Genomic DNA, 259126 nt, shown 5'->3' with positions numbered 1-259126 from the left:
GAGCAAATATCCTCATCCGCCAGAGCACAAAGATGCGCTTCTCGCTTCGCAAAGAGAGAGGTTATCTATGACCAAGCATGGGAGAGCTATTCTAAACTGGGTTGGATTGAATACAAGGTTTGACACAGAGAGGATAGGATCGTACCTAAGAGTGTCTCAAAAATTCTAAAAATCCAACCAATCCCCGAAAACAGCCGAACAAGGCGAGATCCCCAGGTGGTCGAAATTATTCCGGAGCCCTTCACTACGGCACTTCTTTCTTCCCTTCTTTCACTTCTTTATCCCTTCCCTTAGGGCGCGGTTCAGGTGTCTACCGAGATGTGACAGATTCTGCGCCATTTCCTTTCCTAAAACAAACATTATTATTATCAAAGAATGGCAGGGAGAGCCAAGGCGCTATACTCGAACGTGACTGAAATAAAAAAAAAGGAGCTGTTTGCAGTGACTCGGAAAAACACCTTGATTGAGATGCCTTTTCCTGTAGGCATAGTCAATCAACAGTGCCGTATGCGCAGCCACGGTGCCCGCAAGGAGACGCGGAAGACGCAATTCCTTTAGCGATCGCATGCACGAAGGCTGAAATTATCTTTAGCGATTCAGAAACTGCGATCAAAAATTTCGCAAAAGGGAAAATATGTGCTACTGCATATCGAATCCTCAAAAGGAGCGGAACGAGACCACTCAGCCAGATTGAAATCATGGGTGCCAGCGCATTCCTCCCACCGGGCTGAAGCGCGCTTCCCACAACTATGCCCGATGATTTCTCGGCCGGGTAGTGGTCGATCCGGACCTCAGACCGGCGAAGGTCCGCATAGTGACATACGAGATTACGATGCACTATAGAAGCCATAGGAGGTACTACCTACCCCCGGACAAACCTCTAAACAAACAGGTAACATGGAGCCAACTCCAGACAAACACACGTATACTCTCCGACATGCCAGCTATGCTCTAATTCAAAAGGGGATATTACTCCTAGCTTTCTCTCCCTTTCTCATTATGCCCAATGGCAGAAAAAAAAATTACACATACAATATATGATTGCTCTGAGAACAGATGTCCGGAGGGACTCAGACTTTGCAGAGTGGGAGACTGCGGTGACCAGCTGGGTCCCTCTTCGTAAGATTCATGTAGGTGCGTGCAAGGCAGGCTTGGGAAGATCAGCATGGCCGTGCTTAACTCAAAAGTGTTCCGTGCTGCGTGCTTTAGAGGTCGCAACGCGCCACTCACGGAGTTTCACCGCCAGGAATAAAGCACTCTTTAAAGGGAGACTGAAGCACTTTTTTTGAAAATCGGGCTGGCAGCGGCATCCTATAGTTTTTCAAGCTGTATACTGGAATATCGCATCCAAATAAGGCAAAACCAAGCGCGAATTGCCTTTTTTAGCCGAAATATGCGGCCTGTGCCGCGGGGCACGCCGCGCGGCGCGCCGCTGCCCGTGATTGGTCGAGAGGTCGTGACGTCACTTTGAGGACTGGAGAAGCTGCCGATGCGGATCCGGCGCTGCGTTGAGTGCAGATCGCCGCTTTCCGTGGCGTTGTAAAAGCGAATACGGCGACTATTTTTTTTTTACTGACCTCCGAAGAAAAGGATACTACAGTTTGCTCATTCCACGTATCGCCTGAAACCAAAAAAGACAAGCAAAAAATTCTAGGCCTAGCACAAGCATACGCCAGCGTCAAAGACGCGATGCCGACCATGCGTAAAAGGTGCCAGCACAACCTCGGCTCGTATTCTCGGAAAGGAAGGGGTGCGAACAATACTCAAGTCAATTACCACCACCGGACGCCTCCTGGCTCACCCGGAAGAGCGTCATCCTAAAGAAAATGCCCAAAGCACTGTGTACAAAAAATCCTGTTCTCACTACCCGGCGTTGCAGGTTGGGGCAAGAAAGTATTTCAAGGAAACGATGAAGGAGAACAAAGTTCGTGTCAAAATTAGCGAAGCGCAGTGGCCAAGCACTGCGAGGCATGTGACCACAAGATAGTGACGCAATCATTGTGCGCTGGAAACCAAGCCAAATACGCGCACAAGGCTGCTGCTTCACTCGTGGCGCGTTCAGCAGATGCCAGAAAATATTAATCGCTGCCTCGGAAACGTTCGCCCTTCCTAGATTTGCACTTTAGGTTCAGTGAAGTAGTTGCCAACTATATGCGTGTTTAAAAGCCAAGCTAGCTGCAACTCGCCCGCTGCCACAACTTGATGAAGAAACCGAGTAAGGTTGCGGTGTTTTTTTGCAAAAACTCGGTTGGCATTCATTTCTCTCATAAATTCGCATCCGAAATCAACGTCGAACGCATTCATTTTAATTGCCTAGCTACGATTAAACGAGATGCCGCATATGAAGAGCTTCGATGCTTGCTTGCTTTGCTTTATTATGCTTTGCTCTGCTTGCTTGCTTGCTTGGACACGTCGAATCGAGTATAAAATCACTAACCGAGCCTTGCTGAGCACGTCTCAGGTGGTCTGGCCGCACCTAAGCTGAGGAGAGCGACACATGCTTGAGCCCCTGTAAGGTTTCTTCAGGGGCTAAGTGAGCCTGTTTCTACTTTTAAAAGAGGCGCTTGTTCGGAATGGTGACACGCCTGTCATGCGGGAGAAAATCGAAAGAACTGTGTCATGGTTCAGCCGCACCTTTTCGACAGAAATCTCCAGAGGTCACATTAGGGACAAGATCTGCATGTAGCCGCTCTTACGAAAGTGCTTCGAGCAGAGTAGGCTTGCTTTGGTCAGCTTTAATTCTTCGTCACAGCAGCGAGCGCTTGCGCTGCGAGCTTTTGATCTTGCTAAAAACAGTGGAAGACGGCACAGTCTCGGCCGTATTTGTTCATGGACACGAACGCAGAGTACTACCTCGTGTTGATTCTGATTCTCAAGGTCGGTTGACACGCTTTGTACGTCACAACGAACGCAGCACGAGAAACAACGCGCGCTGAAAGCTCGCTCGGGTGCGCCGAAGTATCCCCGGCTCTTCAACGTGACGTCACGTTGGCCGCCATGGACGAGGTTTCCCTCTCCGCTGTTCTCCTCTCCTACGCTCGCGCGGGGCGCGGGAGATTTGAACATCGCGTTTTTAATTGGTGATTGCGCCACTGTTTTAGCCAAAATCGAAAAAATAATTTCACAGACGTGATCAGCAATGACACTACTTCAAAACCCTAAAAAATTAGCTGATTCGAAAACCGCCTCAGTATCCCTTTAAGGAGGCGAAGAAGAAAGGGCGCAAGATGTCCCGTAACAATTTTATTTTTGTGATAATTTTTTTTCATTGGAACAGCATAGTCATTTCATTCATTGTGATTTAAGTGCGCATGATATTCGCCTTTACTAAGCGTTCATTGTCCCGGAATTCCCACGGGTCTGACGGCGTCCTCCGGTGCCCATCGAATCTCCAAAGTGTTCGGGAGTGAATGGACGCGGGCATCGGTCGCCAGTAGCGCCGCGCTGTCACGCGTAACAACGGCGGCGCAGAATTCTCGTACCGGCGGGAAAAGCTGACCTTGCTGGTAAGGTCAGCTTTCCCCGCCGGCTCGAAAAGGTCGACCATCATCGCCCGGGGGCGTTCAGAAGTCGAGGGCGGTTTCTGTCGTCCGCAATCCCAGGGCGGTAATTTACTGGAGAAGCCGGCCGACGGACACGGTCGCATGCCTTCCACTGTGCCGCCTCAGGGGCACGTGGCAGCACGCGACAGATGCCGTCGGTGGTCTTCGGTAGGGTGCATCGATGGCCAATGAGCGGGCATACAGTACGCCGGAGCTTGTTCCGGTTCCATTCTTGCGTCAAGTATTTCGCACCAGTACAGGTAGACCTAACCAGACAGGCAAATCCGTAAATTTGCACATAAGAACGAATTGTGTGATTTATTATAATACAAATAATAATGTATTGTAAAGAGGCATGTCGGCACAACCGCGGCCGTGCTAGGGGTCTTCGCATTCAGGCAGGTAGCCTTAAACATGACCACGGCCATGAGTTGCTTGCTCCGAACTCCAGCGCAGCGACCAAACCGCCGGCTCGGGGTCGTTTTTTCTCAGAAAAGGCGTGCAATATTTCGGAACTCTAGTTCCGGGGCCCATTTTCCCGAGGGCCGGCTAGGCGGCGGTGGATACCTTGGTTCAGATCTTCCTCACTGCTGCGATGGCCTTCTTACGAGCGGTCGCGCCTCGATCTCGCAGTGTCGAGTTGACTAAATTCGTGAGCACAGAGTTCTCGGGGCTTTCTTCTCCGGTGTTCCCGCGCTCACCATTCTGACATCTTTCTAAGCGTTCCTTTTCGGATCGTGTGCAGGGAGGCGAGTAGATCGCTGCGTCACCGGGGCGACCCATAAAGGCAGTGGTCGCCTAGGTGGTGTTCCTCACTGCGCTGGCAGACGTAGCGGCGTTCCCAGTCCCTGCATTCGGCTGACTGACTTTGTGCTTCTTTATCATCCTTACGACGCCGGATCTCAGGCAACGCTTCGCCAGTATCGAAAGTCCCAGAGGAACCTTGGTCTTGATCTTCATCACGGCTGCGATGGGCTTCTTACGAGCGGTCGCGCCTCGGTCTCGCAGTGTCGAGTTGACTAAATTCGTGAGCACAGAGATCTCGGGGCTTTCTTCTCCGGTGTTCCCGCGCTCACCCTTCTGGCGTCTCTCGAAGCGTTCCTTTGGGGATCGTGTGCAGGGAGGCGAGTAGGTCGCTGCGCCACCGGGGCGACCCATAGCAGCGGTGGTCGCATTGCTGGTGGTGGTCCCCACGGCGCCGTCAGATGTAGCGGCGTTCCCAGTCCCTGCATTCCGCTGCCGGATCTTATGCTTCTTTATCACATTTACGACGCCGGATGTCGGGCAGCGCTTCGCCAATATCGAAAGCCCCAGAGGAACCTTGGTGTTGATCTTCCTCACCGCTGCGATGGGCTGCTTACCAGCGGTTGCGCCTCGGTCTCGCAGTGTCAAATTGACTAAATCCGTGAGGACAGAGGTCTCGGGGCTTTCTTCACTGGTGTTTGCATTCTCACCCTTCTGGCGTCGTTCGAAGCGTTCCTTCTGGGATCGTGTGCAGGGAGGTGAGTAGGTCGCTTCGTTACCGGGGTGACCCATAGCAGCGGTGGTCGCCTTGTTGATGGTCTTCACGGCGTTCGGATAGGTAGCGGCGTTCCCAGTCCCGGCATTCCGCTGGCGGATCTTATGCTTCTTTATCATATTTACGACGACGGATGTCGGGCAGCGCTTCGCCAATATCGAAAGCCCCAGAGGAACCTTGGTGTTGATCTTCCTCACCGCTGCGATGGGCTGCTTACCAGCGGTTGTGCCTCGGTCTCGCAGCATCAAAATGACTAAATCCGTGAGGACAGAGGTCTCGGGGCTTTCTTCACTGGTGTTTGCATTCTCACCCTTCTGGCGTCGTTCGAAGCGTTCCTTCTGGGATCGTGTGCAGGGAGGTGAGTAGGTCGCTTCGTTACCGGGGTGACCCATAGCAGCGGTGGTCGCCTTGTTGATGGTCTTCACGGCGTTCAGATAGGTAGCGGCGTTCCCAGTCCCTGCATTTCGCTGCCAGATCTTATGCTTCTTTATCATATTTACGACGCCGGATGTCGGGCAGCGCTCCGCCACTATCGAAAGCCCCAGAGGAACCTTGGTCTTGACCTTCCTCACGGCTGCGATGGGCTCCTTCCGAGCAGTCGCGCCTCGGAATCGCAGTGTCAAGTTGACTAAATCCGTGAGCACAGATGACTCGGGGCTTTCTTCTCCGGCGTTTGCGCGCTCGCCATGGTGTAAGCTCTCGGAACGTTCCTTACGGTTCCTGGTGCAGGCAGGTGAACGTGCCGTTGCGTCGACGGGGCAAGCCATTGCCGCGGCGGTCGCTTTGCTGGCGGTCGTCGCTGCGCTGGCATGCATGGTGGCTTTCCCGGTTCGCATCAGGGTATTCACCTCCCGGCTGCGGTTATCCTTGGTCATCTTTAAGGCTCCAAGCGTGAAGAATCGCTTCATTATTACCGAAAGCTTCGGCTGAACAGCTCGCGAACGTGCTTCGGGTCTCGCGCTATGCGCTGGCGGCGCATTGTTGTTGTTGTTGTTGGTTGGTTGGCCTCAAGTAGAATGGCACATACCCACTACGGGGGAGTGAGTATGTTGTTGTCCTCTAGATAATGGCGCGTACCCACTGCGGGGGATTGGCCAAGACACAGGCGGCAATTGATAGGTGCACAAAATGTAAAACAAGAAAATAATGGTGGGGAAAAATAATTATGATAATAATAGCAATTAGGAAATAAATGAAAGGATCTCAGATGTGTAATTGAAATAGGCTAAACAAATGCTGTGAGATCGGTGACTGAAATAGAGAACGGGGCTAAATATTCCACGTTTCAAAAAGCTTTCATTCCAGAGGAATATCCGTGCATCCGCGCATCCAGTCTTCCTCTTTACCACTCTTTTGCAGCGCAGGGAAGCAGCGAACCTCTTACTATTACTACTGACACCTCTATTTCTGTCGTAGAAGAAACTGGAGTTGGCACTTAAGCTCTGCCTTAAGGGTATGACGCGATGTCATTAATGGGTCCCTTAAGGCGCTGTATAGGGCCCTCTTTGCGTATCGCTTCTCAGATACAGATAGTGTTCTTTTTTCACCATCAGGTAACGCTTAACATACTCAACGGCATAGGATTAAACATCCCTCCCGCGCAGGTACCCCTTCTCTGCAGAATAGATCCTGCATATATGCTCACATATGCGGAATTGGTCATTCTCTACATTCATGGATCCCCGGGAGTCCTCCTACCACTCCCCTGGTGCAGTGGTTAATCTATGCGCCACTGTCTGGGCAGCTGTTTCAAGCACAATTACCGGTGGGGCTTGTGAGACCGAGGTTTCTCTTTCCGAGCAACCTCACGCGACCAATGATTAATTCAACTCCTACCTGCCACATTTAGCAGGTTTTCAAGACTTCGCACGGTCACGTGGCCTAGGTGGCAGGTGGGCCACCTCCTTTTTCGCTCATAACGCCCAGGACGCCGGATTTCTGCCGAACGGGAGCCTTAATGCTATGCCCTTAGTAGTGTGTTACCCTATGGCGAGCCACCGCGGTGGCTCAGTGGTTATGGCGCTCGGGTGGTGACCCGAAAGATGCGTGTTCGATCCCGGCCGGGGCGGTCAAATTTCGATGGAGGTGAAATTCTAGAGGCCCGTGTACTGTGTGATGTCAGGGCTTGTTAAAGAACCCCAGGAGGTCGAAATTTTCTTGAACCCTCCACTACGGCGTTCCTCATGTCTTGAGTCGCTTCTGTACCTTAAACCCCCATAAGCCATAAACCGACACTAAAGGCAAGAAATAAGCTGTCACGAGCAGCAACCTGAGAGAGCCTTTCTTTGTAAATTACGCATTGAAGTAAAACACGAGGAAAATATTCGTTCAGAGCAACACGGTGCAGAAAAAAAGAAACAGTGTGCTCATCACAAGCGCTTTTGAAGTAGCCATTCGTGAAGTGCTCATATCGCGTTACCTTTTACAGTGACTCTACCCTGACGTGAAAAGTCTCTGGCGTTCTTGACGTGTGCAGCTTATTTAGGTACGCAGATGAACCGGTTAGTAGAGGTAGTTGCTAGTCTAGTTGGTATAGTAAACAACGCAAAGGCACAAGGCCAAAAAAAACAAAAGGAGAGGAAGGACGGCAAGGAAGACGAACACGTATTCCTGTGTTCGTCTTCCTTCCTGTGTTTGTGCCATTCAGCCCGAGGACATCATCATCATCATCATCATAGTCTTCCTTCCCGTCCTTCTTCTCACTTTCTTTCTTTGTCCTTGTGCCTTTGCGCTGTTTACTATGAACTTCATTCGTGAACCGGTTAGCACGCAACGTGCGCACAGATAGTCTGCCCCATAGATTCCGTATTTTATTTTGTGACGCTCGGTTACATATTCGCCTCTCTCAGCTTAAACCTTGGTAGGAAATTCAAACACGTAAAATATAGTTTATTGGTGAGCTATAGTTAATGCGGATTTAAATTTTAATTCTTCTGAATCATAAGTTTACAAGGTATATTTGATGCTTTCACGTATTCGATCTGTAGGTGAAACCGGTAATTGAAAACTGTGGATACTATAAAAAAAAGGTGCTGTCGGAGTAATAGGTGAGATAGAATGGGTCTACAAGTAGTGTACATTAATTTAGTGTAAAACGCATCGGTATGTACTCGCTCCTGACGCAGTTATACAGGGTGTCCCAGGTAATTTACTCCATGATTAAAAAAAAAAAACCTAAGCGTTCTTTAGGACTGAAATCACGTGCATATTGTTAGGGTTTACCTATTGTTACAGCACCATTTTTTCGCTCTACCTATTTCAATAATTAGTCGAAATAAATATATTAACTTTTTAAATATAGCTTGAAACTTTCAGGCGTCAATAGAAAATTTGCGAAACTCTACAAATATTGTCCAACACAGGCACTTCGAACGAGATAGACTAAGCATGGCCGTTTTTACGCGGGAAAAACGAAAGCCCGAGGAGTTTAAAAAATATCACGTGACAGCGCGCTCCGTGCGCCCGAATGCGCCGCAATTACAGGGCTCTTATCCGTGCTTCGTAAAAAACATCGCTCGCTTCGTGCCCTTCTTGCTTCACGTAGCGGTTGGTTCCAAGATAAGCGCCATAAAAGAGCATAAAATATGCTGTACGGAATTTCGAATCCTCAAAAGGAGGAGCGGAACCAGACCACTCAGCCAGGTTGAAATCATGGGTGCCTGCGCACTACTCACTCCGGGAGATTAGGCCGCCCACAGCGCCAATAATTTATCACCCAAGCAATGGTCGGCCCGGACCTCAGATTGGCGAAGGACCGCAGAGTTACATACGAGATGACGATGCACTATAGAAGCCGTAGGAGGTACTACGCACCTCCGGACAAAACTCTAAACAAACACGAACAGGTAAGCCAACTCCAGACACATGTGTACTCTCCGACATGCCAGCTATGCTCTAGTTCAAGAAGAGATATTACTCCTTCTTTAGAACTTTCTCTGCCTTTCTAATTATGCCAAATGGCAAACATATCAAATAAAAAAAAGATATTACACACACAAAACTGAGTAGACACTTCGGCATCTAAAGTATTGAGAGGCCCAAGCCGAGAACACTATGCCGTGATAACTCCCGGCGGAGGTGTCGTCACACCGTTCCCGTGGCTATATCGATAACCAAACTGTACATATTTCTGGGATACTAAGTGTTAATTACGTTTAACTACACACTTCTCCCTCTAATTCAACACAAATCCGACGTTTTCCGACCATTCTGTGACAATTTTCACTATGCTGTGACGACTTCTGGTGGATGTGACGCCACATCATTCCTGCGGCTATATCGACGTCCACGCTATTTCGACGCAATTTCGGCATTTCTGCTTATAAGTTATTAACTAATTAACCTAGAGACATCAAACTTCGCTTTCGGGTTCATGTTTTCCGCCTCCATCTGAAGCAACAATTGTTTTTCTTCTATCTTTTTTAGCTCGCGAGTTAAATGCGTGTGGCACGGTTTGTTTACGGACAGCAGTATTGGCCATTAAATGCTTTCGTCTTAATATACAATACCCTGTGAACCCATGTCCGGGCGCAATCAGACTTTGCAGAGTGGGAGGCTGCGGTGATCAGCTCGGGCCCTCTAACTCACATCCGGTGTATTTCCAGAGCAACTAAAGACTGCTAAAGTGACAGTACAAAAGTGAAGAAAAAGATAACTTAGGAAATTATAGGCCAATATCAATATTACCAATATTTTCAAAACCACTCGAGAAAATCATCTTTATAAGACTCACTGGTTTCTTTGATGCTAAATCTGTTATTACATCATCGCAATATGGCTTCCGGACAGGTAGATCTACTGAGACAGCTCTACTTCACCAAAAAGAATTAATTTTAGATAATATTGAAAGGAAGCAACTAACACTAGGACTATTTGTGGATTTCTCCAAGGCGTTTGACAGAATCAATCATAATATCCTACTAGAGAAACTGTCTTGCTATGGTGTTCGTGGTATTTCTTTTAATTTGGTTCAAAGTTACTTGACAAATCGACGTCAATGAATATGTATAGGAAATGAAATGTCCTCATTACAAAAAAATAAGCATGGCGTACCTCAGGGGAGTATTCTCGGCCCACTGTTTTTCAATGCTTACATCAATGACCTTGTATCTCTAGATAGCACCATAAATTATGTTATATACGCCGACTACACCAGTACATTTTTTACAGGAAGCAATGCAAATGACCTTGTCAAATCCGCCAACCTATTCTTGGACAAACTATGTAAATGGTCAAGCGCTAATAACCTAAAAATAAACTGTTCCAAAACAAAAGCAGTTCTCTTTCAAGCTAAACAAACAAATGTTCGCATTAATCCACTGAAGTTCGATAATACTGAAATAGAATTTTCTTCATCAGCAAAATCCCTGGGTGTCGTTTTTGATGAAAACATGCTATGAGATTTTCACGCCGAAAACATACAAACTAAACTGTGCAAAGCATTAGGTATATTGGGAAAAGTACATTTTTTACCTTCCCCCCAAAACTAATGCTCTATAACACGCTTTTTGTACCTCATCTATTATATTGTCATCTGGTTTGGGGTAATGACACCAAGAAATCACTAAATAGATTGGTTACATTACAAAAAAATGCAATTAGAGCCATTTCAAACTCTCCATATAATGCCCACACTTCCGACCTATTCCTTAAATACAAGATTACTAAAATTTCTACGGTTTATGAGCGCCAGTTGCTGGCATCTTTGAAATCTGAAATCCATAAAAATATAAGAACATTACGAGCCGTTGCAAACTTGCAGATTAACATGTCATCTCGCTCCACCCGCCACCATGAACATTGGCACGTTCCGCGACCACGTACTAACTACGGTCTCCAGATGCTTCGAAACAGGCTCCCTAGTACATTAAACAAATATAAGCTAACGGAAGAGCAGCTGCGGGTTCTAACCAAGAAAAAATTATTCGACATTATTAACTAACCTGTACTGTAAGATTTGATTGTATTTTTAATTAATGCACTCATTCACTGTTTTTGCACTTATCTTGTTCGTATATTTTTTTCCATTGTTCCTTGTTATTCTTCCCATCATATATATTTTATGTCCTTCTGAACTGTCGTGCTTGCTGCCATGTTCTTCGGGGAGACGGGGCCAGTCAAGCTGCCCTTGACGCAACTTTTATCCCGTCACCCTCGCCACACCTCGTACATGCCCTGTACTTGTTGTGGGAAATAAACTGAAACTGAAACTGAAACTGAAGAGGGCCGTGCTGCTTGGTTTAGAGGTCGCAGGACGCCACTCACGGAGTTCCAACGCCAGGAGTAAACCAGTCTTTAAGGAGACAAAGAAGAAAAGGCTGAAGCAGTACGAGACATCATTCGAACTCTTCGAACAATTTGATTTCGCCCGTAATAAAGTTATTCATTTATTCATTTAAGTTGTCCAGCGAACAGTATAGACATTTCATTCATTCTGATTCAACTACGCATGGTTTCCCCTACACTCCACGCTCGTTGCCTTGGGATTACCCCGAGAGTGCCTTCAGCGCAGCGGCGTCCTCCTATCCCAACCGAACCTCCAAAGTGTTCGTCTGGAGTGAATGCACGCGGGCTTCAGCAGCCAGTAGTGCGGCGATCCGGTCCTTCGTGCGTAGCGACGACGGCGCAGAATGCTCGGGCTGGCGGGAAAAGCTGAGTTTGCTGGCAAGGTCAACTTTTCCTGCCGGCCCCAATAGGTCGACCATCATCGCTCGGGGGCGTACGAAAGTCGAGGTCGGTTTCCCTTATCCACAACCCCAGGAAGAAAATTGCGGTGAGACCCGGCCGGCCAATGCGGCCGCATGCCTCCCACTGTGCCGCCGCAGGGGTACGTGGCGGCACGACACCGACGCCACCAGTGGGCATGCAGCTCACCCAGAGCGGACCTTCCTCCCCGCCCTCTCTACCCGTCCCTCTGCACCGTCTCGGCGCCCAATTTCTCACTGCGGTGCTTCCTTTCGAAAACAACGCTGTACAGCAGAACTTGTTCCTGTTGCATTCTTGCGTCAAGTATTTCGCACCAGTACAGGTAGGCCTAACAGGAAAGCAAGTCAGTTTGCACATAAGAACGAATTGTGTTGTTATTTATTATAATACCAATAATAATGTACTCAGGTCGCAGGTCGGCACAGCGGAGGCCGAGCTAGAGGTCTTCGCATTGAGGCAGGTAGCCTTAAACATGACCTCGGCCGTAAGTCGCCTTCTACTTAAGGTCCAGCGCAGCAGCGGAACTGCGGGCTCGGGTGGCTTTTTCTTGGGCGCCCTCTGAAAAGACGTACAATATTTACGAACTCTAGATCCGGGGCCCATTTTCCCGGGGACCGGATAGGCGGCGGCGGGTGCCTTGGTCTTGATCTTCCTCATGGCTGCGATGCTCTTCTTCCGAGCGGCCGCGCACAGAGGTCTCGGGGCTTTCTTCTCAGTGTTTGCATGCTCACCCTTCTGGCGTCTTTCGAAGCGTACCTTGTGGGATCTTGCGTATGAAGTCGAGTAGGTCGCTGAGTCATCTTGGCGACCCATACCAGCGGTGGTTGCCTAGTTGGTGGTCCTCCTGCTGCTATCAGACGTAGCGGCGTTCCCAGTCCCAGCTGCCGGATCTTGTGCTTCTTTATCATATTTACGACGCCCGATGTCAGGCAGCGCTTCACTAGTATCGAAAGTCCCAGAGGAACCTTGGTCTTGATTTTCCTCACCACTGCGATGGGCTCCTTCCGAGCGGTCGCGTCTCGGTCTCGCAGTGTCAAATTGATTAAATCCGTGAGAAGGGAGGCCTCGGGGCTTTCTTCTCTCGTGTTTCCGCTCTCACCCTTCTGACGTCGTTCGAAGCGTTCCTTCTGGGATCGTGTGCAGAGAGGCGAGTAGGTCGCTACGTAACCGGGGCGACCCATGCCAGCGCTGGTCGCCTAGTTGGTGGTCCTCACGCTGCTATCAGACGTAGCGGCGTTCACACTCCCTGCATTCGGCTGCCGTATCTTGTGCTTCTTTATCATCTTTAGGACGCCGGATGTCGGGCAGCGCTCCGCCCCTATCGAAAGCCCCAGAGGAACCTTGGTCTTGATCTTCTTCACAGGTGCGATGGGCTCCTTCCGAGCGGTCGCGCCTCGGTCTCGCAGTGTCAATTGACCAAATCCGTGAGAACGGAGATCTCGGGACTTTGTTCACTGGTGTTTCCGCGCTCACCCTTCTGACGTTGTTCGAAGCGTTCTTTCTGGGATCGTGTGCAGGGAGGGGAGTAGGTCGCTCCGTTACCGGGGCGACCCATAGCAGCGGTGGTCGCCTTCTTGATGGTCCTGACGGTGTTCGAATGCGTAGCGGCGTTCCCAGTCCCTGCTTTCGGCTGCCAGATCTTGCGCTTCTTTATCATCTTTACGACGCTGGATGTCGGGCAGAGCTTCGCCACTATCGAAAGCCCCAGAGGAACCTTGGTCTTGATCTTCTTCACGGGTGCGATGGGCTCCTTCCGAGCGGTCGCGCCTGGGTCTCGCAGTGTCAAGTTGACTAAATCCGTGAGGACAGAGGTCTCGGGGCTTTCTTCACTAGTGTTTCCGCGCTCACCCTTCTGACGTTGTTCGAAGCGTTCTTTCTGGGATCGTGTGCAGGGAGGCGAGTAGGTCGCTCCGTTACCGGGGTGACCCATAGCAGCGGTGGTCGCTTTTTTGATGGTCGTCACGGCGTTCGGATACGTAGCGGCGTTCCCAGTCCCTGCATTCGGCTGCCGGATCTTGTGCTTCTTTATCATCTTTACGACGCCGGATGTCGGGAAGTGCTCCGCCAATCTCGAAAGCCCCGGAGGAACCTTGGTCTTGACCTTCCTCACGGCTGCGATGGGGTTCTTCCGAACGGTTGCGCCTCGGAATCGCAGTGTCAAGTTGACTAAATCCGTAAGCACTGAGGTCTCAGGGCTTTTTTCTCCGGCGTTTGTGCGCTCGCCACGGTGTAAGCTCTCGGAACGTTCCCTTCGGGTCCTGGTGCTGGGAGGTGAACGTACCGCTTCGTCACCGGGGCGACCCATTGCCGCGGCGGTCGCCTTGCTTTTCGTCGTCGCTGCGCTGGCAAGCATAGTGGCTTTCTCGGTTCCCATCAGGGTATTCACCTCCCGGCTGCGGTTATCCTTGGTCGTCTTTAAGGCTCCAAGCGTGAAGAATCGCTTCATCATTTCCGAAAGCTTCGGCTGAACAGCTCGTGAACGTGCTGCGTGGCTCGCGCTACGCGCTGGCGGCGCATCCGCGCATCCGCGCATCCAATCTTCCTCTTTACCGCTCTTTTGCCGCTGCAGCCAATCTGCGAACCTCTTTACTATTAATGTTGATACCTCTATTTCGGTCGTAGAAGAAACTGGAGTTGCTACTTAAGCTCCGCCTTAAGTCTATGACCCGATATCTTTAATGTGTCCTAGCAAATTTAATTCATTGCTGAGCTATAGTTCATGCGAATTTAAATTTTGATTTTTCTCGATCAAAAATTTCCAAGGTATGTACTGGTTTGGTTTGGTTTATGGGGTTTAACGTCCCAAAGCGACTGAGGCTATGAGAGACGCCGTAGTGAAGGGCTCCGGAAATTTCGACCACCTGGGGTTCTTTAACGTGCACTGACATCGCACAGTACACGGACCTCTAGAATTTCTCCTCCAAAGAAATTCCAGGTGCCGTGGCCGGGATCGAACCCGCGTCTTTCGGGTCAGCAGCCGAGCACCATAACCGCTGAGCCACCGCGGCGGCACAAGGTATGTACTGTTGCTTTCACGTTTTCGATCCGTAGGTGAAACCGGTAATTGAGAACTGTGGATACTATAAAAAAAAAGTTGCTGTCGGAGTGATAGGTGAGATAGAATGGGTCTACAAGTAGTGTACATTAATTTAGTTGAAAACGTATCGGTATGTACTCTCTCCTGGAGCAGTAATACAGGGTGTCCCAGGTAACTTACTCCATGATTAAAAAAAAAAAACCTAAGCGTCCTTTTGAACTGAAATCACGTGGATGTTGTTAGGGTTTACCTATTGTTACAGCACCTTTTTTTCGCTCGTCCTATTTGAATAATTAGTCGAAATAAATAAACTCTTTTAAAATAGCTTGAAGCTTTCAGGCGTCAATAGGAAAGTTGTGGAGCTCCACAGATATTGTCCAACACAGGCACTTCGAACGAGATAGACTAAGCGTGGCCGTTTTTATTCGGGAAAAACGAAAGCCCGCGGTGTTTATAAAATACCATGTGACAGCGCGCTCCGTGCGCCCGAATGCGCCGCGATTAGAGCGCTCTCATAGCTGCCTTGTAAAAAACATCACTCGCTTCGCGCCTTTCGTGCTGCCCAAAAGAAAGCTTCACGTAGCGCTTGGTTCCAAGATAAGCGCCATTGGGTACTGGCGGCCGTTGAAGGAAAGCGCGGCTTCCGTTTCTGCGGCGATAATTGCGCTCTGACATTAGCAGAATGCATGCGCAGGAACGACGACAGTCTCATGAGCTCGAATTTGGGAGCGAGATCGCAACAAGCAAAGACGCATTCGACAAGCTTGCAAATTATGAAACAGCTAATGACGTAGAACTACACTTGCATTAGTCGCTGGAACTTGCATTTCTTTCGTAAGTGGGTAAATTTATTAAATGTTTGCTTGCTTCTTAATGAGTCCGCCCATGCTTTACCATGCTGCGAAGTACCAGAACTACTTCGAATGTTTTTAACCTGCGGTCAGATCCTACTTAGCCACTTGCGGGATTGGTGATGTTAGAACCGTGCCCGTGGATATATGCTCCGTGCTTGCTCTTGTCTGAAGACTACGCTGCTCACGGCGACAAGGAGATGCGGTACCGCCTCTACCGTGTGGCCCAAGGCAACGGTGCGCTGCGCTTGAACGCCTCGGAGTTTAATTTGATCTTTAACGACGAAACCCGCTAAAAAAAAAAAAAAACACAGACGACCGTCGGTGCTTCGCTTGAGTACGTTAGCCTTTTCTGTTGCTGCTATTTCTGTTGTAGCCAATGCCCATATATGCGGAACTGGTCATTCTCTACTTTTCCTCATAGGTCGCTGGGAGTGCTCATTCCCCTCCTCGCAGAGTGGTGCAGCGGTTCAGGGATGCGCCACTGCCCCAACATGTGGCCAACATGTGGCTGTTTCAAACACAACCATCGGTGGGGTTTGAGACTCAGGTTGCTCTTCCCGAGCAACGTCTTCGCCACCAATCATTCACTGCCGTGCACCTACTACGGTGGGCAGCTTGCTCACAATTCGGTGGACAGGTTGTGATGACGTCACAAGGTTCGCGCCGCATTACGCGTGACTGCGATCGCGATTTCCGGTCGCGTAGGCCCTTCTAATGCTAAAAGAATTGATAAAACTTGTGCCTATAGTTGCCAGAAGCATCGCACTTCGGTAACTGGAGATGCTGACCAACGATCACTGCACTCGCTCGTCGTTCGGCTGTTGCGCGTAGCCCTAAAATCCAGCGGCCGCTTTCGTCCTGATTCAGACGCCCGACGTGAGAGTCCCCAGGCGTATACAGTATTCACCTTTTAATGTGAACATCGTCCCATCTAGGAGGAAACTTACTTTGTTTTTTGGGCACATAGGCTTGGAACGGAGCGCCCAGCTCTGGACTGACTCGTGGTGTCATGGTACGGGTTTCCTTTTCTTCCACCCTTTATGTAGCACTGCCAACTAGCTATTTTTCTCTGTTTCGGGTTTTAGAAAACCTGGTAGTGATCCTTACTAAAAATCAGAGCAAAATATTCAAACCAATAGAGAAGAAATGTTCTGATCGAGTACCAATGACAAGAATAAAAAATTATAGCGAACACAAGTTCCGCCTTAAGGATATATGAGGGCATAGCGTTAATTAGTTAATGCCCCATCTATGCGGAATTGATCATTCTCAACTTTACATTCATATGTCCCTGAAAGTCTTGATACCAATTCTTGTGCGATGGTGCAGGGCTTAAGGGATGCGCCACTGCCTTGCCATGGCAGGTGCTGCCGCCGGTCGGTCTTGTGCGACCCATGTTGCTCTTCCCGTGGCCGCCGCGATCTGCTCCGGCGGCGCGCCGTTGCTAAAGCGCGCTTCAATCGCGGAGGCCACGCTCTTCCCGAACAACCTCTCGCGATCAACCGTTCATTTAAGTGCCACCTGCCTCTGAGATTAGTTTTCTCATAATCGGTGGGTAGGGTGTGATGACCCCACAAGGTGACATGACTTGCTAGGTTGTTTATCCGGGGGTGGCTGCCTGGGCCACCGTATTTGTTGCTCACTACGGAGACAACCCCAGACGCCGGATTTTCTGTATAACGGGGCCTTTAATGCTATCATGTTAAAAATGACAGTCGATTTGCGTAGTTAGGCGAAATCTGAATAGGGCTGTGTGGCCATTGTTTTGCATTATTCATCGTCCACCTGCCACCTAGGCCACGTGACGTTGTGACGTCATCACAAACTCGTATACACAAACACACCTTAGAAGGCAGCCCACAACCCAGAGGGGAGGCCGGTGGGCATACCTTGTGGGCAGCCTCCCACAAAGAAGGCTTCATACAAACAAGCACATAACGGCTAAATGTGAGGAATAGCCGGAATAAGTGCTAGCGCCCTAAAATGCTTGATTGCTTCTGATTCATGCAGTCCCTATACATTCTTGTACGGGGAGTCTAGATCCCTTGTCAATATTGGTGGGGGGTCTGAGACCTAACCCCGACTTTAAGCGCTGTCAGTGATGAACCATGGCCTGGAAGTTGCACCGAGGCGAGGCATGATAACAGCCGAGGGGCGCAGAAAGCGGCTGCAAGCACTAAGGAGTTCCGCGAACTACCGAAAGAGAGCAAAACATGAAGCGCGGTCCTTTGGGCTCCCGGAGGCGTCTCAGTCGCTGCAGGCACACTGCCGCCTTCCTGCGCAAGGGGAGCGTGTAAGCAATAGTCTGAGTGCGCCAGCAAGCACGGGAAAAGAACACAGTGCCTTCAGCTGAGGCTTGTCTGTCGTCTTGCCTCGTGGTGGTGGTGGTGAAAAACTTTAATCAAAGAGAGCTTGAGGGTTAAAAAAAAAAAAACCCTGCTGCATGGTCGGTATCCTTAGTCCGGGACACCGCACGACGAGGCCCCGTCTCGCGCCCGCTTGACCAGAGCCCTTTGGGACTCCAGTGTGGAGCAGTTGAGGAGGGCAGTCTTCCATGCCTCTCGGGTGGGGGTGGGGGAGGGGGGGAAGGTGAGGATTCTGAGTACATGCCCACACCATGTGAAAGATATCGCAGATCTCTCCACAGTGCGGGCAGCGCCCATCTGTGTTCGGATCGAAGTGTTTTGCTATTGCAGGACAGAGAAGGGTTCCTGTCTGCAGGCGCCGCAGAGTTCGCTCCTCCGCCTTACTCAGCCCCTTGGCAGGTGCCGGGTAGAGACGGTGGCTGTCGCAATAATAAATTAGGATTTCGCGGAACCGCAGAAGCGGTTTATGAGCTTCTGAGCCATGAGAGCCTCGTGGTGTGGCGTTCAGAAGACAGGTTTGTAAGCGCAGGCTTTTTATGTTTCATCATGAGCCACGTACACCTCACAGGCGGCTCGTGCTTGCTGAGCAAATATTGCGTGCCTCGAGAGCTGCCGAGGTGCATTGTCGTCTTGTGGCAGGCCGCTGGCCACAAGGTGAAAAACTCATGCCTGGTGTTAGGACTACTATACACTATAGCATATATGCACACCTCGATAAGAGGGAAGAGGAGGAAATATCCTCATCCGGTAGGCTTAGCCCTAAACCTACCAATAAATACCACTACAAACAAACTAGTTATTAAATATTCACAACACAGTAATAGTGCACAAAGAAGCGCTTCTCACTTCGCAAAAGGAAGGGTTATCTAAGAGCAAGCATGGGAGAGCTATTCTAAACTAGGTGGAATGGAATTCAAGGTTTAACAAAGAAAGTGGGGATAGAATCATACCTAAGAGCATCTCGAAAATTCTAAAGATCGAACCAATGCCCAAAAACAATAATGCTGAACAAGGAAAGATCCCCAGGTGGTCGAAATTATTCCGGAGTCATCCGCTGTGGCACTTTTTTCTTCTCTTCTTTCCCTCCCACCTTCCTCCCTTCCCTTACAGCGCGGTTCGGGTGTCCGCCGAGATGTGAGACAGATTCTGCGCCATTTCCTTTCGTCCAAAACCAATTATTTTTATTATCAACGAGACAATGGCAGGGAGAGCCAAGACGCTATACTCAAACACTACGGAATTAAAAAAAAGGAGCGGTTTACACTGACTCTGAAGGACGCTTTGATATATACCTTTTCCGTGGGCATATTCAATGACTAGGGCCGTATGCGCAGCCACGGGGGGCCCGTAAGGAGACGCGGAAGATGGAATTGCTTTAGCGATCGCGTGCACGAAGGCTGAAATTATCTGTAGCGATTCTAAAACTGCGTTTAGAAATTTCGCAAAAGAGAAAATATGCTTTACGACATATCGAATACTCAAAAGAAGGAGCGGGATCAGACCACTCAGCCGATTGAAATCATGGATGCCTGCTCACTCCTTCCATCCGGAAACGGTGCCACCCACAAGTATGCCCGATGACTTATCGGCCAGGCAGTGGTCGACCCGGGCCTCAGAACGGCGAAGAAACGCACAGTCTCATACAACGAGATGACGATGCACTATAGAAGCCACAGGAGGTACTACGCACCCCCGGACAAAACTCTAAACAAATAGGAACAGGTAACATGGAGCCACCTCCAGACAGAAACACGTGTACTCTCCGACATGCCGGCTATGCTCTCATTCAGAGAGAGATATTACTCCTTCTTTATAACTTTCTCTCCCGTTCTCAGTATGCCCAATGGCAAACATATCAAATAATAAAAAAAGATATTACTCATACAAAACTGCGTGAACACTTCGGCATCTAAAGCGTTGAGGGGCGAAAGCCGAGGACACTATGCCATGATGACTTCCGGTGTATGTGACGTCACATCGTTCTCGTGGCTATATCGACGTCCGCGGTATTTCGACGCAATTTCGGCATTTCTGCCTATAATTAATTAACTAATTAACCTACAGGCATCAAACTTCGCTTCTGGGTTCATTTTTTCCGCCTCTATCTGAAGCAGCCATTACTTTTCTTCTATATTTTTTAGTTCACGAGTTAAATGCGTTTGGCACGGCTTACGGTTTACTGTTAACGGACGACAGTATTGGCCATTAAAGGCTTTCGTCTTAATATACAATGCCCTGAGAACGCATGTCCGGAGGCACTCAGACTTTGCAGAGAGGGAGGCTGTGGTGACCAGCTCGGGCCCCCTAACACACAAAAGAGGGCCGTGCTGCTTGGTTTAGAGGTCGCAAGACGCCACTCACGGAGCTTCAACGCTAGGACTAAACCAGTCTTTAAGGAGACTAAGAGGAAAGGGCTGAAGATGCACGGGACACTATTCGATCTCTTCTAACAATTTGATTTTGCCCGCAATAAAGTTGTTCATTTATTCATTTCAGTTGTCCAGCGAACAGTATATACATTTCATTCATTCTGATTTACCTACGCATGGTTTCACCTATAATCGACGCTCGTTGTGTTGGAATTACTGTGAGACTGCCTCCAGCTCAACGGCGTCCTCGATCCCAACCGAACCTCCAAACTCGTCTGGAGTGAATGCACGCGGGCATTCGTCGCCAGTAGCGCGATGGGCCGCGCTGTCACGGGGAACAACGGCGGTGTTGAATGCTCGGGCCGGCAGGAAAAGCTGAGCTTGCTGGCAAGGTCAACATTTCCTGCCGGCCCCAATAGGTCGACCACCATCGCTCGGGGGCGTCCATAAGTCGACGCCGGTTTCCTTTATCCACAACCCCAGGAAGAAAATTGCGGGAGGAGCCGGCCGGCCAATACGGCCGCATGCCTCCCACTGTGCCGCCGCAGGGGCACGTGGCGGCAGGACGCCGACGCCACCAGCGTGCAGGTCACCCACAGCAGAGCATCCCCCCCCCCCCCCCCCCCTCCCGTCCCTCGGCACCGTCTCGGCGCCCAACTTCTCACTGCGGTGCTTCTTTTCGAAGACAACGCTGTGCAGCAGAGCTTGTTCCGGTTGCATTCTTGCGTCAAGTATTTCGCACCATTACAGGTATACTTAACAGGAAAGGCAAGTCAGATTGCACATCAGAACGAATTGTGTTATTTATTATAATACTAATAATAATGTATTGTAAGGTGGCAGGTCGGCAAGCGGCGGCCGTCCTAGAGGTCTTCGCATTGAGGCAGGTAGCCTTAAACATGACCTTGGCCGTAAGTCGCCTGCTGCTTAAGGTCCAGCGCAGCCGCGGACTGCCGGCTCAGTTTGGCTTTTTCTTGGGCACCCTCTGAAAAGACGTGCAATATTTACGAACTTTACATCAGGGGCACATTTTCCCGGGGGCCGGATAGGCGGCGGCGGGTGCCTTGGTCTTGATCTTTCTCACGGCTGCGATGCTCTTCTTCCGAGCGGTCGCGCACAGAGGTCTCGGGGCTTTCTTCTTTGGTGTTTGCATGCTCACCCTTTTGGCGTCTATCGAAGCGTTTCTTTTGGGGTCGTGTGCAGGGAGGCGAGTAGGTCCCTGCGTCACCTGGGCGACTCATATTAGCCGTGGTCGCCTAGTTGGTGGTCCTCACGGCGCCGGCAGACGTAACGGCGTTCTCAGTCCCTGCATTCGGCTGCCGGATCTTGTGCTTCATCATCTTTACGATGCCGGATGTCAGGCAGCCCTTCGCCAGTATCGAAAGTCCCAGAGGAACTTTTGTCTTGATCTTCCTCACCGCTGCGATGCACTGCTTCCCAGCGGTTGCTTCTCGGTCTCGCAGTGTTAAGTTGATTAAATCCGTGAGGACATAGGTCTCGGGGCTTTCTTCACTGGTGTTTGCATTCTCACCCTTCTGGCGTCGTTCGAAGCGTTCCTTCTGGGATCGTGTGCAGGGAGGCGAGTAGGTCGCTTCGTTACCGGGCGACCCATAGCAGCGGTGGTCGCCTTGTTGATGGTCTTCACGGCGTTCGGATAGGTAGCGGCGTTCCCAGTCCCTGCATTAGGCTGTCGGATCTTGTGCTTCTTTATTATCTTTACGACGCCGGATGTCGGCAGCGCTTCGCCACTATCGAAAGCCCCAGAGGAACCTTGGTCTTGACATTCCTCACGGCTGCGACCGGCTGCTTCCGAGCGGGCGCGCCTCGGCCTCGCAGTGTCAAGTTGAACAAATCCGTGAGGATAGAGGTATCGAGGCTTTCTTCCCTGGTTTTTCCGTGCTCACTCATCTGACGTCGTTCGAAGCGTTCTATCTCGGATCGTGTGCAGGGAGGCGAGTAGGTCGCTCCGTTACCGAGGCGACCCATAACAGCGGTGGTCGCCTAGTTGGTCGTCCTCACGCTGCTATCAGACGTAGCGGCATTCCCAGTCCCTGCATTGGGCTGCCGGATCTCCCGCTTCTTTATCTTTACGACGCCGGGTATCGGGCAGCGCTCCGCCACTATCGAAAGCCCCAGAGGAACCTTGGTCTTGACATTCCTCACGGCTGCGACCGGCTGGTTCCGAGCGGTCGCGCTTCGGTCTCGCAGTGTCAAGTTGACTAAATCCGTGAGGACAGAGGGCTCGGGGCTTTCTTCTCTGGTGTTTCCGCGCTCACCTGTCTGACGTCGTTCGAAGCGTTCTTTCTGGGATCGTGTGCAGGGAGGCGAGTAGGTCGCTCCGTTACCGGGGCGACCCATAGCAGCGGTGGTCGCCTTGTTGATGGTCCTCACGGCATTCGGATACGTATCGGCGTTCCCAGTCCCTGCGTTCGGCTGCCGGATCTTGTGCTTCTTTATCATCTTTACGACGCCGGATGTCGGGCAGCGCTTCGACACTATGGAAAGCCCCAGAGGAACCTTGGTCTTGACATTCCTCACGGCTGCGACCGGCTGCTTCCGAGCGGACGCGCCTCGGTCTCGCAGTGTCAAGTTGACTAAATCCGTGAGGATAGAGGTCTGGGGGCTTTCTTCCCTGGTGTTCACGCGCTCACCCATCTGACGTCGTTCGAAGCGTTCTTTCTGGGATCGTGTGCAGGGAGGCGAGTAGGTCGCTCCGTTACCGAGGCGACCCATAGCAGCGGTGGTCGCCTTGTTGATGGTCCTCACGGCGTTCGGATACGTAGCGGCGTTCTCAGTCCCTGCGTTCGGCTGCCGGATCTTGCGCTTCTTTATCTTTACGACGCCGGATGTCGGGCAGCGCTTCGGCACTATCGAAAGCCCCAGAGGAGCCTTGGTCTTGACATTCCTAATGGCTGCGACCGGCTGCTTCCGAGCGGGCGCGCCTCGATCTCGCAGTGTCAAGTTGACTAAATCCGTGAGGTCAGAGGTCTCGGGGCTTTCTTCCCTGGTGTTTCCGTGCTCACCCATCTGACGTCGTTCGAAGCGTTCTTTCTGGGATCGTGTGCAGGGAGGCGAGTAGGTCGCTCCGTTACCGGGGCGACCCATAGGAGCGGTGGTCGCCTTGTTGATGGTCCTCACGGCGTTCGGATACGTAGCGGCGTTCCCAGTCGCTGCATTCGGCTGCCGGATCTTGTGCTTCTTTATCAACTTTACGACGCGGGACGTCGGGAAGCGCTTCGCCAATATCGAAAGCCCCAGAGGAACCTTGGTGTTGACCTTCCTCACGGCTGCGATGGGCTCCTTCAGAGCCGTCGCGCCTCGGAATCGCAGTGTCAGGTTGACTAAATCCTTGAGCAGAGATGTCTCGGGGCTTTCTTCTCCGGCGTTTGCGCGCTCGCCATGGTGTAAGCTCTCGGAACGTTCCTTAGGGGTCCTGGTGCAGGGAGGTGAACGTACCGTTGCGTCGACGGGGCGACCCATTGCCGCGGCGGTCGCTTTGCTGGCGGTCGTCGCTGCGCTGGCATGCATGGTGGCTTTCCCGGTTCGCATCAGGGTATTCACCTCCCGGCTGCTGTTTTCCTTGGTCATCTTGAAGGCTCCAAGCGTGATGAATCGCTTGAATATTACGGAAAGCTTCGGCTGAACAGCTCGTGAACGTGCTGCGGGTCTCGCGCTATGCGCTCGCGGGGCATCCGCGCATCCGCGCTTTCGCGCATCCAATCTTCCTCTTTACCTCTGTTTTGCTGCTGCAGCCAATCTGCGAACCTGTTACTATTAATACTGATACCTATTTTTGTGTCGTAGAAGAAACTGGAGTTGGCACTTAAGCTCTGCCTTATGTGAATGACGCGATATCGTTAATGTCTCCCTTCAGGCGCTGCCGAGATGCTGCCGATATGCTCACATACGGGGAATTGGTCTATCCCTACATTCATAGATCACTAGGAGTCCTCCTACCACTCCTCTTTTGCAGTGGTTAATCTATTCGCCACTGCCTGGGCAGGTGGCTGTTTGAAGGAGAATTACCGGTGGGGCTTGTGAGACCGAGGTTTCTCTTTCCGAGCAACCTCACGCGACCAATGATTAATTTTACTGCTACCTGCCACATTGAGCAGGTTTTGATGACGTCACACGGTCACGTGGTCTAGGTGGCGGGTGGTCCACCTTCCTTTTCGCTCAGAACACCGACGACGACGGATTTCTGCCGAACGGGAGCCTTAATGCTATGCCCTTAGTAGTGTGTTACACTATGGCGAGCCGCCGCGGTGGCTCAGTGGTTATGGCGCTCGGGAGGTGACCCGAAAGACACGGGTTCGATCCCGGCCGCAGCGGTTGAATTTCGATGGAGGCGAAATTCTAGATGCTCGTGTACTGTGTGATGTAAGAGAGCGTTAAAGAACCCCAGGAGTTCGAACTTTTCTAGAGCTTTCCACTACGGCGTTCCTGATGTCTTGAGTCGCTTCTGGGCCTTAAACCCCCATAAGCCATAAACCGACACTAAAGGCAAGAAATAAGCTTTCACGAGCAGCAACCTGAGAGAGCCTTTTTTAAATTTACGCATTGAAGTAAAACACAAGGAAAATGTTCGTTCAGAGCAACACTGTAAAGAAAAAAAGAAGTGTTCTCTTCACAAGCACTTTTCGAGTAGCCATTGGTTAAGTGCACATATCGCGTTACCTTTTACAGTGACCCTACCCTTACGTGAAAAGTCTTTGGCGTTCTTCACGTGTGCAGCTTATTTAGGTACGCAGATGAACCGGCTAGTAGAGGTGGTTGCTAGTCTAGTTGGTATAGTAAACAACGCAAAGGCACAAGGACAAAGAAACAAAAGGAGAGGAAGGACGGCAAGGAAGACGAACACGTATTCCTCTGTTCGTCTTCCTTCCTGTGTTCGTCTTCCTTCCCGTCCTTCTTCTCCCTTTCTTTCTTTGTCCTTGTGCCTTTGCGCTGTTTACTATGAACTTCATTCGTGAACCGGTTAGCACACAACGTGCGCACAGATAGTCTGCCCCATAGATTCCGTATTTTTTAGTGACGCTCGGTTACATATTGACCTGTCTTAGTTTAAACCTTTGAGGGAAATTGAAACGCGCTAAAATTTATCTCATTGCTGAGCTATAATTTATGCAATTTTAAATTTTAATACTTTTGAATCAAAACTTTGCAAGGTACATATTGATGCTTTCACATATTCGATCTGTAGGTGAAACCGGTAATTGAAAACTGTGGATACTATAAAAAAAGTTGCCGTAGGAACGATAGGTCATATAGAACGGGTCTACATGTGGAGTACATTACCTTAGCTCATAATGCACGGTGTGTAGAGATTACTGGAGGAGTGACATAATTGATGCAAGTATAACGTTGGGTATTGTAACCAGGGTGGTTCGTAACGGTTTTATTAAGGCCAATAAATGTTTGCGTGCGAAACCAACAACGTGAACTATATAATAATATTTTTTTTTAATTTCATCTTTTCAGTACAGTCGGGCCTGCCAAAGCCTCAGAAGGCTTTAGTGGCAGTTCCCGGCAGCAGACAGCATATAAGTCATGCACCGAACAGACAATTTGCAAAAAAAAAGAGAGGAGAGAAAAAAAGGAAAGGGAGCAAAAAAAAAGAGCGTGAGAAGAAAAAAAATGGCTTCCAAAAGAGCAAACGCAAAAATACGCACAAAAGGAGAGAAAACAAAATATGTGAAAACATGGCATCAAACAGAATACTGGAACTAACAACGTATTTTCACAAGGCAAACATCACTGTCTTTTTGGAATTAGCAGAAAATATTTCTTTGGGCAACCGGTTAAGAACAGAGGGAACATAGTGTTTTCGAAGACGCTCGCCATAATGGGTTCGAACTCTAGGCCCGATAAAATGATCGCGACTTCGCAGATCTTTAACAGGAACATATGGTGTACAAAAATCATTAGTCCAGATGTGTGTAAAAACTACTGTTTCAGAAAAAAGTTGAGAAAAGTCAAGCATACGTAAAAGTTCAAAAACGCTTTTAGCTACATCTCGTGACTTCCCATGTAATACTGATTTAAGGGAGGATTTCAGTATGCTGTTGACCTTTTTTCGCCAGAAGGCAGAGCAGAAATAAAAGCAGCAAATACCATAGCGTAACACACTGCAGGCTAAGCGTATACTGTTTGCTTGCGTATATACATAGGGCAAAGGGACTTAACAGAGTGGAGCAAACACGCAATTTTCCGGAGCTGAGAACAGACAAAAGACAAATGGGTACTCCAAGACATGTCGGAATCGAAGAATACTCCTAAATATTTGACCGTTGACACAGGCATGACTGATGGACATTTGGAATGAGCACAATTAGGTGTGTGCAAACGAATGGACATATCATGAGGATTTCTCTTTAAATTATTGTGAAAAAAAATAATTTTGTCATCTTATAGTTAACATTAATTAAGTTATTGCTGAACCATTCCATAACTAACTTGCTGTCGGGTTGAATAAAAGATAGTCCTATCTTATAGTCCTTGAGTCTAGGAACTAAGAGCGTATAATCAGCGTATTGAAAAACACGGCACAGTTTCCAGACAGTGCTCAAATCATTGACATATAAATTAAACAAAATAGGTGCAAGTATACGTAGATCCTTGAGGAACACCGGATTTATTCTGCTGCAGGCGACTTCTATATTTACCTAATACAACGCGCTGTGAACTATTAGATAGATAATTGAAAAGAAGAGACAGAAAAGGACCCCTAAACCCATAATTGTGGAGTTTATCTGACAACACGTCATGATTAACAGAGTCAAATGCCTTGGACACGTACAAAAATAAAGCGCAAGCAAATTCATTGTCTTCAGTGCTGCTCTTCAGAAGATCACAAAGTTCATCAAGCGCGTTCTGCGTACCACGACCCTTAATAAACCCTAATATATAAACCCTTATAGGATATAGGATATAGCGTTAATTGTTAATGCCCCATCTATGCGGAATTGATCATTCTCAACTTTACAATCATATTTCCCTGAAAGTCTTGATACCAATTCTTGTACAATAGTGCAGGGCTTAAGGGATGCTCCTCTGCCTTGCCATGGTAGGTGCTGCCACCGGTGGGTCGTGTGCGACCCATGTTGCTGTTCCCTAACAACCTCTAGGGATCAACCGTTCATTTAAATGCCACCTGGCCTTGAGATTAGTTTTCTGATAATCGGTGGGTAGGTTGCGGTGACCCCACTAGGTCACATGACCTGCTAGGTTGCTTCTCCGGGGTGGCTGCCTGGGCCGCCGTATTTATTGCTCCCTACGGTGACAACCCCAGGCGCCGGATTTTCTGTATAACGGGGCCTTTAACGCTAGCACGTTAAAAACACAGGCGATTTGCGTAGTTAGGCCAAATCTTAATAGGGTTGTGTGGCCACTGTTTTGCATTATGCATCGTCCCCCTGCCACCTAGGTCACGTGACGTTGTGACGTCATCACAACCTCACGTATACAAAAACACACCTTGGAAGGTAGCCCACAACCCAGTAGGGAGGCCGGTGGGAAGGCGTTTTGGGCAGCCTCCCACAAAGAAGGCTTCAGACAAACAAACGCATAACGGCTAAATGTGGGGAATATCCGCAATAAGTGCTAGCGCCCTAAAATGGTTGCTTCATTCTGATTCATGCAGTCCCTATACATTCTGGTACGGGGGGGGGGGGGGGTCTAGATCTCTTGTCAATATTAGTGGGGGGGTCTGAGACCGAACCCTGACTTTAAGGACTCTCAGTGAAGAAGGATGGCCTGGAAGTGGCACCGAGGCGAGACATGAAGACTGCCAAAGGGCGCAGAAAGCGACTGCAAGCTCAAAAGAGTTCCGCGAATTACCGAAAGAGAGCAAAACATAAAGCGCTGTCCTTTGGGCTCCCGGAGGCGTCTCAGTCGCTGCAGGCGCACTGCCGCCTCCCTGCGCAAGGGGAGCGTGTAAGCAATAGTTTGAGGGCGCCAGCAAGCACGGGAAAAGAACACAGTGCCTTCAGCTGAGGCTTGTCTGTCGCGTTGCCTCGTGGTGTGGCGTTCAGAAGACAGGTTCGTAAGCGCAGGCTTTTTATGTTTCATCATGAGCCGCGTACACCTCACAGGCGGCTCGTGCTTGCTGGTCGCGCAAATATTGCGTGCCTCGAGAGCTGCCGAGGTGCATTGTCTTGTGGCAGGCCGCCGGCCACAAGATCAAAACCTCATGCCTAGTATTAGTGCTACTATACACTATAGCTTATATGCACACCTCGATAAGAGGGACGCGGAGGAAATATCGTCATCCGCCAGGCTTAGCCCTAAGCCTACCAATAAGTGCCACTACAAAAAAATTAATTACTAAAGATGCACAACACAGTTGCAGGGCACAAAGAAGCGCTTCTCACTTCGCAAAGGGAGAGGTTATCTAACACCAAGCATGTGAGAGCTATTCTAAACCGGGTAGGATCGAAGAAAGAAAGAGGTGATAGAATCATACCTAAGACCATCTCGAAAATTCTAAAAATCAAACCAATCCGTGAAAAGAATAGTGCCGAACAAGGCGACATCCCCAGGTGGACGAAATTACTCCAGAGGCCCTTTACTACGGCACTTCTTTCTTCCCTTCTTTCATTCCCTTCTTTATCCCTTTCCTTACGGCGCGGTTCAGGTGTCCACCGAGATGTGAGCCAGATTCTGCGCCATTTCCTTTCCTAAAAAAACAATTATTATTATTCTCAACGAAACAATGGCAGGGAGAGCCAAGGCGCTATACTCGAGCACTCCTTAAAATAAAAAAGGAGGAGTTTACAGTGACTCGGCAGGACACCTTGATAGAGATGCCTTTACAGCACGCGTAGTCAATCACCAGGGCAGTATGCGCAGCCACGCGGTGCCCGTAAGGAGACGCGGAAGATGGAATTGCTTTAGCGATCGCGTGCACAAATTCTGAAATTATCTTTAGCGATTCAAAAACTGCGATCAGAAATTTCCCGAAAGCGAAAATATGCTCTACGGCATATCGAATCCTCAAAAGAGGGAGCGGAACCAGACCACTCAGCCATATTGAAATCATCGGTGCCTGCGCACTTCTTCCACCGGGAAATTAGGCCGCCCACAACTATGCCCGATGATTTATCGGCAGGGCAGTGGTCGACCCGGACCTCAAATCGGCGAAGGACCGCACAGTCTCATACAACGAGATTACGATGCACTATAGAAGCCATAGGAGGTACTACCCTCCCTCGGACACTAAACAAACAGGAACAGGTAACATGGAGCCAACTCCAGACAGACACGCGTGTGGTCTCTGACATGCCAGCTATCCTCTCATTCGAAAAGAGATATTACTCCTTCGTTATAACTTCCTCTCCCTTTCTCATTATGCCCAATGGCAAACATATCAAATAAAAAAAGATGTTACACATAAATATACGATGCCCTGTGAACCCATGTCCGGAATGACTCAGGCTTTGCAGAGTGGGAGGCTGCGGTGACCAGCTCGGGCCCTCTAACTAAAAAAGGGCCGTGCTGCTCGCTTTAGAGGTCGCAAGACGCCACTCCCGGAGTTTCACCACCAGGACTAAATAAAAAGGAGACGAAGAAGAACGGGCTGAAGATGTCCGGGACACCACTCACACTCTCCTAACAATTTTATTTTGCCCAATATGTAGACCATCATAGCTCAAGGGTGTCGAAAAGTCGAGGCCAGTTTTCATTATCCGCAATCCCAGGACGACAACTGCGGAAGGAGCCGATCGACCGTCGTGGTCGCATGCCTTCCACTCTGCCCCCACCACCGCTGTGCACCTCACCCACGGCGGTGCATCCCCCCACATCCGTCCCTCTGCACAGTCTCGGCTCGCAAGTTCTGACCGCGGGGCGTCCTTTCGTAAACAGCGCTGTAAAGCGGACCTTGTTCCGGTTGCATTCTTGCGTCAAGTATTTCGCACCAGTAAAAATAGACGTAACAGGAAAGGCAAGCCAGTTTGCACATATGAACGAATTCTGTTGTTATTTATTATAATACTAATAATGTATTGTAAAGAGGTTAGTCCATACACCGGCGTCCGTGCTAGGGGTCTTCGCATTGAGGCAGCTAGCTTTAAACATGACCTCAGCCGTCAGTTGCCTGCTCCTTAAGGTCCACCGCCAGTGCCAAATCACCGGCTCAGGGTGGTTTTTTTCTTGGGCACCCTCGGAAAAGGCGTGCAATATTCCGAAACTCTAGATCCGGGCCCCATTTTACCGGGAGCCGGCTAGGCAGCGGCGGGTGCCTTGGTCTTGATCTTCCTCACGGCTGCGATGGGCTTCTTCTGTGCGGTCGCGCCTCGATCCAGCAGTGTCAAGTTGCCTAAATCCGTGAGCACAGAGGACTCGGGGTTTTCTTCTACGGTGTTTCCGCGCTTACCCTTCTGGCGCCTTTCGAAGCGTTCCTTCCGGGATCTTGTGCAGGGAGGAGAGTAGGGCGCTGCGTTAACGGGGCAACCCACAGAGGCCGTGGTCGCCTAGTTATTGGTCCTCACGGTGCTGGCAGATGTATCGGCGTTCACAGTACCTGCATTCAGCTGCCGGATCTTGTGCTTTTCTATCATCTTTACGACGCCGGATGTCAGGCAGCGCTTCGCCATTATCGAAAGTCTCAGAGGAACCTTCGTCTTGATCTTCCTTATGGCCGCGATGCGCTTTTACCGAGCGGTTGCGCCTCGGTCTAGCAGTGTCAAGTTTACTAAATCCGTGAGAACGGAGGTGTCGGGGCTTTTTTCCCTGGTGTTTCCATGCTCACACATCTGACGTCGTTCGAAGCGTTCTTTCTGGGATCGTGTGCAGGGAGGCGAGTAGGTCGCTCTGTTACCAGGGCGACCCATACCAGCTGTGGTCACCTTTTTGATGGTCCTCACGGTGGTCGGATACGTAGCGGCGTTCCCGGTCACTTCATTCGGCTGGGGATCTTGTGGTTCTTTATCATCTTTACAACGCCGGATGTCAAGCTGCGCTTCGCCAGTATCGAAAGCCCCAGAGAAGCCTTGGTCTTGATCTTCCTCACGGCTACGCTGGGCTTTTCCGAGCGGTCGCGCCTCGGTCTAGCAGTGTCAAGTTGACTAAATCCGTGAGGATAGAGATCTCGGGGCTTTCTTTTCTGGTGTTTCTGCGCTCACCCTTCTGGCGTCGTTCGAAACGTTTCTTTTCGGATCTTGTGCAGGGAGGCGAGTAGGTCGCTACGTCACCGGGGCGACCCTTAGCAGCGGTGGTCGCCTTGTTGATGGTTCTCACGGTGTTCGGATACGTAGCGGCGTTCCCAGTCCCTGCATTCGGCTGCCGGATCTTGTGGTTCTTTATCATCTTTACGACGCTGGATGTCAGGCAGCGCTTCGCCTATATCGAAAGCCCCAGAGGAATCTTGGCCTTTATCTTCTTCTCGGCTGCGATGGGCTCCTTCCGAGGGGCCCCGCCTCGGTCTCGCAGTGTGAAATTGACTAAATCCGTGCGAACGGAGGTCTCGGGGCTTTCTTCTCTGGCGTTTGCGCCCTCGCCATGTTGTCTTCTCTCGGAACGTTCCCTACGGGTCCTGGTGCAGGGAAGTGAACGGGCCGCTGCGTCACCGGGGCGACCCATCGCAGTGGAGGTCGCCTTGCTGGCGGTCATCGCTGCGCTGGCAGGCATAGTGGCTTTCCCGGTCCCCATCAGGGTATTCATCTGCATGCCAAATGCTGTTATCCCTGACCGTCAGCACTGGCTGGTGGGGATGGCCAGCGCAGTAGCAGCAACCAGTGGACTACCGGACTAGGCGGCCCACCCACATGTTCTGAGAATATTTAAGAAATAAAAATGTTTTTAATCAATCTATCAATAAATCTTTACCACTCTTTTGCAGCGCAGGGAAGCAGCGAACCTCTTACTATTAATACTGACACCTCTATTTCTGTCGTAGAAGAAACTGGAGTTGGCACTTAAGCTCTGCCTTAAGGGTATGACGCGATGTCGTTAATGGGTCCCTTCAGGTGCTGTATAGGGCCCCCTTTGCGTATCGCTTCTCAGATACAGATAGTGTTCTTTTTTCACCATCAGGTAACGCTTAACATACTCAATGGCATAGGATTAAACATCCCTCCCGCGCAGGTACCCCTTCTCTGCAGAATAGATCCTGCATATATGCTCACATATGCGGAATTGGTCATTCTCTACATTCATGGATCGCTAGGAGTCCTCCTACCACTCCCCTGGTGCTGTGGTTAAGCTATGCGCCACTGCCTGGGCAGGTGGCTGTTTCAAGGAGAATTACCGGTGGGGCTTGTGAGACCGAGGCTTCTCTTTCCGAGCAACCTCCCGCGACCAATGATTAATTTAACTGCTACCTGCCACATTGAGCAGGCTTTGAAGACGTCACACGGTCACGTGGCCTAGGTGGCAGGCGGTCCACCTCCTTTTTCGCTCACAACGCCTTCTACGCCGGATTTCTGGCGAACGGGAGCCTTAATGGTATGGCCTTAGTAGTGTGTCACACTAAGGAGGAGCCGCCGCGGAGGCTCAGTGGTTATGGCGCTCGGCTGCTGACTCGAAAGACGCGGGTTCAATCTCGGCCGCGGCGGGCGAATTTCGATGGAGGCGAAATTCTAGAGGCACGTGTACTGTGTGATGGTATGCGTTAAGAAACCCCAGGTGGTCAAAATTTTCCAAAGCCTTCCACTACGGCGTCTCTCATAGCCTGAGTCGCTTTGGGACCTTAAACCCACATAAACCATAAACCGACACTCAAGAGGAGAGGTGAGCAGTCACGAGCAGCAACCTGACAGAGCATTTCTTTGTAAATTTACGCATTGAAGTAAAGCACAAGGATAATATTCGTTCAGAGCAGCATTATATAGAAAAAAGGAAAAAGTGTGCTCTTCACAAGCACTTTTGAAGTAGCCATTGGTTGAGTGCTTGCATTGCGTTACCTTTTACACAGACCCTACCCTTATTTGAAAAGTCTTTGGCGTTCTTTACGTGTTCAGCTTATTTAGGTGCTCGGCTGAACCGGTTAGCACGGAACGTGCGCACAGTATTCTGCCCCATAGATTCCGCGTTTTATTTTGGGACACTCGGTTGCATGTTCACCTCATTCAGCTTAAACCTTCGAAGGAAATTTAATCGCGCTTAAATTTAACTCACTTCTCAGCTGTTTTTATGCGAATTTCTTACTTTAACACTTCTGAATCAAAACTTTGCAAGGTACAAATTGATGCTTTCACGTATTCGACGTTTATGTGAAACCGGTAGTTGGAAACTCTGGATACTATAAAAAAAGTTGCTGTCGGAGCCATAGGTCAGACAGAATGGGTCTACAATTATAGTACATTACCTTAGCTGAAATCGCGCCGGTATGTAGATATTTCTGGAGGAGTTATACATTTGTTGCAAGTATTGCATGGGGTGTTGTAACTGCGGTGGTTCGAAACGGTTTTATTAAGGCGAATAAATGTTTACGTGCTAAGCCAGCAGCGTGAACTATATGAGGCAAGGCGTAGGTAAGAACTCTTTTCAGCCATCTCGGTTTCTCAAAAGGTCGTCCAAGCCTCAATACATGAGCGTTTTAGCTTTCCGCCTCCACCGAAATGTGGCCGCCGCGGCCGGGAGCAAAGCGGGGAACGCGTGCGCTGCGGCCGATCCCCATACCCGGTGCGCAAGTCCATGTTCGAATGTTTTTTTGTCGGCTGGGTCGTCAAATTATGAGACAGCTAATGACGTAAAACTGCACTTGCTTTAGTCGCTAGAAGTTGCTGTTCTTTCGTAAGCCGACTAAATTTATTAAATGTTTGCTTGTTTCTTAATGAGTCCGCCTATGCTCTACCACGCTGCCAAGTACAAGAACTACTTCGAATGCTTTTAACCTGCGTTCAGATTTTACTTAGCCACTTGCCGGTTTGTTGATGTTACAACCGTGCCCGTAGACATATGCTCCGTGCTTGCTTTTGTCTGTAGTCTACGCTGCTCGCGGCGGCAAAGAGATGCGGAACCGCCTCCACGGTGGCCCAAGGCAACGGCCCGGTGCGCTTGAACGCCTCAGAGTTTAATTGGATCCGTAACGCAGAAGTCGGACAAAAAAAAGTGGTCTACGGTGGTCTTACCGCCGCATTTGCTGCGCTTCGGTTTAATGCTATCGGACTATACATGGCTTAGAACAGGAGGGTTAGGGAGCCTCCAGAGTACGGATATAAAAATAACATCACAAGAAAATAACGCGCCACACTTGCCTTCCCAGAGCTGCATATCGCCTCTTTCTCTCTTTCTTCGTTTTTTTTTCTTTTAGTTTTGTTTACGTTAATTTTTTTACTGTCAGCCAACTGCAGTCGTTTCTCAGTACACTCCCCCCTTCCTTTTTTTGTTATTCTTGGATTCTGTGACATAAAAGTCTCTTTTCTGTTCCGTTCTTTCCCTCTCCCACTAGGTCTCTTCCCCTCCCCCTTTTTTTTCTTTTGTCTTCCTCATATTTTTTTCTGGTGTCCTCCTTTGTTCCTTCATGTCATATTTTTCAAGCCAATGCGGCTTCCTCGTTACCATGCCACCTTTCGCAGTCCCCCTTGCCTGGACGCCTTTTTCAAGTTCAAGTTCGCCGCCATGTCGCCCTATCCACTCAGCGCCCTCACTCCCTTCTCCGGCATTCTTCCGCGAAGTGAAGGTCCTATTAACCCCTGCCAATCACGAACGCATTGCCCAGACAAAGACAACTCCTATTGTCGAAACGCTGGCTACAAGACTTAAGCCCTACTTCGATCCTGTTTGTTTTGTGTTTTCCTTGTACAAAGTTCCTTTTGTTAGGAAATAAATATTTGTCCGTAAATTCCCCGTGGCCATGCCCTTTCCTCAAGACATCGTTTCTTGGACTTCTTGAATCGTATATTCGAAGGTTGCAGAAGTCGCGTTGCACCATTTCTGCGTCATCTCTATAGTCCCGGTACTTACGTTCTCCGAGCAGATTGTGGGTTTTTAATAGGAGGATAAGTACTCCTTCTTGCTAATCCGCGGCTGGCGATACCGCCAAGTGATCGCGAGGGCTATCAAGCGTACATCGACTACGGCGGGCCTTGCTCTGTGAGAACAAGGAAGCAACGGCACCGGTGGACACGAAATGGCGTTTATTGCTACTCCAACAATAACGCCGGCTGTCAACAAAAATGCAGGGGGCACTTTGTTGCCCTAAAGTGCGGTGAGGCGAAAGCCTTAAGCGCAGTGTTGCTGCTTGTGTCACTGATGTGTGGCTATGATGTTAAGCTTCGCCTCTAAAAGGGGAATGCGACAGCGTCTTGCAACACTGCCAGGGAGTCCACAGAACGCCATCGCCCATTCGGCTCTACGCCTTGCTCGACGGTAAATTGGTTTCTGAGGAAAGGAAATGTACCTCTCTCGCATACCTCGGTGGTCACCTCAACCTCGCCGTAAGGAAAGGGAGTAAGCTGGGAGTGAACGAAGATGCCATATTAGCAAGACGCGCCCTATGTTCATTCCAAACCATCGAGCTGGCATGGCGGAGTGGATAACGTGCTCGTCTCGAACTCCGGAGACTCTGATTCGATTCTCCAACTCGACCGATTTCCTACTCGGTTTTATTTATTTATGTGGTCTGACTAGAGAGGTTAATTAGGCTAATTGGTCTTTACCATTGTTCTAATGCCATGCATCATGTCCTGTCGCTCCCATGTCAAGTGATGGAACTCTCTAGAATGTCCGACACAATGTGGATGAAACATCAAGAAATGTCTAACTATTAATGGTGGTTAATGATAGTTAAGCATGACTTGCCCATTTCGTGATACTAGTTAATGTATGGTAGAGAGAGGGTGTGGTAGATGGTCCTTGGCGATCACAAAATGAACAAGGGAGGGGAAAACCTCGGGTTGCTTGAGCCAACGTTTCGACAAGGGGACTTGTCTTCGTCTGGGCAAAGCGTTCATCATTGGCAGGGATTAAATAGGGCCTTCGCTCCGAGGAGGAAGGCCCCGGGTGGGGGAAGGAAAGTGGTGTGAGAGGGGATGCGTGTCAGGAAGGGGAGGGAGGTGAATCTTGATTTCTTAAGCTGCAATAGTGGAAAAACTTATATCCGGGGGGTGTGTAATGAAAAAAGGCTTTGAAGGGGCTGCGACGGGGGGGGAGGCGCTGGGTGGACCTGTAAGACTCAGATGAGAGGATTAGTCAGTCAGCGTGGTACAGGGAAATGAGAACAAGGCAAACAAAATAGGCTGGCACTGGAAGGAGAAAGAAAGGGGGGGGGGGGGCATTTTCAAGGAAGGACAAGGCAGGGGGGGGGGGAATGGCTCGAGTTCAGAGAAAGCCAAAAGGTGGGGGCGGAGGGATAACAGGAATGTCATGGTTTCCGAGAACTGATAGTAGGGGATTAGGAGAAAAAAGAGAGAGAGAAAAAAAAGGTGAACAAAGAGAGAGGGTGAGAAGGCCGGAAATGTGGTGGAAGATATGACGTGGGAAGGGTGCAAAGAGCGATAATATACTTATGCGAGGTTCTAGGAAATGGTCTGACCATGTGCAAGACATTTGTTAGTTTAAAATTATGCTAACGCTGGAATGTACCTGAGAGATTCCAGGTTTCCTCTGGACATGTTAATCCCTGTTGGTTGCAGTGTTTTAAATTTGTGGATTAGGAATGCTTCTCTGTATTTTCTGTCCCTAGTCGATTTGAAGCCTGACTGAAGAATGAACAATTTGAGTTCGTCGAATTTGTGATGGCGTTGATTAAAATGGGTCGACACTGCCTTCTGTTCATTCCGTGCTGTGTCAGCCCGGTGCCCGTTTAATCTGGCACTCATTGTTTGCCCGGTTTCTCCGATATATTGTTTCTGGCAGAAGGAGCACTGGAGCATGTAGATAATATTGGACGACGTGCAGTCAAAACTGGTCTTTATATCGAAACTGAAATCGCTTGTCTTACTTTTAACCGTAGTGTCCCTTTGTAAATGATTGCATGTCTTGCATCTAGGTCGAGAGCATGAAGTTACTGTCGGTGGTGGTTTCTTACCGAGCCTAGAATGCACCAGGATGTCCTTCAGGTTTGTGTTGCGTCTGTATGTTACCCTTGGTGCGTCGGGAAATATTTTCTTGAGACGGTCGTTACCAGTTAAAATGGGGTGGTATTTCCGCAGGATATTGTTTATGTTTGGAAGCGCGTTTGAGTATTTCGTTATATGTCCAGGAGGTCGTTGACTGTTAGCTTTTGTTCGTTTTTTAAGAACTACATCTCGTTTCAAAAAGGTCGCTCGTTGGAACGCATTATTAAGGGTTGTTTGTGGATGGTTTCTGGTGATTAGTGTGTTTTTTAGCGAGTGGAGGTGTTTCAGGTAGTCGTCGTCGTCGCTACATATTCTTCTTAGTCTCGTTGCCTGTCCTACGAATATTGTTTGCAGTGTCTTGGATGATGGCTAGTGAAATCTAAGTATTGTTGTCGGTCAGTAGGCATCCTGTAAAGTGTGGTTTTGAGCTTGCTATTTTCAAAATGGACAGTGGTGTCAAGGAAATTGATTTGCGTTTTCGAGGAGTTGAAGGTGAATTTAATGCTGGAGTGGCATGAATTGAAATGTGTGACGAATGCCTTCAGGGTCTCAGCCCCATGCTCCCATATGGTTAGTATAGTTAACGTAACCTTAACTAGTACACTGATTTATTAGTGTTAGTCAAGGTACAAGTGCAGTGCACAGTCACACATGCCACTTCTTAACTACTACTAATTACCAATTATTCATTTAGTCATTAAGTACAATTGTATAATCATGAAATCACTTTATATCATGTTCCGATGTCTTGCTCTTGCAGACAATAGCAAGCACGGAGCATATGTCCACGGACACACTTGTAACATCACCAATACCGCAAGTGATTAAGTAGCATCTGACCGCAAGTTAAAAACATTCTAAGTAGTTCTGGTACTTCGCAGCGTGGTAAAGCATGGGCGGACTCATTAAGAAACAAGCAAACATTTAATAAATTTACCCGACTTACTGAAGAACTGCAAGTTCTACGGCGACTATTGTAAGTGTAGTTTTACGTCATTATCTCTCTTCTAATTTGAAGACACAGCCTAACATAACCGTTCGAACACGGACTGGCGCACTGGGTATGGGGATCGGCTGCACAACAGGCGTTTCCCGCTTTGTTTGCGGCCGCGGAGGCCAGAATTCGATGGAGGCGATAAGCTAAAACGCTCATGTATTCAGACTTTGACGACCTTTTGTGAAACTGTGATGGAGGAAAAGAGTTCTTCCTTACGTCTTGCCTCATATAGTTCACGCTGTTGGCTTCGCACGTTCCAAGATAAGCGCCAGTTGGTTCGGGCGGCATTTCAAAGAAACCGCGGCTCCCGTTTTTCAGCGTAATTCACACGACGTTATCAAGCTTGTCGTATGCGTCTTCACTTGTTGCGATCTTGCTCGCAAATTCGAACTCATGAGATTGTCGTCGTTCCTCAGCATGCATTCTGCTAACGTGAGAGCGCTATTATCGCCGCAGAAACGGGAGCCGCCGTTTCCTTCAACGGCCGCCCGTACCCACTGGCGCTTATATTGGAACCAAGCGCTACGCGAAGCTTTGTCTTGGGCAGCACGAAAGGCGCGAAGCGAGTGATTTCTTCTACGAAGCACGGATGAGAGCGCTGTAATCGCGGCGCATTCGGGCGCACGGAGCGAGCTGTCACGTGGTATTTTTTAAACTCCTATGGCTTCCGTTTTTCCCGAATAAAAAGGGCCACGCTTAGTCTATCTCGTTGGATGTGCCTGTGTTGAACAATATTTTTGAAGCTCCACAACTTTCCTATTGACGCCTGAAAGTTTTAAACTATATTTAACAAGTTAATTTATTTATTTCGACTAAATATTCAAAGAGGACGACCTAACAAACGGTGCTCTAACTTTAGATAAGCCCTAACACCATCTACGCGATTTTAGTTCTGAACAACGCTTAGGCTTCGTTTAAATCTTGGTTCAAGTCACCTGGGACACCCTGTTTAACTGCTCCAGGAACATCTACATACCGGCACGTTTTCAGCTAAGGTAATGTACACTACTTGTAGACCCATTCTATCTCACCTATCACTCCGCCAGCAACGTTTTTTTATAGTATCCACAGTTTTCAATTACCGGTTTCACCTACGGATCGAATACGGGAAAGCATCAGTACGTACCTTGTAAATTTTTGATTCAGAAAAATCAAAATTTAAATTCGCATAAACTATAGCTCAGCAATGAATTAAATTTGCTGGGACCCAATAAAGATATTGAGTCATACACTTAAGGCGGAGCTTAAGTGCGAACTCCAGTTTATTCTACGACAGAAATAGAGGTATCAGCATTAATAGTAAAGAGGTTCGCAGATTGCCTGCAGCGGCAAAAGAGCGGTAAAGAGGAAGATTGGATGCGCGGATGCGCCGCCAGCACATAGCGCGAGACCCGCAGCACGTTCACGAGCTGTTCAGCCGAAGCTTTCGGAAATCATGAAGCGATTCTTCACGCTTAGAGCCTTAAAGACGACCAAGGATAACAGCAGCCGGCAGGTGAATACCCTGATGGGAACCGGGAAAGCCACTATGCTTGCCAGCGCAGCGACGACCACAAGCAAGGCGACCGCCGCGGCAATGGGTCGCCCCGGTGACGAAACGGTACGTTCACCTCCCTGCACTAGGACCCGAAGGGAACGTTCCGAGAGCTTACACCGTGGCGAGTGCGCAAACGCCGGAGAAGAAAGCCCTGAGACCTCCGTGCTTGCGGATTTAGTCAACGTGACACTGCGATTCCGAGGCGCGACCGCTCGGAAGGAGCCCATCGCAGCCGTGAGGAAGGTGAAGACCAAGGTTTCTCTGGGGCTTTCGATAGCGGCGGAGCGCTGTCCGACATCTGGCGTCGTAAAGATTATAAAGAAGCACAAGATCCGGCATCCGAATGCAGGGACTGGGGACGCCGCTACGTCTGAGAGCAGAGTGAGGACCACCAACAAGGCGACCACCGCTCGCATGGGTCGCCCCGGTTACGTAGCGACCTACTCGCCTCCCTGCACACGATGCCAGAATGAACGCTTCCAACGACCTCAGAAGAGTGAGCACGGAAACACCAGAGAAGAAAGCCCCGAGACCTCCTTTCTCACGGATTTAGTCAGTTTGACACTGCGAGACCGAGGCGCGACCGCTCGGAAGGAGCCCATCGCAGCCGTGAGGAAGGTCAAGACCAAGGTTCCTCTGGGGCTTTCGATAGTGGCGGAGCGCTGCCCGACATCTGGCGTCGTAAAGATTATAAAGAAGCACAAGATCCGGCATCCGAATGCAGGGACTGGGGACGCCGCTACGTCTGAGAGCAGCGTGAGGACCACCAACAAGGCGACCACCGCTGGCATGGGTCGCCCTGGTTACGTAGCGACCTACTCGCCTCCCTGCACACGATCCCAGAAGGAACGCTTCCAACGACGTCAGAAGGGTGAGCGTGGAAACACCAGAGAAGAAAGCCCCCAGACCTCCGTTCTCACGGATTTAGTCAATTTGACACTGCGAGACCGAGGCGCGACTGCTCGGAAGGAGCCCATCGCAGCCGTGAGGAAGGTGAAGACCAAGGTTTCTCTGGGGCTTTCGATAGTGGCGGAGCGCTGCCCGACATCTGGCGTCGTAAAGGTTATAAAGAAGCACAAGATCCGGCATCCGAATGCAGGGACTGGGGACGCCGCTACGTCTGAGAGCAGCGTGAGGACCACCAACAAGGCGACCACCGCTGGCATGGGTCGCCCCGGTTACGTAGCGACCTACTCGCCTCCCTGCACACGATGCCAGAATGAACGCTTCCAACGACGTCAGAAGGGTGAGCACGGAAACACCAGAGAAGAAAGCCCCGAGACCTCCTTTCTCACGGATTTAGTCAATTTGACACTGCGAGACCGAGGCGCGACCGCTCGGAAGGAGCCCATCGAAGCCGTGAGGAAGGTCAAGACCAAGGTTCCTCTGGGGCTTTCGATAGTGGCGGAGCGCTGCCCGACATCCGGCGTCGTAAGGATGATAAAGAAGCACAAGATCCGGCAGCCGAATGCAGGGACTGGGAACGCCGCTACGTCTGATAAAAGCGTGAGGACCATCAACTAGGCGACGACCGCGGGCATGGGTCGCTCCGGTTACGTAGCGACCTACTCGCCTCCCTGCACACGATCCCAGAAGGAACGCTTCCAACGACGTCAGAAGGGTGAGCGCGGAAACACTAGAGAAGAAAGCACCGAGACCTCCGTTACCACGGATTTAGTAATCTTGACACTGCGAGACAGAGGCGCAACCGCTGGGAAGCAGAGCATCGCGGCGGTGAGGAAGATCAAGACCAAAACTCCTCTGGGACTTTGATACTGAGGAAGCGCTGCCTGACATCCGGCATCGTAAAGATGATAAAGAAAAACAAGAACCGGCAGCCGAATGCAGGGACTGGGAAAGCCGCTACGTCTGCCAGCGCCGTGAGGACCACCAACTAGGCGTCCACAGCTAATATGAGTCGCGCAGGTGAAGCAGCGACCTACTCACCTCCCTGTACACGATCCCAAAAGAAACGCTTCGAAAGACGCCAGATGGGTGAGAATGTAAACACCAGAGAAGAAATCCCCGAGACCTCTGTGCGCGACTGCTCGCAAGAAGAACATCGCAGGCGTGAGGAAGATCAAGACCAAGGCACCCGCCGCGGCCTATCCGGTCCCCGGGAAAATTGGCCCCAGATCTAGAGTTCGTAGATATTGTACGTCTTTTCAGAGGGTGCCCAAGAAAAAGCCAAACTGAGCCGGCAGTCCGCGGCTGCGCTGGACCTTAAGCAGCAGGCGACTTACGGCGGAGGTCATGTTTAAGGCGACCTGCCTCAATGCGGAGACCTCTAGCACGGCCGCCGCTGTGGCGACCTGCCACCTTACAATACATTATTATTTGTATCATAATAAATAACAACACAATTCGTTCTTATGTACAAACTGACTTGCCTTTCCTGTTAGGTTTACCTTTACTGGTGCGAAATACTTGACGCAAGAATGCAACCGGGACAAGCTCTGCTGCACAGCGTTGTTTTCGAAAAGAAGCCTCGCAGTGAGAAGTTGGGCATGCTGTGCTGTGGGTGAGCTGCACACTGGTGGCGTCGGCGTCCCGCCGCGACGTGCCCCTGCGGCGGCACAGTGGGAGGCATGCGACCGCGCCGGCCGGCCTGCTCCTCCCGTAGTTGTCTTCCTGGGATTGCAGATAAGGGAAACCGGCCTCGACTTTTGGACGCCCCCGAGCGATGGTGGTCGACCTATCGGGGCCGGCAGGAAAAGATGACCTTGCCAGCAAGCTCAGCTTTCCCCGCCGGCCCGAGCATTCAACGCCGCCGTTGTTCCCCGTGACAGCGCGGCCCATCTTGCTACTGGCTGCTGAAGCCCGCGTCCATTAACTCCAGACGAACACTTTGGAGGTTCGGTTGGGATAGGAGGACGCCGTGGCGCTGAAGGCAGTCCCGCGGGAATTCTAAGACAACGAGCGTCGAGTATAGTTGAATGCCATTCGTAGGTAAATCAGAACGAATGAAATGTCTATACTGTTCGCTGGACAAGTGAAATGAAACAATGAATAACTTTATTAAGGGCAAAATCAAATTGTTAGAAGAGTTCGAATGGTGTCCCGGACATCTTCAGCCCTTTCTTCTTCGTCTTCTTAAAGACTGGTTTACTCCTGGCGTTGAAGCTCCGTGAGTGGCGTCTTGCGACCTCTAAAGCAAGCAGCACGGCCCTATTTTGTGTGTTAGGGGGCCCGAGCTGGTCACCGCAGCCTCCCTCTCTGCAAAGTCTTAGTGCCTCGGGACACGGGTTCTCATCGCACTGCATATTAAGGCGAAAGCCTTTAATGGCTCATATTGTCGTCCGTTAATAAAGCGTGTCATTCGCGTTTAACTCGGGAACTAAAAAAAATAGAAAAGCAACGGTTACTTCAGATAGAGGCGGAAAAAATGAACCTAGAAGCGAGGTTTTATGGCTGTATTTTAGTTAATTATGAGCATAAATGCCGAAAGTGCGTCGAAATTGCGCGGACGTCGATATAGCCACCCGAACGATGTGACGTCAGATACAACGGAAGTCGTCATGGCATGGTGTCCTCGTCTTTCGCCCCTCAACTCTTTAGGTGCCGAAATGTCCACGCAGTTTTGTGTGTGTAATATCTTTTTTTATTATTTGATATATTTGCCATTGGGCATAATGAGAACGGGAGAGAAAGTTATAAAGAAGGAGTAAAAAATTCAGGGGGGCACTTTGTTGACCTAAAGTGCAGTGAGGCGAAAGCCTTAAGCGCAGTGTTGCTGCTTGTGTCACTGATGTGTGGTTATGTTAAGCTTCGCGTTTAAGAAAGGAACGCGACAGCGTCTTGCAACGCTGCCAGGGAGTCCACAGAACGCCATCGCCCGTTAGGCTGTGCGCCTTGCTCGTCGGTAAATTGGTTTTTGAGGAAAGGAAATGTATCTCTCTCGCATATCTCTGTGGACACCTGAACCTCGTCGTAAGGGAAGGGAGGAAGATGGGAGTGAACGAAGATGCCGTATTAGCACCGTACCTTGGCCAATCCCCCCGCCTGGGTATGTGCCATTTTCATATGGTGAAGAAGAAGAAGAAGCTAGACGCGCCTTTGTTCATTCCGAACCATCGAGCTGGCATGGCGGAGTGGTTAGCGGGCTCGTCTCGCACTCCGGAGAGAGTGGTTCGATTCCCCAACTCGGCCAATTTCCGACTGTGTTTTATTTATTTATGTGGGCTGACTAGAAAGGTTAATTAGGCTAATTAGTCTTTACCATTGTTCTAATGCCATACATCGTGTCCTATCACTCACGTATCAAGTGATGGAACTCTCTAGAATGTTCTACACGATGTCTAGAAACATCTATTAGTGGTGGTTAATGATAGTCAAGCATGTCTTGCACATTTCGTGATGCTAGTTAATGTATGGTTAGATGTAGCTAACGTTACCTTAAGTGATACCCCGAATAATTAGTGTTAGTTAAGGTACAGTCGCAGTGCACAGTCCCACATGCCACTTCTTAACTACTACTAATTACCAATTAGTCATTTAGTCAGTAAGTACAATGATATAATCATGTAATCCCTTTATATCATGTTCCGATGTCTCTCGATAGCACCCGATTAAGTATCGATTGGCTATTGATTAGCATATGCCCATATAAGGCATGCATCCGAAACGCGGACACATTTGCTAACAAGTCTTGGTCACGACTGTATGAGGCATTAAAGGCTTTCGCCTTAAAATACGTTAAGGAATAGAGGTTGTCCAACTCCCCAGCAGAACTACGAGCGAGCGTTCGCCCACGCCAGAGAAGAGGAGAAGCAGCTCCAAGGCGGTCGGGACGGGCTCGCCGGATGCAGTTCCACGAGGCCTCACTCCGCTGGAGGAGAGCGGAGCCAGCGCCGAAACGCCTCGACTCGTCGAGTTCCGGAGTCCTACGAGGTGGTTGGTGGTTGTAGCATCGGGATATATACGCATCTGGAGGGGGCAGGGGAGATACTGGACGCTAGTTATGTTGCCCGGTGCGTGGGGTCACTTTTGGCGTTCAGGGGTAGAGGTAGGGGGATGTGGAAATGGATGGGGAATGGGAGGAGTTCGTGGTCGAGTTCTTAGAAAGAGCTCTGTTTCCCCCGCGCTCGCAGCAGTATCTCTGGCTGCGGCACGGGTGCCCTCCCTTCAAGGTTAAGGGTGTTATGACTGGGCATCCCATGCTGTCTCCACTGTAAGGACTGGGCAAACCACCGCTGCCACCACCTTTGCGACTGGGGATGCCCACCGCTTTTACCACTGTTAGGACTGGTGCATCTTCGACTGGTTAAGACCAGGCAAACCAAAACGATGGCAGGACAAAACTAAAAAGGGTTTATGTACACTATATCATACCTCGGCAAAATCATGAGTGCTCACTCAGGCTCACTCACAAAAGCTTGGTCAACCTATAGGCTCACTCAAACTCAGACTCACACAGGCCCGAGCTCACTCGAACTCACGCTCATTTAGGATTACAACTCCTTTGAACTCACTCTGACTGACGACTCATCCGGGGCCAGCGACTGGTTACAACTCACGACCCTGCTTTGCTCACTCACTCATTTCGAGTCACGACTGCTAATTTCGACTCATTGCTCATTTGGGCTCACTCACTAGCTTCGACTCAAGACCCACATGGGCTTACTGAAGCGCCCAAAGGGCACGTCCCCGAGCCGACCGAGACGCGACAAGACCTCCCCGCCCCCCTCTGCCCGGGCAGCGACATGATGGGACTCGGCAAAAGCTTTGGACACATCCGCGCTCGTAAATTAGCAAAGGGGAATACGAAAATGCCATGTTTCTCGCTTCCACTGAATTCCCTCCTTCGGTCGTCCACAGCCGAATCCAAGCCGCCTCGCCCTCCTGCGTCCTTGGCCACGGCCGCAAATCTTTTGTCCGCTCCCATGTCGACAAACAAGGAGGGGAAAAAAAAAAACTAAGCGCACGCCGTCGACGCGCAAATGAACTGAGCCTGAGCCCGAACTCACGATTCAGACCATGATCTGAATGTGAGCTTGATTGAGTCCGACTGAGTCGACTCATGAGGGAGTCCGCCGACCTATGCACTATATTGTCACGCTGTAGTGACGGCAATCCAGCAGTCAAGAAGACAGCAACATAACTTGCGAACGAAGCTTTTTATTTGGGCTGACTTGCGCCCGCAAAAGAACTGAATCACTCGGCGGCGGCGTAAGCAACAAACTTGCTCGTCGGTCGTCGAACTAAGAATGCCCGCTGCTCGCGGCATCGCTCAATTTAAAGCCGGCAAGGAAACTTCCAGATAGCAGGACAAGATCATCTACAGTAATCTGGAAAAACCTAGATGCAGCCTTTCATGGCTGCGATCAATCGAGATTAGACTGGTCGCTTCTCGCGTCACGAACAAAAATGATAACAGCCCTTTCCTGCAGCCTTGAGCGTGAATGAACAAATATTACAATGATACGTGGCAATATACATGGCAGTACAAAGATGCGGCACTAGGGCCAATAGCATAACAGCGAGGCGAGCTTGCGCTGGGCCAGTAGGCTCGGCGCCTGGCTTCAGCATGATGCCTGCGAGCAGACCTGTTGTTGAAAGAGCTCTGGCACAAGAGCGCGACATTGCGGTGAAGCAAACCCAAAGGGACGGAGCAAGGGCGAGTCTGCACAAGTTTTAAAACAGCTTGTGGAAATACTTTCGTTGCGTCAAACAATTTCACCCCTCAAAAGCCGAGCACCAGGCCAGTGGAAAGCTTGTACCCGTTGAAAAACCGGTGGGCAAATGGCGGCTCTGGGGATTTAACCCAGCTCCTCCACATTGCGTGGCGGATGCTCGAACCATTAGGCCACCGCTGCGGTTCTCTGTAATCAAGTTAGCACAGATTAGATATACTTGCGACTTCAAAGCCCCCTTCCCTCTCTCTCACCTTTCAGTTTAGAGGTAATACCATTGTTTCCCGGTTCCTCTAAACCCCGCGAATGTTTTATAAACATCGGGCTCGACCAGATTTCTATCCGCAAATTGCCTTCAGTAAATGTGCTTTTCTGCTAGAAGCAATCGAGCGCAGAGAACTGAGTGGGAACTTATAACAGCTACCGTAAACCCCATTACAGAAAGGTCTCCATATTTAGTTGCTGGGGATTTAACCATTGGCTTTCTTTTTTATTTCCCATTCAGCCTTCGTAACTCCAACTGATGATTCACTTTCGGATATCAAATAGCGCCCATTAAAAGCCCGGGCTCAGAAGACAAGCTGTCGAAATTTCGCCGAAGCTACTCCTCACTAGACTGCGCTGCTCATAACGTGTTGTGCACTTGGATGGTGTCTGTGATGTTGGAAGCAAGTTTTCGCAGTTATTGCACATGCTGAGGCACGACATGTCTAGAGAGTACCGATATGCTATATGAATGCAAATTATGGTAAAAACGGGTAACATTTATCGGAGAGAAGGAAAAATTAAACATGTGAGAAACTAAACGTTTCCTTGATGCAAGTTTGCATCACGAATTACGCACATTTTACAAATTAACATATTTTACGTCCAACAATAAAACGAGTGCTAACGGCATATTCTTCTTCCTTCTAATGAGCAGAAAAAAAAAACAGCTGTGTAACAAAAAAAAAAAAGAAACAGACTTTTTCCATTGTGTTTTCGACTGATTTACACGTGATTTTCACTCCATGAATTCTGAAAATTGCAGAACCCGAAAAACAGATATCCTTCATTACATTCCAGCTTGTTCCAGGTGACTACCAAAAATGCTCTTTCGGTTTCAAAGTTTTGTAACGTTTGGTTCACTTTAACTCTAACACCCTTCATAACATCCACTCTCCAGAGATGGACGTTTTGTACCGCGACTTCTTCACTTTTCTTTAATGGCGTCCTCTCTTTATATTCCTCTATATAACAAGCCCTTGGCGCCAACGGCAAATCATTACGCGTACCTTTTGAATATTGCACAGAACATGCCTCCACCCGCCTATGTCATGCAGAGTGATGAACGCGAGGGCGCCGTTAGAAGCCCCTGCTGGGGCCAAACGAAGCGAAACTCGAGTGCTCGCACCGGGTGCGCATGTTTGAAGACGGACACGGGCCGGCAGTATCGAGCGTGCCTCATGCGGAAAAGCGCCGAGCGCTGGCAGGCACTGACTTGTCCTGCTACACCCTAAATCTTCTGCAGCGTCAGCAGACGACCCGAGCACGAGAAAAACAAAATAATACTTGACCGAGTGCTGATGCTTCAACGACCTTTTAGGCACAATCGAGGGCGCTCACGCGACGACGGAACTTGTGAAGCAGAGGAATCTCCGGCGAGCGGATATGAAAAAAAAAAAAAATGTTAATTTTGACACAAGGGGCAGCACTGCCTTGTTCTGGAGGCGAGTCATTGGAGCGAGCACCAGAAGCGGCGCAAATAAAATTAATTCGCTGAATGCTCGTTTATTCCTGCAGTTTCTTACGTTTGTTTTGTTTTTCTTGAATTTGCTGTTGCTAGTAGTTGAACTTTTAACCTGCGTTCGGCGCGAGAACACTAAAGCATGCCATTCTGTCGGTCACTCTTTCCCTGCAGCTTCGAAAGGTCTGGCTCATCTGTACGTGTGGGCAGAGTCGGTGAAGTGCTGTGCGGCAGACGTCACGGAAGCGTAGGTTTGGACGCCAGAAATATGTGATTTTCTTCCGCCGGCTTCACAGCATACAGCGCTGTTTGTAAAGGGAAAAAAAAAGAAACCCTAGTTCGCGTAAGTGAAAGGCATAAATCCCTTACGAAGAAGCTGAGAGGAATTTTGCCTTCGCTTTCATATTGTTTCTAACTGTTCGCAATGATGAATATACAGGACTTCCTTCGAACACTTTTCCGCAGCCTCTGCAACACCCGGAAACGGCACCCGTATAGCTTGTCCACACCGGGCACAGTTGAGGTTTGACACCGCCTCTGGACGTGACGAGCGCTCATCCCATAGCCAGCATTCGGGCGACCATGCACACAAACACTGTCCTGGCAGCTCACGGAGATTAACAGCATCGTATTATGGGCCCACACCATCGCAACCTTCGAATTTCATCCTCAGTGCTAACATACGACTGACTCTAAATTCCCTCCCCTTTTTTTACTTTTACTTAGTCCCCCTCATAGTCATGATTTTTTACAGCTATTTTATACAAATTTACTACCGGCGACAAAAGTCCCCAGGGCGTTCAAGCGGCAACCGAACCTCATAGCTGTGATATCGACCGATGGCTAAAGGCCACACCTGTGAAGGTGAAAGTCGGACTCGCCTACTCTAATGCGTCGGAACGAAATCAGCCGATCGCTGGCATACATAGTACCTTCACGCATAGATCGATTTTAGCGCGTCCTGGAGGCTTTTGTTCCCGATAGTGAATGTGCCATAACACCCAAACAAGTAATCGACCGTTGACGGCGGAGATTTTATGATTTTGCTGTGTTCTTTAACTTTCTCGCCTTATCTAGTTGCTCTTTGGCACTCGGAAAAGGGAAGGACTGCAGTAGTAGGATTGCTGAAAGTTATTTCGGCGTCCTGTGTAACTTTATTACGTTATCTGACCCACGATTTTCGGAACTAGAACGCCTCAGGTATCTTCGGCTGTTCAAGAGTTAAGTAAAAAGCAAGTAATTTATTGGCAATAAGCGTACAAGGGTATTCTCACTTGTACGTGAGTGTCAGATGCAAAATGAACTTTTTATTAGCCACGTTACGACGTAACAACCCGCTTCATTTCTTATACGTAAGCTCTTTTTGGGTAAAAAAACCGGCGCACACGTCTGTGTCTTATGACCCTGTTGGATATTACGAAGTCTAATTCTGGCATCACTGCGCCCATATTGTTTATCAACTTTTTCGCATGTATTACCTTAGTAACTAGCTAAATGTCTTGCGGCTGAAACAAGATGTGAAGTACTTTTCTTTTCTTTCTTAACACGATTGAAATATGAAACTTGGACGGTTCCTGAGGAAACTACCAGGTTATTAGTTTGCACAAGAGCTGCATAATTATGCGGCAAGTTAATATTTCATGCTAACCTCATACATTCCTGTTACTTTACCTTTTAACATTCCATGCTAACCTCATACACTCCTGTTACTTTACCTTGTGTACCTTGCTAGATTTAAGCATTCTTCAGTTTGTGTCTGTATGGCTTGCAGGTGCAGTACCCACTCTGCATTGTCTCACATGGGAGGCGGCCGTATATGTAAATATATCAAAGTGAAATAAAACCAAGAAGCGCCAAACGGGTTCACTAGCCGCTAAGCGAATTCAGCACGAATAGCACGGTGACAACTAGCGATGGCCTGATACTATCTATGTAGGCTCATTTTTTTTTCGTGCATGAATTAAGTCTACAACCTCGCGGACTGTGGAGTTTTAATAGTGTGAATAAACCCAACAGCACTACTGCAGCTTGAGGTGACAAAAAGCACTGACGGTGGAGGCGTCCAACAGCAGTTCTCCAGCTTGCAGATTTGGATTAGGGTAGGTTAGGAGCTCTCTCGTTCGCGTACCTGACGCATGTGAGATGCAGAGAAGTTTGGCTGAATAGCAAATTTCGCCGAGTTCAGTTTCAGTTTACTATTTACAATCATGATACATGGTACCTGGTGAGAACAGAAGTAGGTCAAATAGTTTAGATGGACAGGAAGTGCATAAAAGTGCATAAAAAAGTCGCATAATTATAGGCAGCAGAAATAATGAAAGATATGTTAACAATGACAAAGGCGAGTACGCACTATAAGAAAAATATACAAGTAAAACACAGCTATTATAGTATAGTAGTTTTAGGCAAATGAATGCATCAAAATACAACGTGGAAGCTACAAATAATGCTAGTAATACAGTACACAGTAGGCACAAGAGAAAAAGGAAAAAAAATGTGTAAAAGATTACAAATTGACTACTGAATGAACATCGCTCACAATCACGTGGTAAGCAACGCGGTGAACAAGCAGCCAAAAAAGTGAAGGTAGTGTGTGCAAACAGTTTAGGCAGAGCGTCTCTCATAACGGGAGTCGCTTTGGGACGTTAAACCCATAAACCTACCAACCAACCAACCAACAGTTTAGGCCACATTTTTGAGGAAATATGTTCTAAGTGCCGAGTGTGCTCGCCGCCGGGCTCCTCTCTGAAGCTTTTGTAACTTTGGGCTGTTAGATCATGCGAGTACATCTATGTAGCGCCGGTGCATCTCAGCCTTCGCCCACGGTACGAGCTTTTGCTCTAATTTACTTGGCCATTCTCTATTGAAAGATGGGCCCTCCAATTGTCACTGTCGGCACCAGCCAGTGGGCTTTGTTTCGTAGAGGACCATGGTCGCCTGTCTCTGATTCCTAATTGATGCACTGCTTGGCTCTCCTCGAAAGCAGCCTTCGGGAGAACTGGCTTTCTCCTTTACTCTCCCGCAGGCCCGGTGCCCCAGTGCTTAGCCAGTCTGCGTCACTGTCGTTGCTCCTGTTTGCGCTGCGGCGTTGGGAAATCTATGCGCTACGGTGGTGGATGAATCGTCTTTTTACTCAGACTGACCATACGGCAAGACTGAGCAGTAAAACCTAGGGCAGGCCGGTACGTAAACATTTGTTTCCTCCGAGTCGTATATCGCGATCGCCTCGAGGGGTTCGAATGTACGATAACGTGCATGACATTTTTTCCAATAAGGCGCGCGCTCGGTTGTAACTCCGTGTTTCTTTCGTGTACTGGACGTATTTCAAATGCTTATTGGTCGCGAAAGCAGAGGGCAACTTATCAAGTCGGCATTTCACCCGCGCATGGTGTACTCCACGGGATGCACTATAGAGCATGTGTGTTGCTCCGTTAGTTTTCGGGAGCAAGGAAAAAAAAAGTAAAGTTTTACTAGCAATAGAGATGCATGCATGGTGGATGTTGTGAAGCATCACAGATGTTTTCTACCAGCTGGTGGTCAGAATGTGTGTCTTGGGGCAACAGAAAGAGTGCTCCACGCGTTCCCTCTTTGTGGCGGAACTTTTATAGCAACGTAAAAGTTCTTGTGTACCTTGTGCATTTCTTTCGGATCATCGGATAAACATGCGATCGACAATTAAGCACTATAGATTTCAGCCACGTTTCATAGACAAGAGTTGCTGACGCTCAGTTCCATTCAGCCACACTCCAAAGTGCACCAGCATGGACAATGAACTGCATTAAGCTAAAAAAAAATTCTTCCACCTGAAAATCTCTTTCAGTGTTGTTGTTGCTGTTGACCTCAACAGACATTAACTTTCGCTCCTATAGTTCTTCGTTCTTCTTCAGTCAGTCCTGAAGGCACTGCATGGTAGCGCGCGGCCGTTTTCGTTGGTCAGTCGCAACGCTATCATCATCAGCTTTTCGCGCCAGGTAGCGCAGGCTGGGCAAACGCGAACGAGGACGACGAAGGCATCGTCGGCTGTCTCCAGTCTGCGATGGCATGTCGCGACACTTCCCGGGTCTCTCGCACGGCGCCTTGAGGGATGCCGGCAAAATTGACACGGCTGCCACAAGTCTGAGCGTGCGCCTGGCCTGATAGACACCCGTGGCTGCCACTGCCCCGTGGAAGCTTCTGTCTGCAAGCAGTGAGTCCTAATATCGCCGCCGTCGCTACAAGTGTTTAGACGGCGGCCAGGTCAGGTGTAGACGTGAGCTCTGCAGGGATGTGAGCGTAGCATACCCGTGCCAGTCGTGAATCTCGTCCCTAGAGCTCGTAGTTTCCAACAGTTGTTTAAGATTTGCGTCAAAAACGGAAGGAGGTAAAGGTGTGGATCTTTCCATCGGGTAGAGGCAGATGTCAAACACCTGTTCTATGGACTCTTGCGAGTAAGTGCAGACAGCTCACTCTGCCACTTCTACCGTGCGTGCTCCAGGGGCATACAGCAGTCCAGCGAGCAATATGGCGAGCAAGTGCTTTTCAGTCCAGCTAGCAAATGCAATTTCTGGAGAAGTATGAAATGGAAGTAGCGTTTTATACGCCTTTCTGTCGGCGAACCACGCTGCATAAATCGCGTGAAAAACGCTGAGGCAACTGCGTCAACTCACTTGTGTGTAACAATCACCAGCCGACTCACTAAGCGGTGTCTCAGAGATGCAAGGTTATCACTGGAAAACCGCTCCTCATGCGAGCGTGTGTCATACTCACACGAGCTTTTGGCATGAGTGCACGCAACCAAAAGTAGGCGCGTCATCAGCCATGACACATGCATGACTCGTGCCTTTCGAATGGTAGTTTATGGCTGGAATCGCGATACGCCTCAGAAGACGCCAATCACATGGAATGCAAGGGAATTATTGAAAATGAAATTATGAGCTCTCATGAAAGATTTCATAAAGACCCAACTGTATCACAAGAGTGAGTTAGTTAGCATAGTATGCCCTGTGTTAGCTGTTATGAACTGTATTTAGCAGTTTTCACCCCTCTCTGGAAGATATGCTCGTTCATTTCGTGATTCTTACCAAGAACATAAACATTGCAGAAGCGCCGAGAAGACACATCTAGAAGCTTTATCTATTTCTCTTAAGTGTGCTGTGCGCATTATTTTTAACTCTGTGCGCCATTCATCCTGATGCAGGGTCGTCAAGAGTCTGTAGCGATGATATTTGACTTCCTCCTTCGGCTTGCTGTTACCGTCTATGACGTCATCACCTTACCAATTTACATCACTATACAGAAACCATGGATCCGTGTCCGCAGACAGACCATTACATGGGTAAGCTGCGCATTATGCTTTTTTTTTTTTCAAGCATTACTAAGGCGATTAGTAACAAGGACATCGATCCTCACGGGATCCATCTTCTGGGTCTTAAGAAGAGTATCGAATCCCGACACGGTCAGCGCATCTAAACTAGCTCCATTTTTGCCCGTCGCAATGGCTGAGCGGCTGCTAACAAGGCTGCTGTCTCCCAGAAAAATTGTGGTTTTGAGCATTTTGGTTGGGTTGGTGAAGAAGTCATGTGAGAAAAAAGGCAATTTTTTCGTTCTGATTAAATTTTACCAGATACAACTGTATGTGGGACTTTATTTGGAGCAAATGGCATCGTAGTTGCATGTCAGAACCGAAGTTCATTAGTTGACCAATGAGAACGTACTGTCTTTGCCAAACGTAACCAGGTGATGGGATTTGCTTCTTATCCTTGTAGTGGAGCACTTATGGCCTCCCTTAAGCTCTAAATCAGTGCAAGGTAAGGAACCGTTTTCCTCACCTTCCGAAACCTTTTGGTCTTCAGGTGTTTTGTAAGGGCTCCACTACACTGCTGAGAATCACATGCCATTGCTCAGTTCTTTTGACGAAGATGACACGTTATTCACACTTTGAAAAAGTCTACGCATATAGCAAGCGGGAACTCCTAGCCGGATACAACATAAGTCTGCGGTGACCGCCACACAGAATTCCTCCGTGGCAAAAAGTAGTCCTCTGTTAAAGCGCTTCTTGTTGTCTAAAGAAAAAGCTAACCACCGGACTTAATTATAAGGTCAGGAATTTTCATGCTTCTGGCTTTTTGGTATGGTCAAGCACCAAAAACCTGATTTCGTTTACTGCTGTGATTGGCAAGCGGAGTAATACAGAACGACGCAAAACATGGCCCATTGTTACCAATTGTTGTTTTGTTTTATTAAGCTGTATCCTACTATAGGCGTGATGTTTTACCACGCTTAGAGATCACGCCTTCTAGGCGTTCTTAAAATGTTTACGCTTAGCAAGCGTGATGATATGTTCTTCTTCACGCTTAATTGGCAAGCATGACAGCCATATGCATCCCCCTTCCAGTTCATTTCGTTCAGGCATCGGAAACGGGCGATGCCGTTGATACCTCCGAGCGCGAGCGTTGGGCTCTCCAGAAGCAGACGGGCTGTGGGATGCAAAGGCTTCTTTAGAACACGATGTTTCTTTTTATGAAGAAGGTCCATTCTGCAAAGCAACATAAAAAAATATAACTCCTTAATCAGCACCATACCTGCGCGGCTTCGAAGTGAATACGGCTGGTTAATGAAGCCGTCCCGAGAAAGAGCCGTTGGAAAGGTTGAACACGCAATCATAACGCGTAATCCGCAATCATAACGCAATCATAATCCAGTATTCCTGCGCATGCTATCCTTGGTGGCCTTGTAGCAAACTTCGTATCCTCACCACATTTTTTCATTCCCTGCATCTGCGCGCTGCTACTCTAGCAGTCCGACGTATTGTTTGTGCAGGTCAAGATCAAATTTCCCAAGAATTGTTATGGTAGCTTCAAAGAGGTCAGATATGCACTAAGTTTTAGATGGTTACTCCCTGCAAAGAAAGCAAGCAAATAATGCTGCCATGTCTCACGCGGCGAAAGCGCACGATATGTGACATAGCCGCGGTGCTCCAAGACGCCTTGTGGTAGAGTATCTTTTTTTTTTTTAACAAAAACCATGTAGCATCCGTTATCATGAAAGCAGCGCGAAAAACGCGAGGAGCAAACGTAACAAAGACATATTGCGAGCGCTGATATAATATCTTTCGTGTGACAGCCGAAAAGCCCGAAAATGGCAGAGAACACTACACGCTTCGCGCTCAAGCACAGTCAACAAAAATTAATTGGCCCGCTCATCGGCAAGAGACCGGCGCCTTACTTCAACGACTGAGCAATCAGGTACGCCAGGCTAAACAAACTAATCTGAGCAGTGAATTAGAAACAAAAGTACTTTTATGTCCCAAACAGTCTGGATAGCTTGACGTTTCAGGCGCCATCCAGGCGGGCAGCATTGCCTGGGCTGACGCGGAGTGCCTGTGTGCTGATGCAATCGTTCGGGCAGACGCATCGTCGTGCTTGCACGAGGCATAATAAAAAGAAACAGCGCGAATAGACAAGGACGAACACAAGAGAACAGCGCCGGTCCTGTTGTCTTGTGTTCGTCCTTGTCTATTCGCGCTGCTTCTTTTTATTACGCATTATGACCAACCAACAAGTCCAAATGAAGACTGTAGTTACAGAAGGCGCCTAATATAAGCAGCCACATAAACCTTGTTAGAACAACTGACGCTCACCAACACTGCGACGTTTTCACAAGAATAACCATTATAAGTCATCTTAGCTTCAATAAATTTCGCTCGCACAACGTTCGTCGTAGTTAGAACATTCATAGAAGCGCCTTCCGGCTAAAAATAACGCCATCACTCACTGCACAAGTGAGGAAGGAGCTAACAAAAGCAAAAAAAAAAAAAGTCCCCATAACGCATATACATGTTCGAATACTAAAGTATTCGTCGGTGGCAGGCTCGCCTACAGCATATTTTCGCATTCGGATATGTACTATATGCGCAATGCAGAAAAAAAGGCGCGCTTGCTCTCAACGATCTAAGCGTGCGTTTTGAGTTGCTCACGCTTATCTTCTTATTTGACGCCCACATGACAGCTGAACGGGCTCTGCTCGGGCTTGGATAGAGGAAAATCATGCCTATTGTTGGTGGCGTGGTGCTGAAAAATATCATCCATGCCTTATTAATATGTGCGTCACACCTACAATTGGGGCTTCAGGTTAGGCGTGCACTCTAACGCTTACAGAGTACAGGCGAGGTGCACCGGGCAGTAGGAGGTTTTGAGGGTCTGTCCTGTGTAATCGCATGATACTTGTGGGCCTGGCCCATATGGCGCTAGGAGAGGGCGCTGTCACGGTGTGTAGACGCGCTTCAGAGGAAGGCAAAGAGTATGGGAGGTTTATAAGCGATGGGGAACTTCCTCGACTTTTTTTTTATTGCTGCGAAAATTTTCTGATCCCGGTTTGAAGAAGCTCTCTCCCTCCTCCTCCCCCCCCCCCCCCCCCCACACACACACACACACAAAAATTGCAGGAGGTCCGGGGCAACTATTTACAGATGCTGCCCTGTGCAACGCGACTGCAGTGCCGTCAGCGATCGGAACAAGGCTACGCATGCCGTTATTAAATTTTTTTGATTGGCAACATTGTCGGTATCTACCGCTTTTTGGTGATGATTTACGACACTCAACTCCTTTAAGGAGTTTCAAAAGTCTTTATTACCGTAGGTTAGCTTCAGTATGCACAGTATGAGAAGCAGAAGGCCGCGCGCAGTAATGGCCGAGATTTGTGAATATGCGTCCGAGGAAGTTGTTCAAGGTACTGACCTTCGGGTAACAAACAGATCTTGCGCTATGAAAGCTGGGTTTATCTGTTCCACGCAACAACAGGAGGGGAATGAAGCACAGCTTCTAGCACGCAGTTTGCCGGCTAAGAAAAGATGCAGCCAATATACGTTCATCTGCGCAGGCTGGGCCACTGTCAAACAAAGGCGACGCGCCGCTGCTGGTTCGATATACGCCAGACCCCATGAAATCCGTGTTCAAGGGGATGGATACCATCGACGCGTTCTTCCGGCGAGCTGTCGAAAAATTTGATGACAAGCCCTGCTTCGGAACACGCGTTTGCAGGAAAGACCAATGCCAAGTTGTCGACGGCAAGAGAATATACAAGGTAAGCGCTGCGCATTCCATCTTTGCCGTGTTCCGCCTTCAGCACGTGCAGGGTTATGTAAAAAAAATCTTTTTACGGAAATATATAAGGTATAAATGTTAATTTCTTTAAAATACGTACTTAGAGGTGTGTATTAGGATGCTGTGACATTTATGTACATATGCGTACGTTGCTATCGCGTAAATAGGTATGGAAAAATCTTATTATATAGTGTATCATAGTGTTTATTTTAGGCGGTAAAACGTCGAAGTGCGTTTTGTGGCCACCATATTAGTTTAAATTGAAGTTGAAACTTCGTTGGTTGTCTACCGAGAATTTTCATAGAGCATTGAGGTAAAATAATCGGTCCTCGTCGAGGATTCATCTTTCGCCAAAAGTTTTTTGCTTTATTTTCGGATATACCTTTCTGCAAAACAAGAAAAAGAAATAGAGGCAGCACATCACATAAACGGGTTTCGTTTGAAGGAACGGAAGCACGTGTCCTGTAGCTTGTATCGATGATGCTGCGTTTTATGGCTTTGATGAAGACAGTGTATTAGAGCGAGTGTCTTCCACTGACATTAGCGCCGCTGAGCTTCGCCCGCTGGGTCTGCAACAATGTTAGAGTCGAAGCAGGTCACCAGCTGTCTCGAACAGCAGTAAGCACATCGTGCAGCATGGTCTCGTACCAAGCGCTCAGCGACTTTAATATCAGTGCAGGACGCGCACTCGAGTGTTCGTATTAAGGCGAAGGCCTTTAATGGCTCATCGTTGTCGACAGAAGGTTGTCAGCAGAGGTGTCACACTTTTTCTAGTCAGACCAGAAAAAAAAATCTTTGTGCTCGATGAGGTTCGAATCACCACCCTTCCGTTCCGCAGCCGAGCGTGCTAATGGCTACGCTACTTCTTGCCAACGCTTATGTAGTTCTCCTTGTCCAGGACGCTGGAGAGTGTTTGCAGAAAGGCGTCGAATCAGACGGACGCCTCCAAAACGCCCTCCAGTGTCTCCAGCATTTAAGATTCACAAACAGTTGTGTACTGAATTAACATCTTAACCACACATCAGTGACACAAGCAGCAACACCGCGCTGAAGGCTTTCGCCTCACCGCACTTTAGGTCAACAAAGTGCCCCCCTGAATTTTTTAAGCGTGCTGTCGGCGGTACATCCGTATTCGCACAATGTTTTTGTGATTTGACAGGTACTATCTACAAGCAGGGACATCACGTGTTCTGGCATCTGATATGCAGATTGCATGTCGCCCCTCTCCCCCCCCCCCTCTCCTCTCTTTTCTTCTTTTACTTGAAAATAAATAATTTCGTACACTGTGCCAGGAACATACCTGAGCCTTCTGCCGCAAAAGCGCTTGTTTTCGTGGGCAAAAAATTCCGATGAAACGCGAGAGCTTCCGCAGTGGTGGGCGAGGAGGTAACAGACCTACCTCTGAGCGCACTATCAGCAACAAATGAAATAAAATGCAAGCACGTATTTTCCAGCACATATATACATGTTAGCTCTTGGAGAGGAAATACAAGCGAGATTGATTTACACTTCTAAAGGAGAGTACTCGCGCCTTCGAAATGGAATTTATCTGACATTCTCAACCTCGTGTTAAGGAATTTCGCTTACTTAATATCAATGCACGTAGTATTGTAAATAAATCGGAGGCTTTGGAGGCTATCTTGTTGATTCACAATCCACACGCCGTAGTTATAACTGAGACTTGGCTGAGAGATGATATTGATGATGAAACTGTTTTCCCCCGCTCTTATCAAGTTTTTCGCCGTGATAGAGCAACACGTGGAGGGGGAGTAGCGGTCCTGGTGAATCAAAACTCAGAGGCACACTCGTTGCAGCAAATAGCTAACCATGAAAGTGTGACTTTAAAACTGTCGTACGGGGGTAGATCGTTCGTGCTTTTTGCTGTATACAGACCACCTGATTCACCACCTCAATTTTTATGTGATCTGGCCGATCACATGTCTAAATTTCGCCGTGATAAAATATACCTTGTCGGTGATTTTAATCTCCCAAATATTGACTGGAATAGTCCCTTCCCTAGTACAAACAATGACATAAATGCCTCATACATGTGTGATATTATGCTGACTCATAATTTGCAACAGGGAGTTAAGCACCCAACGCGCATACACGGTGAAGCTGCATCTATTCTCGACCTCGTCTTTCTCAGCCAAGAAACAGAATGTTTTACTGTTTCAGTTGAAACTGGGTTATCTGATCACTGCATGGCGGTTTTTACTTGTCCCATTCAACAATATGTCGACAGTGAACCTGCAAAAATTATTTCCGTGAAAAACTTCTCCAGAGCTAATGATGAAAGTGTGTTAGACTACTTCAGCTTACACCTTGACATGTTTCGAGGAACTAATGTTGATGAACTCTGGAATAAATTTAAAGAAATCTGTACGTACTGCATTGATAACTACATTCCTAATAGAACAAAGAAAACGTGTAAAAAAACTCCTTGGATCACGCGAGAAATAATACATTTGAAAAGAAAAATCAAACGTCTGAAGCGTGGGGGTGCCTGTCGAAATATAGTTAAAATACATCAGGCTAACTTCACAAGCGCTTTGCGCCAGGCTAAACAAAATTACTTTCAGCATAGCCTGCCAAATTTTCTTCGTGACTCACCAGATAAGTTCTGGAAATTTTTATCGAAAAAGAAAAAAGCAATTACGCGCATTTCATGTCAAGGTGTGCAGCTTGCTGATAAATCGCAAATCTCTGAGGCATTCAATAAGTATTTTCAGAGTGTGTTTTCCCATCATAGTTTATTTGTTCAACCCAGTACCATGTCTCCCAACTCGACCCCCGACATTGTTTCTTCATCTGGCGTATTCTCCATGCTACTTAACCTCAAACCTAAAGCGTCCGCTGGACCTGACGGGATACCAAATATTTTTTTGCGCCGTTATGCAGAAGCCATCACAGAGTTCCTGGTTGTTATTTTCCGCAAATCATTTGAAACAGGAAACATTCCTTCCGACTGGAGGAAAGCGCGGATTGTGCCTGTGCTGAAAAAGGGTGATCCTGCCTTGATTGCTAATTATCGTCCCATATCGATAACTTCCACATGTTGCAAACTTGCTGAGCATATCATAGCTAACTACATTACTACATTTCTAAACGATAACAAGGTACTTACCTCCCATCAGCACGGGTTTCGAAAAGGCTTTTCCACTGTCACTCAGCTAACTTCTGTCATTCATGCTTTTGCAAGTGTACTAAATAGCGCTGGTCAAATGGATGTTATATTTTTAGACTTCAGCAAAGCCTTTGATGTTATTTCTCATGCCAAACTAATTTACAAACTTGAACTTATTGGTCTCCCTAATTTCATAATTCGTTGGATTTCCTCATACCTTTCTCACCGCACACAATTTGTTTGTATTGATGATTGCTATTCAAACCACCTGCCGGTCACTTCAGGCGTCCCACAGGGAAGCGTCCTCGGACCTCTCCTCTTTTTAATATATATCAATGACATTATTAACGTTATAACTACCCCTGTTGAAATTAGATTATTTGCAGATGACTGCGTTTTATTTCACCAAATTACTTGCCAAGATGATCAAGTTTTACTAAACTCCAATCTTCAGAACATACATACATGGTGTAATAAATGGGACATGAAGCTAAATTTAGAGAAAACAGTATACATGACGATAACTAACAAAAAGGCTTCCTTCTCATTTCCTTACAATATTTCATCTCACCTTCTGACCGAAGTGAGCGAGTACAAGTATCTAGGAGTTACAATAACAAAAAACCTTAGCTGGAATAAACATGTATCAAACGTATGCTCCTCAGCATTTCGTAAACTCTGCTTTCTTAGACATAAACTAAAACTTGCCCCACCTGAACTTAAAAAATTAACCTACTTTTCGATAATAAGACCATCACTAGAATATGCGTGCACCGTCTGGGATCCCTACACTAAACGTAACATCGAGGCCCTTGAAATGATTCAACGCAAAGCCGTCCGTTTTATTTTTTCAAAGTATCGTGTAACTGACTCACCAACGACCCTCATGCGAACTCACGGTATTGAAACATTACAGCTGCGGCGGAAAATTCAAAGACTGAAACTACTTTTCTTACTAAAAAACCATAAACTGTCTATGAATGCAGACCCCTTCCTCAAACCTAACACTACGCGCCAAACACGAAATCATCATACACAATCATTAACCCCTTACAGTGCTAGGATTAACGCCTTTAAATACTCATTTTTTCCACGCACCATTGAGGAGTGGAACAGGTGTCCGCCAGATCTCTTAACCAGAGCTGATTCTTTTGACTCTATGTTTTCCTCACAGCATTTAATTTGAGAGCCATTTATTTCTACGTTTACTTTTTGTATTTTGCATCTGAGCCTTGTATTTATTGCTGTATTTTGTGTTACAACTTGTATTTAACATTTTTCATTTTTTGCTAAACCTGTTCTTTTTTGCATATATTATGTATTCGCCCCTCCTGCTTGGGCCTACTGTAGGCCTGCAGTATGTTCTAAATAAAAATAAAAAATAAATATCTATGCTAGTACTGAGCTTCCCCGACAAGATAATCTCATTTTGCTGTTCGTGTTTTGTCTGTTCGTGTTTCATTTATTGCTGATAGAGAAGCCGTATGAAATGTGTTGTTCGATGCAAAAAAAAACCCGTACGGCCTTGGAGAAAGTTCTTCAAACCACGTGGCGTCTTTTTGAGTCGTCAGCAAAACGTATAAGAAATGCTATGAAACTTGTTCACACTAGCACGTGAGCAGAACTTTTTCCAGTGACTCTAGTTCAACATGGTTTGGCACGCGCTGCAAGTGTGGGGGAGGGAGGGGGAGAGGGGGACATCTTATAACTCTAAAATAAGGTGCACTTACGGGTAGTGCGCTTCAGCCCCTCGAGTGCACTCTACACTACGCGGTGCTAAGCTGGAAAGCAGATTGCGCTCGTAGATACGAAAATGGCGCCTGGCTAAAAACAAAAATTTTCGAAATGGCGATTTGTAAGCGTAACCTTCACAATTAAGATTGTTAGGAGCATTAGAGCACACAAAAATGAACATAACTGAATTTTCGGCCACGACTGCATTAAATTTATTTTACGTTAATAGTGTAGCAAGTCAAGACAAATTCCTAGCCCATCCAGGATCCGGACAACAAACATTGCGGACTACAGCGCGCTTTTGTGATATGTTGTTTTGCTAGTTGCCATCATAAAACCATTGCAAAAATTAAAAAAATTATGTTGCAGTTAAAATCAACTTGTGTGCAGATTTTGCCATTTATTAGAGTTTATGCCCCAAAAAATCACTGTCGTCGAGGCTACGTACTCGGCCCTCAAAGTATGTTCTATGAACGAACTCCGACCTGAGTGCGCACTTCGGCGAGGGCACTTGTGTTTACGCCGTTTAGCTGTGCTAGAGTGCACTTTTAGAGAATGGCGCTCTTCGTAAGTGCGCTTTATTTTGCGCGCTTTACACGGGTGTTACTTTTGCTCGCACCCTTAGCCAAGACTCTTCGGTACACATACGGGCTTTTCTCCAATCTGGAACCCCATATAAATGTGAACAGTTTTGTTTTTGACTTGGTCAGGGATTCAATCTTTGCCTTGTTATAATGTTTCATCCTGACCAGACGGTATTCCGTCGAACTTTAGGCTAAATGCGGCAAAAATACGGTCAACTTTTCCCTACAATTGTGTGAAAATAAAAACTTAGAGCCTTCTTAACCGTATGTTTAAAGAAGTTGCCCCCCCCCCCTCCCCCAAATATTCCAAAGGACCCCCCAGGTTTTGGAATTAGGCCACCCCAGAAAATGAATTAAGGTGGACCAGTGGGTGGATTAAGGTGGAATAGTGAGTCCATGTGATACCCATTGGATGGCTCCTTCGGAATATTTGGGGATGGGCCAACTTCCAAATGCTATCACATTTTTTTCTTCAAGAATGAGGTGAAAAAGGCCCCAAATTTTTTTTCTTTTCATGCACTAGTGGGCAAAACTTTCACCATATTTTTGCTGCCTTAATATGGGGTTCCAGATGGGGCAAACCTTCTCTGACAAGTTGTGGATGGCGGGTTACTTCATTCTAACAGGCCAGCGTGGACTTTTTCTTTGTTCTTTCCTGTAAACGATACTCTGTGATGCTATCGCAGGATTTCTAGCCTCATTGTTCGAAGGGATCGACAACAAAGTGTCGCGGTTTCTTCACGAAGTCGCGTCGCCGTGCTATTTTAAAATTTTTCGATTTTCGCTGCATCATTCAGTAGCCATAAATATGAGCACTGGATAGAAATGGTTTTCCAAGTAAGCACCTGCGTGATATTCTGTATGCAGAGCAGGAGCCGATCGAAACGTACTGACGTGCTAAAAAAATATGGGTGCCACGAGGCACCAAACTTTTTTTTAAACCTCATGCGCAAACATACCCAACAATTCTAGACAAAACAATTTTGAACGGGAAAGAGTATGAACGGAATTTTTTCATATATTGCAAGATTTCACGTTGCAGATCTCCCGTCAGCAGGCTTGCGTTTTTTTTTTTTTTGCTTCTAGCGTTTTTACTATCGTCAAAAAGAGTTCCCCATTGGTTTTCTATGGAAGTCTTTACAGCTCGATGTGAGCGATGGACAGACTTGAAAAGAAAAATTTTGATACATATCGGAAGAATGGACATCGCCTTCAATATTTCTATAGCAGCACCTTGCAGACTTTCAATATTCAAATTTTTTGTCCAAGAATGTTGGACATGCGCTAACTGTAAAAACGTTTGAAAGAAAACGGTGCTTACGTTCCCTGGAGCACGGGCTGCTTCTTACATTAAAACGCGACGATATTACGTAAGACGGGCGGGGATAACGCAGTATTTTTCTGAGATTGCTTTTACGCACCTACTCTGGAAAACGCCGACCCCTGATGCACACAAGGAGTGGGTACCTAGCAATAGAAAGGGACATTATCCCCTGTGACTTACTGCTCTTGACGTGTCCTCACCCAGTGGGGCTACGTGCCACTGCGCACAGACATTGACGAAGTTGAAGGATCAGTTCATTCGTGCTTCATTTAAATGTTACCAAAGTTCGATATGTTTGCATGATGAACAAATGTGACGATGTAGTGCGGGAACGTTTAGACAGTTTGGGGAACATGAAGCGCTTTTGAATTGCCTGTCCTCCTATAAACAGAGACAGTTTTCTGTATCGCTATTTCATTGTCTTGAAGCATGTGTTCAGAATTATCCGTCGTTGGTTGCACCCTGATTTAGAATGTCAAAAAAAAAAAAAAACAAACACGAAGCTCACGACGTCTTACAAATGTTCTTTACCTGTGTGGTCTGCGAGTGTAATTAGTTCTAGAATCACGCCGGTAGAAGAGCTTACAGCTGACAATCATACCCCCATGTTTAGGCATATATAGGATGCGCGACATCCATTGGCTACTTAGCAAGATTGGTTTTGATAGGTGCGCTGAACGATTCGCACGCTGCTCGGCGCTGCAGTACGATCTGGGAGAGTACCGGTGGAAGACGTACAAAGAGGCCGATGCCGCCGTGGATAAAATCACCAGGGGCCTGACAGCGCTGGGCCATCTGCCCTACTCCCGGCTGGTCATCTTTGCCGAGACCCGCGAGGAGTGGATGCTCACGGCGCTCGCCTGCTTCCGCAGGGCCATAGTCGGTAAGAACGCGTGCCGAACTCTCTTCACTTTGCCCTTAGATGACGCCCTTCCAGTGTATGAATTGACGAAAGTCTAAAGGTGCAGCTGCGGTCATCTTTACCACCACTTTGCGAACGTCGTGCATAAAAAAAGTGCCCGCATCTGTTTGGTCTGTTTTGCGCCTGCTCTTGACGCACATTTTCTCGCCGGAATGGACAACGGTGTGGCTAGTGCTGAGCTCGATGCAGCGGTTTTCCTGCGGATCGTTTTATGTGACAATCACTGAGAACGAGGTTTGAAGATGCGCGTGCATAGATGTGGTGGGTCACGCTGAAGACATCAAAGAGCGCAGATGGGAAAAATTTAGCCGGAAAACTTGAGTGCGACGGGAGAAGCGGCTCTGGAAGTGACATTATATAAAATGCCTCACTATACTGCAGCCATTTTAGCCACATCACAACCAGATGTTTGCTGGTCCTGAATATACGCCATCGAACGCCATTTGCTACACCTCTGGCTGTGGCGTAGTAGAAAGGTTTAGGACTTGAGTCGGTAATTACAACATCTCCTAAACGGCCATGTATAGCAGCAGTGCAGTACAAAGCAGTATACTAAATGGCAGTATACTAAAACCACTCTACTAAGTGCGTTGTAAAAGGAAGATACTAAATGGCAATATACCGAAAGCAATGCAAATGCGAATGTTATGTAGGAACTTTCGTTCTCGGGTGAATCTAGATTTCTTAAAAATCTGGTTAAAGCAGATTTTCACCCGAAAATGTACCGTCCATAGAATGCATGTTCTGAAGACACCGTACAATAATTAGCGGGTTTTCTTGGGCTTATTCCAGATGAGTGTTTTCGGTCGGCTGGTGATCGTACACCTAATTTAGCTCTTGTTGTACATGATGCAGCTTAATTTGAAGATATGTTTGAAAAATGATTCCAGATTCGAGGGGCGAAAATACGGGTATTGACCAGACGTCTTATTGGGAGCACTGTATCAAGCGCTATCCCCTCTAATAAAGTCCTGCTCCAAGGCTCTTTAACGCTTAAAATGACCGTCGCGTTGTTGAATGATTGTTTTCGCTGTGTACAAAGGCAGGCAGGTCTTGCACGTACGCGGCAGTGCCGCGTAAAGGTATTGGCAGTTTACTCGACGAAGTAATTACAGTAGATGAAGAAAAAAATTTGATTTTGTGAAATGCATTTGAGTGAAACCTGCCTTTTCCATGTTGTTTTTGAAATTATGAGCAAACAAATTGGCCATTTTGTGTCCAGCACAAGAATGAGAGCGCATAGTTAATCGTCTTTTCCTACAAACAAATTACCCTCCCCCCCCCCCAAAAAAAAAAAAAGCTAATTATGAAAATTTTCGCTGAATAACCCGATTTCCACCTGAATCTGAAAATATCACCGAATTTTTACCCCACAAAACAGGAAAAAACAAAACGAAGGGCCCTAGGTATATGATGTGCAAGGAACTACTGCGAAAACCGCTGCGAGCATTGAAAGGCGATATAGTCGGATACTACTCAAGATAAAAGCGACAAGTGCCTCTCAGAGGAGACCCTGCAGCCTATGGCGTCGACCGATTTTCATAACGTCGCGGTCAATCCTTTCTTAATCTCCTGTAACGATAGCGTGACAGGGGATTTACCACGGATTAACCATGGTGCCATGAAAATCGGCGGGGCCATTGGTTAGAAGGCCTAATTTGAGGAGCATTTTCCACTTCGTTCTAGAGTTGTACGTATTTGACTATAACATTTATAAGTCCGCCGAAAGCCTTACAATACGCCGAAACCGAAAGACGAAGGCAGATCATCTCGCCACAGCTCATCTAGGTATACAGAGCGGCAGCGGCGGCGTTCCACAGCCAGTGCTTTTTTTTCTTCTTCTTAGCAAGCGTTGCAAGTGAACGGAAATGAAGGGAACGGAATTCTAACCCTTTTACAGCCGAAGCTGCCACTCTTCGCCTGTTTCGCGAGCTGTCTTATTGCATTTCGCCTGTCAAACTTTCCTCAAAGCAACTTCCACCTTTCCTCAATTTTACTCCAATGCTGCCGCTCTGCCCTGTCACGCTTTCACTTACGCCCGAGAACATCTTTCTCGAGCCGATGCTTTGCGATCACGGTGTAATATATACCGGGTATTTCAGCCGAACGCCTAAAGATTGGGAATTCGATATGGGAAGAATATCTATGCAGGAACAAACGACTACCGCGGGGGACGTCAGTTACAATAAACATCATCTTATCTATGCAACTAATGAGCTAAAATTCACTGATTTAGTTTTAATGTAACACAGTACGGTGGTTAACGCCAATGATGGTTTTTATTTCATGGGGTTTACTGTCGCAGAGCGACTGAAGCTATGAGGGACGCCGTAGTGGAGGGCTCCGGATAATTTCGACCACCTGGGGTTCTTTAACATGCACTGACATCGCACAGTACACGAGCCTCTAGAATTTCACCTCCATCGAAATGTGACCACCGGGGCCGAACCCGCGTCTGTGTCAGTAGCCGAGCACCAAGACCATTGTTCCACCGCGGCTGCTGGTTAATGTAAATGAGGAGTTCGAAGCCAAAGACAAGACTCTGCCATATCTGTCTTTGAAAAGAAAGAGGCATGCTTCAAAGCTGTGCAGCACGAGAAAAGCAGGCTCATTTTTTCGCTCAAAACCGGAACTTAGCGCGCGTGAGATGTGCAGGAAGCTCGGTGAAAATGCAACGTCCGATGATGACGCGTTGCACTGCCTACGGCGCCCAGTTCAAACTGCTGACGCTATTGTAGCCTGTCATGCATATCCGTTCGCTTCGCCGTTTCATTAAAGGAAAATGATAATAATCGACTGCTGACGGCGCGGCCTTCACTTCTGACAGCGCGAAAGCAAAAAATGTGCATGCTATGGTACGATGGCGCGGGCAGTTCGAATTGCAACGCGTCATCAGAAGGCGTCATCTTTGCCTCGTAAGCTCAGTTCCGGTTTCGCGCGGAAGAGGCGCGTGATTTCCTCTCGCTGTAAGGCTTTAGAAAAAAATTAAAAAATTTAGATTCCAAAAATTGTCTTGACCATGGCTTCGAACTCCCCGCTGGCACTGACCACCAGGCGGCGCTAATTAACAAGGTAATTAGTGAATTCTCGTTAGGTAGTTACGTAATTAATATAGTTTTCATAGTAACGGACATCCGTCATGGTTGGCAATTTGTTCCTAAATACATTTTCCGCCTAATCAAACTGTCTATTTTGGGGGATTTTCGAGTGTTTGCTGAAACACTCGATATAGGGGAGACACATAAAGTTAACAAGGGAGGGGAAAGCCTCAAGGTTCCTGCCAACATTTCGACAAGACTTGACGGCACGTGGAACGCACTAGACGCCAGTAGCTAGATGATGAAACACTCACGCACCTACAAACTAGGCCTGTGATCGCAGCTTCACCTATTGGCCGACTGGCGAAACTTTGCCGGCAGAAACAAAAATATACATTAACTATCTCGTTGCCACAGAGACCGGATTATATCGCGCGGCGCTACTTTCTTGGCGTATAGCCAGCCAGCTTCCGTTCAGCGCAATCACGCCATACATGTGCGGTAAGCGTTCTTGTTTTTTTTTTGGATTGCGGCCACTACACTTGGGTGCAACTCAAGGACGAAGCTGCAAATGCCCATCAAAGGAGGTCCTCCAGTTATTGGCGTCTAGTGATTTTCATGACGTCGCGCTTAATCAGCGGTTAATCCCATGTCACACTAGGTTAATTCCCTACCATCCTAATTAACTCCGACGTCATGAGAATATGTCGACGCCATTGACTGGATGACCTCCTATGGGAAGCATTTGACACTTCGTTCTTGAGTCGTATCCGACTGTAAGTCGCTTTTACATGAATGCGACTGAAGTCGACTGCACTCCACTTTTCGAGGGAAAGTGTAAAAACGTCGAGGAAGAGAGTAGAAGACGAGTCACTCCTTTCCTTCTCACAACCTGCTCTTTAAAATTCGACTCAAGACGCGTTCTGTCGCATTCATGTAAACGTGGCCGTAGACCGGGCGCGCAGTGACGGACAGAAGGGGCGGCGACGAATGAACAAGCAAGCGATCGAGTGTACGAGCTAAATGAAGAGAGAACACCACTTTACTAATGTAACACGCTCAAATATCGCGCGAAAATGGGCCACTTAGCGAAGAGTCATCTCGTGGCGCATAGAGAAACCATGAATTTTTATCTGCAAACGACACAGGCCAGTGTGTCACCACCTATACTATATCTTACACAGTGATTGCGACATATGTCATGTACAGCATGCTCGCCTCTCGGCCAAATAGCCTGCGAAGCATAGGAACGACATTAGTGCGGAGGCTTTGCTACGCGTGACATAGAAACGTGCCTGCGACTGGCTTAGAACGCAATGTGCCAAGCGATACGCCTATGTTAGCAGCCTTTTACCATGCTCTTCTGATATCCTTAGACGTCACCCTTATCCACGCCTCGGACGTCCGCTGTCAAGCTCGTGCACTCTGTGATTCTTGCTGAGTTTCTTAGCGATAAGCGACTCGCCCGTGACCAAAGTGGCCAGCATTCGGCCATAAATTCTTACTTAAAAATGGCAGCCAACGGCAGCGCTAGTGTGTGCCGTGGACCGTGGGCCATGGGCAGTGACGCAGTCAACTTTGTCTATGGGTGCTCGTATTCGAAAGCTTCCGTAGTGCTTTGAAAACATCTATCATCTTGTATCTCGAGCGCTCGGTCGTCGCCGTCAGTAGACTGATGACCTTCATTTGGCCTAACTATAAGAAATGCTATGCATGATTCCCGAGAATGTAATTCTCCGAGTTGGTTAAATGTTTTAGCAAACTGGTATTAAAAGTGCATTAAAAAGAGTATTTTGGGGCACAATTCTGATTTCAGAAATTGCCTACTTGAATGATCTAGATTGAGTCGGCGACGATGCGAATACGTTCAGTTTGCTAAAAATTAAGTTCAGGTCCGAAGATGTGACGAGCATCAGCACAGAAAGGGCTGACTGGAGGCGCTCGTGACGATGACGTTGAGTTTTGAACAAAAGCGTCGAGATCATGTAAAAAAGGAAAAAGAGCTTCGCATTTGGCTGAACGCTTGATTCGTGACATTTTCTGTCGTCATTTTCTCCGCAGTCTGCACCATTTACGCGACGCTTGGAGATGAAGGGATTGTACACGGCATAAACGAAACGGAGGTGAAAACTGTCATCACCTCGGAAGAACTGCTCCAGAGGCTGGCGGTACGGTACTGTCTCGCTTGTATTCTTCCCCATAACAAAAGTAAATGAATAACCCACCTTGCAGACTCCTTCGAAGGACCCTTTTCAGTTTTCGTGTCAACAAACTTGATATGCTATGTGTTTTTGCATTAACCTTAAACGTTGCATTAAGAATGAAGGCAAAAAGTGTGTAGTTGTGCCGTAAGAAAGTGGATCTTTTCTCTGTGGAAGGTCTTCTCGCGTGCCACAGATAGCAGCCGTTTCTTCAGACATTTATTGGGGCTGCTGATGGTCTCATTTCGTAAGGGGCAGCGGATGAGAAGCGGAAAAGATGGCTTAATTGCGCGGTTAAGCTCGATAGACAGCCGAGGAAACGCTAGGAGCTTATGACACACGAGAGGTTGCAATGTTCCGAGTACATTCTGGAAAAATAGAAGAGAAAAGCACCCCTCCTTTCATGTGTTAAAAAAGTGTAATTAATACACAAGCGTGTACTTTACTGCAGATTTAAAATAACGCGTGTGGTTAATCATAAATCCCCATGCAGTTAACTTATAGAGGGAAAACTCGCGCTGCAATCCTTTATCTACCACGGGTATGCCAGAAAGCTTATGCTCTTATTTCACTTGGCTAGTGTTCGCCCGAAAATGTATGCTAGTGTTCAGAAATATCTCTTTCTGTCTATTCAAAATTCCTAAAAGTGTTCTATCCGTTTCATAAAAATCTCAACAACAAGCGTTTACGTCCTGTGTGTATAATGAAGAAGAGAAAAACGTACGATTTAAATTAATTTAATGCGCACACAATGGGGTGACAGCGCTGTCTCTCCGCAAATTCTCGAGCCTGCACGAATAGCTATTTAGTCGTATGGATACAATTCTGCTTTTTAATCGATACGTTTATGATCAATATAATCACCTGAACTTAAATATGTACGTCCAAAATTGAGGCGCAAGCATATTTCTGAAGCCGAATCCACGTTTTCGGCGAAGTCCAATGCGGAGTTAAAGCTTAGAAATATTATCTTGGTGAACGAAACGCTCTTTGCGAACCTCGCATATTGGTGTTTCAGGGAAGACTAAGTAATTTTCAAAATTAAGATTTTTGAGGTAAAAATATGGCTTCACCAGAAGGCCGGTGAATCACCTTAACTAGTAAGCTGGTTAACTAATTTCCAATAATTAACTTTTAAACTATTAGAGCTCAGCGCCTGGTTGCGATTAGAGGTTTGTAGCCGGTCGTTAGTAACCGCCATATCTGTTTTTAGAATTTCGAAAACGCGATTACCCTCTTCGTTGTGGCTCGATAAAATTGGGCTATTTCGACTAGTTACTGCATTGGAGAGGTTGCTTTGGCTGCATCCTTTCGGAATGCTCATGTATATTGGCATGATGTAGCCAAAGTTTGTTGGGCCACCGCGCCGAGGCCAATCACGTTTTCGAAATTCTAAAAACTAATATGGCTGTCTAATTGCAACCAGGCGCCTAACTCTAATGGTCAAAAAGTTAAATTTTATAAATTAGTTAACCAGCTTACTAGTTAATATGATTTTCGGGTTTTTTGGTGTCCGCGAACCCCGGCATTACTATGCCGCAAAAACCATATTTTTTGCCTTAAAAATCCTAATTTTGAAAATTACTTGAAGTCTTCCCTGAAACACCTGGTATATGATGTCTCCTCTTTACATTCCGGGCAATTTCGAGAAACTCTATGCGACTGACGCCTCTGTCATACGCAGCCAAGTACTTTAGCCAGAAAGGGATCAAAAAAATAAATGCGCCCACAAGATGCAGTCTATAATGGCCTGACTCACGGCGGCCCCTTGGGTACTCGTGACGCTTCGGCGCGATCGGTTTCGCCGTCGCCGTTGCTCCGTATGGGGGTCCGCTGATAATTCATCGGGGGAACCGGGAGCTTCTCGGAAGGGCAGATGAAGCGAACGGCCGGCCAGGCGTCGACTCCCGCGCGTCTAGCGTCATCGCCCACCACACGCGCCCGAGGGTACGCGACAAGCGGCGTCTCAGCCGTATGAAAGCGGGCGCAGCACAGATGTCAGCGTGCATGCAGTTTTTGTCGCAAGACGCCGTGAACGGCAAATCCGGCGCGCAACGCTGAGTACGTTGTCGGTGACCCGTAAGAGCGGGTTCGTACGACTGACGGAGCGGGGCTTTCCACATTCAAAGCACTCTTGTAAGGCATTATTTCCCCGCTAAACGTTCGGATTCCTTTTATTTGTTTAATTGCTGTTTCCTTACTTGGCGCAGAAAATGGTTTACGCTTGCGCTGCAAAGTTCGCGCATCTGAGCCTGTCTTTTCGGGTGCGTGGCGGCTAATTAATGTATCGCTGGATGCTTTGTCCATTTTACACTGCCGCGTTATTAAATTTCTCGCTCGTGTAGCGTTTCGGCTACGTTACGACACGCAAAACGTCGCAACATGATCCAAAGACAGGACGTGGTGGTTTCGGAAAACGACCTGTAATGGAAGCTCGCTGACGACCGACCTTTGTTCGAACGACGCAGGCGTCTTGAAAGGGAAAGGGTTGTCAAGGGCAGAAAAGTCACGCGTCTATAGAGACTCTTCAGCGAGCCGTACAGGGCTCAGCCGGAGACATAAAAATGGGCATAAAATTGGCAAAAACCCAAACGTGAAGAAAAAATTGGCTGTGGCTTAGCTTGGTTAAGTCTGGTAATTGCGAAGCAATACGTGGTTCTGCTGTCGTTCTTCTCGTTCTTCTGTCTCCGTAGCTCGCTGATGCTTTCTCTTTGCAACCTGCCGAAGCGTATAGGCTGGAGGCGGCATCTCATGGGCTTGGCGAGAAGAACGCAGTCAGGCCGCGGCCGTAGCTATGCGCCGCGCAAGGCAACGGCGTGAGATGGGGCCCCGTAAGATGGTATGACGTCACATAGCGCGCAGCGCCCCTGGTGAGAGGAGCGGGAGTCAGGCCACGGCCGTGGCTATGCGCCGCGCAAGGCGACGGTGTGAGATGGGGCCCCGTTTTTACACAGATGGTATGACGTCACATAGCACGCAGCGCCCCTGGTGAGAGGAGCGGGAGTCAGGCCGTGGCTATGCGCCACGCAAGGCGACGGCGTGAGATAGGGCCCCGTTTTTATACAGATGGTATGACGTCACGCAGCGAGGTCACGCGAAAGGTCAAGAGTGGCTATGCGGCCGCGGCACGGCACGGGCTGAGGTGGTAGCGAAAGTAGTATTGCTTCGCAATAAAAAAAGCGGCACTGCACGCCCTTTTTCTCGCTCCTGAAACGCTGGGCAGAGCTGTGCCTGAAGCACTGTTGTGCCGTACCGGGCGTTCGGCTTTCGATTGGGCTGACTCGAGGCATGCTCTGCCTGATCGTTCTTTCGGCATGACCGTGCGCCTAGGCATGACTAAGCAGGTAGTCCTCTTTAGTCCTTTCTCGAGACATGTGCTTTGGAGTGCCGGACCGCTGCCGTGCTTTCTCTACAGCCAGCATGCTTCGTACTGCGCGTCATTCGGTTTCTTTTTACGCTTTACACCTTTTATTTGTGTTAAGTTCCACGCAGTCTTGTTCAGCTTTCCATACCCAGTGCGCTTTGTTTTCCTTTTTCACAGCGACAGCTGTTAAGCGCCCGTTCCTTGTCTTCGCGTCGTCGTAGTAGTAGCCGTATGTCGTGCTAGTCGTCGGCGTAACCGGTGGGTGCGTTGCCACGAATACTACTCGGAGGGAGGTTATCGTGGAAGGAGGAGGGTATGGCGAGTGCGTAAAATAACTGGAATGGACACTTAAGCGTTGCCTTAAAGAGTATGACACGATATTGTTAACGGGTCGATGCCCATATATGCGGAATTGGTTATCCTCGATATTACAGTCACCATATTGCTGGGTGTCCTCATACCTCTCCTGGTGCAGCCGTTAAAGGGAGACTGAAGCACTTTTTTTGAAAATCAGGCTGGAAGCGTCGTCCTATAGTTTTTCATGCAGTATACTGGAATATCGCATCCAAATAAGGTAAAAACAAGCGCGAATTGCCTTTTTTAGCAGAAATATGTGGCCTGTGCCGCGGGGCACGCCGTGCGGCGCGCCGCCGGCCGTGATTGGTCAAGTGAGGTCGTGACGTCACTTTGAGGACTGGAGAAGCTGCCGATGCGGATCCGGCGCTGCGTTGAGTGCAGATCGCAGCTTTCCGTGGTGTTGTAAAAGCAAATATGGCGACTATTTTTTTACTGACCTCCAAAGAAAAGGCTACTATAGTTTGTTCATTCCACGTATCACCTGAAAGCAAAAAAGACACAAGCAAAAAATTCTACGTCTAGCACAAGCGTACGCCAGCGTGAAAGACGCGTATGCAGACCATGCGTAAAGGGTGCCAGCACGACCTCGGCTCGTATTCTCGGAAAGAAAGGGGTGCGAACAATACTCAAGTCAATTACCACCACCGGACGCCTCCTGGCTCGCCCGAAAGAGCGCCATCCTAAAGAAAAGGCCCAAAGCGCTGTGTACAAAAAATCCTGTTCTCAATACCAGGCGTTGTAGGTTGGGGCAAGAAAGTATTTCAAGGAAAGGATGAAGCAGCACAAAGTTGATGTCAAAATGAGCGAAGCGCAGTGGCCAAGCGCTGCGAGGAATGTGACCACAGGATAGTGACGCAATCATTGTGCGCTGGAAACCAAGCCAAATACGCGCACAAGGCTGCTGCTTCACTCGTGGCGCGTTCAGCAGATGCCAGAAAATATTAATCGCTGCCTCGGAAACGTTCGCCCTTCCTAGATTTGCAGTTTAGGTTCAGGGAAGTAGTGGCCAACTACATGTGTGTTTAAAAGCCAAGCTAGCTGCAACTTGCCCGCTGCCACAACTTGATGAAGAAACCGAGTAAGGTTGGGAAACATCGTTTTTTTTTTGGCAAAAACTTGGTTGGCATTCATTTCTCTCTTAAATTTGCATCAGAAATCAGAACGTACAACGCTTTCATTTTAATCGCTTAGCTACGATTAAACGAGATGCCGCATATGAAGAACTTCGGTGCTTGCTTGTTTTGCTTTATTGTGCTTTTCATTGCTTGCTTGCTTGGACACGTCGAACCGAGTATAAAATCACTAACCAAGCCTTGCTGAGCACGCCTCAGGTGGTCTGGCCGCACCTAAGCTGAGGAGAGCGACACATGCTTGAGCCTCTATAAGGTTTCTGCAGTGGCTAAGTGAGCATGTTTCTACTTTTAGAAGAGGCACTTCTTGGGAATGCTGACACGCCTCTCATGCGCGAGAAATTCAAGGAACTGTGTCATGGTTCAGCCGCGCCTTTTCGACAAATCTCCAGAGATCACATTAGCGACAAGCTCTGTATGTAGCCGCTCTTACGAAAGTGCTTCGAGCAGAGTAGGCTTGCTTTGGTCGGCTTGAATTCATCGTCGCAGCAGCGAGCGCTTGCGCTGCGAGCTTATGATCTTGCGGAAAACAGTGAAAGACGACACAGTCGCGGCCGTAGTTGTTCGTGGACACGACCGCAGGGTAATACCTCGTGTTGAATCTGATTCTCAAGGTTGGCTGACACGCTTTGTACGTCACAACGCACGCAGTACGAGGAACAACGCATGCAGCACGAGAAACAACGCGCGCTGAAAGCTCGCTCGGGTGCGCCGAAGTATCCCCGGCTCCTCAACGTGACGTCACGTTGGCCGACATGGACGACGTTTCTCTCTCCGGTGTTTTCCTCCCCAGCGCTCGCGTGGGGCGCGGGAGATTTAAACATCGCGTTTTTAATTGGTGATTGCGCCACTGTTTTAGCCAACATCGAAAAAATAATTTCATAGACGTGATCAGCAATGACACTACTTCAAAATCCTAAAAATTAGCTGATTTGAAAACCGCCTCAGTATCCCTTTAAGCGATCCGCCACTGCCCTTCGATGGCAGGTGCTGCCACCGGTGGGGCTTGTGAGACCCAGGTCGCTCTTCACGAGTAACCTCTCGCGAGCAGTCTAATGTAAGTGCCACCTGCCGAGATGGTCAGTTTGCTCACAATCCGGTGGGTAGGTTGTGACTGCGCCACAAGGTACCTAGGTTGCCGGAGCGGCCGGTTGCTCCGGATGCGAAGCTTCAAAAGGTCGACGCCGCGAAGGCCAGACAATCATTTTTTCGACATGGGGGCACTAACGCTATCGTGTTAAAATAATAAGGGGCGTCGAGTTGGATTGATGCGGAGGAAATGTGATGGCTTGCTTTCTTCGTCGCCGATCTTCTCCAGTTCTGATTCTATTCGATTTCTGAGCTCGTTGTCTTTCATTCCCCAATCTATTGCATTTCTGATTATATTCCAATTCTGACTACGCAGCTACTCAAAATGTGTCACAGTCTAGATCGCTGCGAGTCCTTGTACCACTGCCAGTGCAGTGGCGCAGCTGTTAAGCGATGTTCCATTGCACTGGCAGGCGGCTGTCTCGAACACGGCCGCTGATTGGGCTTGTGAGACCCAGGTTATCTCTTCCCGAGCAATGCGAGGAGGAATAGATACCGCAAGCTCCATTTTTGCACACATGGTTCTTCGGGAGGCTGTATATTTTGCCCGTAGGTCTGCTGTTGTCTGAGTAATTTTCTTCTAAGTTATTTTCTTTTTTTCTGAGTCATTCTTCGTCTGGACTCTCCCTCCTCTCTCCTACAAGGGGAGAAGTGGAGTGGGATAAGTGCTGGAGGAGAGGGGGACGATTGACAGGTGGCAGGTGGAGAGTGGTAAATCCACCTAAACGCCGCCTAGCAGGTGGAAATTTCACACAGACGGCGACGACGCCGGACAGTTTTCGCCTTCATGGCGCTCCTAATGCTATCGCAGTAAAAGGTGCAAGCGGTGAGTGGCTGCCACAGGAGTCATATAAGGAGGTTAGTTACCCTGGAAGGAGGAAGAAGGTTACTGTGGTAGGAGGGCATGCTGACAGTGTAACTCTCCATGGAAGCCCTCCCCTCCTTCCACGGTAACCACCTTTCGGATGGTTCCCGTGGTAACCACCCTCCGGTAACGCTTTGCTACGCTCTCGCCATACCCTCCTCCTTCCACGGTGCGTTGCCATGAGAAGCACACGCAGAATAGCTACCGTTGAAGGAGGAGGGCATGGCGAGAATGGAGGAATCCCCAAATTGGAGAATAGTTATAGCGGTAGCAGTACTCAAGAGCGCAGTGCGCAAACCAGTGGGTGGTCGCCACGGGAACCACCCTGGAAGGGGGAGAGTGTGGTGAGAGCGTAGGAAGGGGGGACTGGAGGGTTGTTACCACAGGAATCGCCCGGTAGGTGATTGCCGTGGAAGGAGGAGGGTGTGGCGACAGCGGAGGAATCCCCGGCTGAATGATGATTATCGTGGAAATAGGAGCGTGTATCGTGAGCGTAAGAAGGAGCAACCGATACGTGAATGCCACGGGAACCACTCGGAGGGTAGTTACCTTGGAAGGAGGAGGAAGGTTCCCGTGGAAGGAGAAGGATGGGGCGAGAGCGTACGAATGCTTAAGGGTAGGGTGGTTAACACGGGAACCATCCGGATTTGGTTACAGTGGGAGGAGGAGGGAGAGTATGCAAGAACGGAGGAATTTAGCATGGTTCATCTGCAGCAAGTGCTTGTGAAACGCACCGCCCGAAGAGAGGGTCATGGGTGGCGCCACGCGCCTAGAGCGGCGGACTGGAGAGGAGAGGTAGTCGAAATGCGGGTATGTCTGGAAGGCTACGCATTTTCTTCTGGCAACACTGCGATTTAGCCCCAGAACATTTCTTGTTTAAAGAGGGCGCGTTTTTCAGACAAGCAATTACCCCTGTTACCCTCGCGTTACACAGTGGTAACCATCCTGTCAGTTTTTTTTGTTGCTTTCTTTCGGTAATTCATTTACATTATGAAGTTTTGTCCCCTTCAAGTGAAGGCTCTATGCGGCTTATTTTTATGTATTTTACGCGGCAGATCAAGGGCCCCCTGTCTCAGAAATCCGGCGTCGTCGTTGCCGTTGGCGTGATTGAAAATTTCGGATTGGTCGCAAAAGTTGGTTGTTACAAGAGGCTCCCATAGATGGCGCCTGCCACACCAGCGACGTAGAGTCACGGTTCTACAGCGACGCATCGGATATTCAGACATCGGAGCAAACCGCGAGCAACGCGCCAAGCGCACCGGCCATAAGCCGCCGTCTTCCTTTTCACCTTCATATAAACACGGAGCAGATGGCTCAAGTTACAACTTCGTCTCTCAAGCTGCCACGCAGGAGGCCCATCGCTGTATTCCTAGTAACCGCACCTACGTAGCATATGCAGGAATCGAACCCCTGACCCTCGGGTTGCGAGTCAGACACTCTACCGCTATGCCACGCAGACACGTTCGTACGGCTTGCGTGGTTAAAGCAGGGCTTTACATGTATGTCGTATGGTCTTTCACATAATGATTGTGATTGTGAGAATGGAAACTGTGTCTGCGTGGGCAAGAGGAACCGCTGTCGCGTCATACCCTTAAAGACGGAGCTTAAATGTCCCCCAAACTTTTTCGTGCAGTGAACACCGTCGCGTTGAGTCTCACTTCCACGGCTCACTGCTCTCATTCTGTATCCTTACTCTCCGTTGCGGAACACTCAAGGCGTACTACGTGCCCCTTCAGCTAGATGGCAGTTAACAGCTTGTCGCTTTTCTCTTTTCCTGCCTGTGCCTTCATGCTTTCGAATCAAATCATGTTAATAATCGCCGTGTCGAGGGATTATCCTCGGTTGCTACCTTGTCTTCGACAATTATGATTCGAGTTTACACTGCGCCGCTAAAACTCAACTGGTGCCATACTACTCAGCATTGAACAGCATTTCTGAAAGCACTGTCCTGTTAATCACTCCCGCCAGCACACTTCGAACCCGACATCCACTCGAGGAAAAGTAGACCGCTAGCGCCGCAGATGCCCTGGCTGACGAAGTCGTTACGCTTTTAGTTTGCAATAACAACTCGGCTTAACGTGAGCTCGCATATTTCCCAATACTCAATCGAGGCATGCGACGAGGCAACCAAACTAATCCGCATACCTCAAATCACCCCTGTGTCTGAGCGTGCGCCTGCGCCCCTTTTTACCACGCCTTATGTCGCCGTCGTCAATGGTACCCATGGGCCCTAGGGTTAAATTCATAAGCATCCTGCTACATGAGTGCATTTCGTCACTGACCGGAACCCTTCTCGTTCGCTACCATGCAACGCGGTCTGACAGCTTTAACGTACTGGCCAGCCACCCAGCTGTACGGGAGAGCAATTTTAGGAATTTCGTCTCCAGTTCGAACCCGTGAATGACACCCGAACCCGTGAATGACACCCGAACGAAGCTGTCCACTTAGAGAGCCGATAACGAAGGTCACTGTGGCTTTAGATAAGTGCGTTTTGTCCTGCCCTAAAGTTGCTGGAGGTAACTGGTTGTTTAGGCTCACAGTTTTTGTTTAGCTGGCTAGGTGTTGATTACTCAAGTTTAATTCATAGCCAGCAAACACTCGCCTGCACGTGAGGCGTAATTCGATCACTGTTCGCGAGTTCGCCGAAGGTTTTGTGCTCAACTGATGCTAGTTCTGTGGAATAGCAGCTTGGCGAGACCGACAACTTGTGTGTAACAGTTCGGTACTTCCGAACCGGTATGTTTGATTCAGCCGCTCGATTCATAGTTTGGCTCCGTCTTTTGAACTGCATTCAGGATGGGGACAGGATGGCGATAACATAAGTCATGTGATGAAGGGATAGAAGTTTCGAGCGAGACAAACATCCATCGGACATAACGATCCAATTGAAAAGGAAATTACTAAGGGCAATGCTGTTTTATCGGAGACGCTACAGTGTCTTGTTCTCATTTCCTGTTTTGCTTTGCTTTCGACCACGCAGCCGCTGGCGCCGAGGCTACCCAACGTGACGCACATCGTGTACATGCCGGCGAGGGGCACGACGGAGCCTCCTCCGCCAACGGGGTCGATCACTGTGCTGCCATTCGACTCGCTGACAGATTCGAAATTCTCCGGAGGTCTGCATCTCTCTATATTCTTACCTGGGCGAGATTTCTGCTACGTTCAGCATTGACTCTCACTTGCAACATAAATATTTCCTCCGGTTTCGATCTACTTATACTATGCTCTAGAGGTTCAACAATCATGAATAAAACGCATTTCATGGCGTCATTTGCAACCACTGGGAGAAGGCGGGATATCACAAGAAGAACCTTGTGGATAAACTCTACAATGCGCGTTGTGGGAAGCTCCTTTCAGTGCAGCAGGGTACTTTCGTGATCGTTGTGTAAATCAAAACTGAAGACGTCAAGAAGGCAATACAAAACGCATGCTTGTTGGTACATGCTAGATGTTTTTCCAATGAACTCTGTTGTAGAGCATCCTAGCGTACTTCAGAATAACTGCCGGGCGAGTTGGTGCATGATGCAAGAGAACGGCAATGCAACTCAGGCAGCACAAGAAAGAACGCGACACATGCGCACACTACCAACTATTTATGTGACAGAAAAGAGGCGTATTTGTAACACCGAACTCAGGCACGTGACACATCGCATGACCGCTCCGAATACCGCCAGCAACACGAAGGCTTGCAAACGCACGAAAAACCCTTCAAATCATTTGCTCATGAAGCACTGCTCTCCTTGTCTTAATGAAAAAGAAGATAATTCTTAGCAAAAACAATGTCAAGCAATCAAAGCAAAAGCAGTAAGAATACTAAAAAACCAAAACGGCAAAAATTTTCAGTAACAACAAAGCCAATAGCAATAACAAACAGAACAACACAAAACGTTCATTTTTTCCGGCCACGCAAGCCTAACAACAGCAAACGAAGGTTTAACGAAAATATGCCATCGAAAAAAAAAGGTTTCGAAAAAGGCAATTTCCTTGTTTCGTAGTTCAGAAGTGTCCCTAACACATGTGCTGCCTTTATTTTTAATCAAAAAGGCCTCAAGTATTTCAAGTGCCACCTGATCGCGACTCCTGCCTAGAGTCTGCCTAGAACTATAGAATGCGCTAGAAAACAGGGGTGGGTCCAATTTTTCATACCACTGCAAAAAATGCAGGTCTGAGCAGGTGCGAAGTAGCATTAATGTGGCGCGTGAAATACTTGAGGCCTGTTTGGTTAAAAAGAAAGGCAGCACATTAGGAACAAAGGACACTTCTGCAGCTCTTCACGTGTTAGGGACATTTCTGTAACTACAAACCTTTTTCCGATGGCATTGCCTCGTTGAAAAACTTTCGTTTGCTGTTGTTAGGCTTGCGCAGCCGGAAAAAAATGGACGTTGTGTGTTGCTCTGTTTGTTATTGTTGATGGCTTTGTTGTTATTGGAATTTTTTGTTTTCTTTGTATTTTGTCTGCTTTTGCTTTGATTGTTTGACAATGCTTTTGCTAAGAGCTATATTTTCTTTTGATAAGACAACGATAGCAGTGCTTTATGGGCAAAAGGATTAGAAGGGTTTTTCGTGGGTTTGGAAGCCTTGAGGCTGCTGGCTGTATTCGAAGCGATCACGCAATGTGTAACGTGCCTGAGCTCGGACTTATAAATATGCATTTCTCTGTCAAATAAACAGTTGGTAGCGTGGGCATGTGTCATGTTCTTGCTTGTTCTATCTTAGTTGCGCCGCCATTCTGTTGTATCCTAGCGTACTGTTCGTGCTTTAAAGATAAACCTTTTAATCCAAGTTACAGATTGGCGTAGAATAAGCAGTACGTACTTATTTTAGCATCTTGTTTGCTTTTCTCTCACTCTTATCATATGTTGCGAGATGTAAAAAGTAAGATCCATTGATGTCGCGCTTAGTCACAGTCATGGGCTAAACGTACATTTGAAGAATCTTTCCGCAGTTATCAGAAAAAAAAAGTAATTTTTGCCAACTCGAGGTCAAAATAATAAGCCCGTGAAAGTATAAAAATAGCACTTTTGTTCATGAAACGTAAAAAAAAAAAAAGCGTCAATTTCCACCAACTAGCCCAATCATCTACGCTTTTAGGATTCGCTTTTAGGATTCGCTTGCCGATCACCTTCACGCTCATGGAGTGGAAATTTTTTCAGATATGCCTCCAGTGACGCCAACACCTCAGGATGTTGTGATCATTATGTACACCAGCGGCTCTACTGGCCAGCCCAAAGGTAAGGCGGCTATAGGCTCACGTCATTTAAAAAAAAAAGAAGAATCATAAATTGCATCGCTGTTGTTTTAGCGAACGAGCAGACAATTTTATACAAAGAAATGCATCGCTGTTGTTTTAGCGAACGAGCAGATAATTTTGTACAAAGAAATAAGTGGTATAAATGATCAAAACGGGCCGTAAATGCGGAAGTGCGGAGAAAATACTGAGACTCGCTGTGCAGTGTGTAATATCGCGATATAAAGCTTACGAGACGCGACTGTGTGGCAAAAAAAAAAAGAATTATTTCAGCCCATTCACGCAATCCACTCCACCGAAATGTGTCAACGTATGTAGGAACGTGCATGCTCTATCCGCTGGTCAGAATACCACGCGAATGGGTCGCGAAGTAGAGCTGCAATAAACGTTTTTCCGAGAACGCTCGTCCCGTAATATTTTGATCATGATAGTACTTGAAACGTCTCACGTAATTTACAGCTCACGTCGATTCTCGTTATGAATACGCGTGAGTATGGAAGTTAAAACAAACAAAAAAAAGAAGATAACCTTAGTAATGTTCGTGACGCTCGAGAAGCGAAGCGGCAGACGTGACTATGCGGCCCGTCAAACACAGCGTGCTCGCGCCTCCAGCGCATTTTCATTTCTCTGCCTGTTTTCTCGAAGCGGGTCATGCGGCCCGGTCGAGGACTGCGCGGGTACACTGCGTAACGCCGCTAAGTCGGCCAAGGATACGGGACCTAGCTTTATTCTAAATAATGAGATTATTTGCTGTAGAGTTTTGATTGATTATGGGTTTCGAAAAACTCACTACGTATGCATGATTACGCGTGGTCCTTCGGCTTCCAACGGCCTTGGAAGGGCGGCATCACTCTAGTGCCATTTGCATTTCACTTAGTAGCGTCAACTACTGAGGCTAATTATTGTTATTATTATTATTGTTATTGTTATTATTATTGTTAACCATGATCTTGTTTCCTCGCGAGCAACACGAAATATTTCTCTCTGCAGGCGTCATATTAACCAATGCCAACGTCGTCGCCTTCATCATGGGCACAGCCAGTGTACTGCGAGAGTTCTCGTAAGCATTGCTCCAATTGATAGTGCTCCAATGATAGTGAGCAAGTTACAAAAGCAAGCTCTTTTTTCCCTCTCTCTCTCTTTGTTTCAGAAGTGGTGACACGTTCATCGGTCTTTTGCCACTTGCACACGTCATGGAAATAGCAGTCGGTACGGCGTCCGTCCGTTGCTTGAGGGGAGCTGACGTAAAGCATCTATGCTCTTGATACGTTAACGTCCACCGAAAGGCTCTATAAAGGGTTGATCTGCAGATGGAATAACCGGCGGCATGCTGCTCTGCTTGTTGTATGACTGCGCGCCATAATTTTGAGTCAGTAAGAAAGTGCTTTGCACTGATAGCTTGCTTTCGTGTCCCTTGGTTAACATGCTCCAGATAATTTTTATTTTATTGCATTTATTTATTATACTCTTAGACGCCTCAAAGGACATTACGTAACGTTGCTCGAACTCTGCCCTCTGCCCTCTCGCTTCAGTTCCGTGTTCAACTGGTATTTATGTATCGACCTTTATTCTCACCGCACAAGCATCGTTCTGCCTTCGGTGCCATTTTACACGGGGTTGTATAGTGTAATCGCTTTCATTTGTTATGCTTTGCGCCTTTGGACCGTGTAACTAGTGTTGGGCCCAATACGGCTGAGTAAGTCGGCATTTTGCTCCTGCATCAAGCTGCAACATGCGAGGAGCTTGTTGACTTAACGGATCCACTTTCTGCCTATCGAAGTACCTATCCAAAAACCTGCGTGATGCAAGATGCGGACTTCCAGCTTGCATGCGCTGTCGATGAACCACTTCCCGACATGCACAATAGAGATTTAGCAAGCTAGATCTGCGCTTAGGCCTTTCACCTCGCAGCATGAATTAGCGGAGTGATTTATATACATACCAGTGAAACGCTGCGCAAAGTTCCGTTGTAACCGCTTTGTTGAATATTGCATCTCCCTTTCATCCAAACCCACCACGCTGATTCGAAATCCTGGATAAACGTGTGAATCTACGAGCACAATCGCGCTTATTGTCACCTCGGAACAGTGGTCCACTGCCGCTGGGTTAAGCTAAGGACTGCTCGCCTGCTGCTCGCAGTAGTTAAAGCTATCGCGAGCGGCGAGACTGCCATGGCATGGCGCAAGAGGAAAGTGTAATTTGTAAATTGGTAACTCATACCTGTTGGGACCAGGGTTGCCAGATTGGGCTATTAATAGCCAAATTGGGCTATTTTTTGTCCGAGTTGGCGTCAGAAATTTCGGTTTGGCTATGTGGCTACTTTTGGGCTACATCTTTTTCATGCGTGAAAAAAATAGTTAAAGTAGTTACAATGTGCTCTGTTACAATAACACAGGGAAAGAAATAAAAGGCATGTTGGAATAAAAATGCAGGCTATAGCTGGCTAAAGAAATTCAGCGCGTCTGCTACAAAATGACAATTTGTAAACGCTGTGTTCGAGAAAACTTGTGTGTGTCAGGCGGCCAAGGATCATGGCCTTTCGATTTCTTTTATAAAGAGTGGACACTGCGTGAAAGTTGCCCCCAGCAAAACTCTTCACGGCCTATAGATTCCACTTAATTCGCGAACTAACGCCACCCGCGCGCCACCGATCATAGACTGTTGCCGTCTGCACACGTGAGCATTCTCCCATTGACGTGCACGTGCACCACGGATGACCATGGTACCAGAATAGAGGTAAAACACAAAGAGAACTAAGTCTCCCTACGTGGTGCGAATGCGTAAGCATTAAATGCTACTGTTTCGCTTCTGTTGCCCGGTTTCGTGATCCTCACATATTAATCGTTAACCGTAGACGTGGCCTAGTGGTTTGGGCGTCCGCTTCGGCTTCGGCTGCGGTAGTGGCTGGTTGGAAAACCACCGCCAGGCATGTTCTTTTCTTGTATTGTTTATTCTGGTTCTGCGGACACATTCTGCTCAAGATACGCATGAGGCAAGTAATTGGCTTACGCATTAATAAGGTATTCTTCTGTTTCTACCTATTTCCGTGGTGGGCACAGCGAGCGCGCCACTCGCAAGAGCCTACGCTTTTTCTGCAGCCTCAAGCGGCCCACGTGCAGCCGTCGAGTTTCATTGCGAGCTACGCGAGAGCGCCGTGTCCGTTGCGTAATCAGCGTGCACTCATGCGGTGCCATGGCGTCATCCCTTGGCGCGGCGCGGAACCCACTGTAACTACTAACGAGGACGGCGGAAGTTAGTGGTATGACATGGCATTAGATCCGTCGCTACGAGAACTTTAATCAGAATGGGCAAATATTATATAGCGTTATATAGCGCCGCCGTTTTTTGCCGCGTGCAGACAGACTGGCTGTCGTAACCCGCCTCAGGTGATATGGCCTACTGCCGCGCATGAAAAGTGGAACTGCGGCCCCGTCTTCAGGACCTGGTTAGCGCACCTGGTTAGCCGCACTGGTTAGTGCGCATGAGAGATGCGAAACGTAACAACGGAAAGAACACGCCGTGGGCACCACCTCAGGCATCATGTTCGGGAAAGAAATCTAATATGTAAATATTCTTGCCGAAAATTAATTTAATATGCTTAAGAAATGTCGTCCCAAAAACAAATATTCTTGGCTACTTTTGGGCTACGCAAAATTTTCGCTTTTGGCTACGTTTGGGCTACTACACAGGCCAATTTGGCTACCAGAGGCCGGAGCCATCTGGCAACCCTGGTTGGGACAGCAGTTCCAGAAGCTGTACTTCAGTCGATACGTGAACGCGTCAGGTGACAAAAATGCACGAGCCAAACTTCCAAGGTGCACACGCAGCGCTTTATTCATTCGCTGTAGGCAACCTGCGATCGCTACTTCATAGCACACAGCCTGGCGAGAGGAGCGAGCATTTTTTAACGCAGACCCTATGGTGCTATTACAAGCCTCTTGCCTGCGCTTATATGCATGAGCTTCCGCGCTCTGTCGAAGCCACACGTGGCGTGCGTCAGCCAACTGGGCTGCGTCGAAAGCACCTAGGCAAATAAAGTTATCGGCCAAACGCTGGCTTCTGATTGCTCAGAATGTGGCCTAGCGTTTGTAGTGGCCCAGGCAGCTGACGGCGTCAGTTTTTAGGAACGCTGTGGAACAATTGCAGCGCCTCCTGCTGGGCACTGCAAGTTGCCTGTGGTGAGGTGTCTGTGGCATTGTCCTTGATACGCTTGGTGTATTGCTCTCAGTTGTGAGAACTCTGAGCTTACTCACCACGTCAGGAAGGAATAAAAGCTGACCTTGTCGCTTTCATCTTTTTTCTACCCGGAATGCTTTTTCTTTTTTCTTATCGGTACGGACCTGGGAGATGCGCCTGAAGCCGTAGGCAAAAGAAAAAAAAAATGTCGCTATAATTTACAGTATATTTTTGCCAAGACCGGGTCCTGTTTCATTTCAGAATAAATGCAAAATTTGCGGAAGCATGACAACCTTGCTTTACTATCGTCATGGGCTGTCCAGTATGCGGCCAAACTATAATGAAAGCATTCTCCTTTCATTTCTGTTCGCGCTGGTACGCATGTTTTAGGCTTTTGCGGCTCGTATGAGGGCAAGTGCAACAATTTCAAAATCAACTCTTGTTTGAATGGGCCAAGGTTACAGTCTTAATGTGCGGAGAGTTTTAGCGTTGGGGCGTGGTACGAGACCAACACGCGAGTTTCATGGCCAAAAGATCACAACTTAACAGAGCCTGTACTGGCTTGTTGAAGGAATAAAAAATTGGTGTGGACACTCGTATTGGGAGGTAAAACTTGGCTCATAACTAATGCCTCGTGATCTGCCGGCGCACCAACTCTGGCCAATAATGATGGCCAACGAGACAGACGCCGGCGTCACGCAGAACGCTTACGCCAGAGAAGTTTTAACGCGATTGCGTTGAGGCTGTCGTTCTGCAGAAAATCCGGCGTCGTCGTCAGCGTTGTGAGCGGAAAATGGGCCGGGGTAGGCTGGCCCACGTGACCACCATACCCTTAGGTGGCAGTTGGGCAGCCTAGGTCAAGTGACCTTGTGACGTCATCACAACCTGTCCACAGTGTTGTGAGCAAACTGCCCACCATGGCAGGTGGCAGCTAAATTAATTATCTGTCGCGAGAGGTTGCTCGGAAACAGGAACCTGGGTCTCACGAGCTCCACCATTGGCAGCACATCCCATCGCAGGACAATGGCACATCGCTTAGCCGCTGCACCAGGAGTGGTAGGAGGGCTCCCAGAGATCTAAAAACATAAAGTAGAGAATGGCCAGTTTTATATATATGGTCATTAACCCATTAACGGTATCGCGGCATAGCCTTAAGGCTTAGCTGAGGTGTGCCCTCCAGTTTTATTTTTAATGTCTCTCCATGTTCTCGAAGTTTTGCGACAATATGGCCTTGTAATCTTCGGCTGGTTAGTTGTATTTGTTCAGAATCGTGATTTCGTTTTTACGGTGACATGGTCGCTGTTTTCAACAAAAACGCTGTCTTCGCTTGAAGCGTATCTGCTTAGCGTTTCTACTATGCATTCTTTTCACATCTAGTGAGGTCAACCACGCTGGTTTTTGCTATAGCAGTGCGATTGGTGGCTGTACTCGGTCTGTCTACAAGCCTCAACGCCTTGACGTAACTAAGTGGTGTCTCACTGAGCTGGTATTTTATTTATTTATTTATTTAAAATACCCTCAGTGCCATGCGGCATTACAGAGGGGAGTGGTTATACAAAGTAACAAAACATAGAAATATGAGCATAAATTTACAGAGGGTTGCTAGTTATACAGTGTTAGCTAATGCATTCCTGAAATAAACGATTGTCATTAATCAGTGCGAGTGGTGCGGGAAGGTGATTCCAGTAGTCGGATGTCTGGGGCAAAAAAGAATGAAAGTAGGTTTTCGTTCTGCAGAATGGTATTCCAACTTTGTGGGCATGATCTATCCATGGTGCTGTGGGGGTGAGATAAGTTCTTCGCGCAGGTAAGAATGGTGAAAAGTTTATGAAAAAGGCGAAGACGAAGTATTCTTCGACGAAACGCAAGAGATGTCAGACCGAGACTAGCTTTCATGCTGGTTATGCTTGCAGTTCTGTTGCAGCTAGAGAGTTGCTGTATTCTGGACCATCTCAAGTGAGTGCCTGAAGTTCTGATGTTAAGGGTCTCATGTTGATGCTGCGTATTCGAGTTTCGGTAAAATTAGTATTTTGTGCAGTAAAAGCTTCAGAGATGAAGGTGCTTTACCAAAGTCACGGAGCAGATATTCAAGAGCTTTGTTGGCGTTGTTAATGACATGTGTAGCATGAACAGTTCAGGTAAGATCATTAGTAATGTGAACACCGAGGTACTTATAAGAGTGTTAAGAATGTACAGAGTCTAGAGACAAGCCGTTGGGGTAATAAGAGGGCAAGTTATTAGTCACTCGAGACACACATGAATTTGCACTTCTATGAATGCAGTACTATGTTCATCTTCAGGCACACACACAGTCGGGTTTTAAATACACGCAGATGTGTTGCTTTAGATCCCAGCAAGCACTATATATATTCAATGCGCGTTTCCATTCTCTTGTTTTTGCTTTTCAGAATGTTCGTTTATGTCACTAGGCGTGAAAATTGGCTACTCAAGCCCCCTGACCCTTACTGATCAGGTAAACGCTTATTATTGTCTGACTTGGTACACCAAGGCACGCCTGTGTGTCGCAAGCAGAACTCGTTACATTTTCGTTGAGCGGTGGCTGATACCTTCTTTCTTATTGGCTAGGGCCCCGCGCTTATGCCCGGGGTCATGGGAGATGCTCCTTTGCTCAAGCCAACCTGCATGATCGCTGTGCCGGTGAGTAGTGGGTACCGCGTCTATTCATAAAAAAAAAACAAAAGTGCCGAATAGGATTCTTCTTTGATTAGTTATCTCATTCACACAATTGCAAAACATTTCCCGTTAAGGGCTCTATAGACTGCCTTTAATGCCTTTGTTCCAACAAATATTCTTTAGCGTTTTCTTTTTCCTGGAAAAAAAAAATAAATTCCGGAGCACTGTTCCCGTAGAAACATTGCGTAACAGATGTCTTTTTTAACCGTACTATACGGTTCGCCGTCACAGAGGCCTGGAAACTCATTCAGTGGAGTCATGCGCAGGTTAATTAAAATGTCTTTTGAGTTGCTGCACAATCAGGGACAACAAAAACTTTGGAAGCAAGGAGTGGGGCATAAACAATATTCACAAAATACGCAGTTCAATATGGAGAAAAAATGCAAAAGAAAAGAAAAACACGGGGCTTCAAATTTAGAGCACAATACTGGGAACCGTTTTACAAAAACAGAACGATTAAACAAGCGATAAGGCCATTATCATTTTAAAAGTAGTTTTAAAGCATATTTCAATAAAAAGGCACAACGAACATTGCAAGAAAGAAAACTAAAATAACACAAAAGCACCGCCTACAGAGTGAGAACCAACTTTCACAACAAAACATAAGACAGACTTTGGGAGCACTGCATGAGTGAATCACGGGCATGAAATATCGGTATGATAAGAAATGGGATTAAATTTGAGATATGAATGATGTCACAGCTGAAGATTCCACTATCTCGGCTGGAAGTCTGTTCCATTCGTTGACTGTACGGGGAAGAATGACTACTTGAAAACTTCGGTTCGACAGACAAAATCTTGTAATTTGTTTTGCATGCTGAGAACGCGTTGGCTTTCTGGTAACAGCCTGAAGATAGGAATCTCCTTTGACACCAAACCTATTAAATAGGTACAGTAACATTAAACAATCACAATGACGGCGCAACTGCATGAGATCCAGGCTTGCCTTTTTAACCAGTGGAAATTTTCCATTCAGTACAATTTCTGAGGCAACATTGTATAAACTGTCTCGAGCAACATTAATTCGCGCAGAAACATTTATTTGCTGCCATTTTTTACGGGCACTCTCTGCGCTTTGAATAATCAATCTTTCGCCTTTAAAAAAAGAGAAAGAAAACGGGCTTGAGAAAACCGTGGTTCGACGTTAAATAATGTCTTATCTTTCTCTCTGTCTCTCAACCATGCATGCAAGCACAGCAAACGCAACTGGCAAAAGTGCATGCCTTCGGCAGGATGAGACTGGGTCATGTCACCCTCTTGCGAAAAAAATTAAATCCATAAACAACTTCCCTTCGAAAACATGCGCTTGTCACGAATTTCTGGGTAGGAGGAATCCTTCGGCTAGCCAAACGTATGTAGTCATTACAGCCTATTTCTTAAAATAGATTGCGCAAGAGATTTTAATCTGTGTAGCTTAAGCCGGGAGAAAATTACCTTCCAACTGCATCAGACTGTATAGTTTACGAGGTTCGGGTGCCCTGTAAGATTCAAGTTCGACGCAATCACGAAAACCGATCGCCTGAATCACGCCGCATGTATAAAGGGAGGCGCACGGTTCATCCACATTCAGGACCGCCGCACAGAATTCGTCCACGACAAAAAAGAAGTCCGCTGTTCAAAATCTTTATTGTTACCTGAACAAGAACATAATCACAAGAAAAAAATATGAGCTCTAGAATTTTTATGCTTGCCTTCTTTAATAAAGTCGAACATTCAAAAGCTTATTCTGTTTACTTCTGTGATCCATTGATTTCTGCGATTGTCTAGCGGAGTAATACAAAACGCCATGGACTGTGACCCAGGGTTATCAACTGCCGTTTGTTTTAATGTTGTATTCTGCTATAGGCAATGCCGCAATAAATTTTTTACAAAGAAAACGCATCGCATCCCGTAAACTTTGGCTACCTGCTGCACCTCCCTTTTTTTCTGGGAACAAGTTCGCTCACTGAACAGCTCGTTTGGAGCCCCGCCACGATGGCCCAGTGGCTTTGGCGTTCAGCTTCTAACCGCCAGATCGAATCCCAGCCGCGGCGGCTACGTTTCCATGGGGACGAGATGCTAAAGACGCCCGCATGCTGTGCGTTGTCAGCACGCGTTAAATGCATCCTAAATCAATGCGGAGCCCTTCAATACGGCGCCTTTCTATTTCTTCTTCAATTCCCTCCTTTCCTTACGGCGCGGATCGGGTGTGCAACACCCTGGCTGCGCGTGGGTGGCTGGCAGTGAGTATATACTCCCGTATTAAAAATCTTCTCCACACTGGAGAATTCCTCTAAAACATTTGACCAACCTGAGCGAGAGTTTCTGCGTCTTCCCTTTGCTTACAACCACCCCACCGCCAACAACAGAAAGTAGATTGAGGTTGAAAGTGACCTCGCCCGCTCCACTGAAGTACCACGGGTACCAACAACAACAGTTCGAGTTCCAACAAGCAGTCTTCTTGTCCGTGTGCCGTGCACTTGCTGTGTGCCTGTCCTCTCTCAGACACCATTCATAATTCGCCGACGCTGCACAACAACACTGTCTGACAGATTCTGGGGCCTCTGTCTATGGCAACATTTCGAAGAGTTTCAAGGGCGTGTTCTGAAGGGCCCGAGAGTTTATAGCGGAGTTGTTACGCAAACCAATTTTCTTCCCCTAGTGTGAAAGCTTCCGCTTGTTTGTTTGCTTTTCCGAACCAATGGACAAGCAAATCTTAAGTTTGATGCCAGATGCATTTTCGTTCCTAACGTAAGCGGCCGAAAAGTATGGGAACTCAATAGCGCCCAGGCATGATAGTACCCATGGGAAGCCTCAGTTCTTACGCTGTTTTGGCGTATAGTGCTCTAAAGCACTGCGAGTCTAAGGATACTGCACCACGTTGTGCACGTGGTTGTTTTGAAGCTTTTTGAACATTACTGGGCAAGCATCACAGTTTCCTAGGTTAATCATCATTACAAATGTCTACAAATGTCGCAGTTTACAGATCGAGTAATTCCGGCATATCTTATGAAATCAAAATAACAGGATCGATTACGTGGTTCATTAGCATGTCCAGAAAGCATGCTTGTCGCACAGAATTTGCCCGGGCGGAGGTGTTGGGTACTTTAAACATTGAGAAGTGCAAATTAATGGCACTAATCTATCGTAAAATGTTTACGTATGTTTCAAGGCTACCAAGCCTTTATCTGAGTGGGAATTGTGCGGTCTAATGTCCCGAAGCGGTGCATGGGTTGCGAGGGACGCCGTAGCGGAGGGCTGCGGATAAATTTGGGCCACCTGGGGTTCTTTAATGTGTGCTAACATTGCAGAGCACACGGGCTTTTTTGTATTTCTCGTGCATCGATATACAGCCACCGTGGCCGTGTTCGAACCCGAGAAATTGGGATCAGCAGCGGAACGCCAAAGACACTGAGCAATGCAGCGGGTACTGATCCATGTGTGCACTGGAAGATGCACGAACTTCGTGAAGACAGTCATCGACGTCTCAAATTCCTTAATAATGTTTTGGGTGTGGCTAAAGACGTACGCATCACGTATTAAAGCTCCGCCAACGCCATAGTATCACGAGTGCTCCTGCTGACCGCAATCATGGCTGCAGCATAGACGCCAGATACGGCTCTTTTACTGCAGCCGTGAGTGGTGGCTTCAGGGCGTCATTGTCAGCAGCAGTTATGCGCAGCGCAACGGAACGCTCTGTTTAAGCGACGTGGTCCATTTTATTTGGTCACAGCAGTGAGCCCGTGTTTCTTGCTCCCTGACGGCCTTCTCTTTTGTTGTTTCACTTTTTCCTTGGGGCGGGAAGGCGACTAACTTCCCGCTGTGGCTTGCGCGTTCCTCGCAGCTGCTGCTGAACCGCATCCGGAAGGGCGTGGAGCAGGCTGTGGCGGCTAAAGGCCCAGTGGTCAGGGACATTTTCGCTTTCGCCATGACCTACAAATCCTACTGGAAAAAGAAAGGCTTCACTACGCCCATCCTCAGCCGGTACACTACAGGCGTTGTAGAGTACTACATACACTACATCAAGGACAACGTCAATAGATGCTCTTTCCCATTTCTCATATGTGCACGAGAACCTAGCACCTGGCGCCCTCTGCTGTGGGCTTCAGAAGGACAGCGCTGTAGTGCTCTTGGTAGCGGGAAGCGCACTGGCGCGCGGTTTTGCGATTATCCGTGGTTTGCTGCAACACAAAGAATACGTGTGTTTGCGGGAAATATTTTTTGTAAAGCATCCGTCGGGTACGCAGAAGGGTTGAATCTGAGTGCCAATTGGTAACCCACCGGTTTTAATGCAGAAATGAAGTTACCGGCTACATTTTCATCACTATTTGTCCACACAATTTCATCCGTCAGTGTACACCAATCTCCAACTGTCGCTTCCCGCAACCAACTGTCAAACTGCCCACTATCGTTGTCTTGTGCAGTCTGAAGGAAGTTGAAAGAAATAGACGCGAAAGGAAAGATTGACAGATTAGGCGCGTCACAGCAACCTCGTCCGCTGAAGCGATTGCTGCAACAGATGCCCCCAATACCATCTCCCTTTTAAATGGCATGCAGCTCTTAGAACCTTATGCAAAGGGCATTCGCTCATGCAATAGTTAGCTTGCAGTTAGAACGATATTAACGAAAGCGTTGCTAAAAACTGGCTCTAATTTCGTACGCAGCGAAGCATAAGAAGGAAAGCAAGTGTTTACACATGTATAAAAGACGCCATGCGAAAGATAAATTTTATCCGCTTATGAATGCACAGTATCCTCAGGAGATGACGAAAAAGAGACTCCTCCGAAACGTTGCAGCTTTTTATGCTTTTAGAACGCGTATAGTGTCTTTCTTTGCGTTGAGTTCTCTGTTGGGTTCGAGTACAAGTGCACGGGCACGTGCTTGTAGTGTCTGCGTTTCTCTTCAAGTGGGATAGTTTTTGTGCGTTGGTTGGTTCGTCGCTTCCATAAAATGTCTATCAATATGCTTTTTCCAACGCTAGCGTCCTCTTTCCTTTCATCCGACAAGCCGACCTCACTTGAAACGCGTGAGACTGATGGAAAGTAAATGAAATAACAAACAAATGCTTGGAATAAGACGCCGATAACAGGTGATTGTTCTAAGCAGATATTCCGTACACTTTACGTCTTCGGTGGGTGTTTCCAAGCGATGAAAGGAAAAAAAAGAGCATAAAGATTTCTTTATAATAAGGCAGTCCTTACTTATTGGCATCCACCTAGGCGCAGCCATTAGCGGCTGATGACGTAGCGGACATACGTAGTCACAACCTTCCTTGTGTTTCTTATGTATGCGTGTGGTCAAAACTGAATAGCAATCGTCATTCCTACAGTGAGGTACTCTAGGCATAGAACGGATTATAGACTGCCAATTTTTTTCAAATGAGTAATGCACCCCACCGTCCCCCCCCCCCCCCCCCCTTCCGCCCTTCTGGGCCAGGTGCTCGCTTCTCTCACTCTTAAAACGCTTGGAAAAGGCGCCAACTTGGACTCTGGCCAGTGCATTGATCATGATCAGTACTTTGGTGTGGATAGTCTTTGGTCTATGATGCATCCTGAACTGCACTAATAGTTGTCTGATAAGAATAACTCATGTGGGCGAAACGCCCTGCGGAGCACAGTGACGTTATTGGTTTCAAGATGCAACCTACGTAAACCAACAAGTGTCATTTGTAACGATGCTACGCGCTCAGCTCGGGTCGATGTCGAAACAGTTAGCTGGAATGACTGAAGGCTAGGCGCGGTCTCATGACGAAACACGAAATCGCCACTCGACTGATTCACTGATTTGGCCAAAAGTAACCAGGCTGCCGTGACCGCGGAAACAGCGGGCTGGCGACGGAGCGGCGACGCTGTAGCCGCCAGTCCTCCTCGGCAGCGCGATAATCTGCGTGACGTGAACATGCGCTATTGGTATACTCATCTGAATGATAAGTCCCATGATAGCATGAGAAGAGTTAAGGGAAAAGTGGCTATTTTTGCGAAAGTGAGTACATGAAGCGGGAAAGAACATTTATATGCGAACGAATGTAGGCAATGCCTATTTTCAATTCGATGGCTACTCGATCAAAGTGTAATATCTCTAGAGCATATGAACGGCAACGAGGAATGCCCGCGGAAATACGGTCGCAAATTTTGACTAGCGTATCCCTGTTTTATATGCACCAGTGCGCATTGAAAAAGATGAAATGCTTAGTAGGGTAATCGCCTTATAGAACATTTGTTCGTGTGGCTGCAGAACCGTGTTCCGGAACGCGAAGAATATCTTTGGAGGCCGGCTGAAAGCCATCGTGTCCGGCTCGGCCCCGCTGTCCGATGACACGCAGGAGTTTCTGAGCAACTGCCTCGACTGTCCCGTGCTCCAGGGATACGGCCTCACTGAGACCACGGCGGGCGCTACGATACAGGACAGTACGGGCGACCGCAATGCCTCTGCTGCGCTTGACTCATTGTGACGGTGTCTTGTCATGCACCAACAACACTGTAATCGTTCTAGGACCAATATTTTACAGCATCAGCTCTTTTCGTTCCCCGAATTTTGCGTAGGCGTCGTCCGTGCGCGAGGAGGGAAAAGAGAAGAGGAAGAATGAAACGGGAAGGCGCGGAGGGTGTGGGAACACGTGGCGGTGTGCGTGAAGGGGGGATACGCGCGTAAAAATGTTCCCGAGAGGATGTGGTCGCTCACTGGATGTGAGCCGGAGCATCTCAAGAAGGGAGAAAGGAACGCGGCTATAATCAAACACAGATCTCTATGGGGATGAAATAGTTACGAAGTAATACTATAGGAGTGTGGTGGGGTGCAGTGGTTCCAGAGCTGACGATTGCGTACAAAGCACTGCGCTTTAAATCCAATGCGATCCAAAGCTAGAAAAATAACCACAGAACAGTCAGAACAGTTGGGAGATCGGGCTTAGATGCTCATAGAATGGCAACAAACGTAGGTGCAGAGGGGGATATGGGTTGGTTGTTAGCCAGTCTTCAGGTAGAGTGAAGGCGTGGACTCGCGGTTACAGATAAGTTATTAAAAAAAATGCAAGGAACATAAAAAATCCGCGAAACCGAGACTGCTAACTGGAGGGAAAAAGAAATACAAACAAAATAATGACTGCGCGGGAAGTAGGAGGGAGAGGATGGCGAGAGTGGAGGAATGTGGCCCGCTCCGTCTGCGGCACATGCTCCCAAACGCGCACCCCCGAGAGGCTCATCGGTGGTGGCGCCGCGCTCCTGCAGCGGTGGACTGGAGAGGATTGCTAGCCGGAGGACGAGATGCGAATAAAATTAAAAACGGTCCTCTATAACTGCGCATACATGCATGTCGATGTCAAAATGTTGACCTGGATATATAGCGAAATGAAAATACCTCAAAAGCTGTCGCTGAATGTCGCGTTACACAGTGGTAACCGTCCTGTGAATTTTTTTTTTTTTAACGTTTAGGGTACAAAAATGTCTGTCCGAAAACATAGCTCTGTGTTGGGAAAATGTCGAATATAGAAAAATAATACAATTTCGGATGCAGAGAGAAAAATGCTCGTTGCTGGAATGTCTAATTGTGTCTTTTGATTGCGCTATAGGGAGTGCTAATAATCATCCGGATCATGAGAGGGAAATAACTAGAAGAATAAGAATGGGGTGGAGCGCATACGGCAGGTTCTCTCAGATCATGATAGCTTACCAATATCCCTGAAGAGAAAAGTATACAACAGCTGTATCCTACCGGTACTCACCTATGGGGCAGAAGCATGGAGGCTAACAAAGAGGGTTCAGCTTAGGTTAAGAACAACGCAGCGAGCTATGGAAAGGAAAATGATTGGTGTAACGTTAAGAGATCGGAAGAGGGCGGAGTGGGTGAGGGAACAAACGCGGGTTAATGACATCTTAGTTGAAACCAGGAGGAAGAAATGGGCTTGGGCAGGGCATGTAATGCGAAGGCAAGACAACCGCTGGTCCTTAAGGGTAACGGAGTGGATTCCAAGAGAAAGCAAACGTAGCAGGGGACGGCAGAAAGTTAGGTGGGCGGATGAGATTAAGAAGTTGGCGGGGATACGGTGGCGGCAACTGGCAAAGGACAGGGTTAATAGGAGAGACATGGGAGAGGCCTTTGCCCTGCAGTGGGTGTAGTCAGGCTGATGATGATGATGATAATAATAAGAGTTTAAAAGTGCTTTACCGCCGGTTGAAATACACGTGAATCCGCTCCAGTAGAAGAAATGTTATTTGGGATTTAGAGTTAGCAAGGGTTATCTATAATAAACGTATGCAAGCAGGCAGATAGGACACAGCGTATTTCAACGGTTGAAGCAGATCCCGTTGCTTGAGTATAGCGGCCGTTTGCGCGTTGGCAATTTCAGCACAAATTCGACGGAACAGGCAGAAATTTGCGCAGTGAGCGCATCTGATGAATCGATCGCATGCTGTTTGTGCTATCACTCAAAATCTCGCTGGTATGAGACGCGAAAATTTGGACCTACGAATCACGAATTTCCTTATTACGATATAGAATAAATTTGTCATGGAATATTAGCCAATAAACTGACGCAAGAAACGCTGTTTTGTTTCGTTTTTTAGAATACGACCTTGCTGTTGGCGTGGCTGGACCTCCTCTGAACGGGGTACAGATTAAACTCGTTGACTGGGACGAAGGTAAGCTTGGTGTCCGACGACATCCGAAATTTCGGCTTCAGCATAAGACGCTTTTTGGGGTATGCTGGTGGTTACAAGTGCGCACAGTGGGTCCTAAGTTTCTCCAGATCACTGTTGCCAAAGCTTTCGCTTGAAAATTTTGCAATGAGTGTCACATGGAAGCCTTCCAGTACCATCCCACTCATTAAATGACTCATTTCTTTATTTCTGTAGACCCAAAAGCCATGCCATGCCAAAAGCTTATGCCATGTGCTTTTGGCATGGCATAAGCACATGCCAAAAGCATTGTGCTTTTGGCATGGGATTATGATTTGAAGAGGGACACACGGGGATCTGGAGCGTGAAATAAGTCTGTGAATATCTGTTATACGGAAAATAAACTACAAGCCGCAAAACAGTGTTGGTTTAAGCTTTTGCCCTGTCTCCAAGATCCCCGAAATATCACAGTGTGCACAGACAGAACGTTGTACACTTCGCTATACTACACGAGGAATGTGCCTGCAGAAAGGTCGCGGTGCCATTCGTCGAAGAAGTCTTTGCGGCAGTAACTACTAGTACACTACCTCGTGGACATTCCCAAGATAGAATGCCCGTTTTCAGGTGGAGCTATAGTAACTAATCTGAGTTCGCTACGTGGACTGCTGTTTTTGTTTGCAACAGTGTACACGCAGTCGTGATGGTGTCTATTTCCGCTACATGTGAAGATTAGGAGTTCTCACTTGCACCTGATTTAACTGCTCCTGCTCTGGCCTTGCGCTCAGACATGTAGACTCCTTTCTCTTTCTTTCGAGACCTTCCAATTCATTTCAAGCCTCTCAGCTTCTCAAGCGGGGCTGGTATGCTCGCTTGCGGTAATGAAACAGCAACTTTTATATTGCGCGAACAGGCAAGATACTTCAAGGTGAATTTTTTTATTGCATATGGACATAATGATCCATGCTTCAACACATCTGCATCCCCTGCAACTACTACTCCTTTTATTAATATCTTGCAGCGTATCTAACCCTAATGCAGGCCGGACTTCTGTTTTTCTCGGAAAAGTTTCCACAACGAGGCAGGTTCAAATAACTATTTATTCAGGTGCCCTATGGGCCTCTGTGGGCATTGTGTAGGGTGAGTGAGCAGATAAAACAATTGCCAGAATAAGGTTACATCAATACACTGAGGTATTGACTACACTGAGGTACACTGAGGTATTGACTAGGTAAATTCCACACTATGTTTACTCCTTATAAATTCATTATCAAGCACGGTCGATTCACATTGGTGAACAAAGAAGGTCCGTCCGCCCGTAGCTGGCATCAAGCACGAACTGTCGGACGCACTTGGTGATTGTATTGACACTCAGCTTTGTGAACTCTCTCTCTTCTTTGGTCTTGTGGCGATAGGCAGGAGTCTATCTCATCCAAGTGAGTCATTTGGCGGCAGCATTGAGCTCGTGCCCCAAAATAAAAGAACTAAGTGGAAACGCGTGAAATTACTTCTGCCCATAAGGCCGCAACGCGCGCCGTGTGCAAGGAACCGAATGCAAACTAGGGCACCAGATGTCGTCCGTTTTGCCATTTTAGGCGCTTTTTTTTCTCTTGTGCTTGTTTTATTTCCCTGTTTCGAAAGAGATATCAAGGTATTACTCGAACCTTGTGCTGTGATGTACCGTTGGATGCAGGCCGAAAAAGAGTGGTTGATTTACCTTTGAACAATGCCTCTTCATCTGGTGGAAGCTAACTTTGGGAGTCGACCTGCATTCGTGGCCGATATGTTTGAGTATGTCTGTGTAGCTAAAATGCTACTTTTCCGAATGTTTTTTTTTACTGTTTTCAGCGTCTATGCGCAATAAAATTTCTTATGTTCGACCGCTAGGCAGTTTTAGATTTCGTACTTGAAGCAAACAAGCGGCCCTGGCAAACTGCTTTTGTAACACAACAGCGAAAGAATATTTTGAGGATGAAACATAAGGATAAACGTAACGTTCTCATGAACGAAAATTCCTCCTCAAGTGAAGAGATTTCGACTTCTTTCTTCTTTCCTTGGAAGAAGTTTTGGAATAAAATGTTATTACTGGTTGGCGCCTCTGGACAATAATGGCTGCGTTTGGGCGAGTTGGTTAGACATGTTAAACCTGGAAAGCGCAATAAAAACAACGGACAACAGAAAGAGACAGACACACGAGCGCTTACTTCCAACTGATTTTTATTTTCATGCGAGAGCAGAATATATGTACACTTCAGATCACCTGCGCATGCGAAGAAAACTCAAACAAGATAAAATATTATCTGGCTGCACATGCAAAAGAAGAAAGATATGTCTGAGAAAGAGATTGCATATCTTTCTTCTTTTGCATGTGCAGCCAGATAATATTTTATCTTGTTTGAGTTTTCTTCGCATGCGCAGGTGATCTGAAGTGTACATATATTCTGCTCTCGCATGAAAATAAAAATCAGTTGGAAGTAAGCGCTCGTGTGTCTGTCTCTTTCTGTTGTCCGTTGTTTTTATTGCGCTTTCCAGGTTTAACACGCCTCTGGACATAATTTCTGCCTAAGTAACCTCCACCTGAATGTGCGGCACTAATATAAGGTAGACTGATTGTGGGCACATATGCCCTTCTCAATATTTTAAATATGCTCCTGCAATGGGCGGCCACACGCCCGTCCTTACAGCACTTTGTTTTGCGCGCTCGCGATGTATAAGGAGGAAATGAGCCTCGCACATGACATTACAGGACATGAACTCATTCCCCTACTCTCACTTAGGCATGAATAATGAGTTGACCGAAAGCAAATTACCAAGGGCAACTGCTAGTGGGGTGGGGCCTCATGTTTTACTGCAACAATGCTCTACTTAGAACAGTTTCATGCCTGTCGCTTTTGACGCGCGTGCATTATTGAGATCATAGTAACACACCAAGCGTTTGAAGCTATGGTGAAACAAAGCCTCTCTACACCCAAAAAGTGCAAAAGATGAGCATTGACTGAAGTGTAATTCATCTGTCTCATTTGATGGGGCCGTTGGTATAATGGTGAAACGGTTTTTTCTTCTTCTATGGTCTTAGCATGTTTTGCCGATTTGTGGTTGTAGAAGGGTACTTTTAGTCAGGGAACTGTTCAGTGGGGACGATGTTTTTCTTTTAAACAGTACTAATAAAACTCAGAGGCATAGATAATTATATTACGTTGGCTCCGCTATTTTTGTTAATTAATACACAACTTAAAAATCTGGCGAGTTCAATACCCGACTCTTGCAACAGCCACCGATGACCGATTGCTCAAAAAGATTTCTGCCTAGATTTTTAGAGGGTTGCGGAGGCAACAAAAAATAAAGCTTCCAAGGCGAACCATAGTAATGTTCAACAGTCTAGCAAGGAAACCGCAGTTCGCAATAGGTAGCGAGGTGCTGGAAGTAGTAAGGGAATATGTCTACTTAGGGCAGGTAGTGACCGCTGATCCGGATCATGAGAGGGAAATAACTAGAAGAATAAGAATGGGGTGGAGCGCATATGGCAGGTTATCTCAGATCATGAATGGCAGTTTACCAATATCCTTCAAGTGAAAAGTATACAACAGCTGTAACTTACCGATACTCACGTATGGGTCAGAAACGTGGAGGCTAACGAAGAGGGTTCAGCTTAAGTTAAGGAGAACGCAGCGAGCTATGGAAAGAAAAATGATAGGTGTAACGTTAAGGGATCGGAAGCGGGCGCCGTGGGTGAAGGAACAAATGCAGGTTAATGACATCGTAGTCGAAATCAAGAGAAAGAAATGGGCTTGGGCAGGGCATGCAATGAAAAGGCTAGATAACCGCTGGTCCGTAAGGATAACGGAGTGGATTCCAAGAGAAGCCAAGCGTAGCAGAAAAACAGGGAGTGGCAGGAAGTTAGGTGCGCGGATGAGATTAAGAAGTTAGCCTGGACGCGGTGGGCGCAGCTGGCAAAGGACAGGGTTAACTCGAGAGACATGGGAGAGGCCTTTGCCCTGCAGTGGGCGTAGTCAGGCTGATTATGATGATGATGATGATGATGACAAAGGCGAGCAAATAAACGGAAATGAACAGAAGCCTTTTCAGTGCGGCAAGCAAATTTAGCTGGTGCGTCCTCCAGGTGGCTACCACGTGACCGACCAGCCGTACCCGCGGGGTGAGGTTGTCATTGGAGGCCCAAATGTGGCCGCCGGCTACTTCAAGAGGCCGGAACTGACCGCGGAGTGCTTCAAGGAGGACGGGCAGATGCGCTGGTTCTTCACCGGAGACATCGGCGAGTTTCTACCGAAGGGCCATCTCCGCATCATAGGTGCGTTAGGATTCACAGTGGCGCTCTGAGTGGGCGCGTCTCGTTTAGGACACCACAAAATAATACTGTGCCGCTCTTAGGCATGGGTTCCATTGTTTAAACTCGCTCGCAAGCAGCCAGTGGTCTTGCTTTCTGTTTACTTCGCTCATTCGTTCCACCAGTGAAAGGACTACACACAACCCACGTACCACATGTAGCTGGACTCAGCCAAGTGCTCTTGTCGAACGAAAGTCATGCCTTTGGCGTTTGTCTATACAGCTCTGTGGCGCGCACGATTAAAAAGAATGCTTCAGAGTGGCACATAACGGAAGTTGGACCGTGTCTTGTAAATGTACCTACCTTTGCAGGGTACCCGATTAAATTCGAGAAAGATCGTGCAATGTCAGATACCTTCCTGTCTATATATATGTGCGTCAGGTATCAGGTGAAAAGCATTTAACATCTTAATAGCCATGAATAGAAAAAGGCTGGATGAACATGACTGAAGCCAGAGTGCCTAGCACCGTGACTGACGCTTGTTTTGGGGAGGTGTACGAATCGATGGTTCCGCTGAAAAGGAAAAAGAAGAAAGTTATATTTGTTTATGCTGACGACTGCCCGTCGAGGTCCGCGTTTCGGCCATTTTATTGCTGTGTGGTAGCCGCTTATGGGTTTCCCCACGGTGCAAGAAGAAATATTTAATTTTGTCTTGTTTCGCAGATAGCCATTAAGGGCTAGAAGTTGTACTACTCGGTATGCACTTTGCCAGTTCCCTCTATACTGAAAGTTATGATGAACTTTTTTTTTTAACGGGGGAGAGGTGAAGTTTCAGCCAAGTTTAGAAATGCTTAATAAAAGTTTTATTGCCACAAAACAATACGCGTCGGAATTGTTGCACTCGATGGCGTTGCTGGGGCCCAATGCATGTGTGGTCACGAACGAACTGCATACATACGGGAAACTGCGAATGAAAACACGGATGTTCGATTTCAGCCGGTGGCTGCTGAATAACGGTTCAGTATTTTTTTCCAACTCACGAAGAGCGGGAAGTGACAAATACGAAACACTCAGTGACGAAAACTGCGTCAGTGATATCTTCCCGCTCATTCCCTTGTCTCCGTTCTTATTCCATTTGGCCCCAGGATAGCGCACATGGAGGCACAGATGTTCACACAGTTTTTTCGGAGCATGGAATGCACGAAAAAGCTCAACTCTTTGGTGGTCTAAGTATGCAACCACGAAATAAAGGCAGTGCCGTGCGATTCTTTTTTTGACCGGCGCTATATCCACCCTGCGTTGTGTCGGGCTGCGCCTGTACGAAGCGAGGAAATTTGGCTTTTCTCTGTTCCGAAAGATTGTGCGCTATAACCGCCACGCTACACGTGTTTTTTTTTTGTTTTTTTCGAACGCGCATTTTGCCTGAAACCACTTTCCGCAGACGCATGCGCACTGTCTGCCGGCACTTTGCAGACCGCAAGAAAGACTTGGTGAAGCTGCAGTACGGCGAGTACGTGTCTCTGGGCAAGGTCGAGACGGTGCTCAAGACACATCCGCTGGTGGAAAACGTCTGCGTGTACGGCAGCCCGTTCAGTACGTTCGCCATAGCCCTGGTCCAGCCGAACGAGACTGCGCTGCGGCAGCTCGCAAAGTCCGTCCCTCTTCCCGACAACCTGCCTCTGGCGGTTCTCTGCGATGACCCACTTCTAACCAATGCCGTTACCAGCGATTTGGTGCAACACTGTCGTAAAAGTGAGTTCAAGCTTGCTTGAACGTTTTCTTTTTTCAGCAGCATGAGCGCAATTATACAATTAATTTATACTTCGACTATTGTCGGCGACATGGCGAAGCGTGGTTCTTCGGGCTGGTTGGTTTCACATGGAAGCATTAAAAGCCGCGAAAGCGTCAGGCTGCTGAAAACAATGGCCTTAGTGCATATTAAGGCGAAAGCCTTTAATGCCTCATACTGTCGTGACCAAGACGTGTTAGCAAATGTGTCCGCGTTTCGGATGCATGCCTTATATGGGCATATGCCAATCGATACTTAATCGATACTTAATCGGGTGCAATCGAAAGACATCGGAACATGATATAAAGGGATTTCATGATTATATCGTTGTACTTAGTGACTAAATGACTAATTGGTAATTAGTAGTAGTTAAGAAGTGGCATATGTGAAACTGTGCACTGCGCCTGTACCTTAACTAACACTAATTAATCAGTGTACTAGTTGAGGTCACGTCAATTATCACTAACCATACATTAACTAGTATCACGAAATGTGCAAGTCATGCTTAACTATGGTTTGGTTTATGGTTTATGGGGTTTAACGTCCCAAAGCGACTGAGGCTATGAGAGACGCCGTAGTGGAGGGCTCCGGAAATTTCGACCACCTGGGGTTCTTTAACGTGCACTGACATCGCACAGTACACGGGCCTCTAGAATTTCTCCTCCAAAGAAATTCCAGCCGCCGCGGCCGGGATGCTTAACTATCATTAACCATCATTTATGGTTAGACGTTTCTAGACGTTTCGTAGACATTGTGTCGAACATTTTAGAGAGTTCCATCACTTGACAGGTGAGTGACAGGACATGATGGATGGCATTAGAACAATGATAAAGACCAATTAGCCTAATTAACCTTTCTAGTCAGACCACATAAATAAATAAAACCGAGTCGGGAATTGGGGAATCGAACCAGGGTCTCCGGAGTGCGAGACGAGCACACTAACCACTTCGCCATGCCAGCTGGATGGTTTGGAGTGAACAAAGACGCGTCTAGCTAATACTTGAATAGTTTTTAGGCGCAAAAAAACAGACACATAGGTAGGTAACAGGACGAAGCAGTAGGTAACAGGACGAAGCGGTAGGTAAGACACATAAGTAGGTAACGGAAGTCCTGTTACCTACCTATGTGTCTGTTTTTTACGCCTAAAACCTATTCAGATATGAACCAAAACCAACTAGCCCATCAGCAAGTGCTCTTAGACTAGCTAATACGGCGTCTTCGTTCACTCCCATCTTCCTCCCTTCCCTTACGGCGAGGTTCAGGTGTCCACGGAGATATCGAAATAGATACATTTCCTTTCCTGAAAAACCAATCTACCGTCGAGCAAGGCGTAGAGCCGAATGGGCGATGGCGTTCTGTGGACTCCCTGGCAGCGTTGCAAGACGCTGTAGCGTTTCACTCTTAGAGGAGAAGCTTAACATATTAAGCACACATCAGTGACACAAGCAGCAATACTGCGCTAAAGGCTTTCGCCTCACCGCACTTTAGGTCAACAAAGTGCCCCCCTGAATGTTTTGCACTACATATTGCATATTGCTTTGTCGACATCCTGTACTTGTCGCTGTTCATGATTGCTGTAATTGTCCGTGATGTACGTAAGCGACGTCACCGCAGTGTCATTCTGAAATTCAACAGGCTCAAAGTATCGTGCGCGAGAGCGCTTACTCGTGGTTTTTACCAGAATACCGAATATTTTAGTTGATGGGCTTTCGCGGCACTTTTTGTTAGCTGAGCTGAAAATTTATTTCTTTTTTAAACAGTCGATGCCCAATTTAGGCGATTATCCAATCGAGATCCGGTAGTAGAGTTCGTGAACAGAGGCGCGTCGGGTCAACACGCCACCAAGGAACGAATCAACTCGTTCGACCCAGTCGGCGAAGTGCTTGCAAACGCAGCGGTGTCTTCAGGGAGCCTTGGTTGGCAGCAGGAGAGACTGCAGACACAGGAACCAACTTCGTGTGTGTGGAACGCGCCTTCGAGACCTCATTTGGACGCTCGCGCTGCCCTCGTCGACGCTAGGTGTCGTTTAGACCGTGGCTTTTCTAGCGTCGGATTAACATAAATGCAGATTCTTTGGAGCGGGACGACCTTACTTGCTCCAACATCTGACTCTGTCCGTCCTTGTCGGGATCTTATTTATACGTCCGCTATTCAGCAGTGTATGGTTGCTCGTGGCACAAGCGGCAATAAAATGTGATCCACGTATGTATGCTTATTTCTACTATCGTGGCAACGGCAGGCGCAAGAACGCAAACTTCAGTAGACCTTATTCGGCTAGCTGGTTCTTTATACGTAGATGCGAAGAAAGGACTGCGCGGACGCAACATGGACGGCGAAGAGGCAAAGATGCACTCAAACGCTCCTTTTGCGTCTTTGCCCCTTCGCCGTCGATATCTCGTTCGCGCAGTTCATAACAGCTAAGAGACGCGCCTCTTTCCTTCTATGTACATCCATAATGGAGCGCATTTAAGTAAACAAGTATCTGGTTACTGACTAGCACGAGTTGAACCTTTATAGAAAGTGTTTCGCATGCATCCGAGAGGAGGAATGATGCAAAAGGAAATAGGGATAACTCTGTTGTGATGACCGACATCAGCTGACGTCCACTTGATGTGTCTTTCATTGTCTGCTGGAAAAAGTTTTATCCGGCTTCCATGCCTACGGCAAATCCAATGCTCTGGACGAAAGGTTCATTGTTGAAACTTCGTCCTTTGTCATTTGGTGTTCCCCTTTCGCACGCAGCACGGTTTTCTGTGTTTATTAATTTTTTTCCTTGCATGGTTGGTCGTGGTGCTGTAAAGTTTTTGCATTGCACGCTTTTGCTCACGTTTTGAGTGCGGAAAATAGAGACGGCGACCTGGAATAGGGTCGGAAAATAAATGTTTGCTCTCAAGTCTAAAATCATTGCTAATAAGCTTTACTACTAATGACCTTACTTTGGAGGAGGCAAGGGAAGAGAAAAAAGGGGCTGGTTATAACATACATGACGGAAGCTGACGGTCACCGAAATCAAGGTGCATAGGTGATGTTTATTTTTTGTTTAATTTGCTGTGTTCATCAATGGGATGTTGATAGTAATTATTTAAAGGAAATTGATTAGAAAAAAGAAGAAAAACAACCATATACCGCTGGAGGGATCCAAACCCACGACCTCCGAATTTCGCGCCCGATGCTCTACCAACTGAGCTAGACGACAGCGGTCCCATCTACTGCTATTTATGTGTAGTGCAACCGAACCTTGTTGGTGTTGACCAGTGCCACCCTCGTCTACAGTGGCAGGCGTAGTACGTAGTACGAACTCTCTCACAGTACGAACACAGTACGAACGCTCTCAAGGTTCGGTTACACTACACAGTAATACCCCTGAAAACAGAAGTTGGGACAGCCGTTGCCGTAGCTCAGTTGGGAGAGCACTAGACGCGAAACTCGGAGGTCGTGGGTTTGGATCTCACCGGCGGCTTATGTTTGTTTTTTCTTCTGCGTCTAATCAATTTTCTTTAAATATTGCTATTAGTGTCCCATTGATGAACACCGCGAATTAAACACAAAAACAAACATCTCCTATACGCCTTGGTTTCGGTGACTGTCAGCTTCTATCATACTTTGGAGAACTTTTACTGGGAAAGTGGCGTGTTTCTTGTTCTTTTTTTAATTGAAATCTTACTAAAAGGCATTTTGTACGCCCATAACGGCGACGGAAGGAAAGCCATTTATTTTTTTTTTTTTTTTGCAGTTAGTCATGCAGGCGTTTCTGACGGTTCGCGAATTATTCTTTGAGAGCTTGTGGTCACACTTGCAGTTCAGGTTGGGCTAACGATGGTGGCGCTAGCCATGACAGCAATTTCGGCCGCCTCTCGCAGCTTTAGGCAGGACGCGCAAAAGCAGCAGCGGCGACCTGTGCACTAGGCCGCTCTTGTGGTCGTAACTATGCCTACCGACCAGCATGAGCATAGGACGGGCCTCTTATTTTCACCGCCTCGCTCAAATACTTTTTTACCACCTCCGTTTTTTTTTTCCTCTGCGCAGACGGCCTCGTGAAGTTCGAAATTCCGCACAAGTACAAGTTGTGCAAGGAGGTGTGGACGCCTGAGACGGAACTGGTGACGGCCGCGCTCAAGATCCGACGCATCCAGATTCAGAAGTTCTACCAAAAGGACATCGACAGCATGTACCACGGTGTGTCGAACACAGGCTCGGCGTCGGAACTGGTTAGTCCGAAGATCTTGAGCCCGACAGTGTGCTCCGGCACCACATCGCCTAAAACCATTCCGGCGTTAACCGAAAAGCCGCAGGCGAAAGTCGAACCGCAAGTGCAGCCGCAGACACAGCCGCAGGAGACGTCGCAGGTGCCTCCGCAGGTGCAGTCACAGGCGCAGCCGCAGGAAACGACGCAGGTGCCGCCGCAGGTGCAGTCACAGGCGCAGCCGCAGGAAACGACGCAGGTGCCGCCGCAGGTGCAGTCACAAGCGCAGCCGCAGGAAACGACGCAGGTGCCGCCGCAGGTGCAGTCACAAGCACAGCCGCAGGAAACGACGCAGGTGCCGTCGCAGGAGCAGTCACAGGCGCAGTCGCAGGAGCAGTCGCAGGAGCAGTCGCAAGTACCGCCACAGGAGCAGTCACAGTCGCAGTCGCAGGAGCAGTCGCAACTGCCGTCTCAACTTCATTCGGAAGTGCAGCCTCAAGAGCAGCCGAAAGTGCAGCCGGAGGTGCAGGCACAAGTGCAGCCACAAGTGCAGTCACAAGTGCAGTCGGAAGTGCAACCGAAAGAGCAGTCGCAGGAGCAGCCGCAAGAGCAGCCCCAACAGCAGTCGCAGGAGCAGCCGCCGGTGTAACCGCAACAGCAGCCGCAGCTACAGCCGGCCTCCGTCGAGTAGTATAGAGGCGGCCAAGGAGCTGGCGGTGGCTACTGTGGCCAGGCAAATTAAGCCCTCCAGGCGCATAACATTCGCTAGCGGAAAGCGCTCGCATCAGCGCAAGCTCTTCGATGACCCTGTCTCAAAACGGACGCGCGCGTGCGCCTGAAGCATGTCGTGTCTGCCGCCTCCGAGAGAGCCTATACGAACTTAGTTGTCTTGATACCCACCGAAAATTTCTCACTGCGGCGTTATGGCGGCTTACATCATGAAATCATTAAGAGAATAAATTTTTGTGCCATGAGTTGAGTGGCGAAGGCTAATTTTTATTATTTACACAGTTCTCGTGTTATCGTCCCTGTGGTGTGCTCGTCGCAAGTGGTCTTCTGGGCTGAGGCGAGCTGTGCTAAGCAGCGGCCACGTTGGGGCTCTCGAGACTCTTTGTGTGGGCGAAACAGCAATGCTGCATATTTTTAGCAAAGTAGAGCTGAGCAGTCGTGTGCGAAAGTGACTGTTCTGAAGTGAACAAAGAGAACCTTGAGAGATGAAGTGAAGATTAATACACCTGTGTGAGTGACGCGACGAACCATCATGGGCTTGGTGAAGCTAAGGCGACAGAACTTATCAGGTAATTCCTTTTATCGGACCTGTCTGCTCATAGCCAATTTTGCTGCAACGGAATGTCAATGCAATCTTAGTAACTGACAATAAGTTTCATTCTGCAAGCTTTGTGTCCTGCTGTGCGTTAATGGTCCGGATTTCGATAGAGAAACAGCATTCTGCTCTGGAACTATGAAAGCGACATTTATCTTTATGCCTGCTGTACTTCCGAGGTACTGCTGTGCCTTCTGGGAGAGGTGAAAAGCTGCTGTTAACTGGTTTTATTTTTTTTTCTGCACGTACATAGTATAAAACGTAAAACTTCATGAAAAACTAACATAGGAAGTTGCAATTTGCTTTTTTTTTCTTGCTTGAGTCGCAGATTTCAACCCATTCCCATTACGGTCTCGTCTGGGGAAAAGGCGGCAGCGTGTGTGTGTGTGTGCACTCGCAGATGGTACAGAAAATCCCAGCGTTAGCAAGCAAAAAGGGTGACATCACCAAGCGGTCGCATGACGCACACAGCAAGCCGAGCACCGCAATTTCAGACTATCATATATAATTCGTTCGTGTATATAGTATACTCCCCACTGGCCGACCTCAATGTGGCGCCACTTTTCCCGGCAACATTTGTACCAACGTTGCGACGCATCCGTTTGTCGTACATCCTTCTGGGTGGTGTCATATGATTTCTAGTTGGGTATAGCTTACACGTGCTAGCTAAGTTGGAGGCTAGGTTTCGACAGGGACTCGAACCGACGACATATGCACTTTCAATTGTATGCCTTCTCAGGCTCCATAGCTCTTTGCTAATGACGTAAACGAGGTGTCCACCGAGACACGAGACAGTTTCTTCTCCATTCCCTTTCCTCAAAAACCAATTTTCATATCGAAATTGTGCACGGCGCAGTCAACGCAACCGTCCGTCGTACAGCGTTCCGGGTGGAGCAAAACGCACGTGTGTGTGTTCAGGTGGCATAAGTGTGCGGGGGGTTCGGGTGTGTGGGTGGGTGTAAGTGCACCCAGAAACAGTAATTAATTTGTTTATTCATTCATTTATTTATTTATTCAGAATACCTGCTGAGCCCGAAGGCATTATTGCTTTCGCATTTCCCACCCGTAAGCAGTCTTAGTGTCTCTGCCGAATTTTTGTCTCGTAATTGGACTAGTAATGCTTTGCATTAAAACTGGGAGACATGGGTCGGTGTGGTCTGTTGAGCTGGATTGTCCATCAAGGCGAACATCATGTACCTCATAGCGGTCAATCATTAAATCATTAATTATTTAATAAACGTTCTTACTTTTTTATTTTAGGGGCAAGCATATATTGCGAAATTGGTAGCCGTTGACATGGAAGGTGAGCTGTGGTAGAAATTTCCTTAATCGGCAATATGGTTTAGGTAGCACCTTTATTTCTGACAACCCGCCGCGGTGGCTCAGTGGTTACGGCGCTCGGCTGCTGGCCCGAAAGACACGGGTTCGGTCCCGGCCGCGGCGGCTGAATTTCGATGGAGGCGAAATTCCAGAGGCCCGTGTTCTGTGCGATGTCAGTGCACGTGGAAGAACCCCAGGTGGTCAAAATTTCCGTAGCCCTTCACTGCGGCATCCCTCATGTCCTGAGTCGCTTTTGGACGTTAAACCCCAGTAAACCAAACCTTCATTTCTGACTGATTTTAGGGAGAGGCTCTAGATCAGACGGCTGCAAGCCCTCGCGCCTCGGCGGCCTCTGCAGCCCGGGTGACTGCCCTGTCTTGATCGGCGGCTTCTGAGCTGCTCAACAGTGCCTCCCACTGTTCGGTTGTGATGATTGTTGAGTGTGTTAAGGGTATACGTAGGCGCTGGCATTCTCATAGGGAGTGTGGCAGTGTGGCTGGTTGTGAGCAGAATTTGCACGTTGGTGTGTATCTATCTGGGTGTATTCTGGAGAGCAGAAGCGGGTGCGGGTAGGCCGGTATTTGCCTAGAGCCGCCGCCACGCTCTCGCTTCAGTTTTGGTGAGCGGCTCGTGCGCGGGTGGTTAGAGGCTCCGCGACAGTCGGTATGCTGATGCAATTTCTTGGTAAGTTTGGGGGCTATCCCTGGATCCAGGCACCATCTCTCGCCTAGTAATTATCCTCGCCCGGTAGGCAAATTCTCGGCTGAGGCGTGGGCAGCTAGATTGCCTGGGAGTCTAGACTGAGCTGGAGCCCATATTAAAGTGATTTTCTATTGTGGCACTGGGGCACCTTTTAGAGATCGATGTGCACTCGGGGAGACAGGGCCGCAGGCAAAGTTGCGGACGGCTGTTTTACTGTCGCTAGTAATTGTTCGGATGTCGGCAGTAGCAATAGCTAGGGCCATGGCCGCCTCTTCTGCCTCTTCCGGGATAGAGCCTATTATGGAGCAGCTGTTCTTAAGTGACCAACGTCGAAAATACGCATTTGAAAGCTCGTTGAGTTGTCTTTTCTGCATTGCGTAATTACATAATGGCGTCTCTCGCACTTCTTATGCATCAAATATAGGCGCAGTTGTTTTATACAATGATGTAGGAGACGCTAACTTAATTTTGGCAACTATACCACGCACAGCGGTGCCATTTTCTAATTATTTAATGCGGGAAAGCCAACTCAACAAGCTTTCAATTGGGTATTTTTGAAGTTCGATATTTCGAACCACATTGCCGATTAGGAAAATTAGAAAACCGGGCTCACCTTCAGTGTTGACGGCCATCAATTCAATATAGCCCCTAAAATGGACAATAAAAAACTTTGTCAGTTAATTCAGATTAATTAATTATCTAATTTTTCCTACATATTAGGTACAGTCCGTCTTGCTTTATAATCCTCCTCAACAGAGCGCACCGACGTATCTCTCATCATTTTTAAAATGGACATCTGTAAAGGTTGGGAAAAAAAATTCTATATAAATGGGCATATGGCTAATTACAGAGGTTTAAGATACCTTAAAAGCACTGCTGCGCTGAAGTACTTCACGGTTCGCGTTGTCTTAGTGGTTGTGAAGCTCGGCTGCTGACCCGAAAGACACGGGTTCGACCCCGGCCGCTGCGGTCGAATTTCGATGGAGGCGAAATTCTAGAAGCCCGTGTGCTGTGCGATGTCAGTGCACGTTAAAGAACCCCGGGTGGTCGAAATTTCCGGAGCCCTTCACTACGGCGTCCCTCATAGCCTGAGTCACATTGGGACGTTAAACCCCCATAAAAACATACCAAACCGCTAATCTGGGGCAGACACACTGGATCTAAAAAACTGCCGCCAGTTATGTTTTTAATGCTAAAGCATTAGTCGTTTCATCGACACTAAATCCAGGCGTCGCCCAAAAAGTGGTTTTACAGAACTCGCGATTGGTTAAAACGGTGTGACGCCATCAAAGGCGGGAAAATACGAAATGCCAACCAGTATAATAGTACTAGCACTTACAATTGCACCAACTACAATGGAATAAAATAGAGTTAGAATAGAATTGGAACAAAATTGCAACGCTTTCACATTCCTCGTACGTAAATTCCTTAAGTGTCCCAGGTAATTCTATTAGCCATTGCTTAGCCGCGTCTCTCCAAACCTTCCCGGTAAGGTTCTGCGCCGGTTAAAAATGGTGTGGTGTATCATTTGCTTTATTAAGCCGACATTCCAAGCAGGCTCCTTTAATGCAAAAATGGCCAGGCGGTCACGAAATTCGTCCGTTGGCTGGAGGGAAGCGACATCACTTTCGGCAGAAGCATCAACCGCTGCTAATGCCAATATACAATAAATTTAGGTGTTCAGGTGATTTTTTTTTTGCCTTGAAATGATTGTTTTCTGCCAAACGAACGACGAGTGTGCTCCAGATGTGCGCTGCTGAATGAGTATGGCAGTGTGGATGGTATTGCGCCCAGAAATATGCAGAGGTATAAGCGGAAAAAGCACACACCTTCAAGAGTACTTATACTTTGTGTGCCTGCGTCCTAGAAGCAAAATATGTTTGCTGTCTTTATCGTAAAGCAGGTACATCTCAGCATGCGTGCCTGGGAAAGTAATTGCTTTCATCATCTTACTTTCATAAAGTGTTGAAGGTGACGTGAACATGTGTAAAGATCAGTTTTATTCATAAGTACAAACTCAAAAGCGTGCGTTGCAGACACCGGGAAATATTGCGAGTCTGTAAGTTACATTTGCAAGTGGTTACGTTTCACGTACTGGGGTGAAATGACATTTTTCTGCAAGGAGAATGACTCCAATGCCAGGCACCGGGGCCACTCGGTGGGGAGCATCTTTCACCCAAACCATGGCGGAAGTCGCATGCACAGTTCATGTAAGTACAGACTGCAAGTGACGCGCGCCACTTCTTCGCTACCTCTGCGCATCAAACTACGGGACTCTTGAGCCTTACCGCTGCGAAGGTCCTCCGCGCTTTGCTGCGCCATTGCGAGCTATTGCGCATCGGTGAAACGTTTTGCATTCGAAGGTTCACCAGCTACAACTGCCATATCATTAACCATTTCAGTTAGGACAGCTGGGCTTCATCTGGTATCCACCTTCAAAGACTTCTATGGTCACAGTTATTAGTGCGCGTTGCTGCATCTCAGTATCCAGCCCACCAGAGACTTTGCTAGTACCGCATGTCAACGATCCCTTGGTCAGACCGCGGCTCGGACAGCTAAACCATTAATCCTGACGGCATGCTTTCCAACACTAAGCGCTACTGTTGACCCACGCCGTCACCTTTGCTGAGCTTGAGTCTCTACGGGCTCTGACCGCATATTTACCATGCCATGTCAAGTGCAGCATCTGGTCCTGGAACTCGAAATTTTTTTTTAGTGTAGTACCTCAGGACCGACACCCCATAACAACTCACCTAAAAATACAACCCACCATGAAAAGTTTTCAGCTAGGCATGATGATCAGAAACGCACAAAAAAAAAAGGCGCCGGTGTCGTATTGATAAAGATGAATACATCAACATAAATGAGCCTAGAAGTCACACCAGATAACTAAGCTTCCGAAGGCAGGTACCATTGCAATCGTTTATTTTTTTCTCACATGACATTTACTAAAAGTGTTAAGGCATGTGTGTCCTGTGCTACATAGCTGGGAAGCTGAGCTGCTCACGATGAGATTGACATGCATCGTCGTGCTGCTGGCTGCCGTTGGCACCGCTGTATAGTCACTGGCTGTGCTTGATAATTTTTGGTACTCATGCTACCCGGGCTCTATGCAACTTCCACTCACACCCTCCGAGGATATGTCTGTCTTTCTAACTCCTTCAGGCGCCACGGACTCCGACTGACCTAGGGTAAATTTGCACTTGCGTGCTTTAAACGTACTTTAACGGCGAGAGAATCATGACGCGCGAGTGCGCTATGCGCAGAACATGAGGCAACGGTGCCAGCATCAGTAAGTGCGTATGAAGCCGAAGCCGCCAGACGAAAGAGACGCCACGGTTATGTCACTCGGGGCGTTTGAGCGTCAACTCAAAGGGTTTACGGTCCGGCTTTTCAGTGTTGCGTCTCTGACAGACTCTGAAAGACCTTTCTAAATTCTGTGGCATACCGGCACGCTTAACTATCCCCTTCGTCAATAACATCACACCGAGGCGAGGCTAAGAGACCAGCGAGCACTGAAATTCGCAGCATCTCTAAAGGTACCCTGACAAGTCCAACTAATTTTTCACTTTTGGTAAAAATCGGTTACATGGCTCTATCTGGCTACGTTGATGTTTGTTCGGCAGCAAAACACGCCTTTATTGGTGAGAAAATTGGGTATAAAAGTTTCGCCGCCACTCTATTCAAAACTCATGTCGTCGGGGCGAAACAGGACTCCGTGATCGCCGCCCTGGGGAGGATGGTTGTGCATCCTTGCCTCAGAGCGCAGTGCCCAGAAAACTGCCTCCTTGAGACTTCAGTCTGACTGTGGAAAAGGCTGATGGTGGCGATGCGCGTATTATACATTTTGTTGTATTTTGTAGATTATAAAAGCACCGCTTTCGGTGAGAGTAGTCCGTTTGAGATTGGGAGGTGGTAATGTATCGATACAAGCCAAATTCGATTTGTCGTCAGCGTCCGTTTAGTAACCGCCTGGTCATTTTTTTTAAACAAAGAAGTTTCCTTTCTTCGTGCGCGGCGCATAATCGACAAGCCGCCGGCATTAAATCGGTTACGCCCCGAAACTCGCAGGCACATATCGCACTATAAAAGTGAACATTTGCTTAGTGTATGCGCTGCTTTTGTCGGATGCCGATCGGCAGAGAACTTCACGACGCCAAGGTTAGGTGTTGAACCGTTGCAGTTCACACGGTATGCTCGCTGTAACGTGGTCGCGGGAAAGTAGACCATTGGTAGAGATATGGTTGGTGGCTCCTTTTATATGCTGGCAGCGTGGTAGGTCATCCCTTGCATACGTTTGCATGCAGTCGTTTGCACGGAGGCACAAGGAAACAATATTACAAGGGTACTGCAAGGCTTAGTAAGCACATGGGCTTAGCTTAGGAACATGACTGAAGAAGAGATTTTTTTACCCGCAAGCTCAGCTTTCAAAGTGGGATGCGGTCCTAGTAAAAAAAAGAAAATAAGAAACTAAAAGGATAATGTACCTACCTTTGCTGCGCGAAGGAGTGACGACAACCGCCGTGATGATGCATGTATCAGTTATTTCTTGTTGTGAACCACACTGATGAACACGCGTTGAAAGATATTTGCTATCGCTTCTAGCGTGCCGCTCAGTGGAAGGTGACGCTCTTCAGTCAGCTGCATGCGGAAACGACGTGGATGGGAAGCTCAAGCAGCCTACTCTCGAGGATCTTGACTTGATGCTAGAGTCACTCAGAGTATGTGAGGATAATATACTTCTCAGAAAGATACATCGGAACACTATGCAATACTTGAAGTAAAGAAAAAAAAAAGACGTGGCTGCTCGGAGTTCATCGAGCGTTCTACAAACGGGTGTTTCGCTTGAACCGCTTGCAGAGTTCTGCATGCAGCTTGGCATTCCTGTCAAGCCCGCTTCGCTTACCCATTAATGTTCCTTGCGCAAAATGATGCAGCAAGACTGCAGGGTGCGTGTTTTGTGGTTTCGTGCGGAAGCGTACCGCCCGTTTCAGACGAAAAGCCGTAAACAGCTGCCTCTGTAGAACTGTCCGCGTGTCTGGGAGCACAATAAATAAATTGCACTAACGATACTGCCACAACAACACTTTATTGGACAGCGAGCAATACAACAACGTATCGTATAACGACTATGCATGCAAGCCACTCGTAAGTAAGTAGATTGTCCGATTTGTTGTCTTATGCAAAACAACTTGCACATTTTTTCTTGCATCTTTATTATCTTTTTTTTTTTTAGAAGGAGTGAACTCACAAGTAATACGTACATTATTTTACACAAAGCACGACAAATGAGATATATCTACGATGAAAGTTGCATGCGCGGGAAACGTAACGAAGTTACAGGTAATTGGCCGCAGTGAATAATTTTCCAAGCTCTTGACAAACACCGACTCAACGTTCGGCAGGCTAGCTTCCGCTGTTGCAGGGAGGACAACGAGGCAGTTTTATCGACATAAAATTGTCCGCAGAAATACTTGCATAATTTTCATTACGTGCGATGCATAATGGTTTCAGTGACGTCGCCGCCACCACTATAATGGGCTTTTTCAAATTACATACCAGCGGTCAGCGTTCTCCAGCCCGCGTAGGTTTAGCACGCGTTCCGACCGTGCAATCCGACTCACTCTATGCTTTAGTAACATCAAACGCTGCGGCAACATAAGAAAAAAAAAATATTCAGGAAGCGATGATCACCTGGTTTTAATTTTTTTTGTTCAAATGTATTCTAGTTTCCTTCTCCCCCGCTTGTCTCTCCTTACTTTTTGCACTCCCAGACTTTGATATGACGAAATACACGGCTTGTTTGCAAGCTTTAAGAGCGCAGAGCATGAAGTTACTGCTGTTCTATACCGATTAGTTTCATTACGACCCCTTGTGAGGTCACAACACAAAGTAACGTTCGAACGACGCCTCAATAATAACCTCACGCCTTACGGCTTGTCTGCATACAAATATGTCGCGTCCCATGCGAGCTATGGCTATTTGTTTACGATTAAACGAAAATAAAATAGGAATTATTGATGTGATATGTAAGCAGCTTTTCGCATGTGTTCCGTGCATTTGCAAACTAAAGGACTCACTTCGATGCAGTACGGATGACGGCGAACAATCGAAAACTTTACGCATGAACGTCTGAACTCCTTTTGAGTGGACAGGGGGAGGGGGAAAAGGAAAGCTTGCTCATGAGTATGGTGCTGTGACGCTTTTTCTCTCAGAAGCTATATTCCAGTAAAATATTAGAATGCATTCATCCGCACCCGAATACTTTGTGTTAATTGTGGATCTACTTTAGTGAACAAAATGAGTGATGTTTGATATATTTGCCACTAACAAATATAGCAATATAGAAACTCCCGAGTAATGTGAAAAACTCATGACTGCTCACGCAACTTACATTTCCACCGTCCCCTAAGTAATATATAGATCCGATTTCCTAGCACATGCTTATTTGCGGGCTGTGTGACAGGGCAGCAATGAGGCCGCTTTCGCTTCTCAGTTTCATGAACAACTTAGGTAAATAAATAACAATAAACGACCATGGCTAGGAGCTCACTAGAACGCTTCCGGGACAACTCGCAAGCAGCTATAATGGAGGGTCTTCAAAAATGAACCAGCCGCTTGCAAGGAACGTCGAACACATCGCGGTTCTTTATCTCGTGCATGGCCCCGCTGTAAATGAAGAACAATGAGTGGGGCCCAGTTACTATGAGTGTACGAGCGGAATGCTTTGAAACGGTTTGCCAGGCTGGCGTCGCGAGACTCGATGATGTACCACAATGACATGTACTGTTCCTCAGGGGCACAACAGGAACATCCTAATACTCATTGTGAAAGGTAACGTGAGAAAAAAAGGAGCACATTGCGAGGCAGTAAATCCAGCCTATGAGGTGCGCAAAAGTTCCTCGGGACAAGGAGCTCGAGGGAAGGATACAGTACGTGGCGCAGACATCGTCCACCACTTCCACTAAACGAGCAGAAATTGATTCGTGGCGACGAGAAAGACAAACAAGGTTAGTTGTGGGTGGTTTCTCGAGACTGTTACGGCGTCCATATGTGTCCGCGTATTTTAATGGGGTCAGAATTCGATCGGGCACTGCGCTCTCTATAGCGCAGCAGCTACCTAGTGGGGCATGCATGCATGCGCGTTCGCTGCAGCTTTATGCTGCGCCTGAGGTCGGGGGTGAGCGGTCGGGGCGGTAGAGGGCGCTCCTAGCCCCAGCGCAGCGGGAGTCCGTGCGGCCTTCCAGAGATGTCGCTGGGCAGCTCGGGCTCGTCGCCTCCAGGGGTGTACTGGGGCCGCCAGTGGGCGAAGAGGCTGAGCGCCCGCTTGTTGAGCCAGGTTGGCCGGCTGCCGCCCCCGCCGCCACCGGACAGGTAGCGCATGGCCAGCAGGTCCCGGTCGTCGGCGTTCCAGGCCTCCTGGTCGACGGGCCAGCTGGACGCAACCACGGCTCCCGCCACCAGAAGCAGCAGAGGACACAGCATGACCGCTGCGGGGGACCATGCGCAAGGTTCAAGTTATGGGACAGTCAGGCGCGGCATCACCCCGGCGAAACACTCGGCGATTCGCCGCGCGCGGATGGCATGTCCGAACTTTAGTCCAGCCTTCAATAGCGTGTTAGCTGAAGTAACAAAGCTCGAGCTAGTTGGTAGGGGATCATCTGGAAAGGAAACGGCGCAAAAAAAAAAATTGCTGGCTGTTTAGCATTGCTAAGCACGGAATACTGAGCGAAAGCAGGTTTTTGCAGGTGCACACCAAAGCGAGATTGAGGTGTCCACTGACCCAGGGAGTCAGTTGTGCGCCTTTACTTTCGTCACAATCAACGGATTCTACAACGTTGTCAACGCCAATGCCAATGAACCCAATGAACGCCGGTGGCCCACTTGTTTTTTGTTGCTTTTGAGGAAAGGAAATGACACAGTAACAGTCACATCTTGGTGGACACCCGAACCGCGCCTTAACGAAAGGGATAAAGGAGGGAATGAAATAAAGGTATGTCATGTGGCTCCCACACCTCCACCACTCTTCCACTTGAAGGTCAAATTGCGGCGCCGATGACCTTGGATCGACTAGGCCAGTAAAGCTTTCGCTTTAAAATCGTCGAACCTGAACAGGAGGCAGCCCTCGTCTTATGATACGTCTCGTGTTGTTCGCCTTTATTTTGCCCCATTTTCTTTCAAGATGTGTCGGTATTGACGCTCTCGAAAGCGAATGAGCACAATGCTACGCACATGCAGATTACGTGAGAGCCATGGCAGCGGCTCGTCTTCTTTGTCACGACCGACAGCAGCGTGCGTACTCAAGAGCGGAGCGTCGTGAGCGGTTAGAGGAAGTGGTGTGCCTTTTCTCTGTAATGTGCAATCACTGCAACGAATGGTGAGCTACGCACGGGAACTGCGGGTGCTTGTGCTAGAACAGTTAGAAAATCGTCTCGAGCGAATCGTGATTTCATTTGACCGCTCGCGGCACGAGAACTTTTGGCCTGAGGTGTTCTCATCTTTTTTTTTTTTCGTGGCGTGATCTCTGGACATTTGTTCCGGTGCATATTCGTGTAAGGGGTGGACCAGTTGCCGAGACCGAACTCCAATTTTGTTGGTTCGGACCAACAGCGAAAAGAAGGCCGTGAACTTTTGTGAAGACGTTTCGCGCGCATTTTCCAGTCATGCAAATTGCTTAGACAGGTTTCTTCCTTGTCGATATCTCTTCCTAGTTCTCTTTCAACGCACTCTAAGAAAAAAATGGCAGTGGCTTAGCTCAGCTATGCCAGGAAATACGTAGCGAAAGCTGTTTCGTCTGCTGACATTTCGGTAGCGACACGCCGTCGTTATCGTTCTGCAGCTTGGCGGCGTCTCTTCGCGAGATGTTCCTCTCGTTCTTCGGGCGTCTCGGCCACCCGGTTAGCGTTTCTCGCCTCGTTTTCACGCTGTTAGCCAGCCTTGAGCCATGCGACGACTTCTGGATCGGAAGACTCAATTACACGCAGCCTCTAGTGCTGACGTGACGAGCACGGCCGCTCTCCTTCTTCCCCACAGTGCGCCTCTGAGGAGCGAGTGCATCGCTTCCGGCCTATATCGCAGCTGTGAGGCGCGACTGTGCGCATGCGCAATGCAGCGCAGCGGCTGCGGGGCTATGGTTGCCTTGGTAACGGCGCATGCGCAGTAGTGCCCTTTGGCAGGCACTGCGAAATGCGCTTCTGCTAGCCTAGTGTAGCTTTCGCTACAAAAACGGTCCAGGCGGCAGCAAAGAAAACTTTAGCCCTCAAAACGCCCCGTTAGTCCCTAAATTTTCACATGATACTCTTCTTTCCACAAATGCGCGCCGTGCGCGAACTCAACGGATTAACTGCTGAGAAAGAGACTAGTGGGGAGCGAATTGCGGCATAGCAGCACGCGATAATATTCGCTTGATAAGACCTCGACTGCAATAGTATTCGATTTTTGAAGCGCAGGATGTCGTCTAAGGCCAATGAGAGCACTGACCCTGCCCGTGACGAAGCTGATCGATTCCTTTGCGTGAGAAAAAAGCATCGTTCAACCGAAACGGCCGGCAGCTGTGCAACTTCATAAAAAAAGTACTATGACTTTCAATTCGTGTCGAATGTGAGTTAGGGTTGAGCAAGTACACGTAGTTTCATATCGTTGCCGTTTGTTTACGAGCTTATGTGATGCTGTGTAAGTATCGGCGACACTTAGCGAAACGGTGAGTGGCAAGCAGTACATTCCCTGTCACCGCTGCCCGCCAGTAACATACGAAGTGATCCACGGCCTTCTATATTTGTTTTCAACAGGCTGTAATTTGCAGCTGCCAACTGCCCCAAATAAGACCTCCTAATCCGCAAAAAAAAGTCCTCCGCAAAAAAAAACGAAAATAAAACAACTGTTGTGGTTGTGAAGTACCGGTCGTAATGTATACACAGTTCAGCACTTCTTTTTTGGCCCAAAACGCGATTTAGACCGAAATGCGTGCGCATTAAGGCTTACCGCAGCTTGCTTCAAAACCATATGACAGCAAAATCACCATGCTGTGCTCGAAACGGCAATACGTTTGATAACATTTCGAGTGGTAAACACAGGCAACGTATGTGCTTCGCATATAAGGCTTTCATTTTCTCTCTTCAACCGTCTGCTGTGGCAGCCTAGTCATATGACCGCTCGGTTTCTGAATCCAAAGGATGTCGGTGCGAATCATGATGTTACATGTGTGTTTATTTGTTGCCTTTCTCGTTATTATATGTGTAAAGTGCAGACGGAAACTATCCCGCATTACATTACGCTGAAAATCACGCTTCGTTTGCATTTTTTCATTAAACGTCTGCTTCCGGGGGCAGCTGTTGCACCCCGTTCCGAGGGAACGAACAGTTATACCGTTTTCGGTTAGTCCCGAAAAGAACGAATGCCAGTGGCAGGTCAGTTAGTCCCCTAAAGGACTAACCTCTCGCCCCCCGGTTAGTCCTTCTTTTCTAAAAGTGAACGCGCTGTTTTTCCTCGTGTTCCCCTTTCACTAACTAGCCCAACAACAAACTGTTGTCACGCTTTCCGCACATTAACTGTTGCGACAGCTTTGTTTATTCTGTGCGCTGACGCAAACACTCACGATACTGTCGTTCTTTATAGTTCTGTGCGCTGACAAAAGGTGGAGTGGGAGAGTATGATTACCCTCCTGGTACACTGCCAAGCGCTTGCAATGTGTCGAGTAGACCAGTATTGCATTGTTGCTTTTTTCGGCGCGAGTGTCTGCATATAAAAAGAACGGCTGGTGTCCTAAGGCATCAATGTGTTCGTTAGTAAGACCTCTATCCCGTCTCCGGCCTTTGGATTATGCTTATGGCATGGCCATTTTGTCTGAAATAGTAATAATGAGCTCACGGCAAAGTTTGATACGATAAAGAATATGATGCTTGCTATGCTTGGTTTATTGGGGCTTAACGTACCAAAGTGACTGGGGCTATGAGAGACGCCGTAGTGAAGGGCTCCGGAAATTTCGACCACCTGGGGTTCTTTAACGTGCACTGACATCGCACAGCACACGGGCCTCTAGAATTTCGCCTTCATCGAAATTCAGCCGCCGCGGCCGGGATCGCACCCGCGTCTTTCGGGTCAGCAGCCGAGCTCCGTAACCACTGAGCCACCGCGGCGGGGCGATGCTTGCTATGCAACACATTTTACTTATACACGTACGCGAAGACACTGTAAACCAGAAATGTACATGTTCTGCATCTTGTGCCATTGAAATGCAAATGTCGCTGAAAAAGAGTCGTGAAATTAGATCTACAAGGAGTTGTCACGGGTAGTCGACGGAGTCCTTTCGTGATGAGTAACATTAACTACTCAGCACGTGCGGCCTCAGATATTTTTTCTTTGCATATAAAATCTCACATTTCGATATTCATGTGCTCAAGCTGTGATCATTACGTCTTCGTCAAGCCGTGCCAGCTTTCGATTAATTGCATCTGACACAGCGACTGGCTTCCTCGTGCCACGGTTATTTTTTAAGTGAAGCTGTTCAAGACTCTCACCGCTCGGACGCGGTACAGCGCCGTGCTTATACGCGAGAGCTCACCTATGGGCCATTTAAAAATTCTGGAATGGAGATCCGGACAAACTATATGCTAAAAGCGGGAACGTTAACAGAAGACTTAAGCAGCAGGTTAGTGAGCGCTGGTCAGTGTCTCACAGCCAGGGTAGGCGATAAACTGCGTGGTACAACATTATAGTGTGGAAGTGGAGCTGAAATGTTAGCAGGTGCGCGCGATTTCAAATATTTGTAGTCGTGAATGGAACTGCTAATACGATAATACCACAGTCCCGGATCACGTGAGTGAAATAACTAGATGAATAAGAATGGGCTGAAGCGCATTTGGCAGGTTCTCTCAGGTCATGAATGGCAGTTTACCAATGTACCTCAAGAGAAAAGTATATAACATCTCTATCTTAGCGGCACTCACCTTTGGGGCAGAAACGTAGAGGCTAACGAAAAGGGTTCAACTTAAGTGAAGGAGCGCTCAGCGAGCTATGGAAAGAAAAATCATAGCTGTAACGTTAAGAGACTGGAAGCTGGCAGAGTGAGTGAGGGAACAAACGCGGGTTAATGACATCCGAGCAGCGCTCCTTCTCATCGCAAGGTCGGCAGAAGCTTCCGGAGTCCTGGACTGAGGGCCCACCCACATGCGCTCCAGCCACCATCCTCTTCAATAAACGTTCACTCCCTCACTCACGCTGGGAAGTTTTGCAATTGGCAAGAACAAAGAGCTCTGAGGTGGTCGGGTGCGGCACACGTCAGGGTTCGCACATTATACAAGTGGCGCGTATTGTGGAGCCGGGGCACAGATTTCTGAAGCTGTGAGTCTCACTGTTACCAAAAGTGCTAGCCAGGCAAAGACGTCAGCCTGCCCCGCCGTGTGCAGACCGTGTCAGAGGTATTCCGTCAAGCATCTGGGTTCACAGCCCAGCGGAAATGGGGATAAGGTGCACACTAAGACTTCCACAACCTAAAAAGTTAAGGCTTTTAAGAGAACAACCGATGGGTAAAGCATTCGCTACAACGGCTGCACCTGCTGTTGCGTCTTCAAGAGCGAGGCGAAAAGCCCAAAGTTAAGTTTACTTCTTCCTTCGCTGCGGCAATTTCAAAAAAAAAAAAAAACGCTTGAACGTCACACATAACCTCAGCATTAGAAATGATTTACTATCAAATAAGCAATAGCTTCAGTACCGCCTTTTTTCCCTTTGCAACGCTTAACAGGCGGCATAGATCAGCGCCCCAACGTCGTCCAGGTGCAAACGTGACGAAAGACAAGTCCAGCACTCCTGTTGGACCTCAATTTAATTGTGAGGCAACTGTAGAATATTGTAAGGTACGCTTACGGAAATATTGAAGGCAATGGTCCACTCTTCCGATGCGCAGCAAAACCATTCTTTTAAAATTTGTCCATCGCTCGCATATAGCAGTTAGACTGCTATAAAAAACCAACGGGGAACATTTTTGACGATGGCAAACACGTTAATAGCAAAAATGCAAGTCTGCCGAGAGGAGATCTCCGGATTGATTGTTATAGGAGAATCACGATGTACGAAAAAAATGCGTTCATCGACAACTTCCCGCTGAGAAATGCGCTTGTCTAGAATTCCTGGGTATGTTTCATACTTACGTTATTAAGCGCGACCACGGGGTGACGACTTTAATGATGGATACGAGAAACGATGAAAACGTTGATTGGCATGGCGTCTTCTTAGTAGCGTACAGTGTACACCGGGCAGCTGAGATGTACAGCTCATCGCGCTGCCACGCAAAACAGGAATGCGTGTTCCATGATCTGGTAGCTCACTGCTTCAGATATCTGTGACGTTACTGACGCATTTCGCAGTGATAGTGGAGGCCGCGCATAGCCCGTTCCGTAGCCGTGGTCATGCTTTGGCCGCGCCGGCTAGCCTGTTTCCACGAGCCTTGCTCATATCTTGCAGCTCCTGAAAATTTGAGGACACGCCGGTGGACGTATGGACGCACACCATGATGTCTTCTTCACCGTTATGTTACCATCTGTAGCGCAAATCTCAGTGATGGCCGGCCTACACCACCGTCGGTTCAAATTTGTGTGCAGAGAACATTATTTCTCTCTCTTTCTTTATCCCTTTACTCCTACGACGTCAGTGTTTCAGCCTTAAAAACCAAATCAGCACTATCGCCTCTTTCCGTTCGTCGTCGCATAGCCACGCTATCACTGTACCACAAGTTCTTTTACTCATCACTTAACCGTGCCCCTTATATCACGCCAGCATCATACATTTCTCACCGCACTAGCCACACGCTTCAAGTTTTTCGCCCACGTGCCCGAACTGTTACTTTTTCAGCCTCCTTCTTCCCACGTGCAGCTAAAGATTGGAACGGCCTTCCCCAGCATATCGTCGACATCACCTGTCCATCATTTGCAAGCAATCTAAACAACATTTTTTGTTCATGATCACTAATAGCATTTGTCTTGTACCTTTTCTGCTAATCCCACCCCTTATGTAATACCCCGCGAGGGGTCTTTAAGGTAATAAAATGAAATGAAATGAAATCCCTCCTCTCCTTCGCCCTTTTTCTTTTGTTCTTCTTGCTTTTTCACCCTGGGCTCGGTGTCTTGTTATCCATAACAAAGGTTTTCCTCTCACTTATGTTCTCTCCCTACAGCGCCAACTTAAGTTCTTCGCTTCGTGTCCGAAGCGAAATCCATGGATATCAATGTGTGAGTGAGACAAAGGCGTAATTCTTCTTTCTTTGCTTTTATTCAGTACCAGTAGACAAAGAGCAAAGCCACCTGAGTATGACTGAAAAACTCAAGTGTAACACCAACAAGTTTTATTACGTGCATACATTTATACACAACAGGGAGAACGAGAAGTCACAAGCATGCAGACATTTCTTACAGCGGCAAGTGTCGGAGACATCGAGTCGTTTTCCGGTGCCTTTAAGCATCAATACGTAATACCAAAGATGGTTGAAGGACAGTGTTTGAAACTAAAGTTAACAAGGCGATGATTGTATGAGTAAAATGAATCGCGGCACATGCCCATGATAAAATGCCAACCGTTGTACATGAGATGAAAGAACCTAAGTGTGCATGAGGAGAAAAAAGTAGGCTGACCGCTTCTTCACTCTTTTCAATGTTTTTAAATTTAGATCAGTCGAAATGCATTAGTGTAGCTGAAAAAAAAAACGCCAATTTTAGTTTCCTTCACGGCTTTTCGTGTGTGAAAGACGGTCGTCAAACAGAAAGTTCTTTGATAAACGTATTTTGTGCTACAACAACGTGATGGTTGAAGTTCTCTACCTCTCTAACGATAGGGCTCTAAGCGCTGCTTGTTCTCTAAGAATTTTGTGTTTCGGTGCATCTTAAAGTCCACATTGTTTAGCTTGCCAGCTGAATGGATCATAGCTTGCCTTGCGTCACGAACACAAAGCTGGCGGATCAAAGTGCGGTGCTCATCAATCACTGCCTTCACACCAATAGAGGGAGAATGCGCTTTGACAAAGGTCTACTTAAAAGGCACCCAAATTGCTGTCATTCGTTTTGAAATGAAGGTGTATAGGAGGTCTAAATGACGAAGTTCAACTGCGACTACATTTCAGCTGGCCTCGCCCACCAAAACTGGACCACAGATGAGGCCCGCGAGTTTTGAGAATTAGCTCGAACAAAGTCGCACCAAGCACCACTTGGCGCAAAGTGGCCAGCATGTTGTGGCCGTTATCTGCTCAGGTGCCACTGTTTTGCGTCAGCGGCGGGTGCTCAACCCGCGTAAGCATCGTGCAAGACAGTTTGTAAGCCACGTACAACAGCTTCAAAGGAGCTCGAAAAGAGGCTTCAAATGGTAACGAATTGGTTAAACCTCATTGCGCTTTTCGCGACTTGACTTCCATTTTCTGTTTCTTACGCGTCCGTAGTTTATATTTTAACACCTTACGGCTACCTCTTTTGTGCCATGATATTTCAAAACATCAACGCCCAGTAAGGCGTGGAGGCTGAAAAGCAACGCCCCGCACGGCGATTGTCACACTGCTGGCAATGGCATACCTTCCATACCTTCCTATTTTGTGCTTTTGCAGTAAGTTTTGTTTTCATGGTGCTCACGGACATTTCTGTTAATTACAGCGTAGTCCTAGGGGAAAAAAAAGGAAGGAAGTGAGGACGTTCTTGCAATTACTTCTTCATAATTTTGGCAACTTCGTAACTTTTGTCGGTCAGTGATAAACAGAGCAGCGTCTGGAGAAATCCGCTAACTCGTGCCCGGCAACCGGAAAGCTTCTCGTGACGTATAGACAACTTTGGAGTTCTACTTTTGCGCGTTCACCGGTGCTCAGCCAATGGCGGCGACCAGAAACTGAACATGAAGAAAAGTTGCCTATGCAGTGAGAACGCGCGAAGATCCCAGGTCAACATGCGAGGAACTAAGGCCGTCAGGTCTTACACCTTCCTCGTTAATGCGGCTGGCAATCACAAAATATCTACCGGGTTCGCTATAGGTTGTACTCGGCGAGACTTCCCAATGGGGTGTAGCCTGGCCAGCAAATATGGTTTTATTAAAATCTCATCCTCCATTGCCCTCTCTCATCGGTTCTTGGGGTGAAAACTTCACCGTCTCCATTTCTGCCACGCATGTTTTTTTTTATTATTATTCAGCTCCACATAGTTGACTATTCGCTACACACATCGTACACCCTAACGATTGGACGTTTGCTAAAGTATTTCGAGGAACACATATACAGAGGATGTTCACTTCTCAACGTACTCGTCACCACAAAATGGTCGCCGCTGTTTGCAGCCCTCAGCAAGTAGGAACTTGTGGCTCAACGGAAGCGCATCGGGGGAAAAAAAAAGACAAACGAATCCCCCAAAAAGTGTTCTTTTGATAATTGCGGAGAATACGCACGTAGGTAGGACCTGTTGTCGCTCACAAAAACAGACAGAGAAACAAGCAATTTGCCTCAAAACGCGTGATTGCTCAGAGGCCTATTTTTGGCAGCTTAGCGTCATCTTCATCATCATCGGCCTGACTACGCCCACTGCAGGGCAAAGGCCTCTCTCATGTCTCCCCAATTAACCCTGTCCTTCGCCAGTTGCGGCCACCGTATTCCCGCAAACTTCTTATTCTCATCCGCCCACCTAACTTCCTGCCGCCTCCTGCTACGCTTGCCTTCTCTTGGAATCCACTCCGTTACTCTTAAGGACCAGCGGTTATCTTGCCTTCGCATTACACGCCCTGCCCAAGCTCATTTCTTCCTCTTGATTTCGACTAGGATGTCATTAAACCGCGTTAGTTCCCTTACCCACTCTGCCCGCTTGCGGTCTCTTAACGTTACACGTATGATTTTTCTTTCCATAGCTCGCTGCGTTGTCCTTAACTTAAACTGAACCCTTTTCGTTAGCCGCCACGTTTCTGCCCCTTAGGTGGGAACCTGCAATATACAGCTGTTGTATACCCAGCATTCGTCATTAAATAATTGTTGTTTCTTCTGTTTTGTACTTTACTAGATGCAATGCGTATCGTCGTGTGGAAAAACGGTGAGGGAAGCGCGCAACTGCCGCAACGAACCACTACTAACTCCACCGGAGTGCCCAGGTTATAGTTGTGTCTCCTTTGGTTTCCAGTTTTCGTTTTATTCAAGTCGCAGCACAGCCTTCTTTCTTCAGTGTACTCAGCGTTAAACAAGAGTTCTTTTGCGCCGCTCTACAAAACAGGTCTGGCAAAGGGCTTCCGAACTTCCCTGATGCTTCCCACAGACCGTGGAAGGGCAACCGCAAGCACGCTCAAAAGGCGGTCATTTCGATTCCTCGCACCTCGCAGGCGCCAACGCTTGCCTTAGTTTTCTTTTTCTTTTTTTTTTATGGAAGCGTTCACTTTAGAAACCTCATGCGTAAAATAATTTGCAAAAGTAACACTAACATGGCTTCTCTCTACATTAGTGAACCTATAAGTAGAACTATTAGGAAGCGGAGCTTCGCTGTTCACGCGCAGCTTGCAGTGAGCCACGATCGAGGGAGAAGTCAGGAGCGCCCGTTTCCAAAAGCGTCCACGCTGCGATTTCAGCGAAGTCGAGCGGTTTAGTGACATAAGTGCAGCGCTAGAACCCAGCTTACGACGCGTTTGAGGATACCAAGTGACAGGTGCGACAAGGTGCTCTAAAGAAGCAAAGCGGTTGCGACCATCTGAAGAGAAAACGGTGTTCGGTGCCTGAACGAAACTGCCGACAAGTTATCGTTGCGTCGCACACCCCTTGGATATATGAATTATGAGAGCGCGGGTCGTTCCCCGATTGATTAACGCTTGGACACGAACTTTACGAGCGTTATACAGTGCGTTCATACCAGCTTTATTAGTTTTTCGTGTTGTTATTGAGCCCCAGTATGTGAGCCATATCATTACATAATCTTTTTGCATTTTTTTCTTTCCTGCCCGTAGTCCACAAGGGCCGAGCGAAGCTAACCCCACACTGGCCTCATTAAAACCGTTCAACCGCCACCAAGCGGTCATTTTCTCGCTCCCTTCTGTTTTTGCTTTCCCTAAGATCTGGCTCACGGCCTGGGCATTATCAGGAACTCGGGGCAACTCCCAGCCAGTGCCGCTAAGTCTAGCGGCTAATCACGTTCTGTTCTGCAGCTACACTGTCATTTTATTTCTTTCTTACGTCACGGATGACGTCAACGCGTTGTTTTTGAATGTTCAGTGCCATGCGACACGTGGTGGCAGCCAAGGGAATTAGAAGCGCTTGTCTCGAATTCCTGTAAACGAACATTCCCGTGCCTCGCTTCCACGACCGCATGCGAAGTTTCACGCCAAGCGCTACTACAATCGACCCTAGACAATAGGCACGCCCATTGCAGTCTTGGCTCATGGCATAAAAGGACGCTGACACTTTGAAACCTATACGCTGTATTTTGGCCGCTAGGCACCAAAGACAAGGAACACAAGTTTTGACAAAAATGCGATACAGCAGTTGAGAAGAACAAGCATATACATAACCAAGGCACGTTGTACGTGCTCTACAGAGGCAGCATGCAGCGGCAATAATTATTTGGTTGGAAAGGCCAGATGCTTGAGAATAAATGCGAGGGGTACAGCAATACTTCCGCTGAAAGATGCGTTTTATGCCGTTAAATGTGACAATAATGCATAAAAAAAGGCGTTTTCAGTGTCGACCGCATCTGGAAACTAGCATTATAATGGTTCAAGCACTCCCGCTGCGATCAAGAGCAAGATGTCGCCGCTTGAAATGTTCTTAAAACTGAGTTATTTGACTCATTCGTATTTGTGGTGTAATTAAGACCTTGCCATTTGCGGTCGATGCCAGAAACACCTTGAAGTGTTGTCCAAGCCACGCACGAGGACGTACTCGAGCAGCGTCTGCGGCCAGACAAATATTGTATTCTTTCTGCCGCACGAAGAGGCCGCCTTCCCACTTGCAGCAATTTCGACGCAAGTGTGAACACGCCAAGTCACTGCTGTCAGCGCATCAAGACAGCTTCGAGCCTTGTGTACGTAGAAGTAAATGCTACTGCCTTGCACCCGGGTAGTGTTTGTGTGAAGGTAAACAACGCTTTCGGAAAGGGAATACAACAGTTGCTCAAGTTCCACTGCACCAGCATATTCAGCGAACATCAACAAACAACGTAGAGTAAAAAACAGCAGTCTGAAAGCACAGGTGAGATGCTGGTGAGTGGGATGCATTTTTTTGTTTTGCTCCGTAGCTGTTTCTTTTTTTAACCACGAGTTGTATTATATTTTCCCTGTCAGTCATAGCGTCAGCAGCGGAGCGACAGGTCGGGGACAGAATGAAGCGGCCAACAGATGGTAGGCTGTCCCTATCCATTTAAAAAACGATAACAATCATGACAACAGCGCGCGGCGTTCGGCGTCCCAGAGCAGCTACTGTTACGAGGCGGCGACAGGCGACGTGTGCGGTGGAGGACTCTGTTCGGAGCGCGACTTGCCTGGCGTCCCCGCGGGGCCGGCAGGGGCGCGCGCGACCCCGCCGGCTCAGGGCGGCCGCGAGGGCATCGGTGTCGTGGAGCAAGCGAGCAGGAAGATGAGTGGGAAGAGGAGGAAGAGAAGGGCGACCCTGAGGGGCAGCGGGCCGGCGTCGCGTCCAGTCAGCCCCAGCGCAGCGGCCGGGCGCGCGGCCGGCTGGAGACGAGCCTGGCGGCGCCCTCGGGCGGCTCCTGGTTGACGGACTGCGCGAAGAAGAAGCCCAGCGCGCGCTTGGGGCTCGGAGGCCGGTCCGCCAGCTCCCAGAGCCCGCTGGAGACCGGGGACACCGCGAGCTGCACCACCAGCAGAGCCACCAGCAATGCGAGCGGACCCATCCTGTGCGCGGCCTGCAAACAGCAAGCACAACGCCAGCTCAGCCCCGCGCGCCTGGGCTTCCTCATCGCGCGCCCCATTGGTGCCACTGGCACTGGCACTGGCGGGCGAGGGCATCGCGCCGCTCCGCTGAGTCTCGCAATATTTGCTGCTTTAGCCACGACGACCTTCCGCGGAAGGACTTCGCTTGCTTTAGAGCTTTCAGACGCAGCTGACATCGCTTAGCGCATGCTTGCAGCTCTAGCCCGGAAGATTTGAGAAAGAGAAAAGAGAGAGAGAGCACAACCTTTTCAATGCCTTCGATAGTGATTCCTCTTGAGGGGTTTGCTTTCACTGGCAACCTCGCTTCGGTGTTCCGGTGTGACCGACCTAGGGCATGCATATCGAACGGTTCCATGCGACGTCCAGAATGTTGCCTTGAATCATGCAAGCGCTTCCACTTCGTACCATCATTTTGCCCATGCGCGTGCGTTAGTGCTCCCTCGGAAATTGTTCCCCGGAGGACTGCTCTGGATCTGTATAAACTTCTGTGCCATGGGACAACTGCTTTACTGCTTTCTGGCCTACAGCCTGAACGGTATTTTGACGCGAGGCTTATCTGACTCGTTCTAAGAATTGTACACGGTTAGATTAGTTGAAAACAAATGCTCGTAGGCAAGACACCTTGACAAGCTCTGCAAAACTACGAGAGGAGGCTAAGGCTGACCAAATAAACAGATGGCTCACCTTCATGCTCACCTTCAGAAATGCAGACTCGGCAGCAAAAGTTTTATAGATGCGGGTGCTCGAAAAAAAAAAATTATTCCGATATCGTCTCGCAAGCCTGAAGTGCAAGTATGAATGGAGTTGCATGTTCCATCCACTGGTTTTTAACGCCGGGTGACTGGGTCACGAGGCGACCCTGCAATAAATTCGTTCCCAGCACGCGCATCCTGCTAGTACAAGCGGCGTCAAAGTATATGCAACAATGATTTCTCGCATGGTCTGCTGGCGTATATAGAGCTTGCACTTCATTGTATTCGAGCGTTTTATAAGCTACGTACGAATGAGAAGCGATATAGGTACTACATCTTCGTATTTCTATGATGACACATGAGATCATAGCGCCGCGCCCGTTTACTTCAGACTCCATTCCAACGAGAGTAGTACTACGTAACACAATATTGGAAACCGCTTTCATGAACTCAACGCTCAGAAAAAAAACGGTGCATCTTAAAACGCAGGGAGCTGTAATAGCTTTAGGATGTATTTTCTCAATCGGATTTTTTTTATATGCCAAAACTTGTTTTTTTTTTCTTTAATAAGTTCACTGCATCCGTCTCTTAATGATCGCCACATGGTCGAGCTTTTTCATTTCATGCATCTACAGCGACTACAGCGCGCTCCGCTTTAAAATCGGGTTACAAACCAACCCGGATTTTGCAAGGCCGTCCCGACTACTAATAAGGAGTTGCGTGTCCAGAGTGCCGACTTGTCGTGGTTGGGACAAGGAAACTGTTCCGCATTCAGTTCTCTTGAGAGTGGCGTGCATCCAGACCACACCGTACGCGCGCGCAACACAAACATCAGGCTGCAATCGCAGTGGTGATAGGCGGCGAGGGTCTTTAAACAGTTCAATAGGAGAGCCATGAAATTCTTCTGGGAGCGTCAAACCACCGAGGACTTTAAGCAGAATAAAAAGTGTTGCTGTAAACCACAGAAATAAAAAAGGAACTTATATGTCCTCATTTGCCTTCTATTTAACTCTTTTTTATTTCATTTATATTGCCATATTTACTAAGTTAATGAACCCACTTTTTTTTCCCTCAAAATACAGATATTTGGTGGTGCGCTCATTATGCCGGGTGGAGCATTCTGTGAAAATTTGAAGCGGTAAAAATAGGACGAAAAGTAGGCTGGTGGAATAAATACTTCATCAGGAACAACTCACGTTCTCAATAAAGCAAAAAAAAAAAACTGGAGGGGCTCTTAAGCTCCGCCTAAAGGTACGACACGATAGCGTTAATTGGTTAATGCCCCATCTATGCGGAAATGGCCATTCTCAACTTGACATTCATAGATTTCTGGAAGTCCTCATACCACTCCTAGCACAATGGTGCAGCCATTACCCTGCGATGGCAGGTGCTGCCATTGGTGGGGCTTGTGAGACCCACATTGGTCTTCCCGATTAATCATAAATTGAACTGCCATGGTAGCCAATTTACTCACAATATGGTGGGCAGGTTGTGATGACGTCACAAGGTGATGTGACCTAGATGGCAGCTAGGTTGCTTCTCTAGGGATTTTTCGCTCACGCCGCCACCGTCGACGATGACGACGTCGTGTTTTCTGTTGAACGGGGACCTTTAATGCCACCGCGTTAAAACGCATACTCCACACGGTTTCCGTTTACAAGGGCATATCAGCAACTTTTATCTTAAACCCACATCTATAAATTACGCAGCAGCCCATCCTGCTGTCCAACGAGATCACAACTATAGAGTTCACTCCAGAACAACTCGCACCATTCAGAGCGAACCTTAGCTGAAACAAGTTGCTAAAATCCTTACTATGGCAGATAGAAGAAATAAACCCTTTGTGACCATATGGGGGCTTGTATTGGTTCTCGCGTTCCTCGCGGAACATTCTTAATGGTCCCGTGGGGTGAGGTTTAAAAGTCTTGACGTTCGTCAGAGGCGTAATTGTTTAGGCGTTTAAATATGGGTGCCTGCTAGCATTCACTATCATCATCAGTAGACTGTGCGACAAATGAATTTGGTGCGTTTATTACACAAGGAAAAAAATGATTAGGTCTAAGCTTATCGGCTTAGCACAATAATCAGCGAAACCTGATTGGCATTAGCGACCGAGAAGTCTGGGGTGGCAGGACCATTTTGAAGTTTCACAGGCCACTGCCTGGTTGGGCGTCTCACAGGCCCGTTTTGGCGTCCATACGCTCACGTGCATGCTGAGTCTTCTTCCGCTTGCCGACTTCGATTCGCTCGCGTTCCCGGCACAATTCTCGGACTCCAGGGCCCGCTTGCACGAAACACATATTTTAGTTCCAATGTTGCCTTATTCGCAGTCTAAACCCTCCGTTCGTTTTGAGGAAAGGCAATGCTCATTATTGGCTCCCTCGGTCAGTGGACACCTCCCTCACGCTTTGAGATAAGCGGTGGTGTTGTTCACCTACAAAAACACGTCATGCATAACGCGTTACAGGGCTGCCGTTGTACCCCCAAATTGCTTCTGCTAAATGACTTGTACAAAGCTATTACATCTTTCGCTGTAAAATAAATTGTACTTTCAGAGTGCCAAATAACGGGGTGCGTTTATTATGCGTTTATTATGGCAACCTGCAATAACCGACAGCAAATCGAGGTAAGCGAGCGGATAACACTGGCTGGAGAAAAGATGGATGTATTTTTCCTACTTTAGCAATATGTGATATACGTGCACTAGCACAACCTGGGTGGAATTCTCGTCCGTTGTAGTAGACAGTTCTGAAATTTTTGATGGCATGCCTATCCAGTTTTCCTAAATAACTGCCAATAATCGTTACTATAGGCTCCGACACGAACACCGGTTGTTTTAATTGCCCGAGCTCGTTTTCTGTCAATAATTAGCCATCCTAGACTGGAAGCAGGAAGAGTGATGAGGTTATGAAGTTTATTGCTCGGCTTTAATAGCAGGCGGACAGTGAGAACAGGCTTTTGTATTGAATTAGGCTCAGGTCGACTGATGATTATTACTCCGACTGGCGTAATGCTGAAGCTGTTATCTAGAAAGAAATTTATTAAGGCCGGCCTACATGAGCCCTGAAAAGATACCGTCGTGTGCGATTAAAAATTTGTTTAAAGAAGCGATTAAATTTGCCCAATAGAAGTTTAGGATTGCGGCGAAAATTATGCTCCATTCTTCTAAAAAAAAAAACGGACTGTATTAGTGAACTTGACAAGAAATGTATGTACCGTTAGAAGACTTCTGATTAACCATCCCAGCGGCGGTAAACAAGCTCCAAAATCACCACGACTGAGCAGCCTAATCGCTCTGGCCAGGCTGAACCAAAGGAGCCGTGGCGTTACTCGTTTTCGCTCTCTAGGCTATCTAGCCGTCCTTTATAGCGCAGAGCTTTCCCCACTGATAATGCCCAAGCGCTGGGCGCTTTGGGCTCGTATGTGCCGTGGAAAAATGAATACGATATTACGCATGGTTTTCATTTCCTTATGGTCTAATATTTGATATCTCTGAATGGCATCTCCCCATAGCCAGTTTTTGCTAACCCGCCACAAAGTTCGAGAACATGGCTTCTTCGTACTACTGTAATATTTAAAGTGGAAAAAAAAGATGCTCGACCGGATCGGGCCTGTGTGCATGTCCGCTCAGCGACTGTAACAAGCGTGTTTCTATATCTGCGTCGCAGTCACGTTTCCCGTCAATTCACAGTATTTTCGATGCAGCCCAGCTCAACATTTAAGCTTGAAATGACGTAGAGGGAAAGAAAGAGAGCTAACCACTTTATTCAGCGACAAATTAAGCTCTCAGCGCTCCTCGCAACAGCGTAGCGTCCGCGTGCGCGGTGGCATGAGAAAAAGGAGGGGCAGGATATAACGTGAAGCTTGGGCCTACCGGCGGCTCGCGTGTGTATAGGGCAAGGGGCATATTTCGTGGAGTGAGGGTTAAGCGGAGATTCGATGGGGAGCGAGTGTTGGGAAACATACGTTGAGCGATGTCTATGGGAGAAATTCTGGCCTGCGGCGGAAGCCGTCAGCCCTGATGGGTGCCAGAGAACCGGGCCATCTGGCAAACATTGTGAAGTTTGATGAGGTACGAAAGCGGAAGGAAGAGACCCGTGGCGTGAAGGTTTTTGGTGGAGGTATGCCCAAGTTGATGAACAGCAGCCTTGTAGAGAGGCTGCAGAGCGGATAAGAGCTTGATGTATTGGGCCTGGGTAAGGGAAAGTAGGGTGCTGAATAGGGGATTCGATTCACGGCTCGGACATGCGTGAGCTGACAGGCTTGCTTCTCGTACAGACCGAGGAGGACATTATAGAGATTCGAACCCAAAGCGATGCCGCTTGATACTTTTCCAAGCATTAAATTCTGTCCACCGCTGATGATACCATTTGATCGAACCCAGCATTACTTTGCCCCTGCAGCCTTGGAACCCAGGAACTGTTGAACTGAATTTCCTCAGCTCAGACACTTTACCTCCATGCTTAAGGACTGCCGGTGTATGTCACCGGCGTTTTCGAGTGTACGATGAGTTTCTCCATCACGCTAAACCAAAGGCAGTTATAAGAATATGATACATGCAAGTGAATACGCAAGGAAATGAACGTCCTCTCTTTTTTTTCTTCAAGTTGAGACACTATGTACATCATAGCGCGCAGAGGGCCTTTCTCTGCGGTTTGGGATCATGGTGTGCAGAACTATGGACAGTACCCGGCTGCGCATCCAAGAGGCGGAGAACAAAGCACTGCGCTGTGTGCCATGAAAGAAGGCATAACGGACAATAGCTATGTTAACCTGCGAGAAAAGATCGACCTTAGAGAAATACACGAGCAATGCGTGCAGCTTACCTGACGTCTACAGGGGTGGATTTATCATAACCACCTCCATTTATTCACCCTTAAAAGCCCCTAAAGGGTAGCAAAAGCGTCAGGAGTTCAATGCGGTCATCTGTCCCCGAAACCAACATTGCAGGCAAGTGAATAAAAAAGAAGCACCAACAATTAATAATAAATTAAAATGAAGCAAATAACAAGGGACAGACAATGAGCGTAAGTTGCGAAATGGTGATAAAGATGATTAATGAGTAAAGTTTGAAATTTTATCGGATCATGTCCAGTTGCTATTAACTCTGGCAGCTTATTACAGCGCTCTGCCCCGGAGAGTAAACAGATTTAGTGAAGTCATTAGTAGAGCCACTTAAACACTGAAAATTTATAATGTGAGATAGACGATTCAATGTTCTGTTAGATCAGGGTAGATGTGTGCTGCGCATTTGAGAGAAATTGTAATATAGCTTATGGAAAAGGCAGAGTTGTGCAATTTCGACGTGAAATGGCAGCGGAGGTAGGTCGGGGACTATTCGATGCTTGAAACACTGATGCGCCGGCACATAGTTTGACCCCATAAATTGGGCTGATGAACTTGGCACTGCTTCTAATGAGCCAATTAGGTAGGTCTGGCACGGACGCCAATGGTTGAGTCGTATTCCAGTTTTGTGCGAATGCATGTTTCGTAGGCGAAACAGGGGGCATGGTTAGCAATATTCTGAGTCGGTTAAGTGATCCTGTACTGTCAGTTCTGACGTTTAGAATATCTTTAGACCATTTCCGCTTGCTGGCAATTGTTATTTCCAAATACCGCAACGTCTTCTTGACATTATAAGACTGTTATTGAATATTGGCGGTTAAAGTTATTGCGCTCGAGTGATACCCTCATTTTATAGACCACTCTTGGAGGGGCGGTTGTGGGGAGGTTGCATATGTACTACGTATTTTGTGAACTTTATTCACCAAAAAGATAGCGGCCGATGTTGTTTTCCTAGGGAAAACGCTTCGCTTGGCGGATGTTAAATCACCTCCTGTACACCTAGCACTTCTCGCTGGCGCTGTCACGCATCAGCATGCCCTGCTCTCCCGAACGTCAGCCACTGGCGTCATCTCTTGGTCGCCATCAGCGAACACCGCGTGACTCAAAGGGAATACTTTAAACTTGCAATTTTGGGAAAGCTACAGAGTCCCGAGGGATTCTTTGTGGGCGATCATCATTGCCGACTATTCCTCCTTGCTACAAAATTTCACCTATAAAATGCTTCCCGCACTTATGCCAACCACTTCCGCCATAGAAAATCGATGAGATGCCTCGAACATTCTGTGCCTCAAACAATTGTGCGTAACTATGGGCCCAAACTAGCTATGGCTATGGGCCCACCAGCTTTTGATGTATGATTTATGTTTTTTGTTGAATAAATGACTGACTGACTGACTGACTGACTGACTGACTGACTGACTGACTGACTGACTGACTGACTGACTGACTGACTGACTGACTGACTGACTGACTGACTGACTGACTGACTGACTGACTGACTGACTGACTGACTGACTGACTGACTGACTGACTGACTGACTGACTGACTGACTGACTGACTGACTGACTGACTGACTGACTGACTGACTGACTGACTGACTGACTGACTGACTGACTGACTGACTGACTGACTGACTGACTGACTGACTGACTGACTGACTGACTGACTGACTGACTGACTGACTGACTGACTGACTGACTGACTGACTGACTGACTGACTGACTGACTGACTGACTGACTGACTGACTGACTGACTGACTGACTGACTGACTGACTGACTGACTGACTGACTGACTGACTGACTGACTGACTGACTGACTGACTGACTGACTGACTGACTGACTGACTGACTGACTGACTGACTGACTGACTGACTGACTGACTGACTGACTGACTGACTGACTGACTGACTGACTGACTGACTGACTGACTGACTGACTGACTGACTGACTGACTGACTGACTGACTGACTGACTGACTGACTGACTGACTGACTGACTGACTGACTGACTGACTGACTGACTGACTGACTGACTGACTGACTGACTGACTGACTGACTGACTGACTGACTGACTGACTGACTGACTGACTGACTGACTGACTGACTGACTGACTGACTGACTGACTGACTGACTGACTGACTGACTGACTGACTGACTGACTGACTGACTGACTGACTGACTGACTGACTGACTGACTGACTGACTGACTGACTGACTGACTGACTGACTGACTGACTGACTGACTGACTGACTGACTGACTGACTGACTGACTGACTGACTGACTGACTGACTGACTGACTGACTGACTGACTGACTGACTGACTGACTGACTGACTGACTGACTGACTGACTGACTGACTGACTGACTGACTGACTGACTGACTGACTGACTGACTGACTGACTGACTGACTGACTGACTGACTGACTGACTGACTGACTGACTGACTGACTGACTGACTGACTGACTGACTGACTGACTGACTGACTGACTGACTGACTGACTGACTGACTGACTGACTGACTGACTGACTGACTGACTGACTGACTGACTGACTGACTGACTGACTGACTGACTGACTGACTGACTGACTGACTGACTGACTGACTGACTGACTGACTGACTGACTGACTGACTGACTGACTGACTGACTGACTGACTGACTGACTGACTGACTGACTGACTGACTGACTGACTGACTGACTGACTGACTGACTGACTGACTGACTGACTGACTGACTGACTGACTGACTGACTGACTGACTGACTGACTGACTGACTGACTGACTGACTGACTGACTGACTGACTGACTGACTGACTGACTGACTGACTGACTGACTGACTGACTGACTGACTGACTGACTGACTGACTGACTGACTGACTGACTGACTGACTGACTGACTGACTGACTGACTGACTGACTGACTGACTGACTGACTGACTGACTGACTGACTGACTGACTGAATCCCAGCTGTGATTTTTGGTGTTCAGAGCCACTCGGCAACTGGTGGAAGCCATGCTAACTAGAAGAATTTGTCCAGGTTTCCTGGGCTTGAGAGTGTACTGCTCTACTATCATATCTGTGCATAATGGGCCCAGTTTCTATTTTTAGCAGTTGCGCATTCTTTAACACAGGCACATACCATGAGCTATTCCTCCTGAAAGGAATCGTGACTGTCCGTTAAGTACATCTGTAACTATGGCGATGAATGGGCCAGGCGGATGCAGCAAAACCTTTTGGTGCATAGACTATACTAACGCGACTGCATAAGGCGCATTGCGTGAGGGTAAAATGAACGCATTGCAGACCGTGGTGTTCGAGCGCATGCAGGAATACTTTTTCTTGGTAAACGCATGAAATAACCGAATAATGAGCTTGAATTGATGAAAGGACTATCTAAAACCGGTGGTGATGTTAAAAAAAAAGATTTATATTGCAGAGCATCTAAAGAGCCTGGTTGAAATAACTTAAACTCCAAGGACAAAATTCTTTGCGCCATTAAGGCTTCATTGAAAGCTACCAGACTTCGTATTTAAGGCACTTGAAGGCACAGAAAACCCCCTCTATGCGTATAATAAATACCAAGTTTCAAACAAGCTTATAGCGAAATAGCCAACAGAATAAATAATTCGTTTCTGCGAAAACGTTAAAACTCCAACCTTTACGACGTCGCCACCAAAAACTCGAGTTAGTTTCCATGCCATTGCAGTGTACCAACTTGTTTCCTCATTTCGGCTCAATTTACGTGGAGCACCTTGCATCACTGATGTAACCCAGATTTCACAGACAGCGAAGTGCGGTGGGTTTTCTTTTAGTGAACCTTACTTCTAGTCAGGAGAGTTTAGGGTGGATAACAACCGCGTCAAAGCACGCCAAGCCCACGCCTGCGATGCCGTCCCAGCACGCCGAGTTTCATAGCCCTTGGCACGTTAAACCGCCCTGGGCACTATCGGTATTGCTCCGCTCCCCGTACGGAGTCTACTGTTTTCAAGCGGAACCTTCAATTTGCGCGCGGGCATAGCGTACTCAGTTTTAATTTGCCCTTCTGCAGTCTGCTCTGAAATGAAGCGCGTGGCAAGCTAGACGTGAGAAGGCAATCTGCAACACGCTTTCGCACAGGAGCGATAGTGGCCTGGTTGCGAGGCCATTACACGCGGTTCATTACAAGTGTATTCTTCGCACAAAACGCGTTCACGTCGAAGAGAAAAAATGACAAAAAAATGCCATATTTCATCGTTTATTTCTCCCGTACCGAAGGACGAGTAGCGAAACCGTCAGACTGCGTGCCAAATCAAATGCTGCCAGAAGAAAGAAAGAAAGAAAGAAAGAAAGAGAGAAAGAAAGAAAGAAGGAAAGAAAGAAAGGAAGGAAGAAAGACAGAAAGGAAGGAAGAAGGAAAGAACGAAAAAAAGAAAGAAAGAAAGAAAGAAGGAAAGAAAAAAGGAGAGAAAGAAAGAAAGAAAGGAAGGAAGAAAGGAAGAAAGAAAGAAGGAAAGAAAGAAAGAAAGAAGAAAGGAAAGAAAGAAGGAAAGAAAGGAAGAAAGAAAGAAAGAAAGAAAGAAAGGAAGAAAGAAAGGAAGAGAAGAAAGAAGAAAGAAAGAAAGAAAGAAAGAAAGAAAGAAAGAAAGAAAGAAAGAAAGAAAGAAAGAAAGAAAGAAAGAAAGAAAGAAAGAAAGAAAGAAAGAAAGAAAGAAAGAAAGAAAGAAAGAAAGAAAGAAAGAAAGAAAGAAAGAAAGAAAGAAAGAAAGAAAGAAAGAAAGACGAAGGCACTTTTGAAAGACCACCTTTCCGAGAAGTCCACCGTGTTTACTCTCAAGTACTTTACGAGAACTTCATGCGTGCCGTCGCTGTTTTTCTTGATTCGGGTTTCCCTTTTCCCTCGACAAGTAGCTCGTGATCTCGTCCGACAATTTTGGCAATCTTAAGAGTCTGCTATAAGGTGCTAAGGAGTTAAATTGCTCGGACAAGGGATAGATACAAGGCAAGCAGAGAGGTTAAATGAGGCAACAACAACGAAAGTGACAACCAACGCAGCGTCCGGTTTCCCAACACTATGAAGGCTGGAAAAGCCCATGTCTTCAAAGCAGTATTTCGCATACTTTTGCCATTAGAACACTGCTAACAAGGACAACAACACAGGTCTGTCTTATTTGGTTTCTCGACATGTTGTTGGTTCTTATACTCGCGGACAACTCTTTTGTGGCAATGCAGTAGAGGCTAGGCAGGAAAGGGAAGGAGAAGGGTTTTGTACCCCTGCTGTGTTGTTCATTATGCAGCTCCATAGATCCCTTTCCCCCTCTCTGCCTTCCCAGCCCGAACAATGAACAATCCACCACCACAGCGCAGGTACAAAAGGCCGTCTCTTTCCTTTTCCTGCCTAGCCTCTTCTGCTTTGCCAAAAAAAGTTGTCCGTGAGTATAGTTGTTGACACCTGCAAGTATCACACTGAGGCCTCTCAGTGCATCTTCAGCGTGGACTAGGGAAGAGAACCCGTGCAAGTTTTCAGGAACATGAAAGAGCAACGTAGTGAGCATGAAGGGGGGGATTGCCCATTACCGGGATCAAAAGTGTGTAGGTAAGAAAAAGCGTTGTGCATGCGACGAATGCAGAAGCTCGAGAAGTACCTTGCGAAAGAAGAGCGATTCGGCGCACAGTAGCAGGCAGCCAGGTCAAGTCAAGTCAAGCTTATTGAACAGCAATAATACAAGCAAAATTATTAATTGAAGTTAGTTCTCTAGGAGGTCCCATGGTTAAAAAACCGTGCAGTAAACAATTTTGTTGCGGCCGCCGTCCCGGGCCCTTTCTGTTGCTGTGGAAATGCTCCACAGAGGAGGGAAAGCCCGATAGGATGGTATAAGAAAAGCGATGATCGATGGCGGCCTAAACACAACTGAATGTTCTCAGTGCAGTTGTTTCACAAGAAATGATGGTTCACAGCGCAGCTACGAATACGAGAGCGATGCAGACACGAACGAGCACCGTTCTTCCCTTCGTAGCTGATGCCCTGTGAATCATCCATGAACATGCCTCTGTCCTTGTCACTGCTCAACTTGGTGCTTGTTGTGTGGATCTTGTAATAACTGAAAATGAATTCGGTAAGCGCTTACGCACAAAACGCAAAGCAAAGGGTGTGTACCTAGGTGCCACTAAAGACCTTTAATCAAACTGGCATATAGTACGTCGGAAAGCCATGTAAACAGGGCGGCGGCGGCGAGAGCGACGATCCCGGCAGCGGTCGAGCGAGATCAGGCTCCCGAGCAAACGACGCCGCCGCCGCGCGGGGGCCAGCTTCGAATTCGATTTGCTCAGGGCAGCCATTCTCCTCAAAGGGCCATTAGTCCCGTTTAAGCCAGACCATCTCATGGTGCCTTGACAGCAGACGCGAGGCGGCGCCTGCGGTATTTCCCGGCACTACTGGCCACGAGCGCACCCCGCAGACCGAGGAAACTGATTTGATCCCAAATTCTGGCCGCCTTGGGGCGAATAAGTGGGCCGCTCAAGGGCAAGGCTGGGCTGCATGGGAAAAACCAATTTGAGTCGCAAATTTCTTCCGCGGCCGCACCGCGGCACTGTCAGGAGGCGTACTGTGAGACGTCGCGATGGAAAAGGTCGTTGCGTAACTCGATGCGGGCAGTAAACAATTTTGTTGCGGCCGCCGTCCCGGACCCTTTCTGTTGCTGTGGAAATGCTCCACAGAGGAGGGAAAGCCTGGTGGTGCGCGCGCACCCCGCTGTGAGGCCACCGCGTATACTGCGACACCGGAGATGCGCGCGGCCAGTGCGCGTACCGACGGGGCCGGCACCGAAATAACTTCCACTTTGGTGGCGTCACCGGCGAGTGTGACGACCGCCGCCGCATTGTACTTGCGGCCTCGGTGGCTCCCGGCCGGGGCAACACATGATCGTTGCCGGCTCGTCACTTGCAGCGGCCGGCTCCAGTGTCGCGCGGCGGTGCAGTCGTGGCGACATTTCCGGAGCCCTCCTGCCGAGGCCGCAGCCGTCGGCTTTTGTTTACGCGCAGCCGCGACCGCCTTTCTCCCTTTATTTCTGGCGAGCGCCTCTTTGTTGTAAATCACGCACGAAACAGGGGGCGCTCTGCTCGGCCGCTGCGGCGTAGCTGCGTCGTGTGGGTGCGCGGCGCGTATTCGGTTCCTCACGGGGGCGCCCCCCGCCCACTCATCTACGGCCCACCCGGCGCCTTTTCTTGCTGTCTTCGGTGGAACTGTTCCTCCATGAAAGTACACAGCCCGCCTACAGCAGGAAATGTTCCGCTCGATCACGACATTGATAGGCTGCGAAGATTCGGCGATGCGTTCTCTTTTTGTTTTCGTTGAGAGCGCAACCGCGTTTAGTACCGTAAACAAAATCAGGGCTGCATGGAAGAGTGCAGCCATCCCATTCCCTCGATTCGTATCCGTTCGTTTGTCATCTACCGCGCCAGCCGGCCGATCCGGCTCTAACGGCGGTGCTGCGGCCTTCGAACTGATGACCAAGGGGAGAGAAGGATCGAACCGCAATGGAACTGGCACACAATTACAAAATTATCCGAGTCCAGTTTCTCTCTCTTTCATGTCAGAGCTTTACGACAGGTGAACTACGTGTGCATACAGTGCCGCCTCATAGATGGAAAGAGGTCCCGCACAGGAATGGTCAGTTACGTCATGGGGTATCGGTGCAAAAAAATCAAACTATATATAAGTGTCTTCTATATATATATATATATATATATATATATATATATATATAAGTTGCTCCATTAAAGGAAACGTATTTGTTTTAACCGAGCGTATACATCGCTATATACTCCTTTAAGCAGTCAAGCACATTATGCTCTCGCAATACATGAATCTCCTTGGCCGGGCGGCCGAGATCACCGCTCGTCGGCTCACCGCTTCTCGTCTCGCAAGGGCCTTTCACTGCTTGGCGCTCGTAATTCTCCTCGCTGCGATCAGTCGTCAACATGGGCTTCAGTACTGCGCCCCAGGCAAGTCTGGAGACTTCGAGGGACAAGCCGCAGAGCCGTTTACGAAGACATGCTGAGCTCAGATGATTCTGAGTGATCTCGGTGCAACTTGCATCGGGGAGAGCGGTAACGTAAGCCTGCACAGCCTCGCTTATGACTCCACAGCATGTGCTTATGGAGTTCACGACTCCGCTGTGCGCTGATTAACTGTGTGCGCACCCACTCAACACTGCGACGCTTGATTCGCGCAATAATAAGACAATACCGGAATAACTCTTGCTTAAATGTAGATGATTTGATATTCTTGAATGCGGCTGGCATTCTTCCGAGACTCAGTGAACAGCAGAACTTGCGTGAGGACCTGGAACACGTCGTTTGCATACGCAGCCGTTTTAGGTCATCACGGAAAACATTCACGACGGTTGTCGGATCTGACAGTAACTGCTGCCACGGTCCAGCCAATGTCGCTAGACCTACGTGAAACACCGCCTTCGCATTGAGCGCGGCGAAAGCGTTTATGTTGTTTCGAAAAAAAAAAAAAAGGCCTCATCAGTGTCTGTAAACTCTCTTGGGCGTGCATGCGTTTGTGAGTTCTTTGTGTCCTCGGTGTGTTTCGCGTCGTATCTCACCGTTGACATTTTCGGTAGGTTGCTGCACTCACTGCCAGGTAAAAATATCCGGTGTTCATTAAAGAGTCTGCCTCTCTCTCTTCGAGCAATATGATGATCTGTCGGCACGGCTTTGTCTGGTACTCTGAACTTGGCTTTTTTGGACTTGAACCTCTCTCGATGTGTTATTGGAAAGTCGCACCTTTAATGTGTTTCTGTGAGCGCACAAGTAGCGCGATACTATTCTCGAACACGGTCGCATAGCGCAGTTCACGAAGGCGGCATTCTTTAGTAAATGAGCTCTACGGCGCGACTACAGCAGCGACACCCGTCTTGTAGTCGCAGCGTTCGGGCCGTCTTCAGGTGCTCGCGAGGAGGCGCGGACGCAAATTCTTGCCACAAACCGCGCCGCGCACACCCGACGCCCGAAAGCAGCGCTCGGCGTGTTTGTGGGACGAACGAAATCGAAACGGCAGACTTCTGCCGCATTCCTTCTTAACATCCCCGCCAATTTACTTCGTGCTTACGGGTGACTGCATCATGCCCTTTATCTTTTCGCGGAGCCGTTATTTCGGAGAGTTGGGCCCCAGTGAAGATGAAAGGGAAGCACAACGCGCAAAAGATGTTCAGACACCGTTCCCGAACGAATATGGGCCGCCCACGTCGCACAGGAAGTGCACCGCCACCAAGTCGTCAAGAAGCTCGAGCTCGTCGGCGATCCTCCGCTCCGGCCCTCATTCCGCCCCAAGCGTCGGTGCGCTAATAAACTGTTTCACATGGACGAGTTTCCGTGCGAGAGGCGCGGGGAAAAATGCCGGGGAAATATGCCTGCGTGATCCTAATTCTCGCTGCAGCCACAAATGGAATGCAAAAAGTGTTTCAGATTTTACCTTACGTGGGAACAATGATTTGAAAAAAAAAAAAAATATCCGCACACTTTATGTTATGCTGAAAGAGCAATGCGTGAGACAGCTTGGGGGCCGAGTCCCCAAGTCTGTTGGTGCGTTATACAACGGGGAGCGATTGGCTTGCGATCGTGCTGCCGTGCGTCGAGCTTCCACGACCGCCCATGTGACACGGCGCGAGCCACCCACGAACTGTTCTTGCTCGTGCAAAATTAAACCCATGCCAATCGAGACTTCTGGGTGGCGGCGGTGGGCAAAGTTATTTCATAGAGTAAAAAGCATAGCCTGTGCTTATACGTGAAGGAGTCAGTCAATCTTAGCGGATTTCTATTGACAATAAATTCTTGCGAGTGTCACTGCTCTAAAAAAGAAAACAGAAAAACTAGCGAGTATCACCGTAAAGCAAAACGTGAAATGGGCCACCTTTTCTTGAAAAAAAAAAAACCTCGACTAGTGCCTGCGTAATGCGGGTGCGAGACCGATATATTGACGTAGGGAAGCACACAGGGTGTCCTTATTTTTCCTCTCTGTGTGTGTTTTTTTTCCGAGCATGCTTTAGCTGTTTTCTTTTTTATGTTCTAAGAGAAAAAAACAAATCGCGCAAGAGGTGACGAGCAGAATGTCCGAAGCTATTTAGAGCCTCTACACGTATACTGGGGAAAAAAAACAAAGAAGAAAACGGCCGATCGACAGACGTAAAGGAAAGGGCTATGGAAAAAATGCAGTTTTCCTGCTGCTTCCTTGGCATTGTGGAGGATTTCGCTTGACCATCGCATGTTCGCAGCGGATTTATCTACAACAGCCCAACAGCTGACACATAAAGGTAATGATTGCGGCTGCAATAAAGCGAAACGCACTTTCAGCACTGCAGTGTGCGGCCTAGTAAGCAGAACAATAGGGAATCAGAGAGGACAAAATAAAATTAAGAAGACATGCCATCCTTCGGGATTCATCCCGTGCAAAACGGGTGTGGTATATGAACTCCCTGTTTCCTGTGGCAAGACCTACATAGGTCAGACAGGGCGTTGTGTAAACGTGCGGCTAAAAGAACACGAGAAATCGCTCTCTGGGTCGAAGTCCTCGCATTTGGTTGACCATTGCCAAGAATGTAAGGAGTGCAAGCCGGATTGTGTGCCGGAATGTGGCCCAGTGTGCAAGAAAAAATGCAATCCACTTTATGCGCAGGCTGAAATTCTGTCACATCATAGAGAACGCCTCCAGCGCGAAATTACCGAGGCTTTTTATATTTCGCGACAGGGAAATTCATGCATAAGCGCACCGTCCATTTCTTTAACAGAAAAAGAGCTGGCATACCTGGATCACACGTGGAATTAATATCTTTTCCTTTCCCCCCTTTTTTGGTTTTTTTTTGGTATTTTGGTTTCGCCTTCGTGATTGTGATTGTGACCATGAAGTTTCCTGTTTTTGCACCCTTTATGTACCTTTTGCACCCTCAGCACTCTTCAGATGTATCGCCCTCTAAGGTTTATCTTGACCATATCATGTATGTTTCTTCTTTTTGATTTACTTCACGAGATGGGTATATATGTTATGTGTTCTTCCATTAAAGTTTTAGTTGCGAAAAAGCGCTCGTGTTGTGTCTTCACTCCTTCTTTGTCCTCGTTTTTGGCGCTAAACTTCATCATGACTGCAACGCTAGATCCCATGGCTTTCACGGAATACGACGGCAGAAGAGTGGATGCGCGCGCCCCCATACTGTCATCGTGACCATGTGCGCTGCACACTGAGTAGCGCGCAACGGGCAGTGCCCGCGGTCTCTGAGAGGTTCGTTATTGCGACGACACGATGCGCATTTGTCACGTTCAGAGCAGCGCATCTACACTATTGCCCCCCTTTTCCTCAGTGCTCGGTGATTTTCGAGGGAAATGAGCCGGACGGAACGACGCGACACAGCAAGCAAAGGTTAAAGCCTCTCCGGCGCTCGCTTCCTCCCTAAACGGAAAAGGTAGACGTCACCGTTTTACTCTTTTTTTCCCGCCGTCCGGCCGCCACAGTTCCACGGAGCGCCGCTGATTGCCCGTGGGAACGGCCCACAACAAGGTAAGCGCGACAGTGCGGACATCGTTATCTTCGGGCTACAGACACCATCAGGCCGAGCTTTTACGGCGCACCAGGTTGCGTGCTCCGAGAAGGTAGCCGCAACGATCTTGCAGCCTCAGCCCGGGGCCGTACGCGTTTGTTCCGACCACGCTTGGCAAGGGGCGCCCCTCACTTTTACCTTCGCAGATTGCCGGCTGCGTGGCTCTTCACTACCCGAGTGGGCCACCCGAGCGCGTATACTGCGGTCGTTTTGCTGCCACCTTATTTTAGGCTTAGGTAGGCGAGCCGTGCTTGTGAGAATGCTTCGAGGGCCAAGCATTTGGCAGGAGGATCTATTGCAGACGAAGCTCGTCAGCCGTAGAATTTCGCGAGAAAGAGCGTGTGCGTGGCTCTTCGGGCTTGCCCCACACGAAGGCACTGCCGGCCTGATTAGTTAAGCAGCTGGAAAACCTCGTCAACTGCGGCCATCCGCCCCTGATTCTCAATCCCTCGGTTGCGTACTTTGAGCGCAGGGGGTCGTTAGGCTTTGTCCCGACAGCGCTCATTGTACATCGTTGGCTGTTGTTGAGTGAGGATAGCGCAAAATTACTTTTCCTTTTCATTGCCTTTATGGAAGGGGCGCAGCGAGAGGCTGAACGCAGCGAGGCTAGCTGCCTGCCCACGGCAACACCAGCCTTAAGCATTTCGTGCACAGTCAACGACAACGGATGGCTTGACTGTCGGCAGGAATTTCGCCTCCGACCACGCGCGTATGACCGTGGTCTAGCAGCAGCGTAATTCCAACATGCGTCATTAGTAATCGGCTCTCTTCAACGCAGGCGTCTGGGCAATCAGGTGAGAAGGCGCGCTGCCCTTTCCCGCGCATAATATCCGTGTGAAATTGCCGGGCACAGGCGGGCCCGTAGCAGAACTAATGCGGAGGCGACGGCAGAAGTCACGCTCTAACTCTGAGCGCCAACGACGAAGGCCGCAAAGCCTGCCATCGGACTAATGCATCGTGCCGAGCTCGTTATATGACCGGCAGGCTTGCCCGCTCAGCGTATTGTCTCCGCGTGCAAGATTGAGTCTCATTTGAGCATCGCCAACAGGCGGACCGAGAGGAGCCCTCTTTGATGAGAAACGTGAAACGGAGCGAAGGCACTTCTGCATCGACATAACGCGAGCCTTAATTGCCCGAAGCAAGAGGAGCTGTAGCTGCAGTGCGTCTAAGAGAAGTCAATTTGTCGAATAAACAAAGCTCACCTCCACATATCCTTCCTTACATCGCCTGTAGACGTGAGAAAAAGTGGTTGCTACGAATGCTCGATAAACGTGTGGTAAGTGCTTCTCAAAGGAAACGTCGATAGCGTTAAAATAGGAAGTACTCGATGTTGTCGCTGCACAGATCGTTATAAAGTAAAAAAAAAACAAGAAAAAAGGAAGTTTGTTTATTTGCCTGCGACCCTAACATACACGACACTATCAAGCACAAAAGTCACCAGGACGCATGAAGCCCATAGCTGTTTTATTAGCCGGTGGCTTGAGAACTGAACTTGTGGCGGTGAAAGTCGCACTTAAAAGAACACTGTGGACGACAGCATGAAATTCTTTTCCCCATAAAAATTAACTCTCTGGCTCCTTCTGGCCGTTTGTCCGGCAGCAAAAGGCGCATTTATTTCTGAGAAAATTCAATTTAAAAATATCCCCGCCAGCCGATCCAACTCGTGTCACCCATACCGAAAAATAGCAGCCGGTTTAGCATGGCTAAGCGCAGAATATCGTGCAGTATCACTAGTTACGGTGGGCACTGAAAGTCCTTACGTGATGTGAATGCGAAAACATCCTTGGATCTAGAGGCCTTCACACATTACCACAACAGCCTTAACCGTAAAGGCCCTAAACCTAAAGGCGTTTGACCTAAATTCCTTTACCAGAAAGGACTTTGGGCTAAATGAGTTTTGTCTAAAGGTCTTTACCCGGAAGGCATTCACCATGAAGGCCTTCACCCTAAAGGCCTTTGGCCTAAAGGTCTTCCACAAAAGTCTTTGACTAAAGGCCTTTACCACGAAGGCCTTTACCGTGAATGCATTTACCTTGAAGGCTTTCACCCAGGTGAAGGCCTGCCAGGTGTGCACAAACAGGGGGGCTGCCTGCCACAAAGCAGGCTTCAGGGACGTACAGCCATGGACAAAAGTTTGCGGGATGCAGATTTGGAGTAAAAAAATATAGCGGCGCGGTCACTGAAAGCAGGTCACTGAAATGCATAGGAGCATAAAGAGCCATGCGTGCTCCATCTGCTAGACGATTTCTATCTGACTGGCTAACGAGGAAACGCGGAAATATTTTTTTTTCCCCCGCGAATCCGCATCCTGCAAACTTTTGTCCATGACTGTACATACGTATTCCCGAAATCGGAAAATGAGCCTAATAGTGCTACCGCGCTAAAGAAACTGACTGCAGCCATTTTGAGGTGAATGGCACTTTAGCACAGCCTCACGGATCCGCGATAAAACCGGTGTCGATGCACGCATTTTACTTGCGAAATCCGCCGGTGATGGCAACACCTGTATTTCGTTTTGTCTCTTATAGCTCATAAAGGCTCCGTTGCAGGTGACAATGACCTCTTTGTGATTTTAACGTGGTACCCTATAGATACAGGACAGTTTATTTTTACACACAACTGGACTGCATGCTATTTTGTAACGCTTAATGACGGCACTTATTTACAGCACCTTTTATGCCGTGTGGCAAACTTAGCGTTAAAAAAAAATGGAGTTCAAAGACTCAACAAGAAAGAGAGCTGCCCTACGGAAGCAGCACCCACCAGCAATCAACCACCCAGCTTCCTAGGAAGGCGGTTGCCCATCCACCTACTACCACCCTCGACTCACCTCCTCCCACCTTCACCCACCCTCCAGAAAAATTGTGTCGTGTGTGAAGGGTCGGCTTATAGTAAAATCCTTCAGCAGAGTAAAAATATCAAAGTATTCATCGAGGATCAATCCAGCTGCTTTCGCAAAATTGTCACATCAGATATCTGACTCTTCCCGTATTTTTTTTTTCTCACCACGAAATTACAGTGCCAAAGGTGAGTAGCTTAGCAGAATCATTTCTCCGGATGCAATGGGTGGAGCGCGAGCAAAAGGAATTAAAGACAGAGAGAAAGTAATTTAATGAAAGGAAAGGTGGAGTGGTCGGCCGGAAAAGGAATTAAATAGTAAGCAACCCCAATTACGATGACGTAGGACTCCAATGTCTACATTGCAAAAGCTGTCAGCTGTATATAGCACTCGCCTGCTAAGTCTCAGGTCGCAGAATAATATCCCGGCTGCAGCGGTAGCATTTCAATGGGGCGAAAGGCAAGCAAGCGCGTGCGTTGTGCTATGTCAGTGCACGCTAGAAAACTACAGGTGGTTGAAATTATGCTGGAGCCGTCCACTACACTGCGTCCCGCATAGCGGCTTGCATCTTCGGACGTTGAACTCTTAATACCACGCTCCACATATACATATTGTTTTTTGTTTTGTTTTTTTCTGACGAGATGCTATAACACCCAGCAACCAGTGCTGTGCTGAATTTCTTGGCACGTTTGGCAGTTTTACTCGCCGCGGCTCTTGTTTGCTTCACACAAGAAAGCGGTGCGAGCATCCGGACGTTGCCAAATGGTCCAACGGCGCCGTCGTAGAAAGCGCGCCTGCCCCTTTGTATCAAAATTCGTGTACTTAACATCACATTTGGTTTTGCTGCTCCGACGCCCACGCGGGCGATGCACTTTTCCTCAGTATGGTTTCGAAATGTCGGCCTGTCAAACCGCTCATCTTTGGGCGCAAAACTGAAAAATTCCAGCGTACATCAAGAAATATTACCACAAATGCTGGCGGTATCCGCAATGGTGCTTCTTACCACGTGCGGGCGTTTTCTTTCCGCCTGTGAGCTGTCGTGTCTGCGATCACTATTGCTCGTCGGCGCAGGAAAAATTTAGCGCATATTTCGCAAGTATTACAGGTCGTAATGTATCTTTCAAACAGAGAAAGTGCTTCGAAAAGCCTCTTGATAATCACTCACTTAGGGCGCTCTGTACAAATGCCTCTGGGCTGCTGTGTAGGTTGCCATCGGCGACCGATAGGAGAATACCAAGGTATGCTATTTTATAGCTGGCAATAACAACGTTTTCAAGTTTCACTGGTTGTCTTGAGTTCATCGCTCGGAAACAGCGGCCGTTAAACGGGCAGAAGAAAGCACCGCGAGTGCTGCATCGTGTTCTGTTTTCCAAAGCCCACCATGGTGCTGGCAGGCGGCTGTCTCAAACACAGCCATCGGTAGGGCTTATGAGACCCCGGTTGCTCTTCCCGAGCAACCTCACGTGACCAATAAATAAATGGGCTCCGAAAGGGGCTCTGAAAGGGGCTCCCAATAAAGTTGCGGTATGCCTGGATTGTTAAAGAACGTCGCTTCATAAACATCTCCAGAAACAAATTTTTAATGCGTTTGGCAGAAGCTGGGTTATCTGTACTCAAATTTTGAATTTCAGCGTCTTCGCGCTTCTTCTGGGCACTTTTTCCCCCTTCAAAGGTCGATGCTGCTCCGCCAAAACCACCCAATCGGGCCCACCGCCGGCTGCCAACATGCACGGGAATCGCCTGGGAAGCGACCGGGCTGACTGGCCGTGGCCATAGTAGCTGCGTGACGTCCTCAAAAATCTAACCAATAGCCATCTTTTAACCGACATACGCAGAAGCACGACACGGAGAGCAAGAGTTTCAACAATTCGCCGGAAAGGGCTCGCCAACTTCAGCGCGCACTGTGGATTTTCTGCTGCGTGTAGAAGTGCATTATTTGGCCCAGGTGTTCAGGACAACGCACTATAGTGATTGAGCTAGTGTATGTACTCTCCTGAGAAAGTGTTTCAGGGGCCCTTTAATTTAACTGCCACCTGCCACAGGTGAAACCTGTGGCAGGTGGCAGTTTCACCTGTCATGGTGAGGAGGTTCTGATGACCTCACAAGGTCACGTGACTTAGACGGCAGAGAAGCCACCTGCTTTTCCGCTCACAAAGCCGCCGCCGACGACACTGTCGACGATGCCGGATATTCTGCAGAACTTGAGCCTTACCGCTATCGCGCCAAAGCATGCTGATTCTGTCTTACTTAGGGTCGTATAAGATGCTTCGAGAATAACAGCCGCTATGGACAATGGTGGCGCTGGTGAACGCTCTCGAGGTTAGGTTACAGGCAACATAAACACTCCCAAAAGTTGAAGATTGGACAGCCACCGCCGTAGCTTAGTTGATAAAGCACCGTGCCCGACATACGGAGGTCGTGGCTTTAGATCCCATTGGTGGAATGAATTTGTATTTTCAGCTTCTTTCTAATCAATTACCTTGAAATAATGACATTACTAATTGATCAACATCACACACACACGCGCTCACAATCCTAAGCCCCCCCCCCCACACACACACACACACGCGCGCGCGCGCGCGCGTGCTCCAAAACATCTCCCCATGCTCTCCTTGGTTTAAATAGCTGTTGCCTTCTTTCATATATATGGCACAACGAGTCAGTCATTTCCCCTCCCATGCCTGTTCAATAGCATAACGAGGGCCTCGGTTCTGGCGGCCTTGATGCCACAGGTAGAATAAGAGTGTTCTCGCGCAGCTTCACCCTCACTATTCTATCACATTCCTACGCGGCACTCGCGGTAATACAGGACGTACTGCGTCCGCCGCTATGAACTAGGATGGCGCTGGTGAACACTCTCAAGGTTAGATTACACGCAACATAAATACCCCCAAAAGTAGAAAGTGAACAGCCGCCACCATAGCTCAGTTGGTAGAGCACCGGACGCGACATGCGGAGATCGTGGGTTCGAATTCCACTGGCGGCACGCTGTTGTTATTTCTTCAATTTTATTATCAGTTATCTTTCAGGCATAAAATTACTGCTAATTTCGCATTGATCAACACCATAAGTTAAAAAACGATCCTCTATGCTTTTCTTGGTTGCGTTGACTGACTATTGCCTTCCTTCATACATAGATCCTGATTGGGTTACTTCGAAGTGACGCGCAGTTCTACATGGCTTCAGCGAATTAAAAGTACAAAAATGCTAAAATTGGGAAAATCGCGTTTTTTCTATAAACTTGAGAGTTCGTGTGGGTTTGCGTTGACTACATTTTTCTGCCTGTGGCGTGTGGAGGGGCATTACATAGGGCGCAGTTTTTCACACACATGGAGCTATATGACTTACTCAACTCTATGCAAATAGCACGAAAGCAAAAAAGAGTGAAAAGCGGGAAAAGCATACATACGAACCACACGATGAGAAATTGGGGTCCCTGTCATCACTGCTTTGTAATTTAAATGAAAACGTTGGCATCCATCCAAGCATACTTTCAGGAATTCAGCTCTGAGCTGTCTTAATTGAAGTTATTTTACGGCGTAGCGGGGAGGGCGACTGATGAATTGGCTCGTCACAGAAATGACCACTATAGCTTTTTTTTTTAATATATAAATCGACGTCTTAACTACACCCCTGCGGTGTGACTGCTGTACTCCCAAACTGTACAAAAAATAGCGCTACAAAATGTCATGTTCTTGCGGCGCAGTTCGTGGAAGGAAGTGTTATTTGTAGGCTCAAACCCGAGAAACTGACTTTGTAAGCTGAGTATGGAGCGTCTTAGATTGATCTGTTTGACACAATACAGCGTGTCATTTGCGAGAGTAAACTGTAATTTTAAGGCCAACGCCATTCCGAAAAACTTTCTGAAAGGTCTCCTGAAAGTAACGATCACTGCATTGGGGTCCCTGCCCGACACGCCCTTGATTGCAGCGGCACCGCACACGGGCCGTCCTCGGTGCGAGGTGCGGTCGTTACAATCAGCTGCTGTATCCTCGACACACTTTCTTGCTTGCCGCTATAGATGCGGCACTGCCTTGACACCTGAACTTAATTCTTTTTTTTTTCACACTTTGAGTTTCCCTGCGTTTTCTTTCTCGCACTTTACAATTGTGTCACCACGAAACACGAGCGCTTTGCGTGCTCCGAACACACATAGCATATGCGGCTAAAAGCTGAGCTCATCGAAACCACCTTCACAGGCGCCAGCGCAGATTTTGACAGAGGCACATGCTCTGCTTAGGGTCAGTCTCAGTATCTTGCTCACGTGGAGGTTGGGCCGCACGCCTTAAACTCGAGATCACCATCTTTTCCAGCTGCGCGACACCCGACGCCCACGCACGTATCCGAGGAGGGAGTAGCGAGGGGGCATCCCCCCCTCACCCCGAAATCACCCTTACACCCCACCCCCCCTCCTTCCCACTTGATACAAAAAGTTACCTTCAGCCACTACTTGAAAAAAAAAAAAATTGCTGACAGACTTAACAGGAGCATGTACCTAGAAACACACTGTAAACTCACCAAAATGGGAGAAACAACGCTTAGGATACTGCTAATTCTATCTATAGCCCCAGAATCCATAATAAAACATTCCCAAATCTTTATAAAACGGGTTGCCAAATTTGTAATGAAAACGCAAATCTTTGCCACATGTTATGGGTCTGTAAACACAATCCAAGAATAGGCACGATTAGGAACCCGACGCACAAATAGTGGGAGGCAGCGCTGACCAACCTCTCGTTGGTGCTGGCGCACCAACGAGAGGTTGTGGCGAGGACACTGGCGGCAGCGGAGTCCAATGGCCTCTTGGAATAGGGGAGCCACCCACCGTCCCTTACTGTACTCAATGAAAGTTTTATGCATTCGGCCTACGTGCCTGCCCACTCTGCACAAGCGCGTAAGAGGCAGGCGCTGGCCGTTCCGCTGGTTTGGATCGAAAGCCGACCTAAGTACGCTGGCATTATCCTGACATGATCTGAGACGCGAGCTAGGAAGCAAAACATATAACACCTTTTCATCGGAGACGCCTGGAATGAAGTCACGAATCTAGAAAAAGATTGGCGAAGCTAAGCTCTGGTTGAGCATATGGTTAAATTCCAGCGATGGCAGTCGCTTATGGCTTTGCTACATTAGTCAAACCCTCGCATATTCCGTTCAAACTCGTTCGTTGCTTTTTCCGAAGTAACGCAGCGTTCTTTAGGAGTGGTTAGCTGATTGGCGGCTGCTGCTGCGGCTTCTGCATTTTTCGGCTGGTGTTTGCAACGTTCTCGTTGTTCCTCATTCTTTCATCTGCTAACCCTTGACGGAAGGGGGATCGGCATTAGCGGCCGAGAGGTCTGGACAAGTCTGGAGTGGTAGCTGTTGCGCCTCCACAACAGTTGTGACCTTTGCACGTCACCTGAGAGATGACGTCAACGTCAGAAGAGCCGATGGTGGCGTCATGCAGCTGTGCGCCGAAAACCGGATTCACTTCAGCCTTTGATCAGGCGCCTCCTGTTCCTTCTAGCGATCGTCTTCTTCTATTTCGCATCGTTTTTCTGCCGCTTCACCAACGCGCAGGCCAGTCGCGCAGAACATGCTATAGTGGGATACAACTTTAGAACGAAGCTACAAATGTCTTTCAAAGGAGGCCTTCCGTCCAATGGCTTCGACCGATTTTCATGACGTCGCGGTTAATCCACGGTTAATCTCCTGTAACGTTAACGTGACAGAAAATTAACTACGAATTCACGGAGCATGACCGGAGATTAACCGTGACGTCACGAAAATCAGGCGACGCCATCGACCGGATAGCTTCCTTTAGGGGAAGAACCGAAAACTGAGCGAGCTGGTGCTTCATTTAAGATTACTTTCATGGGAATGATGACACGTGAGTAAGCACAGCTTCAGTGCTGCTTCATGACTGTGAGATCGAATATCTTGATTCTCATGATTAGAAGTGTTTAGGAAGGCTCATGCGTCCTGGTTGTGTTAGAGAATGTATTAATACCGGTGTTTTTTTTTTTTTAAATAAACCTTCAGTTATTGTTGCCTCAAAAACGATGGCACATATTCAGTTGTTAGCGCATGTCAATCGTTCAGTTTTACTTGTAGTTTAGCTCTCGTATGCTATCTAAATGCCTAGCTTTAAAAACGTCCTTGAGATATGCTAAATAGACAGACAGCTTGTTTTACTAAACGCTACGCGAACTTAGGCGGGGCAGCCTAAATATTTCAATACATTATAACATGAGACAGGGGCGTATAATTTGCGACGTGTTATGATCGGCGAATGGGGGGAACCAGTAATTTCCTCCTTCCTTGTAGAACAAAACTAACACTTCGTTCTCTTTGCTTTCCCGTACAAGTTAGCCGTTAAGAAGAGCGTCACATTGACCTGCAACAAGAAAAAGAAAAAGAGTAGAGTTTTAAATATTTTAGAGCTTGCGAATGTTACTCTCTTACTGTCCTGAAATCCTTATATGGTAGTTTTCGGCAGCAGAGAACAGAGAAAGAAAAACCTGCCCGTGCCTGCGAAGGATGACGCGCTTGCTTCAATTTTCATTCAAAGAAATGGGGGCGAAAACACGCGGCCTCCTCCAGTGTCACGAGTGAGTGCGAGATGCCGCGTCAAGAAAGGAAACGAAGAAAGAAACTATTGCACGTAGCGAACGAAACCGGCGTAGCCACTGGGAAGGAGTGAGGCAGACGGTGCAAAGTGCGCGCCTCTGAGCGGAAGCAGTAATCGTTTACGCGGAGACAGAAGAAAACCAGACGGCGTGGGCGCGCAACTCCGGGGAACACAAGTGCATGTGAATCCACAGCCGTAAAGATATATGGGCGCAACGCAACCGCGGGACGAGAAGGACGGTATGCATCGGCGTCCTCTCCGTGCGGCCGCCCCGGCGGGAGACGAGGGCACTCGAGTTTTCACGCCGGTGTAGGCTGCCCTCTAAGGCCGACGTATCCCGGCGACCATCAGGACAGTCGAGGTGCTTCTTCGGCTACGCTCCGCACGCCCCGGCGAGGTCACCTCTAGCACCGTTCCTCACCACCATCCCCCTTAGGTACCCATGGGACTGTTTTCATTATTCTTCATTCGACTGCTACATGGACTCAAAAGACTAATTAGAACTACTTGGCAGTATTCTTAACACCACTTGCGTGTGGGAACTCTGCCTAATTTGTGCATGTTCATCTATGTGATGTAAACCCTTTTCTTTTAGTTTTGTAGTTGTTGATTGCTTCAGTACACCTCTCTGGATTTTGGAGTCACGTCTTGGACAGGTAGTGACACCCAGAAGTGCTCGAATGTAGTCATCCCGGCCCTTCCGAAAGGCTCATGAGAGAATGATTAACTTGCCTCCCTCCCCGCAAGGCATGCGACTAAATGCCGAGCCGCCATTGCTTTCTAAAGTAAGTTAACCACAAGACGGTAATCGATGCGCCGAGCTTGGTTACGTTTGGTCAGGACTGGGCAACGAGTGCCAGGAGCGCAGATTTTGCGGACCCACACATTTGGGCGGCAATAATGAGTTAAAAAAGCAAACAGAAAGGAACCAGTACACGCCGTGAAAAGCCTTGCTCGGGTAACACCTAAACGCAGCTTTTCACGGTTGAGTTGGTGGCGATCGGGGTGGTGGCCAGAAAGAAGCCACTTTTCTCCAACCTGCGTTGCCCCCCTCTCCGGTGTACGCACCGGTCGCGCAAGGCGCTAGGCACCGCAGAGTGAGCTGGGTGGTAGAAAGGCGGGGGTGAACAGCGAAGGGCTCTATAGGGCCGCGTGTTTCGGCCTCCAATACGTGCACGGTAAAGCCCTGGATGCTTAGAAAATTGCCGCACACTTGTCTTGTCGCGTCGCTTATCCGGCCCAGCTGCGTCCGATCGAACAAGAGGCGCGAGCGCTGCCGGAGCGCGCGTGCAGGCCGCAGCAAAGCCGGCGCCACTGCAAAGCAGCTCGACGATGCCGTCGTAAATGAACGGAGTCGCGTTACACTCATTACGCAGCAAAACGGACCTGATATGCTGCGCCCTCGCTTCGCCCGCCCGGGGGAATTGAGAGGTCCGCTAAGCGGTGCATTGTGTGCGGAGACGTGCCAAGTGCGACCCTGAAGAGAGCCGCTTCTTAACGGCCATTGACGCAATCCTTTGCTTTCGGGGCGGCTTGCAGGAGCCGCAGACGGCTTAGGGCCTGATGAAGCAGCCCGCTGGGACAAAGAACCAACTTTCCGGCTTGGCTATCGAGGTCCCCGCTACTGTCTTTGCACGTGAGGAGTGCTCGAAGGCCTCTGCGAGGAATATGCGCGCGTCGAATGTGGTGCGGGGCGGCCACCAGCACGAGCGCCTAGCTTTCGCCTCATCTCGAGCCCCGCTTTGTTCGCGCCGCGGGAGGGGCATCGCGCGGAAGAACTATCGCCAACGGAGAAGAGACAAGGGCGCCAACATATCAGCAAGCTCTCTTTTGTGTGCTGAACAAAGGTGGTCGCCATTGTTGCAACTTTTTAAGCTGTAGAAACGCTGAACGCATAAGTCTTCCACAATGCGCCTTATTCGGTCATTATAACGTCCTCATCGGCCAAATTATTTCTTAAGCACAATCGCGCACGCACACACATACATGTACAATTCTAGTATTGCCTTTCTGCGTAGGAAGGAACTTGTGTTTTCGTTTCTTTATTTTCGAATTCTGCCAAATCAAGCGAGTCGTGTATCTTCCGCAGAAAATCTGCTTTCACTGGTACTACTTTTCGTGTCACTATTTGGCTGCTGCGTTGCCTTTTCTTCATTCTCTTATATTCGGTTTCTTTGTAATCCGGCCTGCCTAAAATTTGCCAGTTTCACCAAATTATACCTTAACTTTTCTTAGCACATTCCTTGACACTGACTACTGCGACGTCAAAGCTTTGAATATAATCTTTTCAAAGGCGAAATAAATCGAAGCTGAGCAAACTGTCGAAGCCGCAAAGTCTGTAGACGCCTCTCGTTTCACATTCATTTTCAACCATTTGTATCGTTTCCTGGCGTGCAAAAACAGTAATATGGGGCCTCGATAGCCAAGCTGAAAAGATGGCTCTTTGTTCCAGCCGGATGCCTTGAACCAGCTGTATTTTCGAGAGTCACATCAGCCTCATGAAACTTCGTGGGACCGTACTTCAAATATCACCAAAATTTTTTTTATGTATCTTTCATTGCACAATTTCTGCCTCGCATCACGGCAGAAATTTGCCTTCACTCAAAACGAGTGTTTTCTTGCATAGCCGCAGACGCGAACGCAGATAGCAGCATGGAACTCCTCAGCGATCCATCTTGTTGCGGTCTTACGCTCTATGCACCAGCTTCGCAGACGTCAGCCCTCGCATGAGCGCGTGCTTCTTTGTTTCGCCTTCTTGCAGTTTGCTTGGACGTTTTCAGCATGTTGGGATAAATATTCAGCTCGTTTCTGGGCTGCAGAAATACTGTCAGAAAAAAACGCAAATGATCTTCAAAGACTGAGCATCTCTGAGAAGAGTGTGCTACATCTTGCGGTAATACTGTGCATTGTCCTTGGTAGATGCGCGACATCGCGAGAGCAAAAAATATACATTGTCTGCGTAGCGTCAGCGCTACAGGATGAGGCTTTGTTGCCGGCGAAGTCGATAAACACTGAATTGAAATTGGGACGCCAACGCTGCTAGGACATTCGAAGACTGCTGACACACTCAGTACGAGCTGAGAGTATCATTTATAACCCAACCCTGTCTTAAACGGCGCTGCACAGATCGAAAATCGGATATGCTACCCAAAGCCAACGATCTAAAGCTCAAACTGGCGGCAAAATGGTTTTTAACTTGTATTTGAAAGCGTGCAAAACTATTCAATAAGAGCAAATTCCTGACCAGAGTTAGGACACTTAAAAACTGCTTATACGCTCAGTACGAGGTGAGAATGTCATTTGTAACCCAATCCTCTCTTAAACAGCGCTGCACAGATCAAAAACTGGATATGCTAAAATACACTCACTAAGGACTCTTATTAAGAACCACGGATAGGACGAAAGAAAGCAGAGGTACCAAGAGCCATGAGTCTACTCTTGCTTATGTGATCGCGTATGGTGTACGTTAGTGACAGCCGTGACATCGTTGCGCAGTGAGGGGAAAAATTATCACCGCATTCTTCAAGTTCCTGAACGAAACCGGACCACGCAAGCTGAAGAAGCAGCCGGAGCACCAGGAGTGAAAGCAGCTTTGGCTTGATGAATCCTACGCGAGGCTTTTTCACTTCTGCCTTGTATATACCTTTTTCTGCAGGATTCCGCCATATGGTCTAATTTGCACGCCATCGAGGGGAGCCGCGAAACCAAAGAACATGTCAGTGCGACGGGAATTTCCCTGAAGAGTGATCCCCGAAGTACTACAGTGTCACATTCGGAAGAAAGGCCCCACTGTTTCCGTGCGCCCGTTCTTTAAGAGCTTTTTGCTGTCAGCGCATGAACTGAGAAACATTCCACGTTTCGGTTGCAAGGAGGCTCTCAGTGTTCGATGTCGCTGCGCTCGTTCCCTTCATAAGTACGCCTCCCTCACGTTTCTGCCGTGAAGGACTGGAGATCATTCTTATTACCAGTCATCAAATACAACGCCTGCTTGCACGAGTGAGTGTTTCAAAAAAGTTACGCGAGTTTAGAACCACCGCCTTCTAGGTTCGTGCTCCTATTTTTGTCAAAGCTATTTCAGAACTAGAGTAACGACAAGTCTTTCAAAATTTTAAACAGTTTGTTTTCCTTGCGCAGTGTTAAAAGCTACGCCACAAAGTATAGTTAGTTCTTCAGCGGATAAAGAATGCTAAAAATTCACTCAAAATTTGCAGGTTTATGGTGGTATCGTGTGCTGCTTGGGAGATGCAAAGCTCGTGAGGAGCTTTGCAACCTTGCGGCATGTCATTTGAAACAAATGATTGAAATCGACACTTTGCATAACTGCTTTATTGCTTCAATAGTTTTTGCCAGTGCCGCCGATGCGCGACCAGCCTGCAAACCTGCACTCGTCAATACCTACATGCGGTAATGACAACGCAGTGCATAACTATACGAATGCAAGGGAGTAGAGTCTTAAGGGCAGTTGACCTGCAAATCTACGACTCTTGAAATCTGCATAACTTCTGTTTGCCTTTTCCTCAAAGCCTGAAAGGACATCATTGTGTTGATAAATAATCACTGCTGTATCTCTTTCATCCGTCGTTGCAATTTGTTCATTAATTTTGGTAATCAATAATGTTTTAAAAATAATAAAGTACAAAAATTACCGTTTATTTCACTCCCAGGTGCCGCAACAGTGCTTCAGAAATTGTGAATCGGATTTCCTGAGTTGTGTGCATGTGCACAGAACAGTGGCTTGCAATCAGCGGTCACTACGCAGGCTATTAAACCATTTCTCTCGAAGTATGACAGACATTATCTTGCATAAACTTTTTCGAGCTTCCTTTTAATCTCGCTTTAAAACTGATATATATAAAAAAATAAATTGCCACCGAGTAGGGAGCCGAGCACTGGAAGCTCTGGTTAGGAGCCGGACGCGTTACCTTTTGACTACCGCTGAAAAAGCAGGTTAGAGAATGCCTGCGTGCTGTAAAACGACTCTGAGCCAACAGTGCGCTTTTGAGGTTTTACACCTTCTCTCATCATTACTAGCGTGCTAGAAGCTACAAGGGCATGCCCAACGCAGCCTAATATCCGAAGTCGGTGCGGAGTGTGCGACGCACCGCCCACGCTGGAGCAGTCACACGGCAAAACGTTAAGCCCTGTACAGAGTCGACCACACTTGTCTAGGGCGCTCGAGCGGTGACGTCCGGTGGAAATAAAGCGAGATTCTAAAGCAGATATTGGCTTACACGTGTAATACTTGCGCTGGAGAGCAGCCTAATAGACATGTGAGCCGCACAGGCGCCAGCGCCTTACTCCCAACAAAGCAGCTGCGATAAGATTTAACCTTAATTGGCTCCGCAGCACACCGCTCGAGCGCTCTAGACAAGTGTGATCGGCTCTGTACAACGTCCTCATCAGGACGCGCTTACAATAGAGTCACATGCGTGTTCTTTTGGGATGATGAGGGTTTAATAAGCTCATAAAAACATCGCAATGATAAATGAGCGGTCCTTTAATGGTTGTGCTAGATTTTTTATACGTGCAGCTTCCAAAGGTCCTATTCGTATATACAAAATGCTAAGCAGCCTGACGCCTTTGAGAGGTGGAAAAGAGACAGTCAGTTTTCTGACTATTGCCTGGGCAATTCATCATCAGTAAATGCCGCTGTCCCCTCGTTTCTTTACCTTTTCCCCATCTCTTTACTCGTGCATAGCAGTAATAATTAACGCGGAAATGCACCCCACGTTGAACCTTTAGCCTGTAAAGCGTGCACCGCCACATAAACATCCATACTGCGGCCAAGCCGAACTGTTGCGCCAATCGATGTTTTCAAGGCAGACAAGTTGAAAAGTAAAGGTTACTTCCAAGCAGAAAGATGAATGATAACTGAATGAGAAGGCATTAGAAGCCGGCTAAACAGAAAACCGTTCGAAAACGCCAGCGGAAAAAATGAAAACGGAAAAAATACACCATGGCGTCACACGAGCTCTAAAGTTACCACTGCGTGACGCCGAAATCAACACTACTTTTAAACTGAAGTTCCGTTACGCGTGTCAACAAAATTCCGGTTAAAAAATTAGGCTTTAAGCTTAATTTAAGGTTTGAGATGTTCATTTATTGGTGAGAAACAGATCAGAGTGCGATAGAGACTCGTGATCTAAATTTTAAGCCCTGAAACCGCCCTTACCATATTTTGTAAGGAATAATTCATCCTTTTAATTTTTTACTCTCTTCATTTTTCTATTTTGCTACTGATTAGCATTAGTCATTGATCCCAAGGTCAACGAAGTTAATTTTTTACTGGCTACCAGCCCTGATATCTCAGGCGGAACCAATCAACAAATCGTGGGTAGAATGAAATGGGTTAATATTCGTTACAAACTACGGCCTAAATTTCGAATTTATGCACTTTGGGCCATTTATCGCTGTATTTTAGCTTCCCAAACGGGCATCTCTCGTTTATTTCATATTAAATAGAGTAGCCATGAATAAGACAGCTACTGGAAACGCTCACTGCACCCCACATGGGTGTGTTGAATGTTCTTGCCAGCCGCGAGAAACAAAGTGCTTTGGCGCATTCCTTATTTTGCAACAATGCATTAACTGTTGTGAAGATGCACGAACATACATATGAAGCTATTTATTGAACTTAAAAATTTTTAGACACATATGAAACACACCTGTGGGTTTTGCAATGTGAATTGCAGCCACCATTTCTCTTCAACAGCTTATGACATCCGTTTCATGTGTATCATGTGTTATGTTACGGTTTTAGGCTATTTGCTTGTCGCTTTGATGCTAACTGTGGCCTATTGATTTCAGTGTTGTTAACTGAACTTTCAGGATTCCATAAAGAGAAGGAGCGTGGAGAGTTCAACGGGTGCGTCAAGAGTGTCGCCTTCAGTAGAGTGCTTGAGCAACGTCACGATCGTTACTCGTTACGTTACTCGATCGTCACGTAAGCTCGACCTTTTTGAGTACGCTTACGAGTTTGAAATGCATTGTGAAATACTCATTCCTGGAAAATTGATATTGAAATTACGAATGTTGTTTCCACCCAATAATGTTGCGCGGGTACTTTTGAGAGCTACAACTTAACTTCCTGCCTAGAAATGTCGTTCGTGGTACTGTAATTTGTGCGCTCGAGCTCCCTCACGACATTTGCATAATACGCACCCTCTATAAGGTGGAAGACCATAACAGTGGCTACGCGGCAGAGAAATAAAGTCTCGCATTTGGAAATACGGATATGGATCACCAGCTTAAATAAAAACGAAAGCCGGATTTTCTTTCTCTTTTTCGTTTCTTATTTAAAAATGTAGATTTCTGTCGCTAAATTTTGGTTTCCAGATATATTCCAAGGTGTCCAACTCAATACGCGAAGGTGAGTAAAACGCACAACCGTAGTCAGTGAATGCAAATGGAACGGTCACGCGGCATCGAGATACGACGGCAGAGGCTCTCCGCCTGTCAGAACACTACCTTGCATCGGTGCCCTCTTTGCTGCGTTCTCTACCCACTTGTTTTCGTCACCGAAGGCTTTACTCCTCACGAACGATGAGAATCAACACGCCGGCCGCTGCTTTGCCTAAGTAACGCACAGATCCCCTGCCCTGGAGCCTCTCTTTATTTCTGTTTTTGTTTACCCTTAGTCCTGCGCACTTCTTAAACAAGGGCATCACTCTACGGTCGTACTACTCTGCGGCAACCAGAACTCGTCACTTAGCCTCCAAACTCGCTGGTCTTGGTAATTCGATTGTGTCACTCTTGAGAGGCCGCCGCACAGGTTGAAGTCTCGATCTGCGCCCCATCTTGTTGGGTCTCGCTCCGGAATCGGCGAGTAGCGGCTTACAGGCGCCCGAGAACGCCGTTATCAATTCGTAATTAGGTGAGCCGCTGCCGCTCTGAAGGCGGTCAGCGTTTCCCATTGAAACTTTGCTGAGGCGTGGGCTTCTCGTCCCCCGATTGCTGAGGATTAAGGATCGTGCTTTGATTAAATGGTGTCCTTACACAAAATGGCCTCAATTCTTGTTGTAATTCTTCGCACTAGTGCGCAAAATAGTCGGTAAGAACCTAAAGTGCAAGCCTGATCAGTGTGCTTGTTATCGCTGTCAGCATAGGAGGCGTTCGGTGCGCTATGCCGCTCAACACGTCTTCTTTTTCTACTCTTACAGGTTCAAATCTTCCCTACTGCGCTTATAACGATAGGAAATCAGTATAAAATTAAGGAGAAAGGTCGGGAAAAGTACAGGCATGACGATAATGACCATTTGGCGTGAAAGATGGTAGATTTTAGTCTCAACACTCACTGAGTATAAAGGCGGAGATACCTTCACTGAGATGTAGGTGTTTTTTTTTTGTTTTTCAGCTTTATGCAGTAGTTTATTTTTATAACTTGTGCTGGTATTCGTGATGTTAACACTATAATTGTATACAGGATGTTTCACCTAAGACTTTCTGCAATTTTTAAAAATAAGCTATTTGAATTAGATGCGCGATTTTTCTGGCATAGCATTGTCAGTGGTGTAGTACATCATAATTCAACTAAGACGTGCTAACTAGCAGGCTTGTTAACCAATATTTAATAGTTAACTTTTAAACTATGACCGTTGGGCTCCTTAATTATTGAGAGGCATGCAGCCCACCGTAAGTAATGTCCATATCCGTTTTTAGAATTTCGAGAACGCGATTATCCTCGGCGCTGTGGCCCAACAAATTTCGCCTACATCGCGCCAAAATACATGCGGTTTGAGAAGCTTGCAGGCAAAGCAACCTCTCCAGTGAGCCTAACTCGTCGAAATAGCCAAAATTTGTTCGGCCACAGCGCCGAGGATAATCGCGTTCTCGAAATTCTAAAAACGGATATGGACATTACTTATGGTGGGCTACATGCATCTCAATAATTAAGGAGCCCAACGGTAATAGTTTAAAAGTTAACTATTAAATATTGGTTAACAAGCCTGCTAGTTAGCACGTCTTAGCTGCATTATGATGTGCTACACCACTGACAATGCTATGCCAGAAAAAGCGCGCATCTAATTCAAATAGCTTATTTTTAAAAATTGCAGAAAGTCTTAGGTGAAACACCCTATATAAGGAGCCGTATGTTATGCATTGCTTTTCACCGGTTAGCTTATCTGGCGCATATTCTCACTAGGAACCTGAGTGAGGAAATTCCCGTTTTGATTTCTGGCGCAGAAATAGTTACTGGAGATGCATGTGCGCCTTTATTTAACGGTACCTTTGTCCAATTTTCCAGATTTTCAAGAAATTTCAATTGCTTGTTATGGATTCTTCGTGAAGACTTTAGTTTGTCTGCCGGCTGTTGTGCATTGTACCGGCTTCCCGGGTCTCGTCAGGCTGTTTCTTTGCAGCCGACCAGCGTGGGCTGGAAAATAGAGATGACTTTAATTCAGATGAAAACGCAGCTGGGCAGCAGCTAGTGTTGTGCGGTGGGGCAGCGCGCAATGAAACAAGCCTTACTGACCGCCATGCATTTATTGTCCTATCACGCTCTTAATGCATCGCAGATTTCAGAACGCAGCGTCCTATAATATTCTAAAAGGAAAGTTTCGAGACCTTTAAATTATAGAAGTATGTCCACTCATGCAGAAATCACACAACATCGACAACAGTGAAATATAAATGTGTCTTGTCGCATGTTATGTTAGAGCATGCAGAGGGATAGATGAGCCTTGTACTTTTGTGCTTACGCAGCCAAAGCAGTTAAGGAGCTGCTTCACCTTTCTTTTCATCGTGAATGCCTCCTAAATAAATAAAACAAGGAAGTTTTTCTTTTGCTACTCGGTCAATAAAACCAAAAGGCTTACCATGGCGGCTTAATGATAGCGAAATAGCCCGGAAAGAATACAAATGCGGAAGGACGAATGCCTACAAAAACGGAGAAATTTATTACCGCACTCACAACACCGACTACTGCTCGTGGTGAAGTCAAACGCAGCTGCGAGGGGATGGTTGTTTTCGTCGTGTTTGCTCATCATTTGGTGCGTTTACAGGAAGAAATGGGAAGTATGTAGCTGCTAACCCGCAGACAAAAACCAAATCAAGGAGTCAGGTTGAAAATGAAGCCAAACAGAACCAAGTCTGCAGTACGAATCCTGAATGGTATCAGATAGTAGCGCACCTTTCGGAATAGTGAATCGTTTCGGTAATGTCTTCTAGCGCCTTCTCGAAGAAAAAACATAGAAACGGGTTAAAAACAGCCATTTCCGTTGAAAGGCTATATTGAAGAGTAGCCTGCGTCAGTTCATAAACATTTTTTTTTTCTTGGCGCTGAGAACGCTCGTCGGCGTTTTTCGTAGAAAAATTGGATTCTTGCTGCTTTGCCTGCCATAAACAGTACAAAAGGGGTTGTCAAAAAAAATAAAACAAAAATACGAGAGACATTTCTGCAAAGCAGAGCACTTCGTAGACCACAGTGCAGGACAGCTGAGCCGGTCACGAAGAATCTGTTGTAATTGTTTGCTCCTTTTCACGTTAGGAAGGAACGGTACAAAGCGGAAGAATTAGTGAAGTGAGACTATGCTAAGCTTTACTGAAAGAACAGCTCTGATTTTTCTACAATTCTGAGTGGCTCAGCACGTGTCGCAGTTCCAGAAACATCCCAGAAAACGACGCGCTGTTCCTGCATCTATTCGTGAAAAAGGTGTAATTAAAAATAAATCCCACACTGATGCATACAATATCATCCTGGCGTTTCTTATGGCCTTATCTTTCGCAAGAGTAGTGTGCTGAGAAAAACAACAATGCATATTTAAAGCCAGCCATCGTATGAAAGTGCTGCAATGGCAGATAAAAAAGGAATGGCAGGTGGACAGGAAAAAATGAGGAAGACGGACGCTCTTCTCGATATTTCGATTTTTTTCTTTATCGTGCATTATGACATATATTTCTCCTGCTGGTGATCAGAGGGACGATGTTGGTAGCAATATACGCAAGCATTTTGCACGTGAACAAGCTAGTACGCCCGATGAAACAAACTGATATTCGCATTCTTTCAATGACATTGTTGCGGCAGAGGCAAAACGTTTGTTAGGTAACCATCATGCCCCAAACTACATAGTGACCACGTAGACACTCACCTACACTAAAGAAAACGGCAACACGGTAAAAGGCCTAGTTCTGTCGGCGAAAATACAATGCTAACCTTTCCGGTTCGTGGTTACCAATATACGTAACGAAAGACATAGTTCGCAATTTCGATTTGTGGAGCACCCTTGACTTCCGCGCGCGCCTCACGCCAGCGTCAGGCTCCACTGCAACACACCCACATGCGCCGCAACTTTCTGGCATTTTCCGCGACGCCAGCAAAGGGCAGCTGTATGCGCTCCGTGAAACTCGAACAGGCCGGATATTCTAGCCTTTAATGCGCGATAGCCGATAGCGCTGCAACATGCCATATCGCGTACGCTTGCGTGAAAGTGGAAGGGATGGACAGGGCATAAAGAAGGGGGCCGCTTTTTTTCTTTTTTTTTTTTTTTTTTTGGGGGGGGGGGACGTCTTGAGCTGAAGTCGCGGCGAGAGATGCGTATCTCCCGGCGTCCCTCGTCGCGCGCTTCCCTTGTCGGCGGGCGCGTGCGCATATGCTGCCTACACAAGTGCTCGTTCGCAGGCCCTGGCTGACTGAGGCCCAGGCAGCGTTATGACGATCGCCCTGTTCACGAGGGGAGGCTTTCCGGCGCTCCTAGCTCGAGCATTTAGGCCGAGGCCGTGCGTCATCGAATCGAATATCCGGGTCCATTTGGTGCGTGCGCCCGGCCCGAAGGGAAGCCTGCGCGAGGCTTTTACGATCCTGTGTACGGTCTCGCCAAACTGCGCACCCCCGACTACCTCGAACGTTTTATTTCTACGACCGCTCTTGCTTGCGTTCGGTTCTACAGTTAATGAAAATGAAGGAGCTGATAAGAAACGGATCAATCGTCCTATTTATTCACGTGCTGATAAAATTATACCTGAGCGCATATGGCGATTTGCCTATGTGACTACGCTGCGCGTTGACCCATCAACAAGGAAGAATAAAGCTGAACCTTGGCATTTCGCTCGCCCTCACGAAATACTTGCGCAGCAACACGCTAAAGCGCGGACTAACTAGCGCCCCTAGCGGGTCGGAGCGGATCGGGGCACCCTCCGGGCTCAACTCAGGGTCTGGAAGGAGCCTCATCCGGAGCACCCTGTGATGGGTGCACCTACGGGCACCCACGGGTAAAAATGCGTCTACTACCTGCGATCCTCAACTTCCCAGAAGCCCCGAAAAAGCGACGGCGAAATCAAATTCAAAGGCTCAGAGGAAAGGCGATCAATGTGAAAGCGACATGTGCAACCAATACCGCTAACGTGCATTTGTGGCAATGCATCGTATGATCGCCTGTACATTTTTAATTTGTTCGTTCCCGCAAAAGATAGCACTATAGAAGACACGAGTATGGGTGATGAGTGTTTGTAGTCTCGTGTTTGATGCTGATCTACAGAAATAAACAGATCTACAGAAGTCGAAACAAATAAAGTGTACTTATCGTCGGTGCTTTCGGTGTTCCTGCTTTTTTTGCCCGATACTATCTGGCAGATGAATCCCGATTTCGTACGGTAAAATTAACCAAAAACGGACGACGCCAAACAGATGGTAATTGGCTCTAATTAACAGATAGTATTGGTTTGCAAAACGAAGCATACCACACTTCTTTCGCCAGTCTCTTTGTTAGACGGGATTCACGAGAAATATGGAAGGAGGTTACTAACTGAAATTACCGTAGATCGGAGAAATTCCAAAACCGAAAAACTCTGCGATGCAGATGAGATGTGGGATGGAATGTCTATGTGCGTGCTTAAGCATCTCGGGCGGCTGCCTTCAGAGCCTGTTAAAGCACGCTCCACTCAAGATGAATTCAATTGCAAGTTGTAAGCGCACCCACACAGGTGCGTTTCACCGAATCGGAATGGCTACCTTGCTCGGAGGACTTCGCGAACAGAGAGCACAACGCCGCGCCACGAACGCTAAAGCGTCAGGTAATTAAAGAAACAGGCGCGTGCAAATTAACTTAAGAACCCAAAATTTGCCGAGCGGTAAGAATTTTTTTTTAAGTAAAAGACCAGTATTCTTACGCAAATCGCATAAATACATTTGGCGCTTGGGTTGCTTACAAGAGAAACAGTGAGAGTGAGAGACAAAACAAAAGGAAAAAACTGCTTGCGTGAAGTCTTCGTCGACAGTTTGCACGCAAAGCCCTACGTCAAACAACGAAATGAGCAAACCTGCAGGCGCGGCGTTTTTTACACTCAATTAATGACTTCCAGGAAGGAGAAAAATGGGAAGGAGGTAGAGGCAACGCGCCCTTTCGTGTTAAGGAGTGCGCAGGCAAGAGAGAAATGTCGATGAGGCTTCAGTGAGGCGACAGGTGTTTCGCCTGATCAGTGCGTCGCCCAGTCAGCGATTTTCTCGAGTTCGCCTTCCTTGCCTGTGAAGACGTATAACCAATGTGCTAGCGAGATTCGGGGCTATATAGCGAGGGCATTGCCCCCGCACGAAGATTCTCGATTAGCCGGGATGGACGCTTTACGGCCCCTTCATCGTACTGAGGTCACTGGTGGCCAAGTTATGATGCGCTAGCGTATTAAGATAATGGGCCGAAAACAAGTCCCTGCAAGCGTTGTCTCCGCCCTTTGCGAATGAGCAAAGGCTTGGAACAGCTAAAGCGGAAGTGTTACGACTGCAATATGTAAAGACACTTCATTTCATTGCTAACACAAGGTCCCATGCTAGTCTAACGTGCTAAGCGAAATCCCCATTGTGAAGTACATACATTTGAATGAAGGGAGCGATTATTCATTAGTATCGGCTTCAGCACAGCCGTACGATTACAAAGGACAGCTACGCAGACTTTTTCAGCTGCGAAGATTCTGAAAAAGCTTAGAAACGCAGCAAGCTGAACATAAACGAGCTGCGAGAAACTGAAGCTGAAAAAAAAAAAACGCAATGAATGCAGTGTATACAAAATGACAAAATAAAAGAATAATAAAATCTACACGCTGAGATCAACATAAACCCCGGACTCGTGAAAGCTCGGAACAGGCCTGGTCTCTTGTGTCAGCTATCATTTATCTCCATTTATCCCTCTTATAATTTAAATTTCTTTTTGCCGTTATTAAATAACAAATTGTCTATTGGTTCCCACCGTATCGACTCAGATTTTTATCGCCATCTTTCCCCTTTGGCACTTCGACTTTGGAGGCTCAGGAAACTTCGCAGACAAACTTTTAAAGGGAGGACTAAGCAGCAAACCTCGCCTCGGAAAGCTCTCACGGCGTCTTCGATTCCTCCAGCTGTCTGTTCTTTACGCTCGTGCTGTGAGCAGAAAAAAATGGTCTGTGGCAGAAATGCGCTGAGTATACTCAGCGCATTTCTGCCACAGATCTAGAGATGAAACACCAACTAGCCCCACTTGTCGCATTGTTAGAAAAAAAAGGGCATTTCTTTTGTTATTCTGCTCTTTATTAGGGTAGGAAACTGCGCGAAAATAAGTTGGGAACATTGCTGGCTAGCATGTACAGACATCCACACTGTTGATAGAGCGCTCGAACGCCGTGCTCTGTTGCGCATTTATGAGTCACCACTGCCTGCCGGGTACGATGCATATTTTCAACACATAAGGAGTCAAACACGGTCCATGGCAATGTTCATGCCCGATAACATCAGGTTTAGGGCCCTAGGCCACTCAGAAATAATAGAAGTGTACTCCCCGGTGCTCCGTTCGAGCGCTATAGACAGCTGTGTGGACGACAGTACAGTATATATCATACTTAGAGGGAACACAAGAACTAGAGCAGCGAATAGCTCTATCACCCGGGGCTAGCTCACTCAATCGCTTTGAATTTACACACCATTCCGGTGTTAGTATGTGAGTAAGCCTCACTGTACGATGCGGAACAGTATTTACATTATTCATAAAAGTTCACTGCACGTGTACTTTCTGCCTTTTTTTTCTCTCACTTTGGACAACGTTCTCTGATTTTAGGTAGCGGCCTCCTGGACGTAACCTCTGCTGTGGCTCAGCGCGGCTACGGTGTATGCCCGCAGAGCACGAGGTCGTAGGATCGAATCTATGCCCCTTTTAGGCCGCATTTCGACGGAGGCGAAATGACAAAAATCTGAGCGATGTCAGTGTATTTTAATGAAGCTCAGGTAGCCGAAATTCCTCCAGAGCCTCCGGCGGACTGGCCGCCGCGGTGGCTCAGTGGTTACGGCACTCGGCTGCTGACCCGAAAGACGCGGGTTCGGTCCCTGCCACGGTGGTTGAATTTCGATGGAGGCGAAATTCTAGAGGCCCATGCACTGTGCGATGTCAGTGCACGTTAAAGAACCCCAGGTGGTCGAAACTTCCGGAGACCTTCACTACGGCGTCTTTCATAGCCTGAGTCGCTTTGGGACGTTAAACCCCCATAAACCATAAACCATATTTCGCTCTCGTTTTACCATGTTCTTAATTCCTTCCCTCACAGCTCGGCTGATGTGTCCACTGTGAGTGAGACTGTTACTTCCTTCTTTCCTTTCTTCATAAACCCCCTTTCCTTCTAAAGAGAGGTGAACAGGAAGCCGCTACTCTAGGAGTGTAGGTGCCGCTCAACTCGCAGAACGTACGTTCCTTCGCTGATGAAGCAATACTGCCGACCGGGCTATGCACTGCACGTCCGTACTGAAGGATCCTTTTGTGGACGTGGTGATGCGCTCACACCATGATCGCAAGGTGTATCAAACAAATAAAGGATTAGTTCGCAAGAAAATGTGAGCTCAACTTTTAATTCCAAGTTTGCGGAAATTCGGACTCATTCCGAATTTCGCGAATGGGAAACTATACCTAAATAGCAGAGCTGAATCGTACGAAACACTCCCTTTCACAGTGAATATTTAGCTGTTAAGACTGGGAGAGTCACTGTGTTGCACTGTTCTCAGTATGTCTATGTATTTGCGTAGAGAAAATAGGTTAGCCACTGCATCCTTTCGCCTTCACGTCTGTGTTAGTAACAATACTCGCAGAGAACTCCACATAGTTAAAAATGGAGGTGGAAATGGGCGCGTGTTGGTAGCGACACACACACACACACACACGCACACACAAAAAACGAGTTAAGGCTTCTCGTAAATCATCAGTTTGGAACTGGTCTGGAGGGGAATGAAATGGTTTCACTGTGAGAGTGTTACCAAAGGATGGGAACCGGTATGGATATACGAGATGTTTCAGAGAAGAGTTTTATTCTCAAAAACAGGGTTTTTGAGGTAAAAATATTGCTTTTCCAGCATAGTATTACCAGTGTTGGCGGGCACCAGACAACCGGTGAATCAGCTTACGAAGTAAACTGGTTACCTAATTTTTAAGGATTAACTTTTCAACTAGTAGAGTTAGGCGCCTAGTTGCTATTACAGAGCTGTAGCCGATTCTTAGTAATAGCCATAACAGTTTCTAGAATTTCGAAAACGGGAATGGCCTTGGCGCCGTGGCTCGACAAAATTTGGCGTTTTTAACTAGTTACGTGCACTGGACAGGTTGTTTTGTCTGCATGCTTATCGAAAGCGCATGTATTTTGGCACTACGTAGCCAAATTTTGTCGAGCCACAGCGCCGAGGATAATCGTGTTGTCAGAACTCTAAAAACTGATATCGCTATTACTAACGACCGCCTACAAATTTCTAATTGCAACCAGTTGCCATGCTGTGATAGTTAAAAAGTTAAATATTAGAAATTAGTCAACCAGCTTACAAAAAAACAATCCACAATCCACCGGCTTTCTGGTGCCGGCTAACGCTAGTAATACTATGCCGCAAAAGCCATACCATTAACCGAAAAAGCTTATTTTTGAAAATTCCTTAAAGGCTTCCCTGAAACACCTGGTGCACTGTACTCCATTCACTAAATTAAACTCTCTGGCAGGGCCGTTCTTTACACCTGCATTTGCGTACGCGTCTTTTAAATGTCGTTTCATGCAACTAAGCTTGCTTTCTTTGTCACCGCGTTAGAGTTCGTTCACCCCATCTTGGTCAAGTTTGTAAAGTAAGTAGCTGCGCCGATTTCACGGATGTCGCTGAGATCCAGGTGCTTTCTCGATGCACTCAACAACGCGTCTTTTCTTCCTTACGATAAGCATTGGATTTCTTTGCAGCCTGCCAGACAAACTCCATGGTTTCTTAAGCGCGTCTCTGCGAGGCATCGGGATAGCCTTATAAATAAGAGAGCCTCCGCACAAAACAAAACCAAGGTGCCATTAAATTAGCAGCAGGGCTTCTCTGCTTTTCGGGCTATGGATTCTCCAGAGCGGAGACGTGACATATTTTTCAAAGGACCGCCGCAATCGCACACCTTTCACAAATAATATATTATGGCGTGTATCGGCGACAACATGGGGCAATGCAATTACTGCAGTGTGATATTTAGGCACCCAGGCTGTCGCCTTCTTACAGGAAGTTTTTGCGATCGACCTAGTGATTATCTGCCTGGTAACGTGCTGATAAACTATTAAGCAGGAATCTAATAATGCAGCGGCATGGATTAGGAATAGTAAAATTTGTATACTTTCTCGTACTTTTTCTAACTACCCTCACATCTTTTTTTTTTTCGCTCTTTCCCAAATGTTTCCTATGTTTATTCGGTGACTTTACTTTGAAAACCGGCCTTTTTGCATGAGTTTCCGTGTCAGGCAACATTTGGTGTGCTGCTTTCGTCTACTTTGTTTAGGAAGTCGAGCAAGCTGTTATTTTATTTCTCCTTCTCGGCGAGAACGTAAGCTACGGCTTTTGTTTTCCAAGGTAATTAAAAATAATGGTGCTTTACGTTCCGAAGCTCCACTTCTCCTTGAGTAGTTTTAGTACGCGACAAATTTTGGATTTTGCTTAATTCATATGCGGCTACCGCGTCTGGGTGCCGAACCGCCCAGCAGCAAAATCATAAGCAGAGTTACCACAGTGCGCGTTCGCAAACTCATAAAGTGCAATGAATAAAATCATAATGTGTTCGACTCATTTTTTTTTTATCTTTTCAGAAATGCTTCGGTGAGTTGTTATGACTAGCCACAGATAAACGTTCATTGCTCGGACACCTACAGGCCGGCCTACTAAAGCTCATTCTAGCCAAGAATTCTGCCTGACCTGAGTTGTAGCGGAACTCGCCAGGCTCAGAAAAACCCAGCCCGAAGCACATAAGACATACCTTAACAATAGACAGCTTTGGGATTGCGAAGTTGTACTAGCGGATATGTATACCGGATTAATGTGTGCCTGCTGACCACGTGCGGTAGTAGGTTTGCGCCCCATCTGGCCGCGGAGCTGTAGCCGCGCGTGCGCAGAAGGCATCCGGTAATCCGGCATATACTTCTCCGCTAGTACGTCTCCGCTATCCTAAAACTGTCTAATGACAATTACACTCGCAATACCAGAAAAAAAACGTGCCAACTCACCCAGAAAAAAAGTTTTAATGAACTCATAATACGTTGAAGTCACAAAATAGGCGGGCGGGACTTTCAGCTGAAGCCTTTGAACGGAGCTGAAGTGAAATGCGCGGGATAATTTCGGTCTACTCCTTCAGACCCTTTAACACTAACCGCCATTCCAGCGTGTGAATCTCGTTCCCGTAAAAAAACGTGACTGCAGCTGCTAATCTTGAACTAGGAACTCGGAGCTTGCCAGTGCAATGCAAGGTTCCGACACTCCAGTGAGTGAAAGCATTGGTATCGCAGCGGTGGCCTTGGTTTGAGAATCCGCCTCGGATGTGGGATGTGGAAATAGGCACAAGTATGCCTTGGTCTAGGGCTCAGCGTGTTTGGTGTGAAATGCTTGGAAAGTGAGCGTTTGACTCCACCTTGTGTAGACAAAAAGACGTCTTGCGTCATGGTGTTCTTTGACCAAAGCTACCCTTGCGCCATTAAAACTGATCGCCACTATGAAAGTATTGGTGAAGTACTGTGCAGCGGCTAGTCGGGATTAGTACAAAACGGTATGAATAAGCGCGAGTCAGTTTCACACATAATACAACACCGCAGAAATCTCGGTTCTTTATAGTGCCTAAAAGGGCGCTGCGTGACGCGACGCTAGCTGAGATGAGTTGAGAATTCAATACTGTTTTGAGCCTGCCAGTCGTAGCCCTAATTTAGGAGGATTGTCAGCCTTTATAGCGACGCTCTCGCACAGTGATGTGCGATGCGTGCCAGCGACCGAATGAACCCAAATGATCTCCTAAATTTATTCGCACTCAAAACAAACATTGATCTTGCGGCGTTAGTTTTGCTAGCATAGTGAGGGCTTCGATTAGAGCGGCAGTAGCCTGTTGAAACATAGATCCTTGTCCGCTGATATTTAGAGCACGACGCATTCGCTGCGTAGAAAGCTAAAGACGTGTTTTTCCAGAGGCGGAAAACACTAATTTAAACTTGATACGCATAACGACCAAGGTTAATTAAGGCAAGCACATTCTGTGTTTGTTGATGCCTCATGAAAGGTCCGCTCACTACGAGTAAAGTAGTAAGCGTAAAGAAAGTTTAACTAAAAGTAGCTTTCAGATTCCGCGCACGGAAGTGCCGGCATTTGTGAGAAACAAGAAAATAACCGCAATCACTCAGGGCAGCATTTTATCCACAAGCGAAGAATTTGGAGGCAGGACTAACTTTACCACAATATTACCCACTGCGGCACTAACCTTTTCGCTGCGTTAAGTGGTAAAGTAATGAAGAGTCTCTCTCTCTCTTTGCGCCAGCATATCTTTTGGTGTTCCTGTTCGTGTTTTTTTTTTTTTTTTGCGTCCGATGTTCCAAACTAATTCTCTCTGCTCTGATAAGACTTAGCTGTGCATTATGCGCCACGAGGAGTTTCACATCGTATATACGTAGTCACCTATTTGCCATTTGCAACGCGCGTTATTATACCGCTCTTTCAAACGCCGCCACTTATGTTCTGGAGTGTTTCGGTACCTCCGCACTCCTTCTCCGTGCCCGTTGCGGTCTTAGTTTTCACCAGAGTGTTTGAGCAGTGGAGGGCGATGCGTCGAAATATGAAATTTTTGTTGTCTCTAACTCTGTCGTTTCTTAAAGTTTTCCTTCTCTGTATTTCCTTGCGTGTTCTGCATCTGATAGTTTGTACTGTGGTCGGATAGATTGAAGAAATTGTTTCTGTTTCTTTCAGTCGTCGATTTTGCTAGGCGTCTCGGGCGCTTGATTCATGAACAGGCCATTGACCCACTTCGCATATACACAATCCTGACCTGAGTTTTTTACCACACGCTAGCTCCTCTCTCTCTCTTTCTCCCTCTGTGCGTGTAGAGGTGCGTTCGCGCGCAACACTATGGTAGTAAACAGTGGACAAAGAGCTAAACAAAACATCACTCAGCTACATAGTACATTATCTACGTCAACACCGAGGCAACTATTCTTTAAGCATGAAGCTGCTCACATCCAGCGGCTCACAGCGGGCGAGATCCCATATTCGTGAGTCTAAAAAGCAAAGTGCGTGTTTTAAGATTAGTATCGAGCTGGGATACATTCGCTCGCAGTGTTTCTTTTACATGCAGAATGAAGAATGGACACCGGAGAGCGACAGCATTCATTGTGTGGTGTTGCAGTGTTCACGCATTCTCCTGTGACACGAAAGATGAAGAAGGGGATGGGGATAGTGGGGGTTCTACCACAACGCCTGCTAGCTCTATAACACAGTCAGCTACGTGGCTTGGGAAACTCGCAGGCTGGCCTTTGTTAGGGCGCCCGCGTACCCCGCTTCTTCTTCTTGCACAAGGTGGTCCTACACCGGCGCCCCTGCCGATGGCGCGATGCGCTCATGTACAGAGAGCGCACGCCGGCACCGTTCATTCTTCGCGCCAAGCATTCGATTTCGCCTGTCCTCGCCCCGAGACGGAGATTAATGCCCACCTGGTAGCGTCTACTCTCGTCGCGTTCGCACTTGAAGCATATATGGGCTGCGCGTTGCGCATTATATTTCTACCAGCGAGTCCCCCAACACCGATTGGGGAGGAAAACAACCGTCGAACAGGTGAACCGTGCTGGCAAAATGGGATTCTTTTTTTTTTTTAGCTATCGTAAGAGGAGTATCCAACACGGCCGCTTATAGCGTCGGCTATTCATCTGAACCTCGGAAAGGACCACCAGACAAGGGTACGCGTAAATATTTTCTCACTCTACCTTACCTTCACGCGGACGCGGGGGGTCGCTTTGTTCTCATAACTTTTTTACCTCATCAGCCAGAGTGCTAATAATGCTACTCGAGTCTTACCCATGTGCGAATAGATATTCGAGCGTTAATTTTTGTCCGAGAAGGAACGGTTGATAGCTAAACCTTCGATCTCAAGCTAGCGTTCTTGTCTCCCGAGAACGCCTCTCTTTTTCTCCTATCTGCCACTGCGTATTCGTCAAACAAGGCATAGCTAACTCCGTCACCGGCTGGCGAGAAAATTGCCAACATGCTTGCCGACCGGTTACTCACGTCCAACATTCTCTGACGAAAAACTTTTGGTAAATTGTAAGGTAATGTTATGAAAATATTGAATGTAACGCTCCATTCTTCTGGTATGTAGCAAAATCTGTCTTTTAGAGTGTTTCCATGGATCGCATCCAACAGTTAAGACTTCCATAGAAGACCAAAGGGGGACGCTTTTGACGACAGCAACAACGTTAATAGAAAAAAAAATGCAACACTCCCATCGGGTGATCTGCGGATATATTGGTTTCAATAGTGAAGTCTTACGTTATATGAAAAAATTGCGTTCATAAACGACTTCCCGCTAGAAAATGCTTTTTTCCCGAGTTGCTGGGCATGTTCAACTCATGCCCCCGGGTCTTATTCGTTTTTCACAACGACCGTAATCATGCGTTCATTTTTGCTCATTTGGCTGGTTTTCGTTTACTGGGTCACAAAAAGGCTCGACCAGCGCTGACGCAAGTCGGCCGGGCTGTGCAACTAACATCCATAGAAATGAGAATCATGCGAAGGCTTACAGCCAAAAGAAATCACTGCTATTGTTAAAGTTTAGTTTAGACGCGGTGTTCATCTCAATATTTCCGACGGCCAGCGACCCTTTCCTTTTCAATTTCTTCTCCAACCGAGCGTGATGCTGCGGACCGGAAAAGACGGGGCCAGTAGGAGAACGAATCAAGGGTGCTTCCGTTCATTTACAGGTTTCAATTTCATATTCCCACTCACCCTCACTAAATGAAGTATCGTCTTTATTTCCTAAGGAACGCCGACGAGCCGCAGAACTGCAAGTAGGAGCGTTCACTTGGAAGCTAACGCCATCAGTCACTCAAAGATTTTTCTGGCGAGTTAAAAAGAAATAAAACTCTGAGATATGTTGAAAGAATATGAAGAAGGGCATGGGAAGTAGGCTATACACGAACCAAATACAAAGCCCATCGATAGCCTAGAAAAGACGACTTGGGATGGTGTCCGCATCACCGAGGAATTTAATGGGTATGTGCCCGTGAAGTGTGCACGAGCCCTTCCTTTCCTTCCTTTTTTTTTTTTTAATAAGTTTCCTTCTTTTCCCCCATTTTTGTCGGCGCCGGTACCATCTGCGCAAGAAGCTTTTCAAATCCGCGAGAAAGCCTTCTGGCAGTAGATATGAGGACACCTGTTCACGTTGAGGCCTGGTCCTGCTTCAAGAGAAGAGGCGAAACCCTCAGTTTTATCTCCTTAAGTTCAGCGATCGATGAAGCGTCCGTCGTCCATCACAAAATCAATGCACTCTGAAAAGTCTGTGGTGCGCGACTTTATATGTTTAAACCAGAAGCCGCTTCCCTGCACTACTCGCACCCCTTGTGGTTCTTGCTCCTCGCTTATCGTTCCCGCTGTAAGTCGCTGCACCGCAGTAACAGCCTTGTTCTCCCTGCGGGAGCGCTTGCTCTTTCAATGGAGCGCGTGTTGGTGCCATGTGATAAAGACGTGCGCAGGCAGTACGCGTCATAATATCCCTTTCTTCTTTTATTCAATTAAGACGCAAGTACCTCCGTCGACCTCCTTCTCTCCAGACTGGCTATCTGAAGAAGCCGTACCTTAAGAGTTGACCCTTTCTGAACACTACAAGAGTCTCGACAGAGCACCGCATTCATCATTAGCGACGACCATTTGCAAAAGTTAAGCTCATTGGAAATATATGCATCACAATTTCAGTTCCAATGAGCTTAACTGACGGAAATGAAGATTCTCGGTCACTGAACGCGGCGATCGTCGGCAGTGAAGGCCTCCAAGGCACTGCTCCGCTTCTTGCGAGCTTCTGGCCTGCACGATAGGCTGTGACTTCAACGAACACTGACTTTTTAGAGTGTCTCCAATTTTCTGTTACTCCCCTTTCTCTTTCATTTTTTTATCCCCTCACTCCTTTCCCCCCGTGTAGGGTAGCAAACCGGTTATTCTTCCGGTTAACCTCCCTGCCTTTGCTCTTCTATCTCCTCCTCCTCCTCCCACAATTTCAGTTGTATCGAAACTGTTTCCGGTAGGTTTTATGCATAAAGCGACGACTGCGTGCAAGTGCCGCGTCTTAGCTTGTTGTAACATTAATAAGCTACAGTGCTGAAATATTTATCTTTATAGCGAAGACATTCTGCACAACGTGCTTCCGCTGGAAATTAAGTTCAGTCTTCTAGTTACCGGAATGAGTGCAGGCATTAGAGACGTGGCTTTTCTCTCTAGATGCGCAAAGCAAAGCTTTTCGTTATGCTTCAAAATTAATTGTGCGACGGGAGAAGTAAAACGGCAACTAGAAAGAAATTGAAAAACACCGGCGACCGTTCAAGAAGACGTCCAGCATAGCAGTGGGGCTCAAGCAAGCTCTCAGTCGCGCCGCGAGCGTCCGGGCCATGGTTTTGAAGGGGATTTTATCTTCGCGGTGCTTTCGTATTTCCGCACTGCCTACCAGTCGTGCCAGCGCTCATCGCACTAAGAGAAATATAGATTGAGGAGCCCTGACGGCGCCCGACATAGCGCTAACTGTGAGTCTGTTGCTCACCATTTTACTTCCGCAGTCGACAGACAGCGGTACCCCCCTCGACCAAACAACGCGGTCTCAAGTCACATATCGCAGCTTTCCGAAGCCACTTCGTCTTCGGTGCTTCCGCGTTTGAGCAAATTTGCGACTGTTAACATTTCATACGATTTTTTTTCAAGCCTTCCGGTTCTCACTTTTTTCTTTCCTAAAGAGCCGTGCGTATCAATACTGGACATATGTAACCATTAACCATCAATCCCACTTATCAAGTCAGTCAATTCTCGTACATGCTTTTTTTTTCTCCCCTATTTCTAGTTTCGCCGCTTCTAGTGCAAATGACATGCCTGCTCACCTTTTGTCGACATTGTTGTTATTATAGGTTCGTGTTCCTCGTCCAAGAGATGAGATCTGCTTCCAAGTGATGTTTTTGCGCTTATAGTTCTAGATTTTTAACACCATACGCAAGATATATCGGCAGTGTTTATTCCTCTTTTTGGTTTTGTCCTGCATGGCTGATTATTATCTTTTTTTTTATGCAAGGTGCTTGAAAATGTGCACCCTTGCGGCCTCTAAGCTTTCTCTTCTTTTTCTTGTTCAAGCTTCTGCTAAATATGCTCGTTAACGGGAAGAAGAAACGCAGTTCAGAGGAGATTATGGTGCAGAATTTTGTTAGAAGGATGAGATTAACTGCTCACGGGTCGATCCGGAAGTACTGTCGAGTTAGGAATCATCTTCTTACTCATTTGCCAAGCAACCTGTGGCAGCCAGAAGTTGAACGGCTGGGGTTGCTTCTCTCGGGCAGTTTTCCTTCATTAGTTCTGGATGAACAGGGTGCTCGAATCAGCCTTCATTGATGCGATTTCTCGCCTGCACCTCAGCAGGCAAGGATGCTAAATCAGGCTACTTTGTGGCTCCAGAGAGACGGTTTCCAATAAAAACGGTGATGTAACTCGCCGCGATTATCGCAGCTAAGCGCAATAAAGGATTTATCTTCTGGGGGTTCCCAAGAGCTGCAAACGACTTACGGAAAGAAAAAGTTTGAGGTACACTTAAACTCCGCCTTTAAGGCTATGACGCAATAGCATTAATGGGTCCCGTCAGCGGCTGCTCTTGTCCGCGCAGACACGGACACTGTTTCAAATGAGAAAAACCAGCGAAAAAAGGACACAGGACCAGGAGAAGACACACACAGACTGTCGCCGGACTTGCAACTCAGCACTGTTTCCTCTTTCACAATCGCAATCGTTATGTGAAAGACGATAACAATTCCATAACGATAACGATCACATAACGATAGTGATTGTGAAAGGCCGCACAAATATAAAGACCGCTTTAAACAAGCTGAACGAGCGTGCCTTCATGGCCTCTCTTCTGTACATAACCATGCAGAATAAATACCATGAAAGAAAGAAAAAAGGCCTTGATGGCCTAGGGGTAGCGTGCGTGAGTCGCCACCTGAGTGTCAGAAGCTCGATTCCTGTCTAATTACCCCTATTTTGTTTTCAGCGCAAATTTATTTACTTTATATACTTGCGTGTGCTAACGACGTTTGAGTCACGTTGCGATCTTCTAATCGACGCTTTTATAATGTTTAATCACTTTTCAATTCCACCGCTTCACGTGCGACGTAGCTACCTTTTCGTCCAATCCGGAGGTTCTGGACACAACGCCGACGGACTACGCCGGGTTTTGCACTGAACGGGACAGTTAACGCTATCGCTTTAAAATTGTGTTTCAGGAGTTAATAATTGTGCGACTTCAAGGTCAGTCCAGGGCAAACGCTTGGCTATATATAAATACAGAAAATTTAAATACAAATATAATAAAATGTAAACGCAGTGCTGCGCTTGACCATACTCGTTTTCTTGAAGACAAGAAAAAAGGACCGGATCTTTTTTGTGGGACCTCCACGGTAAACTTTTCACCGTACTGTTACGTTACGGAATATTGCTTGCTAGGATTTTAAAAATATGCATTTCAAAAACATATCGGCATGAGATCAAAATTTAAAAGGTCGTCTGCGTTTTTTTTTTTTTTTTTCTTGAAGGTATATTACTCTTGCGCCTTGGGAAAGCTTCGTAGTAAAAAGAAAATTCTAGCTAACAACTTTCGCTGAGCCTCGAAATTTTAGTTCTAAACGAGTAATCTTTCCTTTATTTTACTTTATTTCACAATTTGCCGTTTTCAAAAAAAGCCTTTCCGCTAACTGCACCAATACGTTCACCTATGTCTCAGTAATTAACGTCTGTTGCACGAAATCACTTTGCTGCTGCTTTGTCTCAAGCACTCCTAGGCCGACTACACAAATGTTCTAGTCGCTGTTCCAAGCACCAGTTTCAACATTTGCGCGCATTTTTCTATTTTATTCTTTATTATAGCTTAAGAGCGATCAGGTATCCCGCAGGTAGGAGAGCTAAAGTTCTCGGGTCCAAAATGAGACTCACCAAAGCTGCGGTTTGGATTTGTGGAAGGACCGAAAGAGATTAAAGGGCAGAAGTAGCATACTTTCGTCAAAATAAATTTTACGTAATAAAAGAAAAATCGCTTTTAACAAGGCCCAAGCTTGGGTGGGTCGGTATTATACATATCCAGAAGGAAACGGCGCGAAAAATACGGTACACAATGGGAGACGTTGAGGGAGCGTTGTGGGTTTGCCAACCTCTCCCTTTGTGTCCAAAGAATTTCAGATCGTGGCTGCACATTTGCCGGCGGGCGTATGCTTCTTGCTGCCTTTTTTTTTTTCGTTGTAGCATTATCCATGCAGCAGCACACGGCTCGCTAGAGGGATCTTTGTGCTCGACGATTGAGTAGCCGAGCTGAAGCATTTACTCGGGAAGTTCAGACGGACGGCATATCCAGAAAGCGTTGAGACGCGAACATCGCTGTGTCCGTTTGTCTGCGATACAAAACGCTCGCCACAGTGAAGCCATAGTTTCTGGAAACGAAATAGCCATCTTGGTCATCCAGGGTCATCGCTCCGTATACATACCCTCGTTTTGTGCGGTACGTCAAACACTCGCGATGTGCGCTTTTCTTCTTTCGGGCGAGTACATGTTAGTCAACTTTCCAATCTCCCTGAAAACGAGGTGTAAAGTTTCACTATGTCAGAGATACCGTCTTCGATAAAAGATAGACCGTGGTTGGGGGGGAGGGAGCGGTTCGGGGTGGACGCATACTCGTTCTTCCTACCCGCCTTATAACCGCACGCTTTGTACGCCCGCCGATTAGTTCGTTATAGCCACAGCTTCTTTATAGTCCGTGTTGACCGACCTTCCAAGTGGAATCGTCATTCCTTCGTTATATAAATTATTTTCTTATAAACCGTTTCGTTATAACCAGATTCTACTGTATTTCGTTCGATGGGATCATTGCCTCCGACTCGACTGACTCTCGCTGTTCGCGCCTACTTTTTCTTACGTGCAGGTGCACGAGAGCGGTCGTTGGCTACTTTTGCGAGATACAGGCGTGATAAACTTTTTAGCGTCAACCAAGCCGTCAGTACATGTGCCGGCTACCCTCTTCTGCCTCTTCAATTTTTTTCCATCAAGCTAAAAACAAGTCTATGTGTACTTCGGTTTCCCTAGAACCCGGAGTATGTATCATGCATCTCTATAATCCCCTTCCAGTGACGCACATTAGGGTGTGTTTTCAGATTTTTCTTTGCCACGAGGTGTAGCGCCTGGAGAGCTCGTGCAGGGCCCGGATCTTTGCAGAAAAAGCCACTCGTTTCAGCCGGCCGCAGCGCTTGCGGAGAGGCACCGATGCGGACTGGCCGTGATGCGGCCAATGAACTCCCGTTTTAAGCGAGCCACTTTGTCTCGTTCGCGTCTGGTTGGGAAATGAAGCACGCGAACCTGACCGTTACGCGGCAGCGGTCATCTCCTGGGAGGAACTTTCTTCGTCTATCATGCTGCGTCGTTTCCGCTGCCAACTATTTCGCCAGAGCTGGGGTTAGGGCTCGCAGCCAACTTAACCTCTTCATTCGCGCGCCTCGTTCGTTGGTGCTTTTGGAGCCAGTATATTCAGAAAATAATTATTCTTTGCGTAGCGGTGTTGGAGGGCAAATCCTGTGTCTGTGGACAGCATCCCGCTGAGGAAGTTTATTGCAGAATAAATCAAAATCAAAAAGAAATGACGATGGAAAGACCGTCTAAGCGGTCTTGTTCACATCCATACGAACGGTAATAAAGAAAATGTCTCCTGTTTCTCAAGAAAAAAATATTCGTTTCTCGTGGAAGCGAGCACATGTCAAACGAAACACTGTGATGGACCATTGGTGTTGCATTTTAATGTGCGGAGCTCCAAAGTAATCCATTAAACGCACCCAACGGCGCGCCATGCTTGTATGCGTTTTAAAGATTTTCTTTCTTGAACGCATAGCGATGGTAGCGCAGGAGTAAAAATAGCTGAAATAAACTTATCTACTCTCCCATAATGTATATATAGGCAGAACTTTTTTTTTCGACCACTGCATTGTCAATGACGTTCTTAATCCGTTTATGCAGATTGTATACGGTTGACCCTTTGATGAGCAAGCCCTACTTACTCCTTACCTACAGGAGATACTGAGGTATTTGGTCACCGCACGTTAGCACTGTTACTTCACGTTTCGAAAACATGTTATAACTCAGTTCCATTTGTCTGCCCGCAGTGCTGAAACAGTTTTTGTGAGGTAATGTTGGCTTCTGATGTAGCGAGCTCACAATTCGTTCAGGACTGCCTTCCTCCATTTACGCCCTTCTCTGTTTTCTCTTTGCTTAATTTCTGTCGCTAATGAGACTTGAACATGCGCAATACCGAGCTATTTGCGCCTCATATTTGAGAAACATTATGATAATAGTACGTATTTCGTACACCTCACGCAACCTCGTATACGCACTGTTAAGCTTCCTCGCCTTTGAGCTCAGAGCATTTTGCCTGTTGTCCAATGCAACGCTGATGTGGGCCATCAAGAGCGGCCATAGAGTTGAGCTCTGCCTGGAATAGAGGACGCAGTCAGAAAGAGGTTGCAGTGGAGGTAGTGCGGTGACTGGGTCACGTGTGGGCAGGACCAATATGCATGTTAATAGTTAGAGTAGGCGCCGCATACCTGAGAGCGGTAGTCGCCAGGACGATGAGCGTCCTACATACGTTGCACAACGCAGACTAGGACCGCCACTGTTTGTGATGAATTTCGAAACAGAAATAGCGCTTAGTAGAGCGTTATGTTACGCTGTTTTCGTAAGACGTTGCCAACGTAGCGTTCCAGCGCGCAACAAAAGAAAGAAGCGAAGGGCGACAATGGAAAAAATAACGAACAAACCGAGAATAAATTCCAGGGTTCTTGCGCGATTCATTATCAGAGTGAGAATTGCAGAAAGTTGCGCGGAAGCCGCCAGTAAGTGTCACCATATGGCGGTAGTGGATGATCAGTCGGTGTGAACTACAAAAACGGGACCACGGATCGTTTGCAGGAAATCATGTTTTGTTTTTGTTTTTTGCGTCCTGCTATGTTCAGAGATCCGATTATGTCGAAAATGTCGGGCGCAGTTCTGGAAAGGCGTCGCGAGGCTTTAACAGTGGACACTTTTCGGCCAGAGCGTCATCTGTCGGCATATGGACTTAATGGACCACTGATCCCTCGCAAGAAGGGGACGCTTATAGCGCGCATGTTTAAGACGCGACGCTTCCACTGAAACGACGATTCGGAATACTACTCACAAGCGACGCTGTCCAAAGAGTCCGCACAGAGGAAACAAGACGACTGCACAGCGTCGCAGGGTATTTTTCCTGCCGTTGCCTTTTGATAGAACATGCAGAAAACCGCTACGGAGTTACATTGCTTGGCGATCGCTGGTGGCGGTATATATGAAAGCAAAAAGCACCAACGGAGCGAATGAATGACGAAAGGTTTCGGTTGAAATGCATATCAACACTCCGTCAGTTTTCGCACGTGTCGCCGAAAAAAAACGCTCAGCCTAAAAAGTTCACCCCGAAGTTCTTGAGATGCGCTAATAAGATGAGTGACAGCGGAGAAAACGTAATGGACGGGGCTTTCCGATACGTGTTATACTGCCTGTCTTTAATGCGAGCGTATTTGCAGAGTATTATTTTCTTATATATACATAGACGGGCAATACGGAAGCCGTTGCTTTTATGGCGGCTTTTATAACACCACGCGGACCCCGGCGTACCGCTCCCGGCAGTAATTGAAGAGTTCCTATGAGTCGACCTACTAACAACATCTCCCTGCCTGAAAGAACTCAGTGTGGTCGATGCTGCATGCGACCGCATGTAACAGACGCGCGAAGCAAGCACCGTGTACTAATGGTGAGCTGGGTGCATACGACTGAGGAGGCTTCCGACAGCAACCTCTAGATTTTGTTACGGTTGTTGGCAAAGAAGAAGCGTGCACTTATTCACTCAATAAAATCCGTCAACAAAGACAGACCTTGTCCAGAAAGGCTTCGCATGGGCATAAAATATTTGAACGCACTGTAAATGCTAGCAGCAAAACTTCCGACATTGCAGTAGAAAATGCAGGAGAATAATGCATGTGTGAGCGCATTACTCGTCATACACGAAATAAGCCTAAATCGCGTTCTAGCTTATGAGAATCGCCATAATTAGTAGCTAGAATTCGAATGGACAGTGTCGGAAGAAGTGAAATTTTCACTTAATCTCTGATAAAGACTACAAAGCCGGAAAATGAAATGTTTAATTGAGTCAGCTGGTGAGCAGGACCTACATTGCAGCGGTACCCAAAACTGTCTGGAAACTACGCCGGTTTCTTAGGCACAGCGATCCTCAGTTAAGTCAGCTCGTGTGCATAAAAAGCTTGCAAGACGCGTAGGCGGAAAAACTTGCTTTAAAAGTGACTGCGGCCGGTGGACGTGATCGCACCATGACAACGACCACTAGCGCGCACAGCCGGGCGGACAGTTTTCACACAGGAGGGCACATAGTCGCTTGCTTTAATGCCCGTGCCTTCATTACCGTGCAGAAAAACCACCAAACTGCGAAATCTTCTCGTTGACTCTCAAGTTTTATATTTACCGCTCAATAATCTTCAGTTATATTTTTATCTCTACTTTAAAAGTGCGCGTGCTCTAAAACGAGGCTGTGTGAACTATTCACGAACATTTTTGTTTCTTTGGCAAGCACTCCAATGAAAAGTGGTTGGTAGTTTGTCTCTGGTTACCCTGGTAGCCAAAAAAAAAATGCTTATCTATTTCGCTAGCACCTATTGCTGGCACGACACGGTAGCAGCGAACATTGTCCAAGTAAAGACCTTTCCGCCGTGTACACATCTATGTTGAAACACACCCTCCCTAGAATGTTGCAAACCGGTTCCACCGTGATCACTCCAAGCGCGCACAACAGTTCAGTGAGCAATATGGCGACGCCCAGAGAGCTCTTATTCGAATGTAGCTTAGAGGTGAACGTCACAACCTTGCTTTGGCGTAACAAAGGACGCTGGCTCTTTTATCTAGCCAATGATGCAAAATATTCTGTGCACCTATGATTCTCGCTTCTCTTTTTAGCTCTAGAAGCTTCGGTGACGTATTCTTATCTGCAATTAACGCACCATACTTTAATCGTGGTAGAGTTTGTCAGAATTACTCAGTCAAGCGAGTTTACTTCTCGGTCATGCAGTGTGAATTGTTCTGCGTCGTCAGAGTTTTGAATACCTCGAAGACTAGAGTAACTCCAGTTCTCATCCCCTGCGAAGCTAGGCCTTCCAGAAGTGATGAACAGCCGATCACACAGCTTAGGAGCAGACCCCTAAGCAATATATTTTTGACAGTCTGTCTTTGTTTTCTAGCGACATTCGCCGCTTGCGCAAGGGTTGTTTGTTACTTTGTTCTGTGCAGGTCGACATCATGTGAACATGACAGTGTACATCATGGTGTGCGATACCAGAAAGGCCTTTGACGCTGTGTGCCTGGATTAAAAAAGGCAAAATGTAGAGAATAAGAACCACTGCTCCACCTATGACTCTTGTTGGAGCACATTATTTTCATTTTTCCATGTTATAACTCTCGCAGACGAACAATGGTGTTCAGATTACATGGCAGGACTGTTGTGTGGCACTCGATATATGTGACTTCATATTTGCACGTGTCGCACCTCGGCTGCCCTGGTTGCGTTCCGAGCCGAGTTAGCCCCACTGCGTTATTTAGGCTTGACGCCACATTTTAAAAGCTATTTTCTTTTTCATTCTTACAGCGATAGCTGTTTAAGGCCTGTCCCCTGGGTTGAACGTCGGCGCTGTAGTAGTAGTAGTAGCAGTAGTAGTAGTAGTAGTAGTAGTAGTAGTAGTAGTAGTAGTAGTAGTAGTAGTAGTAGTAGTAGTAGTAGTAGTAGTAGTAGTAGTAGTAGTAGTAGTAGTAGCAGTAGTAGTAGTAGTAGTAGTAGTAGTAGTAGTAGTAGTAGTAGTTGACGTAACCGAAAGGTGGTAGCCAAAAAAAATCACAAATGAAAGGAGGACGGGGAGGGTTGCAGTGACGTCCTTCACAACTTCACTGGAACGCTCCCCGGCAACGCACCACGCTCAGTGGTCCCAAGTCAGTGACGTCACGTGTGACAGCGTAGTTCCCCTCAATTGTGATTCCTTCTTCTGCGCTACCGCCGCGGTGGCTCAGTGGTTATGGCGCTCGGCTGCGCCATAACCGCGGGTTCGATCCCAGTCGCTGCGGTCGCATTTCGATGGAGGCGAAATGCTATAGGCCCGTGTACTGTGCGATGTCAGTGCACGTTAAAGAACCCCAGGTGGTCGAAATTTCCGGAGCCCTTCACTGCGGCGCCTCTCATAGCCTCGGTCGCTTTGGGACGTTAAATCCCCATAAACCAATCCAAACCTTCCACTGCAATGACTACCTCCCGAAACATAGTCCCAGACCTCGTCTTTTAGAATCAGGCATTAGTCCAATACTTTGAACACATCTCCTGCCACATTTCAAATCTCAAGGCTTTCTTCATGACAACCAAGGACCCGGGGAAGTGCTACTTGAAGAGAGAGTATGTCTGAAAAATAAAAAGAGCGCTCTATAAATCTACATATATGCATGTCTCTCTCAAATTATTTGCCTCCATATATCGCCAAATGAAAGTATCTCAATAGCTGTCGCTGAATCTCGCGTTGCATATAGGCAACCGTCGTTTGAGTTCTTTGTTTCTTTTTTTGCCGTTATAAACACCTCCCACCTTTTCATGTAGTTATTACCTCTTTTCTTTCTTCATTAATATTTTCGCCGGGAACGAGATTCCTCGCCTTCCTGTACAGATTTCTTTTCCGCCACCATGATATTTATAAGGATCACAATGTTGATCTACTGCTGATGATTATAAATAACAATCAGCTGTGCATCACCAGCATAGCGAATCTTCAACGAGGAGCCCAGCGCTCTTCAGCTCTCGAGGCTTTGAGGGCACTAGTCTGTTTCCTGAAGTCAGCTGTCCTGTCGTCGATGACGTCGAGAGGATCTTGACGTGCGAATTTGTGATGACGAGAAGCCGAGACAACGGCGCCAGAAGTGCGCGTCCTCGCAGCCGGAGCCGCCGTATGCAAGAGAGAGGCTAACCACGATGGTGCCATTCGAACGTTTGAGCGTGAGTTGAACGACAACCCGTCCTGTTTTGCGTGTTTGGTATCCGAAGAACTCTCAAGGATGCTGCGAATATCAAAGGCAGTTAGTTATACGCTTAACCGCCTCATTCATCACTAATACTGCTGAGAGGCGGGGTTAAGCGACCAACCAGCGCCGGAATTCGCAGCGTCCTTTATGACCATTTAATCATTTGTTTTTCCTCAGCTCAGGGCATTTAGACCAGAAGTCATTCTAGTTGATGTCTCTGCATTCCTTTTTTGTCGAATCTCTTTCGAAAAATGACATCGAAATGCTAAAAAAGAAAGCAAAAATGAGTAAAGGAAGAATGCGAGAAGACAACACGTACAAATAAAAGAAAAAGAAGAATACAAGCGACCTTCGCCTGTATTTTTTTCTGACGCTGCCGCCGTTTTTTGCGCGTTGTTTTCGAAGTTCGACGTCGAGTCAGCCTGCCGAATTCACCCTTCTTCTGCATCGCAATTTAATTAAGAGCCTTCACAAGTGTTAACATCCTCTCAAAATAGTTCATTTGCCTATTTTTCACAGACACGCGAATATTTGATTTCTACAGGTGCTTGTAACAAAAGATTTTTGAGGAGCAATGAAGCAGTGTGCACAACAAGCATTGAATAAAAGTTGAGATTTCGGCGGGGCTGTTCAGCTCACTAGATGCAGGTTGTTGAATAATTAAGCTATATGGCGTCACAATGCTTCATTATTATATCACGAATAATTATTGTGTCATTATCTGCGTCACAAATAACGAGGCCAAATCTTATCTATCACCAAAAACGAAAATCATCTGCAAGAAATATCCCTGAACGCTTTCATTTTAATGGGTAACGGCGTTTTTAAATAAAAATTTTTCCGGACAAGTGCCAGTCAACAGTAATGCATAGAAAAAGAAACGGAAATATCGAATCACTTCACGTTTAGTAAAAGTTCAACATGAACATATTTCTTAACACTTTTTCAACTCCCCCTGCCCTTTCTACTGTCCCTTCACCCCTTTTCTTTCACTTCTACTCTCTGCCTGCTATCCTTTATTTCGCTGCCCCAGCTCAGGTGCTTCCAGTCGCGATAGCAGATGCCGGGAGCAAACACTCTTTTACCTTCCATATCAAATGTTCAATAAATAGCCACTACTACTACTACTACTACTTTTCAATTCGTCAGGCTACCACCAAAGGCACATGCTAAATTGAAAGCTTAGTTATCATACTTGAATTGCGCGTTTATAGATCCCGTAACGATGCAGCGAGCTTGGCAACTTTCGCGCTTTTCTAGGGACACCTTCATGGCAGCATACCTTTCTCCTAACAAAAAGATGCAGTCAAGTTAGGTGAAGTAAGAAAGCGAAGGGGCAGGCATTTCTACTGTAGACGTCTACCTATTTTTGCCGGCTCTGGCGCAGTCCTTGTTGCCTGTTTTAATCTAACAAGTGCTAATCGCCGGAATTCGGTTGCCGAAGACTTGCCTTCACTAGTAATGCGCTTTTTAAAGTTTCGTCATGGCACTGTATGTTTCAACATTTCTTGGCCACATGACCTGGTCTCGGCTCTTCTGGGAATTGGATTTGTGTGGCGTCAGGACTAATACTATTATAACATGGAACAGTACATGCATGAGCAGCAGGAGTTCCTAACTACTTCGCCCAAACGTCACGGCTGAAAAGTTGAAAGGCATGCTGCAACACTTTCTCGCGCGCTGTGTATTATGACCGCGAAGCTTTCCGCGTTGCCGAGTCGTGTAAGCCTCGCCGAACGTGAAGCGGTGATCCATGATGCAACGCCCTCAAGGCAAGAACGCGACGCTGGCACGGCTATCACAAACACTCTGGCCCGCTCGCTTTGCTTTTGAATCAAATATGTGAGCTGAGTGCGTCAGTGACTGCATAGGTCCTCGATTTAGTCCTCACATGTCATTTCGAACATCTGTCGCCAAGCGCCACGGCTGGTGCTTGGCGAGGCAATCTGCATTAATTCCCGCAGTCCTGCATGCCAAAGTGGTTCACTTCGAACGAACGCTGGATGGACTTCAGTCGCTCGTCTCGATTTCTTTTTATCGCAATGGGAAGCAGATCTTTTCGTTAAGAGCTAGAGTCCTTAAAATCTTTCAATGAAGGACCACAGTGGCCCGCAGACTAGCAGGAGGACTAATAGTATGGCAGCCGAACACTTCAATCGTCCTATTTGCAAGGACGCCGTCCCTCAAGGCCACTAATGCTTTCAAGGGGTGGAAACTTATGAATAACCTGAAGTAACGAATTGCGTTATTTATGAAACAGTAATGCTAAAATTCAGGGTTTGCCACAGCGGCAGAGCGTGAATAAATCATAAAGGGTTACGGAAATGTGGCACATGTCACATCAAGCACATTTTTTCGTTTTAGACGCGAGTGAAGTTGAAACAGACTACCACTCTATTGACAGTAGTCCAAACAGCGGCAGACTGAGTGCCGCGGAACATCTCTTCCCGGGGCCTTCAGGGTGCGGCAAGCACTCTTTGTAGCGTAACGCGGAACCCGAAAGTGCTAGAAACACTTCTAAGCGGGCAACTGCACGCAGGAAAAATAAGAAGCGTATCGTAAAGTTCGTAACGTAACGCCGGCACACGAATGAAACCTGATAATAGTTCTATGCCTCCTATCCGCTGCACGTCATTTTTTGAGTACATCTTCGACGAAACTATGGATTTGGAGGGCAGCAAGCTGCTTGTTCCCGGGACTTCAGCAAAAAAAAAAAAAGTGTCACAAAGGAGACAGTAGGTATAAAGATCACCACCTGCCGCGGTCCTTTGTTTAACTAAGAATAAAACAGCAATGAATAAAGATGCGGTTGTTGCGAAAATAACACCTGCCAATTACTGCAACCAAGAGAATCAATGCTATCACTGATCGACAAATCTTTCTTTCCTGGTGCAGCTCACAAACTGCTTCGCGTCACTTAACTAAGTATCGAAGAACCAGCTTCGTCACTAATACCTTTATCTCAAAAATTAGTCGCAATGCAGCTCCGAACACACACACAGATAAGCTTGTAGCTATACTGCGTATGTCAGACTTTTCCAAGACACCCAGGTGAGAGACGAGTTCTTATATAAACCTATGAGAGAATTTTCTGACATCAACAGTTAAACACTGATTCACTGCGTTCCTTATGCGAGTTCTTTTCCTGCACATACGATGTGATTGATTATGCATGCAAACGGTGTTGAGCTGCAGCAAATAGTTCCTATAATGACACAAAGTATTCAGTTCCTTGTATGTTAGCTTTTTACTACGCTCATATCGGACGACTCCAAGAAGCTGGTACTAAAAAGAGTACTGAGTGAACGTAAATCTGTCTAGACTTTAAAGTTCGCGGTGGGAATTTTGATAAATGTGGCAGTGAGGTATTTAGAATAGCACCATTGTGAAAAACGACTGAAGCGCGTTATCTGCGGGTGCGGTACGTCATTTAGGTATACCCCGTTTACTTAGCTGGGCCCGGCGTGGAGTACAAGTTGACGAGGTTTCCGATAAACGGTAGACGAGAAAACAGGTGTCGCCTGTATGTGCATGATGAAATAAAAAAAAAGATCTAGGTCATGACCTACACTGTGTGCACTGCTAGACGCCATTGGACGAAAAATATTTTACAGTGCGAGAAATAGAGCTTGCGTGAGGCTGACTCAGTGATATGAACTGCTTTGCCTGCAAGCCAAGAAGTTTTTGAATACACTCTGCACCTAAGAATCAGCCATTTTCGCTCGAGCCCTTAGTTGTTCTTCAACTAGAGGTGGGCTTTTGCTAATCCATCACCAACATGAAGCTGCCCGTGGCAGCGAAACGCTAAATGTGTTGCCGCCCTCGTTGAGAAAATGACGTAACTGTGCAGACAGGGGCCATTCTTGAGAGAACTGTCGAGAAAAAAATATGAACAAAAAGACTGCGACTTGCGTAATGACGACAGTGTGAATCTATCTGAAGCAATCTTTGCCAGTCTTGGCCATGTCTGGAGCTGGGCACCGGTCATAAGCCATAGTGAATTCGGCTTCTCAGTCTGTTTGTGTCTAGTCTTGCGAGGAGAAGCATTTAAGCTCACAGCGGCTGCTACACAGGGCTAATAAAATGGAAAGTTTCTTTCCTTTGGTTTGTTTGTGCCCGAAACAAAGCACAATTGCAACTCTAACGGTCTTCTCACGCAAGCATTGTTCCTGGCAAAGTTTATGCGAATAAAGCCACTCGAGTAACAAAGATGCGGCTCAGTATGTTACGTGACCTGACAAAAGGCGAAACATTTCAGTGCTTTTCTTGGCAGGGTTTTGAGGGCGCTCTTTTTCATAGTTATCCAGACTTGCGCGTGCTGAATAAGATGATATTTCCCTCTTGTCTTTTGCCTTCGTATGGGGGATGGCAGTCGTATCTGCCACATACACGTCACTCCTCTTCGCGTCGTCTGCCCCAGCACTTCAGTTTGTCACGGCCAGCAGCCCCCGCGCGCACACTACTCCGAATGTCGTAAAGCATAAAGCCCAGGGACGGAGCCGTTAGGGAAGGGGGGGGGGGGGGGGGGGGGGTATGCTGCTACGCTGTACTTGCTGCTGCTTGCGACTTTCATTGTTCATTGGAAGTCTGGCGCAAGCAGCGGTCCCGGCAGCTTTAAATGTAACGCGGCAACCAAAATGTGGCTACAGCGGCAATGCAGTGTCCCACCACTAAGCCACTTACGCGGGCCCAATGCTCGCCGCGTCTGTCGCTTTCCAACGGGCTAAAAGTGCGACAGCACCCGAGCCCTGCAAGAGAGCTCGCCGTGCAGTTCTGAGGAGGCACTTCTCTGTCAGCGCATTTCCCAACAACGCTGTCCACCTTTCATCGCTGTTGCATTATTCGTGTTGCTCGCAAGTAAACATAGGGTATGTAGCGCCCGCATACTCACAACTAAGCTGCGGGTTCCCATCACCATGCCCAGTTCGCATTGTCACAGGCAAGATATAACCTTTATACCACCTGTCCTCTGTCTCTACTTTCGCAGTCAGTCTACATTCAAAAGTTTAGCGCCTCAGATATATAAAAAATAGACCTCACAAAGTTATTTTATTTACTATGGGCCTCCGTCTCTTTCAACAAGTCATACTCAAAAGACGAGTATTTTTTTTATTTAAAAATTTAATGCAGTGACCGCCTGTTTTCTTTTTTTTTTTTTGGAAAAAGACGCTGAAAGTTCTTCGCACATAAAGCGCACCTCACCACTGGTTAACGCAGCTGGAAACTAGCAGTGATAGTGCAAGCTGTCGACCACTGTAGGCTCTGTTTTTTGTCGGTTACGAGTCAGCAAACCTGACACTAGCCAGAGAAAAGATGAACCAGGAATCGAAGTGAAAAAAAAAAATGAAAAACGGGCACATGCGTACATTATTAAGGGGCGGAAGCTACCAGGATGTCAAACTGGTAGCTTGCGCCTTGGTTGATGCTGCGAACTCGATGTAAAATAAATTAACTCAAAAAATAAAACACTAGAAGCGATAAGAGGCGTTCGATAAGAAAGCTCAAAAAGGCAGATTCTTCCACATGGCTGTGACGGCGACTGGTGCGGCACTTCATCGACTGCAGAGCCCGCTTCTCTAGGTGCCCAGACAATTCTCCCGTGCCCGTGACTGGAGCTCAGACTACTCCCCTGCCTCACTTTACGGTTGGCGCCTCATCAGCCAAAGCGTTTCTACGAGTAGTGACACCACCGAGTGGCGTCTCCGTAATCTCTCGGCAGTAATGTTCCTTCGGTTATTTCGGGCGCACGTGAATTCATCGCACACAAACTTGTAGCTGGTCACAACTTTTCCAATTATTCTAACAGCAAACGGCCGCTTCTTGAGAACAGCCGGGCTCGAAAAGCGCGGTGCTTAACCAGGCTCCTCTGTCGCGCATTGGATGCTTAGATCTGCGAGGGGACTGCGGGCGGGCGGCAGAGACCCCTCGGGCGGGAGGCCCGAAACGGAGCGCGCGCGGCCAACTCACCCGAGAGATGCGCCGATGTCCGAGGCAGCTGACCGAGCGGAGAGAGTGCGCGGCGCGCGAACTTGTTGCTGCGAGGAGCGGGGTTCAGTCCCTGGGGTCTGCCGTCTGTGGCCGTGCCAGTTCGTGGCGCTTGCCTGCGTCAGTGGCCGCGCGGCGTCCGGGCTCGGGCCCTAGTTAAAAGAGTGCGCGACGCCACCCCGGATGACGTCACATGCCGCGCTCAGCCAATCGCGCAGCGCAGCGAAGTGTAGGCGGCCGACTGGATCTCTCTCGCGCCGGTTGAACAGCTCAGCTTTACTGCTTCTATTTTTTTTTTCTCCGGGCAGCAGCTCTCGATGGCATTCAGCGGACGGCCGGCAAAGTTTCTCCGCTCCCGTCTCTTTCTTTTCACCCTCTCCCCGTCACCACCAACTCGCCGTCTCGCTGCTCTCTTACGCTGCGCGCTTGAAACAGCGTCTCCCATCCTCACCTCCGTGCGCGGATTGCGGCCCCCGTGTTTTACACCTGCCCTTCCGCCTATAGTGTCCTTAAGCTGACCGTGCTGAATTTGAAAAGGATGGTAGGAAGCCTGACAGAATTAAGCCTGGTATTTCTCGCTGAGATTCAGAGGGGTATTGAATCGGGAACCAAGGAAACCAAGTTGCAGGGATTAAACTTAATCATCTGAACCGAAAAGGCTAAGCTGTAACACCTTTTCGTTCTTTTTGGCGCAAGACTAGATAGGACCTCTCTATAATTAATCTCTAAAGTGAAGTCAAACAGATGCACAATGACTACAGGAGCTTCTTATGCCGCTAAGGTTATAGTTCCAGCAAACACGAACAAAAAACAACTTGTGCAAATACTTTACCTAGAGCGAAGTTACCGTGTACAGGATGTGCGTGTGTGTGTAACCCTTTCACTACTTCTGTGCGTGTGAATGAGCACTCGACTTTCGAAAGGAGAATAAATTAGGTCAAGCAATCTTTCTACATAGCCAAGAATGGTTTCTATCTTAATTAAGCTGTCATGAAAGGTGTCAGCGTTGCTTCATGAAACTCAATCTATGTTTTAGGCGTTGTAAAGAATGAAAGCAGTTGAGTTGTGATGACGGTCGTGCGTTCTCCAAGTCCGACCAGTTTGATACATATTTTATGCCCATTAGAATAGAGGATGTTCGATAAGGGTCGTAATTCGACTCACATCGAGCTCTTTGGGATCGGGCTTCACATCATTATGTTTTCGGGGATCTCAAGTGTCAATTACGCTTAATTAGACATTTTTCCATCTAATTTCACACAAATCCCACGTTTTTCCGACCCCTCTGTGACAATTTTCACTATGCCGTGACGACTTCCGGTGGATTGACGACACACCGTTCCGGTGGCTATATCGACCTCCGCGCTATTTCGACGCAATTTCGACATTTTTGCCAATAATTAATTAACTAATTTTTCTACAGTCATCAAAGGCTTCTAGATTCATTTTTTTCCTTTGCTATCGAAGCAACCATTGGTTTTCTTCTATCTTTTTTAGTTCCCGAGTTAAACGCGTGTGACACCCTCTGCTAACGGACGACAGTATGAGCCATTAAAGGCTTTCGCCTTAAAAAGCGAGCCACCACTTCTATATAGCCGCATTCTACAAGCATGGTGGAGACGCCTCTTATGCAGCGGCTCACAACGGTCTCGTGCTGTCCAGTGTGCCGGTCTGAGACGACGCTTCCCTGGGAACTCTCGGTCGCGTAGCATCGGAGGGCGCAGAGAACTCGAAGTGAGCGAATGAGGCCCGCCATGCTGTCTCCGCGCACATTGGTCGTCGCCTAGCTCGTCGTGCAGCCAGCGGACGGACGTTGTCGACAAGGCGAAAATAACGCTGGAACACTTCATCAGTCATAGTCGTGTTTACCGCCGCTGGAAGCGGTCGACCAAGCTGCAGCCTCCGCCATGACAGTCTCGAATTGAATTCGGGGGCTTTCACCCTTCAAGTGTGTGGCCCGAGTTCGCCTGTCATTAAAACAAAAGATACGTACTGCCCCGGGCTTTGCATGTAACTATTATGCGCTGTACAGGCTAAGGTTGGGCCACGCCCGGAGTGTTTGGCGTCTACAGCAAAGCCGTGCTGACAGACACCAACAATCTTCGCCGTCTAAATATACAACCGACGTCTGCGCTGATAAATCTGAGCACCACTGTCGAAGACGCATGTCATACCCAACAATTCTGGACAAAAGCATTTTTGGACGGGAAAGAGTTTATGAACACCTTTTTTTTCATATATTGCAAGATTTTACTATAACAATCACTATATTCGCAGATCGTCCGTCGACAGGCTTGAATTTTTTTGCTATTAACGTTTTTGCTATCGTCAAAAGCATTCCCCATTGGCTTTTTATGAAAGTCTCAACAGCTCGATGCGAGCGATGGAAACGCTACAAAAGAAAAATTTTGCTACATATCAGAGGAAGGAACCCCAATCTTCAATATTTCCATATCAGTACCATACAGTTTTCCAATATTCAAAGTATTTTTACAAGAGTGTTGGACATGGTCGACTGTCGCCGGCTTCTTTTCTCTCGTACTGCGATAACATAACAGCGCTGTAACCTCCTGTAACAACGTAGCACACAGCAAAAAGCTGTCGGCGCGTCACTGAAGCTGCTTGCAAGGCGTTAGCAGCGGAGGACTACGATGTCGAAACGGTGCTATGGAACACTCGCTATGCTTCGACAGCATTGTATCACAGTTGTCAAGTGGCACTGTCGTTCTATCAACGGCGCAGAATTTGAGCACAGCGCAACAGTGCGGCGCCGCTTGTTGAATATCTCTCCACTGCAACTTGGACGGATGGCAGTACCGTTCCCTAACCACGAAAATTGGATATTTTCGGTCGGCGTCAAAATTCACACGCACAAATCAGTTTTAATGAGAAAGCCTCAGGCAAGCAATTTATGTAAACGTGTTAATAAAAACTATTAGGGCAATCCTCGGTGAATTGTTTTGGAATTGGTCGGTTCCAACTTTACGTTCATAGACCACTGGGCGTCCTCATAACACTCCTGGCGCAGTGGTGCAGCGGTTAAGCGATGCGCCACTGCCCCCGGCAGGTGGCTGTTTCCAGCATATCCACCAATATGGCTTTTAAGACCCAGGTTGCTCTTCCCGGACAACCTCTCGCAACCAATCATTAATTTAACTTCCACCTGCCATGGTGGTCAGTTTGTTCACGATCCGGTGAGCAGGTTGTGACGATGTCGCAAGGTCACACATCACGCCTGGCGGCGGTCACCAATTCCGCTTGCACAGACTGTTCTAATGTTAACGTATTAAAAAGCTCTGCCGACTGAATTCCACCTCTGTGCGGAGCTCCTGCGCGACCGAGCGCGCGGGTCAGTCAGGAAGTTTGTTTTTTTTGATCGAACGTATTTATCGTCAATAGTTAGCACTTCTTTCGTACAGCTAGAAATAGAATGTTGTAACCGTAATAAGCCGCGCATTTAGCGCATTGCTACAGAAATGAAACGAACAGATTCAGCCTGCAGCAGTCGCCCAGTTCTCAAACAAATTCAGCCAGCGGTAATGGCACAGCAGCGCCTCTGGCGGCATCTCACCGTAAGAGCTCCCTCGGCTAACATGGCCGCCTGCAAGCTGTCGGCTTACTGTCACCACTCGCGGCAGAAAGTGTCAAATTTTCGGTAATTTACCCCTTGCTTCGCTTTTCCTTAAAGCTTCACTTCATTCAGGACGAATCACCTTGTTCATCGCACTGGATGACTGCGCCAATGTGCCTGCGTCAGCCCTGTGCTGACGTGCGAAATATCGTCAGGGCGGTGAGGGGCCTCGCTGCCGCTCCTTGTGAGAAGTACATGCAAATTTCGCTTTCGATGACTTGTACAGGGAGCAGTGATCATACAAAACAAAGTGGTTGAAATTTCTCTCTCTCTCTCTCTCTCTCTCTCTATATATATATATATATATATATATATATATATATATATATATATATATATATATATATATTACGAATTGGAAAAAACAGCGCAATCAAAGACGAGACACAAGAGAAGGACAAAACACCAGCGCTGTTCGTAAAACAAAATTCCAATTCGTAAAGCATGTACCAACCAGCCCGTATTTGCCCTCTTCTGGAATATATATATATATATATATATATATATATATATATATATATATATATATATATAGGTTGCGAAAGCGTGAGTACTAGACTGCTTATAAGAATATATAACGAAGTATACGCTTCGTTAAAGGAAACATATTTATTCAACTCGACGTTTCGATCGGAAGACCGATCTTCTTCAGGAGTGATTTTACATTGTTAATGCATCCCCTTTTATAGGGGTGGGCACAGAACAGGTAAGTGGGAAACACAAAGCACATAGCAGAAAAATACGCATAAAAAATTATTAGAGGCAGTGCGACCCACACACACACACACCAAGAAAAAGAGAAAAAAAAGAAGAAAAAAAAAGAGAGAGTGCGAGGAACAGGTACTCAGTAAGAAAATACAACGTCGAGATGCGGCCTCTGCTTTGTTAAGCAGAAAGGGGATGCATTAACAATGTAAAATCACTCCTGAAGAAGATTGCTCTTCCGATCGAAACGTCGAGTTGAATAAATATGTTTCCTTTAACGAAGCGTATACTTCGCTATATATATATATATATAGCTGTTGGCTTCTTTCATATATATATATATATATATATATATATATATATATATATATAAATAAACGTCATTGGGTAGGCTGGGCCTCCAGCCGAAATGTTGTGAATTAAATCCTGTCACGTTTGCAATTTCTGGTGGCTTTATGTAATATATATATATATATATATAAACTAGCAATTCGCGCTTCGCTCATTAAACGCCGCGCATTGAAGAGGCACGGCTAGAAGTGAGAGCTACGCGTTTCGTGATGCAGTAGCCAGCTCCGCTGAAGAAGTTCTTGCAGCACATGCCACGGGTAAAAAGGTGGGGCTACCAGCACCCTGTAAGTCCAGAAGGCAAACTCGATTTCGGTCCGGCGCGCCGTGGTAAACCACGTTGACCTCTTCGTTTCCTCCCACGTTTACCGACAGTGGGTTTTCTAACCCACGAACTCATCGCATATTTATCCTTCGAAATGTGACAGAAAACCAGCCTGGAACAGCACAACACGACGAACCCTGTCCAGTCAACCTACATAAAAGCTCCCTATTCAGTAACCGTGTTAGGTTCTTACCGACTGTGGTCTGTACTGTATAATCCGTGAGGGCAGTCAATGACAAAATCTGGTTCGTCCGTAATCGCGGTTACGCGTCGGGCTACTTGTCCTGCTATATGAGCGGAAGGCGAGGAAAGTCGGTGGTTTGGATCCAGGGCCAACCAATAAGGAAGGCTGGGCTGTGGCGGAAACGATAGCAACCATCAGGGCGCTTGTTTCCAGCGGCAATTCGATGTCCAGGCTGCACGTCGAGATGTAAAAGTCGGGACCGCTTGGTAAACCTGGACACCAAATGATGTCGGCATCTGAAATTACAGTGGGCACGGTTGTTCCTTGGAGCTTCACTAACGGATGAAGCATACGTCATACTTGGTCCAAAATATCTGGAGAAGTGCGTATGTTTGAAACCGTACTTGAAAGGCGTACGAAAATAAAACGCGGTCAAAACGTCCCATGAGCGCGCAGAGTCAAACACTTCCTTTAGTAGTTCCAGTGGTTCGGTCGTTTTCAGAACCACACTGCTATACTCAACTGAAATTTTGAGACGCTCAGCTCTCTCATGGAGACTTGAAAATCTATATTGCTTTGGTATGGTATGGTATGGTATGGTATGGTATGGTATGGTATGGTATGGTATGGTATGGTATGGTATGGTATGGTATGGTATGGTATGGTATGGTATGGTATGGTATGGTATGGTATGGTATGGTATGGTATGGTATGGTATGGTATGGTATGGTGGGTTCACCGTCCCTAAGCTTCCTGTGGGCTATGAGGGAGGCCGAAGCGTAGGTCTCCGGATTAATTTCGACCCACCTGGATCAGTGAACGTGCCCTGACATTGCACAGCACACAGGCATTTTTGCATTTCACCATTGTCGAAATGCGGCCACCGGGATGGCTTGCGTTCAGCAGCCGAACACCATAGCGCTACTAAGCCACCATGGCGGATTCCTGAATAGAGCTTAATTAGGCAACTTAGACCGCGGAAAATCTCACAGTAGCAAGACTTAGAGCTGTCAGTGGCTAACACTTAATGCTAATAGTAATACAGCAGTGAAAGAGAAAGCCTTCGCTTTCACTGCAATATTAAATCCATTCAGTTGTGCCTTCCTTTCCCGTGAGACATTCAGCTACTCTCCGCAAAAAGATACTAACCGCTGCACGACTCGTGGCCTCACTTCGCGTCGTTCCAATCTGCCGGGCTGCCTGAAAATGCGACGCAGTGCAGCCTCCTTGCGGGAGCGCCGTTTACGCTGTCCACCACGTGCACCCGGCCACACCACCGTGGACCAATCGCTGACGCTTGCGCTCGTTGCTCGGCTTCTGTGTGGGTGGCCGCCATTAATAGCGCGGTCTGGTATTGACCTATGCAACTGTTGTTATCGCCTACTACGAGCAACAGACGCCGCCGTTAAGACGAGACTACCCAATGATGGCCCTTAGCTCCATGGCCCGTACCCTAGCTTTTTGATGATTTAGTGGCTAAATATAGACTTAATTGTTAATTAGTTTATTAATTAATATTCTATATATACTATTTAAGGGTATATTCAAGCCAATATGCATAATAATGCGCCCATTCTGTGAAAGCGGTTGGATTTACCCTCGATGATTGTTTCGATGCTTTTGCTATAATTAATGCCTTTAACCTAAACCAAGGCTTCACACCTGCGACATAATTTTTCCGGAGGATGAAGGTGTGGCGGAGGTGGTGGGTCGATAAAACAGTGCTGAGTGGGAGCCACCTAGCTAGGGCGCTGCTTCTAGAGAGGATGGAGGCTTCACAGTCCGAAACTACAGAGAGACGCTGCCATTTCCGCACTGAAAACACTAGTATAGCTTACACAGTGAAAGAAGAAACACTCGCAGTTTTTTGCCGCCTCTCGGGACAAAGAAGTGACAGCAAATGCCGCAACCCCTGCCCCTTTTCTTAGCAAAGAGCTCACTTTCTTAAGGATTAAGCGACCAAGCTCTTCTGGACCACATTTTCTTTGGCCGGCCAGTGAACCCTAAGTTAGCACATGCTGCTGCGGCGAAGACAACGGTACCTCTTTCATAAACGCTGGAGAATGCCCCTCGTTCAGGTACCATTGTAAGAAATTGGTTTTCTGGTTGTCTACGTGGACGCACTCGAAAGAAAAACGAGCTTTTCATGTAGCTTCAAAAGCATTTAGGTAATTTACGATGGATAAGGTTGTTTGAGCACTTCTGTCCTTTGTTTTAGGCGGGCGAAAGCCTGCCAACGATACAGGCTTACCTGCGGGCATTGCTGTGTTCCAGGGCTTCAAGTTCGCCTTGATTGTACCTTACCTATACAAAAGTCAGACTGTGACAGAGGCTAAAACCATGGGAAATGTTTTATCTTTAACGTTCTTTCCACTGCAGTTTGTGCTTGCACCGTTCTTCGTCTCGTTTACAACGTTCTGTCGTCGCACTACTGAGCTCGCAAGTATTCATATATATCCCACAACTAATGTCCACAGCTAATGCTACTTCCCCTTCAACCTCTCTTCCTTCCTCCTTACATACTACCGGCGAAGCGAGGGGTCGGTTCATTTTCTTGAAAGCAAATATCGTTCACTGGTTAATAATTAACATCGTATTGTTTTCCATATTCATAGACATGTCAATTAAAAGCAAGTCTTGACTACAGAGATGACCGAGCTGGTCGCCCACACTCAGCAGCGACTGATAAAAGGCTGAGAAAAAAGAAAAAAAAAACATCGCAGGCGACTCTTTCTTGTTATCTTGATTACTGGCAGAGAATCGTAAACGCTGTCCGCCCAGGCGTGGCGGAAGGAGCAACGACAGCTCACATAGTCTCGTGCCCCATCGTCGTTGTCTCCGGGCCGTCCAGGGCGGCATGGCGCCCACCGGGGGCGCGCGTACGCGCAGTTGACGATCGCTCCTCGGCCAAGTTCGGCAAGAGCACCGGCGGCGCCTGCCTTGATTAAACCTTCTCAGTGGCGTCATTGTAGCGCGCGTTCATTTGTCCGGCTCGATCGTGCGCACTCCGGTGCCGTAACGAGCCTCGTTTATCACGCCCATGCCTCCGGTCTGGCCTGCGCGGCAGAAGCGCGGCTTGACGCCACGCGACAATCGTCGTCCCTCACGCCGGCGCCCCGCCGGAGCGCTGAGGGGCAGGGGGACAACAGCGCACGAAGATGGAGAAAAACCTGGCAGATCGTACGAGATTCGGAAAGGATGTGTGGGCCGCAAAGAGATAAGGAGGGCAGAAGAACAGCGCGGATGCGCGGAACGCAGCACCAGGGACGAGTCTACCGCCGTGACAGTATGCGCGTCCCAAGAAGGATTCTGCAAATCTGTAGCATCATTTACCAGTTTCTGCACATTCGAAATATTACATGATGCTTTAACTGGCTCATCACATCCAAGAGGTGCCTTCTTCAACGAATCAATAGTGAGGAACAGTGCAAAATGGGTGGCAAATTTATTTATCGTGTTTGAGGACGCCGGTGTCGAAAGCAAGCCATGTGACGGATACAAACGGGCCTTTAGTGCTTCGAAGAATGGCATCCAGAATGTTTGCCATGTTTTAATGCGAAAGCCTTACTAGTCCCATTACGAGAAAAGCCGGCGGTGTGTGTATATGTGTGTATACTCGCTGATGGTACAGAAAATTCCAGCGATGGTAAGCAAAACGGTGACTGCATGAAGCGGCCGTATGACGGCCGTATGACAGATAATCCAGTACATGTCGTTCGTCTATACATACCCGCCATTGGCCGACCTCTATGTGGCGCCATTCATGTGGTGATATTCGTACCAAACTTGTGACGCAAGCGTTTGTCGTACCGCGCTTCGCGTGGTGCCATAGATTTCTTGTTGCATATAGCTTACATGTGCTAGTCAGGTTAGAGGCTAGCTTGCGACAGGGATTCGAACCGACGACATATGCGCCTTCAATTGCATGCCTGCCTAGACTTTCGTATCAAATCATCAAAGTATCAGTTTCGTATCAAAGTAATCATTTCGTATCAGTTCGTCAAAGTGAACTGGACAGTGCCTTGAACAACGTTTTTGAATGGTGCGACCAATGGGGCATGGTTCTGAATGCTGACAAAAGTGTTTATATGCCGATAACCCGAAAAACCATACTTCATAGCTACACGTATAAATTAGGCTCTCTCCCTCTTCAACAAGTATCCAACTACAAATACCTAGGAGTAACCATACGTAGCAATCTGTCGTGGAACTTGCACATAAACAATATCTGCTCTGCTGCATTTAGAAAATTATGCTGCTGAAGACATAAACTAAAAAATGCTCCTTCTAACATTAAGCTACTTTGTTATTCTTCAATAATTAGACCTAAACTCGAATATGCATGCATAGTGTGGGACCCGTATACTAAATCTAACGTAAAAAATCTGGAAAGGATACAGAGAAGAGCTGTCAGGTTTATCTTTAATAAATATGTAAGGTCTAACTCCCCAACCACTTTAATGGAGATTAATAAAATTGAACTACTTGAACATCGGCGAAGAAAGCTTAGGTTAGAATTTATTTCTCTCTTATTACATAACAAACTTGGTTTGGATCCCTCATCATACTTAACGCCGGCACCAACCAGACAAACTCGTCAACACCATCCCAGTTCTCTAACCCCTATATTCGCTAGAACAGACACTTACAAGTTTTCGTTTTTTCCACGCACAATAACAGATGGGAATCAGCTAGTTAAACCATTGTCCCATGAGTTTTAACCAATTTTTACTACATTGTGTTGTTCTTTTTTGAAATGTTGCGTTTTTTTGTCTCTTGATTGACTTGTTCGCCCACCCTGCTTGGACTCAGTGTCCGCAGTATTTTGTGAATAAATAAATAAAAATTGTGATGCAGCCGTTCGTCGTACAGCATTCGGGGTGGTGTCATACGCGCGCGCGTGTGTGTGTGGGTGGTGTCATATTTAAAAAAAAAAAAGACTGATCACTTGAAATAAACTCAGTTTGCGAACCGCAACCAAACGTGTACATCTTGCGTACATGAAATATTTTCACATTCCCACATGTAAGCAGACCTTAATTGTCTCTGCTGAATTTTTATTAGTAGTACTTGAAGCGCAAGGTTGAACTCTATACTGCGTAAACAAGGTGCTCCACGCCGAACGAAGCAGTTCGAAAGGCGGCTTACTTTCACTTCTCGGATATGCTTTGGTTCCCAGATTTATGTTTGTGTCTTGGCTGACATGTGAATTATTTAGGTTAAAAATTAATAGCCGATGCAAATTACTCAACTTATCAAAAATTTGGTGTGTGTTAGAAGGACGAGTGCTTCATTTTGATGTACTTTTATTTTACCGTCTAATTATCTACACCTACCTAACTAGCGAAGGAGGTTTGCTGGCTGAATAGTACGGCGGACGCTGCGATCCACTAAGTGGCTGTTTGGGCTTGTTGGTCAGTGATCATGGTTAAAGAATGCAGCGTGAAAAGACAAGGACAAACGGAGAAGTGGACAGGACTGGCGCTGACTACTACGAACACATTTATTTAGAGAAAAGAGCAGCTTCTGTGATGCCATCCAAGACCCACGTGGCCAGATAAAGCAGCAGGCGTGGGGACACTATCTAACACAGATACACATCGTTGCGTACAACATCGAAGAAACAGCACATCGAGGCGACGCAACGTCACTCCCGTACCAAAAAACTAAATGACTAAACGACCAGGAAGAGCCAAAAGAAACCAGGATACAAACGAATGAATCGGCTTTGAGTAGAAGTTTACCATAACAACGCCCACTTAACCAAAACAAAAACTGCCCTCGCCAAAACTCGACGCGGTGAACACGGATACATAGAGAACTGTGGAGTTGAAAAGATTTTAGCAAGTACGCTGAGATGCGGCTTAGTAACGCACAATTTCATGCGAACTCGAACACAGCGCGCAACTACCGTCTCCTTTGATCGCAAATGCGCACCGACATTTAGATATTCTGGCCAAAGTCAGAAATCTTGCTGCTTTCAAAGAAATAGAGCATTTGTAGCCAATTTGCGTTGATGGGTTACTCTTGTTGGATTTAGATCTTTCGCCTCTAAAATTAAAGACATCGTTTTTGTTTTATATACGTCCTGTGCTTTGTTTTCCTTTCTTGAAGGATCGGTTCGTCAATTCTTTGCATTGTGACGATAGCCCTTTTTGCACCTAAATAGCCTGTTGTATTTTCATTCAATAAATGCCAACAATCGCGCGAACCTTTCAAACCATACTGACGTGTCTCCCGTCGAAGGCACTGAGAAAAACGTAAGCACAGAATACCCACGTACGTGCCGCCGCATGGGTACTCCGGACCGCGCACGCAGCAATGTCTCTCTGGGGAGTTTTTCACTCACGTAATTCGAAGTCACCAGCGGTGAATATTTACTGAGCCCTCTTCCAAGCCAACAGAATGGAGAACTCGGTGAAGCGGCGAAAGTAAAGCTAATCTAAACATCACGTTTTAACACAAGAGCTCCTCTTTTCGCGTCGATGCACAGTTTCCTGGGAAGATATCGCAGTGCCCATGGTTGTCATTGGAAAATCAGGAATTGCTGTAGGCGTGCAATTTTCTCGAAGTGCTTCATAATCTTTAAACACAAGTAGGGCGTTCAGTGTGCATTGAAGATTGACGAGAACGGCGCTGGGGCTTGCTAAAAATAAGCCTCCTCTTTGGATCTTGGACTGAATTTACGAAACGGAGCTCAGTAAATAGAATAGTAAGCGTGATTCTTGTTGCCGTCCGCTAGTTTGATTTTTTTTTTTGCCTGCCTATTCCGCTCCGGTGCAGCAAACGTCCACGTAGAACAGGCTTCCTGATTTGACCTCTCTATATACGCTCGTGAGCAAGATTCGAATATCGCTGAAATGTAGCAGGTATGCAACCGACAAGGTAGGCTTCCCGGATGCGCGTATCTTGTTCCCGAATCGTGCGTATACCTTCGACGTGAAACTCTATTCGCGGAACCTCGAAAGAGCCGAGAAGTACACAACGGCGACTTTTTTTTTGCGTTCAGTGTGTTCGGGAACAAGAGCGCTGTCTTACTGAGCGTTCTACGAGGTCTGTTAGAAAAGTATCCGACTTTATTTTATTTTTTTGCGAACACCTGATGGATTTGAAACAAGTACGCTTGCACCAGCCTACCTTGAACCTTCGTGCGCATGCACAAATTTTTTCCCGCCTGCCGATAGCGTCAGTCACTGGCACGCAGCGTTTGAGTGAGGCAGTGCGCAGTGCTCTCGTCGGTTTTTTATTGCAAGGAAAATGGCGGAGCGACAGGAGCAGCGCTACTGCATCAAATTTTGCCAGAAACTGGGCGACAGCCGAGTGGAAACCATTCGGAATATTCAGACGGCTTTCGGTGACAATGATTTGAGCAGCACACAGATTAAGCAGTGGTACAATTGGTTTAAAGATGGCCGCACATCGGTGGAGAGAGAACCACGCTCCGGTCGGCCATCAACATGCCGAAATGACCAGGTCATTGCCGAAGTCAACGCTGTGGTGATGCGGGACCGTCGTGTGAGTATCCGAGAAATTGCGGAAGATGTGGACATCACCAATTTTTCTGCACATTTCATTATCACCGAAGATTTGGCGATGGAGAGAGATGGGGCGAAATTCGTGCCGAAGCTGCTCACGGTGGAGCAAAAGCAGCTTCGTGTTGAAGTCTCACAGGATATGCTGGATTTCACAAACAGTGACCCCGACTTCATCAACACAATAATCGCTGGTGAAGAGTCTTGGGTGTACAGGTACGACCCGGAAACCAAATCCCAGTCGTCACAATGGAAGCATTCCACGTCACCAAGACCAAAAAAGGCCCGCCAAGTGCGCAGCAATGTCAGAGTGATGCTGACTGCTTTTTTTTTACTCTCTTTGTGTGGCACACCACGCGTACGCACTCCACAGGTTAAACATTGGCCAAAAGAATACTACAGGGATGTCCTCCATCGCCTGCGTGGTGCTGTGCAGCGCAAGAGACCGGAGTTGAGGTCAACAGGAAAGTGGCGCATCAATCACGACAATGCTCCTGCACATTCCTCGCACTATATTCACACTTTTTTCGCGAAAAACCAGACTGCTGTAGTTCAGCAGACTCCTTACTCTCCTGATATGGCCTCCTGTGACTTCTGGATGTTTCCCAAAATCAAGAGGCCATTGAAAGGAGCGCGATTTCAGACAAGAGAGGACATTATGGCTGCAACGACAGCTGAGCTTAACTCCATTCCGAAAGGGGCCTTTTCGGAATACTTCCAACAATGGCAGCACCGCTGGGAGAAGTGTGTGGAGCCCCAAGAAGACTACTTTGAAGGTGATCAGGTTTCCAGCGCTCCAGTTATGCCAGTTTTTTTTCTTCGGCAAAAGGTCGGATACTTTTCTAACAGACCTCGTATCTCGAAGTGTTTACGTGACACAGAAATCTTTTGCAACAAAATAGCCCGATTCAGAGCACGCTGACGTGGCGCTGCAGGGATATTCCCAAGATGTTTTCAAGCACAGTCGTGGGTTCACAACCTTTAAGTGACTTTTCTTCTACTGCTTCCTCTGAAATCGTCCATAATGTAGACCAAAAAAATTGTCCGCTTTCAATCAAGGTGCTGCAATTCCCAGCATGTTCCTTGCTTTCAGTGAGTGTAGACAAGTTCGAATCTGTTCTTTTTTTACTCGTAAAAAGCCCCTAACCTTCCCATTATTGTATAGCGATTGCCTCAGATCCGGTTATACGCGGGCGGCAGGTATATCTTGGCAGTTCATTGCAGCCAGCTGCGGCTGCTTTATTTCCCTGCAACCACGCTTTGTGTGGCGCCTGCGGTCGCATACAGCCGTCTGTGCACAGCCTTTCCGCCATTGTGATCCCCCGGTCTAGAGCGGCTCCGAAGGCCAAGGTCAAAGACTGCTTGGATCGTAAGAGCGTGTAAGTACGCGCAACAAATAGGCCGACATACTCAAACTCAATAATGTAATATTTTTATTGTACGCAAGTCGCAAATCTTTATTATACAAACCACGAAGTGTACGTGCTCATCTGGGCCACATTCCAGACGAGGTTCGCAGCTGTTTTCGGTCGCCCCGCGGTATGCAACCTTCGCACCGAGCATCGCTTGCGTGGAGGTGCGCACCACTCTAGAGAGACGTTTACAAGCTATACGTTGAGGACGCCATCGACCTCAGGCATCGGCGTGGCCGATGCCTGAAAGCGAAAAAATTAAGCTCATCTTGAAGGAAATCGAAGAATATGCCTTTGAAATGTTGCTGGCAAAGGATTGTTGCACTGCCGCCGACGTGATCACCTTGTGCCAAATTTTCGACGAGCTCCGATGGCAGCGCGTCTTAACCCAGCGACCTGATGAGACCTTGTCGAGTTTGACGGATGACGTTGTTAAGACACAAGCATTTTCCACAACACTTGACAGAAAGAACACAGAGCATTTGTAGCCCTGACATTATGCAATTTTCTCACCAAAATAACTTCTAAACGCCGAAAATTACCAATAACTGCGGAAATCAGACGGTCGGATTCCTCGCCAAAAATTGTTGAACGGTTTACCAATGTCCACCAAGGTCCGGCTTCAAAAACCTTGTCAGAACGCTTATTTCTCGAGTCATAACTGATGTCTACTCACGATTGCTCTTGGAGATTTGGTTATTGTTCATGCTGATAATTTCTATACTGTATATATTTCTCCTTATGTTTCCTTTGATTTGAGATGCTAGTTCCATACAGTTGGCTGCTCTGTTGTTTTGACATGTAATTACCATTACGAAGTTATATTTCGCCGCCAAACAATTATGCCCTCCCCCTCCCCTTTTTTTTTTGCTGCATTTATACAATCAGTAAAAGAGGCCCTGGTACATTGTTCAACACTGGGAACTCTTTCCATACACTACACCCCTATGCACTGTATTTTCCTTTCACGAATTTATTTATTTATTTATTTATTTATTTATTTATTTATTTATTTATTTATTTATTTATTTATTTATTTATTTATTTATTTATTTATTTATTTATTTATTTATTTATTTATTTATTTATTTATTTATTTGTTGAAAAGCCACTGTGCTAGCCTTATACAAGACCTCACATGAGGTACGGAGGTAATGGGTTCGACCTCCACCCAGGGCGTGCCACTCTTATTTCTTTGCTCTTTGCAAACCACATAAAGTAGAATTAAGAATATATACAAAAAAATATTAAGAGTTTGCACGAGCTTCTCTCGTTCGCAGTGCCTGTTAGCAGCTTTACGTAATTTGTGACATGTTAATATTACTTTTACGCGTAAGGAATTTGATGCGCGGTGTAGTGTCCAGAAAAACGAACAATATATGTGAAGAATAACGAATGGTGATCGCTGAAAAATACAACTTACAATCAGTGCTGGTGTTCCATCACTCTAATGGTGGGGCTGTTCCAGCGAATATTATTGAAAGATTAAATGATTTTATCATGTTCATTACCTTTTCAGGCGTTCTGGCAGCCGTTCCTGAATCCAGCTCAGGTGCGGAATCAGTGAGTAGAGGGACAACAGTCACCTCATGGAAGAAAGCTGCAAACGCTTTCCCTACAGGGGAGCTCGGGAAAAAAAAACTCTTGCGCTCGGTGAATCAAACCGCAGAATTATTTACGAGAAAACACGTGACATCTCGGCTACTTCCGGAATTCTTAGTATTCCTTCCAAATGAATATTTATGAGCTACAGTTAGGGACTTAAAGTAGTGTTGGTAAACGCATTTTGCCAAGTCTGGTGACCAAGCTAAACAGTATTTGACCCATCGCTACCTCCTTATAGCTTTGAAAACTTGATAAATGAGCATACAATCCAGGAGAAAAAAAAACTGCGCACCGTTAAAAATGGCAATTTACAGAGGCACACCATTTAGTTATTGTTCTCAGTAAAAATTGGTTATCGGCCTCCTCCTGGATATGTTGACGTTTGTCGGGCAGCAAAAGACGCATTTATCTCCGGTGAATTCAAACTCGTGAAGCCTTACCGAATAGGACGGGTTGTCACCGTTTCAAAGCTAATGACACTGTAGTGTTACCTCCGACATCCTCGTAAAAAATTGGGTATCGACGCACGCATTTTAATTGCGAAATCGGCCGGTGATGGCGACACCTGCATTTCGTTGCTTGTTTTCTTTTTTAGCATGTAAACGTTCCGTTTTCGATAAGAGTGGCCTCTTTGTGATTATAACGCGGTATCCTGTCGATACATACCAACTCATATTTGTCCTCCGTAGTTTTTTATAAGCAAGTTAATTGCATGCCTAGAATGTTTACCTGCCGTGAATGGAAAGCGCTTGCGTTCCGTTGATTTGCTTGCGACACGAAAAACAAAATGCCGCATTGCTTTCATCATGTCCAACATTCACACCGGAATGGCACTGCAACGAGGACTTTTCCGTGTGGCGTTCCGCTGCCTACCGTTACGATGTACATTCGAAACCAGTGCGAAAGTGAATGGTTTCGCGTCGCCGACCAAGACCAAGCAACATTTTTTTTGTGTGACAGTCCCTTGCTCTCCATTAAAAGTGACGGTTCAGTATAGCATACCCGAAGGGGCAGCTATGGTCACGTGTTTTGTTCGGCCTTTCCACAAAAAAAAAAAATTAGAATAGAAGTTTATTTTGGGCAGGTTAAGCGGAAGCTTCCGTTTCATGAGAGGCGTCGTGCCTGCGTGATAGGATATTTGACTTTGCCATACGCAAAGTCCTTATTTCCTTACTTCAAACTATTCATTTTTAACTCAACTCATTTACCTCCTTCCCCTTTCTGTTTCACTGTCCCTTTCCTAAAGTGAGGGGCAGCAATCCGGTACCTCCTCCTAGATAACTTCACCGCCCTTCCTTTTCCCCTCTCTTAAGCCTAAAGTGATCACCTTCATATTGATCCTGACTTCACATGCTATTTCCTTGAATCAAATCATCGGTCGGTTGTCCGATGATTTGGTCACCTTTCGATTATCTGAGCGCAAAAAAAGAAGCGAAAAGCCACTGAAAAGAAGGAAAACATAGGGGGATGTCAGTTTTCTATGATGGTATCAACTAAAACGGAAAATAATCGCGTAATCACTTTAGATAAGGGAAAATTTTACAGAAAGTTGAAGACAAGGCAACTAGATTCCACTTACGGGGCCAGAACCCACGTCTCTAAGGTCACAATAGCAACAACAGTCACAACCCAAGGCCTAAGAATGTCGCGAGCAGCTCTCTCCCCAAGAACAGCTCATATCTCCCCATATCCTTGTCTGCTGAACAGCATAGGGAGGGTCTCTGTTCTGGCAGTCTTCAGTCCTAGATCGCTTAAGAGTATTCTCGCACAGCTGCTGCCCTCAACGTTCGACCTCGTTCTCCCTGGAATTTGTGGCCTGACAGGAAGTGCCATGTCCGCCATAATGATCGGGTGCGCCGCAGGGGAATACTCTCACACTTCGGTTACGCACAACTCACATACCTTCGATGGTGCAAGGCAAGGCAAACCGCCGCCATTGCTCAGTTATCATGGCACTGCACTGCGCACGACATGCAGTGGTCGCGAGTTTGAATCACATTGGCGGCATGTGGATGTCTTTTCTTCTACTTTCTGCAAAATTAACTTTGATTTAAAATGATTATCCTTAGTTTTCCTTCGATTTCCTTGGTTTCAACGAGTGCTGACTGCCTTAAATGCACAGTGTACACTTTTGCTAACCAATTATTTTCCTGCGCATAATTTGTCGACTCTTCGAATATATTGACAAATTCAGGGGTGCCATCTTCGAAAGACTTCAAGCCGATTTACTGTCTCTTTCTCGTGCCCAGCAAAACCGGCAATTATAGACACTGTCTTGTTTTGTTTATTTCTCGGCGCTCGTGTAAAGCGTCAAGATATTTCGCCTAAGGTGTGGCGCAGGTGGATGAGCAGTCATCCGCCTTCACCTAGAAACCGTCACTATCTAAAGCCGTTGTCATGTGTTTCGTAGTTTATTTGTTTCAACCGCAGAAGTAACAATGCAAGCATTCACACTGCAGCAGCTCCGAGGCATGACTTTCAAACAGCACGCCAAGCAAGCAAGTTGGTCAACACCTAAACAAAAATGTTTCAGACAATCGAAACTAAGCGCTTTTTAACAAAAAATTCCCTTGTTTATTGAACACGCTGGTTATTGGCAGATTATTACCACTAGTACCAAATGATGCCCATGAACAACGCTAATACGGAAAAAATCTAAGGCACTTCGAACATACATGTAAATGTCGCGCGCCAAGAGGAATCAGCTTCCTTCCGCTTGTGTAAAACAGAACGCCCCATTTTTAGACTTCGGTTTCTCGCAGTCGAACATTTCATACTGAGCGCGGTTACGTATGCTCTGTGCATGTTCGAACGCGTTGCTATTATCGGTGTATGACTCTCTTCTTTCGCCTGTCGTTTCTTCAGCACTCGCGACTCTGATCCCCGAGGGCGATGTTGAGCAGCTCGCCCACCATTCAGGTAGGTTGTTACAATTTCAGCCTTTCGGCCACAGCCTCGATTGCTGTTCGCTGCCTACAGTGGGCGGTGGAGCGAAACTTTGCGCTTAACAAAAGCGGCACGAAAGAAAACAAAAAGCACGTTGTCTAGGATTGCCCTTTCCAATGTGATCTGTGTTCAACCCAACTGTTTTCGCTCGCCCGGCATCTGCGACAGTTATACTATATCTGACCCTTTATTTTAGCCAAGGTTATGACGAAACTCGATCTGCGCGTCCCCTGCCTCCCTGGTTCTCACAAGTACCATCGCAGTGCCTTCAGGAAAGCCCAACTGTCGCTGTTGCAAGGTTATCGTTTTCTGGCGGCATCCAGCCTCTCCGGTGCCGCGCCGTTCATCGCGTGGCGGCCGGATGAGAAACGCTTGGGTTTCACGGCAATTCCCCGCTGACGACTTTTCTCCGGGGCTGACGTCTTCAGCCGCGCGACGCGCGCTCCATCGCTCAGCGTTTCGCACTGCTTTCCGGGCCCGTTTCTCTTTCCTCCGAAGCCGCAACGTCGTTACATCCGTTTAGCAGAACAAGCGAGTAATTGTTCTGGGAGAAAACTTGACGCGTATCGATTACATCAGATTTTAATGAGAGCTACAGTTGAAATTGCTAACCGGTTCCGATGGATGGGCTGTGCTTTTCTTTCCTTCGGTTCTTGCCCCCGTGTTTCTCGCAGCGTGTGCCAAAGCAATGCGCCTTACGGAAAACTCCACTCTGTTCGAAACACTGCTGTAGCCACCGAACGCCAAGAAGTTTCAAAATGCCAGTTTGTTTTTGTGCCACAAGAGGTCGCTCTAAATAATTTCAAATAAAACGAGACAGATTTTAAACTATAGGTTACCTATAAAGCGGAACCAACGGGATACAAGGAATAGCAATATGTTAAAGTCTAGCGGACTATCGGATAACAAGCTTTCATCCTTTTCTTCATCATTTATGTTGAGGAAAAGGAGGTAAACACTGCTACTCGGAAGCTGGCAGAATTAAAAACCCGTTTTCATTCCCCGCTCCTTCTCAACAGAAAAAACTTGTTCTCTTTAATATTGTCTTCTCTAGCGATGTAGGCGTCGAATTTTTTGTTTTCGAATATCTTTTCACGTGGCAGCCAACAGCGATCATAAACTTGTTATACACAGGTAATGCAAAATTTCAAAAATTATTTTTTTACGTGCCTAAGCTACATAGTGGTTCATGAGGTGCGTCGCGTAGTAAAATGTTCCGTATTTATTTCGGCCAAATGAGCTGGTCGCCGAAGTCTCGGTACCGAAGAGTTTTCGCATTCTGTATCCTTCAAAACACGGCTGGGTTTGAACATATGTGCGCGGGTTCCGCTGCGGAATGTCACAGCTATTGAGTCCCTGCGGCGAGTGTGATGTGAAATGTCTTTCTTATAAAAATGGGTGCAGTCGCAAACTTCTGGCTTAATCGTCAGCCCCTGTTGCACACATCTGGTGCCATAGTGATGGTTTCGAAATGCGGCATGATACTGACTCTTTCTTTCCGCGGCATGATCAAAAAAGTACCTGGATTATTCTACAGTAAGTTACTATTTGAAGCGTGCTTACTCCTCCCAACCTTGCATCCAGTTCAGCATGTCTGCCCAGTACCGCCCTCTGGCGGCGCTTACTGGCGATTGCTGTGCGACTCGGCGGTAACTGTCTTTCAAGACGAATTACACTAATATGTTTGATTTTTTTTCCTCGAAAAATTCATTATTTATCGGGGTGAATGTCCACGCTTGGCGCTGGTAACATACGCAAGGCATTCATTGTATCGTGTAGTTCGAGAAATGCTTCTTCTTTTTTTCGCTGCACTGCGGCGAAGCACGGCATCTTTCATTTCAGTTAATTTCTCAGCCGTACTATAATCTTCGTATAAAGGCAAATATTTGTTTTCACAGATGAAATTTCGAGGGAAATCTGCATCCTCGCTCGAAGTCATTTGCGACACATGGTGAAAGCATAATGGCATAATGGCCTGCCTATAACTACTGTGCATGGACTACGTACACTCAAAATTAAGCGACCTTTCCGACCCTGCATTATCGTGAAAAATGCGGCTGGCGAAAGCTTGGCTGTCGAGACAGCGCAGTGCACTGCGGAGTCGAAAGAAAGGCTCTGCGCCGCACCCTGTATAGTGGTCTTTGCCCATATGCGTACATTTCCAAGGTGAAGAATACTTCTTCAATCCACGGCAGTCGCTTGCCATTGTCACGCGAGCATTGCTCTGGGGGAGCTCCTGTTGGGCCTGTTGCCCGCTGTACTCCCTACCACTGGCTTACATTGACCAAGTTCCTATGCTGCGGGTGTCGTTATCGCACTGCATTTCATGTTAGGAGGAGGGGCCGCACTTAAGTTAAATTGGAAATACTATGCTCAAGAGTACTGTCTCCATTGTTAAGCCGGTTTTGTCTCACTCTCCGTGTTTACTGTGAACTAGTCAATTGCGTAAACCAGCTAGTGCAGCGATGTGCAAGAATGTGGGCAATATTCGTTACTGTTTCTTTCACCAGGTGGTCCGCAAGTCACTTCAAGGATTCGGTGAGCGCGTGAGAAACATTATTGGCTCTCGAGAATATTCGACGTCGCGTACAGCAGGCAGATCCCTCAGTCCAGCGCTCCACCGACCACGGCTGCAGCGCATGCCCGGTCGACCAACCGGACTTGGACGCCCATGTCTCCGCTGGACAGCGCGGCCTACCACTGGCCCGGTGCGGGATTCTGTATGTATGGGACTACTGCGATTTCCTGACAGCCCATGTTGCGCGGCTTGCTATAGTGTTTGTAAGTCTCTGCTCCATGGACATGTGTCTCGGCATATATGGTTGGGTGGACTTTATTTAAGATCCAGATTTTTCTTTAAACATCGCCTACAAAAGATACTGTTCCGTTTTGCAAAAAAAGTAATTAGTACGACTGAGCAAAAAAAAAAAAAAACTAAGCGAACGCCGGGGTGAAAATGCTACAGCCTTCATCTCAATGCAGCTGTTTAGCAGCCCTTTTCGAACCAAAACGAGCTAATAAAAGCCTTCTCTGTGCTGAACAGAGGAATCGAGACGACCAGAGCAAAGCCTAAATACTTAGAAAAAAACACAGATTCAAAGCATTTTTGTGTACTTCGTCATCATATCAGGGCAGACAGGACGCTACGCGTAGTTACCTATTTTCACCAAGGAACTGCCTCTATGCGGCACCAGATAGTGGTGGGGGAGGCCGTATTCGATGAGAATCATTTGAAATAAATATACATTTTTCATTTCGTCTGGAGTGACGTCAGTGTGACGGCCGACCACAGTGGCGTTAGCAAGCGGCCAACTATAGAAATCACAAGGTAGCGGGTCCCCACGTCGACGGTTGCCTTCGCCACTCGCCGTACGTTCCGGTTAAGCATTGGCTGGGATTTTCAGCCAATGGGGAAATGTGGTCGCCAATGAGCCAGTGGTCCTGTTGCTTCCCACCGACTGCTGAAAGCTGCTGATACGACTCCCAACAACGGTGACCAATGCCAGAGTACCAAATGGACCATGTAAAATGGATAATTTATCTTTACAGAATACGGCCCCAGATTTGCTGGGTGCGCGTAAACTATGTAATGCACAACATGGGCAGGCGGGCTATATTGTAGATTGCTCGTGATTGCTAATGACTGAGAATTGGTAGAGCGCAACTCACAGACGTACTCAGAGGAAGAAGGGGAGATGAAAGTTAACGCTTGCCCCGTCCACTTCTGCAGCGTTCGTCTATCACTTGTGTTTACAAGACAGGATGGCTCAGAGGTGCTTCCGGCCAAGCTCCTGGAATCCATCATGGTCCTGTGTTCACAGCAGCGTTAGCCCGTTTTTCTTCCGCAGCCTCGCGTTCGACGGCCTTCTTGCGGTCAGCTGCGACCGCACAATGACGCCACTGGCAACCAGTCGAGCGCTTCTCTTCGCCAGCGTCAAACCTGGTTCTAAGGACGCTTGATTACTCTCAAATCATCCAACCCCAACCAGCAGTCGAAGCGCTGGTGCCGCCGAACGCCTCTCCGCGGTTCGTGGCTACAGATGCCAGCTAAACGAACCGCCCGCAACCTTGCGGACATGGCTGAGGGCGTCAGGCAGAAGGGCCGCTGGCTCCGCGCCGAAGTAGTTTCGAATGCAACTCAGAATGCACAGGAAAGGTGTTTTTTTTTTTTTTTCGGCGTATGAAAGCACGCCACTTTCATCCATCCTCCAAAGAAGACATGGTCAAACCATAATAGCGGGGATAGTTGTTGCGCATTCTCGGTGTCCATATTATAGTTGAGCGCTAGGGCACTTTCGCTTTTTTTGATCGCCACCATTCGTCTCCTTCCACTATTTCGCTTTGCCTCCTTCCTCTACGATCATTAGCCGCATACGCTCGACGCACGTGCCGAAGAGTATAGTCCAATTTTCTTTCTCTTCACTGTTTCGCGCCGCAACCTCTATGGGACGCTTCTGTTTCACGTTCCGACAGCCGACTCGCGTGACGTCTAGGCCATACAGCCATGACTTAAAAAAAAAAAATGCCGCGGCGTGCCTGCCTGTCTTTCCCTCATTGCTACGGCGTGAAAGCTACGCATTCACGCCGGCGTTGATGGACGATCGCGACGCTCCACCCAGTGACATGAGACAAGTTGTGCTTTCATTTGTTCTCTCGCCCACGTAAACCGATTACTGGCGGTTTTGCCGCGCGTCTGGCCGCGTTTGCTGGGCCCGTTTTTCCTGGCACTGGGCTCCCGTTGGCCTCTGCCACTTGTGACGTTGAAGGAATCCGGTTAACAGAGCTGCCATCTGCTCGCCACGGCGTGCAAGAATCACGAAGGGGCCCGGAGATTTGAAACAAGCACGGGAAATTGCAAGCAGGATTGTACGAGTAGGTTCGTAAAGTAGCTATACATGACTAAAATGCCCATGAACACGTTACCGAACTGGTGCACAGGTTTATATATCATGTTCAAAAGTGTTTCGGTGCCATTTTTTTTTTCAACGAGAAATGTTTAAACGTGTGGCTAGCAGTACCTCCACATACCATTGGCGTTATTGACAACGTTACGTGCACGCATCGTCAGCCATGCTGAGTGCGGACCCGCTATACGCGTGCTTTTCCATTTTTTTTTTTTTTTTTTTTGCGACGAGAGGTGAGAGTTGCTCTACTCGGTTTCGTAACAGGGCTGAACCCGCGGAGCAGAATGTGAGGCCGCTATAGCCATACATCAAATGATTTCGCCCTCGTCACTCTTTAGTCGTTTCCCGCTATGGCGCTCACTACCGCTTGCTTAAAAACGCTAAAAGAGCCCACGTCTCATTACAAGCGGACGCATAATTAAACTCCGCCTAGCGTTGGCCACTATCGCGATTTGAGATAATGGCCAAAGGACGATTAGTGCGAATTGTTCATCTTTTATCTGAAAAGATGGAATCGGACGCAGCTTAGAACTGCCGTTCTCCTCGCACGGCGAATGTGCATAATCTTGCCGCCGATAACAGCGGTGCCCCGGATGAGAAGGTGCTTCGGGTGTTCCTTACCACGAGCTAGAGCGTTACTGTGAAAGTTTGTAGCCTAAACATAGTATATAAATTTGTGCTAGTGAAACAATAAAAGTGCGTGTTTCATTCTTCATTGATTTCTAACCTTTTGAACAAACACGACTGTTTGAACAAACACGACGGGAATACAAAGAACGGCCTAATAACAATGAGATACAAAGTTAAAATAGTACAAAAAGAACTCGAGTGTCAGTAGCGAAACACCGCACAGTAGAATGCCGAACAGAACAAAAGCACTGCGTCTCACGACGAAAACTATACAAATAAGGCAAAATGGCAGCAGCCAGCGAGGTAATAACCACTTGCCTGCAGCGCTATTACAAGTTATAAATATTGCTATTACTCTGTTATTACTACCTGCTTCGCTGCCGTGATAAAAAAAAAAAAAAGCCTTTAAAAATTGCGCAGGCCTTCTTCGAACTGATCTACACAAAACAATATCAAAACTAATAAAGCCTTATTCTTCATTTCAATAAAGAAGGAGGTAGGGAAAAAAGCCGGCCAATCGGCTCGACGCCTCCCCTCCCTACACTGAATTATGTTAAATGTTGAACTGAACGCCGAATAATTGTTTCTTGCTCATATTGTTAGAGTGCAAACATGGCGTTGTGAACGACAAAAACGGACTTCGAAGCGGCAGCATGCACATGTCACGGGAGCGCACGAGCCGTGCTGTCATGCAGCAACCGGAAACGCGCTATACTGCTACCTCTACGCCGCTCTCTCTGGCACGGCTAGTATTGTTCCCACAGTGACCGCGTCACCCACTGCAGCTTATTGCTCCGACAACATAGCTCCCGTGCAGTTATGCTCGGGTTAAACTGCTCGAGACCAACAGAGTCCTGCGATGCTTTAAAATACGGCGGCGTGGCCCCAACTGTTGTGTACGGAGCCACTTCTCAGGCCATGGCACCCTAATGGCTCTCCTGCGAAACTAGGCTAACAAGGGCGGCTATGATGTGGACATCGGCAGCAAAGTGTAAATCGGTAAGCGGACATTCCCGGCGCATCTGTTTCTGTCGTGCGCCTTACCGGTAGCAGGTTGCTCCCAGTAAGCTGGTTCAGCACACTTCACTCAGTTACTGCGTTCGAGCCAATTACGCCCATCCTTTAAGACCTCGGTATATGCGAGTGCTGCAGCGTGCGGTATGCGATATGCCTCATCTGCCTCAAGCGACAACACTAAGGTATTCGGCTACGGTCATATAAAACACTTGGTTCTCTGGTAAGCGAAATTTTGCGGTTTAAGTATGTTTTCTTCTACTATTGGGCAATAAACATGATGTTTCTTTTAACATATCGCGTCAGGCACGACGCGGTTGCTGATGCCATTCGCGTTCACGTTGAGCGGATGATTGCAAAAAACTTGTGGAATTGTAACATCACCTTTTTGTGGCTGATAGATACTACTTTTAACACTTGCGAGTCAAAATGCGATGTTTGTTTAGCATTAAGGTTCTTTGAGACAAAATTCAGGGAAATTTTCTCAATGTAATCACTATCATGTTATTTACGCGTGAGATGTGACAAACAACTTGCAGGAAGGCATGATTTTTGCCGATTTGGCTCCTTCTCCGATTTAAACTCTACAAAAGGCTACTTCTTTTTCAATCAAAAGTGCCAAATTTGCAAAAATATGTGGCTCATAACACATGCAGAAAAAAAGGAACTGCAGTGTCAAAATTTTAGATGGATAGGTAGCTACATTATGTACATACTTAACAATCACTCTAACATTTCTTTATTAAACTATGGAAACACCGGAATGATTTATAATCAAATACTTTACTTTCAAAATACTTCACTTCAGTGTTAATAGAAAAAATATTACTGAAGTCATGCAATGAAAAAAAAAGGAAGGTGCAAGTTTTCTTCGTGTGGATGGGTCGCTTCATTGCGCGTATGTGCAGTGTGCCTACGCGTTCGTTCAGAGAGGAGCATACTGAGTGTAGAACAACTCTTTTAGTTCCTACATTGTAAAAAAAACAAAATCTGCCCAAATCTATATTTTCTACAGAATTCGTCTACAGAATCTACAGAATTCGTCTTCCAATACAGATGCCCTTTCAAAGCTTGCCTGTACCGCGGCTTTCAAGGCTCGCTGTATAGTTCGCAAGCCAGTCCGCGCACGGTGTTGTCGACCTCCCCGCTCGTGCCCGGTATATTGCTTCCCCTCGATCCACGAGTGTCAGGCATAAATTCCCGTGTCTTTTCTTTTCTGTTCGCATAGCTTAGCCTGATAAGTATGGGCCGTATAGCTTGACGTTTTATCTTGTAATCTACCTGAGATACTGCGCTGTTTGTAGCTGGAAAGCCAGAGGTAATGGTATCGCTAAATGGCTCCGGCCGTGACTTTGCCCCCGAGCCGTTGCCCTCCGTCGGTGAGGGCGCTGGTATACACTGGGCACAAGGACTCTGCCGTATATGCATGCTTCGCTCGCCCTCTGGAACCTCAGCATTGCGTTCTGTCCCGCCTCTCTTTCTCACGACACCTTAGATAGGGAAGATAGGAAGCAGAAATTTCTTCACGCTCGTGAACATTCGGGCAGCCATCGCAAGCGCCCGCTCTCTTTCCTCTTCACCGCCGTTCATTTTAATTCACCCTCGACGCTTTCCTCTCCGTCACTGAGAAAATAACTGTGCAAAAATGCGTTGGCATGACACTCTTGCGGCCCTTTCGCATTCGTTACTCCGCGCAAGAGGCGACACTCCACTTAAGGGGGCACGGACACGAAATTTCAAAGACCAAAAAGCGATATACAATTAAAACTGGATTTAACGAAGTGAAGAGCAGCCACGAAATTCGTTAAATCGGGAGATTCGTAAAATCGGGGAAGGCATTTCTCCGGCCTCTGAAATCTTAAACTACAACGTAGCCGCACCAAAAAGCTACCGCGCCGACAGCCCGCGCCTGTGCGTTTGAAGAGTCTGCGAAAGCAGACCAAATCGCTTGTGGATGAAAGCGTTATATCGTAAAACGGAGCCGAAGAAAAGGTAGAAAGCGCCGCCGACTGCCGGACTGCCGAGTCCGGCTGCCGAGCCCCCTCACAACAAAACCAGTGCCGTGATTTCGACGTCTAGATCTTACTGCTAGACATCGTGGGGAAAGTAAGTGAGAAATAACCCTTTTTTATCAATTATTCCCGAGAAAAACTTTGTTAAATAGGGTTTAGCGGTTGTTTGTTTCGTTATTTCGGATTATTGAGAACATTGAACCCGAGCGCAACCATACGGCTACAAAGTAAAGCTAGCCGTATCGCTGCGCTCGGGTGGATGTCAATGAGTATATTACTCCCTTATTACAAATCTACTCCACCTTGGGGGATTCCCCTAAACATATGACCAACATCGAACCCAATTGGCACCTGCCAGGGAATCAAAATTTGTTGGTTAGATCGGGAACTTCGTGAAATCGGATTTCGTTAGATCGAGTTGTAACTGTAGTCTGTTCCCACAGCGCTGAGGGATACCGTCTGGCAATTTTCAACAGCAGGCGTTGAGTGAAATATATTTAATATGACTTTTAGTGTTGATCGGCTAACAGCTTCAGCATTTCCGTAGCAACGGAAATCGACGTCAATTGCAGTGACGCGTAATCTGAGTAGAAAACTCGTGTCGTCTCTGGGTCTGTCTGTTGCAAACGGGGATGGACAACCTGACCGGCAGCTCGCCGTCGCATGTTGGTGCCATAAAATAAAAGGTCATCATAAATTTCCGAACTCACGTGATCACCGAGGCTGCAGCTGACTTAATAAATCTCTCTTTGAAGGAAGGCTAGAGTCCATGAGTGTCTGCAACTGACTCAATGTGACGTCATTTAGAGCGGCGCCGACAGAACCCGAAACTGATGGTTAAATATGGCAGATACGTTTGTTGATACCACGGGGAGTAGGGTTCATCGCTCAAAACTTACACGTGGGATATGTAGTAGAGGACTGCATATTAAGTTTGACCGCCTGGGGTTCTTTAGCTTATGTTTAGCTTATGGGGTTTAACGTCCCAAAGCCACTAAGGCTATGAGAGACGCCGTAGTGGAGGGCTCCGGAAATTTCGACCACCTGGGGTTCTTTAACGTGCACTGACACCGCACAGTACACGAGCCTCTAGAATTTCCCCTCCAAAGAAATTCAACCGCCGCGGCCGGGATCGAACCCACGTCTTTCGGGTCAGCAGCCGAGCACCTTAACTACTGAGCGACCGCGGCGGCCGGGGTTCTTTAAAGTGCACTTGCATCGCACAGCTCACGGGAATTTCAGAAATTCATCATCCATTGAAATGCGGCGCCACGGCCGGTATTCGATTTCGCGACGTTGGGCTAAGCAAGCGAATGCCAAAACAGCTATAACACCGCGGCAGGTGGTGACAAAAATGGCTTGTAATTGATAATTCACGTTGCGCTCTGGCTTTTCGAGTTTTTTTTTTCATCATCATTTGCGCAGGAACTTTGTGTTTATACCCTTTTAAAGGTTACCGAAGGGCAGCCTCGGTACTGTCATCAGCGAACAACTTGACAGGTAAACAGCAATCCAACGGTATTGTTGTCAACTTTCCTTCCTGCCCACCGCGGGGCCAGCATGTTCTTGAATGGATTAGCTCGCACCTCCGTTCCTTTGTTCATGTTGCAATTCTCAGTTCATAATGAACAGGATGCACGGTCTGGCAGCTTTGCATGGCCATTGTCCAGACTTCCGGAACCCTACGCAACTTGGATGTCGGTCTAAAAGAAGCCGGTGCAAGCAGCTCACTCTGCCTGCGAAGAGATCAGTAAACACTTGGTGTCTTTGCGCCTGTGAATAAGCCGCACACTTTTTCAAACTGTCCTCAGTTCCCGTTGTATATCTCCAAGCGCCGTCCTTAACGCAGGTTTCCTTGTGTATTTCTTTCCTTCTCAACGTTCTTCACTTTCACAGCGGTGATATCGCGTATTCCTTGTCCGGGTGAATCATCTGATATTCGCGTGCACAACGGGTCCGGTGGAGGACACAGCGCAATCGAAGTATTGTACCGAAAAGCGCGTGGAGCCGTACAATGACTAAGAAGGTAAAATTTAATAAAAGAGAGAGAGGGGGGAACTTTAATAACAGACAGATCAGGAAAAAATCTGTAGGTACTTTTAAGTTCACTGTAAGAGTAAGAAGCGATAACGTTAAAGGGTCCCTATGGTCTCTTGAGGGTCCCCTGGAGCAACCTTTCACAGACATCGACACGCTCGTTGCCATCACATACAGATTATTACGCATCGTCGACCATATTAATTAGTGATGCTAATTATGACTCTATTCAATTAAGTGTTCCTGTAATGTAATTCGCCTACAGTGTGATGTGAGGTGCCTGTACAAGGTCTCTATCCAACTGAATTAACGTTTCTCAGTGGTGTAGAGGAAGCGTACCCGCCACCATATCCAAAAGAACAGGGGTTCGGTTCCCCTTGACTGCCTTTTTCTTTACAGCGAAACTGCTTTTCTACATCACTACCCGCTCGACCAATCGGGTTTTTCCACCAAACGGGACCTTTAAGGCTATAGCGTTAAAATAAAGTGACTGACTTGTATAGTCGGCAGTAAGCGGATCGAGAGCGGATAGAGAGCTGATCGAGATTCTCAGTCAGCTAACCTCATCATATTGTTCTGTGGCACCGCTCAGCAAGTAAATAAAGCCCGTGCTCGAGAGTGTGTGGCAAGGAGGAAGCGCGTGCTCTGTCACCGGAAACAAGAGAGACAGGCAGGGGAGAGGAAATAGGGTGCAAGTACAGGAAAGGGAGGGAGAGGTTTACCTAAACCAGCACACTGTTGCCTGTTACCCATCATGAGGGGAACAAGGAGGCAACGCTGTAAACGAACGGAGCAAAGAGGGCGTTCTGCACTCGGCTGCATTGATTAATTGATTAAGGTTTACTGGCAGTTCACGTAACTGGCGTAAACCTGTACAATCATTGCGACACTTGCTGCCAACGTGACGTGTTCACTGGCATTTTAGCTGTGGTCATATTGGCAGCTGACAGTTATCAGAGGTACTAACAAATGGGACACTGTTTAAATTCATTAATTTTCTTTTTTATGTACCGTGTCTGCGTTAAGAGGAACATAGGTAGCCGCAAAGGTTTTCGCAGCACCGATCTGGCAAAACAAACAAAAAAAACTGCTGTCCCGCAGCCTGGCCTCGCAGCCTCGAGACGAGTAGTGCACTAAGGTAGTATCAGACAGGCAATCAGGTTGCACTTTTAAACTCTCGCACGCACAGATTAGCCGCGATGAAGTGCAGTTTTTATCATAGCACCCACGATCTTTAGCTACCTGCACGAGCATGTACAGTCGTGGTCAGAGTAATACGAATCATGCTTCCCTGTTCCAAGTCTTCTCAGGCGCTGCACAGAGGAGATAGGGTGGCTTCTCTTACTTACGCGCGAGCGCATCAGCGCCATTTGCCAGCATGTGTATTTAATACCACCTAATTTTGGCTAGAGTAAGGCGAAGGAGGAGCTTGACCATCTCAGTATGTTCTATAGTATTATGGCCGCGTCTGTACACGCGTTAAAGTGTTCTCTACGTGTACGCTCATTGATACTGCAAGACACTGAAAAGCACATCTACGCCCCAGATAGCGCTAATGAAGGCTTTCGTTTTGCTTTCACTTTATTTTGTTCTCAGGTACGTAATTAACTAAGAGCAATGAACTGCCTATTACCAGCAAAGTCATTGATAACATTTCAGACGACTGACAGCTGGTTTTGGAGCATAGAGGCTTCCGTACCTGAGCATCTAAGCGTCTGATGCTCGAAGAAAATAAATAAATGAAAATAAATGAAGAAATGCCGAGGAAAAGAAAGTCCCCCGGCAAAGAGCCTTGGGAGGGACCAATCGGATTCAGCTACACTACTTGAAGCCAGAACCCACGAAAAGCTCTGCTCAATGGCGACAAAAGGCACGAACTTCAGTAAAAAATCGTGTTTAAGAGCGCCCGACTGCTTTATCTGTCGTATTCGCCCCTCGTCATCATTTACCCTGTTCCATGGTGTGAACAGTGTGAACAAATTTGTCTTGTTTATTTTGCCTAAACCTCCCTGTCTCCTCTTCCTTACTCCTGCGTAGAAACTACTGCGTACCCGAGGCACAACTGGTGGCAGCGGTGGGATAGAAGCCTGCTTACAATAACTGGCGTGAGCGGGGGGGGGGGGGGGGGGGGGGGGGGGGGTAGTAGAAGTCGAGTCTCAACAACGGATAGGAGTGGTGGGATAGAAGCCAGCCCGCCGCAACAAAACAGGATGGCCCGGTCGGATAGAAATAATGTCACAACAGTGCCCACAACAGCCCAGCGAGAAATATGGCGACGCCCAGGGAGACTTTATTGGAAAGGTCTATGCAGGAAATTCAAACACGTCAAAGGAGCTAGGTCAGCCACCTTTTGCAATCTTCCCCATATTTCTTAACACTAAGAGAGGTGACGTAGTTCAGACAGGGCGACGGAGCTCCTGACGATCACTTTCTGATGAGCTTAACCTTGGTGTTGGTATTGGTATGTAAGGTTTAACGCATCGACGCGACACACGGAACACGAGAGACGCCGGAGTGGAGGGCCGACGTCGCAGTGGAACGCTGACATCTCACAGCACACGGGCCTTTTTTTTCATTTCGCCTTCATCGAAATGCGGCCACTGCCTTCACGCGCCTTCAGATATGTAAAGCACGTGTATTAAAATATTTCGGTTGACTTGTCTAATCGGCTGAGGCTGCTCCCCCATTAAAGACAGGTGCATCCCATCTTGTGAACAGCATCGGTAGAAAATAGACGAGCCACCCGGTTTGGTGCCAGGTTAGGCAGTGGCTATGCAGCCTTGGAACTTATGTGTTAGCTGTAGAGGGCTGTGGACGATAGTTCCGCTCACTGATCTCGAGAAATTTGGAATGGTGGTGACGGAAAATATGCAACACTTCGTGGCCCAGAAATTGTGCATTTTTGAGAAAGGAATGCTTTAGAGATGTCAACAGCACATATGTCCTCCCAGTAAACGAAAAAATACACAAGCGATCGTGTGATGTGATGCGGCAAATGTGCGTCAACAGTACTGATTGCACATTTCGCGTTTACATTGATCGCCTCCCTGCTGCATATTTGAACGAGATTTTGCCTTCGATTTTTAGTTTCCGTAAAAACACAGTGCCAGAACAGACAGCACACTGCAAGATAGACGGGACAAAGATAGGAACATGTGCGCAGCGAGGCTGAAAGAAATTAAGGTCTTAAACAGGCGTAAGGACAAGATAGTCGGTGAACTGGTCGAGACATTCTATATCAAAGGAAACGATAGCTAGTCAGTGACGCTATCACTTGCCATTTATAATAATGAAATTGCATTTTTAGATACTATGTGGTGTGAAACGTGTGGGGCTGCCTTCACTGCTCTGATCTGCTTACCCCTCGCACGCAGGTATCGTTCTTCGTCTCCCTCGTGATACTTCGTCTTATATTCACTCGCATCCGCGGTGAATAACAGTTGCTAGTTGCGCTTTACCGGTCTCTCTTACTGTGTGCTGTCTGTTTTGGCGTTAAGTCTTTTTAATAAATATGCACCAACTAACTCCTCCCCTCCACACGTAAGTATAACTACGCGTTTTAGTTCTGCCGCTGCGTGAGCTTTCGGTAGGTGAAAATCTTCCAAACAGTGGATGTGAGTGGGTGATGCCTTCTGTAGGGAGGAGTTCGGTGAGCTTGGGGGGGGGGGGGGGGGGGGGGGCACTTTTACCTGTGATTGCCCGGAGGTACACCCATCGAAGGGTGTTCCGGAGGAGTCACCTCCACGGCCTAGAGGGTACCTGCAAGGCACCTTCTGCACCCCCCCCCCCCCCCCCACACACACACGTACAAACGCACGCACGCACACACGCACGCGCACAGACACACACGCAGACCACGGCTTTTTCGGCGAAAGAGGACTACACCGCTATCGGAGCAAAAGAGAAATCACAACTTGTAGAAGAAGCGGGAAGATATCATGAATGTGCGGTGTACTACTAGTAGCTGCAGCCTCACCAGCCCTTGTTTAAATCTTTGCGGAATTGAACGCTTGCACGAAAGCCGTTTCTTTTTTTTTTTTGCGTAAAGGCCCCTTCGTTTTTTTTTTTATTTTTTCTTTCATAGCTCAATCCTCACGCGTCATTTATTTCTGCCTTTGGAGACGAATATTCTACGCAACACCAATTAGCCACCTCCCACAAAAGGACATGCAAACGATAAATTATAGTTTCAAACCGAAACGTTCGCGGAATGGCTTTAAAAGGTCATATTAATTTTTGATGCATCCGTCGCATAACGAATCGGCAGCGAAATCGGGGCGCGGGAAGTGTTTGCAGGCAGCTACTCAGACCCCAAGTTTGTCTCAGAGTCCAGCCGCTGATTAAGCTTGCGCATGCTTCTGGATCTGTTCTTTTGCCAGGCGTTTGCTTCGAGCGTACGTAGTTTGTGATTTTCTTTACTCTCCCGTTGAATTTGTGATGAGGTCATCCTGTCAAGGCAAGCTGTCGCGCACGCGATTTACGATACCTCGCACGCCTCATTGCCCGCACAGGAAGGAAAAAGACGACAAAAAAAAAAGAAAAAAAAGAAGTGTTAACTACTCGCGATGGTTTGACAATTTATTGGCGCGCATGTCCTTAGCAGTGCAGCTGCGATCGTTACACTACTTGCGAGGCCGTATAGAGGTTCGATTAGATATGCTAAACAGTATCGGAAATATCTTACGTCCAAATCAATTCACCGCAGTCCATTCTCACGCATGCAGCAAGAAAAAAGGGAACGGAAAAGATAGAAGGAATACCATTTTCCTTCAAGGTTCCCCCGTTTATTGGGACTGGCTTGGGCAACCATTTATATATTCCTGCGTCGACACACGCACAAGTAAGTATAGCATAACAAATGGCTATATTAAACCCGCCTTCAAACTTGAACGTAAACAAGGCTGACTTCCTTTTTCTCTTCCTTGACCCTTTAACTACCAAACTCAAGCTGCAGGCGTCCTGTGGCGTTGTACCAATATCGTCATTGACGAGTCACGCTCGTCGAGCTCGATTCTGTTTCGCTTTTACTGCCAAAGACGAGGTAGTCTCGTCCATCGGTTTCGGTCTCTGTTTTTAGCTCGGGCTGGAGAAGTCGAGGGGAAAAAACCGTGTTTCGGCCTTGGCGCGCATCCAGCTTGAAAACGGTGATTTGTAAACGGCTGCACGACTGAAAAATGCCGATGGCTGTGATGCTTCTCGGAAACAAATGGTTTGTCGCAGCAGTTCGGACAGTAGCAATGATGAAGATATCTGATTTGTCTACGAGTGTAAGTCTGACATGATTGTTGAATCCGATCCGGACTCCGACGACGACCAGATTGACGACGACAATGACGCCCTAGGTAGAGCTCGTGCGTTATGAAACCTGGTCAGCGCTAGTATATGGAGCAACTTCTAAGCACCTGATGGTTCCGGTACGTCTATTAAAATAAATGCTGCATGCGTCAGAACCTATGATCCCACAACTGTTGCACACATTCACGGAAAGCAAACCTAAAAACAACTTTTTTATTCAATTTCACAAGCTCTGCCGCGGTAGCCCAGTGGTTATGGCGCTCGGCAGCTGACTAGAAAGACGCGGGTTCGATCCCGACCATAGCGCTCGAATTTCGAAGGAGGCGAAATTCCAGAGGCCCGTGTACTGTGCGATGTCAGTGCACGTTAAAGAACACCAGGAGCCCTTCTCTATGGCGTCCCTCATTGCCTGAGTCGCTTTTGGGACGTTAAACCCCCCATAAACTCTAAAACAAGCACCAAATGTCCGGTCTAAATGCTGGGAGAGCATTAAGGAGGCACTGAGAACAACACTGATTTTATTTTTCCTAGTAAAATCAGGCTATCAATTTTTTTGTGGCTCTGTTGGCATTTGTTCGGCCGAAAACAAGCAAATATTGAATCAAGCAGGGATATTCTTTCCCCGCAACTCTGATTCAAACTTCTGACGTCGGTGATGACGCGGAGATTGTTGGCGGATCCTTGATCACTGGCAGAAATAGCTGCGGTGCGTTGTCTAGCCACAGAGATCCTCGAAAAAAAGCCGCTTGGCGTCATCGCAATTGCTTGAAAAAACGCCTTGCAGCGGCGATACTTGCCTTTCATTTTCTCGTCCTTTCTTGCTTATGACACCTCTGTTTTCAGTGATAGTAGGCTCTTTGTCATAACTACGCGATAAACTATCCATGCAGGTAAACTTCAATGGGCCCTCAGTGTCTCTCTGAGCGTTAACTGATTGGCTAATGTATACGTCTAGACAGTTTGTTCCATGCAGATGTCGTTTGTTGATATCGGCGCTTTCTTTCCCTGTAGTCATAGTAATTATCACCTCGTCCCTGCTGCGAAGCCAGGTAGTAAATTTAGGGTTGTTCACCCTCCCACGTCGCAGATATGGGCCTTAATCTTAGCGATTGTCATCACGTTCCCAGATGCCTCTCGAAATGGACGGCAGGTACTAATTCAGCTACTATCGATGATTTTAGAAGGCACTAACTCTCTGGGGAAATGGTAGTGCCCTTTTCTTCCGCTATGAGGCACAAGGAGGAGCAAATGCCGCCTGCATCACAACACCGCCAGTGTCATTGCAAACTGCTACTAAGTTATTGGTAGGACAACCGTTTCTTTTACTTCGTCACTGCAAAGCAGACACAGCCCCGTAGCTTGGTCATTGCTCTGAACAGCAAAAACGGAATTATAACCACAAGCGGCCACTAACCGACACGTGATGCGCCAACAACATCAAGCGATAGTCAACGGATGTAGTGGGACTCAGATTTCTTCGGGCTCCACTGGCATACGTTGGCTTCCTATCGCTTGCGTTAGATTTCGAATTACCCTCCCCTGAAGTAACCCCACAATGTGGCCAAGAAGCAAAAGCCTCAAGAAGGAGGTCGTAAGGAACATTGAGATTTTTAGCTTCGGCAACCGAGTGTATTCGACAGACCTCTCCGAAAAGTTCTGCCAAGAGAGGAAAGAGCGTTAACACGACCTCGGACGACTAATTTGCTCTCACAACTTTGCAGCACATGGGTCACTGTATTTTGTTATACCTTTAAGGTCAACTGTTCCCACAGAACCAAGACGCCGCTGATGCGTACCTCGAGCGGTTTGAGTGTGCCTTCATCAGCACATTATGTCGGGGGAAATAGCACATTCGCAGCAACTCGATTCTTCACACGTAAAGCAATCATCGAAAGGGCGCACATAAACGAAGATAGCATTGGAAGAGACAGAAAAAAAAAAGAAGGAAGAAAACGGATGGAGCAACAGCATGCCTACGCTGCTACAAAAGGAGCGGAGATACGCGTGGGCCGTGCTGGTATCGGCCGCTCTCTCGTTTGCCAAGCTGCGTGCCCACAGAGTCGCCCGAAATCGACTTCGAGTCCATTCAATTCGAGCGTCGAACGAAGAAAGAATTAAAAGAAGAGGATGATCTCTGAAAGGTTTCCGCATTTCACGCTGGTTCTTAGCGTGCCAGCTCGCTTCTCCGCGGGGTCAGTACGCCGCACGTTTTTTCGCCCAATTCCTCGCATCTGTCGCTTCTAGCGGGCCACTCCATCACGAGCGCGCGTCATACAGACCCGGGACGTGCTGTTCTCGCGTTTCTCCAGGCCATCTCATTTCCCACGTCACGAAAATTTTGCTGCGCACCGTAGCCCCCGCCTCCGCCGCCTAACCCCCCCCCCCCTCTTCGTTTTTTTTGGGGGGAAACCCGTCTGAAATAAAACAAAAAACGTGACCGAGCTCAGAGTGTAGGCGGCGCATCTGGTTTCTCTTCTCTCTTCTGCTCGCTTTCAACATGATAGGAGATATAAAGAGCGACAACAACCAACTGTTGGCTGCGCCGCAGCTCGTGATAAAAGGGGGAAGACCAAAGGTCTGCGCAATGCGCTATCTTTGGAATGTGTTCCTGCCCTGGCTGATATACCGGTGCCACATTATAGTCAAAAGCAGGACCGTCTAGTTCCTCTTTCCGCTTTCCGAGCGCCGGTTCTTGCTTTCAGTATCCCGCTACTTCGGTGCGAAATCCGCGCAATTGTGTTCCGTTGAGATGAGCTTTGTAGCGTGCTCGGACTGCTCGACTGCCGTTTGAGCACGCCATTTGAGCTACGCTCCTGTTGCAGCATATTCGTAATCCTCGCGCTCAAGTGGCTCTCAAATAAAAAAAAAATCGTCAGACTTCCGTTTTAGCATGATCATGTTATAGAAAAGTTGGTAATCCATCCTAGAAGGATGCTTCGGGCGCGGCAGCGCAGAAAATGCCAGCAAGCACAGCGCAGAAAGCCTCTTGCAGCTATACTTTTATTTGAGCCCGCATCGATAGATATTATGCTTTAACGCACTCGCCGGAGCGAATGAAAGTTAAAGCGCGCAGAGGCGAGTCAACAAAAATTATCTAAATGGTTCAGCGAAAGCAAGATACGCGTCAAAAGCAGCTATCAGGGGATAAAAATCCAATCGTCAGAGAGAAAAACTACGTTTCCTTTTCAAGGAGAGCCTTTGAAGGCACACTCGGACATGCGTTAGCTCCTGCGGGAAGAATGACAGCGGTCTCAAATATCTTTCATTCTAGTCGGCCGTTATTCCTTCTTAAAGCTGTGCGTTTCCAAAGATCGGAGGGCAGTCGCAAGCTTTGCGGTGCTGTGGCATGCTGCGCCCCGCCAACGGAAGCACGAGAAGTGGCATTCTGGCACACCTGCCACCTTATTCAACTCAAAACTTGCCACAGGTAAATGACATCTTACAGATCAACCCTGCGGCGCATAGGAAATATTTCGTGCTGCTCACCGCACACTATTCCCTCACCGAGCCACTCCTGCCTGCCAATAGACGCAGTTTGGAAGATACTCTTTTTAAGCTTGGACAAACTTTGTGAATATTTGGCTAGACTCCAAAGTTCTTCGATCGTATATGCCACTGGGCAGTGGACGACACCACAGAGGTGTTTAACTTCTTAAACAAACACTCCGCGGCTGCCATTAACATTGGCGACGGGTAGACAGCCTCGCTCGGACACTCTCCTTGAAGGCTAGCTGTAATCGAACGCGTGCGAGCAAGGCTTTATTCACAACGATAGACTTAAATGAAGATAACGCTAAATCACGTTTGATAAGTTTGGAGTAGGAGGAGTCAAAAGGCAACTGAGGATCCTTGAAACGCGGGAGACGCGTCCATCGCATGTCACACGTGTGTTCTCGGTCTTGTGTCGCGTTGCCTCGCCGATGCAGCCTTTTAGAAACTTCCGTCCTCATTTAAATGATACTTATTACGAGTCTGAAAGAAAATTTCAATGGAAAGTTACATCCCTCGTGCAATAGTAAAAGTTATGCCATTATGAGAAAAATAGTCCAGGTGTCTTTCCATAATCTAGCGGTCGGAAGTTCTCGTGCCCTGCTTTTGCGCACTACGTCATAGAGGATCCTCTGCAGATGAGGATCCTCGAGGATCCTCATCTGCAGAAATAATAAGAATAATAAAGGACGTAAAGTCTATATTCGAACGAGCACGCAACAGCGGAACCGAAATTCTGACGAAAGCTGACGCAAGTCACAGTTAACCTATTGCTGTCAGGTATCACGGCATTACAAGATTTTTTTTTTTTTGGGGGGGGGGGAGGGGAGATTGTTTCATGTGGTTGTACGTTGCTGATGCTAATAGTTTTGTGCTATTATTTCAGTATTATTTTAAGGAGTGCGCAGTTTTTATTTTTTGCCTATGTTGATAACCTGCTTTGACTACTGTCTTTTACTATGGCTCCTGGGCCATCGTCAGGTCCAAATTTTATTCCAGCAGATCATTCAGAGTTGTCTTTGTAATCACCCTGAAAATTGAACGAATTGATCTGAAATCCTGCTCGGAGTTTGGGCGCAGAAGGAACTAAAGCCTAAGTGATGCTATGTAGGCACGCCTGTTATCTAAAATTAAGTACTCGCATCACACACCTTCGGGGCCTGTGTTGACTATTAACTTTGTTCTTGGCGCAAATTGCCTCCAGCGGCCCCTACATCATAAAAATCTATCATCATCATCATTATAAAAACGAAACCGATTCATTATCTTGGCCCTCTCTAGAAAAATGCGAACCAGCCCATAAACACTTGACGAAGGCACGGGAACCAGCGGTGACTACATGCTCATACCGCGAGTGAGACGGTAGTGCGTAAGAGAGCACAGAGAAAAAAAGAATAAGAATGACTTTCAATTCTTTTCTGCACAGTCACTGATTGAAGAACGATATTTTTGGGGGCAGCGCAGCCACCGACCGATGGCTCACATACCTGCCGCAGCTCCTTGTATCTCGTGGTTGCACCTTTGTTCTCGAAAACGCCGTTGACAGCCGCGGCACAGTGAACTGGCAGGTGACTCTAGATTAACTTGTCTCTTATATATCATTAGCCTTATCTTGCAGGCGGCCACTAAAACATCTTCCTGATTCGCCAATGTAAAAACTGCGCCATGATACCGGAATCTTGTGGGAGGTTTGTCAGCGGCACTGAATTAACCATGTTCTGAACTTCTTTGTTGCGTGAGGCCCGTAATTTGTTTGGGGGAGAGGAATATAAGGATGTAAACATCAACTCTGCCTAGAATCTGCTTTAAACTGTAAATAATTTGAGTAAATGCAAGCAGTACTTCCTTGACGGGGGAGCTGCCCGGGAATCTTTCAGAAAGTTCATCCCAGTCCTATAATCAGCGAGTATAGTATTCCACGACGCTTGTCAGCAGCTGTCAGCTTCTGCCCCGTTCGTATGCGCTTCTTTTTCTTAAGATTATCCATGAGCCCACAAGCCGATTAAGCAGGTTCCTTTAAATGTAAGGACTCTTGCTGTGAAATTAACGTTTAGTTTGGTTCATGGGGTTTAACGTCCCAAAGCGACTCTGGCTATGAGGGACGCCGTACTGGAGAGCTTCGGATAATTTCCGGCACCTGGAGTTCTTTAACGTGTACTTACATTGCAGAGTACACGGGTCTCTAGCATTTCGCCTCCATCGAATAAATGCGACCACCCCGTCCGGGATCGAACCCGTGTCCTTCGGGTCAGCAGCCGAGCACCATAGCCACTGAGTCACTGCGGTGGCTGCCGTGAATTTTTATTCAGTGAAACAAGTATTTGGTATGGAATTTAGTGATAGCGAACAATAAGCGGATATTTCTTTATCACCCACTATCAACTAATTCGTCTATGTTGTTCGAGTTGCAGAGCTAGTCGTCGCAGTTAACGAAATGTAACCAGTTAGGTTCAGGTGGTAGATCTACGTTTTTAGAAGCCGTATAAACACCTAGTAACTGTCGTTGAAGACAATATATGACGAAAAGGTACCAGCCGATGCGGCAATAGAGCAGCAAGGGCGTCTGAGGGTAAAGCTTTGAATTCGTTTCAAAAGACGCGTCTAAGAGGCTCAAGGGTTTCAAACAAAAATTTATCTGCTTTAACGGCAGGTCACCATGGCTCGTTTGCTTTTACGTAATAATACCGTGACTTGACCTGCTAGGTTACCCTTCCGGCATCTCGAAATTGTGGAGCTTCATTCATCGACCAAACCTCTCACGATACCTTGCTGATGCGCTAAATTTCGACGCGCGCTTTTCAGTGGAGACAAAACGAAAATGACTCTCCTGCACGTGTTTTCTGCTACTCTTCGCAACCAAAAACAAACGAATGTACAGTGGTAGAGTGTCATATACTGAGTGCTGACGTCAGAAACTGGAGTGCCCATGTCTTCACTAACGCAGGCGTCGATAGCTGTCGCGGCATCCGTCGGAAACCTCTAAATAGAACAGTGAAAGCACTTTCGCTGACGAAATGCAGGTTCTTGCTCAACTTGAGCACCTTACGGAATGGCATGCCGATGCGCAACCAAATGAAAACGTTTCCGCTCGTGGAACAGCCGTAACGGTCACTGTTGCGTAATGAGAGCGCTCGCCGAAAGCGCAAGCACGCTCGCGAAGCATGCAGGCATGTAGGTGGCGAAAGCACGCGAAACACGCCCGCCAACGAGTGCCACTATGTTAGCAGCGAGTAGAGTGTTCGCGTGGAGTCGGGTGACCAGTATACTTACTTACGTCGCCCTGAGTCTGGCCCACTTTTCGTCTGCACAGAAACCAGGGCTTAAACTTGGCGAAGCCCTGTTGGAGCGGATGGTTTTCGAGCAGAAGAATGTACTAGCTTAAATAAGATGTGATGTAACGTAAAGCAAGGAGAAAGAGGGGAAAAGGGTGGTTTGGAAAACAAGTTTTGCTAGGACCGAGCACGAACGTATTGCTTTGCTTTCTTATCCGGCGAAAATTACAACCCCTTGGCGTCCGATGCCGTAGCTTCTCAAACTTCAGTAGCCGTGCAAAAACTGTGGCAGCGGTGGAGTATTTCAATATATAACCAACGACAACTCATTGTCGTTGGTTATATATTTAAATACTTATCCAAGAGGTTGAAAGTTAGGTGCAGTGGGTTGGCAAGCACGCAGGCAACAAACGAAGTGCGTGTGCGTGACGAGCCGAATGAAGTAATACAATAGGAACTCTACCACGAGCGAAAAACTTGAAAAATGTTCTATTTGCTGCTCGACACTCTTCTGTGAATGTGCCTGGTGTACAGTAATCAGAGCGTTGCTATCGTCGAAACAAATATGGCCCGAGCTGACTCGTTTCTCGTTTTTTCACTGAAAGATTTTTTCACTTTTGTATTATTACTGTTGAGAAGAAACGCCAGTAGTTGTCGAATTTAGTTTTAGTGCTTAAACAGAGCACAGTCGCGATATTGGGTCACTTCAGTCGACGATTTTTCTGCTTCCGCCTACGTCGTTAAGCGCCGGCACGTCTGAGAGGGTGCGATAAGCTACGAGGCCGTGTACGAGAGCGCACACGCATGCAAAGCATGCCGGATGGCGTCGGCTCTGGTTAAATTCAATAGCACTCACCAGTGGCGAACCAGCTACCGGTGGCTCGGTGCATAGTCGTGCCGCAGTACGTCTTTTCGTTCGGGATGAAGGCACTGGAAAGGCCGGGCACACAACGCGGCGCACTACGAGTGAGGCGGCTCACTGTTCAAGGAAGTGGTGGGCGGCGTGTCAGACGTATATATATGTACGCATAGCGACTCGTAAGACACACCGCGCTCGATGCGTGATCCCTGATGCGGAGAAACGGGCGCCTCGACCTTGCGCGCAGCTTCCTGCCAGCTTTCCGTCCCGGGAACCACCGGAATTGTGTATCTGACCTCCGTCACGTATGCACCTCGGGAGGCTTCCACGTGGTTTGAGTAACGCAACGCGACCGCATATATGAGGGGGGGGGGGGGGGGGGGGGGAGTGAGCGGAGGAGGGGGTGGACCATTGCCAGCTTCCTGCCAAACTCGAGCCCACGCCCAGATGCCGACATGGTCTCCGCATCGGTAGCGGCCTGGCAGTGAGACGAACAGGGGCTTGTCGAGTGGCCCCTGGTTGCGTTGCTCGCTCATCATGACAGGCCACTGCAGAGCATCAGACAGTTTTCAGCCCACGCAAAAGCATTAAATAGTTTATTTTCCTTGCTATATATTTTTGACCATTTCAGGACTTATGCGCACGTCGAGTACATGAAGAAGTCTCGCTTTTTCTGAGAGTATGCGGCTTCTAACGTTGGTTCCTTTATTCCTTATGAATTTCATCTTCATCAAAACCTCCCTTACTCCATCTACATCCGGGAAAAGACACCTCCCATGTCCCTCTAATTAACCGTACCATGTGTCAGCTCCGGCCACCTTATGCCCGCAAACTCCTTAGTCTCAGCCGCCCCCTGCTACGCTCGCCTTCTCTCGGAATGCAATCCATCTGTGATCTGTACTTCGCATTATACGCCCTGCCCATGCCCATTTCTTCTTCTTGATTTCGACTAGGATATCATTTACTCGCGTTTCTTCCCGGCCGCTCTGCTCTCTTCCCATCTCATAACGTTGAACCTATCCTTTTACTTTCCATATCTCGCTGCGTTGTCCGCAATTTAAGCTCAGACCGTTTCGTTAACCTCCAGGTTTCTGCCCCATAGATGAGTAGCGGTAAGATACAACACTGATATACTTTCGTCTTGAGCAATACTGGTAAACTTCCGTTCATAACCTGAGAGTGCCGCCGCGGTGGCTCAGTGGCTATGGTGCTCGGCTGCTGTCCCAAAAGACGCGGGTTCGATCCCGGCCGCGGCGGCTGGAATTTCTTTGGGGGAGAAATTCTAGAGGCCCGTGTACTGTGCGATGTCAGTGCACGTTAAAGAACCCCAGGTGGTCGAAATTTCCGGAGCCCTTCACTACGGCGTCTCTCATAGCCTCAGTCGCTTTGGGACGTTAAACCCCAAAAACCAAACCAAACCATAACCTGAGAGTACCTGCCAAATGCATTCCACCCCGTTCTTATTCTCCAAGTTATATCACTCTCGTGTTCCGGATCTGTGGTCATTACCTGCCCTAAGTAGATGTATTCCTATATCTCTTCCAACGCTTCGCTGCCAGTCGTAAACTTCTGTTCCCCTTCCGATACTACTAAGCATTACTTTAGTTTTCTGCATTTTTAGAACCACCGTTCTGCTTTTCTTGTCTAGGTCCTCAATCATGCTTTCCAATTCGTCCACTGAGTTCTTTGCAAAACAATGGCACCAGCAAATCCGAGTCTGCTAAGGTATTCTCCTTAAACTTTTATCTCCAACTTTTCCTAATCCAGATCTCTGAATACCTCCTGAAGGCATGCGATGAATAGTACCGGAGAAATCATGTCTCCCTGCCTGAAACCCTTCCTGAATGGGCGGCGGAGTCAAATGGGCGTATGAGATTAATAAGTTTGAGAGGGAAACGGTGGCCGCAGTAGACACAGGGTACGGTTTATTGGAGGAATATGGAAGACACCTTTATACGGAACTTACCCTATGCAGACCCATGGTGGCTATGCAGCCGCTGTAAATATTTTCCTGTATCTTTGCATATGCTTCTTTTACAGATTGGTTCCGCAATGCTTGCAGTTGCGCAAGCCCATTTCACTGTCCTGCATCGCATAGACCAACATGCGTAGAATGCACGTGTTCTGTAGCATATGAGTCCCTCCTATAAGGAAAAAAGTCTATATAGGACAGACCGGCCAATGTATCAATGTTCGGCTTAGGGAGAACTTCAGGTCGCTCTGGGAATCAAGCTATTCCCGCCTCAAGGAGCACAGTCAGGATTGCGAAGCGAAAAGCAAGAAAGTGTGCAGATCTTTAGTCACCCACACTAGCATTTTATTTCTTCGCAGAAATCAAACAACGCGGAAGTTAATAGAGGCTTATTTCATTAAGAAAAATAAAGAGTGCGTTAGGCAGCGATCCTTACTGTTAGTAAAGAAGTTGCTTTCCTAGAACATATACGATGCGTTGTTTTTCGGGGTTTCTGGGGGGTTTTTTTATGTAAAGGTTGTGCCATTTACTGATGATGTGGTGTTTTTTATATGGTACTCTGAGCATGTGCGCGGGTGTTGTTGGGTCTTGTTTGATTGTCGCTATAAATACCTGGTTTTCTTAATAAAATATGTTGTTGCGAGTCAGCGCTCGTCTGAGTTCTTTCTTTCTGTCTTTCTTTCGTCCAGCTGTGCTATTCCACCCGATATGCATCTATACTAACTCGCCCAAGTTTCCGTCCTACTACATTGCATAGTGCTCAAACAAACTTTTTTGTGCAGTATATGTATTTTTCGAGATTTGTACATGTCGTTGTGCCCCACACCCAACCTTGTTATATAACCGACTGACCAACCTTGCCCTATAAGAAGCACAGAACGCAAAAGGACACCAAACTAGATGCAAGCGCCGTTAACCAACCTGACTTTCTTCCCGATCTTCCTCAAAAACACAACACGACCTCTGACTACGACAGGCAATAACAGAGATTCTTGTTTGCTTCCTGTGCATGGGTGTTATCGCTACACAGTACTGTGCACAGTCTTATCATATGAAACAAACTTAAATGCAATGCAGTTGCGAGTATACGCTTTAACCATGCGAGGATTTGCGTTTGCAGACGGCTGCTTAGACCTAGAATGCAAGCTCGAACATCAGTAACAACTCTGGCTTGCCTTATAAGATTGATCGCAGGTTTCTTACATCAATCATAGCCCACTATGCATTTCATTTCTCACTTCGCTGAAACAGTACGCCCGAGGTACAGAAGCTGGTACGGTGTAACTTCAGCATAAACCGTTCGCCTTCAGCATAAATCGCTTGCCAACGGCATTACGGCGATAGGTACTACATAGGTTTGTGCAGTATGGTCGGGTGCAAGATTCTCCACCTTGAGCGACGGCGGGTCATATTTCTCGGCTGATGCATGAGCCCGCTTGCATGACGCTACAAAGCGGTGCCTGAGCTGACAGCACACCTGTCTTGATCGATCAAACAAGCGATAAATTGATAGGCTGTCCCGTCATAACAGTTAGCACGAAATGTATTGCAGGAATTCGTAGCGTTTTCTGGGACGGTTCATAGAGGGTGGTATCCGCACTCGGGCATCGGTCAGGCCTTTTGGCTACTGAACCTGCCCCGCCTTCGGCCGTTTTTGTACTTCGAGTTGGGTAGCGCGAATCGTTTCCCCGGGTGCTTTCGTGGCTTGGAGAGCCTCCGCCATCAGCCGCTTTTCCATGGACAGCGCACTCGGCCTTCTTCGGCGCTTTTGAAGCGTTACGTGCCACCACGTTGAGCCGCTGCTTTTATTAGTGTTGGGCAGTGCGTCGGCACCTCTCGCTGCTTTCGCTCTTTGACGTGCCACATCCGTCGCCCGCTCTTCACCCTTATAAAAATGGTCTAATTACTTATTGTAGACTTCTTATAGACTCTATTGCCTTCCTACAGGTTTATTTATAGTCTATAGAGAAAAGTCTACTAAAAGTTATACAAAAAGTATAAATCTATGGGCTGTCTATAGACTCTCTATAGCATTTGTATTGTGTATAGACTAGTCTATAGGATTTGTCTATAAATTGTCTGTAGTCTTTATTGACAAAAGTCGGCGGACAGTCTATAGACTGTCTAAAGAAATTTTCGTAAGCATAACAAACCAATGAACGATGACAACAACTTCCAACACATTGCGCAAGAGGCTTCCAGTTAGAACTGGCAGCGCGAGAGGCTGCGGCGATGGCCGAGTGGAAGTAAGGCGTCGTGGAACAGCGCTCCTCTGTTTGCACTGCCACAGATTCAAATATCGTTCGGTGCAAGTATTATGATGAAGTTTTTTTTTCGCTAGGTACCGACAGGAAAGTTCGGAAGTTCTTGGATAAGTTCGTCTCAGTTTTTGGATACTGTTCGCCTTAGTTTGCCTAAAATGGGAGCCAGAGGCCTTTCATGCTTTCATACATGTCATCAATCGATCGACCAGTAATTCTTGCGTTGGCAAATCGCACACCTTTTTACAGAGCGATAATTGCATGAAGGGCTTTCTACAAGCTCCATGGCAACGTTTTTTGCTGTTGGTGTTGTTCGCCATAACCAAAAACTCCTGCGTGCCGCTGCTGGCCGACGAGATATCAACCCAGGTAGATCTGGGCCATGTAAGCTTTGTGAGTAGAGGAGTGGGAACCCTGAGAATATTGCCACGTATCATTGTAGTGTTCGTTCGCACTCAAGGCCGCAGGAAAGGGGTGTTATCATTTTTGTTTGTGACGCGAGAAGCGACCGGACTAATCTCGAATGATCACAGCCATGAAGAGCTGCATCTACGTTTTTCTAGATTACTGTAGATGATCTTGACCTGTTATCTCGAAGTTTCCTTGCTGGCTTTAAATTGAGTGATGCCGCGAGCGGCGGGCATTCGTAGTTCGACGACTGACGAGCACGTTTGTTGCTTACGCCGCCGCCGAGTGATTCAGTTCTTTTGCGGGCGCAAGTCAGCCAAAATAAAGAGCTTCGTTTCCAAGTCTTGTTGGTGTCTTCGCGACCGCTGGGCTGCCGTCACTACAACGTGACAATACGCCATGTGTCCACGTTATTCCAGTTATTCTAGTTATCCGGGTTATTGTTGCCCATTTGGGTCTTAGCGCTCTCGAAAAAAAGAGGGAGGGAGGGAGGGTGGTTCGGCTCTCGGCAGATGTCGGCGTAAACTGTACGCCCCAGGGCTGCGCGCAAGTGTAGAATTTTTGGCCGCCATTTTTAGCGACAGTAGGTGTGCCTCTTGGGGAAGGGAGGATGGGAGTCAGGCTTTTTCTTCTCTCTGAGGAACAGAAGCTGTAGTGCCTTCCCTTGTAAGTCTCGATTCCTACGCTGGCAGGTGCTTCCGATTCCCGGCTCCACGTAAAGCCATACTCGCCCACCTCGGAAGCCATTTCGCTGTGCATCATTCCGCTAGGACAGATGGAAGCCTCGCTATACCCCCAATGAATGTACTCGATAAGCAGTGCCGATGCTGTCTATTGGACACACTAGTTCCGCGTTCATTTCACTGGTGATTTTTGTAGGCACTCATTCATTACACCGCTTTGCATCACCATATATCTTCCAGGGCTCCCAGAACAGCATTCCTTCATTTCGTAGCTGACTTTAAAGGTACAGAATTTACATGGGTGCGTACGCTATTGTATTCAGCAAAGGTGTTCGTGTTAAGAATGCGGTGCTGGGGTGCGAATAGTTTCTTCTTATTCGCGATCCCCTCAGCTATTGAGTGCTCTCTAGCTCAAAAGTTTGAAAGCAGTGCAAATTTCACGCTTGATTTCATTGTTCTAGTGTAACTGGATAGCTGGACTCATCATTATTAGCTGACTTGTTCGCCAGAAAAAAAAATTCTCTTATCCAAGGAACATAAAAATTGGGTAAATATATTCGTGTTTCCGGCAATACCAGTTGAATTTCTGACGTAAATTTTGACTTCAGGAACTTTCGCATGATGAGTAGGCCGGCAGCTTTGGATCACATCACATCGGTCTTCTATTCAGTCGTCTTCATGCTTCTGCCATTTGCAGTATATTATTCATACATCACAGGCAAAAAAAAAAGCTCTATGCCACAAAATATCTTGTTCCAAACCCCTGTAAATGTTGTTATTGGTTCTTCAAATAATTCACTTGGCGCAGCTTGACAGCTTGCTAGATGTCATATCGACACCACTCTGAATGGTGAGTCGCTGGGGTTACATGCTGATTTGTCTCTGGTCGAAGCCCTACTTTGGGTGAAATTTGCATGTTTCGTACCTTCGCCTGGTAATGAATTGATCCGTGCTCGATTCATGTTGAGGTAAGAGGCACCTTCAAAATCTATGTCCGTCAAGCGCCCTTCATTGCGCCAGTGGAAAATCCGGCACCAGGCGCTGTTGCCCGATCTAGTGGCACAGCTAAAGCCGTGTTGTGTATCTTTTTAGGTTACCTCTTTTTCTTCTTCTTAGGTTACGTCACGTGGTTGAACGCAGCCTATTTGGACGATTCATCGCGTTCGGATTGTCAGCAGCTCGCTAAATCTTAGCGACGATGGCGGGCCTCCGGTTTATGCGTCATTACAGCTGATTCCTTCAACCCTTCCAGTAAGGCCATCGGCATAAGGCAATCCGAACGTTATGCTCGTAATCACGGCGCTTCGATCAGCTTAAATAGTGCAGTAAAAAGAACGAGGGTTATTGAAGTTTAGTTTTCTCACCTAACAACGTAACGTCTTTAGAGAGCGAAGCGCTTAGAAGCAAATGTCAAAATAACGACGAAAACGGGCTTAAGTTGCAATTGATAAGTAATTTTTTAATTATACAATTACAGTTAAGCGTTCTTGAACCGACGGCGATCTTTGATAGCGGCACTATGAGCGGAAAGGTGATTGCAATCTAGAGATGTCGTTGCAAAAAAACAGTTAGTTTTCCACAAAGAAATTCTAACTCTGTGAGCAAGATCAAGTCGAGACGAAATGGGTTGAGGAGGAAAAATAAGTTCTCACATAGTGAGAAAGAGAGTTCAGGGATGGAGACAAGGATAGTGAAATATGAGATAAAATAAAGCTGAGACGCAGGAATTTGCCACGATATGCCAGGGGCGTGCGTCAGGGTTTGTTTTCATTGTAATTATGCCCACAGTTCGGTTATAGTTAGACAGAACAAAACGAGCAGGGCTATATTGTATTATTTTTAAGGAATATATTCAATGAACTTCACTTCAGGCTCATACAAAGGCATCATTTCAAACTTGGAGCTAATGACAGTTTTGTGCATAGGAAGTTTTAGTAATTGGAGTTCTTGCGAAAAATTGTTATCATGATGTAGTAACATTCGATTAGCATTGCTAGTTATCTGTGAGATATTAGCAGTCCAAAACAGGTTGTTCGGGATAGAAACACTGAGGTTTTTGTCTTCAGCCATAAATTCTAAAGGAATGTTATTGATGGGCGTATTAGCGGACGAGATCTACTTGGTGCACGCATATATTTGCACTTGTAAACATTCAGTTCCAACATTAAGCAAATTCTTTCACGGAAAACTGTACAATCATCAGTACAGAGGTTAATGTGAGAGGAAACGCAAGGAAGTAAACTGTTCATATTTATTAAAAGAGATATGCGACCGAGCTCTGTTTCTTGATGCACTTAGGAACTAAAAGTAATATTCCCAGAGTTCACATTATTAGCTGAAGCTAACTTCGATCACATAGGAAGGAATAATTCAAACCAGTAACAATTTTGGCGTGAAATTATTAAAACATTATTCACAAGCATGCAAAACTGGCTATTTATTGCTTCAAAGCCAGCCTTCTCGCAGTTTCTAATGTGCGTTATTATATTTGCACTGTCTAGTTTCCGTAAATTAACATGAAACTTAATGGTAGATAGATCTTTCTTAAGGGTAGAGGTGTACAAGCGTAGAAACATGATTCGATCGGTACGTCAGTGGAAAGATTATAGTAATTGAAAAGAGCCTTAAGAGTGGTGTGCAAGCGCTATATTTTCAGTCACCTGGACATCAGTGACGTCATGGGTCGAATTTGAGTACATCTGTACATGCATAGATGCAAATAAACTTGAATTGAATTGAATTGAATTATGGTTCACGCTCGCGACGAAACCAACCTCGGCTCCCGGAATAGCTGACATCCTGTTCGAGGACCAACATATCTGCAATTTCATACCCAACAATTCTGGAAAACAGCATTTTTGGTTGGGAAACCTTTGATGAATGCAATTTTTTTCATGTAATGTAATATTTCACTATAGCAATCAATATATCCGCATATCACCCGACGGCAGTCTTGCATTTTTTTCCTATTAAAGTTTTTGCTATCGTCAAAAGCATTCCCCATTAGTCTTCTAGTATGGCAGGAAAAACTGTTCGATGTGATCGACGGGAACACTTTAAAACAAAAATTTTGCCACATATCAGAAGAATGGACCATAACCTTCAATATTTTCATCACAGTATCTTACAGTTTTCTGATTTTCAAAATTTTTGTCCTAGAATGTTGGACGTGTTTTTCATCTTTTACTCGTTTCAAATCGATATACATCGCTTCATAAAGGCGGCTAAACATCAGAATTATACGCGAGGAGAGCATTTAGAGTTTGTACGTTTTCACGAGAAAAATGGGCAGGTGTTGCGTTTCCGTGGTTGTGCAAGATTGCAGGGGAAAGCAGAATTTAGTATATGTACTTTAAAGTATTTTATTTATTTAGTATATTTAGTATATTTTTATTTATTTATTTATTTTATTTAGTATATGTACATTAAAGAACCCCGGGTGGTCGAAATTTCCGGAGCCCTTCACTACGGCGTCCCTCATAGCCTGAGTCGCTTTGGGACGTTAAACCCCATAAACCAAACCAAACCAAACCAAGAATTTAGTGCATTTACCATAGGTAAGCAAATCTTGTTTCTTAGGCATTGTAGCATCGTCACTAACTTCCCAGCTTCGAAAGAGCTCGAAAAACACCGTGGATAACGCCATCTAGTCTTGCGCCAACAGCGTGCATGATGGACGAGCCCCTTTAGGCACGAAGTAATCCAAAGTGCCGCGATGCACAATCCTCCACGACACATTACAGCACTGAACGTGGAGACGCCGCCAGCGTGCCAATATCTTATCGTAAACTCTTTGAAAAGCCTTGGCTAAAACAGACGACCGTAAATTTAAATAAAAGAAAAACATTCCTTCTCTTCTCAAAGTCTCAAGAGGATTTATTTCCTTTGAGCCACTTGTTGAATAACCTCTGTTATGAGTCATGTATCAAAGACAAGCTATCTTAAGGGCCTCATCAATTTTCATTCGGCAAGAAAATTACCAGTAATATTTTCTTAAGACGCTTATTTCTATCATTCATCACTCAAGTTTTGACGTCTGAAATTGCGCTTGTAGGTGTCTTTTCGCAATAATTTTGCTTGTACACGTCAGCGCTTCATCAGGGCAAAACTTTATAAGGGTGGCTGATTTATAAAATTTTGAAGACGTGTAGTCGCGCTCAGTTTGAACTGCGACGCAAGAGCCGCGTTCGGAGCATATTTCAGGAGAAAGCGCACAGCCAGTGGTGCCTACAAGGAATTAATTCAGCTGGAAACTGTTTAGATGGTCGAACTGTTTAGAAGCGTATTTGGAAGCGCCAGGTGAGATGCTCAATGAAGTTGAAAACTGGAACAATAACTATTAGAGACTAAGTAAAGCCGAAAGCTGGGTGAGTTGGTAGAGGTTCGTGATGTCGTGAACGTTTATGAACTGTTAAAAAGCAAGCACAGATCATTTTTGAACTTATACAAACAGTGAAACACTTTGGCACTGTTCTTTAACACGAAGATAGAAAAAAACTGTTGGCGTGGAAGATAGAAGGCAGAGAAAACACTTCACTGTTTTTGGAATTCCAGAGAGCGGCAGTGTCGGTTGCAGATGTGAAGGCAAAGGTATTGTCAGAAGTATTCCAGGAAAAGCTTAGTGTTTTCTTGAATGCAGTAGAGCGAATTCAAAGAATCAGAACAACAAAAAGCGAGAGACCGTAATCTGTGATTCCGAAGCTTTGTAACTCCTGGGAAAAGTGAGAAATCTGCAGGAATTGTAAAAATCTGAAAGGAAACAATAAGACCGCCACTGTGAACTTTTCGGAAGAAACACTAGCGAAGCGAAAGCTCCTCCGTGATTCCGCAAAAACAGTTACGGAACGTGGACACCGCGTGCGTGTCTAGTATGATAAGCTAACGACAAATGCTGACGTATTCCTCTGGCTCTATTCAGATGACTGCCGGGTTATAATTAGGGAAGATAAAAGTGTTTCTCCCACGGGGTAACAAGATTGACCGGATGCAAAACTGGAAATGGATGCCTTTCGCCCCGTAAACTTTAACGCTTGAAGTTGAGCCATTTTCGCGGTCAACTTTCTGTGACACTGCAGAAGAAGCTAGGCAGGAAAGGGAAAGAGGGAATTTGTCCCCGTGCCATGGGGAGTGCGCTACGGCAGCCCTAGCGACCCCGAGCCATTTCTCCAGTTTCCCTCTTCCACCCTTCCGCACCCGTCGTCCGAACAACGAACAACGGACAACCCCCTTCCTACGGCACGGGGGCAAAGGCCCGCCTCCTTCCCTTTCCTGCCTAGCCTCTGCTGCAGTGCCACAGAAAGTTGACCGCGAGTATAGTAACACCGTTGACTTTGAGTCCCCTGCTTACGAATTATGTTTGCGAAGCATATGGTATATTGTTTATGGGGTTTAACGCCCCAAAGCGGCTAAGGCTATGGGGATGAAGGACGCCGTAATGGAGGGCTCCGGAAAATTTCGCCCACCTGGGGTTCTTTAACGCGCACTGACATCGCACAGTACACGAGCCTCTAGCATTTCACCTCCATCGAAATGCGACTGCCGTGGCTGGGATCGAACCCACGTCTTACGGGCCAGCAGCCGAGCGCTATAATCACTCAACCACTCCTGCGCCTTGTTTGCGAAACATAGTTACGTCCAGAGATATAGTATAGTGAACTCGCCCCGAGGATATCGCCAAGGGGAAGTGTTGCAGTTAAGAAATTATAGTCCATCCGTATGCCTTTAATTCCGATGCACGAAAGTGGGGCCAGATTAGACTCGGGAAAACGTTACCACTTTTGGGCGAAATATACAGAGCCCCAAATGCGCTTATTTGATACTTCAGTTCATAAAAATTACATCGATAACACAAAGAGAAGTCAACATTACGTGACCAATGCGTGGGACTTTACTGACCAGGCACTGACAGGAAGTTTCTCACAACTGAATTTACCAAACAGCATGGCTGTGAACTACTTCTTTAGAGTGCCTTTAGCCTCGGCGTAACGCAGATTGTTAAGAAAGCAGCCGGATAATGAGAACAGTTCCGTCCACGCCAGGCATAGTATTCATTGATGGGTCAATTGAAACGTTGAAGTCACAACTGAACAAGCTAATCAGATTACAACCATGCTTTTACTCGACTGAAAACTAGTTTACAGCTGCTTATAAAAAAAAGCTTTGGATACGTTTCAAACTTTGGCACAACCGAAGACATGAGCATTATTGACCACGTATTGTTTTCCCTCGACGAATTGAGCAGAGGGGGTGACCTCATTGAGACGTGGATGCGATTCAAAAGCATTATTTTCCACTGTATGGACACCTGTATTTCATTAAGAAACCGAAAATAAATCAACTTAGTCCGTGGATTATTTGTGACATTAATCTACGGACTATGCTTAACAGTAGAGAGGAGAGCTGGGCGAGTTGGTACATATTTGGAAGAATAAAACCAGCGGAAAGGGCGCAGACACGGACAAAAGATCTCGTCGTTTTATTTACCTTGTCAAGATTCTTGCGCAGTAAGCTAAGTGAAGTGAGAGTGAAGTATTACAACGAAGCATTACCAAGTTTTGCAAAAGATTCTCCCTATCGGCTTTCGCGTCACCTGTCGTGGCCTGATCCTGATCAGCATCAGTTGTTGTGAACCATGAAATCATAACTGTTAGTGCACTGTTAACATCCTACTAAAATCGATTTTTTTAATCTGTATTTTCTGTGCCACCGAACAATTGTGATCCACAGTTAGCGTAGTCATCAACACGTAATTCGGCGATGCCCAGCGTCAAACTAACGTACGGGAGAATAATTTCTCTGCTACTCATTATTAGCCATAATAATTCCACAGGTCCAGAAGCGATGCCAAAGGCATTCTTGCGAAAGTACGTGGAATGGATTGCTCACTATCTGTCAGTTATTTCTGGCACCTCGCTTCAACAGAAACATGCACAAGATAATTAGTGTGTAGCTAGGGTAATACGAAAACGCAAATTAAGGTTTTTGTCAAAATATTAAAGTTATCGGCCAATCTGATAAGCACGAGTGATTTACAAGCTTACAGAATGTGTAATTCATAAATCAATTTACTCTTGTAAGGAAGAAACCAAAGCTTTTTTTTTTTCTAAACAGCATGGATTCAGGCAAAACTTTCCACGATAACTCACCTTCTAGAAACAACCGATGACTTTGTCAGGTGTTGCATAACAACGAAAAGGTCGATGCAATTTGTCTCGATTTTTCTATGACCTTCGACAGAATATATCATTCTGGTCTGATTAAAAAAACTGCCAGTTACGGGAATCAGTTACCGTGTTAAACAGTGAATAAGCGCACACTTATTAAATTTAGCCGAGTATGTAGAAATTAACGGTTGTCGGACAATATGTTTAGCTATAACTTCCGGCGTCTCTCAAGGATCTCTTCTGGGACGAGTTTTATTTTTAATCTACATTAATGACACAGCTGCTAATATGGATAAAAATGTTACCGTACGATGTTTTGCTTATTTTTCGCTTCATCAAGAAATAATGATCAAAGAAGACCAAGATATTGTTAAGTGGCACCTTGACTGCGGGAAACAACTAGTGGGGCACATATGAAATCAAAATCTTTTTCTTTACAGCTTTCTCCCATTTTATACATAAATGAAGAAAAAAACTGTTGTGCTAAGAGTCACTAACAAGACTAAGCATGGATTTGATTATAATTCTATGCTGGGTTCTGCCGCACTGAATACGGTTCGCACAGTCCAATATTTCGGAGCAACGATAGTTTAAGCAGAAGTACCCGCATTAATAAGATTTGGTCAACTGTAGAATAAAAGAACTGCATCTTGCACAGAAAATTAAAATACGTGTCAATACGCTTATCAACCCGCCGCGGTGGCTCTGTGGCTACGGCGCTCGGCTGCTGGCCCGAAAGACGCGGTTTCGATCCCGGCCGTGGTGACTGAATTTCGATGGAGGTGAAATTCTAGAAGCCCATGTACTATGCGATGTCAGTGCACGTTAAAGAACCCCAGGTGGTCGAAATTTCCGGAGCTCTTCACTACGGCGTCCCTCATAGCCTGAGTCGCTTTGGGACGTTAAACCCGAATAAACCAAACCAAACCAGACCAATACGCTGATATTACAGTTTATTTAACTTAAGTGAGATCTACATTAGAGAAGGCCAGTGTTATGGGGCCCCTTCAAAATCGGAATAATTCAAGAACTCAAGAAAGCGCAACGTCGAGAAGCAAGATTCACATCAACAAAGCAAGAATTCACAGCAAGAATTTGGTTTCGGAAACGCTTAATTCAGTGCAGTTACCACTTTCGCGGATCATTGGCTATCGGCTAAGTTGAATTCTTTTTTTTTTTTTTGCTATGCAGGAAAATATTTAACATTGACACGATCCATTATTTAGATTTACGAGAATCAAAGAACTTGAGAAGAAGGCATGATTATAATTTATCATCCCCAGCTTAACTGCGTCTGCTCCAAGACAAGGGCCTCTCCCATATCCCTCCTATTAACCCTGTCCTTTCTGGGTTTTTTGCGCAAAAGACACGACACAAAAGAAACGAGGTAGACAGGACAAGCGCTTACTAACAACTCAGGTGCTTATTGACGGAACATTTGCTTAAATACAGCAGCTGCTCTTATCAAACAAGAAGAGGGAAAGAAGAGACTTCGCATACATATATATAAGATCAGCACAGATCCCATCATCGCACGAGGGAATGCATGTTTCGAGCTCTAATTCTGCGCAAGATAACTGATTTCTTTTTTTGAGGGCAAAATTGAAGGATTGCTGACACACGAGTTACCCGATTTTCCTATCTCATTAGCCTCAATTATCTCTCTTCCAAGTTGTGTCTTGCACCGGCTCAGTACTGACGTTTTTTCGAGCGCGGGAGTGCAGTTGCGGCAATTCCGAATATGGTCAATCATTTTGCTACCTGACTTGTTCTTGACATCTCTTGCGTGCTCCCTCAGCCTTTCATTAAGGCACCTGCCAGTTTGGCCAATGTACTGCTTACCACAGGCAAGTGGTATTGAGTACACAACGCTCTTTTTACAGGCCACGAATCGCTGCTGGTGCCGCTTCGAACAAGCGACGGCCGCATCCTCCGCATCCACTCTCTTGCAAATCCTGGAGAGTTTTTCAGGAGCGTTAAAAACCACTCTAACACCGGCCCTAGCACCGATCTTCTTAATATTATGCGAGATTCCGTGAATGTACGGAATAACCGCCACTTTCTTCCGGTCAATTTGATCGGGTATGCTGGCTGGTTTCTTCAGCAGGTTCTCGGCAGTTGATGCCAGCAAGGCCGGCTGGCAGCCTGCGCTCGAAAGGTGCTGCAACTGGATGTCAAAGCTGCGTTCTACCAGCTACAAAGTCCTACCAGTGACAAAGAATATTTTTCGGCTAGTGTACATAAGCGTCTAACGACGTTTTCAGAGTGACTAGCACCATTAGAATTGACGCACGAGTTACCGGAAGATAATTTCATCAGGTTTTTAGATATAGGGCTTCATTTTTCAAGTGAACACGTATGTTGGGCCTTTGAGCCCAGAGGCAACAAGCCCCTGCTTCCCTTCAGCTCGGCACACTCCAAAGCCGTAAAACGAGGCATTGTGAAATCGTGCCTTTCCAACGCTCTGAGCAAGTCCTGCCTGCATTTGGTAGGACGCAGCTTTGACATCCAGTTGCAGCGCCTTTCGAGCGCAGGCTGCCAGCCGGCCTTGCTGGCATCAACTGCCGAGAACCTGCTGGAAACCAGCCAGCATACCCGATCAAATTGACCGGAAGAAAGTGGCGGTTATTCCGTACATTCACGGAATCTCGCATAATATTAAGAATATCGGTGCTAGGGCTGGTGTTAGAGTGGTTTTTAACGCTCCTGAAAAACTCTCCGCAAGCGCTGGATGCCTTAACATCACGACTACCCCCTTTGGGTCTGACCCTCTCGTGTAATAAATCTTGTTTCATTCGCATTGGAAACAGAAGTGGCTTACGGAAAGCAGCACCTTTTAGCTTCACGGTAGATAATTCTCCAATTCCTCATGTAGAAAGTATGCGTGTTCTAGGTCTTCTACTTCACACATCTGGGACTGGGACTCCGTGGCTAAACACGACCCGTAAATCGGCTCACGCTACTCTCGGTCTGATTCGACGCATAGCTATGCGCACTGGCGGAGCGCGTTTTGATACTTCCCGTCAGCTCGTGCGCTCCATCCTTCAGCCGCGGATAGTGTACCAGGCGCAATTTCATCGCCTCACCCGCCGACAGTGGGACTCCCTTGAATCAATCAATCGGGAGGCTATGCGCGCCATAACTTATCTTCCTTGTATCACACCCATACCCATTCTGCAAGAGTACGCTCAACTTAATACATTGAGTGAACTTATCGACCAGCGTGAGGCAAACAGAGCACGCAAAATGTCGCTTCAGCTTCATCGTTTACAGACTCTTCCTCCATGGTCATACTGTCAGCTCACAGAAAATCGCCCCTTTGCTTCGACGCCGATATCAGCCGCCCATCTTCCTTCAGGGTGCATAATATACACCGATGCATCACACACAGCAGTGCAGGGAGTTACTGCAGTTTACAGTCCCTCCCATCCTCATCTCAACTCCCGCGCTTCATATAGCGCGGATACTTGCTCCCCCCTTGCCTTGGAGCTTCAGGCGATACACAGTGCCATTGCTTCCCTTCCACTCGTACCTACTTTCAATATTGTACACATTTACACCGACTCCCTTGCCGCCCTTAAGCAGCTTAAGGCTGTCCGGCGCACATTCCAAGTTACATAATCCATTCACCAACTTTGCACAAAATACCCCTGTCCTGTTCGTACGCGTATACATTGGATTCGCGGGCATGCCCAGGATCCGCATAATATTCATGTGGATGCAATGGCACACCTTGACACATCCGATATCCCGCCACCTTCCCCTCTTCCCTCAGATCCGTTCCTGTCCCATGTTTCCGAGAAACAGTCTTTGCGTCAGCGAACACGCGCTCTAATTCCTCCGTGTTCGTACCCTCTCCCCCGGAGTCTCACTCGGGAGGAGGAGGTATCTGTGCGCCGGATTCGGGCAGGAGCGGCTCTGACCCCTTCTGTGCGTCATGCATGCATGCATGCATGCATGCATACATACATACATACATACATACATACATACATACATACATACATACATACATACATACATACATACATACATACATACATACATACATACATACATACATACATACACACATACATACACACACACACACATACATACATACATACATACACACACACACACACACATACATACATACATACATACATACATACATACATACATACATACATACATACATACATACATACATACATACATACATACATACATACATACATACATACATACATACATACATACATACACACACACACACACATACACACATACACACATACATACATACATACATACATACATACATACATACATACATACATACATACATACATACATAAAAACTCAGTAACGCCGACGCGTTCACTCCAAAGTGAAGAGGCTCCTTCGCAGAGCGCGCCGCTGTATTGGCTGTTTATCTCATTGGGGTCTTCGAGCATCTGCTATGGTAGCGTACACTACGTGTGTGACGTCACCATCTGGTTTCTTCGACCTCTTTTCGCTGCATCCAAGCCACCACACCCTCTTCCGCCCTTTCGACCATTCGATTGTGGCCGAAAACGACAGGTTCTAAAATGACGAAACTCGGAATACGGGCCCAGATATACCCAACATCGCGCACTTGAAAGAGGTCACGACATCACTTTCTACAGTGACATTGTCGAGAACGACGTAGCTGAAAATGCTGCTCGATCGACCGGTGAGGGTGGACAAAATGGCGGCATTTCAACGAGAATTGCCAGCTTCGTGTGATTTCCCACATCACAGCTATAACTTCATGGAATACTCCAACAAATTCTGGGCTCCACCAGCACAACCACGACCCCTTACTGTAACTCAAGCTATCGCCCGACCTAACCCGCTGGGATGCAACCGGATGGAAGTGGAGTATATTGTCACGTTGTAGTGACGGCAGTCCAGCGGTCAGGAAGACACCAGAAAGACTTGTAAACGAAGCTCTTTATTTGGGCTGACTTGCGCCCTCAAAAGAACTGAATCACTCGGCGGCGGCGTAAGCAACAGGCGTGCTCGGCGGTCGTCGAACTACGAATGTCCGCCGCTCGCGGCATCGCTCAATTTAAACCCGGCAAGGAAACTTCCAGATAACAGGTCAAGATCATCTACGGTAATCTGGAAAAACCTAGATGCAGCCTTTCATGGCTGCGAACAATCGAGATTAGTCTGGTCGCTTCTCGCGCCACGAACAAAAGTGATAACGACCCTTTCCTGCTGCCTTGAGCGTGAACGAACAAACACTGCAATGATACGTGGCATTACCCCCCTTCCAAAGAAGCATCGTCTCGATGCTTTAAAATGAAAATAAACACGAACAATGAAAACTTCCAGTCCTTTAGCGTTCATAATATGGCTTCAGGCGTACGACATGTACGACTTCCGGGCGTGCGCGGCGTCGCCGAGATGCTGCCGTGCCGTTGGGGATGACTTCGTAGTCGAGGTCACCGATGCGACGGAGAACCTTGTACGGGCCAAAGTAGCGTCGCAGCAACTTTTCACTCAATCCACGGCGGCGAACTGGCGTCCATATCCAAACACGATCACCTGGCTTGTAATGCGTGTCTCGTCGGCGCAGATTGTAGCGTCGGGCGTCGGTGTGCTGCTGGTCTTGAATGCGAAGCCGCGCAAGTCTTCGGGCTTCCTCGGCGCGATGAAGGTAGGCGGCGACGTCGAGGTTGTCTTCGTCAGAAACGTGCGGGAGCATTGCGTCGAGTGTTGTCGTGGGCTTCCTGCCGTATACCAGCTGGAATGGGGTAAACCTGGTTGTCTCCTGGACGGCCGTATTGTACGCGAAGATCACGTAGGGCAGAATGCAGTCCCACGTCTTGTGTTCGGCGTCGATGTACATGGAGAGCATGTCTGCGATGGTCTTGTTCAGACGCTCTGTGAGTCCGTTGGTTTGTGGATGATAGGCAGTTGTCCTCCGATGGCTCATCTGGCTGTAGTTTAAAATCGCTTGCGTCAGCTCCGCTGTAAATGCCGTCCCTCTGTCTGTGATGAGCACTTCGGGGGCGCCGTGTCGCAGGACAATTTGTTCGACAAAAAATTTTGCAACTCCTGTTGCGGTACCACTAGGCAACGCTTTTGCTTCGGCGTAGCGGGTCATGTAGTCGGTGGCCACGATGATCCACTTGTTACCCGATGATGAAGTCGGAAAAGGGCCGAGGAGGTCCATACCGATTTGCTGAAAGGGCTTAGTTGGCGGTGGTATGGGGTTGAGGAGTCCGGCTGGTCTAGTCGGAGGCGTTTTGCGTCGCTGACACTCACGGCACGTTTTCACGTAATGGGAAACGTCGGTAGCTAGCAGCGGCCAATAGTACTTCTCCTGGATGCGGTGCAACGTGCGAGCAATCCCGAGATGCCCTGCAGTCGGCTCATCATGACATGCCTGCATAATTTCTTGCCTGAGATTTTTGGGCACGACAAGAAGATGCACTGTCCTGTTGGGCGCGAAGTTCTTCTTCAGAAGGACATTATTGTGAAGGACGAAGGACGACAGTTGGCGCTTGAACCCCCGGGGAGGAGATGCGGTTTTACCTTTCAAATAATCAACTAGGCTTTGCAACTCAGGATCCGAGCGCTGCTGCTGCGCGAAACTGCTGGCGCTTACCGGTCCTAAGAAAGCGTCGTCGTCTTCCTCTTCCGGTGCTGCGTCTACGGGGGCTCGCGATAGGCAGTCTGCATCGGAATGCTTGCGGCCAGATTTGTAGACTATAGTTATGTCGAATTCTTGAAGACGCAGGCTCCAACGAGCAAGACGGCCGGAGGGATCTTTCAAATTGGCCAACCAGCACAGAGCATGGTGATCGCTCACAACCTTGAATGGTCGTCCGTATAGGTAGGGGCGAAATTTGGACGTGGCCCAAATAATGGCGAGACATTCTTTCTCTGTCGTCGAATAGTTGGCTTCGGCTTTCGACAGTGAACGGCTAGCGTACGCGATAACTTTCTCCTGTCTGCCATTTTTCTGAACGAGGACCGCTCCTAAGCCCACCCC

At 47.3% G+C, this 259126-nt stretch overlaps 1 protein-coding gene and 1 pseudogene across 2 annotated transcripts; one reads left to right on the top strand and one right to left on the bottom strand.

Moving 5' to 3' along the window:
• Window positions 1-52344: 52344 nt before the first annotated feature.
• Window positions 52345-108756, top strand: LOC149352795 (fatty acid CoA ligase Acsl3-like; annotated as a pseudogene).
• A 7725-nt stretch (window positions 108757-116481) lies between these two features.
• Window positions 116482-239939, bottom strand: LOC149352794 (uncharacterized). 2 transcript variants are annotated; one of them, XM_089581993.1, is made up of 2 exons: window positions 239622-239922; window positions 116482-118901 (listed from the first exon to the last, which is right to left on the bottom strand). In XM_089581993.1, the coding sequence occupies exons 1-2, from the start codon at window positions 239653-239655 to the stop codon at window positions 118621-118623; spliced, it is 315 nt and encodes a 104-aa protein (XP_089438119.1). In that variant the 5' UTR covers window positions 239656-239922; the 3' UTR covers window positions 116482-118620. The 2 variants fall into 2 exon arrangements, with proteins under 2 accessions (XP_089438119.1, XP_089438118.1); XM_089581992.1 differs by lacking the exon at window positions 116482-118901 and adding an exon at window positions 125682-131258 and having other exon boundaries at window positions 239622-239939.
• Window positions 239940-259126: the final 19187 nt, after the last annotated feature.

Source organism: Amblyomma mixtum, chromosome 3, assembly GCF_055824585.1.
Source record: "Amblyomma mixtum isolate Tamu chromosome 3, ASM5582458v1, whole genome shotgun sequence".
Classification (NCBI taxonomy): Eukaryota; Metazoa; Arthropoda; class Arachnida; order Ixodida; family Ixodidae; genus Amblyomma; species Amblyomma mixtum.
This window is presented reverse-complemented; position numbering and strand designations above follow the sequence as displayed.

What these genes read in the sequence shown, in the direction of transcription:
- LOC149352794 (XM_089581992.1), bottom strand. Translation starts at nt 239,655, where the DNA reads ATGCACCGAGCCACCGGTAGCTGGTTCGCCACTG. An exon ending in CGGTAGCTGGTTCGCCACTG is followed by an intron (nt 131,259 to 239,621) that starts GTGAGTGCTATT and finishes TGCTGTTTGCAG; the next exon opens with GCCGCGCACAGGATGGGTCC.